This window comes from Dendrobates tinctorius, unplaced genomic scaffold, assembly GCF_039654945.1.
Source record: "Dendrobates tinctorius isolate UK_male_01 unplaced genomic scaffold, ASM3965494v1 ptg000063l, whole genome shotgun sequence".
Classification (NCBI taxonomy): Eukaryota; Metazoa; Chordata; class Amphibia; order Anura; family Dendrobatidae; genus Dendrobates; species Dendrobates tinctorius.
In genome coordinates, this window is record NW_027361731.1 from 22,047,375 (window position 1) to 22,335,732 (window position 288,358).

General features: G+C 47.0%; 2 protein-coding genes and 1 pseudogene across 2 annotated transcripts; all 3 read left to right on the forward strand.

Moving 5' to 3' along the window:
* Window positions 1-398: 398 nt before the first annotated feature.
* On the forward strand, window positions 399-26,474 carry LOC141094297 (uncharacterized). The gene is made up of 7 exons (XM_073580134.1): window positions 399-622; window positions 8,339-8,471; window positions 8,601-8,780; window positions 8,862-8,985; window positions 9,069-9,166; window positions 9,365-9,455; window positions 23,381-26,474. The coding sequence occupies exons 2-7, from the start codon at window positions 8,400-8,402 to the stop codon at window positions 24,418-24,420; spliced, it is 1,605 nt and encodes a 534-aa protein (XP_073436235.1). The 5' UTR covers window positions 399-622; window positions 8,339-8,399; the 3' UTR covers window positions 24,421-26,474.
* A 60,631-nt stretch (window positions 26,475-87,105) lies between these two features.
* Window positions 87,106-205,935, forward strand: LOC141094356 (uncharacterized; annotated as a pseudogene).
* LOC141093942 (oocyte zinc finger protein XlCOF8.4-like) lies at window positions 87,618-102,828 on the forward strand. Its single transcript, XM_073579622.1, has 4 exons — window positions 87,618-87,750; window positions 87,834-87,931; window positions 88,130-88,220; window positions 101,524-102,828. Exons 1-4 carry the CDS (start codon window positions 87,618-87,620, stop codon window positions 101,859-101,861), a joined length of 660 nt encoding a protein of 219 aa, XP_073435723.1. The 3' UTR covers window positions 101,862-102,828.
* Window positions 205,936-288,358: the final 82,423 nt, after the last annotated feature.

Below are 288,358 nucleotides of genomic sequence, written 5' to 3' on the forward strand. Positions count from 1 at the left end.
CGTACACACGCGGCTCCGCTCCGTACACCACGTACACACACGGCTCCGCTTCATACACCTCATACACACACACGCGCTCCGCTCTGTACACCTCGTACACACACGGCTCCGCTCTGTACACCTCGTACACACACGGCTCCGCTCCGTACACCTCGTACACACACGGCTCCGCTCCGTACACCTCGTACACACACGGCTCCGCTCCTTCCACACTGTAAACCCCTCTTGACCCCACACATAAACTTCCCCTCATCCAGCACCATGACAACCAGCACAGCAGATTCCTGCACACACTGAGGCCCCTGATCATGTGACCCCTGACTCCTCCCCTTCTGTGACCTCATCACAGGTCCTGTGCGCACAGAGCAGCCATATATGTGGAGTGCGGCTCTGCGGGTGGAGGTCGGTGCTGGAGGCTTCATTATTCTCTATGTGGAGTGTGGCTCTGCGGGTGGAGGTCGGTGCCGGAGGCTCCATTATTCTCTATGTGGAGTGCGGCTCTGCGGGTGGAGGTCGGTGCCGGAGGCTCCATTATTCTCTAGGTGGAGTGTGGCTCTGCGGGTGGAGGTCGGTGCTGGAGGCTCCATTATTCTCTATGTGGAGTGCGGCTCTGCGGGTGGAGGTCGGTGCCGGAGGCTCCATTATTCTCTATGTGGAGTGGGGCTCTGCGGGTGGAGGTCGGTGCTGGAGGCTCCATTATTCTCTATGTGGAGTGGGGCTCTGCGGGTGGAGGTAGGTGTTGGAGGCTCCATTATTCTCTATGTGGAGTGCGGCTCTGCGGGTGGAGGTCGGTGCTGGGGGCTCCATTATTCTCTATGTGGAGTGCGGCTCTGCGGGTGGAAGTCGGTGCTGGAGGCCCCATTATTCTCTATGTGGAGTGTGGCTCTGCGGGTGGAGGTCGGTGCTGGAGGCCCCATTATTCTCTATGTGGAGTGCGGCTCTGCGGGTGGAGGTCGGTGCTGGAGGCTCCATTATTCTCTATGTGGAGTGCGGGTGGAGGTCGGTGCCGGAGGCTCCATTATTCTCTATGTGGAGTGTGGCTCTGCGGGTGGAGGTCGGTGCCGGAGGCTTCATTATTCTCTATGTGGAGTGTGGCTCTGCGGGTGGAGGTCGGTGCTGGAGGCCCCATTATTCTCTATGTGGAGTGCGGCTCTGCGGGTGGAGGTCGGTGCTGGAGGCTCCATTATTCTCAATGTGGAGTGCGGCTCTGCGGGTGGAGGTCGGTGCCGGAGGCTCCATTATTCTCAATGTGGAGTGCGGCTCTGCGGGTGGAGGTCGGTGCCGGAGGCTCCATTATTCTCTATGTGGAGTGTGGCTCTGCGGGTGGAGGTCGGTGCTGGAGGCCCCATTATTCTCTATGTGGAGTGTGGCTCTGCGGGTGGAGGTCGGTGCTGGAGGCCCCATTATTCTCTATGTGGAGTGTGGCTCTGCGGGTGGAGGTCGGTGCCGGAGGCTCCATTATTCTCTATGTGGAGTGCGGCTCTGCGGGTGGAGGTCGGTGCTGGAGGCCCCATTATTCTCTATGTGGAGTGTGGCTCTGCGGGTGGAGGTCGGTGCTGGAGGCCCCATTATTCTCTATGTGGAGTGCGGCTCTGCGGGTGGAGGTCGGTGCTGGAGGCTCCATTATTCTCTATGTGGAGTGCGGGTGGAGGTCGGTGCCGGAGGCTCCATTATTCTCTATGTGGAGTGCGGCTCTGCGGGTGGAGGTCGGTGCCGGAGGCTCCATTATTCTCTATGTGGAGTGTGGCTCTGCGGGTGGAGGTCGGTGCTGGGGGCTCCATTATTCTCTATGTGGAGTGCGGCTCTGCGGGTGGAGGTCAGTGCTGGAGGCTCCATTATTCTCTATGTGGAGTGCGGCTCTGCGGGTGGAGGTCGGTGCTGGAGGCTCCATTATTCTCTATGTGGAGTGCGGCTCTGCGGGTGGAGGTCGGTGCCGGAGGCTTCATTATTCTCTATGTGGAGTGTGGCTCTGCGGGTGGAGGTCGGTGCTGGAGGCCCCATTATTCTCTATGTGGAGTGCGGCTCTGCGGGTGGAGGTCGGTGCTGGAGGCTCCATTATTCTCTATGTGGAGTGCGGCTCTGCGGTTGGAGTTTGGTGCTGGAGGCTCCATTATTCTCTATGTGGAGTGTGGCTCTGCGGGTGGAGGTCGGTGCCGGAGGCTCCATTATTCTCTATGTGGAGTGCGGCTCTGCGGGTGGAGGTCGGTGCCGGAGGCTCCATTATTCTCTATGTGGAGTGCGGGTGGAGGTCGGTGCCGGAGGCTCCATTATTCTCTATGTGGAGTGCGGGTGGAGGTCGGTGCCGGAGGCTCCATTATTCTCTATGTGGAGTGCGGCTCTGCGGGTGGAGGTCGGTGCCGGAGGCTCCATTATTCTCTATGTGGAGTGTGGCTCTGCGGGTGGAGGTCGGTGCCGGAGGCTCCATTATTCTCTATGTGGAGTGCGGCTCTGCGGGTGGAGGTCGGTGCTGGAGGCTCCATTATTCTCTGTGGAGTGCGGCTCTGCGGGTGGAGGTCGGTGCCGGAGGCTCCATTATTCTCTATGTGGAGTGCGGGTGGAGGTCGGTGCCGGAGGCTCCATTATTCTCTATGTGGAGTGCGGGTGGAGGTCTGTGCCGGAGGCTCCATTATTCTGTATGTGGAGTGTGGCTCTGCGGGTGGAGGTCGGTGCTGGAGGCCCCATTATTATCTATGTGGAGTGCGGCTCTGCGGGTGGAGGTCAGTGCCGGAGGCTCCATTTTTCTCTATGTGGAGTGCGGCTCTGCGGGTGGAGGTCAGTGCCGGAGGCTCCATTTTTCTCTATGTGGAGTGCGGCTCTGCGGGTGGAGGTCGGTGCCGGAGGCTCCATTATTCTCTATGTGGAGTGCGGGTGGAGGTCGGTGCTGGAGGCCCCATTATTCTCTATGTGGAGTGCGGCTCTGCGGGTGGAGGTCGGTGCTGGAGGCTCCATTCTCTATGTGGAGTGCGGGTGGAGGTCGGTGCTGGAGGCCCCATTATTCACTATGTGGAGTGTGGCTCTGCGGGTGGAGGTCGGTGCTGGAGGCTCCATTATTCACTATGTGGAGTGCGGCTCTGCGGGTGGAGGTCGGTGCTGGAGTCCCCATTATTCTCTATGTGGAGTGTGGCTTTGCGGGTGGAGGACGGTGCTGGAGGCTCCATTATTCTCTATGTGGAGTGTGGCTCTAAGGGTGGAGGTCGGTGCCGGAGGCTCCATTATTCTGTATGTGGAGTGCGGCTCTGCGGGTGGAGGTCGGTGCTGGAGGCTCCATCATTCTCTATGTGGAGTGCGGCTCTGCGGGTGGGGGGGCAGAGACAGTGAATGGGTTTCCAGGCAGCACACGGGCCCAATCAGCGCACAAGGGGCAGAGACATCGAACGGTGTATAGTTTGGCCTTGGCCACTTTAAACCCGGGTATATTCTGGGTCGGGGATTAATCTGGCCTGTTAAAACTCACTGCGCTAAAGTGTGGCCTAGCGTGGCTCTCCACCCACCGTCCGCCCCATCAACCACATCTGCTGCTTCTTCCACCTCCTTCACTGTGGCAAATGTTCTCACACCAGTCCTTGGCCTCAGAACCTCCACTTGTTTACCCACTACGGTTGCGGTGAGTGACAGCCCATCAGCTGTTACGGAAGTGGACATGCCTGCTGTTCTTGACAGATCTCAGTGACCAAACACATCACATCTTTCTCAATACATCATAACATCTCCGTCTGCACCGCATTCACAGTCCGGGAGTTTCTTGTGTTCTCCATACTCCACCCTCTCTGCACTGGAGGAAGCCCTTGGTCCCGCAGTTGTGGTCACGTAAAAAATGGTTTCCTCCTACACATGGCAAAGCTAACAGCTTGAACTTCACTATCTCCAATCCGTTTGCCATGGAAATGCTGCTTTTCCGCCTGGTGTATGCAGTCCTTTTCCGAAACCTGATGGCCATCGCAGTCACACAGTACAAGTTGCCCTGTCGCCATTACTTGTGTAAAAAAGCTTTGCCTGCGCCACGACAGCATGTCACAGACAACATCAGCCGCTCCTTGAAAAAAATCAATGTCTGCCAGTCTGCATTTCACTACTGACTCCTGGGTGGCTGTGGGGACAGGCGTGGAAGGGGCTGCTCTGTAAGTATTGGAATCCCCAAGGCTTGCAGTGCATTTTAGGATGGAGAAGTAAACCACTACACAACAGAGGATGGAGAACTAAACTACTAGACAACAGGGGTTAGAAAAGTAAACTACTAAACACCTAGAGTTGGATAACTAAACCACTACAGACCAGGGGATGGAGAAATAAACCACTAGACGCCAAGGTGTCAATAGACACCAATTATTGGCATAACCAAGGCTTGTGGGACAAACCTCTGTATCTAACACTTCCTCCACTGCTCTTGCCTCCTCCACCTCTTGTAGGACCTCCACCTGCACCTTCAACCTCTCTCTTAATGAGACACGCATTCCAACATTGAAGCGAGAATCCCCCTCCCTCCGTACTGCGCAGCCAGGTCTCGCCAGAATCGGGCAGTGTTTAAATTAACATGTCTTGGAAATCGCAGTCACACAGCTAAAGTATTGTGGACAGCTATCCAGGCTGAGTTTGAACAATGGCAGTCTCCACACAAACTGGATGCAGGGAATGGGGTGTGCGATAATGGTGCACATGCCTTGCATGGCTCACGTCCTCAACCTGGTGGTACTGAAATATCTCTACCACTATCGGGCATGGATTCGCTGCTGCAGAAAGCACGGTCAATGTGTTGTCACTTCCGCCATTTGCACCACGTAGGTCATCGACTTGAATCGCTACCGAGATCATCCAGCCTACCGGTTAATCGTTTTATATGCGATCTTCCAACATGTTGCAGCGACTGTGGCAGCAGCAACAAGCCCTAGTGCAATATGTCCTTTTGCATAGCCTGGGCCAACATAGTACAGATGTGGTGAAAATCATGCTTACATAGTGAGCACAGATGAAGGACCTTTGCACCCTTCTGCACAGTCTTGAAGTGGCTATTAAGATGGTTTTCGCGGACTATGCCATCGTCAGCATCACTATTCCGGTCATCTACATGCTGAAGCACACTTTAAATAGTCTTCGGGAGGTTGTGGTGGTCCCAAAGGAATATGTGGAAGTGATATCAATATCTCAAATTTCCAGACTGTTGTCGCGCAAGCGGCTGCCATGGGAAGGTGCATTACAGTGATCGAGGGGTGGATGATGGTACCTGATAAACTGTTAGTGAAGGTACAGGAGTAAAGGAACAAATGAAGGAGGAAGAGGTGATGGGCATGCAACAGTCAGGAGAAGAGAATAATGATCCCCTCTCTGTTATCCATGGTTGGCGGGAGAGTATATAGGAAACAAGCCTGTGTGTTACCCTGTCACCATTACACCATGTACTCGGACCTCATGGAAGCGCCCCACATATGAGCGTATTCTTGCTGCACTATCTACAACATGATGGCCATATTTTTAGGATTAGAAATAGTGCTGACTACTGGGTTGCCACGCTGTTCCATACAAGAGTACATTTTGCCAGATGTTTTCCCCCTGTAATTGGATGCGCATATGCTGCTGGAGTATTGAAACATGCTTGTACACAAAATTAAGAGTGCTTTTCCCCAAGACAGTCGTCATGCACAATTAGAGCATCAGAATTACAGGGTTCCAACCCTGGGAACATGCAAGAACATTAGCATCAGCAGTGTAAGTGGCATAAGCAATTTCTGTGCATCATTTCACACATTTTTTAGACTAGCACGTGTACCAGCAGAAGAGAGTGCAAGTGTGACACATGAATGACTGGAGAGGATGGTGCAGGAGTATGTTCAGCTCAGTATCAATACTATCAGGGATAATTTGGACCCTTTTGCATTTTGGTCTTCATTAATGGATGAGTGGCCTACCTTTCATGAAGATGAGCAAGTCATGGATCTCCAATGACTTTTGCACCCCAATCGCAGGCTGGGCGATGGTGTAGTTTTCAGTAGGCTGCATCGATCTTGCGTTATTATAGTATGTGACACCTTTGTCGTGGATCTGTGCCTGCTGTTGCTAATGTTGCTAACAATTTTTGGAAATATGGAGATTCTTAAGTTGTGTCTTCATCTGGTGGCTTGCCTGTAGTGGAAGGAGTGTTAGAGCCTCATTATACAATTTGTACTCTGGGGAAATTGATGACCCTTTAGTGGTGTCTGCTGCTAATGTTTGGAAATGTTGGTTCTTCCACATGTTTGTTGCCTGAATTTGGTAGGGTTCTCAGATCATCAGGCCTACACCTGTCACTCATCCACCTGTTAATGATCAATGTTTAGGCTAGAAATGCTGGTCCAAGCCCTGCCACAGACCCTGCCCCATTCATCCATGCATTTAATAATATGATTAGTACTCTGGGTGGGTTGGGCGGTTGGAGAGTTAAGGTTTCGGGACAAACTAGGGTTATTCTGGGGCCAACTCTGAGCCCTGTACTGTGTGTCATGTTAAGGTGGAGTAAGAGGAGGAGAGGACACTTATTGCAACGCTTGCCATCTACTGGAGCACATGCTGTTTCTGGCCCTCATTTACAAGGCGTACCACTGTGTGGCTGCAAAAGGAAGGGAATTGAGTATTCTGTCCAGTAACACAAGTTGTCAGTTGTCTTTGGATAGGACGAGGTTTGTTCAGTAGAGCTTTCAGCAACATTACAGCCTACCCCAAGTAAACCTTGAGCACCAAGCCTTTTCCCCCTTCCACCACAACTTTACTTTTTCCCACTCATGTTGGCTGTACCCTCCCCCTCTTTTAACTGGCTGTTTCACAACCCTGGGCCCAGACCTGTAAGTCACCTGTCACTAATTTAATAATCAGTATTTATTGGCTGATATAGTGTGGCTAGACCACAGAATTGGCACAAAAGATTAATATGTTGAAATGTGGACTGTGCCTGCATCAGAGTATCATCCCAAATGACTTTTATTAGTAAATGTGACCTCTGGAGTCCTGACTGCAACTCGGTATTAGCCCAAATAAATTTGAGTAGGAAATGTGGACTGTGGCCTGCACAACACTAGTAGCCATAATGATTTAGATTAGCAAATGGGATCTCCTGAGTCCTTCCCCTCATCAAACACCAACCCCCCCAAACCTAGCCAAAGTCCTAATGTCATGACTCAGCTGTCCCGGGTCACATGACAAGGAGCTGCTTCACTGTCCCTAACAGTAGGGGGTGCCCTAGCTCACCCTATTCCCTGGGTACTGAAGGTGAAGATGCCGGGGCAGCCACCCTTGCCTTACCTCTTGAGTTACCCCTCCATCTGTTCTCTTCCCCACCCAGGGAAGAGGGGTGCTACAGTGCACCGCAGTACACCAACCCGACAAACAAGGCTATACCAACAAGGGTAAACTGAAAACACCAGACATACAAATATTTACTCCCCTATAACAGAGGAATGCATCGGGGAGTGGAGGCCCAAGTAGAGGAAGGAAGGGAATTACCACACTTACAAACCACACAACAGTCACAGATAACTCCTCCAAAACTTCTTCTCATGTGAACACCTCGCCTCCTAAGCCATGAAACAAATGTTAGCTCTGACGTGTTTTTGAATCAGGACCCAGATTATAAAGGGGATGATAGTGGCTAAGCGAGCACAGCTGAGAGTTCAGAGTTTCCAACATGGTCGATTAACCCCTGTTCTGCCAAAAGAAATAAACACCATTAAAAAGAACTGCTTTTCAGCACAGGAGTAGGAGCAATCGGACGCTGCGGTCTTCCAGCTACTTTCTGTTGCGGAAACCCTGTGACACCTAACAAAACATTATTGGAAACACGATCATTTACCGAAATCTGCTCAAACTTTTCTTGGGAACACAAATCCGAATTTGAGATTGGCGAACATTTTCCGACAAGTTTGCAGATCTCTACTCCCTGTATCGTACATTGCACGTTGATGCCTTCCTGGACAATTGTTTTTCTTTTTTTTTTATGGATTCCTAACAAAATGAGTCCTGTGACCTCACTATAGGCACCGTCTTTTGTCCTCAGAAGGGACAGGGCCCTGAGATGCCATTTTTTGGCGTCTTATCTGCTGTCTTCCGGTCACTTTTTGTAACTGTTTTGCAGCTTTAGAAACCTGAAGGGGTTAATAGAAGTTAAAAAACTGAAAGTATGAACAGTGAGTTGTTTTTCATTTTTGTGCATTATGTTCCAACTTTTGCACTTTTTCGGATTGGTTACAGGACTTGTCCATCTGACATGACACGGTGTGCACAAGTCCTTACACTATACCACCATCACTGCTCCTGTATCTTGTTTTCCCATGGTATTTTGTATGATTCTTCATCAGCTGATCTTCCTTCCATTTAGGATCCTGGCAGATACAATCGGTATAATTATCTTCTAGAAAACTTACTTAAAACGTTAACGAATGGCTACGGACACAATGGCAGAGAGGATATTATACCTCACCCTAGAGATCCTCTTCCGGCTTACTGGAGAGGTGAGAGATTCTGATGACGTCACATTACATCATTCTTATCTATGGGAATAACAGATGGACAGAACTGGAGAGGTGAGGACTCCGGAAATGTCTGCAGTGAGATTTATTAATGTGTCTCTCCATAACCAGGATTACACAGTAGTGAAGAAGACCTCTAGTGAGCGCTGTCAGGACCCTGTGTCTGAGGGATGGGGAAGACCCCTGAGCCCAATCACGGGGCCTACACCTCACCCCCTGATACGTGAGGACATCAATCACCAGAAGATCCTAGAACTCACCTATAAGATGATTGAGCTGCTGACTGGAGAGGTGACACTGCTAGGAATGCTGGGACATTATACAGTAACAATATGAAGGGATTGGGTATGACGGTATCATTGTATGTGTCAGGTTCCTATAAGGTGTCAGGATGTCGCCATCTATTTCTCCATGGAGGAGTGGGAGTATTTAGAAGGACACAAAGATGTGTACAAGGACGTCATGATGGAGGTTCCCCAGCCCCTCACATCACCAGGTAATAGACAGGACTAAATTCACACAGCCTATAATTATTTGTATGTAAAGAATGAATTCAGTCCCTATATGTGTTTCCTCCAGATCTATCCAGTAAGAGGACAACACCAGAGAGATGTGCCCGTCCTCTTCTTCCACAGGACTGTAACCAAGAAGATCCCAATGCTCCTCAGGATCATCAGGTAGATGGAGAGAAGGTGCCATGAGATCTCCCCTATGATGTGTAGACGGCTGTGAAGGTCTTGTGCTCAGTCTTGTTTTATCCACCAGTATTATATGGTTTATACTTGTGTAATGAGAGCGGTGGAGATGGCAGGATTCGAGCTGATCATAGATGGGACTTCTCCATCTGTCTGTGACTTCTACAATATTTGTTTCAGGGTGAAGATCTGACCCATATTAATACTACAGAGACATATGTGAGGGGTGATGAGCGGTGTAAAGAGGAGATTCCTACATATGACTACCCAGGTGAGTAATGACCACTAAATGCAGAGAAGTCACAGATTCTACTGTAATTACACACGTGGTCAAAATTGTTGGTTCCCCTCGTTTAATGACAGAAAAACCACAATGGTCACAGAAATAACTTGAATCTGACAAAAGTAATTAAAAAATCTATGAAAATTAACAAATGAAAGTCAGACATTGCTTTTCAACCATGTTTCCGCAGAATTTAAAGAAAAATAAAATGGTCCTCCAGCCTGGTATATTCTCCCCCATCCTAATATATGGTCCCCCATCCTGCATGTGCCGCTGTTGTTCTATACAAACAAGCTAACAAAAAAAGCAATAAACACTAAAACTTTCCCCTGCTACGCGTTGTCTGCATTAAATATTTAAATAAAATGGCGTCAAAGTCAGCGCATGGTCATACCGTGCTATCCGGCGCCATTTTTTTAAGACTGTGTGTGAACTTATCTTCAATAAAATGGCGCCGGAGGATCGCGCCATGTACAGGCGCTGACTCCGGCTCAACACTCCTTTTCCAGCCTCATTGGAGCTCACAGTAAGTCCTCACGTATTTTGTCAGAGCCTATAGCAATCTCCAGCACCCCACTCCTCCTCCATCCTCGTCGTCCTCCCTGTCACCTCTATTAACGTTGGATGCGTCCTTCTGACTGTGGCCACACTGTGCAAGCTCAGTCTATACCGGCTTCAGACAGAAGGATGCATCCAACACTACATTATAGATACAGTCATGGCCGAAAGCAAATTTTGGCAAAGTGCCAACAATTTTGTCTGGCCCAGAGATGTGTGTCTGTGTTTCATACCTGTGGCAACCATGTGCCGCACCAGTATCACACGTACCGGCGCCTGTGAATCAGCGGTACTGTTTGTGCTGATCCCCAGTGCCAGGTGTTGAAGACGGCTCACATCATTGTCCTCTGCTCTGCCTGCAATCAGCGGAGGCAGGGGACAATGTTGAGAGTTGTATTCAGAGCCCCGCTGATAAATAAATCACATTATAGTCACATTAAGGGCTCATACTCATCTGCGAGGAAAATGGACGAGTGCAATCTGATAAAAAATCAGACCGCTGTCACGGTCGACGTGTGTCTGGACGCAGATGATACCGCAAGGCGGACCCATAACACACGTGACCCTGGATACAGCGCCTCCAGTGGCGAATTTAAATAATAATACGTGCAGATGGATACACCGCCTCCACCTGGCGAATTTAGGTATTACACGTTAATATAAATTCTGGAAACTCCGCCTCCAGTACGGCGAATTTAAATAATAAGGGGGACCTGGGAAACATAAACAATGGTGGGCCCTGCAATAGGGAATGGGGACATGGAGACCTCCAGCACTCCCCTGAGCCAGTGTCCCTGCACTCCTCACATTCCCTATACAGGCTCCGCACCTGTCGCCGCACGCGAACCTTAAACCCTTGCTCGCCCTGACCCTAAACCCTCACTAGGGAATTGGGCGGTGCGGAGACTAATCCCACCACTGCACTAATAACACACATGAGGGAAAGAGACAATACAGGGGGACACCACTTAGCTTTATGCTCTGTGCTTATGCTCCTGCAACAGAGCCCTCCACCTGCGTGCGTCTTCTCCTCCACCCGGATCCATCACCATAACAGGATCCTTCACCATAGTGCAGCCTTGGAGCAGAGTCCACCACCAGTTGCTGCTGCTTAGTAACAGAGTCCCAAAGATGAGTTCAGCTTCTGCCACGAAGGCAAGCATGCTTGAGTCCAGCTCAGCAGCCAAGTCCCACATGGTGAGTGCCACTCTCCATAGTCGCCACTCCACCAGTCCATGCAGACACTTCCTGCCGACACCATCACTGCGACCCCACCACGCCATGCCAGCCCTTCGTCCAGACACCATAGCTGACACACGTCCCCCCTGGCTAAGCTGCGCAGGACTCCTCCTCAGCTCCATCCTTCCACCAGGCTCTCCCCAACTCAGAATCAATAAATGAATCAATATCACCAGCAGTGATTGCACACCCTGAGACTCATTTATAGAGCCCCACACCTGATTCATAATTACAGAGAACTTTAAACTGAAAACCTAAGGTGCGATACCACTAACCACCACCGGGGACAGTCAAGTCACTTTGGCAACTTGCCAAAAGAAAAAAAAGTTCACTCTGTGCTTTTAAAACTGTCAGATCAAATTCAGATCATGACAACCGCACTCTGATCAGTGTTATTCTATGAGCATTCTGCAACTGTCCTTGTATCTCGGACGAAACTTGCCAATGCAAAAAATGGGTGCGAGAAAAAAATCAAATGGCACTTGGACCATACGGGTGGTGTCTGAATTTTACACAACCATGTCCTTTGAAAAAGCCGACAATTCATCTGCCGCATACAGTAAAATCACAGCGTGACCCAACAGAATAGATATACAGATGTCAGTCACATATAGAATTAGTACAGTGTGTGCAGCTTACTCTACATGTATGTTATTACTTACTAATTTATTTTCTGAAAAAAATGGAGTGGGGTCCACCGACACTTAATTAACCAGCAGAGAGAAAGCGGACAGCTGGGGGCAGATGTTTATAGCCTGGGAAAGGGGTAATACACATGGAACTTCCCAGAATATTAATGTCCTTTCCTGGTTATTAAAATGGGAGTCCCCTCAAAAATGACTTAAAGTCCCCCAATAATTAATAACCAGCAAAGGCTTGGCAGACAGCTGCAGGCAATGTTGTCATGATCCCAGTGCAGGTTTTGACCTGCACGTCATGGGTTAATGTCTTGAGCTCAGTGCAGGCTTTGACCTGCACACCTGGGGTTAATTATTGTGGCCTCTCTTTGGTTCAGGCAGAGCTTTTTATTGCCCTGAGATACTCTAATCCCTGTCAGTTATACTTTGGCCAAGTGTTGTGATCCCTGTGTACCTGTTCGTTGTCTTATAGTTTGCTTATATGGTTCTGATCCGTTCTGTCCCCCGTTGTGAGTTTGCCTGTTGATTCTGTACTGTATATCTGCTTCTCTGGTTTCTGACGTTTTGGCTACGTCTTGACTATCCGTTCTGTCTTGCCCTTTGGTAATTGTCGTGCTATCTTGTGCTTTGACCCCGGCCTGATCTGGTTTATTTCCCTGTCTGTGAGTATTAATAACTTTGTTCCGTAGTTACCATTCTGGGAGTTTTCCGGCAGATCCTAACTCTCGGGAGTTTAGGCCACGTCCCCAGTAGTCACATGCTTCAGGTCCTGTGGGTCTGAAGCACGCATCTTCTCTGCTGCTGCCCGCTCCACAGGTATCTCTGAGCACAAGTTGTCTTACTCAGGACACGCGCACTGGCTCAGTGAGCAAGTTCAGTGCTGTGTTCCTGACATTAGAACGAACCTTGAATTTTTTTTTCCCTCCTCACTTCTGCAGCATGGATCCAATGTGTGCTTTATCTGAGCAGGTGAAATGCTTGACTCAGTCGCTGTAGAAGCTTAGTTTGGAACACCAAGCTCTGGTCCAGTCCCAACGGCAGGTTGCAGACTCGGTTCAGGGGGTGCTTTCCGCAGGCTTTCAGCAGGTGGGGAATAGAGATGTCATTTTAGTCCCACCCGAATCCCTGGTTAAGTTACCAGATACGTTTGCTGGTGACAAAAATGAATTTAGAGCGTTTAAAGAGGGCTGTAAGCTCTTTTTCTCCTTGAGACCCCGCTCCTCTGGGGATGAGAAACAGAGGGTGGGGGTAGTCATGTCCCTCCTTACGGGGTCCCCACAAGCCTGGGCATTTTCTCTTTCCTCTTCTGCCCCGGAGAGAATGACTGTGGATGCGTTTTCTGAGGCCTTAGAGCTTATTTACGATGAGCCAGATAGAGTGCGTTTGGCTGAGGACAAGGTGATGTGTGTCTGTCAGGGGAAGCACTCGGCCGAGTGGTTCTGTTCTGAATTTAGGCGTTGGGCAGCTGAGGTTTCTTGGAGTGATGCCGCCCTTTGGGGGCTGTTCCAGAGAGGCCTGTGTGAACGTCTGAAGGATGCCCTGGCACTCCATCCTCCACCTGACTCCCTGGAGGATGCCGTGACCCAAGCGGTTCGCATGGATCGCAGATTGCGGGCTAGAGGCGTTATGCAACTGGAAACATCATTATTCTCCAGTGGAGATGAGACCCGGACTCTTCCTGTGGCTATGGAGGTGAGCGCTGTCACCTGTGAGGAAAAGTAAAGAAAACGCCACCGGGAGAAGCAGTTGTGCTTCTATTGTGGGGAATCTGGACATTGGAAGAAGGACTGCCCTTCCTGTCCGACATCCTCCAAGGTGGCGGGAAACGACTAGGTCTGGGTAGTAGTTGAGGAGGCTACACAGACCTTCAGGTACCTTTTTCCTCACTTGCAAAAATTGTGCTTCGGGTGGAACTGGAACTTGGTGATGGTCCTGTTCAGACTACCACCTTTGTTGACTGTGGCTCTGCTGTTAACCTGATTGATGCCCGGATTATGACTCTTAATAAGATAGGGACAGTCAGGCTTCAGGATCCTGTTAAACTTGTGGCAATTGACTCGTCCTCTCTTACCCGGGACGGTATCTGTTTCAGGTCTGAACTTTTTTCCATGAAAGTGGGTTCCACTCATGTGGAAAAACTAAGTTGTCTTGTGCTAGATAACGTGCCTGCAGGACTGGTACTGGGAATGCCTTGGCTTCAACGCCATTATCCTACCATTGATTGGGTGACTGGGGAGATCACTCAATGGGGATGTAAAGATAAGTGTTGTAACCTGAGGCCTTTTGTTAACTCTGTTAAAACCGTATCTGTGTCGTCTGTTGGTCTGGAAGGTATTCCGGAGTACCTGAAGGATTTCGAAGACGTATTTTCCGAAAGTGAGGCTGAGGCGCTGCCACCACATAGACCCTACAACTGTGCCATTGATTTAGAACCCGGAGCCAAGTTACCTAAGGCTCGATTGTTCAATTTGTCCGGGCCTGAGCACCAAGCCATGAAGGAGTACATAGCTGAGAGTCTCCGCAAAGGGCATATCAGGCCTTCTGTGTCTCCCGTTGCAGCAGGATTCTTCTTTGTGAAGAAGAAAGATGGTGGTTTGCGGCTGTGCCTCGACTTTCGGGAACTTATCAAGATAACGGTTAGGAACACTTATCCACTTCCCCTCATCCCAGACCTATGTAACCAGTTATCTGGGGTCCAATGGTTCTCCAAATTAGATCTCCGGGGCACCTACAACCTGATAAGGGTTCGGGAAGGGGACGGGTGGAAAACTGTGTTCCTCACATCTGAGGGACTCTTTGAAAACCTGGTTATGTACTTTGGGTTAACTAATGCCAACGCTATTTTCCAGAACTTTATCAATGTTGTGTTTTCTGACCTGATAGGCCGATTTGTTGTCATTTATTTGGATGACATTTTGGTGTATTCCCCGGACAGTCAGTCTCACTTACAACATCTACAGACAGTTCTTCAGAGACTCAGGGAGAACTACCTGTTTGCTAAATTGGAAAAATGTTCATTTTTCGTACAGGAACTGTCTTTTTTGGGGCTGATTGTATCTTGTGAGGGGTTTCGTATGGACCCTAAGAAGGTGCTGGCGATCGTAGACTGGGTTCAGCCTCATGATCTCAAGGGGCTCCAGCGTTTCTTGGGATTTGCAAACTATTACCGGAGATTCATTAAAGGTTTCTCTCAAGTGATTAAACCACTCACAGATCTTACCCAGAAGGGGGCTGATGTAAAAAATTGGTCAGAACTCGCTAAGGAGTCCTTCTCAGCTCTTAAGAAATGTTTCATGTCCGCCCCGGTGTTGGTCCAGCCAGACCCGTCCAAGCCATTTACTGTGGAGGTGGATGCTTCTGAAGTAGGGGTGGGGGCAGTGTTGTCCCAAGGTCCTGCAACCCTTACTAATCTCAAACCCTGTGCCTTCTTCTCCAAGAAGTTCTCATGCGCCGAGAGAAATTATGATGTAGGCAATAGAGAACTTCTTGTGGTCAAGCTGGCATTCGAAGAATGGAGGCACTTTTTGGAAGGGGCGGCTCACCCTATCACTGTTATCACGGATCACAAAAATTTGGCATACCTTGAATCTGCTAAGAGGCTTACTCCTAGACAAGCCCGTTGGTCACTTTTTTTTTTTTTTTCACGCTTTCAATTCTCCATTACTTTTCGACCAGGGTCCAAAAATGTTAAAGCGGATGCCCTGCCCGAAGTTTTGATCCGGTGTCTCCCCCCCCGAACCGCCGTCTTCCATTCTTCCCCCAGAGGTGGTAGTGGCGGGGGTCTCATCAGAGTTGGAACAAGAAATTTTGAGGGCTCAGTTCCTAGCTCCGACGACCAGGCCAGGGGATAAATTGTTTGTTCCGGATTTATTGCGGCCTAGACTTCTGCAGGAGTTTCATGAGTCTAGGCTGAGTGCTCATCCCGGTATCACGGCCACTAGAGAGGCAGTAGCCAGGATTTTTTGGTGGCCTTCACTGGGGTCCGATGTCAAGAAATTCATTGCTGCTTGTGGAGTTTGTGCCCGTTCCAAAAGCTCGCGTAACCGGCCGGCTGGGGAACTCATACCTTTACCGGTTCCTGATAGCCCATGGACTCATCTCTCCATGGATTTTATTACCGGTCTTCCACCTTCCAGGGGCAATCCCGTGATCTGGGTGGTGGTGGATAGGTTTTCAAAACAGGCCCATTTCATTCCCTTGGAAGCACTACCCTCAGTAGAAACATTGTCAAGGTTATTCGTGCAGCATGTGGTCGATTGCATGGGGTACCCCTGAATGTGGTGTCTGACAGAGGTGTGCTGTTTGTGGCCAAATTTTGAAGGGCATTCTGTATGAAATTGGGCATCTCACTCTCCTTGTCGTCGGCATATCACCCGGAGAGTAATGGTCAGACGGAACGCATCAATCAATCCCTGGAACAAATTCTCAGGTGTCTGACCTCCGCCAGACAGGAGGATTGGTGTGATGCGTTACCGTTGGCGGAATTTGCTTTTAACAACCGGGTGAGTCAGTCCACCAACATGTCCCCATTCCTAATCAATTATGGGTTTAATCCTCATTTTGGGGAGTTTTCACGGGTGGATTCTGGTTGTCCAGGGGCAGAGGGGTCTGTCCAACGGTTAAAAAACCTCTGGGCTGGGCAGCGTAATATCTCTCGGGCCCAGGAGAGGTACTAATATTTTGCTGACAAAAAGAGGGCCCCAGGACACATGTTTCAGGTGGGGGACAAGGTTTGGCTTTCCACATGTAACATCAACTTGAAGGTACCGTCAGCTAAATTGGGACTAAAGTTCATTGGTCCGTACGAGATTGTGGAGATAGTCAACCCGGTGGCATATAGGTTGCGTCTCCCCGCCTCCTTAAAGATATCCAATGTGTGTCCATAAATCTCTGTTGAAACCCGTGGGGTCTGTCAAGGAGGACTCCGAGTCTGTTGTTCCTCCAGTGTTGGTGGAGGGTCACTTGGAGTATGAGGTTGGACACATTGTGGACTCTCGGTGGGTGCGCCGCTCTTTGCAGTACCTGGTCCACTGGAAGGGATATGGACCGGAGGATCGCTCCTGGGTCCCTGCTCACTCTGTACATGAAGATCGCCTGGTTCGGGCTTTCCATGCCAAGTACCCGAGGAAGCCTGGGGGTCCAGAGGCCCCCCGTTGAGAGGGGGGTACTGTCATGATCCCAGTGCAGGTTTTGACCTGCACGTCAGGGGTTAATGTCTTGAGCTCAGTGCAGGCTTTAATCTGCACACCTGGGTTTCATTATTGTGGCCTCTCTTTGGTTCAGGCAGAGCTTTTTATTGTCCTGAGATACTCCAATCCCTGTCAGTTATACTTTTGCCTTTGGCCGAGTGTTGTGACCCCTGTGTGCCTGTTCGTTGTTTTATAGCTTGCTTATATGGTTCTGATCCGGTTCTGTCCCCCGTTGTGAGTTTGCCTGTTGATTCTGTACTGTATATCTGCTTCTCTGGTTTCTCACTTCTTGGATACGTCTTGACTATCCATTCTGTCTTGCCCTTTGGTAATTGTCGTGCTATCTTGTGCTTTGACCCCGGCCTGATCTGGTTTATTTCCGTCTATGCCTATTAATAACTTTGTTCCGTAGTTACCATTGTAGGAGTTTTCCTGCAGCTCCTAACTCTCGGGAGTTTAGGCCACGCCCCCAGCAGTCACATACTTCAAGTCCTGTGGTCTGAAGCACGCATCTTCTCTGCTGCTGCCCGCTCCACAGGTATCTCTGAGCACAGGTTGTCTTACTCAGGACACGCGCACTGGCTCAGTGAGCAAGTGCAGTGCGGTGTTCCTGACAAATGTCTCCTGTAGTAAAATTAAAATAATAAACAACAATATTCCTCACCTGTCAGCCGAGAAGATAATCCACTTGTCCCATGAAGGGTTTAGCTGTACTACATCTACATGGCAGGCTGCCATCCAGCAGAGACACTGAGCTGTGTGGGCTTGCTCAGCTCAGTGTTTCTCGGTGAACTCTCTTCACCTCACTGATGTCACCACAAGCCTGAGAACTTTCTCACGCTTGCTGTGACGTCAGTGAAGTGAAAGGAGTTCACTGTGAGACACTGAGCTGAGCAAGCGCATGCAGCTCAGTTTCTCTGCTGGATGACATGCTGTATGGTCGCATCCTGCAACAATGCGGTCTGGATGTAGCAGAGGAAGATGCCACGTGGCATAAATTGATTATTGTCTTAGTGGACAGGTGAGGAATATGGTTGTTTATTATTTTAATTCTGTTACAGGGGACACTGGCTTCAGCGGACTGGGCAATGAGGTGAGTATGGTTTAATTTTGGTTTGTTAAAGGAGTCTGTGTCATTCTTTCAATTAAAGGACTTAATTCTTGGTCTGTTTTTACAAATACAAAGGCATTTTTTATATACAATTTGACTATGGGGTTAGTAATGGGGACATCTTATAGACATCTCTCCATTACTAACCTCTGGGCTTGATGTCACCTGATAATGCAAAGGTGCCATCAACCTCCACAACCATCAACCCACTTGCCTCCGCACCAGGGCAAGTGAGAAGAGCAAGATTAAGTACCAGATTTGGCACATCCTGTGAATGAGCAATTTCTGGGGTGGCTGAGAGCTGATGTTTTTAGTCCAAGATGGAGCCAATAGACATGGCCCCTTCCCAGGCTAATAATATCAGCCCACAGCTATCTGCCTAGCCTTTGCTGGTTATTAATTACAGGGCGACCCTACGTCATTTTTGGGTGGTCCACATTATAATAACCAGTAAAGGTTAAGTATTCAACTGAGAGCTGATATTTATAGCCTGGGAAGCTACATGGGCATTACCCCTTTCCCAGGCTATAAACATCAGCCCACAGCCATCTGCTTTACCTCTGCTGGTTATGAAAATTAAACCCATGCAATTAGTACACACTGTACTAATTGTGTGACTGACCTCTTTATATCTATCTGTTGTATCACGCTGTGATTCTACTGTATGCGGCAGATGAGCTAAAAGCTTTACATCAAATACAGTGGGGAAAAAAGGATTTAGTTGAAAGAATGGAATTACCGCATTTTTCGGACTATAAGACGCACCGGACCATAAGACGCACCCCAATTTTCAGAAGGAAAATAGGGAAAAAAATAATAATGTGTCAAATGGGGGTCCGTCTTACAGTCGGAATTCAGCTTACCTGGGAAGGGATCTGGCACAGGTGGAGGAGTAGTCACAGGGGTCATTCTGTGGTCCAGGCTCATGCGGTGGCGCCTCTGTGCTGTGGCAGCTGTGCTGGTGCTGGGGCAGCTGGGCTGGGGCAGCTGTGTTGGGGCAGGGGCAGCTGTGCTGGGGCAGGTGGGCTCTGCGGGATGAGGGCGGCGGCGGGCTGTGCTCCGGTGCAGGTGTGGTGGCTCCGCCGGCATTTCCTCGTAGCCCGGAGGTCCCCGCACATCCCTTGCTGGCCGCCGCCATCTGAACCCGCGCATGCGCCGTCCCCGGACCGGCGGCCATCTTTCCGGCGGCCATGTTCCCGGAGGCCACCGCAACATGGCGGCGGCCAGCAAGGGATGTGCGTGGGTCTCCGGGCTGCGAGGAAATGCCGGCAGAGCCGCCACCCCTGCACCGGAGCACAGACCGCCACCACCCCCGCACCGCAGAGCCCCGCCCGCTGCCACCACCGCACCGCAGGTTAGTATATTGCTACCATAAGATGCACCCCCCACTTTCCCCCAAAATTTTGGGGGAAAAAAGTGCGTATTATAATCTTTATTTATATAGCGCCAACATATTCCACAGCACTTTACAATTCAACAGTTCATATACAGTCATAACAAAGTTAACGATAATGCAATAATTAATGCAAAAGATATTGACGACCCTGCCCATAAGAGCTTACAAGCTACAATGTGGTGGGAGTGACACAAAGTACAGGGGCTTATTTACTATGATGGTTCAATCATCTTGAGGAATTGGGGGTGGATAAAGGTCACCAGCCAATATTTGTAGTTCTTTTGGGTGCGATGGAGTTTGATGCAGGGTTATGAGGCAACCACTCCTGCTGAAGAGCAGAGGAAAATGACTCCCTGTAGCGAGAGCAGGCCTATGAACTGTGATGACCTCAGTGAGATCATTGCAGTTCAGCTTGAGAAATCCCGGTGCAATGAGTCATTCTACCTAGTTTTTTAACGTGAGTGGTCGCCTCAGGTCACCGCTGATGCTGATAAGCAAATGTCGCACAGATGGATTCCGGCGTGGGACACTTTGGATTCTTTTTGGACAGGTGAGGGATATTGTTGTTTTTTTATTTTTGTTTTGTTACAGGGGATAATGGCTTCACTGGATTAGGTGTCAAGGTGAGTAAAATGTGATTTTTTTTTTTATTTTTATTTTTTTAACTTTATACTTAGAGAAAAATTATGTAGGCAGCAGGGGCTGAATACAACGCTCAATATTGTCCCCTGCTTGGGCTGATCACAGACAGAGCAGGGTATAATGATGTGAGCTGTTTTTAACACCTGGAGCTGGGGATCAGCACGAACAGTACCGCTGATTCCCAGGTGCTGGTACGTGTCACTGATGACACACGGATGTCATCCGTTTGTCATTAGTGTGCACGTGTGCGAGACTTTTTGTGGCCCGTTCTGCTGCTAACAAACAGTCATGTCAGTGTGGCTTGCCCAAAGACACACGGTCCGTGGAAACACACTGACGTGTGCGCAAATCCATTCACCTTTATGGGTCTAAGTGTTTAAGTGTCTCCGGTACGTAAGAAAACTGTCACCATACGTACTGGACACACTGGCATGTAAAGGAGGCCTTTAGGGGGTACTCTGATTTCCAAGATCCAATCCCAAAATACACTCACTGGCCACTTTATTAGGTACACCTGTCCAACTGTGTGTTAAGACTTAATTTCTAATCAGCCAATCACATGGCGGCAACTCAGTGCATTTAGGCATGTAGACATGGTCAAGACAATCTCCTGCAGTTCAAACCGAGCATCAGTATGGGGAAGAAAGGTGATTTGAGTGCCTTTGAACGTGGCATGATTGTTGGTGCCAGAAGGGCTGGTCTGAGAATTTCAGAAACTGCTGATCTACTGGGATTTTCACGCACAACCATCTCTAGGGTTTACAGAGAATGGTCCGAAAAAGAAAAAAAATCCAGTGAGCGGCAGTTCTGTGGCCGGAAATGCCATGTTGATGCCAGAGGTCAGAGGAGAATGGGCAGACTGGTTCGAGCTGATAGAAAGGCAACAGTGACTCAAATTGCCACCCGTTACAACCAAGGTAGGCAGAAGAGCATCTCTGAACGCACAGTGCGTCGAACTTTGAGGCAGATGGGCTACAGCAGCAGAAGACCACACTGGGTACCTCTCCTCTCAGCTAAGAACAGGAAACTGAGGCTACAATTTGCACAAGCTCATCGAAATTGGACAGTAGAAGATTGGAAAAGCGTTGCCTGGTCTGATGAGTCTCGATTTCTGCTGCGACATTCGGATGGTAGGGTCAGAATTTGGCGTAAACAACATGAAAGCATGGATCCATCCTGCCTTGTATCAACGGTTCAGGCTGGTGGTGGTGGTGTCATGGTGTGGGGAATTTTTTCTGGGCACTCTTTGGGCCCCTTGGTACCAATTGAGCATCGTTGCAACGCCACAGCCTACCTGAGTATTGTTGCTGACCATGTCCATCCCTTTATGACCACAATGTACCCAACATCTGATGGCTACTTTCAGCAGGATAATGCGCCATGTCATAAAGCTCGAATCATCTCAGATTGGTTTCTTGAACATGACAATGAGTTTACTGTACTCAAATGGCCTCCTCAGTCACCAGATCTCAATCCAATAGAGCATCTTTGGGATGTGGTGGAACGGGAGATTCGCATCAGGGATGTGCAGCCGACAAATCTGCGCCAACTGTGTGATGCCATCATGTCAATATGGTCCAAAATCTCTGAGGAATGCTTCCAGCACCTTGTTGAATCTCTGCCACGAAGAATTGAGGCAGTTCTGAAGGCAAAAGGGGGTCCAACCTCTTACTAGCATGGTGTACCTAATAAAGTGGCCAGTGAGTGTATAGTTGCTGTAATAATAGCAAATACCTCAAATTTGAAATGTGGTATAGTTTCCTGATTCTCTGTCGCTTACCCCATGTCCAGGGCATTGCAGTAGCTTAGGTATCCATGGTTATAACCACTAGTAACTAACAGTCACTATATCAGTGGTAGTAACCATGGATTCCTAAGCTTGTGCAATGCTCTGCACATGGGGTGAGCAACACAGCGAGTCAGAAGAACTATACTATATATTTCCTAATATTATTATTACACCTACTACATATTGGGATAGTTGACCAGAGATGGGAATACTCCTTTAAGAATCTTACATGTTTTTATGGTGTATATTTTTATCTGTTGCTATAGATTGTAATGTAATAAAGCTTATTTTTATTCCTCCCTTTATTGCTTCAAACTTTTCTGCGTTTGTGTATTATGTTTGTCGATTGTACTTTAGAGGTTCAGTACCATGGGATTTGTGAACAGGTGGCTCACCACTGTCTTAGGTCATAGTTTCATTATACTTTGAGTTGTATAGAATTATGTATATAGAAATTATATAATATATAAAGCTCAAAGTGTGTGTGTGTGTATGTGTGTGTGTCCGGGATAGGCATCCGCACCGTCTCAGCTACAGTCACACATCTGGACCCCGAGAGCGTCCTAAGCTATGTTGTGAGGTGAAATTTTAACCCCGCGCGTTCCAATTCACCAAACAATTTTGCCCCTATCTACATACTGGGAGAAAAAGTGTGTCAAGCCCCGGCCCTCATTGTGATGTCATAATGCCCCTAATTGCATACTGGGGAAACAGGGTGTGCGTATCAAGCCCCGCCCCTCATTATGATGTCACAATGGTTGCCATGGCGACGCTGATGTCATCATAGGTTGCAAGCCCTGCCGCCGCTCATTATGATGTCATAATGGTTGACTATGGGATGGAGGATGTGTGATGAGTATATGGGCACCGGACTATGGGATAGAGGATATGTATGATGGGTATATGAGCACGGGACTATGGGATGAAGGGTGTGTGACGGGTATATGGGCACTGGACTATGGGATGGCGGATATGAATGACGGGTATATGGGCACGGAACTATGGGATGGCGGATATGTATGATGGGTATATGGGCACGGGACTATGGGATGGAGGATATGTCTGATGGGTATATGGGCACGGGACTATGGGATGGTGGATATGTGATGGGTACATGGGCACTCGACTATGGGATGGAGGATATGTATGATGGGTATATGGGCACGGGCCTATGGTATGGAGGATGTGTGATGGGTATATGGGCATGGGACTATGGGATGGAGGATAATTATAATTTACTATAACTAACCACAGTTAGTTACTATGGCCGGGCAGCGCCGGGCTCTTCAGCTAGTATAAAATATAAGGCATTGATATTGAAAAATAATAAAATCTGTTTTATTCTTGGCAGGTGACTGTGGTGTCAAACCAGATACTTATGAAAAGCATGCCGTTATTCCAGCTATACCTCCAGCTCTTCAGAGCAAAAATCAATCATCGGAGCCTTTTCAATCAGTCACCTATTTGGATTCATCACAGGCTGTTAAGCAAAATGAAAGCCGCAAAAGTGATGTTGAACATCAAATAATTCCCACAGAGAAGAAACCATTTACCTGTTCAGAATGTGGGAAATATTTTAAACATAAATCTCTATTGCTTAGACATGAGATAAGTCACACAGGAGAGAAGCCATATCCATGTCCAGAATGTGGGAAATGTTATATTCATAAATCAAGTCTTCTCAATCATCAGAGAAATCACACAGGAGAGAAGCCATATTCATGTCCGGAATGTGGGAAATGTTTTACAAAGAAATCATGTCTTGTCAAACATCATAGAACTCACACAGGAGAAAAGCCATTATCATGTTTAGAATGTGGGAAACGTTTTAACGAGAAATCAATATTGCTTAGACATTACAGAAGTCACACAGGGGAGAAGCCATATTCATGTCCAGAATGTGGAAAATGTTTTACAAAGAAATCATGTCTTGTCACACATCATAGAACTCACACAGGAGAAAAGCCATTATCATGTTTAGAATGTGGGAAATGTTTTAACGAGAAGTTAAAATTGCTTAGACATTACAGAAGTCACACAGGAGAGAAGCCTTTTTCATGTTCAGAATGTGGGAAAGGTTTTAATGAGAAGTCAAAATTGCTTAGACATTACAGAATTCACACAGGGGAGAAGCCTTTTTCATGTCCAGAATGTGGGAAAGGTTTTAGCCAGACATCAGATCTTGTTAAACATCAAAGAATCCACACAGGAGAGAAGCCATATTCATGTCCAGAATGTGGGAAAGGTTTTAACCAGAAATCAAATCTTCTTAAACATCAGAGAATCCACACAGGAGAGAAGCCATATTCATGTCCAGAATGTGGAAAATGTTTTTTCCAGAGATCAGATCTTATGAGACATCAAAGAAGTCACACAGGAGAGAAGCCATAGCCATATCCAGAATGTGGAAAATGTTATAATTCGAGATCAAGGCTTGTTGCACATCAGAGAACTCATACAGGGTAGAAACCATTTTTTATGTTCAGAATGTGGGAAATGTTATTCCTGGGAATCATATCATCTTCACCATCTAAAATCTCATGTAGAGTGTGAAGGAAATTATAAGGTAAATCAATAAGACAGTAGTTACAGTACTGGTATATCCAGTTTCATTCCTTTTGTCAACTAAATGTAAGTGCAATGGGGCTTTTGCTGGAGGTAGGTGTCAATCCTGGCACCCTAGCTCCTGGATTCTCAGCTTAGAGGGGGGATAGCAAATAGTCTGTACTAGAAGGAATATCTCCTATTGTCTGTGTAGGAAAAGACAAGTATTTGAAAGGGCGCAACTTTGCTCATTGTCCATTCATAGCATTGTTTAACCCATTCCCGACTTGCGCTGTATATATAAGGCGCCGCAGAAGTTGTGTTACCGCATATCACCATATAGATAGGGCACTGTGATCAGCTAGATGAGCGATCTGCATACAGTTGATGTCCCAACTGGGGACAATGAGAAAGAGTAAAAATATTTTTTATCATAAAATAAAGAACAAAAAAACAATTATTAATCCAATAAATACATTTACTTTAGTTTAAATTAAAATATAAGGTACACACATTTGGTATCGCCCCTTCTGGAACCACCTGACCTTTAAAACCGTTACACTGTCCGCTTCAGTGAACACAGTAAAAACAAACAAATGAAAAAAAAAACAAGGCAAAAAACTATGCTTTTTCATCATATTGCCGGACAAAAAGTGGAAAGATAAATGATAAAAAAGCAATCTACATAAAAATTGTAGAACTGAAAACGTATTCTTGTCTTGCAAAAAACAAGCCGCCATACGGGTCCGTCAGGAGAAAAATAAATAAGTTATAGCTCTCATGATGATAAATCTATTCTTTTTAGAATAAAATAGTTTTTGTGTAAAAGCACTAAAGCATAAAAGAATATAAATGAGGTATCGCTGTAATCGTACTGACCCGAAGAATAAAACTGCCTTATCAATTTTACTACATGCAGAACAGCATAAAAAAAAACAAAAATATATGAATTCCTTTTTTTTTGTTCATTCTGCCTCCCAAACATAGGAATATAAAGCGATCACAAAATGTCATGTATCCAAAAATTATACCAGTAAACATCAACTTGTCCTGCAAAAAAACAAGCCCTCACATGACTGTCAGCAAAACTATGGAAAAATTATAGCTCTCAAAATATGGCGATGCAGTTTTTGCAGTAAAAAGCGTTCTCTCCAGGAACACTCTACAGGATAGCTGCCAGATCATGGCTCCATCACGAGGGAAACAGATTTGACATTTTACACGATGCCAGCTTAGGGGACCATGGCCCCAGCTGAAAGAATAAAATCTGCTCCATTGACCATCACTGTACCATAGACATGTGAGGGTAGTCAGAATTTGGACCCACCGGTCACCAGAACCCCATGGATACATTTGGGAAAGCCAGAATTGGCACCAATCGGTCACCTGGCTCCATGGAGATGTTTGGAGAAGCAAGGATGTGACCCTTGTCACCTGGACTTGTGCCTCAATGGACTGTCAGCTTCCTATGCTTGTTGCTACCTCCTCCTTTGCGTTACACAGATGGGGTAGGCAGCCCTGGAAGCTCTGAAGTCACAGCTGCTCTTATCCTGGCGAGTCAGCGGAAGTGTGAAACTCTGTAATTTTACATCATCTTGAGTGTTTTGCTAGGCCTGTTCTATGTTATTTGCCTGTTATGTGGTTCAACAAAATATTGCCACAATATTTTACCTTCACCCTGTGTTGTCTTAGTAGCATTATGCCCACTGTCAAAGGAGAGTGGGCGCTCGGTGGGATGATCCTTGGTCCATGCAGTTTTGGCTAGCTGACTAGATCACCCGCTGACCCCTGTGTCTCCACATCTGGTATCACCGTACTTGCACTTACCTGAAGAAAAAAGTCACTTAATCACTTATACCACATGATGAGCAGCATAAAAATAATAAAACCAATTCACCTGCTGTTGATTTGTTCTTTCTGCCTCCTAGAGATCACAGTAAGGCTTGACTCATATTTATTCTGTGCTCTATGCTGAGCGCTTACACTGGGGTTTACTTGTAAATCTCTGAAATACGTGATTCAGATGGAACCTCTGTTGGATGATTCCCTATAATGAGGCAGATGGAGTCACTGTGGATGCAGTGTGGCTTCCTATGATCCGGCAGTGTCTTTCTTTTTAGTCGTACATAAAAGCGCAGTCAACCACAGCTTTGTGCACCTCTGAAAAGAAGGACATCTAGAAACGGAGTCCAGAATAACTCTGCTGCTGCATTATAGTGAATAACTTTGAGGTTTCATCTGAATCCTGTTACTAAGAGTTTTAGATGTAAAGTGTAAGTGCTCAGTGCAGAGCGCCGGATAAATGTGATCCCAAATGTTATGGAAAATGTTCCCTACAAAACCTTCAAATCAATCCACAAAAAAAACAAGTTCCCACTCAGGTCCATCACCTGTAAATGGAAATATAGGTGACTTCCATGTTACTGGTAGCACAAAGGCTCTGGAAGAGTGCTTTGACTCCTTGCCTCCCAAAAGAACGTCTACAGATTCTGCGCTCCCAAATCCCCCCTTCTTTCTGATCACAGTGTGTCTAAACCACATTTAGCATCCACATGTTTGGAATTTTTGTAGGGATGACAGCCACCTGATTTACAGTTGTGTGTCTACAGAAGCATGAGCTGGGCACTACCACATACTGGTGAATGCAACTTATGAGCACCACAATGGCAGTTTTCAATTTTCACTAAGCCACAGTTTTCAGGTCCCAGTACTAGTATCTTGCCTGCTGCACCCGCCAGTGCTTTCCTCAACGGCAGCCGAGCCAGCTGCACCCGCCAGTGCTCAACGCAACGGGAGCCAAGCCAGCTGCACCTGCCGGTGCTCACCTCAACGGCAGCTGAACCAGCTGCACCCTCCAGTATTCATCTCAATGGCAGCCGAGCCAGCTGCCCCCGCAAGTGCTCACCTCAACAGCAGCTGAGCCAGCTGCACCCACCAGTGCTCATCTCTCCATCAGACTGTCCTGTCTGCACCTGCGGTTCCTGTTATCTTCTCTGCCTGCATGCATCTGTTGGATATTTCCCTGGGCTATCCCAGCTACCCGTTCCTATGGGTCAGCTGGCATCTACCCAAGGCCAGTCCTGGAGTAGCACCTGGATCACCTCCCTTGTCTCTCCACGGACCTTGGTGTCATTATCTGCTGCATGTCCGTGGTCAGAGGTTTCCTTCAGGATTCTTTCCAACTAGGAATTGTGAAATGAAAAGGTCTGAAAAAAATGTTACAAGAAAAATCAAATTCCAAAAATCCACAAAAAAATTATTTTAGTGATTATGAGCTTAGAGTGACAAGGAATATTTGTAATTGGTCAGGAATAAGATCTAGTTTACCAAAAGGGCTTGACCAGGAGGGGTAAACTCTCCATTTCCTGAGGCTAAGAGAGTAGAAGATTTCAGTTCTGGTCACATTGAGGAGTGATCAGATACAATTCATCGTAAATACTCCACTGCAGAGCTAGTAGTATTTATGTTGGAAGTATAGTCCCAACTGGTGAGGGTTCACTATCCTACCTCACGGCTTGTCCATGAACGGTGACTAGCGTTATAGTATGATTGGCAGTGTATTTTTTCCCTGCCACCAATGGGTCCAGTTCATAATTTCTGATCAGGTGGCGAATCTGACCCAGATGTTCCAGGTTCTGGCCAGGAAGCACCAGAAACTATAATCCTTAGGCCGGGGTCACACTTGCAAGTGTCATGTGAGAAACTCGCACATCAATACCCGGAACTGCCATCGGCACTCGGACCGGAACGTGTAGCTGCGTGTGTTTCTATGCAGCTGCACACTCCAGTCCCGAGTGTTGGTGGTAGTGGTTGATGCGAGAGACTCGCGCGAGTTTCTCGAATCACACTCCCAAGTGTGACCCACCTGCAGGGTTAGTTTTCTAGTACCAAGGGTGTTTCTCAAAGCTCTCTGCTACTGACTGTAGTTATGACTTCTGTACCCACTGACGTGGGAGAGAGAGACCAGTTTAGGGTTTTTAAGGAAAAGTTGCAGATTGTTTTGTACCTTACAACCCCGGTCTTCTGGGGATGAGCATCAGTGGGTGGGAATAAATTTGTCGCTTCTGTGGGGGGAGGGCCCCACATTTTTCCTTGACTTCACAAGTAACAATGTTCTGTTGATGCCTTAGGGATGATCTATGATAAATTAGATAGAGTACAGGTCGCAGAGGCAGAGATCGTGAACCTGATACAGGGAGGTCGCACTGCTGAGGACTATAGTTCCAAGTTCTGACAATGGTCCTCTGAAGTGCTGTGGAATGATGAAGCTCTCAGGTTCTAGTTCCACAGATGTCTTTCTGATACACTCAAGGACTTTCAGACTCTGCATACTCCACCTTACTCCTCGGGAAAGGCCATGACCCAGGCCATTTGTATGGCTTAAAGAAATCGGGAGAGATATGGTGAGCGATAGACGATTTCAGTAATATCTCCCGAGTCTATACACTTACCTGAAGAAATGAAGATAATTTTAATGCAGTCAAATCTGTAGTACAAAGTCCAAACGTTTCAGTCTAACAGCGACCTTCATCAGTGTACTGACTGCTGTTCTGCTGTGGGATGATGTTAATGGACAATATGTTGAAATATCCCCTGGTCACCTTATGAGAGGGTACTAGATGCCAGTGTTGATCTGCCGTGTAGGCTGTGATCTAAGTTTACATACCGCGTCTGGACCAGGCAAGGAGCTCAGCTCCACTCTCTATTGGATAAACTTAGATTGCTGTTTATTCAGACTCTGCCTCTATTGCGGTTGCGCTTGACATTTCTTTAACCCTTTCCCGACCTTTGACGCCACATAGGCGTCATGAAAAGTCGTGCCAATGCGACTCATGACGCCTATGTGGCGTCATGAATTGATTGCCCCCCTGCGGGTCAGGTGATCAGGGTCACTGAAAGGTCACCCAACACGCACACAGAGGACACTTAAGGGTTAACCTCAGGGGGCGTGGCTTAGCCCCCACGTGCCTACGATCGCTCTGATTGGCTGTTAAAAGTGAAACAGCCAATCAGAGCGATTTGTAATATTTCACCAATGAAATTTGGTGAAATATTACTATCCAGCCATGGCCGATGCTGCAATAGCATCGGACATGGCTGGACACCAAGACCCGACCCCCCCCACTCCGATTGGGGGGGCAATCGCCACCGTCATCATCTGCTCCCCCTCCCCTTCCCTCTGCTCCCTCCACCTTCCGATGACCCCCCGGTACCTCCGATGTCCTGTTGTGGCTCCCAGGGTCCCGCCGTCCTCTATCATGGGCGCCGACATCTTGGAAAATGGCGGGCGCATGCGCAGTGCGCCTGCCATTTTCCAAGATGGTGGCGCCCATGAATTTGCCGGCTTCCCATTCATTTTTCATTTTGATCACTGTAGTAAACTGTCACAGTGATCAAAATGAAAAAAAAAAAAGTAAATACACCCCCCGTTGATCACCCCCGTAGACAGGCACACATAATAAAATAAAAAAAATATTTTTATTTTTCCATTAAGGTTATAATTAGGGTTAGGGTTGGAATTAGGGTTAGGGTTAGTGTTAGAAATAGGGTTAGGGTTGGAATTAGGGTTAGAATTAGGGTTAGGGGTGGAATTAGCATTAGGGTTGGAATTAGGGTTAGGGTTGGAATTAGGGTTAAGATTAGGGTTAGGGATGGGTTGGGATTAGGGTTAGGCTTGTGGTTAGGGTTAGAGCTGGGATTATGGTTAGGGGTGTGTTGGGGTTAGGGTTGTGGTTAAGGTTATGATTAGGGTTGGGTTAGGGTTAGGGGTGTGTTGGGGTTAGAGTTGGAGTTAGAATTGAGGGGTTTCGACTGTTTAGGCACATCATGGGGTCTCCGCATGCAACATGGCGCCATGATTTATTCCAGCCAATTTTGCGTTCAAAAAGTCAAACAGCGCTCCCTCCATTCCAAGCCCCGATGTGTGCCCAAACAGTGGTTTACCCCCACATATGGGATATCAGCGTACTCAGGAAAAATTGCTCAACAACTTTGGGGGTCTAATTTCTAATTGTGGAAAAAAAATGATTTTTTAGGATTTTTTATTTTCACGACTCTGCGTTATAAACTTCTGTGAAGCACTTGGGGGTTCAAAGTGCTCACCATACATCTAGATTAGTTCCTTGGGTGGTCTAATTTCCAAAATGGGGTCACTTGTGGGGGGTTTCTACTGTTTAGGCACATCAGGGGCTCTGCAAACGTAACATGACGCCCGCAGACCATTCCATCAAGTCGGTATTTCAAAACGTCACTACTTCCCTTCCGAGCCCCGACGTGTGCACGAACAGTGGTTCCCCCCACATATGGGGTACCAGCGTACTCAGGAAAAACTGGACAACAACTTTTGGGGTCCAATTTATCCTGTTACCCTTGTGAAAATAAAAAACTGTCAGCTAAAAATCATTTTTTGAGGGAAAAAAATGATTTTTTATTTTCACAGCTCTGCGTTATAATCTTCTGTGAAGCACTTGGGGGTTTAAAGTGCTCACCACACATCTAGATAAGTTCCTTGGGTGGTCTAGTTTCCAAAATGGGGTCACTTGTGGGGGGTTTCTACTGTTTAGGCACATCAGGGGCTCTGCAAACGTACATGACGCCAGCAGACTATTCCATTAAAGTTGACATTTCAAAACATCACTACTTCCCTTCCGAGCCCCGACGTGTGCCCGAACAGTGGTTCCCCCCCACATATGGGGTACCAGCATACTCAGAACAAACTGTACAACAACATTTGGGGTCCAATTTCTCCTGTTAGCCTTGTGAAAATAAAAAATAGCAGGCTAAAAAAATCATTTTTGAAGAAAAAAAATTGATTTTTTATTTTCACTGCTCTGCGTTATAAACTTCTGTGAAGCACTTGGGGGTTCAAAGTGCCCACCACACATCTAGATAAGTTCCTTGGGGGTCTAGCTTCCAAAATAGGGTCACTTGTGGGGGAGCTCCAATGTTTAGGCGCACAGGGGCTCTCCAAATGCGATATGGTGTCCGCTAACGATTGGAGCTAATTTTCCATTCAAAAAATCAAATGGTGCTCCTTTTCTTCCGGGCCCTGCCGTGCGCCCAAACAGTGGTTTATGACCACATATGAGGTATCAGTGTACTCAGGAGAAATTGCCCAACAAATTTTAGGATCCATTTTATCCTGTTGCCCATGTGAAAATGAAAAAATTGATGCTAAAAGAAAATTTTTGTTGGAAAAATTAAAATGCTCATTTTTTCCTTCCACGTTGCTTTAGTTCCTGTGAAGCACCTGAAGGGTTAATAATCTTCTTGAATGTAGCTTTGAGTAGCTTGAGGGGTGCAGTTTTTAGAATGGTGTAACTTTTTGGTATTTTCTGCCATATAGACCCCTCAAAGTGACTTCAAATGTGAGGTGGTCCCTAAAAAAATGGTTTTGTAAATTTTGTTGTAAAAATGAGAAATCGCAGGTCAACTTTTAACCCTTATAACGTCCTAACAAAAAAAAATTTTGTTTCCAAAAGTGTGCTGATGTAACGAAGACATCTGGTTTAACAGAATAAAAATTCAAAATGTGAAAATTGTGAAATTTTCAAAATTTTCACCAAATTTCCGTTTTTTTCACAAATAAACGCAAAAATTATCGACCTAAATTTACCACTAACATGAAGCCCAATATGTCACGAAAAAACAATCTTAGAATCACTAGGATGTGTTGAAGCGTTCCAGAGTTATTACCTCATAAAGGGACACTGGTCAGAATTGCAAAAAATGGCTAGGTCATTAGGGTCAAAATAGGCTGGGTCATGAAGGGGTTAAGGACTGTGTGACACGCCCCCAAGCAAGCAGGTCCAACAAGCCAACTAGAAACGACTAAGTCTGGGTGATTGTCGAGGAGGTCACCCACACTTCCAGGTGCCCTTTTGCTCCTCAGACAAGATACTGTTAAACATGGAGCTGCTTTATAAAAACCAATGGTTATCTGCATTAGCTTTCATTGAGTGTGGGTCTGCTGCCAATTTTAGTGATTCTGGACTGGCTCAGAAATTACGTTTAGGGACAGTTAGGTTGGAAAGACCCATTAACATTTTTGCTATTGAGAAGACACCGTTACTTTTGAATCTTGTCCAACTGGTTCCTGTGGAGCTCACACTTACAATGGGAATACTTCACTCTCAGTCCATCTCCTGCTATGTGCTGGACAATTTACCTGCTGGGTTGGTTTTGGAGTTTCCATGGTTATGTATTCACAATCCTGTTATTGATTGGTGTTGGAAATATACTGTTAAATGGAGACCTGATTGGTATAAAAAAAGTCTTAGCTCTGTACAAATTTGCTCTGCTAATCTAGTCTGCTGCGGTACCTGAAGGACTCGGAAAAAGAGGCAGAGATACTACTCCAACATTGTCACTATGATTATACTATTGATCTTGTCATTAATGCCAAATTACCTAATGCTTGCCTGTATAATTTGTCGGTACATGAACCTACTGCCATGAAAAAATATGTAAATTAAAATTTATGGAAGAGTTCTATCCGTCCTTCCTCCCCTGTAAATGCTGGATTTTTCTTTGCTGAAAAGAAAGATGGTGGCCTTCATCCTTGCCTCGATTTCTGTGAATTAATCAAGATTACTGTTAAAAAATACTTACCCGCTTCCCCTCATCCCTGACCTATATAATCAGCTTATAGGGGCTAAGTAGTTTTCTAAACTGGATCTTAGAGGGGCTTATAATTTGATATGCATTTGGGAGGGTGATGAGTGAATGACTGTGTTTTTAACATCTAATCTGTCACGCCAGTGGCATTCCAAAATGTTATAAACAATATATTTTCTGATGTTATTGGAAGGTTTATTGTGATATACCTTGATGATATTGTAATTTTTTTTGTCTGTTTTTTTTACGAGAGCTTGGAGAGAATTTTTTGTTAAATTGGAAAAATGTACCTTTTCTGTGCAATAGATATCGTTCCTGGGGGCAGCTGAAGTTTTTAAGATGGATTCTTGAAAGGTGCAGGTCATAATTGATTGGGTTTAACCTTGTGACCTTAGAGCATTACAAAATTTTGTTAGGGTTAGCCAATTACTAATCTTACACACAAAGAAGCAAATTGTTAGTGTTGGTCACTGGATGCTATAGGGGCATTTAATGAGTTGAAAGAGCGTTTCGTGACTGCTCCAATTTTGCCTCAGAGAGTAGAGTAATGGCTGCATTATCTCAAGGTTTCAAAACTCGGACCAACTTGCCACCATGTGCTTTTTTCTCTAGAAAATTTTTGTCTGCCGAAAGAAATTATGATGTTGGGAATCACAAGCTACTCGCTCTTAAAGGCATGCACAGTAGTTCTCTGCGGCTCTTCCTCAAATCCCTCAACCTCTTTCCTACTGTGCAGCGTCATAGGAATTAATGATGAGCTGACGATTCCTATGACGCTGCACAGTAGGAAAGAGGCTGAGGGATTTGAGGGAGAGCCGCAGAGAACTACTGCGCATACCCAAGATTCCCAGCCCCGCAGTGTGAATAAATCATAAGCGACTGCGGGGCGGGATCTCTGGCCGCACGTCCACGCAGGCGCGATAGGAAGGACATGACGTGATGTCAGAGCACGGGCAGCGCCTACTGCGCATGCCCAAGAAAAAATATTACAGCGCAGGAGCCAGGATTTCAAATGAACGCTGAGAAGGCGGAGCAGAGACTGGAGGAGGACATGACTGACGGATATGAGGCATCGGTGTCAGAGGGGGAAAGCCCTGCGCACCGGTCAACATTCTAGTATGTCTCACAAATTTTATATATGATTATTTCTGCGGTGGAAGGGACGCTAAGTAAAAGAGCCACCTTGACAGAATGCAGCATTAGTGCTACACAAGGTGGCTCTTTTACTTAAAAACACCTGGAGGGGGGTGACAGGTTCCCTTTAAATTAGCTTTTGAAGATCGGAAACTTGGAGGGGGTAGTTCATCAAGTCATGGTGGTAACACATCATAAAATAATTTTTTTTGCATATATTGAATTAGCTAAATTGTTACCCCCTAGACAGGCCTGATGGTCCTTATTCTTTTATAGATGTAACTTTTTTATCACATTCAGGCCATGGGCCATAAAAGAGAAGACTGATGCTTTATCACGCAGCCCTGATTCAGTTTCTCCCCTAAAATCTCCATCCTCCATTCTTTCTCAGGGTATTGTGGTGTCTATGGCATCCTCAGAGTTGGATGCGCAGATTCGTAAAGCCCAGCTGTTGGCTCCTTCCACTACGCTTTGCTGCAAATTATTTGTGCCAGTCTATCTAAGATTACGTCTATTGCATGATTCGTGATTCCTTCTTCAGTGGTCATCCTGGGGTCCCAGCTACATGGAAAGCTATTGTTAGACTCTTTTTGTATCTGATTGTGAAACTTGCACAAATGATAAAGTCTGTCATAATCGACCGACCAGCGAATTGGTTCTACTGCCGATTCCAGAAAGACCGTGAACTTATTTTCCATGGATTTCATTACTGATTTGCCTTTGTATGGAGGGAAGACTGATATTTGGGTGGTGGTTGACCGATTCAGTAAACAGGCTCACTTTGTTCCATTATCAGGGTTACCTAATGCTGAAACACTTTCCAGGCTGTTTATAAATCATGTAGTAAGATTACATGGAATCCCTCTGGTCAATGTATCTGATAGAGGGGTGCAATTTGTCTCCAAATTCTGGAGAGTGTTATGCAAAAAAATTGGGGATTGATTAATTTTTTATTCTCCTCTGTGTACCACAATGAAACCAACGGTCAAAGAGAGAGGACAAATCAATCACTAGATCAAATTTTAAGATTTTTTTTGCAGCTCAGCAGGAGGACTGGTGTTGATTTTACCTCTTGCCGAGTTTGTTTTTAACTGTTGGGTCAATCAGTCCACTGGACTAGTTACATCTTCTACTCAAATGTTCACATAAAAATTTTGACATCACATTTTGCTTATGCGAAAGTCCCACGAGCCAAGATTAAGAATTTGTCAAGAGATTATTAAATAATGATCTATGAACTCTATCCGTTTACCTTTTTGCTGAAATTATGGTTTTCATCCCCATTTTGGTGAATTCTCCCGGATGATGTCTGGTTGTCCTGGAGTAGAGGTGGCCGCACAGATACATGTCTGGAGGGAGATTCAAAGGAATATTGGGGTGGCTCAACTTCATCAAAAACAAAAGGCTGATAGGAAATGTTTGGCAGATTCCTTCTTCAAGGTGTCACGTCCGCCATGTCTGCCATGTCTGTTTGTCTCAAGAACTCCTGGAGCGATGTGCATGCGCATGTTTTGTCTGCTGTCCTGCATGTTCCCTAGAGCAGTGTGCACACTCAGCTCATGTCTGAGCTGCAGGATGCCTGCGTTTCTTTTCTGCCTTCTGTGATCTTCTCGTCATGTCTGGAGTCCTTGATCATGTGACGTTTCTTAGGATCCTGCACTGTCTGGTTCTGCAATCATCTCATCATGTCTAGAATCCCGGATCATGTGTTCTTCCTAGGATCCTGCACTGGTTGGTTCGGTGATCATCTCGTCATGTCTGAAACCCTGATCATGTGACGTTTCCTAAGATCCTGCACTGTCTGGTTCTGCTATCATCTCGTCATGTCTAGAATCCTGGAAGTGCTCCCCTGGTCCTGACCTGGAGGAGGAGGTGCTATGCCCTATATCAGGCCGCCCCTTCCTATGCTCAGGGCCTGATTATTGTGTTGCTTCCCTGCAAGGCTCTGGGTCTGTGGGGTCGCTCCCTCTATTCTGTGCCCTTGCACTTTGCTCTGTAGTGCGTCTCTGCACACGCTCCGTGCTCGTATTCCGCCTCTTGTCTTGTGCCATGTCTTGTGTTGTCTCTCGTGCCATGTTTGTCTTTGCCTTGCTTTGCCTTGTAGTCCTTCTGCTGTTCTCTGTCTTGGTCTGTTTTGCTATGTCTCGCCTTAGCTATTCTTTGACTTGTAGTCCTTCCTCTCTTCTCTGCCTCGCCTGTTTTGCCATGTCTTGCTTTAGCTATGCTTTGACTTGTAGTCCTTCCTGTGTTCTCTGCCTCGCCTGTTTTGAAATGTCTTGCTTTTGCTATGCTTTGACTTGTAGTCCTCCCTGTGTTCTCTGCCTTGCTATTCCTTGCCTTGAGTTCCTCCCTATGGTCTCTCTTTGCTTGCTCTGCCTCGCTTTCTCCTATGGCGCCCTGTAGTGCTCCCTGGCACACGCACCATTTCGCCTCTCCTTAGTGCTCTTTCCTATGTCTAGTCCCAAGGTCTTCCCTTGGCCCGGCTCTGGGCTTCTGCCTACGCTCCGCTGCTAGACTCTGTCCTCGCTCTGACCTGGCTCTGTTTCTGCTTGTGTTCCTTGCCTTGTTCCCTGCCTTGTCCTTGCATTGAACCCTGGCGTGGGTTCCCCTTGGCCGTCTCCTGTGCCGTGGTAAGTGCCACGTGTTTGTGTACAGCCGTGTGCACTGGCCAGTGTGGCGTGCCCCCTGCGTGGCTCCTAGCACGCAGCTCTTCCTTGTGCCCTGGCGTGGCTCCTAGCACGCACCCTGCCTTGAACCCTGGCGTCGCTCCTAGCACGCACCCTGCCTTGAACCTTGGCGTGTCTCTACACGCACTCTGTCTTGTACCTTGGACCCTGGCGTGTCTCTACACGCACCCTGTCTTGTGCCTTGGTGTGTCTCTACACGCACTCTGTCTTACCTTGTGCCTTGGCATGTCTCTACACGCACTCTGTCTTGTACCTTGTGTCTTGGCGTGTCTCTACACGCACTTTGTCTTATCCTATGCTTTGGCGTGGCTCTACACACGCACCCTGTCTCGTTTGTGAACCTTGGTGTGTCCCCTACACACGCACCTCGCTTTGAACCCTGGCGTGTCCCCTACACACGCACCTAGCCTTGGACCTTGGCGTGTTCCCTAACACGCGCCCTGCCTGGATATCTTTGTGCCTCCTTGCCTGGACCCTGGTTTGCCTGCCGGATGCCTGGAACCTGTCGATCGCTGCCAGAGATCACGAGCCGGATGACTGCGGCCTGACCTCCGGAGCTAATGTCCGCAGCCTGATGCCTTGATGATGTCGATCGTTGCCAGCAGTCCGGAGTCCGATGCCATCATGCCATTACCTGTACCTAGGCGTGCCACCTGGCACGTACCATGTTATGGACCTTGGCGTGCCAACGCGCGCACCTTGCACGTTTTGCTTGTTTACACTGTATGTGATCCTGAGTTATTCTAATGAAGATACCTTGCACCTACGTCTAGTCTCGTCTTGCTTCTTGTCGTCAGACACTCGTCTAGTGTCCCCTGAGCCGGCCGTCTGGTCCCAGCAGTCGTGGTGGCTCACCCCCTTGGTCTTGCCCCTGACACTCCCTGTATAGGGGGGTGGATTCTCACAAGGTCAGCTCGCCCTCGGTGGGTGGGTGCCACGACCCAGAGGGTCCACTCAAAAAATGGGCTCAGCAGGAGCTGAGTCCGTCACACAAGGTAAGCGATAAGGTTTGGATATCTTTCAAAAACAATAAGTTGATAGACCCATCTGCAAAGCTAGGTCCCAACTTTTTGGGAGATTCCGGAGGTAGTCAATCCAGCTGCCTTCAGATTAAAACTTCCCCAGTCTTTCCATGTCTCTAATGTGTTCCACAGATCCGTTAAAAAAAAAAAGTGTCCCTTCTGTGTTTTCTGTCTCACCCCCACCTTCTGGGTATGAGGGCCTTGAAAATAATAATAATAATCTTTATTTATATAGCGCAAAAATATTCCACAGCGCTTTACAGTTTAACAGTTTCAAACTCAAGTCGTAAGTAACAACGTTAACAATATAACCATTAAAGCTAAATAAGACGACCCTGCTCGTGAGAGCTTACAATCTACAAAGAGGTGGGGGAGATACAAAAAACAGGTGTGTATTTAAAGTGATGTGCTTACAATGATTGTCCAGCCCTCTTGAGGGAGTGAGGGATGGATGGAGATAGTGAATGGGCTACACACGCACTTACAGTACACGTAAAAGTGATAAGCCGCTCTGAACAAATGTGTTTTGAGGGAGCGCCTAAAACTATGCAAATTGTGGATGGTCTTAATTTCTTGGGGTAGAGCATTGGTGCCGCGTAGGAGAAGTCTTGGAGTTGGGAGTGGAAGGTGCGGATTAGTGCAGAGGTTAGTCGAAAGTCATTTTCAGAGCGCAGCGGTCAGTTAGGCCAATAGACAGAAATAAGGGAGGAGATGAAATAAAATAAATAAAAGTACACATATTTATTACTGTCGTGTCCGTAACGACCCGATCTATAAAACTGTCCCACTAGTTAACCCCTTTAGTGAACCCCATGAAAAAAAACAAGGCAAAAAAAAACAATGCTTTATCCTCATACCGCCGAGCAAAAAGTGGAATAACAGTAATGCAAAACCTGAGGCTTTAAAAAAAAATTTTAAGCTCGAGAATTTTATTAAACATCATCAGTCACACAGTACCACCAACGTTTCGGCCTGTTTGGCCTTTATGAAGGTGATTATCTAAATAAAAAATATGACAATAATTACAAAATTAGCATATTAAGTAACATGAGATCAAGATCAAATGTATGACTGATGTGTCATACAGAGAAAAAGAAATAAAGTAAATGTAAATGAGACACAAAAACACAATAGCAATGAATTCAATAGAAAAAATAAAACATCATCATGAGAATTCATAAGCGGATTCCATCATCCACAATAGATAACAACGTGGTACTGTAAAACACAAGAGGAAAAAGGTTCATATCACCAATATTATGATTCTCGTCAGGCTTAAAGCAGCTGTCATGTTTTATGTAGAAAGTGCAAAAGATATAAGTTTCCAAAAGGGAAAGAGGGAGTAAAAAAAGAGTATACAATATATTATTATAAGGAAGATACCTGTGTGGCCTTAGATATAAAATTCAGAGTTCTAGGGAAAGGAATTATAGGGGGGAGAGGGGAAACAGAAGGATTATAACAGATGATAGCATAAGAGATAGTTCTGTAAATGAATAAGTGCATAATACGACGGAAAAAACTAACCTTACTTAACTGAAACAGGAGAAATCAGGGCTATGCCACCGTGTGTAACGTGGGTGTGTGTTATAAGAATGTTATCTTTTTATAATGTCCATATGGGACGTAAATGGAACACAGCTGAGAAAAGGAAGGGCGGCCACAAAAGAAACAGACCGCGCCTGCGTGAAACGTCCATAAGGACGGAAGTGGGGCACGGAACACAAAAGGATGATAGGAAGTGTGGCATAAGACCAAATACTGCGCATGCGTGAATGGTTGAAATCACACTTGCGTGTATTGAATGTAGTGATGGAAGTGGGGCATGGTATACCGGAAGTGTGGCGAAAAGACTGGTGCTAGCGCGTGCGCAATGACGTAATAATGTTAACATGTAATGTCTCCAATTCCAGGACATTAAAAAAATTGTTCTTAAATATCTGCCTCTTTTGGAGGAGGATGCAACATTGTCTAAAATTCTAGAACCAGGATGTGCAGTGGTAGCTAAATGAGACAGAACTTTGGGTAATTGTCTATGAGCTTCAAATGACAAGAAGAAATGCAGGGGGTCTACATGACTCAGTAGTAGGGTTTTTTAAATGTAGTGAAAGCCGATGTAAAATGTGTAAATTTGTTTTGACTACTAAAAATTTTTCCAATTCTAATGTGTAGGAGGTGTCCCTTTCCCCGTTCCCTATAGCATGGCCCACCGTTGTAATTGTGTCCCCGGTGTTCCCTTGTTAGTTCAGTTGTTTTGGTGGCCGACCGGTCGTCTGGTTGTGCCACACAGGACCAGTCACATATCGTGACACACAGTTCAGACTGGGTCAGGTACAGGACAGGTACAGGATCAAGGATTCAGGCCTGGATATACTGTCTCCAGGGCAGGGCGCAGGAACAGGACAAAGCAGGAATCAAGGCAGGGACTTTGGTACCAAAACATAGCAGACAAAGGGTCAGGTACAGGATCAAGGATTTATGTTACGAACTCATTTTCTGCTCCACCAGTTGAGAGTTCCCCTTCCGTTCTCCCTCTGGTGGTGACAGGAGGTAGTGAGGTTGGTTTAAGTGGTAGTGATCTGCCACCTGATGAGGAAGATAACGATTGGATCTCTGGAGTATCAGACTGGATATAAGACAGCCGGTTGAAAAGCTACTTTCAGAAGTTGTTTGCAGATTTGGAATGCCAGAGGTAATTGAAAGTGACCGAGGTAGTCATTTCATGTCACAAGTGTGCCAAGGAATCACCCGAGCCTTAGGAATGGAGCAACCATTTCACACTCCCTATCATCCTCAGAGCAGTGGCAGGGTGGAAAGGTTAAATGGTACACTGAAATTGAAAATTCAGAAAGCAATGGCAGAAACAGGTAAACCATAGACTGAGTGTCTTCCCATTGCATTGTACACTGTTAGGGTAACTCCCAACCGAAAGACAAGTTTAAGTCCATATGATGTATTGTTTGGGAGCCCTCCCAAGACAGGATTGTACTTTCCCCAGCAGATGCAGGCCTCGCATTCAAATATGACGGCCTATGTGGGCACATTACAACAGGTGTTGCAGCAAATTCATATGTATGTTTTCAGTTCCCTTCCAGATCCGTCCTCCTTATCAGGCTCACATGACCTTAAATTATATCTCAATTTCTGCCACAAATTTGTGCAGACATAACAGGCAAATAGGCAAAAATAGATGAATCAATAAAACCAATCATTTATTAATAAATTTCATAAAATTTTTTTACAAGGAAATTTCTAAAAAAGCCAAGGTACAAATGTAATGATAAATGCTCACAGAGTTCAGCTTTATACAACATAATCACATATCATATAAACATTTTATTTCCATCTTTTTTTTCCCCATACAAATGTTCATTACTTAGGCATAAATTCATATAGCTATATATATTAAACTCCCATCTGAATGTTTAAGGAAAAAGCCCAATAATTCTAAAAGCAGAAGGAACACATCCTTAATTAAATAGTGTAAAATACACACTGCTGAAAGTAAGTAACAATTTCGCTGAGCTCCCTACATTATATGTCTGCCATAGTATGTAGTATTCAAAGGCAGAGCTATCTAATCCTTAATGGAATAATCACAATGCATTAATGCTCAAATAGTAGCGACTTTTGTTCTTTTATCAATTGCAAATACTTACAAACACAGATACATGATTGCTGCATAAGCTTACTCAATTGTATAGATGTTATCTAACTGTTATAATAAAGGAACAGCCTAATTGCGCTTGCCTAAAGGGAAACTTACTCCACAGTTCAAACATATCAGATGCCTAGTGCAGAGAACTACAGGTTAATCACTGCTTACTCATGTGCCCTGCTTCATGTGCCCCAGAGAAACTTACTCCACAGTTCAAACATATCAGATGCCTAGTGCAGAGAACTACAGGTTAATCACTGCTTACTCATGTGCCCTGCTTCATGTGCCGCAGGGAAACTTACTCCGCAGTTCAACCATATCAGATGCCTAGTGCAGAGAACTACAGGTTAATCATTGCTTACTCATGTGCCCTGCTTCATGTGCTGCAGGGAAACTTACTCCGCAGTTCAAACATATCAGATGCCTAGTGCAGAGAACTACAGGTTAATCACTGCTTACTCATGTGCCCTGCTTCATGTGCCGCAGGGAAACTTACTCCGCAGTTCAACCATATCAGATGCCTAGTGCAGAGAACTACAGGTTAATCATTGCTTACTCATGTGCCCTGCTTCATGTGCTGCAGGGAAACTTACTCCGCAGTTCAAACATATCAGATGCCTAGTGCAGAGAACTACAGGTTAATCACTGCTTACTCATGTGCCCTGCTTCATGTGCCGCAGGGAAACTTACTCCGCAGTTCAACCATATCAGATGCCTAGTGCAGAGAACTACAGGTTAATCATTGCTTACTCATGTGCCCTGCTTCATGTGCTGCAGGGAAACTTACTCCGCAGTTCAAACATATCAGATGCCTAGTGCAGAGAACTACAGGTTAATCACTGCTTACTCATGTGCCCTGCTTCATGTGCCGCAGGGAAACTTACTCCGCAGTTCAACCATATCAGATGCCTAGTGCAGAGAACTACAGGTTAATCATTGCTTACTCATGTGCCCTGCTTCATGTGCTGCAGGGAAACTTACTCCGCAGTTCAAACATATCAGATGCCTAGTGCAGAGAACTACAGGTTAATCACTGCTTACTCATGTGCCCTGCTTCATGTGCCCCAGAGAAACTTACTCCACAGTTCAAACATATCAGATGCCTAGTGCAGAGAACTACAGGTTAATCACTGCTTACTCATGTGCCCTGCTTCATGTGCCGCAGGGAAACTTACTCCGCAGTTCAACCATATCAGATGCCTAGTGCAGAGAACTACAGGTTAATCATTGCTTACTCATGTGCCCTGCTTCATGTGCTGCAGGGAAACTTACTCCGCAGTTCAAACATATCAGATGCCTAGTGCAGAGAACTACAGGTTAATCACTGCTTACTCATGTGCCCTGCTTCATGTGCCGCAGGGAAACTTACTCCGCAGTTCAACCATATCAGATGCCTAGTGCAGAGAACTACAGGTTAATCATTGCTTACTCATGTGCCCTGCTTCATGTGCCGCAGGGAAACTTACTCCGCAGTTCAACCATATCAGATGCCTAGTGCAGAGAACTACAGGTTAATCATTGCTTACTCATGTGCCCTGCTTCATGTGCCGCAGGGAAACTTACTCCGCAGTTCAACCATATCAGATGCCTAGTGCAGAGAACTACAGGTTAATCATTGCTTACTCATGTGCCCTGCTTCATGTGCCGCAGGGAAACTTACTCCGCAGTTCAAACATATCAGATGCCTAGTGCAGAGAACTACAGGTTAATCACTGCTTACTCATGTGCCCTGCTTCATGTGCCGCAGGGAAACTTACTCCGCAGTTCAACCATATCAGATGCCTAGTGCAGAGAACTACAGGTTAATCATTGCTTACTCATGTGCCCTGCTTCATGTGCCGCAGGGAAACTTACTCCGCAGTTCAACCATATCAGATGCCTAGTGCAGAGAACTACAGGTTAATCACTGCTTACTCATGTGCCCTGCTTCATGTGCCGCAGGGAAACTTACTCCGCAGTTCAACCATATCAGATGCCTAGTGCAGAGAACTACAGGTTAATCACTGCTTACTCATGTGCCCTGCTTCATGTGCCGCAGGGAAACTTACTCCGCAGTTCAACCATATCAGATGCCTAGTGCAGAGAACTACAGGTTAATCACTGCTTACTCATGTGCCCTGCTTCAAGTGCCGCAGGGAAACTTACTCCGCGGTTCAACCATATCAGATGCCTAGTGCAGAGAACTACAGGTTAATCACTGCTTACTCATGTGCCCTGCTTCATGTGCCGCAGGGAAACTTACTCCGCAGTTCAACCATATCAGATGCCTAGTGCAGAGAACTACAGGTTAATCACTGCTTACTCATGTGCCCTGCTTCATGTGCCGCAGGGAATCTTACTCCGCAGTTCAACCATATCAGATGCCTAGTGCAGAGAACTACAGGTTACTCATTGCTTACTCATGTGCCCTGCTTCATGTGCCGCAGAGAAACTTACTCCTCAGTTCAACCATATCAGATGCCTAGTGCAGAGAACTACAGGTTAATCATTGCTTACTCATGTGCCCTGCTTCATGTGCCGCAGAGAAACTTACTCCGCAGTTCAAACATATCAGATGCCTAGTGCAGAGAACTACAGGTTAACCATTGCTTACTCATGTGCCCTGCTTCATGTGCCGCAGGGAAACTTACTCCTCAGTTCAACCATATCAGATGCCTAGTGCAGAGAACTACAGGTTAATCATTGCTTACTCATGTGCCCTGCTTCATGTGCCGCAGAGAAACTTACTCCGCAGTTCAAACATATCAGATGCCTAGTGCAGAGAACTACAGGTTAACCATTGCTTACTCATGTGCCCTGCTTCATGTGCCGCAGAGAAACTTACTCCGCAGTTCAACCATATCAGATGCCTAGTGCAGAGAACTACAGGTTAATCATTGCTTACTCATGTGCCCTGCTTCATGTGCCGCAGGGAAACTTACTCCTCAGTTCAACCATATCAGATGCCTAGTGCAGAGAACTACAGGTTAATCACTGCTTACTCATGTGCCCTGCTTCATGTGCCGCAGAGAAACTTACTCCTCAGTTCAAGCATATCAGATGCCTAGTGCAGAGAACTACAGGTTAATCACTGCTTACTCATGTGCCCTGCTTCATGTGCCGCAGAGAAACTTACTCCGCAGTTCAACCATATCAGATGCCTAGTGCAGAGAACTACAGGTTAATCACTGCTTACTCATGTGCCCTGCTTCATGTGCCGCAGAGAAACTTACTCTTCAGTTCAACCATATCAGATGCCTAGTGCAGAGAACTACAGGTTAATCACTGCTTACTCATGTGCCCTGCTTCATGTGCCGCAGAGAAACTTACTCCGCAGCTCAACCATATCAGATGCCTAGTGCAGAGAACTACAGGTTAATCACTGCTTACTCATGTGCCCTGCTTCATGTGCCGCAGAGAAACTTACCCCGCAGCTCAAACATATCAGATGCCTAGTGCAGAGAACTACAGGTTAATCATTGCTTACTCATGTGCCCTGCTTCATGTGCCGCAGAGAAACTTACTCTTCAGTTCAACCATATCAGATGCCTAGTGCAGAGAACTACAGATTACTCATTGCTTACTCATGTGCCCTGCTTCATGTGCCGCAGGGAAACTTACTCCTCAGTTCAACCATATCAGATGCCTAGTGCAGAGAACTACAGGTTAATCACTGCTTACTCATGTGCCCTGCTTCATGTGCCGCAGAGAAACTTACTCTTCAGTTCAACCATATCAGATGCCTAGTGCAGAGAACTACAGGTTAATCACTGCTTACTCATGTGCCCTGCTTCATGTGCCGCAGAGAAACTTACTCCGCAGTTCAACCATATCAGATGCCTAGTGCAGAGAACTACAGGTTAATCATTGCTTACTCATGTGCCCTGCTTCATGTGCCCTGCTTCATGTGCCGCAGAGAAACTTACTCCGCAGTTCAACCATATCAGATGCCTAGTGCAGAGAACTACAGGTTACTCATTGCTTACTCATGTGCCCTGCTTCATGTGCCGCAGGGAAACTTACTCCTCAGTTCAACCATATCAGATGCCTAGTGCAGAGAACTACAGGTTAATCACTGCTTACTCATGTGCCCTGCTTCATGTGCCGCAGAGAAACTTACTCTTCAGTTCAACCATATCAGATGCCTAGTGCAGAGAACTACAGGTTAATCACTGCTTACTCATGTGCCCTGCTTCATGTGCCGCAGAGAAACTTACTCCGCAGTTCAACCATATCAGATGCCTAGTGCAGAGAACTACAGGTTACTCATTGCTTACTCATGTGCCCTGCTTCATGTGCCGCAGGGAAACTTACTCCTTAGTTCAACCATATCAGATGCCTAGTGCAGAGAACTACAGGTTAATCACTGCTTACTCATGTGCCCTGCTTCATGTGCCGCAGAGAAACTTACTCTTCAGTTCAACCATATCAGATGCCTAGTGCAGAGAACTACAGGTTAATCACTGCTTACTCATGTGCCCTGCTTCATGTGCCGCAGAGAAACTTACTCCGCAGTTCAACCATATCAGATGCCTAGTGCAGAGAACTACAGGTTAATCATTGCTTACTCATGTGCCCTGCTTCATGTGCCGCAGGGAAACTTACTCCTCAGTTCAACCATATCAGATGCCTAGTGCAGAGAACTACAGGTTAATCACTGCTTACTCATGTGCCCTGCTTCATGTGCTGCAGGGAAACTTACTCCGCAGTTCAACCATATCAGATGCCTAGTGCAGAGAACTACAGGTTAATCACTGCTTACTCATGTGCCCTGCTTCATGTGCCGCAGGGAAACTTACTCCGCAGTTCAACCATATCAGATGCCTAGTGCAGAGAACTACAGGTTAATCATTGCTTACTCATGTGCCCTGCTTCATGTGCCGCAGAGAAACTTACTCCTCAGTTCAACCATATCAGATGCCTAGTGCAGAGAACTACAGGTTACTCATTGCTTACTCATGTGCCCTGCTTCATGTGCCGCAGGGAAACTTACTCCGCAGTTCAACCATATCAGATGCCTAGTGCAGAGAACTACAGGTTAATCATTGCTTACTCATGTGCCCTGCTTCATGTGCCGCAGGGAAACTTACTCCGCAGTTCAACCATATCAGATGCCTAGTACAGAGAACTACAGGTTAATCACTGCTTACTCATGTGCCCTGCTTCATGTGCCGCAGAGAAACTTACTCCTCAGTTCAAGCATATCAGATGCCTAGTGCAGAGAACTACAGGTTAATCACTGCTTACTCATGTGCCCTGCTTCATGTGCCGCAGAGAAACTTACTCCGCAGTTCAACCATATCAGATGCCTAGTGCAGAGAACTACAGGTTACTCATTGCTTACTCATGTGCCCTGCTTCATGTGCCGCAGGGAAACTTACTCCTCAGTTCAACCATATCAGATGCCTAGTGCAGAGAACTACAGGTTAATCACTGCTTACTCATGTGCCCTGCTTCATGTGCCGCAGAGAAACTTACTCTTCAGTTCAACCATATCAGATGCCTAGTGCAGAGAACTACAGGTTAATCACTGCTTACTCATGTGCCCTGCTTCATGTGCCGCAGAGAAACTTACTCCGCAGTTCAACCATATCAGATGCCTAGTGCAGAGAACTACAGGTTAATCATTGCTTACTCATGTGCCCTGCTTCATGTGCCGCAGGGAAACTTACTCCTCAGTTCAACCATATCAGATGCCTAGTGCAGAGAACTACAGGTTAATCACTGCTTACTCATGTGCCCTGCTTCATGTGCTGCAGGGAAACTTACTCCGCAGTTCAACCATATCAGATGCCTAGTGCAGAGAACTACAGGTTAATCACTGCTTACTCATGTGCCCTGCTTCATGTGCCGCAGGGAAACTTACTCCGCAGTTCAACCATATCAGATGCCTAGTGCAGAGAACTACAGGTTAATCATTGCTTACTCATGTGCCCTGCTTCATGTGCCGCAGAGAAACTTACTCCTCAGTTCAACCATATCAGATGCCTAGTGCAGAGAACTACAGGTTACTCATTGCTTACTCATGTGCCCTGCTTCATGTGCCGCAGGGAAACTTACTCCGCAGTTCAACCATATCAGATGCCTAGTGCAGAGAACTACAGGTTAATCATTGCTTACTCATGTGCCCTGCTTCATGTGCCGCAGGGAAACTTACTCCGCAGTTCAACCATATCAGATGCCTAGTACAGAGAACTACAGGTTAATCACTGCTTACTCATGTGCCCTGCTTCATGTGCCGCAGAGAAACTTACTCCTCAGTTCAAGCATATCAGATGCCTAGTGCAGAGAACTACAGGTTAATCACTGCTTACTCATGTGCCCTGCTTCATGTGCCGCAGAGAAACTTACTCCGCAGTTCAACCATATCAGATGCCTAGTGCAGAGAACTACAGGTTAATCACTGCTTACTCATGTGCCCTGCTTCATGTGCCGGCTATACTGATCCAAGTTAGAGTGAGCTATTCCTCCATGGTATAACAGAGCAATACTGCTTTAAATTAACAACAACTTACATGTGTAAAACTCCTGTGGCTCTCTCATACACGTACCCGGCTACCCCGACAGCGCCGTTTCGCCATACTGGCTTCCTCAATAGGGGGCGTATATGTGTGCTAAACACATGTCCATCTATACATAGCACTAGTTACAGCTGCAGCTCATGTCGGTCCACCTGGCTTGTAATTGCGCATGCGTGATTACCAAGGACTTACCATGTGAAATAAAGGCTTCCTAAGTTACCGCTCATGGGACCCAAGCGTGGTTCGCTATACGTCCCTTCACTGAGCAGACTAGGAATCCGTGGATCGTCCCGAATCCCGCATGCGCTAGCCAGGTGCCGAAACCAAACTGTATTAAGCAAGAAAGTTTATAAATAAATAAACAAATGCGGTGCCAAAAACCCTAAGTGTATAATCTTGCAAAAATAAAAACTAATATCAATGCAACCATAATAGACATATCATTTATACAGTAAAAAACTGCCACAATATCACCCATATTTTAACGAAATATGTACAAAATTAATAATATTTGATACAAAACCAATATCAGTGTAATAAACAGACAATACAATTAATCAAAAAATAATAACAATAGAAGTGAACAATTATCCATCCCACTACAATAAGTATATTAAACCTTATCCCTCTATATATCAAACAAACACCATATATATTTATATTACAAAAAATAATATACGATAATAACTTCATAAAAATTATTATAAATAATTAGACACTTATAATTGTGTTTCCAAGAATCTATTATAAAGAATTATATAATTATGATTATAAAAATCCATTATAAAATCTTCATTCTTTTCCACATGATGAAAGGCCACTTCACAGGATATATATAAAGATGTTCCGACACCATCACTTGATAAATTCACATGTACTGTAAATAATTCCTTGCTCTATAAATGAACAAAAAAAACCCAAAAGAAAATATTAAAAACAATTTAAAAACACAAACATATACAAACCAAAAATAATTAAAAAGGACCCAAAATTACAAAAATGCATTGAAACCCAGGGTCTCATTAAAACCCTGTGGTGCCATTGTTCCCAGCAGGTAGATCCATCTGCTTTCTTTTTGTGCTAAGATTTTTCCCAAATTACCCCCTCTACAGCCTAAATTAACCTGATCACTGGCTTGTATCTTTAAGCCATTGGGATTACAATCATGGAACAATTTAAAATGCCTCTGTAATGTTTTCAGGGCACCAACATCTTCAATCTCAGCTGCTTTCTGGATATCTCTAACGTGTTCCCTCGTAAGTATTCTTAATTCCCTAGTTGTGAGTCCTACGTAGATTTTATTACAGGAACATCGTGCATCATCGATAACTCCCCTGGAGGCACACGTAAGCGATTTACGTATATCATATGTTCTTGAATTGTCATGATTCTGAAAGGTTTTACTTTTAATGTGATTAGCACAAGCTTTACATGAATTGCAGGGGAAAAAACCATTGAGCTGAGGATTATTTACTGAGGGAGAACTAGAGTAATGACTATGTACTAGAAGATCTTTAAGATTTTTTGAACGTCTGGGTACCATCAAAGGGTAATTGGGCAAGATTTTTCTAAGTATTGGGTCAGTTTGCAAAATGCCCCAATGTTTTCGCATAATACTGCCTAATTCTGCCCATTGCTTATTATACCCTGTAATGAATCTCACATGATTAGTGGTCTCTGACTTATCAAGCTTCTTCTTATACAGCAGCTGCTCTCTAGAGAATTGTTCTGCTTTCTTATATCCTTTCTTTATTTGTCTGTTGCTATATCCCCTATCACTAAACCTTCTTATTAAATCAGACGCCTGTTGCTCATAATCCTCTTCCCTACTACAAATTCTTTTGACTCTTAGAAATTGCCCTGTGGGGATGCCATTAATTGTCGATCTATGATGAGAAGAGGTAGCATGCAGTAAACTATTCGTTGCTGTCTTTTTTCTAAAGACATTGGTAATTAACCTACCATCTGAGAGAGCCTCTATTTTCAAATCCAGAAACTCAACACTTCTACCATAATTATAGGTCAATTTAATATTGCAATTATTTTGATTTAACCTTTTCATAAATAATGACAGGTTATCAACAGAGTCTTCCCAAATAAATAGGATGTCGTCGATGAATCGACTCCATCCATGCACAGCCTCACATCCCAGAATGCCATCTTCTTGAAATATTATTCTTTCCCAGTATCCCATGAATAAATTAGCATAACTGGGGGCACAGGTGGCCCCCATCGCTGTACCCTGTTGCTGCAGAAAGATTTCACCATTAAATGTGAAAACATTATGTTCTAATATAAATTTAAGCAACAACAGGATCAGCTCATTCAATGTAGGTTCAAGATTGCTTTCATACAAGTAGTGGGAAACAGCATTCAAACCATCAATATGTCTTATAGAAGAATATAATGCTTCAACATCTGCTGTTACTAAGATGGCTCCTTCTTCTATCTGCAAAGAATCCAACCTTTGCAACATCATGGTCGTATCTTTTATGTATGAGGGTAATGTTTGAACTAATGGTTGAAGATAATAGTCAATTACCGTACATACAATCTCGCAAAGGCTACCCAGACCAGACACTATTGGCCTACCAGGTGGATCTAACGGGTCTTTATGTAATTTCGGCAACAAATAAAAAGTTGCCAACCTTGGTTGCAATTTACTTATAACATCCACCAATTTTTTGGGGATAATCCCATCTTGATATGCTGTCTCTAAGATATCAACTAAATTTTGCTGAAATTGTGTTAAAGGGTTATATTGCAATCTTTTATAGCAGCCACCATTGTTCAATATCTTAGCTGCCTGCCTCTCATACATGGAATTCGGCCATATAACGGTGTTACCGCCTTTATCGGCCTGTTTTATGACCACATCATCCCACGATTGTAATTCCTTCAAGGCCCTGTTCTCATCAGTATTTAAATTAGATACCCAATTAGGAACCAGCGGCAACGACTCAACCTCTTCTGTGACTACTTTGGTGAAAATCTCCACTGCCGAACAAGTACTTAAATTTGGGAACTTATTACTTTTTCCAATCAGATGGGTTGGGAACTTACCATCCTCACTCACTTCATTCTCAATAAGTTCCTCCAAATTTCTCAAGGCTTCTCTTTCCATCTCAGTTGGAAACCTTACATCCATATCCTTCCTATAATGCAGCTTTTGCAATATGATTTTACGTGCAAATAAGTGGAGATCTTTCACTACTTGAAATTTGTCTAAATGTGAGGAAGGGGAAAATGTCAAACCCTTTTCTAACAAATTGATTTGTATCTCACTCAAAACATGTGTAGACAAATTAATCACCTTTGTTTTATCAGCATTTCGTCTATTCATCCTCTTATTGGAAAAAATCTCCGGATATTTCCTATTGTCACGGTTTTCCCTGTTAATTGTCCTTGTATGGACCCGGTATTCATGATTACTCTCTGCTTCACTACAGGAAGTGCTGCTTTCAGCATAGGAAGGCTGATCTCGTTCTATATCATGTGATTTATTCATGGCTAACACCTTTTGTTTCTTAGGTAACGGCCATTTAAAAATCTTCTCAGTCTCAAAATCCGTTGAGTCTCTTACAAATTTCTTTACTTTTAAATCACTGATGTCCTTTTCCCATTTATCAATAAATTTCAGCCAGGTGGACCGACATGAGCTGCAGCTGTAACTAGTGCTATTTATAGATGGACATGTGTTTAGCACACATATACGCCCCCTATTGAGGAAGCCAGTATGGCGAAACGGCGCTGTCGGGGTAGCCAGGTACGTGTATGAGAGAGCCACAGGAGTTTTACACATGTAAGTTGTTGTTAATTTAAAGCAGTATTGCTCTGTTATACCATGGAGGAATAGCTCACTCTAACTTGGATCAGTATAGCCGGCACATGAAGCAGGGCACATGAGTAAGCAGTGATTAACCTATAGTTCTCTGCGCTAGGCATCTGATATGGTTGAGCTGAGGAGTAAGTTTCCCTGCGGCACATGAAGCAGGGCACATGAGTAAGCAGTGATTAACCTGTAGTTCTCTGCACTAGGCATCTGATATGGTTGAGCTGAGGAGTAAGTTTCCCTGCGGCACATGAAGCAGGGCACATGAGTAAGCAGTGATTAACCTGTAGTTCTCTGCACTAGGCATCTGATATGGTTGAGCTGTGGAGTAAGTTTCCCTGTGGCACATGAAGCAGGGCACATGAGTAAGCAGTGATTAACCTGTAGTTCTCTGCACTAGGCATCTGATATGGTTGAACTGCGGAGTAAGTTTCCCTGCGGCACATGAAGCAGGGCACATGAGTAAGCAGTGATTAACCTGTAGTTCTCTGCACTAGGCATCTGATATGGTTGAACTGCGGAGTAAGTTTCCCTGCGGCACATGAAGCAGGGCACATGAGTAAGCAGTGATTAACCTGTAGTTCTCTGCACTAGGCATCTGATATGGTTGAGCTGAGGAGTAAGTTTCTCTGCGGCACATGAAGCAGGGCACATGAGTAAGCAATGATTAACCTGTAGTTCTCTGCGCTAGGCATCTGATATGGTTGAGCTGAGGAGTAAGTTTCCCTGCGGCACATGAAGCAGGGCACATGAGTAAGCAGTGATTAACCTGTAGTTCTCTGCACTAGGCATCTGATATGGTTGAGCTGAGGAGTAAGTTTCCCTGCGGCACATGAAGCAGGGCACATGAGTAAGCAGTGATTAACCTGTAGTTCTCTGCACTAGGCATCTGATATGGTTGAGCTGTGGAGTAAGTTTCCCTGCGGCACATGAAGCAGGGCACATGAGTAAGCAGTGATTAACCTGTAGTTCTCTGCACTAGGCATCTGATATGGTTGAGCTGAGGAGTAAGTTTCCCTGCGGCACATGAAGCAGGGCACATGAGTAAGCAATGATTAACCTGTAGTTCTCTGCACTAGGCATCTGATATGGTTGAGCTGAGGAGTAAGTTTCCCTGCGGCACATGAAGCAGGGCACATGAGTAAGCAGTGATTAACCTGTAGTTCTCTGCACTAGGCATCTGATATGGTTGAGCTGTGGAGTAAGTTTCCCTGCGGCACATGAAGCAGGGCACATGAGTAAGCAGTGATTAACCTGTAGTTCTCTGCACTAGGCATCTGATATGGTTGAGCTGAGGAGTAAGTTTCCCTGCGGCACATGAAGCAGGGCACATGAGTAAGCAGTGATTAACCTGTAGTTCTCTGCACTAGGCATCTGATATGTTTGAACTGCGGAGTAAGTTTCCCTGCGGCACTTGAAGCAGGGCACATGAGTAAGCATTGATTAACCTGTAGTTCTCTGCACTAGGCATCTGATATGGTTGAACTGCGGAGTAAGTTTCTCTGCGGCACATGAAGCAGGGCACATGGGTAAGCAATGATTAACCTGTAGTTCTCTGCACTAGGCATCTGATATGGTTGAACTGCGGAGTAAGTTTCCCTGCGGCACATGAAGCAGGGCACATGAGTAAGCAATGAGTAACCTGTAGTTCTCTGCACTAGGCATCTGATATGGTTGAGCTGAGGAGTAAGTTTCCCTGCGGCACATGAAGCAGGGCACATGAGTAAGCAATGATTAACCTGTAGTTCTCTGCACTAGGCATCTGATATGGTTGAACTGCGGAGTAAGTTTCCCTGCGGCACATGAAGCAGGGCACATGAGTAAGCAATGATTAACCTGTAGTTCTCTGCACTAGGCATCTGATATGGTTGAACTGCGGAGTAAGTTTCCCTGCGGCACATGAAGCAGGGCACATGAGTAAGCAGTGATTAACCTGTAGTTCTCTGCACTAGGCATCTGATATGGTTGAACTGCGGAGTAAGTTTCTCTGCGGCACATGAAGCAGGGCACATGAGTAAGCAATGAGTAACCTGTAGTTCTCTGCACTAGGCATCTGATATGGTTGAGCTGAGGAGTAAGTTTCCCTGCGGCACATGAAGCAGGGCACATGAGTAAGCAATGATTAACCTGTAGTTCTCTGCACTAGGCATCTGATATGGTTGAACTGCGGAGTAAGTTTCCCTGCGGCACATGAAGCAGGGCACATGAGTAAGCAGTGATTAACCTGTAGTTCTCTGCACTAGGCATCTGATATGTTTGAACTGCGGAGTAAGTTTCCCTGCGGCACATGAAGCAGGGCACATGAGTAAGCAATGAGTAACCTGTAGTTCTCTGCACCAGGCATCTGATATGGTTGAACTGCGGAGTAAGTTTCCCTGCGGCACATGAAGCAGGGCACATGAGTAAGCAGTGATTAACCTGTAGTTCTCTGCACTAGGCATCTGATATGTTTGAACTGCGGAGTAAGTTTCCCTGCGGCACATGAAGCAGGGCACATGAGTAAGCAATGAGTAACCTGTAGTTCTCTGCACCAGGCATCTGATATGGTTGAACTGCGGAGTAAGTTTCCCTGCGGCACATGAAGCAGGGCACATGAGTAAGCAGTGATTAACCTGTAGTTCTCTGCACTAGGCATCTGATATGGTTGAACTGCGGAGTAAGTTTCCCTGCGGCACATGAAGCAGGGCACATGAGTAAGCAGTGATTAACCTGTAGTTCTCTGCACTAGGCATCTGATATGTTTGAACTGCGGAGTAAGTTTCCCTGCAGCACATGAAGCAGGGCACATGAGTAAGCAATGATTAACCTGTAGTTCTCTGCACTAGGCATCTGATATGGTTGAACTGCGGAGTAAGTTTCCCTGCGGCACATGAAGCAGGGCACATGAGTAAGCAATGATTAACCTGTAGTTCTCTGCACTAGGCATCTGATATGTTTGAACTGCGGAGTAAGTTTCCCTGCGGCACATGAAGCAGGGCACATGAGTAAGCAGTGATTAACCTGTAGTTCTCTGCACTAGGCATCTGATATGTTTGAACTGCGGAGTAAGTTTCCCTGCAGCACATGAAGCAGGGCACATGAGTAAGCAATGATTAACCTGTAGTTCTCTGCACTAGGCATCTGATATGGTTGAACTGCGGAGTAAGTTTCCCTGCGGCACATGAAGCAGGGCACATGAGTAAGCAATGATTAACCTGTAGTTCTCTGCACTAGGCATCTGATATGTTTGAACTGCGGAGTAAGTTTCCCTGCGGCACATGAAGCAGGGCACATGAGTAAGCAGTGATTAACCTGTAGTTCTCTGCACTAGGCATCTGATATGTTTGAACTGCGGAGTAAGTTTCCCTGCAGCACATGAAGCAGGGCACATGAGTAAGCAATGATTAACCTGTAGTTCTCTGCACTAGGCATCTGATATGGTTGAACTGCGGAGTAAGTTTCCCTGCGGCACATGAAGCAGGGCACATGAGTAAGCAATGATTAACCTGTAGTTCTCTGCACTAGGCATCTGATATGTTTGAACTGCGGAGTAAGTTTCCCTGCGGCACATGAAGCAGGGCACATGAGTAAGCAGTGATTAACCTGTAGTTCTCTGCACTAGGCATCTGATATGTTTGAACTGTGGAGTAAGTTTCTCTGGGGCACATGAAGCAGGGCACATGAGTAAGCAATGAGTAACCTGTAGTTCTCTGCACTAGGCATCTGATATGTTTGAACTGCGGAGTAAGTTTCCCTTTAGGCAAGCGCAATTAGGCTGTTCCTTTATTATAACAATTAGATAACATCTATACAATTGAGTAAGCTTATGCAGCAATCATGTATCTGTGTTTGTAAGTATTTGCAATTGATAAAAGAAATGCTGAGAACAAAAGTCGCTATTAAGGATTCCATTAAGGATTAGATCGCTCTGCCTTTGAATACTACATACTATGGCAGACATATAATGTAGGGAGCTCAGCGAAATTGTTACTTACTTTCAGCAGTGTGTATTTTACACTATTTAATTAAGGATGTGTTCCTTCTGCTTTTAGAATTATTGGGCTTTTTCCTTAAACATTCAGATTGGAGTTTAATATATATAGCTATATGAATTTATGCCTAAGTAATCAACATTTGTATGGGGAAAAAAAAGATGGAAATAAAATGTTTATATGATATGTGATTATGTTGTATAAAGCTGAACTCTGTGAGCATTTATCATTACATTTGTACCTTGGCTTTTTTATGAAATTTATTAATAAATGATTGGTTTTATTGATTCATCTATTTTTGCCTATTTGCCTTTGTTATGTCTGCACAAATTTGTGGCAGAAATTGAGATATAATGTATTGAGGTGGCTATTATATTTTGGACTAATTTGTTATGTATAAAATCGCATGACCTTAAGCCTGGAGATTGGGTGGTAACGCGAAAGTACCTGAGGAAGAGTCTGGATCCTCACTTTGAGGGACCTTACCAAGTCCAGCTGATCATGCCCACATCTGTTAAGCTGGAAGGAAAGTCTGCCTGGATTCACACGTCTCACTGCAAGAAATTCTACAAGAATTAAAAGAATGGAATTTGGGACGTGCTATCCATTCTTGCTTCTCACTGTGATCATCTATTCAATGTAAAAATAATAATAATGATGTCTTCGAACCATGGGATAGTGATGTGTCAAAACGATGGGCTAATAAATTTATCCAGTACCATAACTATATTGCCCAGGTCAGAAATCTATCCAATTGCTGGATTTGTTCACATGCCCCAATTGCTGTAAAAACTATGCAATATTTTGTAACTCCATTGAGAGAGAGGCAGTTTACGTAGATGAAGAAACCAGAGAAGGTCAGTATGGAGATGGAGCTGCTGAGATGTCCATAAGTATAAATACTGAACCAGAATGTCAGACATTACGATATTATAGGGCAGTCACTACAGATTTAGGCGACTCTTGGTGTCTTTACACTGACACTACCTGGTTAGTTTCAATGACAATAGCTGTTCTTAATGAATTTCAGTTTATAAACATAGTATGTGGGAGTAATGCATATAGATGGATTCCTATCGGAGCTGAAGGTGCATGTACACTGGCTAGGTTAGAGCCCGTCACCTGGGTATGGAATGAGAATGATTTCCCTTATAAAAATGTCCCTGATCATATGATAGCAAAGCGTAGTGCACCCTCTCCCCAGCCACCCAAGTATTTAATGCACACTCCATGGTATCTTAAAACTGGGATGGTTCTCACTGGTCCATTGGGAATTATGTTCGGAACTCTAAGAAATGCTCAGATGATAGAAGAATTAGGTGATATCTTTGATAAAGTAACTGAATATTTATTTGACGCCATCAATGTAGGATCTGCTTATATGAGACAGCTCATTGTCATAACTAACCAACACTCTATGGTGCTTGACTATCTTACAGCATCTCAAGGGGGATTCTGTCAGGTGGTGGGACCCGCCTGCTGTCACTATATTGATCCATCCGGACTGATGAGAGTCACTCATGACATAGAACAAGCCAGGCTGATAAAGGAAGGAATGCGGAAGGTTAATTCCCTGGAAGACCTGCCTCTCCCTGAATGGCTCGCATGGTTAAATCCGTTGAATTTGTTTAAAGGAATAGGCGGATGGATATCAGGAATAATTCATTTTCTAATTCAAGCAGTTTTTGTGATATTGGTTATTGCAGTAATGATAAGAATATTTGTTTTACTCATAAAGAAAATTCTTGGCTCTAATTGTAAATATTTTCCAGGTAAACATAAAGCTAGAATCAATACTGACTCTGATATAAAGCAAACACAAGTGATGACGACCTTCATACCCACCGTTCAGCGTGAATGTATATTCTGCAACAAGCAAACTTCAGTAGACCTGGCTGATTGTCTGCATTGTGGAAAACCCTGCTGGTTTGAGCAAAGACAAAGGCTCTACAAAGAACTATAACGATGAAGATTACATGCCGTATGGACTTTAAATGATTAACACTAATGAATAAAGATATAAATATATATATATACTACTATATCAAAATATATGTTACCATTAGTGTTGAGCATTCCGATACCGCAAGTATCGGAATTCCGATACCGACTTCCGATATTTTTTCAATATCGGAATTCGGCATCGGAATCGGAAGTTCAGTTGATTGACGGCCTGACGTCATCATGATGCGCGGTGTGCGCGCATCATGATGCGCCGTCATTTCAGGCCTTCCGGGGGTCTCTGCCGGCCTGCCGGTGGTCTGTGCACCCTGTGGGGGTCTGTGCAAGCATCGTCCGATGGGACTACAAGTCCCATCGGGCGATGCCTGCTACCATGACAGTGATTGACACATTAGCCAATGATGGGACAGTAGTAGTCCCATCATCCGGCTAATGTGTTGAATGTAAAAAAAAAAAAAAAAAATACTACATACATACTACATGCTACATACATACTACATGCATGCTACATACATACTACATATATACTACATACATACTACATACATGCTACATACATACTGCATGCTACATACATACTACATACATACTACATGCATGCTACATACATACTACATATATACTACATGCATGCTACATACATACTACATGCTACATACATACTACATATATACTACATGCATGCTACATACATACTACATGCTACATACTACATGCATGCTACATACATACTACATGCTACATACTACATATATACTACATGCATGCTACATACTACATATATACTACATACATACTACATACATGCTACATACATACTGCATGCTACATACATACTACATACATACTACATACTACATACATACTACATGCATGCTACATACATACTACATGCATGCTACATACATACCACATACATACTACATGCTACATACATACCACATATATACTACATACATACAATACATTCATACAATACATACATAGACATACAGTACATATAACATAGAGTAACATACTTACCAATACTTGTCACATTGTTCCCCGAAGCCATTGTCTTTTCCGGGATAAATATTAACATAACAAACCACAAAAATACTCACCCACGATCCGAAGCAGTCCACGAGTGTGTCCCACGACGATCTTGGGTAGAGAACTGCAGCATCAGATGATGCTGCCGTTCTCTACGGGCTGCAGGAATCCAATGACGGAAGGTAGGTATCCTTCCGCACTGTATTCCTCCGCCACTTAAAAAAAAAAAAGTCCCTAGTCTCACTTTATGCCATTGCTGTGTGGGAATTTCCCACACAGCAATGGCATAAAGTGAGACTAGGGACTTTTTTTTTTTTAAGTGGCGGAGGAATACAGTGCGGAAGGATACCTACCTTCCGTCATTGGATTCCTGCAGCCCGTAGAGAACGGCAGCATCATCTGATGCTGCAGTTCTCTACCCAAGATCGTCGTGGGACACACTCGTGGACTGCTTCGGATCGTGGGTGAGTATTTTTGTGGTTTGTTATGTTAATATTTATCCCGGAAAAGACAATGGCTTCGGGGAACAATGTGACAAGTATTGGTAAGTATGTTACTCTATGTTATATGTACTGTATGTCTATGTATGTATTGTATGAATGTATTGTATGTATGTAGTATATATGTGGTATGCATGTAGCATGTAGTATGTATGTGGTATGTATGTAGCATGCATGTAGTATGTATGTAGCATGCATGTAGTATGTATGTAGTATGTAGTATGTATGTAGTATGTATGTAGCATGCAGTATGTATGTAGCATGTATGTAGTATGTATGTAGTATATATGTAGTATGTAGCATGCATGTAGTATATATGTAGTATGTAGCATGTAGTATGTATGTAGCATGCATGTAGTATGTAGCATGTAGTATGTATGTAGCATGCATGTAGTATATATGTAGTATGTATGTAGCATGTAGTATGTATGTAGCATGCATGTAGTATATATGTAGTATGTAGCATGTAGTATGTATGTAGCATGCATGTAGTATGTAGCATGTAGTATGTATGTAGCATGCATGTAGTATATATGTGTTATGTATGTAGCATGTAGCATGCATGTAGCATGCATGTAGTATGTATGTAGTATATATGTGGTATGTATGTAGCATGCAGTATGTATGTAGCATGTAGCATGCATGTAGCATGCATGTAGTATGTATGTAGTATATATGTGGTATGTATGTAGCATGCAGTATGTATGTAGCATGCATGTAGTATATATGTAGTATGTATGTTGCATGTAGTATTTATGTAGTATGAATGTAGCATGTATGTAGTATGTAGTATGAATGTAGCATGTATGTAGTATGCATGTTGTATGTATGTAGCATGTAATTTTTTTTTTTTTTTTTTTTTTTTTTTTTTTTACATTTAACACATTAGCCGGATGATGGGACTACTACTGTCCCATCATTGGCTAATGTGTCAATCACTGTCATGGTAGCAGGCATCGCCCGATGGGACTTGTAGTCCCATCGGACGATGCCTGCACAGACCCCCGGAGCCTGCACAGACCACCGGCAGGCCGGCACAGACCACCGGCAGGCCGGCACAGCCCCCCGGAGCCTGCACAGCCCCCCGGCAGGCCGGCACAGCCCCCCGGAGCCTGCACAGCCCCCCGGCAGGCCGGCACAGCCCCCCGGAGCCTGCACAGCCCCCCGGCAGGCCGGCACAGCCCCCCGGAGCCTGCACAGACCACCGGCAGGCCGGCACAGACCACCGGAGCCTGCACAGACCCCCTGGCAGGCCGGCACAGCCCCCCGAAAGGCCCGTACAGACCCCAGAGAGGCTGTACAAGGGCAGGAAAGGGTTTTTCTTATTCCGATACCGGAAGTCCCATAGACTTGAATGGGACTTCCGGTATCGGAATCGGCGATACCGATACTTTTTTTAAAGATCGGCCGATACCATCCGATACGATACTTTGAAGTATCGGACGGTATCGCTCAACTCTAGTTACCATGTATTACAGTAATTATGAATTTACTATATCTTATTAACACGTTACACACAAAACAGACATAAACTCCCCTCAATAAAATCTGTATTCCTCTGAGATAGGGCAATAAGTAAAAGAGAAATAGGGAAAGGAGGTCTGATTCACAGGTATAATCTGAATGGATACACAGCAGGGCTGGTATCCCATGATATACATAGGACAAGCCGTGTGTTTTGTGAAGCAGGGTTATCTTGCAGGCCTTGGATAAAGGTAAAGAAAGATAGAGGTAGGTAGATCCCCCAGTAGACAGATAATAAAAAGAGGGGAGTTGTCAAAGAAAGGGTTATCTTAGTTCTCTAAACTCACTGAAAAACAACTTATAACCCATGACATCATTTTAATTGTTATCATCTGTCTACGTGGTTATATAATTTTGCCAGTGGTCAGTTCCAAATTTCTCTCATAATAAATGTCTAAATATGTTGAGGCCAAATCCAGTTCCTGGCCAAAACACCCTAACAGGATGTAGTTCCACGAATTGTTAAATTAATAAAAGGGAAATGCCAAAAACTCCCGTCACCTCCAATTAAATATATCTTATAATACATGATACAGTTGACATCTTGTTATATAACTATCATTCTTGCCAATTATTGTGTAAGCCCTCCGCCATTTTGTTAATTATTACACAATGTTACTGAATTGTCCATATTTGTTCATTTCCTTTTCTGATGAGCTATAAAAGATCTACCCTGACCCTCCCAATAAAGGAGATTAACTTGAAAGACAAGCAACCTGTGTCTCTCTTTTTAATTTATCCACACCTAGGATCCTAGGTAAGAGAAGCTCTAAGTGAGCTTTACCCGAGGTTGGTGACTAGAAAAGAAATCCTGACGCTGACACCCTATCCTGGTGCTGGTGATTCAGTCTGCTTCTCAGGTCTTGGACTCAGCTCTCTTCCAGTCTTCTCAAGTTAAGTTTGTTTTTTGCTAATGTTCACTCTTGCACTTGTTGGTCAATTCAGTTTCTTATGTAATCAGCCTGCCCCTGCTGGGGCTATGCTGAAATTCCACTCCTATTAATCAGTATTTGCCAATCTGCTTTTTGTCCCTTATTAGATTGGCCTCTTTTTGCTCTGTCTCAGAATATTTCAGAGTGCTGATATAGGTGTAGAAGTCTAGTGACTTCAGGGTTAATTTTGCTATCAGAAGTGTTGGACAATATTTTTGTAGGTATTTTTGGCAGATTGCAGACAGTGTCTTTCCTTTCCTGTCCTTTTTAGTTAACCGGGCCCCATCGTTTGCTCAGCCTATTTTCCTGCCTTTGTTTGTATTTTCATCTTGTTTCACCGTCAATACATGTGGGGGGCTGTCTTTCCTTTGGGGTCTGCTCTAGGGCAGTTAGTGTTCTTCTTTTCCTGCTTTAGGCTTATGTAGCTCTCCGGTTGTGACGAGGCGTCTAGGACCATCGTAGGAACGCTCCACGACTGCTGCTAGTTGTGCGGTTAAGTTCAGGGATCTGCAATCTGCATAGTTACCAACTTCTCTGGTTTTCTGAGACTTAGCTTGTTTTGTTTTTTCCCTCCTCGGTGACCCATTCATAACAGATTTAGGCCTGGATATACCGCCTCCAGGGCAGGGTGCAGGAACAGGACAAAGCAGGAATCAAGGCAGGGACTGCTGTTATGTTTCTGGAATCCCTCTGTGTTTGGAGCCTCGCACCCAGTGACTCAGTCTTTTGTAACCAGTGTTCCTGCTGAGCATCTACTACCCTGTGCTCTGACTACCATACGGTGCTAGCTCCATGCATGCCCAGCAATCCTGCAGTTCTAGCACCATCACGCTTGAGTTCCTTCCTAGGTCCAATACCTGGAGCCTGACGACCGCAGTCTGGAACCTGATGACCACTGCCTGGAGCCTGGAGCTTAATGACTGCATTGGTGCCTGTAGGTCATGTCGGATGTCAGGAACCGAATGACTCCTGAGTTCTGCCGGTGACTCTGATGTCCTGTGGGTAACCCTGATGTCCAGCCTGTGTCCTGATGTCTTGATGTCCTCCTGTACCGTTATGTCCTGCCTGGGTCCTGATGCCCTGCCTATGTGTGCCTCAGTGATCCGTTGGTGCCTTGGGGCCCACTGGGTGGTACCCTTCTGGAAGGTGTGGAATCAGGAGCCTGGCATAGCCCTGTTTCGTCTATATACTGTGTGACTTTACTTTCGTAAACTTTACGTTCTTTATACCTGAAGTTGTGCGGTGTCTTCTCTTTGTCCACATGCTCAGCTGCCACAGTATCCCGGTCGCTGCCCTTCCCTAGTTTGGGTAAGCTCAGGTCCCTCTCTGTGGCATAGAGGGCCCATATTGCGTCCCCAGAGGGCGTTCGCTCCTCGCCGTCGGCGTGGAGGTGCCTGCTCGGCCGCGTCCACGGCCGCAGTCGTGACAGAAGCTATGGCCCCGCTCAGCAGGGAAGGGGAAGTCTATGTAGGAGCTGACCCTCAGAAATTGTCTGGGGGCAGCATTTCAAGTACACACACTAACCCTGATAAAAGCAGTGGAAGTGTGGCCACGCACGCCGTGAGCACAAACAGAAACCATTGCAGCACAGTCAGTGCAGGAACTGAGGCGTAGAGCACCTGGCAGCATCTGCAAGCCTAGACACACGTGGAAAGTCATGCACCAGCTGCAAATGACCTCGCAACACACGGACAGCTTCAACAGCGGCAACCAGGGACTGCACATGCGGATGGTCAAGCAGCAGAGCGAAGACCCAGCAACACATGCACGGCTACGCAGCAGAGCAGAGAACTGAGCAGGCTCCATACAGGTAACAGCCAGCAGTATCCCAGCTCAATTAGGGGGAAGGGAGCAAAGGGTTAAAAGCAAAGACATACATTGTCACGCCGACAACCAGGTACAGTGAAGAGAAAACAGCTGCACTCTGGGAAATTTTGATTTTTAATGCAAAAAATGTGTTTATTATTGAAGACACCACAGGGGAATAGTGCGTTGAGGTAACGTTTCGACCCTATGTCGGGTCTTTTTCAAACCTCACAAGAAGAGACACATACAAAGATAGACATTAGGATATATACAGTGATAATCACAAAAATGTGCAAACTCTGTAGAGGTTTAACCCTCCGTCAGGAACAATGGATCTGACAGGCGCAGCTCTTCTGCTTTCATTTCTCCCTTCTCACCAGATTTTCAGGAAACCCCCTCCCTCTAGATAGTCTCTTGGCTCTAGCTGCTGTGTGAAACCTGATACCACAGTTGGTCTGCAGAGCTTCAGGAAGTAAGATATAGCTGTGCTGGCTTCTCAGGCTCATTGGTCCCGAACACATCACACTTTATAAGGTTGGTATGTAATGTTTTTAGTCATTACTATTGCTTATTTAGCTTGTTTTATGAATGGATAGAGAAAGGTTTGTGGATATTTCATATAAATAAGGCAGATTTTCTTACAAATGAAACTTCTCAGGAGTTTTGAAATTTGTGTATATCAAAGTTATTACTTTTATGTTGAGTAAATGGGTTTGTTTTGCACCTGATAATGTGTAGTCTCTTTTATTACATCCCTATGAAGGTCTCTGATCACTTTTAGATCACTGAAATTGAGAAAATTGGATATTCTAGGCCAGTGGCGGATTAAGTGGACTATGGGCCCGGGGCTGTTCATAAAACCTGGGCCCCTGTACCCCACTTCCCAGGAAAACATTTTCTGTCAAAATTTTGTGGCTCTTCTCACAAAAACACTGCATATGCTGATTTTTAGGTATACAAATTGTAACATTTATTAGACCATAAAAACAAAGAAAAATTAGTTTTTTCTCACAAGAAATTGTATTGTATGGTCAAACAATATAAATAATATAAAATCGGCTGTTCCCGAATTTGGCGCCCCCCCGGGCGGTGAATGGCCTGCTCGGATGCGGGGTCTGGAAAGGAATAAAATGGCCGCGCTTGGGAGGGGGTACCGGCCTGGCCGGCTACTGGTTAGGGATGTTAATGATTAATCACACAGTCACAGACAGACATTCATTTCTGACACACTGCCTGCGACAGTGCTCCCACGCAGCACAGACAGTAATGTGCAGGCTCAGCTCCGCCTCCTCTGCCCCTGGCCGCAGTATAAGTTACACTTATATATATATATATATATATATATATATATATATAAAACAATACCAAATGGAACAATTCGCAATGTACCCCAGGCGAGTCACCATTTGTAAAATTATGACTCAAAGGGGATCGATAATGGACACTCCCACATAACATGTTAACACAAAAAAATGGAGTGAAAGTCCAAAATATTTTAGAAACGTAAGAAATTTATTATACATAAAAATCGTACTGACAATTATAAACAACATCTACAATGAAGGAATCGGGTAATATCAGCTGCTAATTGTCCTGTCCATATAATATTAAGTGAAAAGGAGCCAAGTGCTTCTTGTAATGATGGGCCATAAAACCGGGACACAAAGTGTAGGGAAGAACCCAGGTGCGCACCCTGAGGAACAACCCCGTTATCCCATGCTAAAGTGCTTACCCATCATGTGCTCCAGCCTCCAGGACAAGTGCAGCGCCGCCACGCTGCACTTGCGCTGGTGGCGGCGCTGCACTTGTCCTGGAGCACATGATGGGTAAGCACTTTAGCACGGGATAACGGGGTTGTTCCTCAAATAAATTTCTTACGTTTCTAAAATATTTTGGACTTTCACTCCATTTTTTTGTGTTAACATATAAGTTACACTTAGGCTGTGTGCACACGCTACGGATTAGGTGCGGATTCATCCGCGTGGATTTTGTAAAATCCGCAGGTGAAACCGCAGGTCAAAATACCTGCGGTTTTACCTGCGGATTGCTCTGCGGTTTTGCCCTGCGGTTTTTCATCTCCTCAATGGAGGAGATGGCAAACCGCAGGAGAATCCGCAGAAAGAATTGACATGACAAAAACCACTGCGGAACCGCAGCAAAATCCGCAGTGTGTGCACACAGCCTTACACAGGCTGCATGCGACTGCCTGGCTGCTGTGTGTGTGAGTGACTCTGTGTGACACTGAGGAAGGAAGCCGCCCGCAGGGAGAGCTCAGCAGCTGACTGAGCATGGAGGGAGGCTGGGGAGAGGCAGAGCATCCTCCTCCCAAATGGTGAGTGACCTGTGACCCACCTGCGCTAGCCGCTGCCAAAATCTCCTGCTAATACTCAGTCCTCTTCTCTCCTCACTGTGCCTCGGCCGGCCGCCTCCACGCTTCTCTCCAGAGTCCCACAGCACAGAGAGGAGGAATTTCTGCTCCTGCCGTGCTGCGCCGCCTCCACACACGTGCCGCCTGGGGCGGCCCGCCCCGCCCCCCCCCACCCCCCCGCAACCCCCTTCCTACGCCACTGGGCGGCGGCGGCTCACACAGATGCTGACCGGATTGGCCCCTGCCCTGGGCCCCCAAAAAACCTTGGGCCCGGAGCGACCGCTCCATCCGCCCCTATTAAGATCCGCCACTGTTCTAGGCATTTCTCTAGCCTGCGCTTGACAGGCACATTGTTCCATTACGAGTTAGTGCGAATATTGTTCCTGACGGAGGGTTAAACAGATATACATATTTACACAATTACATATTTACACTATATACAAAATCATCATATACAGGATCGTTGTGTGCAAAGTCATTGTAGAACAAAATTGTACAAATCAATCAGTTAGCCCATAGGATGTTGGAGTTAGATCCAGTAAATATTGATTGAAGCAGCTGTGGAGCTGGGTTACGGCGAGGCCGGCATAATGGAACATAATCAGGCAGTGCAAGCATGGAGACTGACCTTAAAGCACGAGAGAAAAAGAAGCAATCACGGCAGTATGAATGTGCAGGAGGGGCTGAAAAAGGAGGAAACAAGAGGTTTGTATCAGTATAGGACACTGCAGTAGGGAAAAGAAAGTGGGTAGGAGGGACAGAGGAGAGGCATACCTAAAGTGCCATATGTAGAAGTCCGGTCTGGCAGGGACCAGGCAGAGGTCCTGAGATGAGCTGAGGGGACAGGCAATGCAAGAGTTAACAGCATGAAAGCATTCTAAAGTAGCGCACAGTGCAGCACTGCCGCAGGACATACCTGGAAGCGTGGGGCAGCTAGCGCCGTCTGTGGTGTAGTGTGCAGGCACTGGTGGTCAGTGGGTTAAAGTAGCCTGGAGACCGGAAGTCAGTGGGAGTGTCTGAGGAGTGCTACTGTGTGGGAAGCATCAGTGGTGTGTACTGAAGGGAGGCTTCGGGGGACGCAATATGGGCCCTCTATGCCACAGAGAGGGACCTGAGCTTACCCAAACTAGGGAAGGGCAGCGACCAGGATACTGTGGCAGCTGAGCATGTGGACAAAGAGAAGACACCGCACAACTTCAGGTATAAAGAACGTAAAGTTTCCGAAAGTAAAGTCACACAGTATATAGACGAAACAGGGCTATGCCAGGCTCCCGATTCCACACCTTCCAGAAGGGTACCACCCAGTGGGCCCCAAGGCACCAACGGATCACTGAGGCACACATAGGCGGGGCATCAGGACACAGGCAGGACATAACGTACAGGAGGACATCAGGACATCAGGACACAGTCTGGACATCAGGATTACCCACAGGACATCAGAGTCACCGGCAGAACTCAGGAGTCATTCGGTTCCTGACATCCGACATGACCTACAGGCACCAATGCAGTCATTAAGCTCTAGGCTCCAGGCAGTATGTCTGTGTGTGTGTGTATGTCTGTCTGTGTGTGTATGTATGTGTGTGTATGTATGTCTGTGTGTGTGTGTGTGTATGTCTGTCTGTGTATGTTTGTGTGTGTGTATGTCTGTGTGTGTCTGTAGGTTAGCCTGGCCCTGGAGGAGATGGGGACATGAGAAGATCGTGATGGGGAGAGAAGGCCATGATGCCTGGGGTGACGGGAGAAGGCCATGAGGGGGTAATGGGAGAAGGCCATGATGGAGGTAATGGGAGAAGGCCATGATGGGGGTAATGGGAGAAGGCCTTTTGAGGGGTAATGGGAGAAGGCCATGTGAGGGTAATGGGAGAAGGCCATGTGGGGTAATGGGAGAAGGCCATGTGGGGGTAATGGGAGAAGGCCATATGGGGGTAATGGAAGAAGGCCATGTGGGGGTAATGGGAGAAGGCCATGATGGGGGTGATGCAGAGAAGGCAATGATGGGAGTGATGGGGTGATGAAGCAGGCAATGATGGGGGTGATGGAGCAGACGATGATGGAAGTGATGGGGTGATGGAGCAGGCAATGATGGGAGTGATGGGGAGAAGGCAGTGATGGGGTGATGGAGAAGGAAATGATGGGAGTGATGGGGAGAAGACAATGATGGGGTGATGGAGCAGGCAATGATGGGGTGGTAGGGGAGAATGCAATGATGGTGGTGGTGGAAAGGGCAATAAATGGGGGTGGTGGAGGAGGAAATGATGGAGGTGGTGGAATGGGCAATGATGGGAGTGGTGGGGGAGAAAGCAAAGATAGTGGTGGAGAAGAAAATGATGGAGGTGGTGAAGAGGGCAATGATGGGGTGGGGGAGAGGACAATAATGGGATTCGAGGGGAGGAGGGCAATGAGGGATGTGGGGGATTGGGATGGGAGGAAGGGGGGACTTATAATGGCCTTGGGAACAGGGGGAGATGGAGGAAGACATTATCACTTATTATGTCTAACACAGTCCCTTAGTATATAGTGTACTCACTAATTCTGTATAACACCATCCTTAGTTACATAGTTTCCTCTTTTATTATGTATAACACCATCCCTTATTACATTTCATCCTCTCTAGTTATATATGATGCCGTCCCTTATTATATAGCTTCCTCTGCTGTTATGTATAGTGCTGTCTCTTACATAGTGTATTCTTGTTAATTTTGTTATTTACAGTGCCCTCTTTTATTACATAGTCCCCTCTCTTTTTAGATATAAAATGACTGCTGATCGAGGAGCCGGTGACCAAACTACCAGTCCATCAGCTCCTCCATTAGAAAGGAAGCTTTCCCTTGCTCCATCAGCCATCATTGCAATATACAGCTAACAAGACAGGACGGTATGTAATAAATAACAGGACTCTATATAATCCAATATGTAAGGGACGGAACTGTAAATAACAAGAGAGGGCACCGTGTAAGGGACAGAAATATACAAAATAAAGGAGACTATGTAATATATATACCTGTATGTGTGTGTATGGCTATATAATATCAATATCTATCTATATATATGTATATATATATATATATACACACACATAGCTTTGACGCCATAAAAGGAGGGGGGCCCGGACACATTTCTTGCACAGGGGCCCCAAGCTGTCAGTGTCCGCCCCCTGTCCGCCAAAATAATTTGTACTTTCTGTTACATTATTAATAATTATTATTAAAAAAGCCATTAGGTCTTCATCCAGCATCATCAAGCTAATAAATACATATATATAGCGAACTGCAAGAAGATGAAAGTCTAGAAATGTAGAAATAATAACAGCAGAGTTAGTAGCAGACTAAAAATTAGATCTTTGAGTGTAGTGTGGGCTCTTTGGATGCTTCCGAATTATCAACGATCAAAGGGGCGGCAAATTTTTCAACCGCCCCGGGCGCCACAAACAGTTACTACACCACAGTAACCACGTGTGGCTTCTACCACTCTTTTAACAGAGACAGATGTAATTTATCATTCAGGATCCCAGGAGAGAAGTGTACAGACTTTGATTTGGACAATGTAACTATTTTATCTATTTCATATTTTACTGCAATGATCTTTTTGGTGGACAATCCAATAAACCACTACATTTTTTTAATAATTATCTTAAACCAATCGTATCTGACTCCGACACGACTCTTTAGGATGGGTCGATTCCAATCATCGGAATGTCTACGATGCCACTCATTAGATGCAGACTTTATCCACATGACCTGGCAGTGTCCTAACATCGCACAATATTGGAAAGAGGTGACGTCATTACTGACTTCCCTGGTACAAGCTCCTCTTCCCCTTGAACCGCTGGTCTGTTTGTTTGGGGTATGGGATGAGGAGACTTGGGGTCACTAAGCTGGCTCCAGACAGAATGAGGCATCCAGCGGTAAGAGGAGAGTGTATGGCGCAGGAGATGGCGGTACACGTACACACTGCATACCACTATCTCTGGCGGCATACGTACCTGACCGGGAGGAGCGTTGCCGTGGCACTTCTCTTTGGCTGGAGACCGGGGCAGTAGTGCATGTGGGAATCGCGCAAGTGCATGGCGCTATCCGGCACAATTTTACTAAAGACACATTTGCAGTGTGTCTTCAGCAATATAGCGCCGGACAGCGCGGTATGGGCATGCGCGTACTTCGGCGCCAGACTCCTCCCCCGGCAAAACGCGACAGTTCTGGACACAGGGATGAAAGGGGAGTATAAATGTTTTGGTTGTTTTTTGTATGTGTGCAGTTTAATAGGGGTGAGGGGGGCCATGTATACCAGGAAAGGGGGATGAGGGGACCATGCATACTACGAAAGGGGGGTGAGGGGACCATGCATACCAGGATAGGGGGGTGAGACGACCATGCATACCAGGAAAGGGGGGGTGAGGGGACAATGCGTACCAGGAAAGGGGGATGAGGGGGACCATGTGTATCAGGATTGGGGGGTGAGGGGACCATGCATACCAGGATTGGGGTTGAGGGGTAGCATGCATACCAGGATTGGGAGGTGAGGGCACAATGCATACCAGGATTGGGGGGGTGAGGGGTAGCATGCATATCAGGAAAGGGGGGTGAGGGGGACCATGCGTACCAGGATTGGGGGGTGAGGGCACCATGCATACCAGGATTGGGAGGTGAGGGCATAATGCATACCAGGATTGGGGGGGTGAGGGGTAGCATGCATATCAGGAAAGGGGGGTGAGGGGGACCATGCGTACCAGGATTGGGGGATGAGGGGACCATGCATACTACGAAAGGGGGGTGAGGGGACCATGCATACCAGGATAGGGGGGTGAGACGACCATGCATACCAGGAAAGGGGGGGTGAGGGGACAATGCGTACCAGGAAAGGGGGGTGAGGGGGACCATGTGTATCAGGATTGGGGGGTGAGGGGACCATGCATACCAGGATTGGGGGTGAGGGGTAGCATGCATACCAGGATTGGGAGGTGAGGGCACAATGCATACCAGGATTGGGGGGGTGAGGGGTAGCATGCATATCAGGAAAGGGGGGTGAGGGGGACCATGCGTACCAGGATTGGGGGGTGAGGGCACCATGCATACCAGGAATGGGGGTGAGGGGAACATGCATACCAGGTTTGGGGGGTGAGGGGTAGCATGTATACCAGGATTAGGGGGTGAGGTGTTGTGAGTTCATTCTCTGGTTCACCAGTTGTGAGTTCTCCTTCCAGACTCCCTCTGGTGGTAACAGGAGGTAGAGAGGCTGATTTGATCGGTGGAGATCTGCCACCTGAGAATGAGGATGACGATTGGATCTCAGGAGTCTCAGATTGGATTTAAGACCGCCGACGCCCTATTCAGTTGCTGGTGATTCCTTCTGGCTTGTCAGCTCTTGGTTTTCAGCTCTGTTCCAGTCATCTAAAGCTAAGTTTTTCTGCTAATGTTCACACTTGCTTTTGTTGGTCTATTCAGTTTTTTGGTGTGTTCAGCCAGCCCCTGCTGGGAGCTGTGCTGAATTTCCACTCTTATTTATCAGTATTTTGCCAATTGGCTTTTTGTCCCTTACTAGTTCGGTCTCTTTTTGCTCTGTCTCAGAATATTTCAGAATGCTGATATAGTGGGAGATGTCTAGTGACTTCAGGGTTAATTTTGCTATCAGAAGTGTTGGACATGATTTTTGTAGTGTTTTTTGCAGGTTTTAGATAGTGTCTTTCCTTTCCTGTCTAGTTAGTTTGGGCCCCGTCATTTGCTCAGCCTATTTTCCTGCCTGTGTTTGTGCCTTCATCTTGTTTCACCATCAATACATGTGTGGGGGCTATCTATTCCTTTGGGGTCTGCTCTGGGGCAGTTAGCTTTCCCTTTTCTTGCTTTAGGCTTATTTAGTCCTCCGGCGGTGACGAGGCGTCTAGGAACATCGTAGGCACGCTCCATGGCTGCTGCTAGTTGTTGTGGTAAGACCAGGGATCTGCAATCTGCATAGTTACCAACCTCTCTGGTTTTCTGTGACTTAGCTTGTTCTGCTTTTTTCTCCTCAGTGACCCATTCATAACAGAATTACCAGCCATACCGCAGATTCTAGGGTACTCAAAAGCAGGAAAAAGTTGTTAAAAGAAAAGGAAAAAAAAAAAAAGGGTCAGAATTTTTTTTTTTTTTTTTTATATATTCTCCTCTTTTTTCTCTGGGGCCGTAGGAGGATTTTTTTTCTTTTTCCTAATGGAGATTAAGCAATTGTCTGATCGTGTGGAGCAGCTGACTGCTGAAGTGCAGGGAATTTCCACCTACCTCATTCAGCCACATGCTGCTGAACCTAAGATCCCTACTCCTGATGTGTTTTCTGGGGATCGGTCTAAATTTCTGAATTTTAAGAATAATTGTAAATTATTTCTGGCCTTGAAGCCTAACTCATCGGGGAGCTCTGTGCAGCAGGTTAAAATTGTTATCTCCTTGCTGCGCGGTGATCCTCAGGATTGGGCTTTTTCTCTGACACCTGAAAATCCTATTCTGACTAATGTGAATGCATTTTTTTCAGGCCTTGGGGTTGTTGTATGATGAACCTAATGCTGTTGATCAAGCTGAGAGAACCCTGTTGGCATTAAACCAGGGTCAGGATTCTGCAGCGTAATACTGTCAAAAATTCCGAAAGTGGGCGGTCCTTACTACATGGAATGATAGTGCATTGGCAGCTCTCTTTTGGAAGGGTTTATCAGAGACCGTAAAAGATGTTATGGTGGGATTTCCCGTTCGCTCTGGTCTGGATGATTCTATGTCATTAGCCATTCAAGTTGATCGGCGTTTACGTGAACGTAAAACTACACGGGAGGCGCTGCCGCCTTTTGAACAAACGTCTGAACCTGTGCAATGTGATGGGGTTTTGTCTAGGGCGCAACGTCAGGAGTTTAGAAGGCGTAATAAGCTGTGTTTTTTCTGTGGAGACGTCTCTCATACTATTTCTGTCTGCCCAAAACGAGAGAAACGTTTTGCACACATTTGCTGTGGGCAGTATACAACCTAAGTTTCTTTTGGCAATTACTCTGATCTGCTCCTTATCCACGTTTTCCACGAAGGCTTTTGTGAATTCAGGAGCAGTGTTGAATCTGATGGATTTGGACTTTGCTAAACGTTGTGGTTTTTCCATGACGCCATTGCGGACGCCTATTCCTTTGAGGGGTATTGATGCTACTCCTTTGGCGGAGAATAAACCTCAGTTTTGGACCCAGGTGGCAATGCGAGTTGCCCCAGACCACCAAGAAATTTGTAAATTTTTGGTGCTGCATAATCTGCATGATACTATTGTTCTGGGTTTTCCTTGGCTGCAAACTCATAATCCAGTTTTGGATTGGAAATCTCGGTCTGTGGTGAGTTGGGGTTGTCAGTGTGTTCTTAGGGACGCTCCTGTTTTCTCCACCTCTCCTCAGTCTCATGATATTCCTGATTATCTAGCCGATTTTTCTGATGTATTTAGTGAGAGCAAGTCTGCGTCTTTGCCTCCTCATAGGAGTTATGACTGTGCAATTGAGTTGATGTCTGGGTGTAAATTTCCCAAGGGTCGGCTTTTCAACTTATCTGTACCCGAACATGATGCTATGCAATCCTATATTAAGGAGTCATTGGAGAAGGGTCATATTAGACCATCCTCGTCACCTTTAGGTGCTGGGTTTTTTTTTGTGGCCAAGAAAGATGGTTCATTAAGACCGTGTATTGATTATCGTTCCCTTAACAAGATGATGGTTAAATATCAGTACCCGTTACCTCTGATGTCTGATTTATTCTCCAGAGTTGAGAGTGCTTGCTGGTTTACTAAGCTTGACCTCAGGGGGGCGTATAATCTTATTCGCATCAAGCACGGGGATGAATGGAAGACGGCATTTAATACTCCGGAGGGACATTTTGAGTACCTGGTGATGCCTTTTGGGCTCACTAATGCCCCTTCTGTCTTCCAGTCCTTTATGAATGATATTTTCCGTGACCTTGTGGATAAGCTTTTGATCATCTATCTGGATGATATTTTGATCTTTTCTAGTGATTGGGATTCTCATGTGGAACACGTCCGGACTGTGTTCCGGATTTTGTGGGAGAATTCCCGGTTTCTTAAGGGATCGAAATGCCTCTTTGGTGTACAGAGGATTTCATTTTTGGGATTTATTTTATCTCCATCGACTATTGAAATGGACCCGGCCAAGGTACAGGCCATTTATGATTGGGTTCAGCCTACTTCTTTGAAGGCCCTCCAGAAGTTTTTGGTTTTGCTAATTTCTATCGCAAATTTATAGGTAGTTTTTCTGGTATTGTCAAACCACTGACTGATCTGACCAAGAAGGGCGCTGATGTGCTGAATTGGTCTCCTGAGGCTATCTCAACATTTCAGGAGCTTAAGCAGAGATTTACTTCAGCTCCAGTTTTACGGCAACCTGATGTCTCACTTCCATTTCAGGTGGAGGTAGATGCTTCTGAGATTGGTGCAGGAGCTGTTTTGTCCCAAAAGGACCCTGTGACTTCTAAGATGAATCCCTGTGCCTTCTTTTCTCAAAAGTTCTCCCCATCTGAACGCAACTATGACTTGGGGAATCAGGAATTGTTGGCCATGAAGTGGGCATTTGAGGAGTGGAGACATTGGTTGGAGGGAGCTAGACATCAAGTTGTGGTCCTCACCGATCACAAGAATTTGATTTATCTGGAGTCGGCCAAATGCTTGCATCCTAGACAGGCTAGATGGACCTTGCTTTTCACGCGTTTTAATTTTGTGGTCTCTTTTCTTCCGGGCACTAAGAATGTTAAGGCAGACGCCCTTTCTAGGAGTTTCTTCGCCGATTCTCTTAGTGTGACCGAGCCTACTACCATCCTAGGTGAGGGGGTACTTCTCTCTGCCATTTCGCCCGATTTGAGACGCGCCCTGGAGAAATTTCAGGAGGATAAACCTGAGCGTTGCCCTATGGGAAAATTGTATGTTCCTGACCAGTGGAGAAAGAGAGTGATGTCTGAAATTCATTGCTCCGCATTGGCTGGTCATCCTGGTATTTTTGGTACCAGAGATTTGGTGAGTCGGTCCTTTTGGTGGCCTGCCTTATCTCGTGACGTCATGAATTTTGTACAGTCCTGTGGGACTTGTTCTCGGTCTAAACCCTGTTCTCGTTTTAGTGGGTTGCTGATGCCCTTGCCGGTGCCCAAGAGGCCATGGACCCATATCTCAATGGATTTTATTTATGATCTTCCTGTCTCTCAGAGAATGACTGTTATCTGGGTGATTTGTGATAGATTCTCTAAGATGGTCCACCTTGTACCACTCCCAAAGTTGCCATCTTCAGCTGAGTTGGTGCCCTTGTTTTTACAACAGGTGGTTCGGTTACATGGGATTCCTGAGAATATTGTGTCCGACAGAGGAGTCCAGTTTGTTTCCAGATTCTGGAAAGCCTTTTGTTCCAATCTGGGAATTCAGTTATCCTTCTCCTCCGCGTTTCATCCCCAGACCAATGGACAGACTGAGAGAACAAACCAGACCTTGGAGTCTTATTTGAGATGTTTTATATCTGCTGATCAGGATGATTGGGTCTCATTTTTGCCCTTGGCCGAATTCGCACTGAACAATAGAGCTAGTTCTGCCACTTTGATGTCACCTTTTATCTGTAATTTTGGGTTTCATCCTCGATTCTCTTCAGGGCAAGTGGAATCTTCGTCCTGCCCAGGTGTGGACACTGTGGTTAAGAGAATGCAGCGGATATGGGACCAAGTGGTGGATAATTTGTCACTCTCTCAGGAAAAGGCCCAGCGATTTTCCAACCAGCATAGTACCATTGGTCCTCGGTTTAAAGTGGGTGATATGGTTTGGTTGTCGTCTAAGAATATTCCTATGAAGGTTACATCTCCTAAATTTAAGCCAAGATTTATTGGTCCTTATAAGATTTTCGAAATTCTTAATCCTGTTTCGTTTCGATTGGCTCTTCCAGTTACGTTCAAGATCCATAACGTATTTCACAAATCTCTGTTGAAGAGGTTTGTTGAGCCAGTGGTTCCTATGGCAGCACCTCCTGACCCTGTGCTGGTTGAAGGCAATGTGGAATATGAGGTAGAGAAAATATTGGATTCTCGTTTGGTTAAACGGAGACTCCAGTATTTGGTCAAATGGAAGGGTTATGGTCAGGAGGATAATTCTTGGGTCTCTGCCTCCGCTATTCATGCCAATAGATTGGTTCGTGCTTTTCACCGGGCCCATCCTGATCGGCCTGGTGGCGTGGATGAGGGTTCGGTGACCCCTCCTCAAGGGGGGGTACTGTTGTGAGTTCATTCTCTGGTTCACCAGTTGTGAGTTCTCCTTCCAGACTCCCTCTGGTGGTAATAGGAAGTAGAGAGGCTGATTTGATCGGTGGAGATCGGCCACCTGAGAATGAGGATGACGATTGTATCTCAGGAGTCTCAGATTTAAGACAGCCGACGCCCTATTCAGTTGCTGGTGATTCCTTCTGGCTTGTCAGCTCTTGGTTTGCAGCTCTGTTCCAGTCATCTAAAGCTAGGTTTTTCTGCTAATGTTCACACTTGCTTTTGTTGGTCTATTCAGTTTTTGGTGTGTTCAGCCAGCCCCTGCTGGGGGCTGTGCTGAATTTCCATTCTTATTTATCAGTATTTTTGCCAATTGGCTTTTTGTCCCTTACTAGTTCGGACACTTTTTGCTCTGTCTCAGAATATTTCAGAGTGCTGATATAGTGGGAGATGTCTAGTGACTTCAGGGTTAATTTTGCTATCAGAAGTGTTGGACATGATTTTTGTAGGGCTTTTTGCAGGTTGCAGACAGTGTCTTTCCTTTCCTTTCCTGTCTAGTTAGTTTGGGCCCCATCGTTTGCTCAGCCTATTTTCCTGCCTGTGTTTGTGTTTTCATCTTGTTTCACCGTCAGTACATGTGTGGGGGCTGTCTATTCCTTTGGGGTCTGCTCTGGGGCAGTTAGTTATCCCTTTTCTTGCTTTAGGCTTATTTAGTCCTCCGGCCATGACAAGTAGCACAGATGAACCATCAGAGCACGCTAACCTACATGAGTTGATAATTTTACATAGTTATCTAATCTATTCTAGAGCTTTTGTTAAAGTAGTTTTTGAAACGTCAGAATATAATGCTCGGCATTTGCTTACAACTTGCAGGACATATTGCTTTTGTTCTTCATCTTTTGTCAGAAGGTCGTTAAAGTCGGTTACTTCCTACCTATTTTAATTTTTCTTTCCTAACTTTTGGATTTACAACCCTAGCGTGCTCTGATGGTTCATCTGTGCTACTGAGCAATTTATTAGCCATTAACAACTTTTCATTGTCTGTAATGGTGGGATCAAAAAACGATAATCCCACCAACTCTGCATTCAAATACCACAAATGGTTCGAAAATTTGGTCAGGGCTATTTCTGCAATGTTGTTGTCACATTTTTATAGTCTAACAGACTATGCAAAATACCTAAATCTTAAAATACCTCAATTTGGATTTTTTCAAACTTTGAGCGACGAGCGGCACGGGTTAACGTCGTTTGATCGAGCTCAAATTTTGGCTATCTCAATATCTGGAAAGGGGAATCGTTTTGTGGGGTCCAGACGGACAAAATTCCGACATCAATTTTTTGCGGTCACCCTAGTGTCCACTTTACTGATCTGGGGTTTGATCTCACCTCTACCTGCTACATATCCTAGGTATTTGCCTTCTTCTATCCTCATGGCACATTTTTTGGATTTATAGAAAATCCTGAGAGCATCAAGCACTGCAGCAGCGCAATTCTTATGTGGTGCTAGGACCCGGTCCATTGCCCTCTGGAATGTCACCAGGGCTCCTTGTATATCAACCAGCATCTAATCATATTGGAAGCATTCGTCGGGTGTAGAGAAAGGAGTATTCTCCTTGGCTTCTTTTGACATCGGTAATTGCCAATATCCCTTCGTTAAATCCAAGGTGGTTACATATGTAGTAGGGTGAGCGGCTGGGGGGGTGGTCCTCTTACCGCCGCGAACAGACTGAGATGAAGACAGAAGTGCATCCAACAGGTCCTCTTTATTGGCCGTTGTCTTGACGACCGCAGAAAACATACAGCAGCAGCTAGACACTCTCCGCACACAGGCCCGGGTACCTTCGCTTCCTTCTTACTTCTGTATGACGGCCCTCGTGGCTCTTTCACTGCAGCTGCCCTAGACCTACCACTACAGTGCTTCGCCTGCCTGAGTCCGTCCTTCTTGTGGTACCCTCAGGCTCTCTCAGTCTGCGGCTTCTCTTGTCTCTCCATCTGTGGCTTCTCTTGTCAGGGTCACCCCCCTGACTGTCTCAGATGTCAGTCTCTTCTGGACCTTCAACACTGTACTTCTCTTCCTCAGGTCTACTCTTCTCCTCAGCTCCTCTCCCTGGACTGACCGCTTCTAGAACTCTCTACCTGATTTTTTTCCCCCTCCTTGAGGATTCTTCGCAGAGTTCCTGTAACCCCGCCCCCCATGACTGTGCGGTTTCGTAGCCATAAGCTGATGTTAAGTCCGTTTCTCACAACTCTCTCTACTCCCTTCTTGTGGCCAAACTGTAGTATTGCACCCTTCTCACTATTTCAGCTGTCTCCCATCTATAAATGCAACAGTCCACTATACCTTTACCTTCCCACTGCAGACAGGTCCGTACGTCAGTCAACCTCCCCTACACATACCTTGTCAGTCCAAGTCTCTTTGATCAGCTCATCGACCCACCACATCATATATGCATCGAACTTGAAGACTTCATTCAGAGATTCGGCATATGCTTCATTTCCTTGTAAATCAGCACTTGCTGGGCCACAGGAATTTGATAGGCCTTCAAGTTCACCCGCACGTGGCATTCCATCAGAACCTCATGTTCTATGACCTTTGTACACCCTGGAAAAACTGAGAACAGGTCCCTGTTCTGCTGCAGCAACTCCCGACACTGCTATTTTTGGCCCTTCAACAGTGTCTTCGCTACTGCAACTTCTTCAACACCTGCTTCTGTCTTGACCAGCAAACATGGAGATTCAATGGGATCCATGTCTTGCCATGGCTTGATTAGATTGGCATGGTACACTTAGTACAATTTTCGTCTGCCTGGTTGGTGAATATTGTAGTTCATTTCACCAAGCTTTTCCACCACCTCATAGGGGTCTTGCCATTTGGCCAAGAACTTACTTTCCATTGTGGGAATTAGTATGAGTATTTGACCCCCATAGCTGAACTTCTTCACCCTGGCTAACCAGATAAAGACACTAGATTGAGCCTCTAGAGATGTTCCTTTACAATGGGCATCACCTTCACCATCCTCTTTTGCATCTGGGTGATGTGCTTGATGAAGCTCCGGTGGGGGGGGGGTGACTTTGGCTTCCCAGGTTTCCTTTGCTAAATCAAGAAGACCCTGGGAATGTCAGCCATACAGAAGCTCAAACGGAGAGAATCCGGTAGAGCTCTGTGGAACCTCTTGAATAGAAAGCAACAGATGAGGCAAGAGACAGTCCTAGTCTCGACCATCCTTTTCTTCGATGTTTTATTGAAACTTTCCACAAGGCCGTTCATCTGGGGATGGTACATGGAGGTCTTCAATTGTGTAATTTGCAGGGCCTTACATAGTTCCCCCATCACCTTATTCATACAGAGTGTTCCATGGTCGGTCAGTATATCCTTCTATATTCGTGTCCATGGAAAAACGTGTACCAACTTGCGGGCTATACTTTTCGCAGAGAAGTTTCTCAGGGGAACTACTACAGGGTACCAAATAGCACAGTCAAGGATGACAAATATGTATTGATGCCCACTAGCAGATTTAGCCAGGGGACATACCAAGTCCACCTGCAGGGCGGTCCGGTCCGGTAGGTGTCGCATGTCCGGCACCTCCCATTTTCTTGATACGCCGCCTTCCTGCTTGCTTCATCATTCATTGGAGGGCGGCACGGTGGCTCAGTGGTTAGCGCTGCAGCCTTGCAGCGCTGGGGTCCTGGGTTCGAATCCCACCAAGGACAACATCTGCAAGGAGTTTGTATGTTCTCCCCGTGTTTGCGTGGGTTTCCTCCGGGTACTCCGGTTTCCTCCCACATTCTAAAGACATACTAATAGGGAATTAAGATTGTGAGTGATGATAATGTGTGTGCAAAACTGTAAAGCGCTGCGGAATATGTTAGCGCTATATAAAAATAAAGATTATTATTATTATTATTATTGGAGCCGTGCTCCTGCACAGGCGCACTTCTCTGCCCTGTTGAGGGCAGAGCAAATTCCTGCAGTGCACAGGTGCTGGGCCTCTGACCTTTCCTGGTGCCTGCGCACTGCAGTTCTTTGCTCTGCCCTCAACAGGGCAGAGAAGAGCGCCTGCACAGGAGCACGATGCCGAAGAACGATGAAGCAAGCAAGAGGGCGGTGGTGCAAGAAGATGGTAGGCTCCGGACCTGTGACGCCCATCAGATAGGACCACACGAGACCTCCCCCATGGATGAGTATAATAAAACTTATTTTTCTTAACTTGCAGGTCGGATCGAGGGCTTATCTACAGCATTATAGAGGCAGTGGCCGCATCTTATAGCGGCCAAAACAGGTGACAGGTTCGCTTTAAGATTTTCTGGTGGGTGACAGCTAGGCCAATAGAACAATCGCATAGCCCATTTTGAGTTTTGTCCATGCCCTGATGGCCACCCAAGATATTTGAATGGGCCGTGTCCATCATTCTTCTTCTATAGGGTCCTGGTACTAACAGTCGCTCCACTATTACCTCTCTGACCTTAGTAACCTGGTACAATAAATCCCCACTCAACGTAAAATATGGAAACCTGGTATCAGCCCCTGGCTCCTGCGCTATACCGTTTATGACAATTACATTAATAAAATTCTCCTTTAGACTTAGCTCCCTATGTTGGGCAGACTCAACATTTTTCCTGTCACCTCTAACTCAGGAATATGTGTCTCAGTAGAAACTATCCCCTACAAGGGCACAAAAGGGAAACACGTCAGACACTGAGTGTGGTGACACTTCTTTAGGGGCGACCCATTTCTTAACCGAGCACTGTCCCTCTACCCCACAAGTCCCAAAAGAAACAAAAGTTTGGGCCTATGATAATGGGGTGCAGTAAGTCCTGAACCATGCCGACCTTGTGGAACTCAGTACATCAGGCCCTTTCAATGTCCACTCTAGCCAATGGATAGTCTTTAGCATACCCGTGAATGCAACGGACACCAAGCTTCTTCCAAGGCACTTACCGACCATTCACCTTAATGGGACAAGCTTCTGGCCCCTCGCTGGGTGGACAGGTCATACTGAAGGCCGGCTATGTATAGCATGAACAGCAGCAACCCAGGCTACAGTCCATCTGCTCTGAGGTCAGGAGGTAACAGAGGGCTATATGGCCTAGGCCATGAAATTTCCAGCATATAATATTGCCAGCTGGGACCTTCGGCATAAACTCCCCCGAACCTTTGGACGCCACACCCCTTTATGGGCATCTGTCCCCTGTTGAGACCCCCAGTATGAAGTGGGCTGCCTCCCCAGGGAACACTCGACCTCATAATACCATTTTACCAGTCCGACCAGGTCATCGGCATTCCGGGAATCATCCTGGGTAACCCAAGTCTATATTGGCCTCAGAAAGGAGTGCACGATCTGGTACATTAATGTTATGATTGAGTCACCGTAGGAGGCAAAAACAGAATTGCTAGTTAAGTCCAGAAAACCAGAGAGGTTGGCAGCTATCGGATTGCAGACCCCTGATCCTATCCACAACAACTAACAGTAGCCGTGGGGGGTTCCTACGATGCCCTAGACCCCTCAATCACAGCCGGAGAATTAAATAGGCCTAAAGAAAGAAAGGGGAAATCTAAACTGCCCCAGAGCAGACCCCAAAGCAATAGGCAGCCCCCAAAATATAATGACGGTGAAGCAAGATGAAAACACTAACACAGACAGAAAGATAGACTGAGCAAAGACGGGGCCCAAGCTAACTAGATAGGAAAGGACAGGAAGGCCGCTGTCTGCAATCCGTGAAAAACCCTATGAAAATAAGAGCCAACAAACTGACAGTGAAAAAGGCCCTGAAGACGCTAGGCTTCAAAAAAGCTATGTCAGTACTCAGGAATATTCTGAAGACAGAGCAACCGGCAAAAGGAGATTCAGCTCACCCCAGCAGGGAATGGCAGAATCCAGAAAAGCAAGGAAAACAAAAACAAAACGCAAATGCTAACAGGCAAAGCAGAAAACTTAGCTTTAGAGGAGCAGGAATCAGACTGGTGTCCTAGAAGTCCACAGAGAAATCACCCACAGGGCAGAAGGGCATCGGCAGCCTTATATCCAGTCCGTGACTCCACTCAGCCAGTCATCCTCATTAGGCTCAGGTGCCTGATAATCAGGCTCATTACCTTCCTTTACCAGAATAGGGAGTTCACCAGACCTCAGTGACGAAGGGGAAAATGAACTCACAACACATTAACACTCGCTCTACCATCTGTGCAGGGATAGAGGACTCTGGCTGCAACCATTTTTGGACCAGGTGCAGCAATTCAAATATTTGGGAGCGAGGGTTTTGTCACGGTGATAAGCTCAGTGGTGGACCTGTTGTGCTGTGAAAGTGACTGTCACCTGCAATTTCTGTTTTGGATATTCCTTGGTATTGTGACGGACTCAGCTCCTGCTGAGCCCATTTTTTGAGTGGACCCTCTGGGTCATGGCACCCACCCACCGAGGGCGAGCTGACCTTGTGAGAATCCACCCCCTATACAGGGAGTGTCAGGGGCAAGACCAAGGGGGTGAGCCACCACGACTGCTGGGACCAGACGGCCGGCTCAGGGGACACAAGACGAGTGTCTGACGACAAGGATGAGCAGGAAGCAAGACGAGACTAGACGTAGGTGCAAGGTATCTTCATTAGATTAACACAGGATCACATACAGAGTAAACAAGTAAAACGTGCAAGGTGCGCGCGTGGGCACGCCAAGGTCCATAACATGGTACGTGCCAGATGGCACACCTAGGCACAGGTAATGGCATGATGGCATCGGACTCCGGACTGCTGGCAAACTGACAGGGTCCAGGGATCAGGCTGCGGACGTCAGCTCCGGACATCAGGCCGTAGTCATCTGGTTCCGGACCTCTGGCAACGGTCGGCAGGTTCCGGGCATCCGGCAGGCAAACCAGGGTTCAGGCAAGGAGGCACGACAGATATCCAAGCAGGGTGCATGTTTAGGGAACACGCCAAGGTCCAAGGCTAGGTGCGTGTGTAGGGGACACGCCAGGGTCCAAGGCTAGGTGCGTGTGTAGGGGACACGTCAGGGTTCAAAGCGAGGTGCGTGTGTAGGGGACACGCCAAGGTTCACAAACGAGACAGGGTGCGTGTGTACAGCCACGCCAAAGCATAGGATAAGACAGAGTGCGTGTAGAGACACGCCAAGGCACAAGGTACAAGACAGAGTGCGTGTAGAGACACGCCAAGGCACAAGACAGGGTGCGTGTAGAGACACGCCAGGGTTCAGAGCAGGGCTGCGTGCTAGGAGCTACGCAGGGACGCACACCTCACTGGCCAATGCACACGGCTGTAACGCCAGCACGAGGCACGACTAAGGCACAGGAGGGGGCAAAGGAACCTTCGTGCTAGGAGCCACGCCAGGGTTCAAGGCAGGGTGCGTGCTAGGAGCCACGCCAGGGTTCAAGGCAGGGTGCGTGCTAGGAGCCACGCAGGGGGCACGCCACACTGGCCAGTGCACACAAACACGTGGCACTTACCACGGCACAGGAGACGGCCAAGGGGAACCCACGCCGGGGTTCAATGCAAGGACAAGGCAGGGAACAAGGCAAGGAACACAAGCAGAAACAGAGCCAGGTCAGAGCGAGGACAGAGTCTAGCAGCGGAGCGTAGGCAGAAGCCCAGAGCCGGGCCAAGGGAAGACCTTGGGACTAGACAAAGAAACGAGCACTAAGGAGAGGAGAAATGGTGCGTGTGCCAGGGAGCACTACAGAGCACCATAGGAGAGAGCGAGGCAGAGCAAGCAAAGACTGAGACCATAGGGAGGAACACAAAGCAAGGAATAGCAAGGCAGAGAACACAGGGAGGACTACAAGTCAAAGCATAGCAAAAGCAAGACATGGCAAAACAGGCGAGGCAGAGAACAAAGGAAGGACTACAAGTCAAAGCATAGCTAAGGCGAGACATAGCAAAACAGACTAAGACAAAGAACAGCAGAAGGACTACAAGGCAAAGCAAGGCAAAGACAAACATGGCACGAGAGACAACACAAGACATGGCACAAGACAAGAGGCGGAATACGAGCACGGAGCGTGTGCAGAGACGCACTACAGAGCAAAGGGCACAGAATAGAGGGAGCAACCCCACAGACCCAGAGCCTTGCAGGGAAGCAACACAATAATCAGGCCCTGAGCATAGGAAGAGGCGGCCTGATATAGGGCATAGCACCTCCTCCTCCAGGTCAGGACCAGGGGAGCACTTCCGAGATTCTAGACATGACGAGATGATAGCAGAACCAGACAGTGCAGGATCTTAGGAAACGTCACATGATCAAGGACTCCAGACATGACGAGAAGATCACAGAAGGCAGAACAGAAACGCAGGCATCCTGTAGCTCAGAGATGAGGTGAGTGTGCACACTGCTCTAGGGGACATGCAGGACAGCAGACAAAGCATGCGCATGCCCATCGCTCCAGGAGTTCTTGAGACAAACAGACATGGCAGACGTGACAGGTATCTTGTAAGGCTAAGTCGTAGAAGGCCTTCTGGGGCTCGCCTTTATGGTGCCAGCACTTCTGCTCATTGCTCTGGCGGGAGTTTCTCTCTGTCAGCGACCCTTTAAAAAATGATCAAAAAGGCCTCTATGTGGTCCCCTTCTGCAGGGCACTCCTAATCACGGTCAAGATGGAAAGATCATCAGCTGACCTTGGAGTCGAAGCTGCCGCTGTGCCACAAACTACCTCTGCGAGAAAATCAAACTGCTGCTGTTATATCTATCTCATAAGCAGCTTATTCATCTCCTGTTGCACCAGCTGTTGTGGTTGGTGCTGCTGCTGTAGATGGGTTTGCACCAGGTGTTTAACAAGGTCATCCATGATGTCAGACGGTGCTTGATGGCTTATGGGTGCCATCACCCAAGCTATGCAGTACCTCATAAGCAGTTACACATGTTCCCAAGGAACGCTGCCTGCACATCTAACACCAATTGTGGGAATGCTACTCACTTGAGTGCATGGTGAGGTAACACAGAAACTTTTTCCATTTAAAGGTCCAGGCTGGTTTATTGGTGCTTCATAAACCAGCCACAAGTATAAGAAAATAAATGGCCTTTCAGTGCAGGCAAAACAAAGTTATCAGTTCCAACAATGGCACTTTAGAGACAGTCCAGGACATACAGGGTGGATAGCATCCAATATACAGGTCAGTCTGGAGATAAAACACAGGAGGCCTTCTTATCTCCACACACACAGACCATTTGTCAAACAGACTCCATTTTACCCTAAAGGTACTGTCACACTTAGCGATGTACCAGCGATCCCGACCAGCGATATGACGCGGTCAGGATCGCTGGTACATCGCTAAGTGGTCGCTAGTGAGCTGCCACACAGGCAGATCTCACCAGCGACATCGCTGGAGTCGGGGGGTCGCTTCTTACCTGTCAGACGAGGCGATCCTGACGTCCTCCCGCCCGCGTCCGCGCGTCGCTCATCATCACAGCAGGAAGCCCAGCAGGAAGCTCACGACGAGAAGCGGTCCAGGACGTTCTCGCGTGATCAGCGATAACCAGCGGGGGAGCGGTCAGAGGTAAGTATCAGACATAGCGATATCGCTATAATGTCACAAAAACCAGTGACGTTATTGCGATATTGCTAGCGATATCACTTAGTGTGACAGGCCCTTTAGAACCAGAGCCATGGGTGGTCTATGTGGGCAGTCAGACCCATCCATCTCTCAGGCTGCCCGTAAAACCAGGCTAAGATGCACAAAACAAGCCCCTTAGTGCTATGTGCGCTAGATCATTACTCCAGGTTTACATCACAGAAGACAACGACCTCTGTGATACATACCTCCCATCTACTATGTGTCCTGTAGACACCTTTCTTAGACCAAACAAGGAGTTAATGGCTGAAATTCATGCACACATGGATACATCCACCGTGAGGTAAATGAAGGTGCAGCTTCCTTCATGCACAAACACTGCCATCATCATTCGTCTAAAGGACACAGAACTCGTTCTATTTAGAGGGTGCAGAAAGATCAAATATAAGCCCCTCATTCTTATTTTCTAGGATATTTAATGCTATGCTGCAAGGATTAATAAGTATAATGTGTGGTTGCTCAATTTTGTCTTTCGACAGTGGATGGAGCACAGCTGAGAGCTCAGAGTTTCCAACATGGTCGATTAACTCCTGTTCTGCCAAAAGAAATAAACACCATTAAAAAGAAATGCTTTTCAGCACAGGAGTAGGAACAATCAGACGCTGCGGTTGTGGAAACCCTGTGACACCTAACAAAACATTATCATTTACCAAAATGTGCTCGAACTTTGCTCGGGAACAGTAATCCGAATGTGCTATGTTTGTGCCGAATTTGAGATTGGCGACCATTTTCCTACAAGTTCGCACATCTCTACTCCCTGTATCGTACACTGCACATTGATGCCTTCCTGGACAATCCTTTTTGTTTTTTTTCATGGACTCGTAACAGAATGATCCCTGTGACCTCACTATAGGCACCGTCTCTGGTCCTCAGAACGGACAGGGTCCTGAGATGCCATTTTTTGCCATCTTATCTGCTGTTTTTAGGTCACTTCTTGTAACTGTTTTGCAGCTTTAGAAACCTGAAGGGGTTAATAGAAGTAGAAAAACTGAAAGTATGAACAGTGAGTTGTTTTACATTTTTGTGCATTATGCTCCAACTTTTGCACTTTTTCGGATTGGTTACAGGACGTGTCCACCTGACATGACACGGTGTGCACATGTCCTTACACTATACCAGCATCACTGCTCCTGTGTCTTGTTTTCCCATGGTATTTTGTATGATTCTTCATCAGCTGATCTTCTTTCCATTTAGGATCCTGGCAGATTCAATAGGTATAATTATCTTCTAGAAAATTTACTTTAAACATTAACGAATGGCTACGGACAAGATGGCGGAGAGGATATTACACCTCACCCTAGAGATCCTCTTCCGGCTTACTGGAGAGGTGAGAGATTCTGATGACGTCACATTACATCATTCTTATCTATGGGAATAACAGATGGACAGAACTGGAGAGGTGAGGACTCTGGAAATGTCTGTAGTGAGATTTATTAATGTGTCTCTCCATAACCAGGATTACACAGTAGTGAAGAAGACCTCTAGTGAGCGCTGTCAGGACCCTGTGTCTGAGGGATGGGGAAGACCCCTGAGCCTAAACACGGGGCCTACACCTCACCCCCTGATACGTGAGGACATCAATGACCAGAAGATCCTAGAACTCACCTACAAGATGATTGAGCTGCTGACTGGAGAGGTGACACTGCTGGGAATGCTGGGATATTATACAGTAACACTATGAAGGGCATGGGGGGATGACGGTATCATTGTATGTGTCAGGTTCCTATAAGGTGTCAGGATGTCTCCGTCTATTTCTCCATGGAGGAGTGGGAGTATTTAGAAGGACACAAAGATGTGTACAAGGACGTCATGATGGAGGTTCCCCAGCCCCTCACATCACCAGGTAATAGACAGGACTAAATACACACGGCCTATAATTATCTGTATGTAAAGAATGAATTCAGTCCCAGTATGTGTTTCCTCCAGATCTATCCAGTAAGAGGACAACACCAGAGAGATGTCCCCGTCCTCTTCTTCCACAGGACTGTAAACAAGAAGATCCCAATGTTCCTCAGGATCATCAGGTAGATGGAGAGAAGGTGTCATGAGATCTCCCCTATGATGTGTAGGCGGCTGTGAAGGTCTTGTGCTCAGTCTTGTTTTATCCACCAGTATTATATGTTTTATACTTGTGTAATGAGAGCGGTGGAGATGGCAGGATTAGAGCTGATCATAGATGGGACTTCTCCATCTGTCTGTGACTTTTACAATATTTGTTTCAGGGTGAAGATCTGACCCATATTAATACTACAGAGACATATGTGAGGGGTGATGAGCGGTGTAAAGAGGAGATTCCTACAGATGACTACCCAGGTGAGTAGTAACCACTAAATGCAGAGAAGTCACAGATTCTACTGTAATTACACACGTGGTCAAAATTGTCGGTGACCTCGTATAATGAAAGAAAAACCCTGAATGGTCACAGCAATAGCTTGAATCTGACAAAAGTAATAATTCAAATCTCTTTGAAAATGAACAAATGAAAGTCAGACATTGCTTTTCAACCATGTTTCCACAGAATTTAAAGAAAAATAAAATGGTCCTGGTACATGCGCTGCTGTTGTTCTATACAAGCAAAAAACAAAAAAACTTTCCCCTGCTGCGTGTTAAATATTTAAATAAAATTGTGTCAAAGTCAGCGCATGGTCATACTGTGCTATTCGGCGCCATTTTGTTTAAGACACTGTGAATTTGTCTTCAATAAAATAGTGCCGGAGATCGCGTCATGTACAGGGGCTGACTCCGGCCCAACACTCCTCTACCAGCCTCGCCGGAGCTCACGGTGAGTCCTCACGCATTCGGTCAGCGCCTACGCCTATCGCAATCTCCAGCGCCCCACTCCTCCTCCTTCCTCATCGTCGTCCCTGTCACCTCTATTAACATTGGATGCGTCCTTCTGACTATGGCCACACTGTGCAAGCTCAGTCTATACCTGCTTCGGACAGAAGGATGCATCCAACACTACATTATAGATACAGTCATGGCCGAAAGCAAATTTTGGCAAATTGCCAACAATTTTGTCTGGCCCAGAGATATGTGTCTGTGTTTCATACTTGTGGCAACCATGTGCCGCACCAGTATCACACGTACCGACGCCTGTGAATCAGCGGTACTGTTTGCGCTGATCCCCTGTGCCAGGTGTTGAAGACAGCTCACGTCACTGTCCTCTGCTCTGCCAGCGATCAGCCGGGGCAGGGGACAATGTTGAGAGTTGTATTCAGAGCCTGCTGTCTACATAGAGTAAAATTAAGAATAAAATAAAAAATCACATTATAGTCACATTCAGGGCTCATACTCATCTGCGAGGAAAATGCACGAGTGTAATCTGATAAAAAAATCAGACCGCACTCTGATCAGTGTTATTCTATGAGCATGCTGCGACTGTCCTTGTATCTTGGACGAAACTTGCCAATGCAAATCAATGGGTGCGAGAAAAAAATCGCACGGCACTCTGACCATACGGATGCCGTCCGTATTTTACATACCCTTGTCCTTTTGAAAAAGCCGACAATTCATCTACCGCATACTGTAAAATCACAGCGTGACCCAATAGAATTGAACTCCCAAGACCTCATTCTCTCCTCCACACTTATTCGCTCCTCACCCAACCGCCTCCAAGACTTCTCCCGAATATCCCCCATCCTCTGAAATTTCTTTGCCCCAACGTATCCAACTATCAACCACATTCGGATCCTTCAGATGGAACCTGAAAACCTACCTCTTCAAGAAAGCTTGCAGCCGGCAATGATCCCGCTACCTCCTCACCACTACCGGAGATATCGCCTCAACCAACAGCAGAACTGCTGCAACCCCCCGACCTACTGTCTCCTTCCCCACCATCCTGTAGAATGTAAGCCTGAAAGGGCCGGGTCCTCTCCCCTCTATATCAGTCTGTCATTGTTAGTTTGTTTACTGTAAGTGATATCTGTAATTTGTATGTAACCCCTTCTCATGTACAACATCATGGAATCAATGGTGCCATATAAATAAATAATAATAATAATATTAATAGATATAAAGATGTCAGTCACATACAAAATTAGTACAGTGTGTGTGCAGCTTACCCTACATGCATTTTATTAGTTACTAAATTAGTTTCTGAATAAAACTGGCGTGGGGTCCACCGACAATTTATTAACCAGCAGAGGGAAAGCGGACAGCTGTGGGCAGATGTTTATAGCCTGGGAAAGGGGTAATGCACATGGTGCTTCCTAGGATATTAATATCAGTTCACAGCTGTATACTTGGCCTTTCCAGGTTAATAAAATGGGAATCCCTTCACAAAAATGATGTACAGTCTCCCTATAATTAAAAACCAGCAAATGCTTGGCAGAGAGGTGTGGGCTGATATTAATGGCCTACAAAGGGACCATGGACTTTGGCTCCATTTCAGACTAAAAACATCAGCTCTCAGCCACTCCATAAATGGGGCATATATAAGATGCACCAATTCTGGCACTTAGCCTCGCCCTTCTCACTTGCCTTGGTGCGGTGGCAAGTGGGGTGATGGAGGGATTGATGTCACATTTGTATTGCCAGGTGATAAGCCCAGAGATAAGTAATGGAGAGGCATCAATAAGACACCCCCATTACTAACCCCATAGTCAAATTGAATTAAAAAACACACACCAAGAAAATAGTCTTTAATTGAAAGAATGACACCGACCTCTTTTAATTAATCTAAAATAAACCATAGTCACACCATTGCCCAGTCCACTGACGGCAATGTCTCCTGTAACAATTAAAATAACAATATTCCTCACCTGACTGCCGAGAAGATAATAATCCATTTGTCCCATGACTAGTTTAGCTCTGCTACATCTACATGGCAGGCTGCCACTGAACAAAAACACTGAGCTGTGCGTGCTTGCTCTGCTCGGTGTCTCGTGGTGAACTCTTTTCACCTCACTGATGTCACCAGGAGCGTGCTCACGTTGCTGTCAGAAAGGTACTGTGACTTCACAACCAATGAACTCAGTTCAACTCACTAACATCAGCGATATCGCCGTGGGAAGAGTTCTAATGGTGCACGCACTGATGTTAATGAGTTGAACTGAGTTCATTGGCTCTGAATTCCCAGGCCCTTTCTGTTGGCACTGCGAGCCTGAGAACTTTCTCACGCTCACTGTGACGTCAGTGAGGTGAAAGGAGTTCACTATGAGACACTGAGCTGAGACCTCATCTGGAATATTGTGTCCAGTTTTGGGCACCACATTTTTTAAAAGCACGTGCAGCTCAGTTTCTCTGTTGGATGGCATGCTGTTCAGTCGCATCATGCAACAATGCAGTCTGGATGTAGCAGAGCTAGCTGCGACGCGGGAGAAATGGATTATTATCTTCTTGGCGACCAGGTGAGGAATATGGTTGTTATTTTAATTCTGTTACAGGGGACATTGACTTCAGCGGACTGGGCGATGACGTGAGTATGGTTTAATTTAGGTTTGCTAAAGGAGTCTGTGTCATTCTTTCAATTAAAGGACTTAATTCTCGGTGTGTATTTACAAATGCAAAAGTGTTTTTTATATACAATTTGACTATGGGGTTAGTAATGGGGACGTCTTAGTGTATGTTGCCACGTGGCGTATTGGCAGCGCTTTGGATGCTGCTCTGCCGAAAGCACTGCTCCCTTTTGTACGTGCGGTGATTCTGCATGTGTTCATTGAACAAATGCAGAATCACCGCATCCTATACATAGGGCGGTGCTATTTATCTGACGGAGACTGTGCGTCTCTAGAAGATAAATAGACATGCTGCGGTCTAGAAAGATGCTCCACATGTGCGTATACGCAGGAATGCCATCTGTGTGCACGCATAGTAGAGATGGTATTTCATAAAATCCCCTCCACTATGCTGAAACATCTGGCCTCTTCGGATTGGATGCGGTGGCTGTACGCAGTGTCCAATCTGCAGCGTTTCCTGACCGTGGAAATATACCCTTATAGGCACCTCTCCTTTACTAACCTCTGGGCTTGATGTCACCTGACAATACAAAGGTGCTTTCAACCCCCCCAAATCATCAACCCAATTGCCACTGCACCAGGGCAAGTGAGAAGAGCGAGATTAAGGGCAAGATTTGGTGCATCCTGTGGATGAGCTTTTTCTGGAGTGGCTGAGAGCTGATGTTTTTAGTCTAGGATGGGTCCAATATACATGGCCCTTCCCAGGCTAATAATATCAGCTGTCTTCCTATCCTTTACTGGTTATTAATTATAGGGTGACCCTACGTCATTTATCAGGGGGTCCACCATTAAAATAACCATTATTATCTGTCGCGTCACGCTGCAATTCTTCTGTATGCGGCAGATGAATTGCTGGCTTTTCATCAATATACAGTATATGTGGGTGTATATTGAAGTATATTTCCTTGGAAAAATGTGTAAATGACAGAGTAATTCTCTATGTCAAAGTTTATGATAGAATCGTATTGCAATTAAATAGCAATTACATGGCATTCGGATGTCAATCGGATGCTAGGTGTGAAAAATCGGATTGTACTCGCATGAAAATCACATGACACGTTCATGATATTAGTCCTACTTTTCTGGACCTAAATCAGAACTCTTTTTTCACGGTAATGGGTACAATCTGTTAACACCTAATCCCCTGAAGCCATTGTCGCCTGTAAACAAACAAAAATAAAAGACAACAGAATCTCTCACCTGTCCAAAGTTGAAATAATCAAGCTACCAATGCCGTAATCCTTCTGTGCGACATTTGCTCATAATAATAATAAACTTTATTTATATAGCACCAACATATTCCGCAGCAATTTACTATTCAACAGTTCATATACAACAGTCATAACAAAGTTAATGATAATACAATAATTTAGGCAAAGATATTGACGACTCTGCCTGTAAGAGCTCACAATCTACAATGTGGCAGGAGTGACACAAGGCATAGGGGCTTATTTACAATGATGGTCCAACCATCTTGAGGAATTGGGGGTGGATAAAGGTTGAATGAGCTAATAAAGAACCAGTAGAGATGCACAGTCTCCGCCAGATAAATAGCACTGCCCTTTGTATAGTTCCCCAAACTGCTGCCACTAACAGGTCAGGTATTCACATTAAGCTGCCATGCTTATTTTATGTGCTGGTTCTTTACTGCGATGATGGGCATTCTCACATAGGGACATGCTTTACTATAGTTGGAGATTGACTCTGTGGATGACTATTTGTACATCGCCACTGGGTAATTTACATATAATTAAACATCATTGACATTTATATCATTTATATCTTTTGCACTTTGCACATAGCACTTTAAGAAAGAGATATAAATATTTTGTTGATAATCAACTCTAAATCTGCTTATTTTTTGCCCCTAAGCAGTTGTCCTATGAACCTTCAGCTTGTAATCCATACTAAACATACATTTCAGGCAGTTTCTTTTACTAGCCCTTTTGGAAACATAGGTTAGATGTTTATCATAGTTTCTGGGGACTATATTATTAATTGCTACATCCATGAGTGGTGCACAGGTGTCATAAATAAATCGCATGATGTCAATTAGTGCATATTTTGTGTAGGCATATTTCCTGTGCACTCTAGCAATACTATACTAAGTCACATTTTTCCCTGTATTTATCCATTGTGATACCCTTGCTAGTGGTTATATTGTGCACCATGTATCTCTATTTTTTTGTGATTTATACTATGAGTATGTATTTTTATATGACCAAATAAAAGTTGGTTTTAATCATATTTAATGTCTATTTTGAAATTGTGGTCTACACTTCCATTATTTTTGTTGGTATTCTAGGTGATGGATATTGTTGTTTTTTTCATTTTTATTTCTTTACATGGGACAATGGCTTCACTGGATTAGGTGTTAAGGTGAGTATAATGTGATTTTTTTTTATTTTATACTTAATTTTTCTCTATGTAGACAGCGGGGGCCAAATACAACTCTCAACATTGTCTACTGCTTGTGATGATGACAGACAGAACAGGGTACATTGATGTGAGCTGTTTCAAACAACTGGAGCCAGGGATCAGCACGAACAGTACCGCTGATTCCCAGGTGCCATTACGTGTCACACTGATGGCACACGCCTGTCATCCATGTGTCATTAGTGTGCATGTGTGCAAGAAATTTTGTGGCCCATTCTGCTGCTAAAAAACAGTCATGTCAGCGTGCCTTGCCCAAAGACACATGGTCCGTGGAAACACACTAACCTGTGCGCAGATCCATTCACTTGAATGGGTCTACGTGTTTAAGTATCTCCGATACGTATGAAGAATGTCACCACATGTATCGGACACACTGACGTGTAAAGGAGGCCTTAAGGGGGTACTTTAATTTCCATTTCCTATCCCAAAATATAGTAGGTGTAATAATAATAGCAAATACCTCCAGTTAGAAATGTGGTATAGTTTTCCTGATTCTCTATGTCGCTTACCCCATGTCCAGGGCATTGCAGTAGCTTAGGTATCCATGGTTATGACCACTAGTAACTAACAGTCACTGTATCGGTGGTAGTAACCATGGATACCTAAGCTAATGCAATGCTCTGCACATGGGGTGAGCAACATAGCGAGTCAGAAGAACTATACTTCATATTTCCTAATATTATTATTACACATACTACATATGGGGATGGATGATCAGAGATGGAAATACGCCTTTAAGAATCTCACATGTTTTTATGGTGTATATTTTTATCTGTTGCTATAGAATGTAATGTAATAAAGCTTATTTTTAATCCTCTCTTTATTGCTTCAAACTTTTCTGTGTTTGTGTATTATGTTTGTCGATTGTACTTTAGAGGTTCAGTACCATGGGATTTGTGAACAGGTGGCTCACCACTGTCTTAGGTCATAGTTTCATTATACTTTGAGTTGTATAGAATTATGTATATAGAAAATATATAAAATATAAGGCATTGATAAAGAAGGGGGCTGGAGAAGGGCACAGCCTAGGGGAAGCTCCCCATGACTGCTATGGGCGGGAAGTTTGAACTAGTGTTGTGCCAGTTTGAAATGGTTGGCCGGGACGGGGGCCGGGGGAGGGGTTTAAGGTGGGGGCAGCCTGTATTAGGGAAAAAGTGCGGGAAAAACCGCACTCACCAGCCAGGAGCAGAGGAGAGAAGTCCCACCTGAATCGATGGACGACGAGCAGCAACTTTTCGCCAGACTGCAGGATGTGGCCAGGTCCAGGAGGGGAGGATGGCTACAGACCCAGCTTTCCTCCCTCCTCAGCGCTGCGGAGCAGGGAACCAGCCGGCGTGGAAGGAGGACCCGTCCCCCCGAAAGGCTGTCACCGGAGGTGTCAGCGCGCAGCAGGCGGCGGCTGCGGAGCCCCTCCAGGGACCCTGCGGGTGGCGCAACAGTTGGGGCTGCATCCCCTCCCTGCGCCCGTCCCGGCAGGAATCCGCCCAGCCAGCCGGTCAGCACGGGCGGCAAGCGTGGGGGAGCAGGACAGGAACAGCAGGCCGGACCGGAAGTGACGTCGCGGGCAGGAGCCGAAGAGTCGCGCAGCAGGGGGGAGTGTGAAGTCCGCGGCAGGCCCTCACAGCGGCGAGGCCGGCGCCGGCCGGCGCCGGGCAACACAGCGGCGGGAGGCAGGATCGAGGGCGCCCCCGGGGATGAGGACCGCTCGGGGGCGTCTGCCAGCCAGGGCACCAGACGTGGCGCGGCGGGCAGGAGGGGGCGTTGCGGCAGCGCCCTGCCTGGCCCCACCGTCAGCAGAAGGACCGGAGGTGAGGCGGGCGGGAGGGTGCCGGATGCTGCCGCCCTGCCTTCCCCCATTGCAGTCCATAGCGTGAGAGCGGCGGTCGGGAGGGGGCAGCACGAGGACGCCCTGCCTGGTCCCAGCAGCATGTGGAGCCCCGACCGATCGGCGGACAGGAGGGGGCTCAGCGGGGATGCCCTGCCTGGTCCCAGCAGCACTTGTAGCCCGGACCGGTCGACGGGCGGGAGGCGACTTAGCGCGGTCGCCCTGCCTGGCCCCTATCCAGCAGACGAGGCACCAGGCACCTGGGGGCATTTATCCGGGAGTCGCCCGGAGGGTGCTACGGACCGGCCAGTCGGGCATGGGTCCAGGGACTGTCACGGGTCCCGCTCAAGGGGGAGTTCTCGGGAGCGGCGGGTATCGCATGCTCGGGTCCCCCCGGTGACGAGGAGGCCAGGGGCGCGGGCCTGGAGCAGCGGTGCCTGCATCAGGATCATCGAGGACGTCAGGATTCCGGATTTCCAGCTGGCGGGGACACAGCACCCGCGCAGCTATGTGAGTATGGCTCCATGTCGTGTTTGTCGCCCGCAGGGGCTGTATTGCAGGATGATGGGGGCAGGCAGGGAGATGGTAGGGAGCGGATGGGGCATAGTGGGCCTAGCGGGGCTGAGGTGCCGGGGCTAAGGGACATTTTGGTGAACATGTCGCAAATATTGAGGAGACTGGAGGGGGGGGTAATTGGGGAGGCAGCTCCGTCCCCAGCGGGGGCATGGATAGTGAGTCGCGGTTCGGGCACAGAGTCGGGTGGTGACGTGTTACGCGCGGTAGAATGCGATGAAGGAGCTGCGGCAGGAGTATCTGTTTCAGTGCAGACGGAAACGGATAAGGGGGATAGGATAAAACTGGACGATAGGGCTAAGGGAGAGGTTTATGTGTGCTTTGAGGGGCCGCTGGGGGCCCATTTAAAGAAAGAAGTGAAGGAGAAGATTTGGTGGGACGAGTATGTGGAGATATTTTCATTGCTGCCGTTGGAAAAGTTTAACCTGGATAAGGGGAAGAAGGACGATAGTAAAAAAGAGGAGGAACAAAAGAGGAGGTGGCGTCTGATCCCGCAGACTTTTGTGAATTGGATGCAGGCATTCGCTATTTTGGCTAGTGTCATGGGGAGAAGTCTCCGGATAATTGTTCTGGCCTTTTTTGTTATTTAGATGCTATCGGGGAGGCGCATCGTATTTATGGGGGCCAGGCGTGGCTGCGATACGACGAGCAGTTTAGGCAGAGGAAGGCGGTACGGCCGGAGATAAAGTGGGATCAAAAGGATATCGGGCTGTGGCTGAAGGTGATGGCCCCAGTGAGGTATGGGCAGTCCTTTCACGGGAGCGGGGGCAGCAGCAGTCAGCAAGCAGGTCAGGGTAGCAGTGCTCAGGCAACCCAGGGAGGAAGAGAGAAGTCGGGAGCGTGCTGGCAATTTAATGACGGGCAGTGCAAGTACGGGGCGGGCTGCAAGTTCAAGCACGTGTGCTCCCACTGCAACGGTAGCTCACACGGCGCTTCCAAATGTTTTAAGAAAGGGAAAGGAAAGCCAAATGTGGGTGCCGGTCAAGGGGGAGAGCCCGGTGAGGGTTCAAGAGATGGCCCCCTTTCTAAGTAGGTACCCGGCTCGGGCAGAGGCCAGCGTGCTTTTGAATGGTTTTGTTGACGGTTTCAGGATTCCACCTCCTGGCCATGTGGTTCCTTTTTCTGTTAAAAATTTGCGGTCGGCAATAATGCATGCGGAGGTAGTAGATGAGAAGTTAAAAAAGGAAGTGGATTTGGGCAGGATGGCCGGTCCGTTCCCCACGGCTCCTGTTGCGGGCGTGATTGTTTCCCCGTTGGGGGTTGTGCCTAAGAGGGAGCCGAATAAGTTTCGTTTGATTCAGCATTTGTCTTATCCAAAAGGCTTGTCAGTTAATGACGGTATCGATAGGGAGTTGTGTTCTGTGGAGTATACCTCTTTTGATACGGCGGTTAAGTGGGTGCGACGTTATGGGTCAGGGGCTTTGTTGGCAAAGACAGACATTGAGTCCGCTTTTCGGTTACTACCGGTTCATGCAGATAGTATCCCGCTGCTGGGATGTTTTTGGAGGGGGAATTTCTACCTCGATAGGTGTTTGCCGATGGGTTGCGCAATTTCTTGTTCCTTGTTTGAGACGTTTAGCACTTTTCTGGAGTGGGTGGTAAGGGATGTTACAGGAATGCAGTCGATCATTCATTATCTGGATGATTTTCTTTTTATTGGCCCCCCGGATTCGCCGTTGTGTAGGAACGTGTTGGCAGGCATGGTTTGGGTGGCGGAGCATTTTGGGGTGCCGCTGGCATCTGAGAAGACGGAAGGCCCTAAGGCTGTTATAAGTTTTTTGGGCATAGTTGTCGATTCGGAGAGGATGGAGTGTCGGTTACCAGAGGACAAGTTGGCATTGTTGAAACAGGAGGTAGACAGGATTTCGAAGTTGCGCAAAGTGACCCTCAAGGAATTACAATCCCTATTGGGGAGATTGAACTTTGCCTGCAGGATCATGCCTATGGGTCGAATTTTTTCTCGTCGTTTGGCTAGCGCGACGGCGGGAGTGAAGGCTCCGCACCATTACGTTCGCTTGACGAAGGAGCATAGGGACGATTTGATGGTTTGGCAGCGGTTTTTGCGGAATTACAATGGGCGGTCGCTGATGCAGGAGGAGACATTGAGCAATTTTGATTTTGAAATATTTACGGATGCAGCAGGCGGCTTTGGTTACGGCGCCTACTGTAAGGGTAGGTGGAGTGTGGGGCGGTGGCCTCAGGCGTGGAAGTTGTTGGGCCTTACCAAAAACTTGGCACTATTGGAGCTGTTTCCTATCGTGGTAGCTGTTTTGGTGTAGGGTCCCATGTTCGAAAATAGGAGAGTGCGCTTTCATTGCGACAACGCGAGTGTTGTAGCGGTCATTAACAGTTTGTCGGCCTCCTCTCCCCCCGTAGTTAGATTGGTTAGGGTTTTGGTTCTTCGCTGTCTGGATTTGAACGCAGGGATTTCTGCAGTGCATGTGCCCGGGGTTACGAATTCAATAGCAGACTCTTTGTCTCGTTTTCAGTGGGGCCGTTTTCGAGAATTGGCGCCAGGAGCGGATGCCACAGGCGTGGAATGCCCTTCCTTTCTGTGGAAGGTGATTACGGAAGAGCAGGAAGACTGATTCGGGAATCCTTATCGCAGCAGACGTGGTCGGCCTACGATTCTTCGTGGCGAGTATGGCAGAGTTGGTTGGCAGAGTGGGGTGGGGTCGAAAGTGATGAGGATAGGATGTTGGCGGTATTGTTTTTAATTGGGAAGGCAGCTGACAGCGGTTGGTCTGCTGCTAAGGTAAACAAGTTTGTAGCGGGTTGCTTCTTAGTGAGTCAGGCGTTAAAAGGGTTTCGGAGGGGTAACAAAGCCGGGGACAAACGAAGGCCTATTTCGTTTAGTACGTTGGAAGGCTTAGGCAGAGTCCTTGGGGGTATTTGCACGTCAGTTTTTGAGTTGGCCCTGTTTCGGCTGGCTTTTTCTTTGGCCTTTTTTGGGGCAATGCGCATTGGCGAGGTGGTGTCAGGCAGCAGGGTTTCGGCGGGAGGGGTGTTGGCAGAAGATGTGGAATTTTGGGCGGGGGGCATTGTTTTTTGGATTCGGCGTTCAAAAACTGATCAACAGGGTAGGGGCAGACGGGTAGTTTTGGGGCGAGTTGATGGGGCATTAATGTGCCCTCGTGGCTGTTTGGAAGCATATTGGGGCGTATGGGCGGGTAGGACGGGTCCTCTCTTGTGCCATGCGGACGGCACCTATTTGTCTCGGTTCCAGTTCATTGCGGTTTTGAAGAAGGGATTGGTAGAGTTGGGCCTTCCCCAGGACATGTATGGGTCTCATTCATTTAGAATTGGTGCTGCGACCGAAGCGGACAGCCTTGGGTTGGGGGCTGATGCGATTAGGAGAATTGGCAGTTGGCAGTCGGATCGGTATTTACTGTATGTTCGGCGTTAGCTGCGTGGTTTGCATGTCCTCGATGTGTTTTTCCTATATTCTGTTGTGTTTTTTCCAGGTGGCGACCCCTTTCTTGCCTGGATATTCGGATACTCTTACGTTTATTGGGGTGCGCTACGAGCCGACGTGAGGCCAGATGGTAGGCAATTGGGCTTTGGGAGGGAGCAGGTGCTGGTCCGTTGGTTGGGTTTCCGAGGAATGGTATGGAGCAGGGTGCTCCTGGAGTTAACCAAGTCCGCTCGCTTGGATAGAACCCCCGACATTATTGTTTTCCATGTGGGGGGCAATGATTTAGGGGTCAGGCCGGTGAGAGAACTAATTAGGGACATACGTTCCGATTGGTGACGGTATGGTCAGATGTGGTACCCAGACAGAGGTGGAGGCAAGCGAGATCGTTGAAAGGGATTAACAGGGCTAGGGTGAAATTGAATCGCGCGGTGTCGGCGTTTGTGTCCAGGAATGGGGGCATTAGTGTTCGTCACTTTGAATTGGAGACAGGTGCCGGTAATTTTTGGTTGGCCGATGGGGTTCATTTAAATTCTATTGGTATTGATTTATGGGCACTGTCAATACAGGAGGGGATCGAGAGGGCCTTGGTGGTTTTGGGGCACTCACGAGCCTGAGGTGGTCAGGGCTGTTCGTGGTTGGCGGGGGGTGGGGTTCTTGGAGTTGACGGTGATTGGTCGGGGAAGGATTCGGAAGTAACATTCCCGACAGTTTAAAATGGTATGGGGGATCTGGCTTTTGGGTATGGGCTCTGGACGGGGTTTTACCTCGGGAGCTATGGTGGTTGGTCTCCCAGAAGGGGAGTTATGGTGCCCTCGAGCTGGGCTGGACGGCTGGGGGTAACATGGTGGAAATAAGTTTATAGCCAGATCTTTCTAGCTCCAAGAACCCTCCCCTCATAATTTTGAATTATTTAATGTTTATTGTTAATGTTTGTTAATAAAATTGGCCGCTGTGGCCAAAATTATCCAAAGAATTTAAATTGTACCGTGTCTTATTCTCAGGAGAAAGGAAAGAGGGGGATGATAGGAGGCGGTGAGGTATCGAGGAGAAGGTAAAACTGAAGTCGCCATATGCGGTCAAGAAGGGGGCTGGGGAAGGGCACAGCCTAGGGGAAGCCCCCCATGACTGCTATGGGCGGGAAGTTTGAACTAGTGTTGTGCCAGTTTGAAATGGTTGGCCGGGACGGGAGCCGGGGGAGGGGTTTAAGGTGGGGGCAGCCTGTATTAGGGAAAAAGTGCGGGAAAAACCGCACTCACCAGCCAGGAGCAGAGGAGAGAAGTCCCACCCACCCTCCCTGTTTTGGGTAGCATGTTGGGGGCTGCTAGGGGATGTACGTTTTAAAAAAAAAAAAAAAGAAAAAGGTGATCGGTATATAGATTCTTGTCAGGGTCTATACGAGGCGTCGTTGTTGCTGTTGTCACAGTGGCTGTGGGGCGGGGGGTGGGGTTCTTGGAGTTGACGGTGATTGGTCGGGGAAGGATTCGGAAGTAACATTCCCGACAGTTTAAAATGGTATGGGGGATCTGGCTTTTGGGTATGGGCTCTGGACGGGGTTTTACCTCGGGAGCTATGGTGGTTGGTCTCCCAGAAGGGGAGTTACGGTGCCCTCGAGCTGGGCTGGACGGCTGGGGGTAACATGGTGGAAATAAGTTTATAGCCAGATCTTTCTAGCTCCAAGAACCCTCCCCTCATAATTTTGAATTATTTAATGTTTATTGTTAATGTTTGTTAATAAAATTGGCCGCTGTGGCCAAAATTATCCAAAGAATTTAAATTGTACCGTGTCTTATTCTCAGGAGAAAGGAAAGAGGGGGATGATAGGAGGCGGTGAGGTATCGAGGAGAAGGTAAAACTGAAGTCGCCATATGCGGTCATGAGAAATAATAAAATCAGTTTTATTCTTGGCAGGTGACTGTGGTGTCAAACCAGATACCTATGAAAAGCATGTCATTATTCCAGCTATACCTCCAGCCCTTCAGAGCAAAAATCAATCATCGGAGCCTTTTCAATCAGTCACCTATTTGGATTCATCACCGACTGTTAAGCAAAATGAAAGCTGCAAAAGTGATGTTGAGCCTCAAATAATTCCCACAGAGAAGAAACCATTTTCCTGTTCAGAATGTGGGAAATATTTTAAACATAATTCTCTATTGCTTACACATGAGAGAATTCACACAGGAGAAAAGCCATTTTTTATGATCAGAATGTGGGAAATATTATTCCTGGGAATCTTCTTCATCATCTAAAAACTCATGTAGAGTGTGAAGGAAATAAATAATCAATAATTGAAATCAATCAGGCAGTAGAGTTCCATTTAGTTGTCAAAAGGGTGAAACTGGATATACCAGTATTGTAAGCACAAAGGGGCTTTTGCTGGAGGTAGGTGTCAATCCTGGCACCTCAGCTCCTGAATTCTCAGCTTAGGCTACTTTCACACATCCGTTTTCTGGAATCCGGCACGATGCGGCAAAAATGTAAAAAACCTGATCCGGCACCAGATGGCACCGGATCCGTTTTTTTCCTCATTGACTGTCATTATCGCCGCATCATGCCGGATGGCCATGCGGCGTGTCAGGTTTCTGCCGGAAACGAGAAAAATGCGCCGTCCGGCGTGTGCAAAAAACGTTCCCTGTAACGTTTTTTCACAGCGCCGGAACGGTTTTCAGCACTGCACATGCCCGGGCACGTTTTCTTTTAACCCCATAGGTGATCGCTCTCTCTCTCTCATCATACCTGTCTGTGTCTGTTGCCCTCTTTGCGCTCTGGCTCCTTTAAATCTTCACGACACCGTATCCGGCCGTACACTCACATCCGGTGTCTGCTTCCGACACTACGGCTTTTCACCGCAAGGCGCCGGATCACTAAAACCGGAGGTGTGAAAGTAGCCTTAGAGGAGCATAGCAAATAGTCTGTAGAAGAAGGAATATCTCCTATTGTCTGTGTAGGAAGAGATAAGTGTTTGAAAGGGCGCAACTTGGCTCATCCATCCATTCATAGACCGAGTTATTTTACCCATTCCCGACTTGCGCCATATATATAAGGCGCCACAGGAGCTGTGTTCCCACAAACTGCCATATAGATAGGGCGCTGTGATCAGCCAGATCAGCGATCTGTCATTATACAGTTGATCTCGCATCCGGGGACAATGTAAAAAAGTTTTAAAAAGTTAATAAATTGTAAAGAAAAAAAAATGTTTAAATCACAAAATAAATAACAAAAGAGATTAATAATTTTTCTCCAATAAATACAATTATTTATGTTTAAAACAAAATAAAAAGTACACATCTTTGGTATCGCCCCTTCTGGAATGACCAGACCTATAAAACTGTCCCCTTCAGTGAACAACGTGAAAACAAACAAAAAAGGGCAAAAAACTATGCTTTATCATCATATTGATGAATAAAAAGTGGAAAACTACTCGATTAAAAAAACAAGTTGTCATAAGGGTCCGTCAGCAGAAAAATAAAAAAGTTATGGCTCCAATAATAAAGCGATTCTTTTTTTAATAAAAGTTTTTATTGTGTAAAAGCACTAAAAACATGAAAAAATATATGAGGTATTGCTGTAATCGTACTGACCCGAAGAATAAAACTGCCGTATCAATTTTACTATATGTAGAACAGCATAAAAAAACTAAATAATAGGAGTTACTTTTTTTTGTTCATTCTGCCTCCCAAAAATCGAAATAAAAGCGATCAAAAATGTCATGTGTTTGAATATTATACCAGTAAACGTCAACTCGTCCTGCAAAAAACAAGTCCTCACATGACTCTGCCAGCAAAACTATGTAAAAATTATATCTCTCCAATATAGTGATGCAGTTTTTGCAGTAAAAAGCGTCTGTGTGTGACAGCAGCCAAACATAAAAAAAATATAAATCTGGTGTGAGGACACAGCATTCTATCTGAATTATCCACACGTCTATTTCCTGTAAGCCAGGAGGAATAGACTATTATCTATATGTTGAGTTTTTAATTTATGTGTTTGTTTTTCAGTTGGTCAAGAACCATACACTGTTGTCATATTAGTCTTTAAACATTGATTTTTGATAATTTTGAATAGCTAATGTTTGCCTCTTATATCATCTCCTACAACTTATTGTCTATCTTTAGAATACAGTGATGTAGGGTAATTGAACACTGGATTTTTACTTAATCTGTTGAATGACCGTTGTGTGGGTCCTGTGGCTTGTTGACTTGGAAAACAGAGGATTTAAACTATGCAAATTAATTTAGTCAAAAAATGCGAGGTAACCTCATCACATCTTCCTCTTGACCTCTGGATGCTGGTTTGAATGACAACAGTTGTGAGCTATATAAGTGGACTATGCCTATAACAATATACATCCAGACAGCCAAGAGATCCAAAGAACCAGAGAGTCTTTACAAAACCACAGCCAGGAACACTCTACAGGATAGCTGCAACATCATGGTTCCATCACGAGGGAAACAGATTTGACATTTTGCAAGATGCCTGCTTAGGGGACCATGGCCCCAGCTGAAAGAATAACGATCTGCCCCATTGACCATCACTGTACTATAGGTATGTTTGGGGTAGTCAGTATTTGGACTGACTGATCACCAGAACCCCATGGATACATTTGGGAAAGCCAGAATTGGCACCCACCTGTCAACTGGATCCATGGAGATGTTTGGAGAAGCCAGGATGTGACCCTCCGGTCACCTGGCCTTGTATTTCAATGGACTTTCAGCTTCCTAGGCTTATTGCTACCTCCTCCTGTGCATTCCACGGGTGGGGTAGTCGGCCCTGGAAGCTCTGAATTCACAGGTGCTCTTATCCCGACGTGTCAGTGGAAATGTGAGACTCAGTGTAAAATTACAATCTTGGGTATTTTTCTGGGACTGTTCTATATGTTATTTGCCTGTTTTGTGGTTCAATAAAGTATTGATACACTGTTTTACCTTTACCCTGTGTTGTCTGAGTAGTATTATGCCCAATGCCAAAGGAGAGCATGTATTCGGTGGGATGATTAACAAACAAAAACTGAAATATCACATGGTCATAAGTTTTCAGACCCTTTGCTCAGTATTGAGTGATGCACCTTTTGCGCTAGTGCAGTCTTCTTGGGAATGATGCAACAAGTTTTTCACACCTGGATTTGGGGATCTTCTGCCATTCTTCCTTGTAGATCCTATCCTGTTCCGTCAGGTTGGATGATGAACGTTGGTGGACAGCCATTTTCAGGTCTCTCCAAAGATGTTAAATTGGGTTTAGGTCAAGGCCACTGTGATCTTAGGAACCTTGAGTACTGTAGAAATTCTTTTTATAAGGCTAGTTTCACACTTGCTTTTTTTTGCAGCGCGTTTTTCCCGCAAAAAAACGCATTGAAAAAACGCATACAAAAGCATACAACTGCTGCGTTTTTTTCAAGCATTTTTATGAGCATGCATGAAAAAAACGCAGCGTTTTTATGCGTTTGTATGCGTTTTTAGTGCGTTTTTACCGCGTTTGCGTTTTTTCCAAACATTAGGTGGCCCCTCACACTAACCCAAACCATGACTTTACTAACCCTAACCCTAACCCTGACCCTAACCCTAACCCTAACCCTGACCCTAACCCTAACCCTAACCCTGACCCTAACCCTAACCCTTAACCAAACCATACCCTAACCCTAACCCTGACCCTAACCCTAACCCTGACCCTAACGCTGACCCTATCCCTAACCCTGACCCTAACGCAAACCCTTAACCAAACCATACCCTGATCCTAACCCTAACCTTGACCCTGACCCTAACCCTAACCCTTAACCAAACCATACCCTAACCCTAACCCTAACCCTGACCCTAACCCTAACCCTGACCCTAACCCTAATCCTTAACCAAACCATACCCTAACCCTGACCCTAACCCTAACCCTAACCCTAACCCTGACCCTAACCCTAACCCTTAACCAAACCATACCCTAACCCTAACCCTAACCCTAACCCTGACCCTAACCCTTAACCAAACCATACCCTAACCCTAACCCTAACCTTGACCCTGACCCTAACCCTAACCCTTAACCAAACCATACCCTGATCCTAACCCTAACCCTGACCCTGACCCTAACCCTATCCCTAACCCTAACCCTAAACCCCCTTAACTAACCCTAACTCTAACCCAAACCCCTAAATTCCATTGTCTAAACTAATGGTAAAAAAAACGCATGTGCAAAAAAACGCATACAAAGCATGCCAATGCGCACATATGCTCACCATAGACTTATAATGGGTGTCTTGCTGTAAAAAAACGCATTGCGCGCGCATGCGTTTTTTTGAGGCAAGTCGGACGCCCAAAAAATGCAACAGGTTGCATTTTGTGCGCCCGAGCGCATACCGCAAAAAAACGCATGCGCGGAAAAACGCGTACAAACGCATGTGTATGCGCACATAAGCGCATCCCATGCAAAGTATAGGGAAAAAAAACGCATGCGCTATTTAGCGCTAAAATACCGAGAAAAAAAACGCAAATGTGAAACCAGCCTAACCTTGGCCATATCTGTGCCTTGCCACAATTTTGTCTCTGAGCTCCTTGGCCAGTTCCTTTGACCTCCTGATTCTTATTTGGTCTTACAAGCACTGTGAGCTGTGAGGTCTTATATAGAGAGGTGTGTGTCTTGCAAATCAAGTCCTATCAATTTAATTACACACAGCTGCACTCCAAAGAAGGAGTAGAACCATTTCAAGGAGGATCACAAGGAAATGGACAGCATGTGACTTAAATATGAGTGTCCAAGCAAAGGGTCTGAATACTTATGACCATGTGATATTTCAGTTTTTCTCTTTTAATAAATTTGCCAAAATTTCTACATTTCTGTTTTTTGTCAGTTAAGATGGGGTGCAGAGTGTACATTAATGAGAAAATGTACTTTTTTGAATTTACCAAATGGCTGCAATGAAACAGAGTGAAAAATTTAAAGGGGTCTGAAAAATTTCTGTACCCACTGTAATGAGGCGGATGGAGTCACTGTGGATGCCATGTGGCTTCCTATGTCTATCTTTCTAGGCATGCATAAAAGCTCAGTCAACCACAGTTTTGTGCACCTCTGAAAAGAACATCTCCAAACTGATTCTAGAGTAACTCTGCTGCCGCATTATAGTGAATAACTTGGAGGTCTCATCTGAATCCTGTCACTTAGATTTTTAGATGTAAACCCCAATGTAAGTGATCAGGGAAGAGCGTCGGCTCAAATGTTATGGAAAATGTTCCCTACAAAAGCTTTAAATCAATAAAAAAAAAAGCAAGTTGCCACTCGGGTCCATCAACTGTCAATGGAAATATAGGTGGCTTCCACGATACTGGTAGCACAAAGGCTCTGGAAAAGCCCTATGGCTCCTCACCTCCCAAAAGAAAAGCAAATTCTGCGCTCCCAAATCCAAATGTCCCCTCCTTTCTGATCACCACAGTGTGTCTAAACCATATTTAGCGTCCACATGTTTGTCATTTCTGCAGCGATGACAGCCCACCTACTTTACAGTTGTGTGTTGTGAGGCAGTGACCAGTGTCACAGATAGGGGTCGTTGTGTATTCTCCCCAGGATGCGTATGGAGGCCATGAGAGTGCATTGCAGTCACAGGTGTAGCTGTGATTGTAATGCAGACTAAAAATAAGTGTTAGTCTTGGGGATGCTGGTGTCCAGGGTGTCACACCGCGGCCGCAGGTCCCGCCGCGGCCCCCACTGGTTCCGGCTCCCCTGCTGCTGCCATCCCGGTCCCTGGCGGCTTGCACGCCGCAGTCTCGCCTGCCCCGGTCCTCACCACGGCTCTCCCGTTACTCTTACCCTGCACTCGCTCCTGCCCGGTATCCTCTGCTCCAAACAGGCGTGCGCCCCTGCCCGGCTTCCTGCACCTCGACGGGCGCGCGTCCACACTGAAGTCTGGAGAGTGCGCACCCTCCATTCCCTTTGAGCGCACGCGCCCTCCTCAGCCTGCGCCAGCTAGGGTCGTGACCCGGAAGTCCTTGATCAGATGCCCTATATCAGGCCGTCTCTTCCTCCTGATGGTGCCTGGTGATCGCTCGAGCCCTGCTTGTGATCCTGGCCCCTTTGTCTCTGTTCGCACCCCTGCTCCCAACCTGTCCTCAGCTAATAGTGCCTCTCCGCTGTTCTCTTTCTTAGGATCCGGAGTTCCGAGGCTCTGTTCCGCCCCGTCCTGGTATCCCAGCTGTGTATCCATCCAGTCCGCGTCTGCTGCCTGTCGTTCCACCCGTGTCCCTGATCTGTCCGCCTGCCGTGTTCCTCTCCTAGGGCGATTACCTGCCGATCTCTCTTGTGTTCCGTCGGGTCACCGAGGCCCTCTCCCTGGGTACCAGCTGCCGTGGTGATAGTTACCCGCGGGCCTGCCCCAAACACTCCCTGTATAGGGGGTGGTCCACCTGGTCAGCTCGCCCGTGGGAGGTTCGTTGTCAGGGTCCAGCGGGTCCACTCCCGGAGTAATACCAAAGTCTCACAGAATCACCTGGCCCTGGATCCCGCTGGTACCCCGACCCCGACCCAAAAGGAACTTTTGTTCCTTCGAGAAAACCAGCCGAGGATCATGTCGTTCCTCAAGACCATGGAGTCCCGTCTATCCGCTTTACAACCCTCCGATCTGGGGACTGCCTCTCAGATCACCGGTCTCCAGCAGGAGCTCGCCCAGCAGCGCGACACTCAGGCCCATATTTTGAATTATATGGCCTCAGTAGATAACCGCCTGCTAGCTCTTCAGACCGCAGCGGCAGCCCCAGTCCAGGCGGCAGTTTCGCATCTGTCCCCCTCGGTTGGCAAAACCCCCGCGTTATAGCGGTGACCCCAAGCTGTGTCAGGGGTTCCTTAACCAATGCCAGCTACATTTTGAATTGTCGCCTCTGCAGTATCCCACCGACCGGGCCAAAGTAGCCTTTATGATATCCCATTTGGAGGGCGAGGCACTAGCCTGGGTAAACCCCTTGTGGGAACGTGACGATCCGATCGTCTCCCAGCTTGCGACCTTCTTGGAGAATTTTCGTAAAGTCTTCGATGAGCCCGGCTGCCTGGTCTCAACCGCTGAGTCCTTATTTAACCTCCGCCAGGGTACTCTCTCTGTGGGACAGTACGCCATCCAGTTCCGCACGTTGTCATCCTAGCTTGGATGGAACAACGAGGCCCTGGTAGGGGCTTTTTGGCGCGGTTTGTCTGCTCGGATTAAAGACGAGTTGGCTGGGAGAGACACACCTACGTCTTTGGAGGACCTCATCTCTCTGGCAACACGAATCGATCTGCGTTTTCAGGAGCACTCCCTCGAAGCCGCCAGGGAGAGAAGACCTTCTCGCTTCTCCTCTACTACACGCAGCCCTCCTCGTCCGCGACCCTCCTCCGCGGCGTCTGCACCAGAGCCAATGCAGGTGGACCGACTCAGACCAGCGGAACAGCGTCGCCAGGAGAGATTTACACATGGTCTTTGTCTCTATTGTGGCAACGCCTCCCATCTCCTGCGTTCCTGTCCGGTGAGGCCGGGAAACGCCTCCGCCTAGGACAGGTAAGAGAGGCCTCCCTAGGTGGTGTCAGTGATACCTCTCTACCCTTGACCCTTTCTGTTTTGTTTGTTCTGGGTTCTAAGCGTTTTTCCGAGGTAGCCTACATTGATTCTGGCGCTGCCGGGAATTTCATCCAACTCGAGGCGGTGAAAAGATTGCAGATACCTGTCAGGTCCTTGGAGTCTCCCCAGCAGTTAGCTTCAGTCGACGGTGTTCCCCTGCATGAGACCGTTACCCTGGTCACCGAAGAGGTGGAGTTACAGGTCGGGATCTTGCACCGAGAGAAGATAGCCTTCTTCGTATTGCCTTCGTTATCACACACCTTGCTTCTAGGTCTTTCTTGGCTAAGAATACACGAACCTACCCTGGATTTGCGATCCGGAGACATTCTTCGCTGGGGTCAGTCCAGCCAGACTAAGTGCCTTCGTCCGGTACAGCCTCTCAAAACTATGCTACCTGCCTCGGGCCCCACGGGTCTGCCCTCGGCTTATTGGGCTTTTGCCAACGTTTTCAGCAAAAAGGAGGCAGAGACTCTCCACCCGCACCGGCCATATGATTGCTCGATCGATCTGGTCCCAGGTTCAACTCCGCCCCGGGGGCGAAGCTATCCTCTGAATCCTCTCGAATCACCAGCCATGACAGAGTACGTTCAAAAGAGCTTGGCAAGAGGCTTTATCCGGAAGTCATCTTCACCCGCCGGAGCAGGTTTCTTTTTTGTCAAGAAGAAAGATGGGTCTCTTCGTCCTTGTATCGACTATCAGGGTCTTAATGAAATCACTATCAAGAACAAGTACCCACTTCCTCTCATTCCTGAGTTATTTGATCGGCTGCGAGGGGCACGAATCTTTACCAAACTGGACCTCCGTGGAGCCTACAACCTCGTCCGTATTCGCTCCGGAGATGAATGGAAGACCGCTTTCAACACCAGGGATGGCCACTACGAGTATCTCGTCATGCCCTTCGGTTTGTGCAATGCTCCCACGGTATTCCAGGAATTTGTAAACGACATTTTCCAAGACCTTTTGTACTCCTGTGTGGTAGTATATCTGGACGATATCCTCGTCTTCTCTCCTGACCTGCCTACCCACAGGAGGAATGTCCGACAAGTACTGTCACGCCTGAGAGAGAATCGACTGTATGCTAAGTTGGAGAAATGCGCCTTCGAACAGACCTCCCTTCCGTTCTTAGGTTACATCATCTCTGACTCTGGCTTGCGCATGGACCCGGAGAAACTATCTGCGTGCTCAACTGGCCACGACCTCATGGCATGAAAGCCATTCAGCGATTACTTGGTTTCGCAAATTACTACCAGCAGTTCATTCCTCATTTTTCCACCTTGACTGGTCCTATTTCCTCTTTGATCCGTAAGGGAGCCAATCCTCATGTCTGGTCCTCCGAAGCCGAGAATGTCTTCTTGTCTCTGAAACAAGCCTTCGCCTCGGCACCCATGTTCCATCGCCCAGAGGCCAACAAACCTTTTTATCCTCGAGGTCGATGCTTCCGCGACTGGGGCCAGTGCAGTTCTATCTCAGAAATCTCCCTCCGGTAGGCTCGTTACGTGTGGGTTTTTTTCCAAAACCTTCTCTACTTCGGAACGAAACTATTCTACTGGAGACAGAGAACTGCTCACCATTAAGTTAGCTCTGGAGGAGTGGAGGTATTTACTGGAGGGAGCGGTCCATCCATTTACGATTTACACGGACCATAAGAACCTGGCTTTCATTCGATCGGCACAGAGACTCAACCCTCGGCAGGCCCGGTGGTCCCTGTTCTTCGGCCGATTTGATTTTGATCTGCACTTTCGTCCCGGCAACAAGAATCTTAAAGCCGACGCTCTGTCCAGGTCCTTTCTCTCAGCAGATATGGAGGAGGAACCCATGCACATCTTGGAGCCATCCAGGTTCATCACGGTGGCATCGCTCTCCTTAGTGTCGTCACCTTCGGGTAAGACTTTGGTGCCCGAGAGGAATCGAAGACGGGTCTTGCGCTGGGGGCATACTTCCAAACTTGCTGGTCATGTCGGATTTAAGAAGACACTTGTCCTTGTGTCCCGTTACTACTGGTGGCCGACTCATCTCCGGGATGTCCGAGATTTTGTTGCCTCCTGTCCGTCCTGTGCCAAAAACAAGGTGCCCAGGCAGCTGCCTTCCGGTCTCCTTCATCCACTTCCAGTCCCCTCAGCTCCTTGGCAACACGTTGCAATGGATTTTATTACCAATCTACCCAAGTCTGCGGATTGTACTGTCATCCTTGTGGTGGTAGACAGGTTCTCGAAGATGGCACATTTCATCCCTCTCCCAGGGTTACCTTCTGCACCCGATCTGGCGAAACTTTTCATTCATCACATCTTCCGTCTTCACGGATTGCCCCAACATATCGTTTTGGACAGAGGAGTCCAATTCACCTCTCGATTTTGGAGAGCCCTATGCCGGTCTATGGATGTCACACTCGACTTCTCCTCATCTTACCATCCACAGTCCAATGGTCAAGCGGAGCGGACTAACCAGAATCTGGTAAACTATCTCCGGCACTTTTCTAATGCCCACCAGAACGACTGGTCTGACTTACTCCCATGGGCTGAATTCGCCTACAATAGTCATATCAGCGAATCGTCTGGCAAGTTTCTTTTTTTTGTCGACCACGGGCAACACCCGGGTGTACCTTTACCGGTTCCTCCTGCCTCGGGTGTACCGGCGGCTGATCTTCAATCTGGGGATTTCTCCAGGATCTGGCAGGAGACCAAGGCCGCTCTCGAGTTAGCACGTGACATGATAAAGAGACACGCTGAGAAAAGGCGCTTGGATGCCCCGCCATATCATCCGGGGGATAGGGTTTGGCTATCGTCTAAGTTCATTCGTCTAAAGGTCCCTTCACATAAACTGGGACCCCGCTACATTGGGCCTTTTGAAGTTTTGACTCGTATTAACGATGTTGTTACGGCGGCGGAACACGCTTAAAAAATATAAATAAACGTGTTCGCCGTCCGGGGTCCACCGTGCGGCAGGTGTAATAACCGCTGCTGAAAAGGCAGAGCACCAGGACGGTAATGTGCACAGGAAGAACTGAACCTGGTGCACAAAAGCAAACTCTGTTAAAACTCACAGAGCTGTACCCAAAACACAAATTCAAAAAACGCTGTGTCTGTATTAGCCTCACAGACACTCAGCAGCACACGTGCCGTAGCCAAAGCCGGAGTAGTTAAGAACAGCACTACACCCGAATGGACTTACCGTAGGTAGGCGTGTGCACGGCGTCGCAACTGCGAACGCCAAAAGCGGGCTGCAAGCGCGATATAGCAGACGCGAAGCAGGACGCTGGCTGCTGCAACTGGCGGAGTGGCCATGCGCACTTTTTATAGCGTACGGGACCTGCTGGAAATCTCCAGAGTCCCGAACGTAACCAATCAAATCAGGAGCAGGACCTGAGCACCTGACTCCTGAACTCCAGTGAAAGCTAGTCCCGTGAGCATGCTCAGAAGCAGGGAAAAAGGACTTAGCCTCTGGAGACAAATGTGAGAATCTGGGTTGCTGCATAAGCATAGAATGGCCCAGATTCCTAACATTACCCCCCCCTAGGGCCCCCCCTCCCTGAACCCTCCGATCCACCAGCCTGTGTCCGACAGCAGCACAGGTCTCAGACTCGTTAAAAGGCGAGCCTGGTCTCCCAGTAGGTGAAACCAAAAACCGGGAGATGCGGACGGTATCGGGGGAGACAAGATCACCAGGTCTCAGGAGAGACACCCGGGACACAATGGGAGTTTTAGGAGAAGGCCGCCGTGTATCGGCGGGTGTAGCCACTCTCCATTCGGGAAGACTATCCCGAGCACATAGGGTGCATGCCCGAATAAATTTTTTTATATCCAGAGCCCTGTGCGGCCACCAATACGAACCGGCCAGTGACTTCGTGGTCTGCATATAGCCACGATGGCCGTCCGCATTGGGCGCGTGTGCCCACGCGAGAACTTTAGGCCGCTCGCGAGGAGGGACAAAAGTCTCGCCTACCGATTCGCAATCAGACCATTGCGAGGCGCTGTCTTCCTGAGAAGCAGCAGGCAGATGGTGACAACCGCATATGGTCTCCTGCGCCGGACATGTCTCCGAAATGGCGCGAGACACCTCCATGGGCTCAGGGGGTAGAACCTCTGGCTCGAGCTGATCCAAAGGCTCAAAAAATTTGGGAGCCGGAGTACCTCTACGCTTGGTGTGAGCACGCTCCAAACCACGCTCCGAAAAACAGAGGTCGATACGGGAGGAGATGGAGATTAGCTCCTCCAGAGTGGTGGGGATCTCCCTAGTGGAGAGAGCATCCTTTACGTGCTCAGCTAGTCCTCTCCAAAAAACTGGGATAAGTGCCTTGTCAGACCACTCTAACGCAGACGCCGGTGTCCGAAAACGGACAGCGTATTGACTTACTGAGAGTGATCCTTGAGACAAGGCCAGCAATTGGAGTGAGGTATCGTGTGTAACCCGTGGACCGAGAAACACCTGCTTAATAGCAGTAAGGTGATTAGCTGCGGTCCGAACATCCAGGTCATCACGCTCCCAAAGTGGCGTTGCCCATTCCAGCGCCTTGCCCGACAATAGGGAAATAATAAAGGCCACCTTGGCCCGTTCTGTTGGGAATTGCGCAGCCAGCAGCTCCAGATGGATTGAGCACTGGCTGATAAAACCCCTACAGGAGGCGCCATCCCCAGAATATTTCTCAGGTAACGGGAGGCGGGTAACTGTCGGCGCAAGGGCGGACATGGACATCCGACCCACTGCGTCCGTAAGTGCCTGGACAGCAGCATCCGTGGCCTGCGAAGCTGCGAGGGCCTTCTCAAGGGTAGTCAAGCGAGCCTCGAGCTGTCGTATGCATTGCACGAGTTGCTGCTGTTCTGCCATTTAGCCAGACGCTGGTGCTAGTATTATGTTACTGCGGCGGAACACGCTTAAAAAAGTATAAATAAATGTGTTCGCCGCCCGGGGTCCACCGTGCGGCAGGTGTAATAACCGCTGCTGAAAAGGCAGAGCACCAGGACGGTAATGTGCACAGGAAGAACTGAACCTGGTGCACAAAAGCAAACTCTGTTAAAACTCACAAAGCCAAAGCCGGAGTAGTTAAGAACAGCACTACACCTGAATGGACTTACCGTAGGTAGGCGTGTGCACGGCGTCGCAACTGCGAACGCCAAAAGCGGGCTGCAAGCGCGATAAGGCAGGCGCGAAGCAGGACGCTGGCTGCTGCAACTGGCGAAGCTTGAGCGCGCTGGCGCTAGCGCGCACACTGGCTGTATCCCAATCACTCACACATTCGTATTATCAGAGGGAAGGGGTTTCATAATAAGTCATTCACCAGTCCAAGCATCCATCACCAAACACACAGCAGCAAGTATGGAAAATACTAGCGCATGGCATAGCGGCCTTGGCACTTTTTATAGCGTACGGGACCTGCCGGAAATCTCCAGAGTCCCGAACGTAACCAATCAAATCAGGAGCAGGACCTGAGCACCTGACTCCTGAACTCCAGTGAGAGCTAGTCCCGTGAGCATGCTCAAAAGCAGGGAAAAAGGACTTAGCCTCTGGAGACAAATGTGAGGATCTGGGTTGCTACATAAGCATAGAATGACCCAGATTCCTAACAGATGTCTCCTATAAACTGCGGCTCCCCGCCTCTCTTCGCATCCCTAATTCATTCCATGTGTCCCTTCTAAAACCGGTCATCCTCAATTGCTTCCATGCCTCTGCTACCCAGTCGCCTCCGCCTGTGTCCGCTGATGATGAGTTCGAGATTAAAGACATTCTTGCTATGAAAAAGCAACGAGGGAGGATCTTTTTTCGGGTCGATTGGAAGGGCTTTCGTCCAGAGGAAAGATCCTGGGAGCCTCGGGAGAATATCCAGGCTCCTCGAATTTTGGCTAAGTTTTTCTCCAGTCTGCGGAGGGGGGCGCGTGAGGGGGGGGTACTGTCACACCGCGGCCGCAGGTCCCGCCGCGGCCCCCACTGGTTCCGGCTCCCCTGCTGCTGCCATCCTGGTCCCTGGCGGCTTCCACGACGCAGTCTCGCCTGCCCCAGTCCTCACCGCGGCTCTCCCGTTACTCTTACCCTGCACTGGCTCCTGCCCGGTATCCTCTGCTCCAAACATCTGTGGAGCTCAGCCACAGTGATCTGTAAAGTGCTGCGGAATATGTTAGCGCTATATAAAATAAAGATTATTATTATTATTATTATTATTATCTTGGGGTTCTTCTTTACCTCTCTCACAAAGGTTCTTCTCCCACGATTTCTCAGTTTTGCTGGACGGCCAGGTCTAGAAAGACTTCTGATGGTCCCAAACTTCATCCATTTAAGGATTATGAAGGCCATTGTGATCTTAGGAACCTTGAGTACTGTAGAAATTCTTTTTATAACCTTGGCCATATCTGTGCCTTGCCACAATTTTGTCTCTGAGCTCCTTGGCCAGTTCCTTTGACCTCCTGATTCTTATTTGGTCTTACAAGCACTGTGAGCTGTGAGGTCTTATATAGAGAGGTGTGTGTCTTTCCAAATGAAGTCCTATCAATTTAATTACACACAGCTGCACTCCAAAGAAGGAGTAGAACCATTTCAAGGAGGATCACAAGGAAATGGACAGCATGTGACTTAAATATGAGTGTCCAAGCAAAGGGTCTGAATACTTATGACCATGTGATATTTCAGTTTTTCTCTTTTAATAAATTTGCCAAAATTTCTACATTTCTGTTTTTTGTCAGTTAAGATGGGGTGCAGAGTGTACATTAATGAGAAAATGTACTTTTTTGAATTTACCAAATGGCTGCAATGAAACAGAGTGAAAAATTCAAAGGGGTCTGAAAAATTTCTGTACCCACTGTAATGAGGCGGATGGAGTCACTGTGGATGCCATGTGGCTTCCTATGTCTATCTTTCTAGGCATGCATAAAAGCTCAGTCAACCACAGTTTTGTGCACCTCTGAAAAGAACATCTCCAAACTGAGTCTAGAGTAACTCTGCTGCCGCATTATAGTGAATAACTTGGAGGTCTCATCTGAATCCTGTCACTTAGATTTTTAGATGTAAACCCCAATGTAAGTGATCAGGGAAGAGCGTCGGCTCAAATGTTATGGAAAATGTTCCCTACAAAAGCTTTAAATCAATAAAAAAAAAAGCAAGTTGCCACTCGGGTCCATCAACTGTCAATGGAAATATAGGTGGCTTCCACGATACTGGTAGCACAAAGGCTCTGGAAAAGCCCTATGGCTCCTCACCTCCCAAAAGAAAAGCAAATTCTGCGCTCCCAAATCCAAATGTCCCCTCCTTTCTGATCACCACAGTGTGTCTAAACCACATTTAGCGTCCACATGTTTGTCATTTCTGCAGCGATGACAGCCCACCTACTTTACAGTTGTGTGTTGTGAGTCAGTGACCAGTGTCACTGATAGGGGTCGTTGTGTATTCTCCCCAGGATGCGTATGGAGGCCATGAAAGTGCATTGCAGTCACAGGTGTAGCTGTGATTGTAATGCAGACTAAAAATAAGTGTTAGTCTTGGGGATGCTGGTGTCCAGGGTGTCACACCGCGGCCGCAGGTCCCGCCGCGGCCCCCACTGGTTCCGGCTCCCCTGCTGCTGCCATCCAGGTCCCTGGCGGCTTCCACACCGCAGTCTCGCCTGCCCCGGTCCTCACCACGGCTCTCCCGTTACTCTTACCCTACACTCGCTCCTGCCCGGTATCCTCTGCTCCAAACAGTCGCGCGCCCCTGCCCGGCTTCCTGCTCCTCGACGGGCGCGCGTCCACACTGAAGTCTGGAGCGCGCGCACCCTCCATTCCCTTTGAGCGCACGCGCCCTCCTCAGCCTGCGCCAGCTAGGGTCGTGACCCGGAAGTCCTTGATCAGATGCCACCGTCTCTTCCTCCTGACGGTGCCTGGTGATCGCTTGAGCCCTGCTTGTGATCCTGGCCCCTTTGTCTCTGTGCGCACCCCTGCTCCCAACCTTTCCTCAGCAAATAGTGCCTCTTCGCTGTTTTCTTTCTTAGGATCCGGAGTTCCGAGGCTCTGTTCCGCCCCGTCCTGGTCTCCCAGCTGTGTATCCAGTCCGTGTCTGCTGCCTGTCGTTCCACCCGTGTCCCTGATCTGTCCGCCTGCCGTGTTCCTCTCCTAGGGCGATTACCTGCCGATCTCTCCTGTGTTCCGTCGGGTCTCCGAGGCCCTCTCCCTGGGTACCAGCTGCCGTGGTGATAGTTACCCGCAGGCCTGCCCCAAACACTCCCTGTATAGGGGGTGGTCCACCTGGTCAGCTCGCCCGTGGGAGGTTCGTTGCCACGGTCCAGCGGGTTCACTCCCGGAGTAATACCAAAGTCTCACACAGGGCAGAGTTGGGAAAACTTGCTCTGGGGTTTTTGTATTTTGAAACAGACTGCAGGATGGTAGTCTTGCAGTCCGTTTCATTCCATGCCCAGGTTTTCTATGTGGCTGAAGACCACGGATCCCAGTTAAAATCCCTGCAGTATAGTGTTTGGGTGTGTCAGGGCCAGAGTCAGTTGGTGCTTGCTAGTGTACAGAACAGTCGGCTTTGCAGAGCTCTACCTGTGTGAAGCAACACAAGCCAAGGCAGCTGAATAGCCTGGCACCCACCACCTACACAGCAGTGCAGTCGTCCACGGCAATGGGTATCGGAGGTGAACTGTTTTGTGCCTGGTGGCGGACTAGCGTGTTTAATGGCTGCAAACTGGAGGGCATGGCTGCAGATTGCGATCCGGAGGATACTGGGTGCTATGTAGTGCTGTGAACTGGACATTAATGCTGTGCACTTGTGTGAATTGGACATTTTATGCTGTGAAGTAACACATTAAAGAGACTTTTGTGTTGGAACTTTGCTGGGTCACTGCCTCAACACTGCGCAGCGTGCTTCCATGGCACTACAGTGTCTACAAAAGCATGTGGCAGGGCACTATCCCATACTGGTGAAAACAACGTACTGGGCACTACAACGTACGGGCACCACAATGGCAGTTTGCAATTTTCACTAAGCAACATCCACTTCTGTTTGTTTCTGGAAAATACCCATGGAGTCAAAATTGTCAATATACCTGTAGATACATTTCTGTAGGGGTATAATTTCCAAAATGGGATTACTTGAGGGGGATTCTGCTCTTCTAGCACTTAGTGGCTCTGTGTATGGAGCCCGCAAACAATTCTTGAAAAACCTGCACTCCAGCAGGAAAATAGCGCTCCGTTATTCCGGAGTCTTGCCGTACGGCTACTAAAACAAAATTTTTGTGGTAAAAATTTAATTTTTTCTTCCCTGTCAAGTGGTATAAAATTTGTGACACACCTGTGGTGTCAATATGATCATTGCACCCATATATTCATTGAAATGTGTGTCTTGTAAAATGGGGTCACTTATGGGCAGAGTGAGGGCTGTTAAGTCCGAGGCTGCAGATAAATCCATAGTTAAACGTAATTTCTTAGTTTAACACAAGAGCATAGTTTGGTGTTTTCCTTACTAGCTTCAATTGTTTATTTTTTCTGCTTTTATCTGTACTGTTATCCCCATTGGATATGTGCTCCATGGACAATGCCACTAGGTGTGCGTCTTGTGAGATGTATGCATGCCTTGAACAGCCGCTTGAGGGTGAATATGTCTGCACTCGATGCAAGCGAGTTACATGTTTGGAAGCCCAGGTAAAGGATCTAAATGTGCAGCTGGCAACACTCAGGAGCATTGCTAACCTGGAGAGGAGTTTAGAGCTCACCGAGCTTGTGCCGGCTGAGGCCAGTGATATGGAGGAGGGTGGAGGTGGGGAAGATCAGGAAAGAGTAGTAAGCAGCTGGGTAAATGTTACAAGAAGGGGTAGGGGGAAAAGTGCCAGGGAACCCAGTCCTGATCTGGCACAACCTAGTAAATATGCCTGTTTGGCTGATATTAGGAATGCAAGCCCAGGACTGGGATCACTGCAGCAGGACATTGCTCCTATCAACCAGAAAAACGACTGCTGTAGGAAGGAGGGAAATAGGAGTGCAGCAAAGGCCAGGCAGATGTTGGTGGTAGGGGACTGACGAGGTCATCTGCCGCCAAGACCGTGAATGCCAAACCTGTTGGTTGTCTGCTGGGTGCTCGGGTTCAACATATTGCGGATTGGATAGACAAATTGCTGGGTGGAGCTGGGGAAAACCCAGCGGTCATGGTCCATGAGACGTGGAAGGTCCTTAAGAATGAACTTCATCTGGGACCCCATGCAGCTGAAAAATATTCTGTGTTAGGGAAAGCGGAACGCACTAAATATTAAATAATAGAAAGTGCGTACGCCGCCCGGGGTCCACCGTGCAGAGATGTTAAACTTCTGCTATGTAATGGCAGACGCACAATATGGCGTTATATCGCACGTGGGTTGAATGTCACCCGGTGTGTGCTGGCGAGCTCTGTTAAGTTCACAGAGGCGCCTAAGGCATAAACGTAAATGCTGAGCTTGTTGACCTCACAGATCTCAGCGGTGTGCACTCACTGTATATGGTCACAGGACTCAGGCCCAAGACACAGGGTCAGAGTCCGTCTAGACCTACCGTGCGTGTGTGATGCCCCTGAGGCTCAGTCGCCACAGAGGTACTGCACCTTCTCCTAAGGTGTGGTGCCCCACCATCCAGGTAAGTTGAAGGCTCCTGACCACGCTCCAACACTCGCACCCCACACAATAGAGTACTTCAGCAAAACCACATTGCGGCTCCTTGCTTAGAGGGAAGCAGAGCACCTTTGGTGGTTCCCTGCTTGGAACACTAAACGTGCTGGGAGGTGGGTGGAGTTGAGATACACATAAAAGAGCGGGAAGGTTTTAGGATTGAGGTCAGTCAGACGGAGAGTCTGAGAGAGGAAGCCACTCAGAGAGGAGTGGGGATCCTTGGAAGAGGGATGGAGGAAGGAGTGCTGCAGCTGCCTCAGTGATCTGAGCCAGCTAGCATGGGAAAGGAAAGAAGGAGAAAGACATTGAACCGAAGCCTGAGCTTCCATAGAAGGGAAAGACAAGTACGGAACGTAGGAGTGAAAGGGAACACAGAGGACGTGGGTTAGAGGAAGAACCCTGCCTAGAAGTTCCAAGCGCAAGGCCGGGGCCCGGTCCCCGAGGTTGTATGGACACTAATGGTTCTGCAGCAGACACCGGTGGAGTAGTGGGCTGTAAATGCACTACTCCCATCTAAGACTTGGGGGCACAACAGCAATTTGGATAGAGAGCCAGGACTCAGGAGTAGAGAGTCCCCGAAGCAGGCTACAGCTGTCTGCTGTACAAGTAGAGTTCTTGAGAACATCTGTCAGGAGGAACTTCAGTGTACCTCAGTACTAGGAGATCTTCACACTTAAAGGCGCTATAGAGGAGACATTCAGAAAAGGCACATAAGTTGGCGGAGTGTTGGAAGGGAGCATTCCATCTTGCCTGGAGGTTGACTGAGTCCCTGACCCGGAGGACACGGCACAGAAGCGGGCACGACAGACTGTGAGTAAAGCTTTGGAACTACATGCCCTGGTGTCCTCCATTCCTTCCTGCGTCCATCCGCCTGGCACTGCTACATCCTCTGCGCCAAACACTACACCATCTAAGTGCCACTTCACCTATCCTGCCCCGGGACAACAGCTCTGCCTGTGGAGGGCTATAATATCATTGCTGCACCACACCATCTGTCCCGGAGGATCTGTCTGCAGCGTCGGCTTAACACCTCCCTTGCCGAACACCACAGGTGGTGTCACGAACTATTCCATTAACTACATTCCACCATTCACATCTTCCTATTACTTGGGTGCCCAGGGCCACGGTCTGGGTCACCGCTGTTGTGACACATCCCACTGATACCGGCCCGGTACCGAGTACCCCACAGCCCTGGGAGGGCGACCCACGTGCGGCGTCGCTACCACGGATGCCAACAAGTGCTGCTGACTGCAGCACAGCCACTGACACATCCGCTGTATGACAATGCCCAAGAGGGGGCGCACTTGTAGGGAAGGTGGACTGACGGACGGACCTGTCTGCAGTGGGAAGGCAGGGGTGTGGAGTATTTTGGATGGACTGCTGTGGTGAAAGATGGGAAACAGCTGGAGATAAAGAGGAAGGATGTAGTAGGGGAGTTTGACCATTAGAGGGCAGTGGAGAGTGTGAGGATGAGACTGAACAACTGCCATTGGCCGAAGAAACTGTCAAGTCATGGGGGGAAGGGTTACCAGAACGTGACGGAGATATGCTCAGCTACTTACCGGTAGCGGTGTTTTTCAGGAGCCCATGACAGCACCACGAGAGAGGGGATCCGCCCTTCAGGGACAGGAAACCTACAGACATAAAAAGGGCGCTTCAGTTGGATTACAGAGCATGAGAGGACCTCCCTGGTTAGTAGCAATTCATATACTGTATACACAGTCAAACTAAATATTCTTCACACCTGTGACTAACGTTTAACTGGAAGAAAAGGTGCTGATCCAGAACGTGAGAGCAGAGGGAGGGAATGTAAAGGTGCTGTCATGGGCTCCTGAAAAACATTGCTACCGGTAAGTAGCTGAGCATTTATTCAGTCGCCATGACAACACCAAAAGAGATTTACAGAGATGAAGAGAACTTAGGGAGGGATAACTGCCTCAAGCACCTTTCTCCCAAACGTGAGGTCGGCGGACCCGCTTAAATCCAATCTATAGTGGTTAAAAAACATGGATGGAGAGGACCACGTGGCTGCCTTACATATGTCCTCAATGGATACTTCCGATCTCTCTGCCCAGGATGTTGCCACGGACAGAGTAGAGTGCGCCCTTATGCCTTCCGGAATCTCCAGCCCACCTGCTGTATAAGAAAAAGAAATTACCTCCCTAATCCACCTAGCTAGGGTGTTTTTGGACACTCTAAGTCCTTTTCTAGCTCCCTGAAAAGATACAAAAAGGGCATTGTCCCTTTTCCATGGTTCTGTGGCCGAAATGTAACTACGGAGGCACTTCCTTACATCTAGGGAATGGAGCTTCTGTTCAGTTGGGTTAGTGGGGTTCGGGCAGAAGGATGGGAGGACTATTTCTTGTAGTCTGTGGAACTTTGAGGCAACTTTGGGCAGATACGAGGGGTCTGGCTTTAAAGAGACCCTATCTTCTCCAAACTGGGTGTATGGAGGTATCCTAGAGAGGGCTTGTAGATCACTAACTCTCCTGGCTGATGTTAGGGCAACCAACAGGGCAGTCTTGAAGGAAAGGATATTTATGGAGACAGAATCAATAGGCTCAAAGGGGGGTTCTGTTAAAGCTGATAAAACTAAGTTGAGGTGCCATGGAACCAGCTTCTGTTTACTGATGGGTCTAGATCTCGCTGCTGCTTTAATGAATCTTGCCACCCAGTAATTGTTTGCTAGGTTGCAGTTGTAAAAATGACCCTAGAGCCGAAACCTGGACTCTAAGCGTATTTGTGGCTAGACCCATCTCCAACCCCTTCTGAAGGAATTCCAGTATCTGGCCAATGTGGATTTTCTGACCAACCTCTGCCCCTGAGACTGATAAGAATCTTTTCCAGACTCTGGCGTAGATATTTGTCGTGGCGGCTTTCCTGCTTTTTAATTGGGTGTTGACTAGTCCCTGGGAAAACCCCCTCCCCCTTAGCAGCTCCCCCTCAAACTCCATGCCACTAGGTGTAAGTTGGAAACCCGAGGGTGACACACTGGACCCTGGGACAGAAGGTCCGGAAGCTCTGGGAGAATCCATGGCTGTGACGAAGACATCTTCCTCAGCCAAGGAAACCATGGTCTCCTGGGCCAGAATGGGGCTACTAAGATAACGTGAACCCTGTCCTCCTGGATCTTCCTCAGTACCATCGGAATCATATTCAGTGGGGGGAAGGCATACGCCAGGTCGAAGTTCCAAGGGATCAGGAGAGCGTCCACTGCATACGGGTTCTCTCTGGGATCCAGAGAACAAAACATAGGGAGTTGTCTGTTCCTTCTGCTGGCGAACAAGTCTATTTCTGGGAGTCCCCACCTGCGTTTGATCTGTCCGAAGATGGGCCTCTTTAGTGCCCACTCTCCCTGTTTGAGCCTGTTGCGACTTAGGAAATCAGCTGTTAAATTTTGTTTTCCTTTTACAGTATATGGAGGGCTGTAAGGGACAGAAGGTGAACCTCGGCGATCTGAAAGATACGATTCGCCACATCCATTAAGGGCCTGGATCAGGTTCCCCCTGGTGGTTAATGTAGGCTACAGTTACCTGGTTGTCTGAGAATAGTCTGACGTGTTCGCCCTGTAGGGACATAAGGAAAGCACTTAGAGCCCGCTCCATGGCTAACAGCTCCTTAAGGTTAGAGGAAAAATTCTGTTCTGACGGTGTCCACGCTCCCTGGACCCACCTATCCCCTATATGTGCTCCCCAGCTTCTGGGGCTAGCATTCGTGGTTAGAATTCGGGAGATCTGGTTTACCCAGGGAACTCCCCTACGCAGATTTGGTATCAGCGACCACCATCGTAGGGACTGAATGGTATTGTTGGATAAGGTAACTCTACCCTCGAGGCGACCTTCTAGCTGACGAGTGTTGTGTAAAATGTCCCACTGCAGGGTTCTGGTGTGGAATTGGGCCCAGAGTACTGCTGGTATACACGCCGTAAGTGAACCCAACAGTGACATTGCCCCTCTAAGAGTAATTGATGGATTGTCTATCACCCTGAGTATCTGACGCTGAATGTTGAATACTTTAGATTCTGGTAACCGACACTCCTGTATATCAGAGTCTAGGATAAGGCCGAGGAACTGTTGCACTTTTAGGGGCTGCAGTCGTGACTTCTTAAAATTAATGATCCAACCTAGACCCTGAAGGCTGGATATTACTTTCCCTAATTGGGTGGTGCAGTGAGACTCCGAGTGCCCCACAATTAGTAGATCGTCTAGATATGGGATCACGAGAATATCTTTTTCGTTCAAATGAGCCATAACCTCCGCCATTATCTTCGTGAAGACCCGGTGTGCCACCCCAAAGGGAAGTGCCCTGTATTGGAAATGGCATACAACTCCGCCCAGTGAAACAGCCACCCTTAGAAATTGCTGATGATCTGCGTGTATCGGGACATAATAATAGGCGTCTTTAAGGTCTAAGACTACCATAAAGCACCCACTGAATAGTAATTTAACCGCTGATTTAACAGACTCCATTTTGAAAGAGTGAATTTCAATGAATTTATTGAGGCTTCAGAGATTAATAATGGTGCGGAAGGAGCCGTCTGGCTTCTTGGCTAGAAAGAGGGTGGAGTAAATCCCCGTACCTCTTTGTAGCTCAGGAACCTTCACCAAGACACCCTTCTGGAGAAGATCCAGGATCTCTGCCTCCAACGCCTTCTGTTCTGTAGATGAAGAACGGATGGAGGTTAGAAGAAACTTCTCACGAGGAGTATGCTGGCACTCAAACCTCAGTCCTATTCTGATAATGCTCCGTATCCAAGGACTGTTTCAAATACGTGACCAGGCTGGGTAGAAGGACAACAACCTCCCCCCCACCTGGTCCGGCAGTCATTTCGGATCGCTGCGGTCCCGAGGGGTATTAAACATATACCCCCTACCTTTCCTCCTTGTGTCATATCTGGGTCTTTCTCTTGTTGTTCTCCTACGGTCAAACCACCTTCTGAAGGAATCTCGTCTGTAAGGTGGTCTTCCTAAGTAGGGGAAGCGTTTCTTGCTGTCGCCAGCTTTCTCTAACAGTTCATCTAGCACTTTACCAAATAAGTAAACCCCTTCGCATGGGATACCGCATAACTTTGATCTGGCCTGCATGTCACCTGGCCAACATTTGAGCCACAGGGCCCTACGGGCGGCATTGGAGAGGGCCGCGGATCTGGCTGCTTACTTCACAGAGTCTGCCGACGTGTCTGAGAGGAAGGCTGCCGCTCCCTGGGCTGTAGAGAGGGAGGAAAGAATGTCCTGTCTTGGGACCTTATCTCTAAGCTGCTCTTCCAACTGGTCCAACCATACCATTAAGGACCTGGCAGTGCACATGGCAGCGATCGCTGGTCGTAGGGCTCCAGCTGATGTTTCCCAGGTCCCCTTAAGGAACACATCCGCCTTCCTGTCCAGCGAGTCTTTTAGGCTACCAAGGTCTTCAAAAGGTAGGGACGTCTTTTTGCACGCTTCTTTTGAAGGCAGGAAGCAGGGAACCCTTCCTCTTGGGGTTTTTCCACTCCCTTGTGATAAGGGCACTAATCTTGTCTACCAATGGGAAGGACCTTCGATTTTTTCGGTCCAATCCCCGGAACATCGAATCCTGTACTGACTTTTCTGTTGGGGTCTCCTCAATCCCCATTGTGCTGTTTACCGCCTTTACTAGATGATTGACTCGCTCTAGAGGAAAACAGGAATGGGCCGATCTGGCTTCAGATGATGATGATGAGGATGAATGTGACTTTAACTCCTGCGAGTCACTATCAGAGACCAGAACGGGAGATCTAGGGGACTTCTCCCTGAACCCTGTGTCGGGAGATAGGGATCTGACCGAACCCCTAACCTCCTGCCTGACTATCTCCCGTATACTGGCGGTAAAGACAGCGGTCTCTTCTGTGACTAGGCGATGTATGCAGGGTCTACATAGCTTCCTTCCCTGACCGTCCGGAAGGAGAACCCCACATTCGGCACACTCTCTGTGCTTGCTCTTCCCAGAGCACTTTTTCCCCTGGCAGAATGGAGAGAGGGAACATAAGGGGAACAGAAAATCACCAAGGTGAACTTCCTCGCAGCTCACTTACCCTGGCTTTTGACAGAGCGGTACCGAGTTCGGTGGGGGGTCCATTGGAGCCGCCGATCCTTTACGGCTCGTGGACTTTTCTGGTTTGGCCTTCTGGGTAGATCTATGCTTCTCAGAGCAGCTGCTGCTGCTAGACCGCTGCTGGGATTTTTCTGAAGGCTGAGGCTGCGTCTGTGGATGCTCGTCCAGAGACTCTGCTTGCTCCTGCGACGCCATTATTAGTCAATACCGAGCCAGAAGCGCCTCGCAGCTGAACTGAGGCAGCTAAGTAGCCGGCCAACACCCTGTACCGCCACATATGGGGCTCGCAGGTGTCCCACATCCAGGCCTGCCGAGTACCCCTGATGTCCGGTTCTCCCCCGACCGTGCCCGTGGCGGGGACCAGAAACCCCTGACCGGGCACACGCCACCCCGGGTACGTCACATACACGCACGCCACGGTCACCCAGCTCCCCCAGAGGCGCCCCCCCTGATGTCACGGCCGCTGGCCACAGCGCACGTTCGGCGCATCATACCGCGCGACCGGGCCGCGTCACCGGTCCGCGCCCGTAAACCAGCGGCCCCTCCACCAGCGGAAGCAAACGCCCCGGGCTATGCCACGGACGCCCCCCCAGGGCCCGCGCCCCCCGCCGAAGGCGACCACCGCCAGGATCGGACGAGGAGGAACTGCCTGGACCTACTTACCCGGTACTGGCGTCGGGCCCCCAGAAGCAGGCTCTCCCCCTGAAGGCCTCTTCCACCTGCTGCCGCCTGCACCAACAGTCCCCCTGCCGTGCGGCCCTTCCAATACTCCAGACAGAGGCAGGGGACCCCCGCTGCCTGAACGGGCCTGCCGGGTATGGGATTCCATGCGGAAACACTCCAGACTCCTGAAGAAGGTATGTCTGAAGGGATCCCCTGTCAGGGACAGGAAACCAACTGAGGCGGGAGAGAGGGCCGCCCTTTTTATGTCTGTAGGTTTCCTGTCCCCGAAGGGCGGATCCCCTCTCTCGTGGTGCTGTCATGGCGACTGAATAAAAAAAGGCTGGGGGAAGGTTCTGGAAAGGCCAGTCAGCGAGGGGATCACAGGAGACAGCAAGGTCTGCTGAAGGGAAAGGGCAGAGAAGAAGCTCCAAAAGGGACTGACAGCTGAAATAGGCCACTGGGGGTGGCCCGGACAGGAGGGGCCACAGACAGAGACAGACTGGGGGAACCACAACAAGAACGGACTCGGACTGGTAAAACGCTGTGGTGGTAGGCTTAGGGCAGCCACAGTGGGAGTACCGCGAGGGACGTTAAGTACCTAAGAGCAAGAGAGTGAAGGTACCCGGTCCTGTGTTCGGAGTCGAACAGCTGCTGTGTGAAGCGGCGGAGATAGTCGAGCAGCTGCTGTTGAAAACTTGCGAAGGTAATCAAGCAGCTGCTGTGTGAAGTCGCTAATCGAGCAGCTGATGTGTGAAGCTGCGGGGCCTGTCGAGCAGCTGTTTTATAGAGCTGTGGAGCGTAGTGAGCAGCTGCTGAGTGAGCTGTGGGACGTGAAAAAATTACGAACAATAAAGAAGACCTGTTTTACACAATACTGTCTCTGTCTCGAGTCTGTCTGTGGCCAGTAACGGACCACCCCCCCTGTCGGTTACCCCACCCGTACCTGCTATTACCACACACTGTCGGACGCTAGTTCTGTGGAGCTATGCACTGTGGCCTGTAGCTTTCCACTGACTCTAAGACTAAGTCCCTATCCACACACGTAATATCAGAGGGAGGGGATCTTAATGAGTCATTTGCAGGTTCATGCATCTGTCATCATTCACTCAGGTAGCAACTAGAGTCTATGTTACATCATGGCCAAGCGGCCATGCAAACCTTTTATAGCCGGGACCTTCCGGAAGCTTCCAGATCCCAGAGATGGACCAATCAGATCTGGAGAAGGACCTGAGAATGTGACTTCTGATCTCCACTGGGAGATCGTCTTGTGAGCATGCTCAGTGGAGCAACGGAAGGACTTAGCCTCTGGAGCGATTTGCTACTGAGTAGCCTGCATTGCTATTGCTGACCCAAAAGTGTCAGCAACAGCCAGACCCACAGAGCAGGTCTGGGCAGAGCATCTGGAATGACGGGGCTGCTGAGCAAGCTCCTCTGTGGTGGATAGAGAAAGGGAGACCGCAGAATGTGAGGCTCTGGAATCCTGTTGTGCCACTGCAGCAACCCGACGCCTAACAATTCTGTATCACCAAGTTCACAGTCTCCTTAGCCGAGGGAAGACCGGCACAAGGAACAAAATGAGCAGCCTTAGTCAGACAATCAAGCACCACTAGAATCAAATTCATGCCACCAGAAGTAGGAATATCCACAATGAAGTCCATAGAGATTGAGCCCCTTAGCACCTCCAGATTTGGATTGTAGGTGACTACTAGAGGTAACTGTAGCAAAATATTTTTGTATCCCCGGTAGTGATGAGCGAGTATACTCGTTGCTCTGGTGGTCTCCGAGTACTTTGGCATGCTCAGAGATATAGATTTCATCGCCTCAGCTACATGATGTGTGACTGCTAGACAGCTTGAATACATGTGTGGAATGCCTGTTTGTTAGGGAATTCCCACATGTATTCAGCCTGTCTACAAGTCGCAAATCATGCAGCTGAGACGAAGAAAACGAAATCTGCGAGCACGCCAAAATACTCCGACATCACCCGAACTCCCAGATTTTTCTTTCTCTGTCACTATTAAAAAATGACCTTTCAATATTAGGGCTTTTAGATCTGCCATACTGTGCCCAGGTCTAGAGAAGTGTATTCCTACAGGCGGATAATAGATAAAGTCCCCATACCCAACACAAAGCAGGGCTAGAAGATCATGGAGTCTTCTTCATGTACATCCTCCATATACCCCGTACACACACGGCTCCGCTCCGTACACCTCGTACACACACGGCTCCGCTCCGTACACCTCGTACACACACGGCTCCGCTCCGTAAACCTCGTACACACACGGCTCCGCTCCGTACACCTCGTATACACGCGGCTCCGCTCCGTACACCTCGTACACACGCGGCTCTGCTCCGTACACATCGTACACACACGGCTCCGCTCCTTACACCTCGTACACACACGGCTCCGCTCCGTACACCTCACACACACGGCTCCGCTCCGTACACCTCGTACACACACGGCTCCGCTCCGTACACCTCGTACACACACGGCTAAGCTCCTTACACCTCGTACACACACGGCTCCGCTCCGTACACCTCGTACACACACGGCTCCGCTCCGTACACATCGTACACACACGGCTCCGCTCCTTACACCTCGTACACACGTGGCTCCGCTCCTTACACCTCGTACACACGCGGCTCCGCTCCTTACACCTCGTACACACACGGCTCCGCTCCATACACCTCGTACACACACGGCTCCGCTCCGTACACCTCGTACACACACGGCTCCGCTCCGTAAACCTCGTACACACACGGCTCCGCTCCGTACACCTCGTATACACGCGGCTCCGCTCCGTACACCTCGTACACACGCGGCTCTGCTCCGTACACATCGTACACACACGGCTCCGCTCCTTACACCTCGTACACACACGGCTCCGCTCCGTACACCTCACACACACGGCTCCGCTCCGTACACCTCGTACACACACGGCTCCGCTCCGTACACCTCGTACACACACGGCTAAGCTCCTTACACCTCGTACACACACGGCTCCGCTCCGTACACCTCGTACACACACGGCTCCGCTCCGTACACATCGTACACACACGGCTCCGCTCCTTACACCTCGTACACACACGGCTCCGCTCCTTACACCTCGTACACACGCGGCTCCGCTCCTTACACCTCGTACACACACGGCTCCGCTCCGTACACCTCGCACACACACGGCTCCGCTCCGTACACCTCACACACACGGCTCCGCTCCGTACACCTCGTACACACACGGCTCCGCTCCTTACACCTCGTACACACACGGCTCCGCTCCTTACACCTCGTACACACACGGCACCGCTCCGTACACCTCATACACACACGGCTCCACTCCGTACACCTCGTACACACACGGCTCCGCTCCGTACACCTCGTACACACACGGCTCTGATCCGTACACACGCGGCTCCGCTCCGTACACGTCGTACACACATGGCTCCGCTCCCTACACCTCGTACACACACGGCTCTGCTCCGTACACCTCATACACACACGGCTCCGCTCCGTACACCTCATACACACACGGCTCCGCTCCGTACACCTCGTACACACACGGCTCCGCTCCGTACACCTCATACACACACGGCTCCGCTCCGTACACCTCGCACACACGCACCTCCGCTCCGTACACCTCGTAAACCCCTCCTGACCCCACACATAAACTTCCCCTCATCCAGCACCATGACAACCAGCACAGCAGAGTCCTGCACACACTGAGGCCCCTGATCATGTGACCCCTGACTCCTCCCCTCCTCTGACCTCATCACAGGTCCTGTGCGCACAGAGCAGCCATATATGTGGAGTGCGGTTCTGCGGGTGGAGGTAGGTGTTGGAGGCTCCATTATTCTGTATGTGGAGTGCGGGTGGAGGGGGGCCCCAGGCAGCTCACGGGGGGCAGAGATAGTGAATGGGTTTCCAGGCAGCACACTGGGGCCCCAGGCAGAACACGGGGGCTCCAGGCAGCACACAGAGGCCCAATCAGCGCACAAGGGGCAGAGACATAGAACGGGGTATATTCTGGCCCAGAGGGGTGTAAGTGGCCTAGGCCACTTTAACCACGGGTATATTCTGGGTGGGGGATTAATCTGGCCTGTTAAAACTCACTGCTCTAAAGTGTGGCCTAGTGTGCCTCTCCACCCACCGTCCGCCCCCATCAACCACATCTGCTGCTTCTTCCTCCTTCTTCACTGTGGTAAATGTTCTCACACAAGTCTCCGGCCTCAGAACCTCCACTTGTTTACCCACTACAGTTGCGGTGAGTGACAGCCCATCAGCTGTTACGGAAGTGGACATGCCTGCTGTTCTTGACAGATCTCAGTGACCAAACACATCACATCTTTCTCAATACACCATAACGTCTCCGTCTGCACCGCATTCACAGTCCGGGAGTTTCTTGTGTTCTCCATACTCCACCCTCTCTGCACTGGAGGAAGCCCTTGGTCCCGCAGTTGTGGTCACGTAAAAAATGGATCCTCCTACACATGGCAAAGCTAACAGCTTGAACTTCACCATCTCCAATCCGTTTGCCATGGAAATGCTGCTTTTCCGCCTGGTGTATGCAGTCCTTTTCCGAAACCTGATGGCCATCGCAGTCACACAGTACCAGTTGCACTGTCGCCATTACTTATGTAAAAAAGCTTTGCCTGCACTACGACAGCATGTCACAGACAACATCAGCCACTCCTTGAAAAAAATCAATGTCTGCCAGTCTGCATTTCACTACTGACTCCTGGGTGGCTGTGGGGACAGGCGTGGAAGCGGCTGCTCTGTAAGTCTTGGAATCCCCAAGGCTTGCAGTACATTTTGGGATGGAGAAGTAAACCACTACACAGCAGAGGATGGAGAACTAAACTACTAGACAACAGGGGTTGGAAAAGTAAACTACTAAACACCTAGAGTTGGATAACTAAACCACTACAGACCAGGGGATGGAGAAATAAACCACTAGACGCCAAGGTGTCAATAGACACCAATTCTTGGCATAACCAAGGCTTGTGGGACAAACCTCTGTATCTAACACTTCCTCCACTGCTCTTGCCTCCTCCATCTCTTGTAGGACCTCCACCTGCACCTTCATCCTCTCTCTTAATGAGACACGCATTCCAACATTGAAGAGAGAATCCCCCTCCCTCCGTACTGGGCAGCCAGGTCTCGCCACAATCGGGCAGTGTTTAAATTAATATGTCTTGGAAATCACAGTCACACAGCTAAAGAATTGTGGACAGCTATCCAGGCCGAGTTTGAACAATGGCAGTCTCCACACAAACTGGATGCAGGGAATGGGCTGTGCGATAATGGTGCACATGCCTTGCATGGCTCACGTCCTCAACCTGGTGGTACAGAAATATCTCTACCACTATCGGGCATGGATTCGCTGCTGCAGAAAGCACTGTCAATGTGTTGTCACTTCCGCCGTTTGCACCACGTAGGTCATCGACTTGAATCGCTACAGAGATCTTCCAGCCTACCGGTTAATCGTTTTATGTGCGATCTGCCAACATATTGCAGCGACTGTGGCAGCAGCAACAAGCCCTAGTGCAATATGTCCTTTTGCATAGCCTGGGCCAACATAGTAGAGATGTGGTGAAAATCATGCTTACATAGTGAGCGCAGATGAAGGACCTTTGCACCCTTCTGCACAGTTTTGAAATGGCTATTAAGATGGTTTTCGCTGACTATGCCATCATCAGCATCACTATTCCGGTCATCTACATGCTGGAGCACACTTTAAATAGTCTGCGGGAGGTTGTGGTGGTCCCAAAGGAAGATGTGGAAGTGATATCAATATCTCAAATTTCCAGACTGTTGTCGCACAAGCGGGTGCCATGGGAGGGTGGATTACAGCGATCGAGGGGTGGATCATGGTACCTGATAAACTGTTGGTGAAGGTACAGGAACAAATGAAGGAGGAAGAGGTGATGGGCATGCAACAGTCAGGAGAAGAGAATAATGATCCCCTCTCTGTTATCCGTGGTTGGCGGGAGAGTATATAGGAAGCAAGCCTGTGTGTTACCCTGTCAGCATTACACAATGTAATCGGACCGCATGGAAGCGCCCCACATATGAGCGAATTCTTGCTGCACTATCTACAACATGATGACCATATTTTTAGGATTCGAAATAGTGCTGACTACTGGGTTGCCACGCTGTTCGATACAAGAGTACATTTTGCCAGTTGTTTTCCCCCTGTAATTGGATACGCATATGCTGCTGGAGTATTGAAACACGCTTGTACACAAAATTAAGAGGTTCTTTTCCCCAAGACTGCAGTCACGCACAATTAGAGCATCAGAATTACAGAGTTCCAACCCTGGGAACATGCAAGAACAGTGGCAAAAGCAATTTCTGTGCATCATTTCACACATTTTTTAGACCAGCACGTGTACCAGCAGAAGAGAGTGCAAGTGTGACACTTGAATGACTGGAGAGGATGGTGCAGGAGTATGTTCAGCTCAGTATCAATACTATCAGGGAAAATTTGGACCCTTTTGCATTTTGGACTTCATTAATGTATGAGTGGCCTACCTTTCATGAAGATGAGCAAGTCATGGATCTCCAATGACTTTTGCACCCCAATCGCAGACTGGGTGATGGTGTAGTTTTCAGTAGGCTGCATCGATCTTGCGTTATTATAGTATGTGACACCTTTGTCGTGGATCTGTGCCTGCTGTTGCTAATGTTGCTAACAATTTTTGGAAATATGGAGATTCTTAAGTTGTGTCTTCATCTGGTGGCTTGCCTGTAGTGGAAGGAGTGTCAGAGCCTCATTAAACAATTTCCACTCTGGGGAAATTGATGACCCTTTAGTGGTGTCTGCTCCTAATTTTTGGAAATGTTGGGTCTTCCACATGTTTGTTGCCTGAATTTGGCAGGGTTCTCAGAGCATCAGGCCTACACCTGTCACTCATCCACCTGTTAATGATCAATGTTTAGGCTAGAAATGCAGGTCCAAGCCCTGCCACAGACCCTGCCCCATTCATCCATGCATTCAATTATACGAATAGTACTCTGGTTGGGTTGGGCGGTTGGAGAGTTAAGGTTTCGGGACAAACTAGGGTTATTCTGGTGCCAACTCTGAGCTCTGCACTGTGTATCATGTTAAGGTGGAGTAAGAGGAGGAGAGGACACTTATTGCAACGCTTGCCATCTACTTGAGCACATGCTGTTTCTGGCCCTCATTTACAAGGCTTACCGCTGTGTGGCTGCACAAGAAAGGGAGTTGAGTATTCTGTCCAGTAACACAAGTTGGCAGTTGTCTTTGGATAGGACGAGGTTTGTTCAGTAGAGCTTTCAGCAACATTACAGCCTACCCCAAGTAAACCTTGAACACCAAGCCTGTTCACCTTCCACCACAACCTTACTTTTTCCCATTCATGTTGGCTGTACCCTTCCCCTCTTTTAACTGGCTGTTTCACAACTCTAGGCCCAGACCTGTAAGTCACCTGTCACTAATTTAATAATCATTATTTATTGGCTGATATAGTGTGGCTAGACCACAGAATTAGCACAAAAGATTAATATGTTGAAATGTCGACTGGTGCCTGCATCAGAGTATTATCCCAAATGACTTTTATTAGTAAATGTGACCTCTGGAGTCCTGACTTCAGCTCAGTATTAGCCCAAATAAATTTGAGTAGGAAATGTGGACTGTGGCCTGCACAACACTAGTAGCCATAATGATTTAGATTAGCAAATGGGATCTCCTGAGTCCTTCCCCTCATCAAACACGACCCCCCCCAAACCTAGGAAAAGTCCTAATGTCACGATTCAGCTGTCCCGGGTCACCTGACAAGGAGCTGCTTCACTGTCCCTAACAGTAGGGGGTGCCCTAGCTCACCCTATTCCCTGGATACTGAAGGTGAAGATGCCGGGGCAGCCACCCTTGCCTTACCTCTTGAGTTACCCCTCCATCTGTTCTCTTCCCCACCCAGGGAAGAGGGGTGCTACAGTGCACCGCAGTACACCAAACCAACAGACAAGGCTATACAAACAAGGGTAAACTGAAAACACCATGCATACAAATATTTACTCCCCTATAACAGAGGAATGCATCGGGAAGTGGAGGCCCAAGTAGAGGAAGGAAGGGAATTACCACACTTACAAACCACACAACAGTCACAGATAACTCCTCAAAACTCCTTCTCATGTGAACACCTCGCCTCCTAAGCCATGAAACAAATGTTAGCTCTGACGTGTTTTTGAATCAGGACCCAGATTATAAAGGGAATAGGAGTGGCTAAGGCTGGTTTCACATTTGCGCTTTTGTGCGCTGCGCATCGTGCGCACCCGTGCGCATGCGCACTGCGCACCTATGTTTAACATGACGTGCGCATGGTCTTGCGCACACTTGCGTTTTCGTGCGCATGCTTTTTTTGTCTTTTGCGCCAGGCGCGCCAGACGCAACATGTTGGATTTTTTGGTGCGCCCTGTCTCGGCAAAAAAACACATGCGCACGCTTGCGCACGGAATGCGCAAAAACAACACATTGAAGTCTATGGGAACGCATGCGTGCGCATGGTCTTGCGCACGGTTGCGTTTTTTTGCGCATGCGTTTTTGAGTGAAACAAGTCTAGAATGTTCTCTAGACAATGGAAAAAATGTCACACCTAAAAACGCATGTGCATAAAAAAACGCAAACGCATGCAAAAACGCATGTAAAACGCAAGCAACGCTGCGTTTTTTTGACGCATCAGCGTGCGCATGATGTTAAAAAAACGCGCGTTTGTTTTACGTTTTTCTTTGCGTTTTTTATGCGCACGATGCGCTGCGCAAAAAAACGCTAATGTGAAACTAGCCTTAGCGAGTACAGCTGAGAGTTCAGAGTTTCCAACATGGTCGATTAACCCATGTTCTGCCAAAAGAAATAAACACCATTAAAAAGAAGTGCTTTTCAGCACAGGAGTAGGAGCAATTGGACGCTGCGGTCTTCCGGCTACTTTCTGTTGCGGAAACCCTGTGACACCTAACAAAACATTATTGGAAACGTGATCATTTACCGAAATGTGCTCGAACTTTTCTTGGGAACACAAATCCGAATTTGAGATCGGCGAACATTTTCCGACAAGTTCGCACATCTCTACCCCCTGTATCGTACATTGCACGTTGATGCCTTCCTGGACAATTATTTTTCTTTTTTTTTTCATGGATTCCTAACAAAATGAGTCCTGTGACCTCACTATAGGCACCGTCTTTTGTCCTCAGAACGGACGGGGTCCTGAGATGCCATTTTTTGGCGTCTTATCTGCTGTCTTCCGGTCACTTCTTGTAACTGTTTTGCAGCTTTAGAAACCTGAAGGGGTTAAGAGAAGTTAAAATACTGAACAAATGAACAGTGAGTTGTTTTTCATTTTTGTGCATTATGTTCCAACGTTTGCACTTTTTAGGATTGGTTACGGGACGTGTCCACCTGAAAAGACACGGTGTGCACATGTCCTTACACTATACCAGCATCACTGCTCCTGTATCTTGTTTTCCCATGGTATTTTGTATGAATCTTCATCAGCTGATCTTCCTTCCATTTAGGATCCTGGCAGATACAATCGGTATAATTATCTTCTAGAAGATTTACTTTAAACTTTAACGAATGGCTACGGACAAGATGGAGAGGATATTACACCTCACCCTAGAGATCCTCTTCCGGCTTACTGGAGAGGTGAGAGATCCTGATGACGTCACATTACATCATTCTTATCTATGGGAATAACAGATGGACAGAACTGGAGAGGTGAGGACTCTGGAAATGTCTGTAGTGAGATTTATTAATGTGTCTCTCCATAACCAGGATTACACAGTAGTGAAGAAGACCTCTAGTGAGCGCTGTCAGGACCCTGTGTCTGAGGGATGGGGAAGACCCCTGAGCCCAATCACGGGGCCTCCACCTCACCCCCTGATACGTGAGGACATCAATCACCAGAAGATCCTAGAACTCACCTATAAGATGATTGAGCTGCTGACTGGAGAGGTGACACTGCTGGGAATGCTGGGACATTATACAGTAACACAATGAAGGGATCGGGGGGATGACAGTATCATTGTATGTGTCAGGTTCCTATAAGGTGTCAGGATGTCGCCGTCTATTTCTCCATGGAGGAGTGGGAGTATTTAGAAGGACACAAAGATGTGTACAAAGACGTCATGATGGAGGTTCCCCAGCCCCTCACATCACCAGGTAATAGACAGGACTAAATACACACGGCCTATAATTATCTGTATGTAAAGAATGAATTCAGTCCCTGTATGTGTTTCCTCCAGATCTATCCAGTAAGAGGACAACACCAGAGAGATGTCCCCGTCCTCTTCTTCCACAGGACTGTAACCAAGAAGATCCCAGTGTTCCTCAGGATCATCAGGTAGATGGAGAGAAGGTGTCAGGAGATCTCCCCTATGATGTGTAGACGGCTGTGAAGGTCTTGTGCTCCGTCTTGTTTTATCCACCAGTATTATATGTTTTATACTTGTGTAATGAGAGCGGTGGAGATGGCAGGATTAGAGCTGATCATAGATGGGACTTCTCCATCTGTCGGTGACTTTTGCAATATTTGTTTCAGGGTGAAGATCTGACCCATATTAATACTACAGAGACATATGTGAGGGGTGATGAGCGGTGTAAAGAGGAGATTCCTACATATGACTACCCAGGTGAGTAGTGACCACTAAATGCAGAGAAGTCACAGATTCTACTGTAATTACACACGTGGTCAAAATTGTTGGTTCCCCTCGTTTAATGATAGAAAAGCCACAATGGTCACAGAAATAACTTAAATCTGACAAAAGTAATAATTAAAAATCTATGAAAATGAACAAATGAAAGTCAGACATTCCTTTTCAACCATGTTTCCACAGAATTTAAAGAAAAATAAAATGGTCCCCCAGCCTGGTATATTCTCCCCCATCCTATTATATGCTCCCCCATCCTGCATGTGCCGCTGTTGTTCTATACAAACAAGCTAACAAAAAAAGCAATAAACAATAAAACTTTCCCCCGCTCCCCTGCTACGCGTTGTCTGCATTAAATATTTAAATAAAATGGCGTCAAAGTCAGCGCATGGTCATACCGTGCTATCCGGCGCCATTTTTTTAAGACACTGTGTGTGAATTTGTCTTCAATAAAATAGTGCCGGAGGATCGCGCCATGTACAGGGGCTGACTCCGGCCCAACACTCCTTTTCCAGCCTCACCGGAGCTCACAGTAAGTCCTCACGTATTTTGTCAGAGCCTATAGCAATCTCCAGCACCCCACTCCTCCTCCATCCTCGTCGTCCTCCCTGTCACCTCTATTAACGTTGGATGCGTCCTTCTGACTATGGCCACACTGTGCAAGCTCAGTCTATACCGGCTTCAGACAGAAGGATGCATCCAGCACTACATTATAGATACAGTCATGGCCGAAAGCAAATTTTGGCAAAGTGCCAACAATTTTGTCTGGCCCAGAGATGTGTGTCTGTGTTTCATACGTGTGGCAGCCATGTGCCGCAACAGTATCACACGTACCGGCGCCTGTGAATCAGCAGTACTGTTTGTGCTGATCCCCAGTGCCAGGTGTTGTAGACAGCTCACATCATTGTCCTCTGCTCTGCCTGCAATCAGCGGGAGCAGGGGACAATGTTGAGAGTTGTATTCAAAGTCCGCTGTCTACATAGAGTAAAATTAAGAATAAAATAAAAAATCACATTATAGTCACATTCAGGGCTCATACTCATCTGCGAGGAAAATGGACGAGTGCAATCTGATAAAAAATCAGACCGCACTCTGATCAGTGTTATTCTATGAGCATGCTGCGACTGTCCTTGTATTTCTGACGAGACTCGCCATTGCAAATAAATGGCTGAGAGAAAAAATCAAACGGCACTTGGACCATATGGGTGGTGTCTGAATTTTACACACCCATGTCCTTTGAAAAAGCCGGTAATTCATCTGCCTCATACAGTAAAATCACAGCGTGACCCAGCAGAATAGATAGATATACAGATGTCAGTCACATACAGAATTAGAACAGTGTGTGCAGCTTACTCTACATGTATTTTATTACTTACTAATTTATTTTCTGAAAAAAAAAAAAAATGGAGTGGTGTACACCAACAATTAATTAACCAGCAGAGAGAAAGCGGACAGCTGGGGGCAGATGTTTATACCCTAGGAAAGGGGTAATGCACATGGAACTTCCCAGGATATTAATGTCAGTTCACATCTGTATACTTAGCCTTTCCTGGTTATTAAAATGTGAGTCCCCTCAAAAATGACTTAAAGTCCCCCAATAATTAAAAACCAGCAAAGGCTTGGCAGACAGTTGCAGGCAATATCTCCTGTAACAAAATTAAAATAATAAACAACAAAATTCCTCACCTGTCTGCCGAGAAGATAATAATCCACTTGTCCCATGAAGGGTTTAGCTGTGCTACATCTAAATGGCAGGCTGCCATCCAGCAGAGACACTGAGCTGTGTGTGCTTGCTCAGCTCAGTGTTTCTCGGTGAACTCTCTTCACCTCATTGATATCACCACAAGCCTGAGAACTTTCTCGCGCTCGCTGTGACGTCAGTGAAGTGAAAGGAGTTCACTGTGAGACACTGAGCTGAGCAAGCACATGCAGCTCAGTTTCTCTGCTGGATGGCATGCTGTAAGGTCGCATCCTGCAACAATGCAGTCTGGTTGAGGCAGAGGAAGATGCCACATGGCATAAATTGATTATTATCTTAGTGGACAGGTGAGGAATATGGCTGTTTATTATTTTAATTCTGTTACAGGGGACACTGGCTTCAGCGGACTGGGCAATGAGGTGTGTATGGTTTTATTTTGGTTTGTTAAAGGAGTCTGTGTCATTCTTTCAATTAAAGGACTTAATTCTTGGTCTGTTTTTACAAATACAAAGGCATTTTTTATATACAATTTGACTATGGGGTTAGTAATGGGGACATCTTATAGACATCTCTCCATTACTAACCTCTGGGCTTGATGTCACCTGACAATGCAAAGGTGTCATCAACCCCCACAACCATCAACCCACTTGCCTCCGCACCAGGGCAAGTGAGAAGATCTAGATTAAGTACCAGATTTGGCGCATCCTGTGGATGAGCATTTTCTGGGGTGGCTGAGAGCTGATGTTTTAAGTCCAGGATGGAGCCAATAGACATGGCCCCTTCCCAGGCTAATAATATCAGCCCACAGCTGTCTGCCTAGCCTTTGCTGGTTATTAATTACAGGGCGACCCTACGTCATTTTTGGGTGGCCCCCATTATAATAACCAGTAAAGGTCAAGTATTCAACTGAGAGCTGATATTTATAGCCTGGCAAGCTTCATGGGCATTACCCCTTTCCCAGGCTATAAACATCAGCCCACAGCCATCTGCTTTACCTCTGCTGGTTATGAAAATTAAACCCATGCAATTAGTACACACTGTACTAATTATGTGTGACTGACCTCTTTATATCTATCTGTTCTATTCTGTCGCATCACACGGTGAATCTACTGTACGCGGCAGATGAACTACCAGCTTTACATCAAATACAGTGGGGAAAAAAGGATTTAGTTGAAAGAATGGAATTACCAGTGCCGTAATCCATCTGTGCGACATTTGTTCATAATAATAATCTTTATTTATATAGTGCCAACATATTCCACAGCACTTTACAATTCAACAGTTCATATACAACAGTCATAACAAAGTTAACGATAATACAATAATTAATGCAAAGATATTGATGACCCTGCCCATAAGAGCTTACAAGCTACAATGTGGTGGGAGTGACACAAAGTACAGGGGCTTATTTACTATAATGGTTCAATCATCTTGAGGAATTGGGGGTGGATAAAGGTCACCAGCCAATATTTGTAGTTCTTTTGGGTGCGATGGAGTTTGATGCAGGGTTATGAGGCAACCACTCCTGCTGAAGAGCAGAGGAAAATGACTCCATGCAGTGAGAGCAGGCCTATGAACTGTGATGACCTCAGATCATTGCAGTTCAGCTTGAGAAATCCAGGTGCAATGAGTCATTCTACCAAGCTTTTTAATGTGAGTGGTCGCCTCAGGTAACCGCTGATGCTGATAAGCAAATGTCGCACAGATGGATTCCGGCGTGGGACACTTTGGATTCTTTCAATTTTGGACAGGTGAGGGATATTGTTGTTTTTTTATTTTTGTTTCTTTACAGGGGATAATGGCTTCACTGGATTAGGTGTCAAGGTGAGTATTGTTAGGAGCGGCGGAACACAACAAATAGAAATATAGCTAAGGTGAGTTCGCCGCTCGGGGTCCACCGTGCGGCAGATGGTAAAACCGCTGCTAGGAGGTGGCAGAGCTATAGGGTGGTAATGTGCACAGGGTTAGATATCACCCAGGTGCACTAAGCAACCTCTGTTGAACTCACAGAGAAGCTATACAAATAATAAATATGACAATGCTGAGCCTGTTAGCAACACAGGGGCTCAGCGGCACACAAGCGGTAATTAGTCAACGGAGTAGTTATATATAGCGGTACTACATCCGCAAAGACCTACCGTATATAATTGTGTGAACAGCGTTGCAACTGCAAACGCAAGAGTAAGTTGCTACTGCAGCGCGGCGTAGATGGAGCCTCAGAGACACCGCTAAAACGCAGGCACGATGTCAGACACTAAGCTGCTGTGCAATGGCGCGCTGGCGCTGATACTGGCTAACTCAAACACTCACACATTCGTAGTATCAAAGGAATGGGGGTTTCAAATGAGTCATTCACCAGAACATGCATCCATCAACAAACATACAGCAGCATGTATGACTATACTAGCGCATGGCGGAACAGCCATGTGCACTTTTTATAGCGAACGGGACCTTCCGGAAACCTCCAGGAGTCCAAGAAGAGCCAATAGGATCCAGAGCAGGACCTGAGCACCTGACTCCTGAACTCCAATAGGAGGTGGTCCCATGAACATGCTCAGATGATGGTATAAAGGACTTAGCCTCTGGAGAGAGTTGCTGTGAGATAATCTCCTCTGCAATCCCTTCTGCAGTAGCAGATGAACAAGAGACTGCAGCATGTGAGAATCTAGGTTTCTGCATAGACGTGGTAGAAACCAGATTCCTAACATTACCCCCCTCCTAGGGCCCCCTCCTCCCTGAGCTTTCCGATCCATCACCCTGCGCCCAGCGGTGGCATAGGGCTCAAACTCGTCCAAAGGCGAGCTTGGTGTCCTGGTAGGTGACATGGTAACCCGGGACACGTGGAAGGCATCAGCGGAGGCAAGGTTGCCAGGTTTCAGGAGGGAAACTTGGGAGATGGCAGGAGTGGGAGTTGCAGTGGAACGCCGCAGTGTGTCGATGGACGTCGCCACACCCCGCCTAGAGAGGCTATGCCGAGCACATGAGGTGCATGCCTGAATGAACCTCTTAACATCCCGGGCCCTGTGAGGCCACCAATAAGCTCCAGCCAACAACGTCGAAGTTTGCATATAGCCACGATGGTTGTGCGTATTGGACACGTGTGCCCACGCGAGGATTTTAGGCCTCAGATGAGGAGGGACAAAAGTCTCGTCGACCGGCTCGGAATCCAACCATTGCGGGGCGCTGACTTCCTGAGAAGCAGTGTGCACACGATGACAATCGCAAATGGACTCCCGAGCCGGGGGTGTATCAAAACTGGCACTAGACACCTCCATGGGCTCCGGGGGTAGGACCTCTGGTTCAGGCAACTCCAGAGGCACAAAAAATTCGGGAGCCGGAGTACCTCTCTGTTTGGAGTGAGCACGCTCCAAACCACGCTCTGAGAAACGGAGGTCAATGCACGAGGAGATAGTTATTAACTCCTCCAGGCTGGTAGGGATCTCTCTCGTAGAGAGAGCATCCTTGACGTGCTCCGCTAATCCTCTCCAAAATACTGGGATGAGGGCCTTATCAGACCACTCCAACTTGGACGCCAGTGTCTGAAAACGGACGGCATACTGGCTGACCGAGAGGGATCACTGGGACAGAGAGAGAAGTTGTAGAGAGGTGTCGTGTGTGACCCATGGACCGAGAAACACCTGCCTGATAGCAGTTAGCAGGTGGGCTGCGGACCGACTATCCGGATCACCACGCTCCCATAAAGGCGTAGCCCATTCCAGAACCTTGCCCAACAGTAGGGATCTAATAAATGCCACCTTTGCCTGTTCCGTAGGAAATTGCGCAGCCAGCAGCTCCAGGTGAATTGAGCACTGGCTGATAACGCCCCTACAGGAGGCGCCATCCCCGGAAAACTTATCGGGCAACGGGAGGCGGGTAACTGTCGGCGCAAGGGTGGACACGGACATACGCACTACCGCATCCGTTAGAGCCTGGACAGCAGCATCAGTGGCTTGTGCAGCGGAGAGAGCCTTCTCCAGAGTAACCAACCGGTTCTCAAGCTGCCGTATGCACTGCATCAGTTGCTGCTGATCTGCCATCTCTAGCCAGACCCTGGCGCTAGTATAATGTTAGGAGCGGCGGAACGCACCAAATAAAAATATAACTAAGGTGCGTTCGCCGCTCGGGGTCCACCGTGCGGCAGATGGTAAAACCGCTGCTAGGAGATGGCAGAGCTATAAGGCGGTAATGTGCACAAGGTTAGATATCACCCAGGTGCACTAAGCAACCTCTGTTCAACTCACAGAGAAGCTATACAAATAATAAATATGACAATGCTGAGCCTGTTAGCAACACAGGGGCTCAGCTGCACACAAACAGTAATTAGTCTACTGAGTAGTTATATATAACGGCACTACATCCGCAAATACCTACCGTACATACTTGTGTGAACAGCGTTGCAACTGCAAACGCAAGAGTAAGCTGCTACTGCAGCGCGGCGTAGATGGAGCCGCAGAGACACCGCTAAAACGCAGGCGAGATGTCAGACGCTAAGCTGCTGTGCAATGGTGCACTGGCGCTGATACTGGCTAACTCAAACACTCACACATTCGTAGTATCAAAGGAATCGGGGTTTCAAATGAGTCATTCACCAGAACATGCATCCATCAACAAACATACAGCAGCAAGCATGACTATACTAGCGCATGGCGGAACAGCCATGCGCACTTTTTTTAGCGAACGGGACCTTCCGGAAACCTCCAGAAGTCCAAGAAGAGCCAATAGGATCCGGAGCAGGACCTGAGCACCTGAACTCCAATAGGAGGTCGTCCCATGGTCAGATGATGGTATAAAGGACTTAGCCTCTGGAGAGAGTTGCTGTGAGACAATCTCCTCTGCAATCCCTTCTGCAGTAGCAGATGAACAAGAGACTGCAGCATGTGAGAATCTAGGTTTCTGCATAGATGTAGCAGAAACCAGATTCCTAACAAGTATAATGTGATTTTTTTTTCATTTTTATTTTTTTAATTTTATAGACAGCGGGGGCTTAATACAACGCTCAATATTGTCCCCTGCTTGGGCTGATCACAGGCAGAGCAGGGTACAATGATGTGAGCTGTTTTTAACACCTGGAGCTGGGGATCAGCACGAACAGTACCGCCGATTCCCAGGTGCTGGTACGTGTCACTGATGACACACGGATGTCATCCATGTGTCATTAGTGTGCAAGACTATTTGTGGCCCTTTCTGCTGCTAACAAACAGTCATGTCAGGGTGGCTTGCCCAAAGACACACGGTCCGTGGAAACACACTGACGTTTGCGCAGATCCATTCACTTTAATGGGTCTAAATGTTTAAGTGTCTCCGGTACGTAAGAAAACTGTCACCACACGTACTGGACACTGGCGTGTAAAGGAGGCCTTTAGGGGGTACTCTCATTTCCAAGATCCTATCCCAAAATATAGTTGGTGCAATAATAGCAAATACCTCAAATTGGAAATGTGGTATAGTTTCCTGATTCTCTGTCGCTTACCCCATGTCCAGGGCATTGCAGTAGCTTAGGTATCCATCGTTATAACCACTAGCAACTAACCGTCACTATATCAGTGGTAGCAACCATGGATACCTAAGCTTGTGCAATGCTCTGCACATTGGGTGAGCAACACAGCGAGTCAGAAGAACTATACTACATATTCCCTAATATTATTATTACACCTTCTACATATTGGGATAGTTGACCAGAGATGGGAATACTCCTTTAAGAATCTTACATGTTTTTATGGTGTATATTTTCATCTGTTGCTATAGATTGTAATATAATAAAGCTTATTTTTAATCCTCCCTTTATTGCTTCAAACTTTTCTGCGTTTGTGTATTATGTTTGTCGATTGTACTTTAGAGGTTCAGTACCATGGGATTTGTGAATAGGTGCCTCACCACTGTCTTAGGTCATAGTTTCATTATACTTTGAGTTGTATAGAATTATGTATATAGAAATTATATAAAATATAAGGCATTGATATTGAAAAATAATAAAATCAGTTTCATTCTTGGCAGGTGACTGTGGTGTCAAACCAGATACCTATGAAAAGCATGTCATTATTCCAGCTATACCTCCAGCCCTTCAGAGCAAAAATCAATCCTCGGAGCCTTTGGATTCATCACCGACTGTTAAGCAAAATGAAAGCGGCAAAAGTGATGTTGAGCATCAAATAATTCCCACAAAGAAGAAAGCATTTTCCTGTTCAGAATGTGGGAAATATTTTAAACATAAATCTCTATTGCTTAGACATGAGAGAAGTCACAAAGGAGAAAAGTCATTTTCCTGTTCAGAATGTGGGAAATATTTTAAACATAAATCTCTATTGCTTAGACATGAGAGAAGTCACAAAGGAGAAAAGTCATTTTCCTGTTCAGAATGTGGGAAATATTTTAAACATAAATCTCTATTGCTTAGACATGAGAGAAGTCACAAAGGAGAAAAGTCATTTTCATGTTCAGAATGTGGGAAATGTTTTAAACATAAATCTATATTGCTTAGACATGAGAGAATTCACACAGGAGAGAAGCCATTTTCATGTTCAGAATGTGGGAAATGTTTCAACCAAAAAGCAAATTTTCTTACGCATCAGCGAAGTCACACAGGAGAGAAGCCATATCCATGTCCAGAATGTGGGAAATGTTATATTCATAAATCAAGTCTTCTCAATCATCAGAGAATTCACACAGGAGAGAAGCCATATTCATGTCCTGAATGTGGGAAATGTTTTACAAGGAAATCATGTCTTGTCACACATCAGAGAACTCACACAGGAGAAAAACCATTATCATGTTTAGAATGTGGGAAATGTTTTAACGAGAAATCAAAATTGCTTATACATTACAGAAGTCACACAGGGGAGAAGCCATATTCATGTCCAGAATGTGGGAAATGTTTTACAAAGAAATCATGTCTTGTCACACATCAGAGAACTCACACAGGAGAAAAGCCATTATCATGTTTAGAATGTGGGAAATGTTTTAACGAGAAGTCAAAATTGCTTAGACATTACAGAAGTCACACAGGGGAGAAGCGTTTTTCATGTTCAGAATGTGGGAAAGGTTTTAACGAGAAGTCAAAATTGCTTAGACATTACAGAATTCACACAGGTGAGAAGCCTTTTTCATGTTCAGAATGTGGGAAAGGTTTTAGCCAGACATCAGATCTTGTTAAACATCAAAGAATCCACACAGGAGAGAAGCCCTATAAATGTCCAGAATGTGGGAAAAGTTTTATGCAGGGACAAAGTCTTCTTAGACATCAAGGAATTCACACAGGAGTGAAGCCATATTCATGTCCAGAATGTGGGAAATGTTTCATCCAGAAAGCACATTTCCTTATTCATCAGCGAAGTCACACAGGAGAGAAGCCATATTTATGTCCAGAATGTGGGAAATGTTTTACCCGGGGACAAGAGCTTATTACACATCAAAGAATTCACGCAGGAGAGAAGCCATACTCATGTCCAGAATGTGCGAAACGTTTTACCCGGGAACAAGAGCTTATTACACATCAAAGAATTCACACAGGAGAGAAGCCATATTCATGTCCAGAATGTGCGAAACGTTTTATCCAGAGATCAGATCTTCTTAAGCATCAAAGAATTCACACAGGAGAGAAGCCTTATTCATGTTCAGAATGTGGAAAATGTTTCAACCAGAAATCACATTTCCTTATTCATCATCGAATTCACACCGGGGAAAAGCCATATTCATGTCCAGAATGTGGGAAACGTTTTTTCAATAGATCAGATCTTCTTAAACATCAAATAATTCACACAGGGGAGAAGCCGTATTCATGTCCAGAATGTGGGAAATGTTTTAACCAGAAATCAAATCTTCTTAAACATCAAAGAAGTCACACAGGAGAGAAGCCATAACCATGTCCAGAATGTGGGAAATGTTACAGTTCGAGTTCAAAACTTGTTGCACATCAGAGAACTCATACAGGGTAGAAACCATTTTTTATGTTCAGAATGTGGGAAATGTTATTCCTGGGAATCATATCTTCATCATCTAAAATCTCATGTAGAGTGTGAAGGAAATTATAAGGTAAATCAATAAGACAGTAGTTACATTTTGTTGACAAAAGGAGTGAAACTGGATATACCAGTATTGTAAGCACAAAGGGGCTTTTGCTGGAGGTGTGTGTCAATCCTGGCACCTTAGCTCCTGGATTCTTAGCTTAGAGGGGGGATAACAAATGGTCTGTACTAGAAGCAATATCTCCTTTTGTCTGTGTAGGAAGAGACAAGTATTTGAATGTGCGCAACTTGGCTCATCCCTCCATTCATAGATAGCATCGTTTAACCCATTCCCGACTTGCACCGTATACATAAGGTGCTGCAGGAGTTGTGTTACCGCATATCACCATATAGATAGGGCACTGTGATCAGATCAGTGATCTGTCATTATACAGTTGATGTCTCAACTGGGGACAATGACAAAGAGTAAAAATATTTTTTTTATCACAAAATAAAGAACCAAAAAAAGAAATTATTAATCCAATAAATACATTTATTTTTGTTTAAATTAAAATAAAAAGTACACACATTTGGTATCGCCCCTTCTGGAACCACCTGACCTTTAAAACCGTCACACTGTCCGCTTCAGTGAACACCGTAAAACAAATGAAAAAAAAATCAAGGCAAAAAACTATGCTTTTTCTTCTTATTGCTGAACAAAAAGTGGAAAAATAAGTGATAAAAACGCAATCTACATAAAAATTGTACAGCTGAAAACGTATTCTTGTCTTGCAAAAAAAAAGGCGCCATACGGGTCCGTCAGGAGAAAAATAAAAAAGTTATAGCTCTCATGATGATAAAGCGATTCTTTTTAGAATAAAATAGTTTCTGTGTAAAAGCATTAAAGCATAAAAGAATATAAATGAGGTATCGCTGTAATCGTACTGACCCAAAGAATAAAACTGCCTTATCAATTTTACTTCATGCAGAGCTGCATAAAAAAACAAAAATATATGAATTCCTTTTTTTTTTGTTCATTCTGCCTCCCAAACATCGGAATATAAAGCGATCACAAAATGTCATGTGTCCGAAAATTATACCAGTAAGCATCAACTTGTCCTGCCAAAAAATAAGCCCTCTTATAACTCTGTCAGCAAAACTATGGAAAAATTATAGCTCTCAAAATATGGAGATGCAGTTTTTGCAGTTAAAAAGCGTTCTCTCCAGGAACACTCTACAGGATAGCTGCCAGATCATGGCTCCATCACGAGGGAAACAGATTTGACATTTTACAAGATGCCAGCTTAGGGGACCATGGCCCCAGCTGAAAGAATAAAATCTGCTCCATTGACCATCACTGTACCATAGATATGTGAGGGTAGTCAGGATTTGGACCCACCGGTCACCAGAACCCCATGGATACATTTGGGAAAGCCAGAATTGGCAGCCACCGATCACCTGGCTCCATGGAGATGTTCGGAGAAGCAAGGACGTGACCCTCTTGTCACCTGGGCTTGTGCCTCAATGGACTGTCAGCTTCCTAGGCTTGTTGCTACCTCCTCCTTTGCGTTACACAGGTGGGGTAGGCAGCCCTGGAAGCTCTGAAGTCACAGCTGCTCTTATCCTGGCGAGTCAGCGTAAGTGTGAAACTGTAATTTTACATCATCTTGAGTGTTTTGCTGGGCCTGTTCTATGTTATTTGCCTCTTTTGTGGTTCAATAAAATATTGCCACATTGTTTTACCTTCACCCTGTGTTGTCTTAGTAGTATTATGCCCACTCTCAAAGGAGATTGGGCGCTCGGTGGGATGATCCTTGGTCCATGCAGTTTTGGCTAGCTGACTAGATCACCCGCTGACCCCTGTGTCTCTACATCTGGTATCGCCGTACTTGCACTTACCCGAAGAAAAAAGTCAGTTAATCACTTATACTACATGATGAACAGCATAAAAAGAATAAAACCAATTCACATGCTATTGATTTGTTCTTTCTACCTCCCAAAGATCACAGTAAGGCTTGACTCATATTTATTCTGTGCTCTATGCTGAGCGCTTACACTGGGGTTTACTTGTAAATCTCTAAAATACGTGATTCAGGTAGAACCTCTGGTGGATGATTCCCTATAATGAGGCAGATGGAGTCACTCTGGATGCCATGTGGCTTCCTATGATCCGGCAGTGTCTTTCTTTTTAGTCGTACATAAAAGCGCAGTCAACCACAGTTTTGTGCACCTCTGAAAAGAAGGACATCTCCAAACGGAGTCCAGAGTAACTCTGCTGCTGCATTATAGTGAATAACTTGGAGATTTCATCTGAATCCTGTCTTTGTTTTAGATGTAAAGTGTAAGTGCTCAGTGCAGAGCGCTGGATAAATGTGATCCCAAATGTTATGGAAAATGTTCCCTCAAAACCTTCAAATCAAACCACAAAAAAGCAAGTCCCCACTCAGGTCCATCAACTATAAATGGAAATATAGGTGGCTTCCATGTTACTGGTAGCACAAAGGCTCTGGAAAAGTGCTTTGGCTCCTTGCCTTCCAAAAGAACGTCTGCAGATTGTGTGCTCCCAAATCCAAATGCCCCCTTCTTTCTGATCACCACAGTGTGTCTAAACCACATTTAGCATCCACATGTTTGGCATTTTTGTAGCGATGACAGCCCACCTGATTTACAGTTGTGTGTCTACAGAAGCATGAGCTGGGCACTACCAGATACTGGTGACTGCAACTTACGAGCACCACAATGACAGTTTAAAATTTTCACTAAGCCACAGTTTTCAGGTCCCAGTACTAGTATCTTGCCTGCTGCACCCGCCAGTGCTTTCCTCAACGGCAGCCGAGCCAGCTGCACCCGCCAGTGCTCACCTCAGCGGCAGCCGAACCAGCTGCACCTGCCAGTATTCATCTCAATGGCAGCTGAGCCAGCTGCCCCCGCAAGTGCTCACCTCAACAGCAGCTGAGCTAGCTGCACCCACCAGTGCTCATCTCTCCATCAGACTGTCCTGTCTGCACCTGCGGTTCCTGTCATCTTCTCTGCCTGCCTGCATCTGTTGGATATTTCCCTGGGCTATCCCAGCTACCCATTCCTAGGGGGTCAGCTGGCATCTACCCAAGGTCAGTCCTGGAGTAGCACCTGGATCACCTCCCTTGGATCCTGACAGAGCCGGCGTACAGCCTCCGCTGAGCAGGGACTCACCCGCACTGTAGGGACCCCTGGGGACCAGGACAGCCAGAAAGTATAGGTGCACAGGACCTGAGTGAAGAAGTTTAGCAAGCCGGCACGGGACCTACGGTCATGTGAATGCAAGGGGGCGGGGCTTAGCGTCCTGCTTTCAGAGAAGACAGAAAACTCAGTCGGGCAAAACGGAGGTCATTCAGATGTACGGACAGCGAGGTACAGGAGGGATAAACAGACGGGAGGTCAGACAAAGCCAAAGGTCATACACAAGAGGGCGACGCGGTACCAAGGGGACGAGCAGAGAGAAGTCGGGTCACAAGCAGAGAGTCATACACGAGAGGTAGCGCAGTACAAGAGGGACAGGCAGAACTCGTAGCGGACAGAACCGGATCAAAACCAAACAAGCAAGCAAGATATCAGGCACAAGGCACACGTACGCACAAGGTCAACTAACTCAGCCGAGGGCAGGAGTATAACTGACACCGGACCTAGGTCCAGTGAGCATTAAATAGCCGCCCTCTTCCACGGAGAGGCGGAACAATTAACCCCCAGTCAGACCAGGGTCAGAGGTTTCCATCAGGATTCTTTCCAACTAGGCATTGTGAAATGAAAAGGTCTGAAAAAAACGTTACAAGGAAAATCAAATTCCAAAAATCCACAAAAAAATTATTTTAATGATTATGAGCTTAGAGTGACTAGGAATATTTGTAATTGGTCAGGAATAAGATCTAGTTTACCAAAAAGGCATGACCAGGAGGGGTAAACTCGCCATTTCCTGAGGCTAAGAGAGTAGATTTCAGTTCTGGTCACATTGAGGAGTGATCAGAAACAATTCATCGTAAATACTCCACTGCAGAGCTAGTAGTATTTATGTTGGAAGTATAGTCCCAACTGGTGAGGGTTCACTATCCTACCTCACGGCTTGTCCGTGAATGGTGACTAGCGTTATAGTACGATTGGCAGTATACTTTTTTCCTGCCTCCAATGGGTCCAGTTCATAATTTCTGATCAGGTGGCGAATCTGACCCAGATGTTCCAGGTTCTGGCCAGGAAGCACCAGAAACTATAATCCTTAGGCCGGGGTCACACTTGCAAGTGTCATGTGAGAAAATCAAACATCCACTCGGAACTGCCGCCGGCACTTGGACCGGAGCGTGCAGCTGCATGTGTTTCTATGCAGCCGCACACTCCAGTCCCGAGTGCTGGTTGTAGTGCCAGGTGTTGATGCGAGAGACTCGCGAGAGTTTCTCGAATCACACTCCCAAGTGTGACCCCGGCCTTAAAGTCCCACCTGCAGGGTTACTTTTCTAGTACCAAGGGTGCTTCTCAAAGCTCTCTGCTACTGACTGTAGTTATGACTTCTGTACCCACTGACGTGGGAGAGAAAGACCAGTTTAGGGTTTTTAAGGAAAACTTGCAGATTGTTTTGTACCTTACAAGCCTGGTCTTCTGGGGATGAGCGTCAGTGGGTGGGAATAATTTTGTCGCTTCTGTGGGGGGAGGGCCCCACATTTTCCTTGACCTCACAAGCAACAGAACAATGTTCTGTTGATGCCTTTTTTGATGCCTTAGGGATGATTTATGATAAATCAGATAGGGTACAGGTCGCAGAGGCAGAGATCGTGAACCTGATACAAGGGAGGTCGCACTGCTGAGGACTATAGTTCCAAGTTCTGACAATGGTCCTCTGAAGTGCTGTAGAATGATGAAGCTCTCAGGTGCTAGTTCCACAGATGTCTTTCTGATACACTCAAGGACATTCAGGCTCTGAATACTCCACCTTACTCCTCGGGAGAGGCCATGACCCAGGCCATTTGTATGGATTAAAGAAATCGGGAGAGATATGGTGAGCAATAGACGATTTCAGTAATTTCTCCCGAGTCTATACACTTACCTGAAGAAATGAAGATAATTTTAATGCAGTCAAATCTGTAGTACAAAGTCCAAATGTTTCAGTCTAACAGTGACCTTTATCAGTGTACTGACTGCTGTTCTGCTGTGGGATGATGTTAATGGACAATATGTAGAAATATCCCTTGGTCACCTTATGAGAGGGTACTAGATGCCAGTGTTGATCTGCCGTGTAGGCTGTGATCTAAGTTTACATACCGCATCTGGACCAGGCAAGGAGCTCCACAGAGCCGGATTGAAGAGGTGGGTGACCCGGGGCCCATTTTTGTGGGAGGCCCATTTTTCAAGGTGTTGTTGCAAAATGTAATGCAAAAACACAAAATGAAACTAACTCAAGTTTATTTACAAAAATCATTTACGCAGAGTAATTCAGATAAAATCATTCATTTTTTACAATCCAGGCACTTTCCTTGATTTTCGTGCTGCAAAATCACTAATGATGTCACTAAAGTCCAATTCACGCAGTATATCTGACTCGATGCTCATGATAGCCAAATGCTTCATAGATGTCCTTAATCGGTTTTCAACTATTTTGAGTTTTGAGAAGGAGCGTTCACCACTGCAGTGTGTTACCATCAAAATTAGATACATCCTTAGAGCTATCTCAATATTTGGGAAAGTGTCCTGCACACCCTTTTCCATGAGAAGCTTGTACATGAAAAGTTCAGTGCTGATATCTTTTGGCTCCTCGTCTGTGAATAAATTGGCAAATGCTACAAACTGACACAGTTCATTGATAAATGTAATGTCCAAGTCATCTGAATAAGACCTGACGAGTTGCTCTGCCGTGGCCTTAAGCTCGTCTGAAGACAGTTCTTTCAAATGGCTAAAAAAGCTAAATTTGCTTGATATATCTTTATATGCTTGAAGACGTTGGTTAAGAGAAACGATAAACTGATCAATGATAGGCAAGAAATTTTCTGTTCTGTATTTTTCAGAAGACTTCTTCCGTATGGCCATAATCCAATGGATTGAGACACACGTTTCGGCGCCTGTGTCGAGTTATCGTCTGAACATACTCAGATGAACCAGACAGCTCTTCACCTGGTTTCTCATAAATTTTGAAGGAGTCACGCTGCTTTGATGCGACATAGTTTTTTAAGCTGGTCAGTGACGCCACAGCAGTGTTTAGATCGAGTTTTGCGTGTTGTAGATATTTACTAGCAGCATCTCTTCTTTGCAGGATATCATTCCAGAATGGGGTGTTAACCCCAATTTCAAGCTGATTCATTTGTCTTAACAGTCCTTCTGCTTCACACCGTACACAGCTTTTTTCTTCAAAGTCATCAGCAATCTGTTTAAGTACATCTTTAATCTGCTGATAGTCATACTTAAGGGCCTTAGTAGCGTCTGCTCTGCAGGACCAACGCGTTGTTGTGACACGTTTGAGAGTCAATGCTGTTTCTGAGTCAATATTTTTCAAAGCCTCAGACAGGAGAGGATGCCGATGCGTTGAAACTGTGAAGAAGAAAAACAGCTTTTCAAGGAAGTCAAAAAAATGTACAGCACTTGAGCAGCTTTCTACAGCATTTTTAGCAACCAGATTTAAAGAGTGTGCCGTACAAGGAATCCAGGATGCAAGATTGTTCTTCTCTATCACTTTGGCTTACAGGCCGTTGTATTTGCCACTCATTGCAGATGCATTGTCATAACTTTGACCGTGGCAATTTCCCAGGTCTAGGTCATGTCTCTTCAAAAATTCCAACAAAGTATTGAACATGTCTTGAGCGTCATGGCCTTTGTTGGCCAGGACTGTTACAAGAGTTCCACAGAGCCATCTTTCTCCATATACCTCAATACAAGGGTTAGTTGGTCAACGTGAGCTGCATCGGGTGTGGAGTCCAAAGAGATGGAGTAGTATTTTGATTTGTTAACCCGAGAAACAATTTCTCTGAGGACTTGTTCGCCCATTACATTGATCATTTCTTCCATAATTGTAGATAACAGGTAGTTTGTATGACCCTTGCCGCGACTGGCTTGAGTTTTGATATGCTGAGCAAGAAAGTCGTCGTACTGGGCGATGAGTTCAAGAATGCACTTTCCATTTCTAGGTGATCCAACCAATTTATCTCCTCTAAATGCTAAGCCACGCTCTGCAATAAACTAAATAACATTTACCATTCGTTTCAATACTTACCTGACCTCCAATAATGCTCCTGAGCCTCGATCTGTTGTGTTAGCTCCGTATCAATTTGCCCTATCGCTTTTAACCTCATATTGAAAGCAATTGTAGAGTTCAGATGTTCCGCTGACTGCTCATGATTTTTTATACGTTCTTGTGAATGTTTCCAATCACAGAATCCATTAGACAAAAGCTGAGAAGACTCAGATGCTGTAATAAAGCACATCAATCTGCACGTGAAGCAGTAAATGCGTCCTTTAGGCTGAGTTCACACGTGGCGTTTTTTTCGCGTTTCCGCGGCGGTTTTAACCGCGCGATTTTGCCGCGAAAACGCAAAAAATAAGCATCCCATGCATTCCTATGGGATTCCGCAATGCTGTGCTAATGCTGTGGTTTTTACCGCGGCGGATTTGCTTCGCGGTAAAAAACGCAGCATGCTCATTAATTTGCGGAATCGCGGCGATCCCGCACCCATAGGAATACATTGTTCCGCTTATTTCCCGCATGTGGCTGTGCACACCATGCGGAAAGTAAGCAGAACAATTGCGGATGGTACCCATGGTCCGGAGGAGAGAAGACTGTCCTCCGGGCTTTGGGTACCATATCCCTGTAAAAAATAGAATTTAAAATAAAAAATATTGTTATTCTCACCCTCCGACGTCCCGCGCAGTCTTCCCGCCTCTCTCCACGCTCTCGTTCCCAGTAATCCTTTGCGAAAATGCTCGCGATGACGTCCCTTCTCGCGGGATCGCGAAGTCTCGTGGTCATTCGCGCAACGTCATCGCGAATGACCGCGAGACGTCGCGATCCCGCGAGAACTGACATCATCGCGGGCATTTTCGCAAAGGATTACTGGGAACGGATGCGCGGGACGTCGGAGGGTGAGAATAACACCGTTTTTTATTTTTTTTTTACATTCTATCTTTTACTACTGATGCCGCATAGGCAGCCTCAGTAGTAAAAAGTTGGTCACACTTGTCAAACACTATGTTTGACGAGTGTGACCAACCTGTCAATCAGTTCTCCAAGCGATGCTACAGATCGCTTGGAGAACGCTAGCATTTTGCAAGCTAAATACGCTTGCAAAATGCTAGTTTTTCCGCGGGAAAATCACGGGAATTTAAAATACGATTTTCCCGCAGACTGGAATTCCGGAATTCTCGCGGTAATTTCCGTGTGCACTTAGCCTTAGAGGGAGAGAAGCATAACCAATTCCTCGTTATGACTTCTCCATTATGAATTTGTGACGGCCGTCTGCGAATCTGGGCTGCAGTAGGAACAGCGCCCCGAGTAACCCCGAGACCCTTAACCCCTATACAGGGATCTGGACTTGTAGCAAGGCCCAGGGAGTAGCTGTTTAGAGGAGCAGTGGACCAGAGCAGGACGGCCGCCAAGGGGTCAAAACTAAAGCCCGTAATCAAAGTCAGGAGGCAGGAGTCAGAGGCCGGAGGGCAGCAGAGGTACGAAATCAGCAGACAGAAGGAGAGTCAAAAGTCCAGGCCAGGGTCAGTAAAACTAGGAGGGCAGCAAGGTACAAAATCAGCAGGCAGAAGGAGAGTCGGGAATTCAAGCAAAGGTCAGCGTCAAAATATCAGAATAGAGGCAGAGGTACAAAAACGGCAGGCAATAGAATGGTCAGAAATCCAGGCTGAGGTCAGAGTTTAACTATAGCAAATTACACAGTAGCACGCAGGGGAACCAAGAATATATCCGGCGGCTTGCAAGACCAGTCCCAGGTATTTGAGGGATCAGGTGATCCCTCACAGGTTCTCGGACTGATGATGTAACCAGGACCGCCCCCAGGACCAGGCCAGACGGACATGCAGTAAGCCCTACATGATTGACAGAGGGGCGGAGCCTGCAGCCACCAGATGCCTGTGCAGGGGCCTCTTCTCTGTCACCACCCTCACCCTGAGGCGAACCACGGCGCCTCCTAGTGGTCGAGGCAGGAACAGCCGTCCCCGAGACTGACGGCGGCGTGACGGCCCGGCGCCTCCTAGAGACCGAGACTGGAACAGCAGGCCCTGAGTCTGGTGGCGAAGTGTCTGTCCGGCGCCTCCTAGTGGCCGGAGCCGGAACAGCAGACCCTGAGTCTGGCGGCGACGTGACAGCACCCCCCTTCCAAGAGGGGCCTCCGGACCCTCAAAACCTGGTTTGTCAGGATGAAGGAGGTGAAACCGTCTAATTAACCCCTTGGCATGGATGTCATCAGCGGGGACCCAGGACCTCTCCTCTGGACCATAGCCCTTCCAATGCACCAAATATTGCACGGACTTTCTCACCAAACGGGAATCAAGGATACCCTGGACTTCGCACTCCAAGGCACCCTTGACCAAAACTGGAGGAGGAGGGGACTGAATGGGATGAATTGGGGAGCGGTACCTCTTGAGGAGGGATTTGTGGAAAACATTGGGTATTTTGAAAGACTGAGGGAGCTTTAAACGAAAGGCTACCGGGTTAATTACCTCTAATATTTCATAGGGACCAATAAATCTGGGTCCCAGTTTGGCAGAAGGTACCTTAAGCTTAATGTTTTTGGTAGACAGCCAAACTTTGTCCCCAACTCCCAGATGCGGCCCCTTGTACCGCCGTTTATTTGCGGCCGAAGCCTGTCTGACCTGGGAGCCTTTCAAGTTTGAGTTCACCTCCAACCAGATGGTCTTTAAGTGATGTATGGATTTCTCTACCCCCGGGAGCTCCGACATCTTAGCCGAAAATGAACCAAAACGTGGGTGTAAACCATAATTGCAAAAGAACGGGGTGGTTTTGATGGATTCTTGGTATTGGTTATTTAGGGCGAATTCGGCTAACGGGAGATGATCCACCCAATCGGATTGGTGTTCCGAGACATAGCAGAGAAGATACTCCTCTAGGGCTTGGTTGGCACGCTCAGTTTGTCCATTAGTCTCAGGTTGGTAAGCGGAGGAGAAAGATAATTCAACGCCAATGCATTTGCAAAATGCCTTCCAGAATTTAGAAACGAAATGGGTACCTCGGTCGGACACGATATTCACCGAAGCGCCGTGCAGTCGTATTACATGAATGACGAACAATTTACTTAAGGTTTCTGAATTAGGTAGTCCAGAGAGGGGAATAAAATGGCACTGCTTACTGAACCTGTCCACCACCACCCAGATACATGTCTTCCCTTCTGAGGGTGGCAGGCCAGTAATGAAGTCCATGGAGATGTGGGTCCATGGACTCTCTGGGGCGGGCAAAGACTGGAGCCAGCCGTCAGGCCGATTATGGGGAGACTTAGCACGAGCACAAGTTTCGCAAGCTAAAACGTAATCTTTACAGTCCTTCATGACCGTCGGCCACCAAAAGTTCCTGGTCACTAGTCTGGCAGTATTATTAACACCAGGATAGCCTGCCAGGACAGAGTCATGTGACTCCTTCAGTACTTGTAGATGAAACGGGGATGGAACGAACAGTTTCTGGGAGGGCGTCATGTCCGGGACTGGCTCTGAGGACCTACGGATCTCCTCCAGAAGGTCCAGAGACACGGCCTACACCACGATCCCATTGGCCAGTATTGGAACCGGTTCCGAGTCCTCAGCCTGTGAGGGGCAGAAACTCAGTGAGAGGGCATCAGCCCTTACATTTTTAGTCCCTGGACGAAACGTGATCACAAAGTTAAACCTTGAGAAGAACAAAGCCCACCTAGCCTGCCTAGGATTCAGTCTTTTAGCTGACTCCAAGTAGGTCAGGTTCTTGTGATCCGTGATCACTGTAACCTTGTGTTTAGCACCTTCGAGGAAGTGGTGCCATTCTTCAAAGGCCCACTTTATGGCCAACAATTCCCAATTCCCTATATCATAATTTTTCTCAGTAGGAGAGAATTTTCGGGAAAAGAAGGCACATGGACGGAGTTGAGTGAGGGAGGCAGTGCCTTGGGAAAGCACTGCCCCTACTCCAACCTCAGAGGCATCAACCTCTACCACAAAGGGGCGGTCTAGATCAGGCTGAATTAATATTGGGTTGGCAGAAAAACAATCTTTTAAAACAGAAAATGCCTGAAGTGCCTCAGGCTTCCAATTAAAAACGTCTGCCCCCTTCCGGGTCAGATCCGTGAGCGGTTTGGCGATCTCAGAGAAGCCTTTGATGAATTTACGGTAATAATTTGTAAATCCCAAGAATCGCTGCAGTGCTTTTAGAGTTTTGGGTTGCACCCATTCTCTAATGGGTCGGATCTTGGCAGGATCCATGCGAAACCCCTTAGCAGAAATCATGTACCCCAAAAATTGTACCTCCTCAGCCATAAAAACACACTTCTCCAGCTTGGCAAATAGAGAATGTTCTCTAAGTCTTTGGAGCACAGAACGGACATGTTGCGCGTGTGTAAGAACATCAGTGGAGTAGATCAGGATGTCATCTAGATAAACCACTACATATACCCCACAGATATCCCTGAAGATATCATTCACAAAGTGTTGGAACACGGCAGGTGCATTACTGTGGTGCTAATAAAAATATGGATATCTTATAGCCTACATATTGTAATATATTGTTTATATGCTTTGATATAGTGTGGTCATTAGACCAAGGGTGGAAAGTATTGCAAATATGAAATATGGTTGTTTGAATCCAAACACTATATTGCAATATACTATGGTGTAATATCATTAATGCTGAACTTTGATACTGAGACACAAAGCGTTTGCTCTGTGTCAATACCATAAGACAAGGAATTGTTCTGTGGTCTTTGAAGCTCTGTGTTTCAAAGATTCCTTATCCTGATTTGCACACAAGTGATATTAATAACAACTGTATAGATAATGAATATTTATGCTGCTTGAACAAGGAAGTCTTGTGCTCAATAATAGTATGATTCTCGAAGACAAGAGAGACCAAAATGTTATGGTCTCATGTATGTAAAAATAATAATAAACGGGGTGCTCACTGTTTTATATTTGGTGCTCAGAGGTAAAATTCAATACTAAATATAATGCAAAAACCTCGGCACACAATCAAATGAAACTCAGATGAATATGAATATAGACCAAAGTTTATTGATTCCAAAATATCATAAAGACCAATATTCCACAGGAAAAAATTCCACAGAAAAAAATTCAACGTTTCGGCTATAGCGCCTTTTTCAAGAACTTATCTGTAGAGTAAATAATACATGCACTCATTACATAAGAGATATAAAGTCAGGTACTAATCATACAAAAAATAATAATAATTGTAATTAACACAAAATAAAGACTCAAAACATCGAGTATCATATATTGAAATAATCAATATGGACCCAGAATAATACCTGTGGAAATAATAATAATAATTACTCTACAGATAAGTTCTTGAAAAAGGCGCTATAGCCGAAACGTTGAATTTTTTTCTGTGGAATTTTTTCCTGTGGAATATTGGACAAAAAGACAATCCCTTTTGTAAGAGAGTCATCTCAGCTAGAGAGAGACATACAGATTTAATTCATTTTGTTTAGAGCAAGAGCTTAATAGGTTCTATAGATTATTACGACTTAAAGTGCATTTCTCTAGTCAGACTATAGCAGCTAAAACTAGTCCTGATTGCTCCTCTAACAAATTTTCATTACAGTCGTTAAATTTACGACTTACTAGCAGGTTCACACCTCCGCGGTCCTATCATCCGGTAGAAACATATATTGATTTGGTACAGAGGGATATTGATGAAGTGGTTAAGATGGTTAATAGGGGCACTGTGCATATTAAACATAATCTTACAACAGAGGAGAAGAGAGCGATTAACAATTTAAAAGACAATAAGAATTTAATAATAAAGCCTGCTGATAAAGGTGGGGCGATTGTGATAATGGACCGTTCATATTATGTTATGGAGATTTTATCTCAGTTGAGTGATCCTGAGACGTATACTCCCATTTTTAACAATCCTTCCTTTGAGATTGTAAAAAAGTTAAAAAATCGTGTTGACTTTTATTGTAAAATGGGAACTATAGATTCGAAGCTGGGAGAGTTTTTGGTTAATCACAATCCTACTATACCGGTTTTTTATACCTTACCCAAGGTTCATAAGAATCTAATGAAACCACCAGGACGACCCAAAGTCGCCTCCACAGATTCAGTGCTCTCACCATTATCCATTGTTTTAGAAAAAATCCTTACACCTTATGTACCCTCTATTAAATCCTATATTAAGGACACTTCAGATTTTCTTTTTAGTATCCAATCTGTGGGTCCCTTGACCGCCAATACTATATTGGTTACACTTGATGTTAATAGCTTGTATACGAGCATTTCACATAATGAAGGCATTGCAGCTATGGTTACATTTCTGTCTGTTAAAACAGCCTTTTCAGATGACCAGATTGAATTCTGCAAGGATCTTCTTACCTTGATTTTGACAAAAAAAATTTTTCTTTTTGAAGATCAATTTTATATTCAGAACAGAGGATCGGCCATGGGGTCGAATGTGGCACCCCCCTATGCCAATATTTATATGTTGCATTTTGAGGAATCCTTCGTATACGGGGATCCTCTATTTATATCTTATGCTACGTATTGGAAGCGTTATATCGATGACGTTTTTATGATTTGGACGGGGGGTGTTGACTCTCTTTTAGAGTTTTTCAATAAACTCAATACACATATTGTGTACTTTACAGACCCTAACACCATTAGGGTTAAATAGAGAATATGAAATCGGATGTTAGTCTAGTTATATTTAATTTGGGTAGTTTTCTTGGATTGTCCATGACCGTCTCACCCTGTCCATTATATGTATTATTATACATTATTTATATTACAAGGTTTTTTTAAAAAAACTTGTGGTTCTCCTCCAGTGTATACAATGTTGGTTATGCTTTTTCTTTTATTTTTTATTTTTTCCTACTTTTGGTACTAAAATACTGGTGGAAATAATTATCATAGTTTTTCCATATGCCTTTTATTATTTCATATGTTCTTAATTAAACTTTTTTTGTCTTTTCTTTTTTAGTTTGATAATGCACGGGGGAAATGATCCTTATCCTGATATGACGGATGATGGTGGCGGCTTCAAACTCTCTCTTCTTTTATAGCAGTTCCCTGTTCTAGTATGGCATTCACCTGTAAGCCTGCTTTCGTCACTACCAATCGGCTTTTCACTTCGGCTTTTTCCGGTATACGCCAATGGCGCATGCGCAGTTCTCTTTGTTGGCACTGACTCTTACCCCGGAAGTCTTTAGCCTCTCCGACATAAGAGAGCCGGGATCTCTCAGGGCAGAGACAGGCCATACCGCACGGATCACCATGGAGCACGTGCATGCAATCTACGGACTTTGAAACAGGTATGCATAGATCAGGTTATATCGGGCTTAGGGATGTTTATAGAATGCACCATGTTTTGATCAGGATCCCCTTTTTTTGCACTTTTTTTGCAGTTATTTACGTGGAGTATAGCACTTTCATATATTGTAAAGTATATTCATGGTACGCACAATGCATTTCTATCAGGATGTCCTTTTGCAATTTTTTGCAATTGTTCACATGGAATAAGAATGTGATTAGGATTCTTTTTGCAATCATTTATATGGGGTGTATTACTCTTTTACATATTATATTGTACACCGGGTAAACTCTTTCTGGTGACGCACTATATTTTGGGTATTAAATTGAAAATTATTCAATATGATTTTTTCTTTTTTCCTCATAAGGCAGTCCACACCTAAGTGACATGTATGATGAATTTGACTCTGATGTCCATGGATTATTATTTTCACAGGTATTATTCTGGGTCCATATTGATTATTTCAATATATGATACTCGATGTTTTGAGTCTTTATTTTGTGTTAATTACAATTATTATTATTTTTTGTATGATTAGTACCTGACTTTATATCTCTTATGTAATGAGTGCATGTATTATTTACTCTACAGATAAGTTCTTGAAAAAGGCGCTATAGCCGAAACGTTGAATTTTTTTCTGTGGAATTTTTTCCTGTGGAATATTGGTCTTTATGATATTTTGGAATCAATAAACTTTGGTCTATATTCATATTCATCTGAGTTTCATTTGATTGTGTGTCGAGGTTTTTGCATTATATATGGTCTCATGTATGGTCATGCATGACATCGATAATCGAGGACCGATTGTGATATACATGAAGACAAGTATGAGTGTATGCCTGGGTTATGATAGGTATCCAGTTTTTCAGAATAGGTGATTATGGAAGTCATGCTGCCCATATAGCTACCATCTTAGAGCGTTATGCTATGAGCATGAAGAGTTAACTTTGTAACAAGCAACATATGTTGAACTTTGAACAGTAGTAGACAACTATGACAAGTTGACCAGAGGCAAACAGACCTTGGGTTATAATCAGTAGCAAAACAACCCTGATGCATTGTGCTATTGTTAAGAGACATGCTAATGGCAAACGAATCTCTGGTTGGTGAAGATTGTAGTAGGCTATAACAAACAGACCTTGAAGTCTTGTGCTGTTATCAAGGCAACACCCAACTGTGCAATTTCAAGATTCTGGTGCAGCCTAAACATACTGCACATATGTAATAGGGGAGGATTGTGTATAAAAAGGTGGACCCTGTGTCAGTGAAGGAGGGACATTTTTCCAGAAGGTATCGTGGGTGCACGGTTTCTGTGATGACAAGACCAGAGTATTTCCTTCTCATTGACACTGTGGTCCCTCCAGTGGAGAAGTGATGTTGCAATACTACTTGGTAATGTATAGTAATGATGCTTATTTCTCTATGTACTATAATTCATAATAATTGTATGATTCACATGAAATTAACAAAACAGGGTAATATTATATCTGCCATTCCATTAATTTGGTGTTTTATCATTTAAATTAATCATTGTATAATAAAATTGTGTCATATCCAAGTGGTGCCTTCTTTAAAGCCGTATCCGAACCTTATTGCTAAACAGTTGGCAATACATAAATTGGCGTAGTCGGCAGGATACACAGAAGGCTAAGTTGTTTTTGTTTTTTTTCTTTGTTGGGATAAGAAATAATCATCACGTCCTAACTTATTTTATAGTAGGATAATAATTTGTCGGCACTAGGCCAAAATGTTTGGGTTTTTGGCACAAAGTCAGAAAAACGGCATCACAACATACTCAAAATGACCAAGAGGTGTGTTAAACGCGGTTTTCCACTCATCTCGATCTCTTATGCGAACAAGATTGTAAGCTCCCCGGAGATCAAGTTTAGTGAACCAACGGGCTCCCAGTAGCTGGTTAAACAGATCAGGGATGAGTGGAAGCGGATACTGATTCTTTACAGTAATAGCGTTCAGCTCCCGATAATCTATGCATGGTCTGAGTCCACCATCTTTTTTTTCCACAAAGAAGAACCCAGCCCCTACAGGTGAAGTGGAGGGTCTAATAAAACCTTTTTGCAAGCTGTCTGCTATGTAGTCATTCATGGCTACACGCTCTGGACCAGAGAGCTTAAATATTCTCCCCTTAGGGAGACAAGCACCTGGGACCAAGTCTATAGGACAGTCATACTCTCTATGAGGAGATAATTTCTCAGACTCCACTATGGAAAAGACATACTCATAGTCCCTGAATGCATATGGTATAAAGGGTGTTTTAATTTTAATTTGGTTCACTGACAGCGACATACATTGATTCTGACACTGTGGACTCCAGCGCACGATATCCCCTTGGTGCCAGTCAATAATAGGATTATGCTGGTGCAACCATGGCATACCTAAAACAACTGCATGTGATAAATTGTGACTAACAAAAAATGACATCTGTACTGTGTGTAATGTCCCCACTGGCATAGCAATTTCTGTAGTAACAAATTCCACTCCACCCTGGATAATAGATGTACCATTAATCGCAGTGGTTTGAATAGGGGCATTAAGTCTTAGCAAAGGTACACCAAGATTCATTGCAAGCAAAAAATCCATGAAGTTGCCTGAGGAACCACAACCCACATAAGCCTTCAAACACAGAGATTTATTAGAAAATGAGAGTGAGATGGGTAACAAAAGTTTAGCTGCATTTGCGGGCAATACCTGAGCCTCTGGGACAGCACGACCAGAGCTGCCCAGAGGCCGATGTCCCAGGAATGTGGATTTCTGATGCTCAGCATTTCCCTTGAAGTCTCCAGGCTGCAGCATGCTGGTATAGGAAGATGGGAGTGTTCCTTCAGGCTGTGCACTGAAGCAGGTGTTAGGCCAGGAAATCAGCTCAGTCAGAAGAAGGAAGAAAAAAAATTCAGGAGACTGCTTTTATATAAGATGGACATATACACAAAAAGCAGTTTTTTGGGCCGGATATAATGTGACGGCCATCTGCGAATCTGGGCTGCAGTAGGAACAGCACCCCGAGTAACCCTGAGACCCTTAACCCCTATACAGGGATCTGGAATTGTAGCAAGGCCCAGGGGGTAGTTGTCTAGATTAGCAGTGGACCAGAGCAGGACGGCCGCCAAGGGGTGAAAACTAAAACCCGTAATCAAGGTCAGGAGGCAGGAGTCGGAGGCCGGAGGGCAGCAGAGGCACGAAATCAGCAGACAGAAGGAGAGTCAAAAGTCCAGGCCAGGGTCAGTAAAACCAGGTGGGCAGCAAGGTACAGAATCAGCAGGCAGCAGAAGGAGAGTCAGGAATCCAAGCAAAGGTCAGCGTCAAAAAATCGGAAGAGAGGCGGAGGTACAAAAACAGCAGGCAATAGAATGGTCAGAAATCCAGGCTGAGGTCAGAGTTTAACTATAGCAAATTACACAGTAGCACGCAGGGGAACCAAAAATATATCCGGCAGCTTGCAAGACCAGTCCCAAGGTATTTGAGGGATCAGGTCCTTCCTCACAGGTTCCTGGACTGATGATGTAATTAGGACCGCCCCCAGGACCAGGCCAGATGGAGATGCAGTAAGCCCTACATGACTGACAGAGGGGCCGAGCCTGCACCCACCAGATGCCTGCGCAGGAGCCTCTTCTCTGTCACCACCCTCACCCTGGAGCGAACCACGGCGCCTTCCAGTGGCTGAGGCAGGAACAGCCGTCCCTGAGTCCGATGGCGATGTGACGGTCCGGCGCCTCATAGTGGCCGAGACCGGAACCGCAGGCCCCGAGTCTGGCGGTGACGTGTCAGTCCGGCGCCTCCTAGTGGCCGAAGCCGGAACAGCAGGCCCTGAGTCTGGCGGCGAGGTACCAGTCCGGCGCCTCCTAGTGGCCGAAGCTGGAACAGCAGGCCCTGAGTCTGGCGGCGACGTGACACCGGCATAGGACCATTGGTCCTCGGTTTAAAGTCGGTGATATGGTTTGGTTGTCGTCTAAGAATATTCCTATGAAGGTTGCATCTCCTAAATTTAAGCCAAGATTTATTGGTCCTTATAAGATTTTGGAAATTCTTAATCCTCTTTCGTTTCGATTGGCTCTTCCAGTTACAGTGGGGCAAAAAAGTATTTAGTCAGTCAGCAATAGTGCAAGTTCCACCACTTAAAAAGACGAGAGGCGTCTGTAATTTACATCATAGGTAGACCTCAGCTATGGGAGACAAACTGAGAAAAAAAATCCAGAAAATCACATTGTCTGTTTTTTTTTCATTTTATTTGCATATTATGGTGGAAAATAAGTATTTGGTCAGAAACTAAATTTCATCTCAATACTTTGTGATATATCCTTTGTTGGCAATGACAGAGGTCAAACGTTTTCTGTAAGTCTTCACAAGGTTGCCACACACTGTTGTTGGTATGTTGGCCCATTCCTCCATGCAGATCTCCTCTAGAGCAGTGATGTTTTTGGCTTTTCGCTTGGCAACACGGACTTTCAACTCCCTCCAAAGGTTTTCTATAGGGTTGAGATCTGGAGACTGGCTAGGCCACTCCAGGACCTTGAAATGCTTCTTATGAAGCCACTCCTTCGTTGCCCTGGCGGTGTGCTTTGGATCATTGTCATGTTGAAAGACCCAGCCACGTTTCATCTTCAATGCCCTTGCTGATGGAAGGAGGTTTGCACTCAAAATCTCACGATACATGGCCCCATTCATTCTTTCATGTACCCGGATCAGTCGTCCTGGCCCCTTTGCAGAGAAACAGCCCCAAAGCATGATGTTTCCACCACCATGCTTTACAGTAGGTATGGTGTTTGATGGATGCAACTCAGTATTCTTTTTCCTCCAAACACGACAAGTTGTGTTTCTACCAAACAGTTCCAGTTTGGTTTCATCAGACCATAGGACATTCTCCCAAAACTCCTCTGGATCATCCAAATGCTCTCTAGCAAACTTCAGACGGGCCCGGATATGTACAGGCTTAAGCAGTGGGACACGACTGGCACTGCAGGATCTGAGTCCATGGTGGCGTAGTGTGTTACTTATGGTAGGCCTTGTTACATTGGTCCCAGCTCTCTGCAGTTCATTCACTAGGTCGCCCCGCGTGGTTCTGGGATTTTTGCTCACCGTTCTTGTGATCATTCTGACCCCACGGGGTGGGATTTTGCGTGGAGCACCAGATTGAGGGAGATTATCAGTGGTCTTGTATGTCTTCCATTTTCTAATTATTGCTCCCACAGTTGATTTCTTCACTCCAAGCTGGTTGGCTATTGCAGATTCAGTCTTCCCAGCCTGGTGCAGGGCTACAATTTTGTTTCTGGTGTCCTTTGACAGCTCTTTGGTCTTCACCATAGTGGAGTTTGGAGTCAGACTGTTTGAGGGTGTGCACAGGTGTCTTTTTATACTGATAACAAGTTTAAACAGGTGCCATTACTACAGGTAATGAGTGGAGGAAAGAGGAGACTCTTAAAGAAGTTACAGGTCTGTGAGAGCCAGAAATCTTGATTGCTTGTTTCTGACCAAATACTTATTTTCCACCATAATATGCAAATAAAATGAAAAAAAAACAGACAATGTGATTTTCTGTATTTTTTTTCTCAGTTTGTCTCCCATAGTTGAGGTCTACCTATGATGTAAATTACAGACGCCTCTCATCTTTTTAAGTGGTGGAACTTGCACTATTGCTGACTGACTAAATACTTTTTTTGCCCCACTGTACGTTCAAGATCCATAACGTATCTCACAAATCTCTGTTGAAGAGGTTTGTTGAGCCAGTGGTTCCTATGGCAGCACCTCCTGACCCTGTGTTAGTTGAAGGCAATGTGGAATATGAGGTAGAGAAAATATTGAATTCTCATTTGGTTAGACGGAGACTCCAGTATTTGGTCAAATGGAAGGGTTATGGTCAGGAGGATAATTCTTGGGTCTCTGCCTCCGATATTCATGCCAATAGATTGGTTCGTGCTTTTCACCGGGCCCATCCTGATCGGCCTGGTGGTGTGGATCAGGGTTCGGTGACCCCTCCTCAAGGGGGGGTACTGTTGTGAGTTCATTCTCTGGTTCACCAGTTGTGAGTTCTCCTTCCAGACTCCCTCTGGTGGTGACAGGAGGTAGAGAGGCTGATTTGATCGGTGGAGATCGGCCACCTGAGAATGAGGATGACGATTGGATCTCAGGAGTCTCAGATTGGATTTAAGACAGCAGACGCCCTATTCAGTTGCTGGTGATTCCTTCTGGCTTGTCAGCTCTTGGTTTTCAGCTCTGTTCCAGTCATCTAAAGCTAAGTTTTTCTGCTAATGTTCACACTTGATTTTGTTGATCTATTCAGTTTTTTGGTGTGGTCAGCCAGCCCCTGCTGGGGACTGTGCTGAATTTCCACTCTTATTTATCAGTATTTTTCCAATTGGCCTTTTGTTCCTTACTAGTTCGGTCTCTTTTTGCTCTGTCTCAGAATATTTGATATAGTGGGAGAAGTCTAGTGACTTCAGGGTTAATTTTGCTATCGGAAGTGTTGGACATGATTTTTGTAGGGTTTTTTGCAGGTTGCAGATAGTGTCTTTCCTTTCCTTTCCTGTCTAGTTAGTTTGGGCCTCATCATTTGCTCAGCCTATTTTCCTGCCTGTGTTTGTGCCTTCATCTTGTTTCACCGTCAATACATGTGTGGGGGCTATCTATTCCTTTGGGGTCTGCTCTGGGGCAGTTAGTTTTCCCTTTTCTTGCTTTAGGCTTATTTAGTCCTCCGGCCGTGATGAGGCATCTAGGAACATCGTAGGCATGCTCCACGGCTACTGCTAGTTGTGTGGCAAGATCAGGGATCTGCAATCTGCATAGTTACCAACCTCTCTGTTTTCTGTGACTTAGCTTGTTTTGCTTTTTTCTCCTCGGTGACCCATTCATAACAGATCAGCTTTCCCATTGCGTGACTTTGGACGGTACGAAATAAAATTAAATTGGTTCAAAAATAAATTTCACCAAGCCTGAGGTGGAGACAGACATTTAGCAAATCTGAGGAATTCTAAATTGCGATGATCGGGCAGCACTATGATCTGTTGTGCGGCCGCTTGCAGATGATGCCTCCATTCCTTAAAGGCTGCAATAATTGCTAGAAGTTCCTTATTTCCCACGTCGTAGTTCCTCTCTGCAAGGGTAAGCCTACGGGAAAAGAAAGCACAAGGATGCAACAGAGCCTTCTCTCCAGTTCTTTGAGAGAGAATGGCTCCCAATGCACAATCAGAAGCATCCACCTCCACGATGCCCACAGTGGTGGGCATTACGGAAACCTGGCTTGATGAGAGCCATGACTGGGTAACAAACATAGAGGGTTACACTACATTTAGAAAGGATAGAAGAGATAAAGAAAAAGGTGGAGGGATGTGCCTTTTCATAAAATCCACATTAAAAACTTTTGCTCAATGAAGACATTGGGGGGAGTTACAGCAATGTAGAGTCACTATGTGTAAATGTACATGGGGATGGTAATTGTTTGGCATCAGGTTTCTGCGTCTGCTCTGCAGGAATCCAGAGCCTCATATTCTGCGGTCTCCTGCTGTCTTTCTACTACAGAGGAGATTACTTTGCAGCAGACCGCTCCAGAGACTCCCTCTGTGCTCCTACTGGGCATGCTCACGAGACGATCTCCCATTGGAGATCGGGAGTCATGTGCCCAGGTCCTGTTCCAGATCTCATTGGTCCATCTTGGAGATCTGGAAGGTCCCGCACGGCTACAAAAAGAGCGCATGGCCGTTCCGCCATGCGATAGTATAGATTATGCTTGCTATGTGTGAATGGTGATGGATGTATGATTCTGGTGACTGACTCATTATAAAATCCCTTCCCTCTGATATTACATATGTGGATAGGGAATTAGTTTAGCAGGCAGCGCCAGTCAGTGGCAAGCCTTAGGCCACTGTGCACACCGCACCTCTACGCTAGCATCCGACATTGCGCGTGCTTTCTAGCTCTGTCGACTAGCGGCCGTGCCCTACGCCGCGCTGCAGTTGCAGCCCTTCTTGGCGCTCGCAGTAGCGACTCTGCACACACGGTAGGTCTAGATGGACGCAGCGCCTGTCTTAGGTCCTGCTCCTGTGACCAGATACCGTGTGTGCATTTTCCTGAGGCCTGTGACACTAACAGGCTCAGCGTTTTTGTATGTTTATGCTGCGGCGCCTCTGTGTGTGAACAGAGCCCGCTCTGCGCACTTCGGGTGAAGTTGAACCCGTCGCATTATACTATTATTATTATTATATATTATTATATTGCTCCTCTATCATTACCTAGCAGCGGTGTAACACCTACTGCAGGTGGACCCCGAGCGACGAACGCACTTTATTATTGATTTTTATTTAGTGCGTTCCACCGTTCCTAGCAGGTAATAATGGAAAGCTGCTAATTGGAGTCTGCTACAAGCCTCCTAATATAGAGGAACAGGTAGAGGAGGAGCAGCAAACAGTAATAGGGTTCTTATAATGGGGGATTTTAACTATCCAGACATTCAATGGGACATAGACTCTTCTGGCTGTGCTAAAAGCTACAATTTCTTGTCCCCAGCTCAGGACAATTACCTCCCTCAGCTGGCTGATGAACTGACCGGGGGAGGTGATCTGCTGGATCTGGTTCTGTGACATAGACCAGATACAATTTAAGATCTACAGGTCAGATAGCATTTGGGAAGCAGTGACCATAACATGGTAAGTTTCAATGTCATTTTCAATCAAACATTCAAAAAGGCAAATGCCAAAACCTGGAACTTTAAGAAAGATAATTGCAACAAATTAAGGGAAGAGTTTAATCGTATAGATTGGGACAACGTCATGGTAACTGGAGAAACCGAACATAAATGGGGCATTTTTAAGGAAATACTACTAGAATCCTGCAAAAACCTTATACCTTCTGGTAATAAAATGTCCAGGAATAAAAAGAAACCATGACCGCATATGGCGAGTCCAGTTTTTTCCCTTTTCCATTATCCAATCCTACCCGACTCCTTCCGATATCACCACTCCTAAAATAACACACACTACAACTTGAATTCTTTTGGATAATTTTGGCCACAGCGGCCAAGTTTATTAACAAACAATAACATTTAACAATAAGCATTAATATATTAATCATAATGCAAAATATGAGGGGAGGGTTCTTGGAGCTAAAAGATCTGGCTAAAACCTTTTGGCCAAAAAAACAATGGGAGAAACTCGACCACCATGTTACCCTCAGCCGTCCATCCCCAGCTCGAGGGCACCATAACTCCTGTTCCGGGAGACTAACCACCAGAGCTCCCGAGGTAAAACTCCGTCCAGAGCCCATAACCAAAAAGCCAGATCCCCCATACCATTTGAAAACTGTCGGGAATTTTACTGCCAAATCCTTCCCCGACCAATCATCGTCAACTCAAAGAACCCCACCCCCCGCCCCCCTAGCCACTGTGACGACAGCAACAACAAACGATCCATATAAATCCCTTCAACTCTATTATTTTATTTATTTTTTTTTTATATATCCCCTATCACCACCTACACCGTATTACCGCATAACTGGGAGGGTGGGTGGGTCTTCCGTCTTCTGTTCCCTGATGACGAATGTGGTATTCCCGCACTTTCTCTCCACTGCCCCTAGAACGTCCCCACCCAGAACTCCTCCCATGATCCCATCCCAGCCATACATGTCACCGGAGCCCAAACAAGTTTGCAAAACTTGCCCGCCCATTGCAGTCATGGAGGGCTTCCTTTCAGGCTGTGCCCTCCCCAGCCCCCATCTTTATGGATGAACAGGCAGTACAAAGTTCAATAAGACAAAAACAAAGTGCATTCAAAATCTTGATCCAGGAAAGATATATATCTTTGTACCGTGTCAGCCAATAGATAGAAAAATATTTAGAATTGAGAGTCCTCAGTGGTTGATACCATGATGCTATGACCGGGGATACAAAAAGGTTTGGCTACAGGTAGGTCCATTCTTTCTCTTATGTTGTGGCGATGAGAATTCATCCTTGTTCTCAGCTTTTGCCCTGTCTCCCCCACATACAGACCCCCACTTGGACATTTAGTACAAATAATTAAGTACACCCCATTAGATGTGATGCAGCTGAAAGCACCTGGCATCTTGTAGTCCTGATGTGAGTTGGGGATCTTTATCTTGTCCGTGGTCATTATAAATGGACAGGTCTTACTTTTTTTGGTTGCAAGGAAAGGTTCCTGTAGCTGTTGGAGAGGACAGGGAGCTTCTGACAATGATGTCTCTTAAATTTGGAGGCTGCCTAAAACACAGTAGTGGGGGGTCTGGAAATATGGATTGTAATCGAGCATCTTTTTGTAGTAAAGGTTGTAATTTCCGGGCAGCGCCCCTTAGCACCTCCAGATTTGGATTGTAGGTGACTACTAGAGGTTCACAGTTAACTGTAGCAAAACATTTTTGTATTCCCAGTCATAGCATCATGGACATTAAATTACTTGTTTTAAAAGGTAATTTCAAATTTCAGAGAGACCGGAGGGTCTGGGAGTATAAATTTATGACGACCTTTGACTAACTCAGTGCAGGAATGAATGTGTCGCATGGATTTATGTCTTTTTACATCAATTAAGATGTACAATACAAAATAATATTGTGTTACCGAGTTAGCCAGAAAAATCTATGTAAATACTTATGTGCCAAAAAAATTGAGAAAAGTATTCAAGGAGTGATACCTTTATTGCCTAACCAGAGAAATTATATTTGCAAGCTTTCAAGGCTCAGAAGGCCCCTTCATCAGGTAGGTACTGAGAAGAGATGGCGACATTTATATAGGAATTATACAAGGACATGAGGTGATGCTTGCTAGAGACAGGCCAAGGAAATCACATTAAGGCTTTTGTTATACATGTAGATGAGGTGGAAGTGTTTTATTAGACATGTGAAGACCTACTTGAGGAGGTGTGAACTGTGTCCATGTAATGAGTCATGAATCCAGGTGTCAAACTGAGTCCTATTGTTAGAGATTGAAACATATTTATAAATCTGAACTCCCAGATTTTTCTTTCTCTGTCACTATTAAAATGACCTTTCAGTATTAGGGCTTTTAGATCTGCGATACTGTGCCCAGGTCTAGAGATGTGTATTCCTACAGGCGGCTCCAGCTCATTTTTTATCGTATGTCTATGCAGATTCATCCTTGTTTGTAGTTTTTGTTTAGTTTCCCCGATGTCTGTCCCTGCATTGCACCTTGTACATTGTATCAGTACCTTGTACAGTAAGAAATGCAAGACCTGCACCCACATATCACCACCAGATAAAGTCCCCATACCCAACACAAATCAGGACTAGAAGATCATGGAGTCTTCTTCATGTACATCCTCCTGTTAGGAGTGGCGGAACGCACAAAATAAAATTATAAAGTGCGTTCGCCACCCGGGGTCCACCGTGCGGTAGATGGAAAGACCGCTGCTAGGTGGTGGCAGAGCTATATGACGGTAGAGTGCACAGGGTTGTAATCACAGAGCTGCAGGAATAAACAAAACACAAAAACCGCCGAGTCTGTTTAGGAACACAGAACCACAGCGAGGCACACGCGGTATGTGGTCACAGGAGTAGCCTTAGACAGCAGGACTACTCCGTCTAGACCTACCGTGGAGATACGTGTGCGTGGCGTCGCAACTGCGAACGCCCAGCAGTACTGCAACACAGCGCGGTGGTAACTGAGCCACTGGCAAGATGCCGCTAACACACTGGCGCAAATGTAGACGCTAAGATGCTGCAATAGATGGAGCATAAGCGCGCTGGCGCAAGCGCTGCTACTGGCAGAACCCAAACACTCACACAGACATATTATCAGAGGGAAGGGGTTTCTTAATAAGTCATTCACCAGTCCAAGCATCCATCAGCAAACATACAGAAGCAAGTATGAATATACTAGCGCATGGCGGAACGGCCATGCATGCTTTTTACAGCAAGCGGGACCTGCCGGAAATCTCCAGGTCTCCAAAAGGAGCCAATAGGATCCGGAGCGGGACCTGAGCACCTGACTCGCGAACTCCAATGGGAGCTCGTCCCGTGAGCATGCTCAGAAGATGGAACAAAGGACTTAGCCTCTGGAGATAGATGTGAGAATCTGGATTCCTGCATAGGCATGGTAGAAACCAGATTCCTAACATTACCCCCCCTCCTAAGACCCCCTCCCTGAGCCTTCCAACCCACCGGCCTGTTCCCAATAGTGGCGTAGGTCCCTGGTGTCCTGGGAGATGACACGGTACCCCGGGACACGTGGAAGGCCTCAGCGGAGGCAAGGTCGCCAGGTTTCAGGAGGGACACCTGGGAGACAGCAGGAGCGGGAGTTACAGTGGGACATCGCCGTGTGTCGACGGTCGTCACCACACTCCGCCTAGGAAGGCTAAGCTGAGCACATGAGGTGCAGGCCTGAATGAATCTCTTGACGTCCTGAGCCCTGTGCGGCCACCAATACGCACCAGCCAACAGTTTCGTGGTTTGCACATAGCCACGATGGTTGTGTGCATTAGACGCGTGTGCCCACGCGAGAATCCTAGGCCTCAGATGAGGAGGGACAAAGGTCTCATCAACTGGCATGGAATCCGACGATTGCGTGGCGCTGTCTTCCTGAGAAGCAGCGTGTAACCGGTGACAACCGCAAACGGACTCCTGAGCCGGGCGTGTATTAACAAAGGCATGAGACACCTCCATGGGCTCTGAGGGTAGAACCTCTGGTTCAGGCAGCTCCAGAGGCTCACAAAATTCGGGAGCCGGAATACCTCTCAGTTTGGAGTGAGCACGCTCCAAACTAAGCTCTGAAAAATGGAGGTCAATCCACGAGGAGACAGATATTAACTCCTCCAGGCTGGTAGGAATTTCTCTCGTAGAGAGAGCATCCTTGACATGCTCCGCTAATCGTCTCCAGAATACAGGGATGAGGGCTTTGTCAGACCACTCCAACTCGGATGCAAATGTCTGAAAACGGACGGCATATTGGCTAACCGAGAGGGATCCCTGGGACAGAGCGAGCAGCTGTAGAGAGGTGTCGTGTGTGACCCGTGGACCGAGAAACACCTGACTGATAGCTGTTAGCAGATGGGCTGCGGTCCGAATATCCAGATCACCATGCTCCCATAACGGCGTAGCCCATTTCAGAGCCTTGCCCGACAGTAGGGATATGATAAATGCCACCTTGGCCCGTTGCGTAGGGAATTGCGCAGCCAGCAGCTCCAGATGGATTGAGCACTGGCTGATAAAACCCCTACAGGAGGCGCCATCGCTGGAAAATTTTCGGGCAACGGGATGCGGGTAACTGTCGGCGCGAGGGTAGACATGGACATACGCGCTACCGCATCGATTAGAGCCTTGACAGCAGCATAAGTGACCTGTGCAGCGGAGAGAGCCCTCTCAAGAGTAACCAACCGGTTCTCAAGCTGCCGTATGCACTGCGTAAGTTGCTGCTGATCTGCCATCCCTAGCCAGACCCTGGCACTAATATAATGTTAGGAGTGGCGGAGCGCACTAAATAAAATTATAAATAAAGTGCGTTCTCCACCCTGGGTCCACCGTGCGGTAGATAGAAAGACCGCTGCTAGGTGATGGCAGAGCTATATGACGGTAGAGTGCACAGGGTTAAGTGCGTCACCCAGGTGCACTGAAGAAAGCTCTGTTGTAATCACAGAGCTGCAGGAATAAACAAAACATAAAAACCGCTGAGTCTGTTTAGGAACACAGCGAGGCACACGCGGTATGTGGTCACAGGAGTAGCCTTAGACAGCAGGACTACTCCGTCTAGACCTACTGTGGAGATACGTGTGCGTGGCGTCGCAACCACGAAGCCAAGCAGTACTGCAACGCAGGGCAGCGGTAACTGAGCCGCTGGCAAGACGCCGCTAACACGCTGGCGCAAATGTAGACGCTAAGCTGCTGCAATTAGAGTTGAGCGACTTTGGTCGGATCGGGTTTCGTGAAACCCGAATGAAACAAAATAAGTTTCAGATGAAACTCGTCCGACTAGAGCAAAACAAAGTCGGAGTTTCGTCCGAAACCCGACCCCAATGCAAGTCAATGGGAAATAAAAGTCGGACGAAACTCCGACTTTTTTTGCTCTAGTCGGACGAGTTTCATCTGAAACTTATTTTGTTTCATTCGGGTTTCACGAAACCCGATCCGACCAAAGTCGCTCAACTCTAGCTGCAATAGATGGAGCATAAGCGCGCTGGCGCTACTGCTGCTACTGGCAGAACCCAAACACGCACACAGACGTATTATCAGAGGGAAGGGGTATATTAATAAGTCATTCACCAGTCCAAGCATCCATCAGCAAACATACAGCAGCAAGTATGAATATACTAGCGCATGGCGGAACGACCATGCGTGCTTTTTATAGCAAGCAGGACCTGCCGGAAATCTCCAGGTCTCCAAAATGAGCCAATAGGATCCGGAGCGGGACCTGAGCACCTGACTCCCGAACTCCAATGGGAGCTCGTCCCGTGAGCATGCTCAGAAGATGGAACAAAGGACTTAGCCTCTGGAGATAGATGTGAGAATCTGGATTCCTGCATAGGCATGGTAGAAACCAGATTCCTAACACCTCCAATGTCGTACACGCAAGCTCCGTACACCTCGTACACACACGGCTCCGCTCCGTACACCTCGTACACGCGGATCCGCACCGTACACCTCGTACACACGCGGCTCTGCACCATACACCTCATACACACATGCGGCTCCGCTCCGTACACCTCGTACACACGCGGCTCTGCACCATACACCTCGTACACACACGGCTCCGCTCCGTACACCTCGTACACACGGCTCCGCTCCATACACCTCGTACACACGCGGCTCTGCACCATACACCTCGTACACACGCGGCTCTGCACCATACACCTCATACACACATGCGGCTCCGCTCCGTACACCTCGTACACACGCGGCTCTGCACCATACACCTCGTACACACACGGCTCCGCTCCGTACACCTCGTACACATGGCTCCGCTCCGTACACCTCGTACACACACTGCTCCACTCCGTACACCTGGTACACACGCGACTCCGCTCCGTACACCTCATACACACGCGCTCTGCTCCGTACACCTCGTACACACACGGCTCCGTTCCGTACACCTCGTACACACACGGCTTCGCTCCGTACACCTCGTACACACATGCGGCTCCGCTCGGTACACCTCGTACACACACTGCTCCACTCCGTACACCTCGTACACACACGACTCCGCTCCGTACACCTCGTACACACGCGGCTCTGCACCATACACCTCGTACACACACGGCTCCGCTCCGTACACCTCGTACACACACTGCTCCACTCCGTACACCTCGTACACACGCGGCTCCTCTCCGTACACATCATACACACACGGCTCCGCTCTGTACACCTCGTACACACATGCGGCTCCGCTCGGCACACCTCGTACAGACACTGCTCCACTCCGTACACCTCGTACACACACTGCTCCGCTCCGTACACCTGGTACACACGCGACTCCGCTCCGTACACCTCGTACACACGCGGCTCCACTCCGTACACCTCGTACACACGTGGCTCCGCTCCGTACACCTCGTACACACGTGGCTCCGCTCCGTACACCTCGTACACACATGCGGCTCCGCTCGGCACACCTCGTACACACACTGCTCCGCTCCGTACACCTCGTACACACACGGCTCCGCTCCGTACACCTCATACACACGCGGCTCCGCTCCGTACACCTCGTACACACACACGGCTCCGCTCCGTACACCTCGTACACACGCGGCTCCGCTCCGTACACCTTGTACACACGCGGCTCCGCTCCGTACACCTCGTACACACGCGGCTCCGCTCCGTACACCTCGTACACACGCGACTCCGCTCCGTACACCTCGTACACACGCGACTCCGCTCCGTACACCTCGTACACACGCGGCTCCGCTCCGTACACCTCGTACACACGCGGCTCCGCTCCGTACACCTCGTACACACGCGGCTCCGCTCCGTACACCTCGTACACACACGGCTCCGCTCCGTACACCTCGTACACACGCTGCTCCGCTCCGTACACCTCGTACACACGCGGCTCCGCTCCGTACACCTCGTACACACGCTGCTCCGCTCCGTACACCTCGTACACACGCGGCTCCGCTCCGTACACCTCGTACACACACGGCTCCGCTCCGTACACCTCGTACACACACGGCTCTGCACCATACACCTCATACACACATGCGGCTCCGCTCCGTACACCTCGTACACACGCGGCTCTGCACCATACACCTCATACACACACGGCTCCGCTCTGTACACCTCGTACACACGTGGCTCAGCTACATCCACACTATAAACCCCTCCTGACCCCACACATAAACTTCCCCTCATCCATCACCATGACAACCAGCACAGCAGAGGCCTGCATACACTGAGGCCCCTGATCATGTGACCCCTGACTCCTCCCCTCCTGTGACCTCATCACAGGTCCTGTGCGCACAGAGCAGCCATATATGTGGAGTGCGGCTCTGCGGGTGGAGGTCGGTGCTGGAGGCTCCATTATTCTCTATGTGGAGTGCGGCTCTGCGGGAGGAGGTCGGTGCTGGAGGCTCCATTATTCTCTATGTGGAGTGCGGCTCTGCGGGTGGAGGTCGGTGCTGGAGGCTCCATTATTCTCTATGTGGAGTGCGGCTCTGCGGGAGGAGGTCGGTGCTGGAGGCTCCATTATTCTCTATGTGGAGTGCGGCTCTGCGGGTGGAGGTCGGTGCTGGAGGCTCCATTATTCTCTATGTGGAGTGCGGCTCTGCGGGTGGAGGTCGGTGCTGGAGGCTCCATTATTCTCTATGTGGAGTGCGGCTCTGCGGGTGGAGGTCGGTGCTGGAGGCTCCATTATTCTCTATGTGGAGTGCGGCTCTGCGGGTGGAGGTCGGTGCTGGAGGCCCCATTATTCTCTATGTGGAGTGCGGCTCTGCGGGTGGAGGTCGGTGCTGGAGACTCCATTATTCTCTATGTGGAGTGCGGCTCTGCGGGTGGAGGTCGGTGCTAGAGGCTCCATTATTCTCTATGTGGAGTGCGGCTCTGCGGGTGGAGGTCAGTGCTGGAGACTCCATTATTCTCTATGTGGAGTGTGGCTCTGCGGGTGGAGGTCAGTGCTGGAGACTCCATTATTCTCTATGTGGAGTGCGGCTCTGCGGGTGGAGGTCGGTGCTAGAGGCTCCATTATTCTCTATGTGGAGTGCGGCTCTGCGGGTGGAGGTCAGTGCTGGAGGCTCCATTATTCTCTATGTGGAGTGTGGCTCTGCGGGTGGAGGTCAGTGCTGGAGACTCCATTATTCTCTATGTGGAGTGCGGCTCTGCGGGTGGAGGTCGGTGCTGGAGGCTCCATTATTCTCTATGTGGAGTGTGGCTCTGCGGGTGGAGGTCGGTGCTGGAGACTCCATTATTCTCTATGTGGAGTGTGGCTCTGCGGGTGGAGGTCGGTGCTGGAGGCTCCATTATTCTCTATGTGGAGTGGGGCTCTGCGGGTGGAGGTCAGTGCTGGAGGCTCCATTATTCTCTATGTGGAGTGCGGCTCTGCGGGTGGAGGTCGGTGCCGGAGGCTCCATTATTCTCTATGTGGAGTGCGGCTCTGCGGGTGGAGGTCGGTGCTGGAGGCTCCATTATTCTCTATGTGGAGTGTGGCTCTGCGGGTGGAGGTCGGTGCTGTTGGCTCCATTATTCTCTATGTGGAGTGCGGCTCTGCAGGTGGAGGTTGGTGCTGGAGGCTCCATTATTCTCTATGTGGAGTGCGGCTCTACGGGTGGAGGGGGGCCCCAGGCGGCACATGGGGGGCAGAGACAGCGAATGGGTTTCCAGGCAGCACACAGGGGCCCAATCAGCGCACAAGGGGCAGAGACATAGAACGGGGTATAGTTTGGCCCAGAGGGGTGTAAGTGGCCTAGGCCACTTTAACCACGGGTATATTCTGGGTGGGGGATTAATCTGGCCTGTTAAAACTCATTGCTCTAAAGTGTGGCCTAGTGTGCCTCTCCACCCATCGTCCGCCCCCATCAACAGCATCTGCTGCTTCTTCCACCTCCTTCACTGTGGTAAATGTTCTCACACAAGTCTCCGGCCTCAGATCCTCCACTTGTTTACCCACTACAGTTGCGGTGAGTAACAGCCCATCAGTTGTTACGGAAGTGGACATGCCTGCTGTTCTTGACAGATCTCAGTGACCAAACACATCACATCTTTCTCAATACACCATAACGTCTCCGTCTGCACCTCATTCACAGTCCGGGAGTTTCTTGTGTTCTCCATACTCCACCCTCTCCGCACTGGAGGAAGCCCTTAGTCCCGCAGTTGTGGTCACGTAAAAAATGGTTTCCTCCTACACAAGGCAAAGCTAACAGCTTGAACTTCACCATCTCCAATCCGTTTGCCATGGAAATGCTGCTTTTCCGCCTGGTGTATGCAGTCCTTTTCCGAAACCTGATGGCCATCGCAGTCACAGTACCAGTTGCCCTGTCGCCATTACTTATGTTAAAACGCTTTGCCTGCACTACGACAGCATGTCACACACAATATCAGCCGCTCCTTAAAAAAAAATCAATGTCTGCCAGTCTGCATTTCACTACTGACTCCTGGGTGGCTGTGGGGACAGGTGTGGAAGCGGCTGCTCTGTAAGTCTTGGAATCCCCAAGGCCTGCAGTGCATTTTGGGATGGAGAAGTAAACCACTACACAGCAGAGGATGGAGAACTAAACTACTAGACAACAGGGGTTGGAAAAGTAAACTGCTAAACACCTAGAGCTGGATAACTAAACCACTACATACCAGGGGATGGAGAAATAAACCACTAGACGCCAAGGTGTCAATAGACACCATTTCTTGGCATAACCAAGGCTTGTGGGACAAACCTCTGTATCTAACAGGGTGGATAAAAATCTTGATTTTTTTAAAAAAATCAAAAAAATCAGATTTTTTTGATTTAAATCAGATTTTTTTGATTTAAATCATTTGATTTAAATCAGATTTTTTAATCAAGTTGTACACAAGCAAAACTTTGTCTTTTTGCAAATCTAATTGTTTTACACAAATAAAAATATTAAAACAGTTGATTATGAAACCTAATAATTTTTCCGGTGAGGTTGCTGTAATACTGGTAACTAATATCAGAGCCTCAGCAACTGAAAAAAATTATGTCACAAAAGTTTTAAAAATGTTTTTTTTTTTAAAATGGTCAATTTGGCAGACTTCAAAAGTGAATTGCAGCCTACAATAAAAAAAAAATAAGCGTATACACACTTTATTTTTACTTAAAGGACATGTGCACCTTTATTTTTTAAGGTGCAGCCAGTCACAGTGTGCACATGTCCTCCCCCCGCAGCTCTCTTACCTCCGATGTCAGCGCTGCGGGGATCCGTGGCTTCGTTCTGCCCGTCCGCGAGCGCGCCTCCATTCATTTCAATGGAGCGTGCGGCCCGCTGACGTCACGCCGCTGGATCACTGCGAGTAGGCCGCAACCGGAGGACGGGTGGCGGACGGTCAAAACGAAGCCACGGATCTCAGCGCTGCGGGGATCGGAGGTAAGAGCGCTGCGGGGGGAGGACATGTGCACCTTAAAAAAATAAAGGTGCACATGTCCTTTAGCGTTAATTTTCTGTGAAATATTGCCTTAACATAAATTTAAATTCTATACTCCAGAACTACCAGTGCTAGAAATTTTTCTTTTCATAGACTTTAACCATCCCAGTAAAATGTCTGTTAAAAAAATAGGTTGTAAATTAATTGCCAGACTTACCACTAGTACTAGGCTCCTGGTGCATAAGAAGCTGTGGGGGTTCATTGACATTAGTTGTATCACTATCAACATCTTCATTTCCCTTCTGGTTGCAGTTTTCATAATGTGATTTCAAACGGCAAACAAGTCCTTGGATATCCTTTTGACAGTATTTGCACTTTGCTCTTGCACCTTTCTTTCCAAGATCTGCTGCTGGCATCTCAACAAAATGAACCCAAATAGGAGCTCTCTTACGACCTGCTGCCATGGCTCACACAGATCACTTATGAAGTTTGATTGTTACTACAGCCTGAGCCAAGCACTGCTGATGTTACTACAGCCTGAGCCAAGTACTGCTGACTATCCAACAAGTTTGGGCATGTCAACTGAATGCAGGGAAAAAGAAACTAAACCAAAACTGAAACCAAGCTAGAAGTGTGGAATTAAAGGGGCAGTATGAACAAAATGTGGAGGCTATTAATAGTTTATACAATTAAGACATGCTGCTTTTAAACACCTACCTATTGCCATATAGTAAAACAAAAAAGATTTTTACTTACTTTGGGGTCCCCCCCTCACCCTGGCGTTAGATCGTTGCCCCTAGTTTCGTCCGTGTAACTATGGGCGCACATGCACACTGCTCTCACTTCTCATTTTAATCGTGATTTATATTAAAAAAAAACCTTTTGATTTAAATCAGTGATTTAAATCATGATTAAAATCATGATTTAAATCGATCCGATTTAAATAGAAAAAAATCTTTTGATTTAAATCGTGATTTAAATCATGATTTAAATCGGCGTGATTTAAATCAATCCACCCTGGTATCTAACACTTCATCCACTGCTCTTGCCTCCTCCACCTCTTGTAGGACCTCCACCTGCACCTTCAACCTCTCTCTTAATGAGACACGCATTTCAACATTGAAGAGAGAATCCCCCTCCCTCCGTACTGGGCAGCCAGGTCTCGCCAGAATCGGGCAGTGTTTAAATTAACATGTCTTGGAAATCGCAGTCACACAGCTAAAGAATTGTGGACAGCTATCCAGGCCGAGTTTGAACAATGGCAGTCTCCACACAAACTGGATGCAGGGAATGGGTTGTGCGATAATGGTGCACATGCCTTGCAGGGCTCACGTCCTCAACCTGGTGGTACAGAAATATCTCTACCACTATCGGGCATGGATTCGCTGCTGCAGAAAGCACGGTCAATGTGTTGTCACTTCTGCCATTTGCACCACGTAGGTCATCGACTTGAATCGCTACAGAGATCTTCCAGCCTACCGGTTAATCATTTTATATGCGATCTGCCAACATGTTGCAGCGACTGTGGCAGCAGCAACAAGCCCTAGTGCAATATGTCCTTTTGCATAGCCTGGGCCAACATAGTACAGATGTGGTGAAAATCATGCTTACATAGTGAGCACAGATAAAAAAACCTTTGCACCCTTCTGCACAGTTTTGAAATGGCTAGTAAGATGGTTTTCGCTGACTATGCCATCGTCAGCATCACTATTCCGGTCATCTACATGCTGGAGCACACTTTGAATAGTCTGCGGGAGGTTGTGGTGGTCCCAAAGGAAGATGTGGAAGTGATATCAATATCTCAAATTTCCAGACTGTTGTTGCACAAGCGGCTGCCATGGGAGGGTGGATTACAGCGATCGAGGGGTGGATCATGGTACCTGATAAACTGTTAGTGAAGGTACAGGAGCCGAGGAACAAATGAAGGAAGAAGAGGTGATGGGCATGCAACAGTCAGGAGAAGAGAATAATGATCCACTCTCTGTTATCCGTGGTTGGCGGGAGAGTATATAGGAAGCAAGCCTGTGTGTTACCCTGTCACCATTACACCATGTACTCGGACCGCATGGAAGCACCCCACATATGAGCGTATTCTTGCTGCACTATCTGCAACATGATGGCCATATTTTTAGGATTAGAAATAGTGCTGACTACTGGGTTGCCATGCTGTTAGATGCAAAAGTACATTTTACTAGATGTTTTTCCCCCTGTAATTGGATGCGCATATGCTGCTGGAGTATTGAAACACGCTTGTACACAAAATTAATAGTAGTTTTCCCCAAGACAGCAGTCACGCACAATTTGTTTGGCTTTGGATTCCTGCAGCTACACATCAGGAGTCCAGAGCCTCACATACTGCTTTGCAGCAAGTTATTCCTGAGGCGAAGTTCCTCTGCCGCTCCACTGAGCATGCTCTTGAGAGAATCTCCCATTGAAGGTCGGGAGTCACATGCTCAGGTCCTTCTCCTGATCTGATTGGTCCATCTCAGAGATCTGGAAGGTCCCGGCAGTGCACGCCTATAAAAGGCCCGCATGGGCGTTCGTCCATGCGTTAGTATACAGTAGACTCTTCTTGCTAGATGTGTGAATGGTGATGGATGTATGATTCTGGTGACTGACTCACTAAGATTCCCATCCCTCTGATATTATGCATGTGGATAGGGACCTATAGTAAGAGTCTGTGGCAAGCCATAGGCCACTGTGCACACCGTACCTCTATAATAGCGTCCTTGGGTGTCACGTCTCTCAAGGCACCATCGCTTAGCGGCTGTATCTGCCGCCGCGCTGCATTTAGCAGCACTTACCGGCGTCCGCAGCAGCGACGCCACACGCACGGTAGGTCTAGACGGACACCGCTCCCTGTCTTGGACCTGTGACCAGATACCGTGCGTGCAATTTCACTGAGTCCGGTGAAGTCTAACTGGCTCAGTGTGTATGTTTATGTTACAGCGCCTCTGTGAGTTAACAGAGTCCGCTCTGCGCACATCGGGTGACGTTGAACCCAAGCGCATTATACCGCCATATAGCGCGTCTGCCATTAGCAGCAGTTTTGTCATCTCCTGCATGGTGGACCCCGAGCGGCGAACACACTTTATTTATTTAGTGCGTTCCGCCGTTCCTAACACAATCAGTGCAGCACAATTACAGAGTTCCAACCCTGGGAACATGCAAGAACATTAGCATCAGCAGTGTTAGTGGCATAAGCAATTTCTGGGCATCATTTCACACATTGTTTAGACCAGCACGTGTAACAGCAGAAGAGAGTGCAAGTGTGACACTTGAATGACTGGAGAGGATGGTGCAGGAGTATGTTCAGCTCAGTATCAATACTATCAGGGAAAATTTAACCCCTTTTGCATTTTGGTCTTCATTAATGGGTGAGTGGCCTACCTTTCACGAAGATGAGCAAGTCATGGATCTCCAATGACTTTTGCACCCCAATCGCAGACTGGGTAATGGTGTAGTTTTCAGTAGGCTGCGTTGTTTTAGCATTTTTGTAGCATGTGACACCTTTGTCGTGGATCCTGTGCCTGCTGTGGCTAATGTTGCTAACAATTTTTGGAAATATGGAGATTCTTTTTTTTTTAAATCAGAAATTTTTATTGCATAACAAAATACAAAACAACAAACATATTCAATCTGTCAACAGTAGACAAGTTATGAATTTTCCAATGTCTTCCGCATTCCTATCCCCCACCCCCCCTTCCCTTTATAAAGCACATATATAATTTTTAAAATAAAGATACACAGTAATGCAGCATAGATCTTCTGAGGTCAGCACCTCTCCGTCCAGGGATTCTATATCGTTTCAAAGGTACCAGCCCTTTTCCTTTTAGCATATATACTCTTTTCTATATCCATAATTTAGTCAGACTGCCTATAGAACTCCTGAATTGTCGGTGGTTCTTCACTTATCCAACATCTGGCAATTAATTTGCTCGCAATATACAACAGTCTAGCTATTGCTAGTTTATGGCAACTCGATACCCCAAAATACATATCAAAGGGTCCCTTTCAATTCTACAGTTATATACCCTTCCAATAGCGGCCGTCACTGCCACCCAAAACGTATTTAATTTTGGACATTGCCATAGCATGTGAACAATCCCAGCCCCTTCGGTCCGACACCTCTGGCATTCGGAGGTTTCTCTCATCCCGGCCTTGTATAGCCTATCTGGAGTCCTATATGCTCTATGGAGCACATATAACTGCGAAAGTCTGGCCGGTTCGCTCAGTGATAATTTAGGTATATACTCCATTATTGTTTCCCATTTATCTTCCTCTTTTTCCCATTTCTCTTTTGCTTTAATTGAATATCCTTGTAGGAAGGCAAACAGTAAGCCTTATACCTTATACCTGAAACAACACCTCTCGTTCCCCCTTTTGCACAAACATAGTTTACCAGAATATCCGCCTGAACCCTCATATTAACTGTTTTACTCTGAGTTCGGTAAGCGTGGTTTAATTGCCTGTACTGAAACCTACAGATCTCCGGCAGTCCATAAACCTCCTGTAATTTTTCCAAAGGTAACAACTCCTGCCTGTCCTGTACCTGGCCAATGTAACATATTCCCAAACCCTTCCAAATTTTAAAGTCCCCCATTTTGACAAATAATAATAAATTTTATTTATTTATTTCCGCAGCACTTTACATTTCAGAGGGGATTTGTACAGACAATAGACATTACAGCATAACAATAATCACATAGATCATAACAGATACCAAGAGGAATGAGGGCCCCGCTCGCAAGCTTACAGTCTATGAGGAAAGAGGTAGTCACGAAAGGTGGGTGGTAACACAAACTCCGGTAGATTATAATTTTGCCATATTGGAGAGAAATCAGTTAGGGATTCTACCGCCCTAATCTTCTTAATTTCCTCTCACACCTTATGGATCAGTAAACAAGTGGGGTAGATCAGTCCTAATTTCCTAAAGCCCCCTGCTTCCAGGCCTTGGATCAGTAGTCTCCTATCTAAAACATGTGCCAAGACCCTTTGTGTTGAACCCATATTATCAATTTCTCTCCAGCCCCTCATATGTTGACCTTGCGCAGCTAGATAGTAAATCCAAGGGTTCGGAAGTGCCAAGCCCCTTTCATCCTTAGGTCTCTGCAGAATTTCCAATCGAAGCCTTGCCTGTTTTTTCCCCCAAGCCAGATCTCTGAAAATGGAACTAATGGTACGAAACCTTCTTTTGGGAATCCAGATAGGGGCATTATGTAACACATATAGTAGCTGAGGCATTATAATCATCTTGATCAAATTATTTCTCCCCACCACTGAGATATGCAATCTGCTCCATGTCCCTATTTTGTTTCTGAATTTCCCCAACAGTGGAATAAGATTGAGATCAATATAACTAGAAAGTGGAAGCGACACCTGAACACCCAAATATTTAAATCTCTGAACCACCGCTAGTTTTGCACCCTCTCCCCCCAACATGAGCTCATCCTCCCCATCAACTGCCATAATATTGGACTTCTACCAGTTAGTGACTAAGCCCAAATGTTTTAAGAATGTTCATCACACCCAACAAGGAATCTCCAGAGTCCTCCAAAAAGAGCAGCACGTCATCTGCTTACAAAGCTATTTTCTCTTCTATCCTCCCATATTTAAATCCCCTGACCGAGGCCACATTTCTATTTGTCTGTGCCAGGGGCACCACTGCCAATGCAAAAAGTGGAAAAATGGAGCTTCTTAAGGTGTCTTCATCTGGTGGCTTGCCTGTCGAGGAAGGAGTGTCAGAGCCTCATTAAACAATTTCTACTCTGGGGAAATTGATGACACTTTAGTGGTGTCTGCCCCTAATTTTTGGAAATGTTGGGTCTCCCACATGTTTGTTGCCTGAATTTGGCAGGGCTCTCAGAGCATCAGGCCTACACCTGTCACTCATCCACCTGTTAATGATCAATTTTTAGGCTAGAAATGCTGGTCCAAGCCCTGCCACAGACCCTGCCCCATTCATCCATGCATTCAATTATACGATTAGTACTCTGGGTGGGTTGGGCGGTTGGAGAGTTAAGGTTTCGGGACAAACTAGGGTTATTCTGGTGCCAACTCTGAGCCCTGTACTGTGTGTCATGTTAAGGTGGAGAGAGAGGACACTTATTGCAACGCTTGCCATCTATTGGAGCACATGCTGTTTCTGGCCCTCATTTACAAGGTGTACCACTGTGTGGCTGCAAAAGAAAGGGAGTTGAGTATTCTGTCCAGTAACACAAGTTGTCAGTTGTCTTTGGATAGGACGATGTTTGTTCAGTAGAGCTTTCAGCAACATTACAACCTACCCCAAGTAAACTTTGAACACCAAGCCTTTTCCCCCTTCCACCACAACCTTACTTTTTCCCACTCATGTTGGCTGTACCCTTCCCCTCTTTTAACTAGCTGTTTCACAACTCTAGGCCAAGACCTGTGTCACGTGGACCCGTCCTGTGTGACGCGACCAGCAGGCCGGTAACTAGAACAACAGGACAAAGGGAAGGGAAACGGTTACAAAGGTGGTCCTTGCGATAGGGAAAGGGGACGTGGAGACCTCCTGCACTCCCCTGAGTCAGTGTCCCCAACGCTCCTAACGTTCCCTATGCCGGTTCCACACCGGGCGCCGATCAGGAACCTGTCGCCCTAGCACACCCTACACCTATCCCTTGCTAGGGAGCTGGGTGGCGCAGGCACTGGCCCCACCGCTGTACTAATACACATTAAGGAAAAACACAAACAGGGAAACACCACTTAGCTTTACTCTGTTGCACTTGCTCCTGGCAAAAGAGTCCACCACGAGCATGCAGCTCTCCTGAGTCGCTGCCACCAAGCTCTGTCAGAGCTACAAGGAAATCCCCTATGATTTCTTTCACACCAGGGCTAAGACCGTGCTGCAAGGAACGCTCTCTAGCTCCTTCCTCCACCAAGGATGGTTGAAATGAACACTATCACCAACACTGATTGCAACACCTGGGACTCTTTTTTTTTTTTTTTTATAGCAGAGCCAGCAATCACACCTGCATTATAATCATGTGCACTTAACTAAAGAAACTAGAGTGCAATGACGCTCACCACCATCGGGGGCAAGCTTAGAACAAACGACACCACAGTGCAATAATCCTAATGGCCACCGGGGGCAAAAAACAACCTTAAGCACAGCTTAGGAAAAAAAAAGGTTACCTGTGCTTATTATATGTCCTGATCCAGCATGGATCATGACAGTACCCTCCCCTTAATGAGGGGCCTCTGGACCCTCAAGACCGCTCCCCATCAGGGAACCACCTACAGCGGGGATGCCCAGACCCAGAGTTCACCCCAGCAACTATCTGCATGTCAAGTTGATGAGAAACGAGCCCGCTGGTATTGGCAACATATCTTCTGGAGGCAACACACATCTCCAAAGCTCTGACCTGGGGAACGGGTTGTGTATGTGTATGTTTGGTATGAGCTGGTAACACTCCACAACACACTTCCACTGGATGTTTTTTGGTGGCCACCCATACACAGGTCCGGACCTGAATGTTTATTGCCACTCGTTCGTTTTTCACCACCTGGAGAACTTTCTGGGATTGACCACAGAGGTGTCCCCCTGTATCACCACACTCACACCCCCGCACCTCACCAAGGTGTACACCACCCTCCAACCCCTTCCACCACGAGGTCTGCACCTCCCAGGGTTGGCCAATGGCGAGGGTTGAGACTTGCCCCTACTCTCCTGCAGCACATCTGCTGCCCTCACCGGAGAGGAAGGGGTCCGTTGAAGAGAGACGGCAGAGACAGTAGTTCCTAGGCAGCAGCCCTCACACGAGTGCCCCCAGCTGACCACCTCCCTCGCCCGCCAATCTATTACCGGGTTGTGTCTCTTCAGCCAAGGGAGGCCTAAAACAATAGGTACTGGCATTCCCTCCAAGACGTAGCATGACAAGGACTCCTCATGATGTCCTATACGCAGATGGATATTCTCTACGACCTTGGTCAAGCTCCCCTGGCTCAGTGGAACAGAGTTTATGGCCCGGACACTGATAGGCTAGGCTAGCGTCCTACACCTCAGACCATGAGTCTGGACAAAGCGAGCATCCACCAGACTGACTCCTGCTCCGCTGTTCACAAACACCGGTATCACCTTCGGTACCCCGCCAGCCAAAACCTCTGCTGACATGGTACTTTGGGAGGGCAAAATGGAGGAAATGTATACTCCCTGGTCACCTCCCTCCAAGCGACCAGGGGAATGCAGCTTCTCAGATGGCACAGATAATTTGTCGCGCAATGGGCAAGCTTTCAGGACATGACCAGTCTGCCCACAGTACAAACATGCCGACACCACTCCCAGAACCGTAGGCAGCTCCGAAAACAAACTAGCTCCTCCTACTTGCATGGCTTCATCAGGCATGAACTGGGCAGGCTCTCATAAAATGGCCAGGCTTCCCACAGGAAAAGCATACCCCCCACCACGACGAGCCGCAGACACCCGCTTTTTTGTATCAACAACACCGGGCTGTCTGGGTTCCTCCATCCGCACTGGTGGGTCCTCCTCCCTAGCGAGGACCTTAGGGGGCACTTTTTGTATATGTCTTTCCCTAAGGCATCTATCCACCCGGATGGCAAGGGACATGGCGGCCTCCAGCGACCTGGGGGCGGCGTACTGCACCAGAGTATCCTGCAACTTTGGAGACAAACCCTGCACAAATTGACTCCTAAGTGCAGGGTCATTCCACTGAGTATTAGTGGCCCATCTCCTAAACTCTGAGCAGTACTCCTCAGCGACCCGGGCTCCCTGTTTACACCTACAGATTCGAGATTCCGCCAGGGCGACGCCATCAGCATCCCCATACACAAGCACCAAAGCCGCAAAGAACTCGTCCACGGACTCTAAAGATGGAGAATCGTCCGGTAGGGAGAAGGCCCAGGATTGGGGATCCCCTTTAAGAAGGGACATAATGATTCCCACCCATTGCTCTTTACTCCCTGATGAACGAGGGCGCAGCCTTTAATTCAATTTACAGGCTTGTTGAAACACCAAGAATTGATCTCTCCCTCCAGAAAATCTGTCAGGGAGGAATATCTTGGGTTCTGGCTGAGCCTGTCTCTGGACCAAGCCCCCAGAGCCCACCAACAGCCGCAGCTGTCGCACCAACCCTCCGCACAGCCCCCTAATCTCATTAGTAAGGGTCTGCAGCAATTGGGCAAAGGGCTGAACTGGGTCCATTGCTCAGCAGAAAAAAAAGTTAGGTTTGTGATAATGTCACGTGGACCCGTCCTGTGTGACGCGACCAGCAGACCGGTAACTAGAACAACAGGACAAAGGGAAGGAAAACAGTTACAACGGTGGGCCCTGCGATAGGGGACATGGAGACCTCCTGCACTCACCTGAGTCAGTGTCCCTAGCGCTCCTAACGTTCCCTATGCCGGCTCCGCACCGGGCCCCGATCAGGAACTTGTCGCCCTAGCACACCCTACACCTATCCCTTGCTAGGGAGCTGGGTGGCGCAGGCACTGGCCCCACTGCTGTACTAATACACACTAAGGAAAAACACAAACAGGGAAACACCACTTAGCTTTACTCTGTTGCACTTGCTCATGGCAACAGAGTCCACCACAAACATTCAGCTCTCCTCCTGATTCGCTGCCACCAAGCTCTGTCAGAACTACAAGGAAATCCCCTATGACTCCTTTCACAACAGGGCTAAGACCGTGCTGCAAGGAACGCACTCCAGCTGTCATGAGTTATTCAGGATTTTGGACAGATGGTGCAGGGGTTAATAGGGAGAGCCTCTCTTTGACGCCAGGGAGGGTTTTTATAGCTTCAGGTGAGCACCCCTCCCTGTCATTTATACTCCTAACCTGAGTGTGCCCGACCCTGCATCGCTAGTGCCTCTCGCCTGTTCTCATACGTTGGTTGATGTATGATCTGTTTTGGACTTGGTTTACGTCTCTCAGTTTCTGATTTGGTACTGTTCTGCTGGACCCGTGTATGACCCTCTGCTTCCCCTGACTGCTCTCTATCTTCCTGATTCTGTACTGCGTTGCCCGACCCGTGTCTGACCCTCTGCTTTACCCGACTATTCTCTGCCATTCTGAGTCTGTAATGTGTTGCTAGATCTGTGTATGACCCCCTGCGTTATCTGACTATCGCCGCTGCTCAGCCCCTGTATAGTTTAATCCCCTGCCTGTCACCACTGCGGCTCGGGGGGGGGGGGGGGTAAGCCCCGCCCCCTCCTCTGACGTGCGGTCACATGGTGGAAGGTCCTGCGGGCACTGAGCTCCTCTCCATCGCTCCTCCCCTCCCGCAGGTCCTGTGACCATTTTCCTGCTCTCAGATACAGCGCCCCTGCCCGGCCACCAAGAGTTACCTTCCCCTGAAGTCCCAGCAGCTTCAGGGCCCGCTGACGCTCGCCTGCATGCCACTCCTGACAACTGCAACAGGTGAGCGTGACATTATAAATGACCGTTTCAGTTTTTTTTTTTTTTCTCTTAGGGAAAAAAAAAAGTTTGTTATCCTCATGGATCCAATGCAGGCACTGTCGGAGCAAGTTAAGCAGCTTTCACAAATGTTCCAAAAAATGAATGTGGAACAACGCAGCCTGGCCCACACTCAGCAACAGCTGGTCACTACTGTGCAAGGGGCTATGGCTCCTGAGAATAGGGATGTGTCCCTCACGTCCCCTGAATCTCTGGTTAAATTACCTGATTTCTTTTCCGGAGACAAAAAGGAGTTCAGGGCTTTTCGGGAGGGATGCAAATTATTATTCTCCCTGAGGCCCCGTTCGTCTGGGGGAGAATTTCAAAGGGTAGGGGTAGTGATTTCCTTGCTACGGGGTGCCCCTCAAGCTTGGGCATTTTCGCTAGCACATACAGCACCCGAACGTATGACTGGCGGAGGACATGGTGATGAGTGCACGTCAGGGTCGGCACTCTGCGGAGTGGTTCTGTTCGGAGTTTCGGCGGTGGTCAGCTGAAGTCACTTGGGATGATGCTGCGCTCCGGGGTCTGTCGGAACGCCTTCAGGACGCTCTGGCCCTGCACCCGCCTCCCGATACTCTGGACGAGGCTATGACCCGGGCGGTACGGATGGATCGCCGGCTGAGAGCCAAAGGAGTGATGCACTCTGAAACATCTTTGTTCTCTGGAAGCAAGGAGGTGGAGGCCAGTTCTATGCCCATGGAAATTGGCACCACCTCGATCAGAGAAAAGGAGAGGAGACGTCGGCGTGATAAACAACTATGTTTTTACTGCGGGGAATCAGGACACTGGAGGAGAGACTGCCCATCTTGTCCGGCGCCTGCCAAGCCGTCGGGAAACTACTAGGTCTGGGTAGTGATCGAGGAGGCTGCCCAGACCCTCAGGTACTTTTTTCCTCATGCCCTAAATTTTTGCTTAATATCGAACTGGTGGTAGACAATAATCGTTCTATTTCTACAGCCTTGGTGGACTGCGGTTCATCCCTGAACTTGGTCAGTTCCAGCACTGTCTCCAGGGTCAAGATGGGGACAGTCAGGTTGGAGACCCCCCTGAAAATCGTAGCCATTGACTCTTCCCCTCTCACCCATTTGGGTATCTGTTATGTTACCAATAATTTCGTTTTACAGGTTGGTTCCTCCCATGTTGAGGACATAAGATGTTTTGTGATAGAGAATTTGCCCGAGGGGCTGGTATTGGGCATGCCGTGGCTTCAACGGCACAACCCGGTAATTGATTGGGAGAAATTAATTATTGTTAAATGGGGCCCGAATTGTGTTGACTGTTCCTATAAAACTGTGTGTTGTGTTTCCACCGCAAAAACCTGTCTTTGAGTCTTCTGTTTGTCTGGAGGGTATTCCGGAATACCTGAAGGAGTTTGAGGACATGTTCTCCGAAAGGGAGGCCGAGGCATTACCCCCACACAGGCCCTACGACTGCACCATTGACCTGATCCCTGGGGCCAAATTACCCAAAGCCTGTCTATTTAATTTGTCAGGACCCGAGCGTCTGGCAATGAAAGATTATATAGCAGAAAGTCTCTGTAAAGGTCATATTAGACCTTCAGTTTCCCCGATAGCAGCAGGGTTCTTCTTTGTCAAAAAGAAAGATGGTGGACTGCGTCCCTGCCTCGACTTTCGGGAACTCAACAAAATTACCATCAAGAATGCATATCCCTTACCCTTGATTCCAGATTTGTGCAACCAACTCTCGGGAGCAAAGTGGTTCTCCAAATTAGATCTTAGGGTGGCGTATAATTTGATACGAATAAAAGTGGGAGACAAATGGAAAACTGCTTTTCTCACTACTGAGGGGTTATTTGAAAACCTTGTGATGCCATTTGGCCTCGCTAATGCTCCAGCGGTTTTCCAAAACTTCATCAATGTAATATTTGCGGACCTAATTGACCGCTTTGTTGTAATTTATTTAGACAATATTTTGATTTATTCAACTGACGAACACTCTCATTTATCACATGTGAAAACCGTTCTTCAGAGACTCAGGGAGAATCAATTGTTGGTCAAGTTGGAAAAGTGTACATTCTTTGTTCAGGAGCTAACCTTTTTAGGGCTTATAATTTCTCCACAGGGGTTTCGGATGGATCCCAAAAAGGTGCAGGCCATTGCAGAGTGGGTTCAACCTCAGGACCTAAAGGGTCTTCAGCGCTTTTTGGGATTCGCAAATTATTATCGGAGATTTATTAGAGGCTTTTCACAGATGGTGAAACCCCTCACCGACCTCACATGTAAAGGGGCCGATATCAAAAATTGGTCTCTCCCGGCCAAACAATCTTTTTTGGTTCTGAAAAATTGTTTTATGTCTGCTCCGATACTGGTACAGCCTGATCCATCCCTGCCTTTTGTTGTGGAAGTCGATGCTTCCGAGGTGGGGGTGGGGGCTGTTTTGTCTCAGGGACCAGCTACTCTGACCAATCTTAGACCCTGTGCATTTTTCTCCAAAAAATTCTCTCCAGCGGAGAGAAACTATGATGTGGGAAATAGGGAACTCCTGGCAATAAAGCTGGCGTTTGAAGAATGGAGGCATTTTTTGGAGGGGGCAGAACGTCCGATTACGGTCATCACTGACCACAAAAATCTGGAATACGTTAAAACAGCAAAAAGATTGACTCCCAGACAGGCCTGGTGGTCACTTTTTTTTTTTTTTTTTTTTTTCTCGATTTCAGTTCTCTACTACCTTCCGGCCTGGATCTAAGAACGTGAAAGCGGAAGCTTTGTCACAAAGTTTTGAACCATTGTCTGCCCCCGAGCCACTGTCATCCATTCTTCAACCCGGGGTGGTTATAGCTGAGCTATCGTCAGAATTGGAGCGGAAGCTTGTGGGGGCTCAATCTTTAGCTCCAAGGGCCAAACCTCCTCATAGATTGTTTGTACCACAGCATTTACGTTTTGAGTTGTTACGGGAGTTTCATGACTCTAAGTTGGGTGCTCACCCAGGTATTGCGGCCACATGTGAGGCAGTAAAAAGAGTATTTTGGTGGCCATGTATGTCTGCAGAAATTAAGGAACATGTCACAGCCTGTGGGGTTTGCGCCCGTTCTAAGAGCTCTCATTTCCGGCCGGCCGGGGAATTGGTACCGTTACCAATTCCGAGAAGACCATGGATTCATCTATCCATGGACTTCATCACCAATCGCCCTCCATCCCGGGGTAACACGGTGATCTGGGTAGTCGTGGATAGCTTCTCAAAAATGGCACATTTCGTGCCCATGGCCAAGCTACCCTCGGCCGAGGTTCTTTCAAAGTATTTTCTTTCCAAAATAATTCGTCTCCATGGGGTACCTACTAATATTGTGTCCGATGGGGGACACAATTTATAGCAAAATTTTGGCAAGCTTTTTGTAGAAAGTTGGGGATTTTGCTGTCTTTCTCGAAAGCATACCGCCCGGAGAGCAATGGACAAACGGAGCGCACCAATCAGTCATTGGAACAAATCCTCCGGTGTTTGACTTCAACATTGCAAGATGACTGGTGCGACGCATTGCCCTTGGCAGAGTTTGCTTTTAATAATCAGATTAATCAATCCACTGGTAGGTCACCTTTTTCATTAATGTGGGATTAAACCCGCATTTTGGTGAATTTTCACGTTTGTATTCAAACTGTCCGGGGGGCGAAGATTCAGTCAGCCAGATTGGTGATCTGTGGGCTAAGGTTCGAGCAAGTATTGGGAAGGCGCAGGAAAAGTACAAACACTTTGCTGATAATAAGAGGGGTCCGGGTCAGACCCTACATTGTGGGGATAAGGTATGGCTCTCGACACGAAACATAACTTTAAAACTGCCGTCCGCGAAGTTGGGCCCCAAATTGATTGGTCCCTATGTGATAACTGAGGTAATTAACCTGGTGGCTTATCGCTTGCTCCCTCCGTCTTCTTTGAAATTGCATAACGTTTTTCATAGATCCTTACTCAAACCTGTAGGGTCGGTGAGGTGAAGAACCCACATCTTTACCGCCCCCGGTATCAGTGGACGGCCATCTGGAATTCGAGGTTCAAAACATTGTTCAGTCTCAATGGGTTCGTGGTTCTCTGCAGTATCTCGTCCATTGGAAAGGGTATGGACCAGAGGATCGATCATTGGTACCAGCCAGGTCAGTGCACGCAGATCGTCTGGTCAGGGCGTATCATGCGCGATACCCGGGGAGGCCTGGGGGTCCGGAGGCCCCCCATTGAAGGAGGGGTACTGTCATGAGTTATTCAGGTTTTTGGACATATGCTGCAGGGGTTAATAGGGAGAGCCTCTCTTTGACGCCAGGGAGGGTTTTTATAGCTTCAGGTGAGCACCCCTCCCTGTCGTTTATACTCCTAACCTGAGTGTGCCCGACCCTGCATCGCTAATGCCTCTTGCCTGTTGTTGTACGTTGGTTGGTGTATAATCTGTTTTGGACTTGGTTTACGTCTCTCGGTTTCTGATTTGGTACTGTTCTGCTCGACCCGTGTATGACCCTCTGCTTCCCCTGACTGCTCTCTATCTTCCTTATTCTGTACTGCGTTGCCCGACCCGTGTCTGACCCTCTGCTTTACCCAACTATTCTCTGCCATTCTGTGTCTGTACTGCGTTGCTAGATCTGTGTATGACCCCCTGCGTTATCTGACTATCGCTGCTGCTCAGCTCCTGTATAGTTTAATCCCCTGCCTGTCACCACTGCGTCTTGGGTGTAAGCCCCGCCCCCTCCTCTGACGTGCGGTCACATGGTGGAAGGTCCTGCGGGCACTGAGCTCATCTCCATCGCTCCTCCCCTCCCACAGGTCCTGTGACCGTTATTCTGCTCTCAGATACAGCGCCCCTGCCCGGCCACCAAGAGTTACCTTCCCCTGGAGTCCCAGCAGCTTCAGGGCCCGCTGACGCTCGCCTGTCACGCCACTCCTTACAACTGCAACAGGTGAGCGTGACACCAGCTCCTTCCTCCACCAAGGATGGTTGAAATGAACACTATCACCAACACTGTTTGCAACACCTGTGACTCTTTTATAGCAGAGCCAGCAATCACACCTGCATTATAATCATGTGCACTTAACTAAAGAAACTAGAGTGCAATGACTCTCACCACCATCGGGGGCAAACTTAGAACAAACGACACCACAGTGCAATAATCCTAATGGCCACTGGGGGCAAAAACCAACCTTAAGCACAGCTTAGGAAAAAAAAAAGGTTACCTGTGCTTATTATATGTCCTGATCCAGCATGGATCATGACAACCTGTATGTCACCTGTCACTAATTTAATAATCATTAGTTACTGGCTGATATAGTGTGGCTAGACCACAGAATTAGCACAAAAGATTAATATGTTGACTAGTGCCTGCATCAGAGTATTATCCCAAATGACTTTTATTAGTAAATGTGACCTCTGGAGTCCTGACTGCAACTCAGTGTTAGCCCAAATAAATTTGAGTAGGAAATGTTGTCTGTTGCCTGCACAACACTAGTAGCCATAATAATTTAGATTAGCAAATGGGATCTCCTGAGTCCTTCTCCTCATCAAACACCAACCCGCCCCCCAAACCTAGCCAAAGTCCTAATGTCACGACTCAGCTGTCCCGGGTCACCTGACAAGGAGCTGCTTCACTGTCCCTAACACTAGGGGGTGCCCTAGCTCACCCTATTCCCTGGATACTTCTGAAGGTGAATATGCCGGGGCAGCCACCCTTGCCTTACCTCCTGAGTTACCCCTCGGTCTGTTCTCTTCCCCACCCAGGGAAGAGGGGTGCTACAGTGCACCGCAGTACACCAAACCAACAAACAAGGCTATACTGTCATGCCCGCCATGTCCATTATGCCTGTCATGTCTGTCATGCCCGCCATGTCCGTTATGCCTGTCATGTCCGTCATGCCCGCCATGTCTGTTATGCTGCATGATCCCTGGAGCAGTGTGCACGAGCACCAAACTATCATGCCCGCCATGTCTGGTATGCCGCATGACTCCTGGAGCGGTGTGCATGTGTACTGAATTCTCATGACCGTTAGGTTTTGTGCTGCAAGATGCCTGGAGCAGTGTGCACGCGCGCCTTACCTCATGGCTGCACGCTGTTGCTAGGTAACCTTCCAGTGCTCTCTGATTCTGCAATCCTCTATGTATTCCTGGAACCCCTGATCATGTGACCGTTCCTATGTTCCAGCACTGTCTGATTCTGCAATCCTCTATTTAACCGTGGAACCCCTGATCATGTGACCTCTATGGTTCAGCCCATTCTGACCTAGCAACGCTCTCTATGATCCTGGAGGATCTGAGCCGGAAGTCCTTCCCTGATCCTGACCCGGAACTGCAGGTGCTATGGTGCTATATCAGACCGCCCCTTCCTATGGTCGGAGCCTGAGTATTGTGTTGCTTCCCTGCATGGCTGCTTGGTCTGCTCGGTCGCTCCCTGTATTCTGTGCCCCTGCACTCTGCCCTGTCGTGCGTCTCTGCACACGCTCTGTGCTTGTACTCTGCCTCCTGTCTCGTGCCATGTCTTGTGTTGCTTTGCCTTGTAGTACTTCCTCTGTTCTCTGCCTTAGCCTGGTTCACCATGTCTGGTCTTTGCTATTCTGAGCCTTGTAGTACTTCTCATGTTTCTTGTCTCTGCCTGATTTTCCGTACTCTGCCCTTTGGTGCTCTCTTGCACATGTCTATGTCTAGTCCGTAGGCTCTGCCTTGGCCCAGCTCTGGTCTTCTGCCTATGCTCCGCTGCTAGCTCTGTTCTCTTTCTCTGACCTGGCTCTGTGTTTTTCTGCCTACGTTCCGCTCAAGTGTTCTGTACCTAGCCTTGCCTTGTTTCTCGCCTAGCCTTGCCTTGTTTCTTCGTGTGCCCTTTGCATGCGCCTGGCCTTCCTAGCCTCCTGCTTGTGCCCGTCCTAGCCGTGCCCGCCTGCTTGTTCCTCAGCCTTGCTCTTCGGTCAGTGACAGCTGTGTCGCTTGCTATGCCCCAGTCGAGTTCGCTGGAGTCTTGCCTGCCTGTTTGTGCTGCAGCCCGTCCAGCTAGCCAGTGCCCCAGCCGTGCTCTCTGTGCTTCCTTGCACTCACGCTGTCTCTGCACTGTGCTCTCCGTGCTTCTCTTAGCACGCGCAGGCCCTCGCCTGCCCCGTGGCATACCTCCCCGTGCTTCTGTAAAAGTATGCGCAGGTCTTGCCATGTCCCCTGTCGTGCCCTCTCGCACGCACAGGTCGTAGCCTGTACTCTGTCCCTGGCGTGTCCTCTGCACGCGCAGGACTTTGCTTTTAACCCTGACCCTGGCGTGTATCTTTGCACACGCAGGACTTTGCCTTGAACCCTGACCCTGGCGTGCCCTCTGCACGCGCAGGACTCTGCCTTGAACCTGACCCTGGCGTGTCTCTCTGCACGTGCAGGACTCTGCCTTGAACCTGACCCTGGCGTGTCTCGCTGCACGTGCAGGACTCTGCCTTGAACCCTGACCCTGGCGTGCCCTCTGCACGCGCAGGACTCTGCCTTGAACCTGACCCTGGCGTGTCTCTCTGCACGTGCAGGACTCTGCCTTGAACCTGACCCTGGCGTGTCTCTCTGCATGCGCAGGACTCTGCCTTGAACCTGACCCTGGCGTGTCTCTCTACATGCGCAGGACTCTGCCTTGTACCTTGTGCCTTGGCGTGTCTTTACACACGCACCCTGTCCTGTTTGTTGAACTTTGAACCCTGGCGTGTCCCCTACACATGCACCTTGCCTTGCACCTTGCTTTTAACCCTGGTGTGTCCCCTACACATGCACCCTGCCTTGCACCTTGCCCTGGAACCTGGTGTGCCCCCTAGCACGCACCCTGCCTGGAATCCTGCCCTGGACCTCGGCGTGTTCCCTCACATGCACCATGCCTGGAGATCTGTCGTGCTGCCTTGCCTGAACCCTGGTTTGCCTGCCGGATGCCCGGAACCTGCCGATCGCTGCCAGAGATCGTGAGCCTGATGACTGCGGCCTGATGTCTGGAGCTAATGTCCTAAGCCTGATGCCCTGATCATGTCGATCGTTGCCAGCTATCCGGAGTCCGATGTCATTGTGCCTTTGCCTGTACCCAGGCGTGCCACCTGGCATGTACCATACTATGGACCTTGGCGTGCCCACGCACGCACCCTGCCATGCTTGCTTGTTCTCACGTTTTTGCACTGAATGTTCCTGCAGTTGTCTAAATGAAGATACCTTGAACTTACTTCTTGTCTTGCTTCCTGCTCATCCTTGTCGTCAGACACTCGTACCTAGTGTCTACCTGAGCCGGCCGTCTGGTGCCAGCAGTCGTGGTGGCTCACCCCCTTGGTCTTGCCCCTGACACTCCCTGTATAGGGGGTGGTTCCTCACAAGGTCAGCTCACCCTAGGTGGGTGGGTGCCACAACCCAGAGGGTCCACTCTAAAGAAAAACGACTCAGCGTAAGCTGACGCTCGTCACATATACAAACAAGGGTAAACTGAAAACACCATGCATACAAATATTTGCTCGCCTATAACAGAGGAATGCATTGGGGAGTGGAGGCCCAAGTATAGGAGGTAAGGTAATTACCACACTTACAAACCACACAACAGTCCCAGATAACTCCTCCAAACCTCCTCATGTGAACACCTCGCCTCCTAAGCCATGAAACAAATGTTAGCTCTGATGTGTTTTTGAATCAGGACCCAGATTATAAAGGGGATGATAGTGGCTAACCGAGCACAGTTGAGAGTTCAGAGTTTCCAACATGGTCGATTAACCCCTGTTCTGCCAAAAGAAATAAACACCATTAAAAAGAACTGCTTTTCAGCACAGGAGTAGGAGCAATCGGATGCTGTAGTCGTCTGTCTTTCTGTTGCGGAAACTCTGTGACACCTAACAAAACATTATTGGAAATGTGATCATTTACCGAAATCTGCGCAAACTTTTCTTGGGAACATAAATCCGAATTTGAGATTGGCGAACATTTTCCGACAAGTTCACAGATCTCTTCTCCCTGTATCGTACACTGTACATTGATGTCTTTCTGGTCAATTGTTTTTCTTTTTTTCATGGATTCCTAGCAAAATGAGTCCTGTGACCTCACTATAGGCACCGTCTTTTGTCCTCAGAACGGACAGGGTCCTGAGATGCCATTTTTTAGTGTCTTATCTGCTCTTTTCAGGTCACTTCTTGTAACTGTTTTGCAGCTTTAGAATCCTGAAGGGGTTAATAGAAGTTGAAAAACTGAAGCTATGAACAGTGAGTTGTTTTTCATTTTTGTGCATTATGTTCCAACTTTTGCACTTTTTCGGATTGGTTACGGGACGTGTCCACCTGAAAAGACACGGTGTGCACATGTCCTTACACTATACCAGCATCACTGCTCCTGTGTCTTGTTTTCCCATGGTATTTTGTATGATTCTTCATCAGCTGATCTTCCTTCCATTTAGGATCCTGGCAGATACAATCGGTATAATTATCTTCTAGAAGATTTACTTTAAACTTTAACAAATGGCTACGGACAAGATGACGGAGAGGATATTACACCTCACCCTAGAGATCCTCTTCCGTCTCACTGGAGAGGTGAGAGATTCTGATGACGTCACATTACATCATTCTTATCTATGGGAATAACAGATGGACAGAACTGGAGAGGTGAGGACTCTGGAAATGTCTGTAGTGAGATTTATTAATGTGTCTCTCCATAACCAGGATTACACAGTAGTGAAGAAGACCTCTAGTGAGCGCTGTCAGGAGCCTGTGTCTGAGGGATGTGGAAGACCCCGGAGCCCAATCACAGGGCCTCCACCTCACCCCCTGATACGTGAGGACATCAATGACCAGAAGATCCTAGAACTCACCTATAAGATGATTGAGCTGCTGACTGGAGAGGTGACACTGCTGGGAATGCTGGGACATTATAAATTAACGCTATGAAGGGATCGGGGGGATGACGGTATCATTGTATGTGTCAGGTTCCTATACGGTGTCAGGATGTCTCCGTCTATTTCTCCATGGAGGAGTGGGAGTATTTAGAAGGACACAAAGATGTTTATAAGGACGTCATGATAGAGGTTCCCCAGCCCCTCACATCATCAGGTAATAGACAGGACTAAATACACACGGCCTATAATTATCTGTATGTAAAGAATGAATTCAGTCCCTGTATGTGTTTCCTCCAGATCTATCCAGTAAGAGGACAACACCAGAGAGATGTCCCCGTCCTCTTCTTCCACAGAACTGTAACCAAGAAGATCCCAATGCTCCTCAGGATCATCAGGTAGATGGAGAGAAGGTGCCATGAGATCTCCCCTATGATGTGTAGACGGCTGTGAAGGTCTTGTGCTCAGTCTTGTTTTATCCACCAGTATTATATGTTTTATACTTGTGTAATGAGAGCGTGGAGATGGCAGGATTAGAGCTGATCATAGATTGGACTTCTCCATCTGTCTGTGACTTTTACAATATTTGTTTCAGGGTGAAGATCTGACCCATATTAATACTACAGAGACATATGTGAGGGGAGATGAGCGGTGTAAAGAGGAGATTCCTACATATGACTACCCAGGTGAGTAGTGACCACTAAATGCAGAGAAGTCACAGATTCTACTGTAATTACATACGTGGTCAAAATTTTTGCACCCCTCGTTTAATGAAAAAAAAAAAAAACCACAATGGTGACGGAAATAACTTGAATCTGACAAAAGTAATAACATAAAAAAATCTATGAAAATGAACAAATTAAAGTCAGACATTGCTTTTCAACCATGCTTCCATAGAATTTTTAAAAAATCAAACTCATGAAATTATGTGACAAGAGACATGTTAAATCAAGGTGTGCCCGCTAATTAGCATCACAGGTGTCTACAATCTTGGAATCAGTGAGTGGGCCTGTATAGAGAGCTACAGATACTCACTGTGCTGTTTGGTGACAAACCCGCAGATGTCTGCCAAGCCTTTGCTGGTTATTAACTATAGGGGGACTTTACATCATTTTTTTTTTTATGAGCGGGCCAACATTTTCATAACCAGTAAAGGCTAATTATATAACTGAGAGCTGATATTAATAGCCTGGGAAGCTCCATGGGTATTACCCCCTTTCCATGCTGTAAACATCAGCCCACAGCCATCTGCTTTACCTCCGCTGGTTATGAAAATTAAGCCCATGCAATTTTTTTTACAGAAAAAACTAATTTAATTAAATACACATACAGTAAGCTGCACACACTGTGCTAATTATATGTGTGACTGACATCTTTATATCTATCTATTCTATGCATATAGGGTGGGCCATTTAGATGGATACACCGGGGTGGGCCATTTATAAAGTTGGATCCAAAATGGCCACCTTCAAAATGACCACCATGGTCACCACCCTTATTGAAAAGTGTTCCCCCTCCCATATACAAATGTACCACAAACAGAAAGTTGATATCACCATCCATTCCCATCTTATTTAGGTGTATCCATATAAAGGACCCACCTTGTATATACTGTTTGTAATCTATCTGGTCTATTCTGTCACGTCATGCTGTGATTCTACTGTACGCGGCAGATGAATTGCCGGCTTTTCATGAAATATATACAGTATGTGTTTATTGAAGTATATTTCCTTGGAAAAATATGTGTAAATGACAGAGTAATTCGCTATGTCAAAGTTTATGATAAAATCGTATTGCAATCAAATGGCAATTACATGGCATTCGGATGTCAGTCGAATGCTAGGTGTGTAAAATTGGATTGTACTCGCATGAAAGTCGCATGGCACGTTCATGACATTCGTCCTACTTTTCTAGACCGAAATCGGAACTCTTTTTTCATGGTAATGGGTACGAGCCCTCAACACCTAATCCCCTGAAGCTATTGTCACCTGTACACAAACAAAAGTAAGACAACTATATCTCTCACCGGTCCAAAATTGTTACCAACGCTGTAATCAATCTGTCCGACATTTGTTCATAATAATAATAATCTTTACTTATATAGCAGCAACATATTCTGCAGCGCTTTACAATTCAACAGTTCATATAGAACAAAGTTAACGATAATACAATAATTAATGCAAAGATATTGATGACCCTGCCCATAAGAGCTTACACTCTACAATGTGGTGGTAGTGACACAAAGTACAGGGGCTTATTTACAATGATGGTCCAACTATCTTGAGTAATTAGCGGTGGATAAAGGTTGGATGAGCTAGTCACCGGCAAATTTTTGTAGTGCTTTTGGGTGTGATGGACTTTGATGGAGAGTTATGAGGTAACCACTCCCGCTGAAGAGCAGGGGAAAATGACTCCCTGCAGCAAGAGTGGGCCTATGAACTGTGATGACCTCAGTGAGATCATCGCAGTTCACCTTGAGAAATCAGGGTGTGAACAAGTTATTCTACCCAGCTTTTCAACGTGAGTGGTCACCTCAGGTCACTGCTTATTCTGATTTGCAAATGTCACACAGATTGATTACGGCATGGGACACTTTGGATTCTTTCAACTTTGGACAGGTGAGTGATATTGTTTTTTCATTTTTGTTTCTTTACAGGTGACCATGGCTTCACTGGATTAGGTGTTAAGGTGAGTACAATTTTTTTTTTTTTTTTTTTATTTTAGACTTACAGTAAAATTATGTAGGCAGCGGGGCCTGAATACAACTCTCAACATTGTTCCCTGGTTGCGCTGATCATAGGCAGAGCAGGGTACAATGATGTGAGCTGTTTTCAAAACCCAGAGCCGGGGATCAGCGCGAACAGTACCGCTGCTTCCCAGGCGCCAGTACGTTTCACAATGATGACACACAGATGTTATCCATATGTCATTAGTGTGCACATGTGCGAGACGTTTTGTGGACCATTCTGCTAAAAAAACGTCATGTCAGCATGCCTTGCCCACAGACACACGGTCCGTGGAAACACACTGACATGTGCGCAGATCAATTCATTTCAATGGGTCGCCACCGGTATGTATGAAAACTGTCACCACATGCACCGGACACACTGACGTGTGAAGGAGGCCTTAAAGGGGGTACTCTCATTTCCAATAACCTATCCCAAAATATAATAGGTGTAATAATAATAGCAAATACCTCCAATTAGAAATGTGGTATAGTTTTCCTAATTATCTATATCGCTTACTCCATGTCCAGGGCATTGCAGTAGCTTGGGTATCCATGGTTATGACCACTGGCCACTAACAGTCACCATATCAGTGGCAGTAACCATGAATACCTAAGCTAATGCAATGCTCTGCACATGGGGTGAGCAGCATAGGCAGTCAGAAGAACTACACTACATATTTTCTAATATTATTATTACACCTACTACACATTGGGATAGTTGACCAGAGATGGGAATACCCCTTTAAGAATCTCACATGTTTTTATGGTGTATATTTTTATCTGTTGCTTTTTTAATCCTCCCTTTATTGCTTCAAACTTTTCTGCGTTTGTGTATTATGTTTGTTGATTGTACTTTAGAGGTTCAGTACCATGGGATTTGTGAACAGGTGGCTCACCACTATCTTAGGTCATAGTTTCATTATACTTTGAGTTGTGTAGAATTATGTATATAGAAATTATCTAAAATATAAGACATTTATAATAAAAAATAATCCGTTTTATTCTTGGCAGGTGACTGTGGTGTCAAACCAGATACCTATGAAAAGCATGCCATTATTCCAGCTATACCTCCAGCCCTTCAGAGCAAAAATCAGTCATCGGAGCCTTTTCAATCAGTCACCTATTTGGATTCATCACAGACTGTTAAGCAAAATGAAAGCAGCAAAAGTGATGCTGAACATCAAATAATTCCCACAGAGAAGAAACGATTTACCTGTTCAGAATGTGGGAAATATTTTAAACGTAAATCACAATTGATTACACATGAGAGAAGTCACACAGGAGAAAAGCCATTTTCATGTTCAGAATGTGGGAAATGTTTTATCCAGAAAGCACATTTCCTTAGGCATCAGCAAAGTCACACAGGACAGAAGCCATATTCATGTTCAGAATGTGGGAAATGTTTTAAACAAAAATCTAACTTGAGTTCACATGAGAGAATTCACACAGGAGGAAAGCCATTTTCATGTTCAAAATGTGGAAAATTTTTTACCAGGAAATCAAGTCTTCTCAATCATCAGAGAATTCACACAGGGGAGAAGCCATTTTCATGTTCAGAATGTGGGAAATGTTTTAACCGTAAGTCAAATTTGGTTACACATTACAGAAATCACACAGGGGAGAAGCCATATTCATGTCCAGAATGTGGGAAATGTTTTATCCAGCAACAAGATCTTATTACACATCAAAGAATCCACACAGGAGAGAAGCCATACTCATGTCCAGAATGTGGGAAATGTTTTAACCGTAAGTCATATTTGGTTACACATTACAGACATCACACGGGAGTGAAGCCATATTCATGTCCAGAATGTGGGAAATGTTTTACAGAGAAATCAGGTCTTCTCAATCATCAGAGAATTCACACAGGAGAAAAGCCATTTTCATGTTCAGAATGTAGGAAATGTTTTAACCGTAAGTCAAATTTGGTTACACATTTCAAACATCACACGGGAGAGAAGCCATATTCATGTCCAGAATGTGAGAAATGTTTTACAGAGAAATCAGGTCTTCTTAATCATCAAAGAATCCACACAGGAGAGAAGCCGTATTCATGTCCAGAATGTGGGAAATGTTTTAGTTCGAGTTCAAAGCTTGTTGCACATCAGAGAACTCATACAGGGTAGAAACCATTTTTATGTTCAGAATGTGGGAAATGTTATTCCTGGGAATCATATCTTCATCATCTAAAATCTCATGTAGAGTGTGAAGGAAATAAATAATAAAGGATATTAATAAGGCAGTAGAGTTACATTTAGTTGACAAAGGCTTTTGGTGGAGGTAGGTGTCAATCCTGGCACCTTAGGCTAGTTTCACACTTGCTTTTTTTTGCAGCGCGTTTTTCCCGCAAAAAAACGCATTGAAAAAACGCATACATAAGCATACAACTGCTGCGTTTTTTTCAAGCATTTTTATGAGCATGCATGAAAAAAACGCAGCGTTTTTATGCGTTTGTATGCGTTTTTAGCGCGTTTTTACCGCGTTTGCGTTTTTTTCCAACATTTTTAGGTGGCCCCTCACACTACCCAAACCATGACTTTACTAACCCTGACCCTAACCCTGACCCTAACCCTAACCCTGACCCTAACCCTAACCCTGACCCTAACCCTTAACCAAATCATACTTAACCCTAACCCAAACCCTAAACCCTAACTAACCCTGACCCTAACCCTGACCCTAACCCTGACCCTGACCCTAACCCTAACCCTGACCCTAACCCTTAACAAAACCATACTTAACCCTGACCCTGACCCTGACCCTAACCCTAACCCTAACCCTGACCCTAACCCTTAACAAAACCATACTTAACCCTAATCCTGACCCTAACCATGACCCTAATCCTTAACAAAACCATACTTAACCCTGACCCTAACCCTGACCCTAACCCTGACCCTAACCCTTAACAAAACCATACTTAACCCTAATCCTGACCCTAACCATGACCCTAATCCTTAACAAAACCATACTTAACCCTAACCCTGACCCTAACCCTGACCCTAACCCTGACCCTAACCCTGACCCTGACCCTTAACAAAACCATACTTAACCCTAATCCTGACCCTAACCCTGACCCTAACCCTTAACCAAACCATACTAAACCCTAACCCTGACCCAAAACCCAACCCTAACCCTGACCCTAATCCTAACCCTAAACCCCCTTAACTAACCCTAACTCTAACTCAAACCCCTAAATTCCATGGTTAAAAAAAAAAAACGCATATGCAAAAAAACGCTTACATGAGCATGCCAGTGCGCACATATGCGCATCCATAGGCTATAATGGCCATTTTTAGCGCAAAACGTGCGCATATGTGCGCATGCGCTTTTTTGCAGGGCCAAAAAATGCAACATGATGCGTCTGGAAAATCCAATCGCACACCCCAAAAAAACGCAGCGCATGAAAATCGCATACATGCGCTTACAAGCGCGCAGGTATGCGCACCCATGTTAAATATAGGGGAAAAAACGCATGCGCAGGTTAGCGTTTTTTTCCAGCGCTAAAAAACGCAAATGTGAAACCAGCCTTAGCTCCTGGATTCTCAGCTTAAAGGGGGGATAGCAAATGGTCTGTACTAGAAGGAATATCTCCTATTTGAAAGGGCACAGCTTGGCTCATTGTCCATTCATAGACAGCATCGTTTAACCCATTCCCGGCTTGTGCTGTGTATATATGGCGCAGTAGGAGCTGTGTTCCCGCACACTGCGGTATAGATATGGCGCTGTGATCAGCTAGATCAACGATCTGTCATTATGCAGTTGATGTCTTATCCGGGGATAATGTACAAGAGAAAAAAAGATTAAAAAAAATTGTAAAAATATTTTTTTTAAAAATCACAAACGAACAAAAAAAAAAAGAAACTATTCAAAAAAAATATCCAATCAATATATTTATGTTTAAAATAAAAAGTACACCTCTTTGGTATCGCCCCTTCTGGAACGACCCGGCCTATAAAACTGTCCCACTGTTCCCTTCAATGAACTCCATAAAAACATACAAAAAAAGGCAAAAAGCTATGCTTTATCATGATATTGCTGAACAAAATTGGAAAAATAAGCGATAAAAAAGCAATCTGCATAAAAATTGTACAGCTGAAAACGTCATCTTGTCCTGCAAAAAACAAGCCGCCATATGGGTCCGGCAGCAGAACAATAAATAAGTTATAGCTGTCAAGATAAAGCGATTCTTTTTTTGAATAAAATAGTTTTTATTGTGTAAAAGCGCTAAAACATAAAAGAATATAAATGAGGTATTGCAGTAATCATACTCACACAGCAAAATTATCCTATGTAACGGGCCATAAAGCATGAATATAAATAGACCACAAAAAAACGCTTTAACCAAGGCCAGAGTAAAAGTTAAAAAGTACAAATGTTATTGAATATTGCATATAAAAAAGGAATCTTAAAAAGTCAGACACACTACAACAGGTTTCAGGAAAAGTGGTGGGTACACCCAACCCAAAGTGGTGACAGTAACATACACCTGGTAAACCTTCAAGGCACAAAGTTTTTTGTATGGGTAATGTCTTAGTGCAGGTACTAGCGATGGTTTAGTCCATTGTACATAGGTAATTATTTTGTAGAAATTAAAATAAAATGTGAAATTCTATTCCAAGGATCAATATAAGGTTGAAGCCGACCTTAGTAATTCAGGCAAATAAACCAATACATAAATGAAGTGTCAGGATGCAGGGTAACACTAGTCACATAACATAATGTCCTATAATATGGTCAGTATGCATATAAAACACCAATGATATCACATACTGCAATATAAGGAAAGACCTAAAATGTGGCACATGATTATTGCAAGAAGGTATATTTACCTAGGAATGGTATATAGGGACCCACCACATCCGACGCGCGTTTCGCTTGTAGATGCTTTGTCTAGGAGTGGTTGAATACTGGCCAATCAGCTTACTTTTAGTCGGGTGTCCCTTATTCTCAATGAGTTTGCTCGCCAAACATTGCTGGTATACAGGGCCGTGTTGACGCCGTAACCTACGTGATCGAATCACTTGGGTCCACCAGCATAGTGTCACTGCCGGAAGTGATGCAGTACCATCGTTATAGTTACGAAGATCAGCGTCTAACATCCAGCAATCAGTATTTCCGACCAGAAGTTCAAACACGTAACCCCCGGAAGTGATGCGGCGGCGTTATGGCAACAGGGATTGGCTTCTCGTATCTGAAAGGTAGAAGCGTACAGACCATCCCGACTGAAGAGGTATCCGACAAAAGTGCGCCATCGTGTGACCGGAGTGAGAATTGTCAGTGCGTCGCTTCCTATTTACTAGTTATCAAACATGACGGCCCGTGCGATAATTGATGGTAAAGACTCTGTTGGAAAAGAAATGGATATAATTATCTTAATCCAGCACATAATAGTCACAAGGTGGGAACAAAGCGTAGCGGAACCTATAATATGCTAAACATTTATTGTTATAATTAACATAATTCTAATATCTTTGGATGGACAAACATATAAATTAAGTTAAATTTATATAAGGAAAAAAATATATACACTGCTCAAAATAATAAAGGGAACACTTAAACAACAGAATATAACTCCAAGTAAAACAAACTTCTGTGAAATCAAACTGTCCACTTAGGAAGCAACACTGACTGACAATCAATTTCACATGCTGTTGTGCAAATGGAATAGACAACAGATGGAAATAATTGGCAATTATCAAGACACCTTCAATAAAGGCCTGCAACATCCTTCAGCATAACCGGTTTGGCAGTGGGTCAGTAATGGTGTGGGGTGGCATTTCTTTGGAGGGCCGCACAGGCCTCCATGTGCTCGCCAGAGGTAGCCTAACTGCCATTAGGTACCGAGATGAGATCCTCAGATGCCTTGTGAGACCATATGGTGATGCGGTGGGCCCTGGGTTCCTCCTAATGCAGGACTATGATAGACCTCATGTGGCTCGAGTATGTCAGAAGTTCATGTAAGATGAAGGCATTGAAGCTATGGACTGGCCCGCTCGTTCCCCAGACCTGAATCCGATTGAGCACATCTGGGATATCATGTCTCGCTCCATTACCAACGTCACATTGCACCACAGACTGTCCAGGAGTTGGTGGATACTTTAGCCAGGTCTGGGAGGAGATCCCTCAGGAGACAATCCGCCACCTCATCAGGAGCATGCCCAGGCATTTTACAGTAGGGAGGTCATACAGGCATGTGCAGGCCACACACAATACTGAGCATCTTTTCCTTGTCATGAGGCATCTCAACTGAAGTTGGATCAACCTGTAATTTGATTTTCCACTTTGATTTTGAGTATCATTCTAAATCCAGACCTCCATGGGATATTCATTTGAATTACATTGATAATTGTTATGTTTTATTGTTCTGAACACATTCCACTATGTATTGAATAAATATTTGCAACTGGAATATTTCATACAGAGATCTAGGATGTGGTATTTTAGTGTTCCCTTTATTTTTTTGAGCAGTTTATATACACGGTGGGCCATTTATATGGATACACCTAAATAAAATGGGAATGGTTGGTGATATCAGCTTCCTGTTTGTGGCACATTAGTATATGGGAGGGGGGAAACTTCAATATGGGTGGTGACTATGGCGGCCATTTTGAAGTCAGCCATATTGGATCCAACTTTATTTTTCAATGGGAAGAGGGTCATGTGACACAGCAAACTTATTGAGAATTTCACAAGAAAAACAATGGTGTGCTTGGTTTTAACATAAGTTTATTCTTTCATGAGTTATTTACAAATTTATGACCACTTACAAAATGTATTCAAAGTGCTGCCCATTGTGTTGGATTGTCAATGCAACCCTCTTCTCCCACTCTTGGCACACTGATGGCAACACCACAGAAGAAATGCTAGCACAGGATTCCAGTGTCCATTGTTTCAGATGCTGCATATCTCGTATCTTCACAGCATAGACAATTGCCTTCAGATGACCCCAAAGATGAAAAAAAGACTTAGGGGGTCAGATCAGAAGACCTTGGTGGCCATTCAACTGGCCCACGACGACCAATCCACTTTCCAGGAAACTGTTCATGTAGGAATGCATTGGTGTGGTATATCGGGTACAAAGATAGTGGGGCCATTCTTCATCAATGGAAACCTCAATGCCACTGGATATCTGAAATTGCTACATGATGATGTGTTGCCCTCTTTATTCACTGAAGATGGCACGTTCCCTGAGTTTTTCCAGCAAGATGGTGCACCACCACCTTATGAGTGTCAGGTCCGAGCACTCCTACAAGAAATCTGACCCCCTTAGACTAGCATTTCTTCTGCGGTGTTGCCATCAGTGTGTCAAGAGTGGGAGAAGAGGGTTGCATTGACAATCCAACACAATGGGCAGCACTTTGAACACATTTTATAAGTGGTAATAAACTTGTAAATAACTCATGAAAGAATAAAGTTATGTTAAAACCAAGCACACCATTGTTTTTCTTGTGAAATTCTCAATAAGTTTGATATGTCACATGACCCCCTTCCAATTGGGAAAAAATAGCGGATCCAAAATGGCCGACTTCAAAATGGCCGCCATGGTCACCACCCATCTTGAAAAGTTTCCCCCTCCCATATACTAGTGTGCCACAAACAGGAAGTTGATATCACCAGCCATTCCCATTTTATTTAGGTGCATCCGCATGAATGGCCCACCCTGTGTGAATATATGTACATTTGTGGCCAAAAGTATTGACACCCCTGCAATTCTGTCAGATAATACTCAGTTTCTTCCTGAAAATGATTGCAAACACAAATTCTTTAGTATTATCTTCATTTAATTTGTCTTAAATGAAAAGACACAAAAAGAATTGTTCTAAAGCCAAATTGGATATAATTCCACACCAAACATAAAAAAGAGGGTGGACAAAAGTATTGGCACTGTTCGAAAAATCATGTGATGCTTCTCTAATTTGTGCAATTAACAGCACCTGTAACTTACCTGTGGCACCTAACAGGTGTTGGCAATAACTAAATCACACTTGCAGCCAGTTGACATGGATTAAAGTTGACTCAACCTCTGTCCTGTGTCCTTGTGTGTACCACATTGAGCATGGAGAAAAGAAAGAAGACCAAAGAACTGTCTGAGGACTTGAGAAACCAAATTGTGAGGAAGCATGAGCAATCTCAAGGCTACAAGTCCATCTCCAAAGACCTGAATGTTCCTGTGTCTACCGTGCAGTGTCATCAAGAAGTTTAAAGCCCATGGCACTGTGGCTAACCTCCCTAGATGTGGACGGAAAATAAAAATTGACAAGAGATTTCAACGCAAGATTGTGCGGATGTTGGATAAAGAACCTCGACTAACATCCAAACAAGTTCAAGCTGCCCTGCAGTCCGAGGGTACAACAGTGTCAACCCGTACTATCCGTCGGCGTCTGAATGAAAAGGGACTGTATGGTAGGAGACCCAGGAAGACCCCACTTCTTACCCCGGGACATAAAAAAGCCAGGCTGGAGTTTGCCAAAACTTACCTGAAAAAGCCTAAAACGTTTTGGAAGAATGTTCTCTGGTCAGATGAGACAAAAGTAGAGCTTTTTGTGCAAAGGCATCAACATAGAGTTTACAGGAGAAAAAAAAGGCATTCAAAGAAAAGAACACGGTCCCTACAGTCAAACATGGCGGAGGTTCCCTGATGTTTTGGGGTTGCTTTGCTGCCTCTGGCACTGGACTACTTGACCGTGTGCATGGTATTGTGAAGTCTGAAGACTACCAAAAAATTTTGCAGCATAATGTAGGGCCCAGTGTGAGAAAGCTGGGTTCTCCCTCAGAGGTCATGGGTCTTCCAGCAGGCCAGTGACCCAAAACACACTTCAAAAAGCACTAGAAAATGGTTTGAGAGAAAGCACTGGAGACTTCTAAGGTGGCCAGCAATGAGCCCAGACCTGAATCCCATAGAACACCTGTGGAGAGATCCAAAAATGGCAGTTTGAAGAAGGCACCCTTCAAATATCAGGGACCAGGAGCAGTTTGCCAAAGAAGAATGGTCTAAAATTCCAGCAGAGCATTGTAAGAAACTCATTGATGGTTACCGGAAGCGGTTGGTTGCAGTTATTTTGGCTAAAGGTTGTGCAACCAAGTATTAGGCACAGGGTGCCAATACTTTTGTCTGGCCCATTTTTGGAGTTTTGTGTGAAATGATCAGTGTTTTGCTTTTTGCTTCATTCTCTTTTGTGTTTTTTCATTTAAGACAATGGCACCCATCGGACCGGACCACCCCCCTGGGTGAGTATAATAAAACTTATTTTTCTTATCTTGCAGGACGGACTGGGTGCAGATATACAGCATTATAGACTGATGTAGATAAGCCCTGAAAGGCTGTGGCCGCATCTTATAGCGGCCAAAACAGGTGACGGGTTCCCTTCAAAGTGTATCATTATACCAAAACATGTGACTTAATCGAACCATATTAGTGGACAATAAATATGAATATACATTTAAGGAGCACGTGTGTTATAAGAACTAGATATTGAAGCTAGTATTGAAAAGTGAGAGGGATATGCCAATCAGTATTATTAATAATTGAAAAAAAGTTTAGTGATTGTATATGGCTTTTCTTTCTTAGAATTAGTAAACTCCCTCGTAGTAGCAATGTTCTTACATGCAACACATTTACCGCATTTTGTACAACCCCACATTGGGCCTTTGGAGTGAAAAATGAAATGTTGGTTCTCACCTTTGTGGTAACTATGGACCAACTGTGTTCTCAGATTTTTTGATTTTCTGAATGTTATTGCTGATGTTTGTCCTGCAAATTTAGAAAGAATCTCATCAAGGAGAAAAATGGACCAGTGTGTCATGATCACTCGTCACACCACTTCACTTCTGGAGATAAAATCCAGTACGCATCATTCCTTATTCTCTTGATCTGTGTTCCTGATTTTTCTTCTGTAATTCCTTTTTGAATAAAATTGGTTTTTATTGTGTAAAAGCACTAAAACATAAAAGAATATAAATGAGGTATTGCTGTAATCGTACTGACCCGAAGAATAAACTGTCATCAATTTTACTACATGCGGAACAGCATAAAATAATAATATATGAATTACTTTTTTTGTTCATTCTGCCTCCCAAAAATCGGAATAAAATCAATCAAAAAATGTCATGTGTCCGAACATTATACCAGTAAATGTTGTCCTGTAAAAAACAAGCCCTCACATGACACGCGGCAAAAGTATGGAGAAATTATAGCTCTCAAAATATGGTGATGCAGATTTTTCAAAAAAAAGTGTCTCAATGTGTGACAGCAGCCAAACATAAAAAATATATAAATCTGGTGTGACGACACAGCATTCTATCTGAATTATCCACATGTCTATTTTCTGTAAGCCAGGAGGAATAGACTGTTATCTATATGTTGCGCTTTGCATTTATGCGTTTGTTCTTCAGTTGGTCAAGAACCATACACTGTTGTCATATTAGTCTTAAACATTGATTTTTGATCATTTTGAATAGCTAATGTTTGCCTCTCATATCGGCTCCTACAATTTGTTGTCTGCTATCTTTAGAAGACAGTGATGTAGGGTAATTGATCACTGGATTTTTACTTAATCTGTTGAATGACCATTGTGTGGGTCCTGTGGCTTATTGACTTGCGAAACAGAGGATTAAAAACTGCAAATGAAGTAGTCAAACAATGTGAGGTAACCTCATCACATCTTCCTCTTGACCTCGGGATGCTGGCTTGAATGACAGCAGTTGTGAGCTATAAAAGTGGACTATGCCTATAACAATTTACATCCACACAGCCAAGACATCTAGACAGCCAAGAGATCCTGAGAGCCAAAGAACCAGAGATTCTTTACAGAACCATATCCAGGAACACTCTACAGGATATCTGCCAGATCATGGCTCCATCATGAGAGAAACAGATTTTACAGGATGCCAGCTTAGGGTACCATGGCCTCAGCTGAAAGAATAAAGATCTGCTCCATTGACCATCACTGTACCATAGATATGTTTGGGGTAGTCAGGATTTGGACCCATCAGTCACCAGAGCCAAATGGATACATTTGGGAAAGCCAGGATTGGCACCCACAGATCACCTGGCTCCATGGAGATGTTTGGAGAATCCAGAATGTGACCCTCCGTTCACCTGGCCTTGTACCTCAATGAACTGTCAGCTTCCTAAGCTTGTTGCTACATCCTCCTGTGCTTTCCACAGGTGGGGTGGTCGGCTCTGGAAGCTCTGAAATCACAGCTGCTCTTACCCCGACAAGTCAGCGGAAGTGTTAGACTCTGTAATTTTACACCATGTTGGGTAGTTTGGTGGCACTGTTCTGTTATTTGCCTATTTTGTGGTCCAATAAAGTATTGCCACATTGTTTTACCTTCACCATGTGTTGTCTCAGTAGTATTATGGCCACAATGAAAGGAGAGGGGGAATTCGGTGGGATGATCCTTGGTCCATGCGGTTTCAGCTAGCTGACTAGAGCACCCGCGGACCCCTGTGTCTCCACATCTGGTATTGCTGTAATCGCACTTACCCGAAAAATAGTCATCTAATTACTTATTCCACATGATGCACAGAATAAATAAATAAAACCAATTCTTCACCTGCCCTTGATTTGTTCACTCTGCCTCCCAAAGATTGCAATAAGGATTGGCTCATATTTATTCTGCGCTCTACGCTGAGCACTTAAACCGGGGTTTCCGTGTGAATCTCCGAAATACATTATTCAGATGGAACTTCTGGTTTAAGATTCCCTATATTGAGGGAGATGGAGTCACTATGGATGCTGTGTGGCTTACTCTGTTCCAACAGTGTCTATCTTTTTAGGCGTGCATAAAAGCACATTCAACCACAGTTTTGTGCACCTCTGAAAAGGACATCGCCAAACGGAGTCCAGAGTAACTCTGCTGCTGCGTTATAGTGAATAACTTGGAAGTGTCATCTGAATCCTGTCACTAAGGGTATGGTCCCAAGGACAGTAAATGCTGCGGGTTGGACACTGCATGCATCTGCAGCGGCCAACCTGCAGTGGCCAGATGTTACAGCATAGTGGATGGGATTTCATGAAATTCCATGTCCACTATGCGTGCAGGTGTAAGCAGGTTGTGGGATGCAGTGACGGACAGGAGACAGAACAAGGGTTAACAAGTTTAAAAATTTAATTTAACACAGTATAAACTCGCAGGGAGATTAATGGTTAAAGAGATAATGCAAGAAACAAAACAGGATAAAAGATGCAGAATAGCAGCAGTCCAATTGTCAAAACTTCTCGTGTTCTTTAGGATCCTCAGTTGATCCTGCAGGGCTTTTAGTGCCAGCAACGGCCTGGGAGTTGTCCACAGATGGGGTCCTTTAAATGACGAACTGTCTTCTGGCGGCAGCGGTCGGTCTCCGGTATCTTCCACTGAGCCCCAGTCCATAAACTTGTGTGGCCAAAGTAAGAAGGGCCGCAATACTTCCAAAAACAATAGTGGGCTGAGGTGTAACTGGCGGGGCAGGCCGCGTGTGTTTGTCCGGCACCCGGACATGTGCTGCATCCAAAGCGCTGCCTGTTTCTGCCCGTGAGAACATACCCTAAGAGTTTTAGATGTAAAGTGTAAGTGCTCAGCGTAGAGCACTGGATAAATGTAATCCTAAATGTTTTGGAAAATGTTCCTACAAAAGCTTCAAATCAATCCACAAAAATTCCCCATTTGGATCCATCACCTGTCAATGGAAATCTAGGTGGCTTCCACGTTACTGATAGCACAAAGGCTCTGGAAATAAGATATGGCTCCTCGCCTCCCAAAAGAAAGTCAGCAAATTCTGAGCTCCTAAATCCAAATGCCCCCTCCTTTCTGATCACCACAGTGTGTCTAACCCACATTTAGCGTCCACATGTTTGGCATTTCTGTAGTGATGACAGCCCACCTACTTTACAGTTGTGTGTTACAGAAGCATGAGCTGGGCACTACCACATACTGGTGACTGCAACGTACTGGGCACTACAATGTACGAGCGCCACAATGGCAGTTTGCAATTTTCACTAAGCAACATCCACTTGTTTGTTTCTGGAAAACACCAATGGAGTCAAAATCATCACTATACCTGTAGATAAATTCCAGAAGGGGCATTATTACCAAAAAGGGGTTACATGAAGGGGGATTCTGCTATTCTAGCACTTGGTGTCTCTGTACATGGAGTCCGCAAACAATTCTCGAAAAATCTGCAGTCCAGTAGGAAAATAGCGCTCCGTCCCTCCTGAGTCTCACCGTATGAGTAAGCAATACTAAAACGAAATTTTTGTGTTAAAAATGTAATTATTTTTCTTCACTGTCCAATGGTATAACATTTTGTGACACACCTGTGGTGTCAATATGATCACTGCATCCTTAGATTAATTTAGTAGGAGGTGTGTCTTGTAAAATGGGGTCCCTTACGGGGGGTTCTGTAATTCTGGCACTTCAGGGGCTCTCCCAGTGTGACATGCACCCCCAAATCAGTTTTTTTTTTTGTGAGTTGAGTATTGCTATTATTTTCATTTATTGTTTTTCATTTTTTTCTGGGGAGATTCGAGTGATATAATCAAATACCTCTAAAAGGGAATCCCTCCCCAGTGCTCTAGACAACCAATACTGAAACAATTCTAAACACAATATCGAGTCCGAACCTGAATAAGAGCAAATTGAAGAGCGCACAGTCACTACAGTAATCTTTCAGTGTTAATATCCATTTGTGTATAGATCCACCTTTACGCAGTAACTAATGATGGCAGCTGAATGTACATTAACCATCAGTAAGGTGTACGATTGTGTGTGTGATCTCCTCCAGTGAGAATACAGGGTTATCAGCAACAGAAGCATCACATAGATTACTGGCACCTCTACAGTTAACTCGGCAGACCAATCACATTCAAGCGAGGGGATATAAGTGACAGTACACTAGGAGGGGCCGAACATTGAGAAAGAAGGGCTGTGCACCTTCAAAATGCGTTGTCGGTGCAGTGGGGAATCTCCTAGCAACAGGAGGACGCTCCCCTGCGGCACACTCCATCTAACACCACTCCAAGCTGTGGAGCAACGGGACGCCCACACAGCCTCAGCCATCTCCACAGCAATTGTCATATACCACTGCTATTCAGCAGATAGCAGTATTTTATCTGTGGCACATGGGCTTAGAGGGACCATAAGACTGGGGGCATAGTATCTTTTGTTCTTACATTTTGTACCAGACAAGACTGCTGTGTACATTAGCACAGTGTGGCCATAAAACTGGGACAGCGACTACTTTCTCTTGATCTTTCACTTTTACATTAGACAGGATTACGCACAGAGCCTGTCCAGTCATCAGCAGCCCCTGCGGTATTCCCATTTGTCTCTGAGAGTGCCAGTGTGCTTTTTAACCACAAAATTAAAATATTGTTTTAACTTGTCCCAGCTGTGCAGTACAGAGGGGCTGTACAAGATAACCATTTAATACCTATGTGCCAGTGGAGGCCTACAGGGACACATCTGCTCACCCAAATGTTTATCCAGTGACAGATACCGGTTCAGTAATCTGTATACAGACTCCAAGTCTGCTCTCCATCAGATAACCTGCTTCAGTTATATGATCCCTGCTCCAGAGGATGCAAGCGGTGATCAGATGCCCCCAGCCTTTGATCTGTATAACTCACAACGCCATTTATGACAGTTCGAATCAGCAAAAAAAATTGTTTTCTATACAATCAATTAGTCAAAAAATTTAAATTTTCAAAACCATCCATTTCCGTGGAAAAGACACGTATAACACTAAGGCAGGGCCGCCATCAGGGCATGACAGGCCTTACATGTGTATGGGGCCCGGTGATTAGGGGGGCCCGACCATGCTGGCAGCCCGATCCGCGCTGGGGCCCCCCTACATTTTATACAGGCTTCTGCAACTTTATTTTAAATTCAGACTCAGCGCCTGCCGGGCCCCCCGGGCCCCTCGGGCAGGCCCCCCCCCCCCCGCACCATGGTCCAGCCAGCGCCGAAATCCCCCCTGCACAATGGTCCAGCCACAGCTCCGCCCTCACCTGACGTCACACACTTCTCTGCTCCTCCACTTCCTCATTCAGTCAGTGTGCCACGTGGGACTGGGAGAGGGAGGGAGGCTCGCCGCTGGAGCACAGCCAGATAACAAGGTAAGAAGAATTTTTTTTTTTTTTTTTTGAGAGCGGCTATCCAGGGGGCCTGGGGCAGAATGCTGGACGCTGGGGCAGAATGCTGGGGGCAGAATGCTGGACGCTGGGGGCAGAATGCTGGACGCTGGGGGCAGAATGCTGGGGGCAGAATGCTGGACGCTGGGGGCAGAATGCTGGAGGCAGAATGCTGGACGCTGGGGGCAGAATGCTGGGGGCAGAATGCTGGACGCTGGGGGCAGAATGCTGGACATGGGGCAGGAATGCTGGGGGCAGAATGGACATGGGGCAGAATGCTGGACGCTGGGGCAGAATGCTGGGGGCAGAATGCTGGACGCAGGGGGCAGAATGCTGGACATGGGGCAGGAATGCTGGGGGCAGAATGGACATGGGGCAGAATGCTGGACGCTGGGGCAGAATGCTGGACGCTGGGGCAGAATGCTGGACGCTGGGGGCAGAATGCTGGGGCAGAATGCTGGACACTGGGGGCAGAATGCTGTGGGCAGAATGGACATGGGGCAGAATGCTGGACGCTGGGGCAGAATGCTGGACGCTGGGGGCAGAATGCTGGGGGCAGAATGCTGGATGCTGGGGGCAGAATGCTGGACGCTGGGGGCAGAATACTGGAGGAAGAATGCTGGATGCTGGGGGAAGAATGCTGGGGGCAGAATGCTGGACGCTGGGGGCAGAATGCTGGGGGCAGAATGTTGGACGCTGGGGGCAGAATGCTGGGGGCAGAATGCTGGACGCTGGGGGCAGAACGCTGGGGGCAGAATGCTGGGGGCAGAATGCTGGATGCTGGGGGCAGAATGCTGGGCGCTAGGGGCAGAATGCTGGGAGCAGAATGCTGGACGCTGGGGGCAGAATGCTGGACATGGGGCAGAATGCTGGACGCTGGGGGCAGAATGCTGGACGCTGGGGGCAGAATGCTGGGGGCAGAATGCTGGACACTGGGGGCAGAATGCTGGGGGCAGAATGTTGGACACTGGGGGCAGAATGTTGGGGGCAGAATGCTGGACGCTGGGGGCAGAATGCTGGATGCTAGGGGCAGAATGCTGCGAGCAGAATGCTGGACGCTGGGGGCAGAATGCTGGACATGGGGCAGAATGCTGGGGGCAGAATGGACATGGGGCAGAATGCTGGACGCTGGGGCAGAATGCTGGACATGGGGCATAATGCTGGACACTGGGGGCAGAATGGACATGGGGCAGAATGCTGGACGCTGGGGGCAGAATGCTGGACAAGGGGCATAATGCTGGACACTGGGGGCAGAATGGACATGGGGCAGAATGCTGGATGCTGGGGACAGAATGCTGGACGCTGGTGGCAGAATGCTGGATATGAGGGCAGACTGTGAGGCGGGGCAGAATGCTGGACATGGGGCAGAAGAATGCTGGACGCTGGGGCAGAATTCTGGACATGGGGCAGAATGCTGGAGACTGAGGCAGAATGCTGGACGCTGGGGGCAGAATGCTGGACATGGGGGCAGGCTGTGAGCTGGGGCAGAATGTTGGACGCTGCGGGCAGAATGGTGGACGCTGGGGGTAGAATGCAAGACACTGGGGCAGAATGCTGGACATGGGGGCAGAATGTGACAGTGAGACACAGGAGGGGGCAGAATGTGACAGTGAGACACAGAAGGGGGCAGAATGTGACAGTGAGACACAGGAGGGGGCAGAATGTGACAATGAGACACAGGAGGGGGCAGAATGTGACAGTGAAACACAGGAGGGGGCAGAATGTGACAGTGAGACACAGGAGGGGGCAGAATGTGACAGTGAGACACAGGAGGGGGCAGAATGTGAGACACCGGGCATGATTGGAGATAGATGGAGCAGGGTCATGGGGCAGGATGGATACGATTTAGACAGATTGGTCAGGAGGGGAGATCATATGGGGCAGAATGGATACTGATGAGGGTGGGATGGGAGAACATATGGCTGAAGCCAAAAATGAGACACACGGGAGTCAGGATGGGGGATATTATTACCATAGGGGCTAATTAAGGGATATTATTACTGCAGTGATGTATTTTATTTTCTTGAGGATACTGTTGTAAATGGGGGGGCGGTCCTGTTACTGTGTAGAGTGATACTATGTCGCCTTTTTTTCTTCATGTGGTGTAATGTAGAAGTTGGGAAAAAATAAGTAATGTGTTCTGCAAGCGGAGCTCTAGATAACTGTGTTATTTCCTGCAGAGACAAGTCCTGGCTGGAAGACGTGATGGCGATCTGTGCTGGATGAAAGATGAAAAACAAAGATGAAGGACTTCACCTAGAGACATCACTGGTGAGTTAGTGTGTTACCTGTACACTAACACTATGTACAGAGGTCCTGTGTATAATGTCACCGGTGATCACTGTGTTACCTGTACATTATATACAGAGCTCCTGTGTATAATGTCATTGATCATTATATTACCTGTACACAGACACTGCATACTAAGTACAGATCTTGTGTGTATAATGTCTCTTATGGTCATAGTATTATGTTTTTTTAATTAATGTCAGTATTGTAGTATTCAGTCTCCATGTGGTGGTTATATGTGGTCTGGGCGTGGTGCAGTGGTATTTGTCCCTTGTATATTCTATTATTTGGTCACTTTGTGGTGGTAATTTGCGGTCTGTTCATGGTGCGGTGGTATTTGTTCGTTGTATGTGATATTATTCGGTCACTATGGTAGTAATATGTGGTCTGGTCATGGTATGGCGGTATTTGTTCCTTGTATGTCTTATTATAGGTCACTATGTGGTGGTAATATGTGGTCTGGACATGGTGTAGCGGTATTTGTTCCTTGTATGTGGTGGTAAGTTGTGGTCTGGACATGGTGCGGTGGTATTTGTTCCTTGTATGTGATATTATTGGTCATTTTAAAAAAATTGAAAAATAAATAAAAATATACCTAAATTGTATTGCATATTTTAACAAATATTTAATAGGTTACAGTAGAGTAGGGCCTGGCCAAAAGTGTCTACCCTGTTATGGTGGCGACTTAAAACAATCTTTTGGCCAAAGCAAAAGCTGCTGGCTATATGTATGACCTGGTGATGGGAACTGTTAATGTGTGATAGGTGAGAAGTGGAGTTTATCCAAGAGAGAGCGGTGGGACTGTGGACAGTTCGAGTGGTGGAGGCGGGGCTGGATGGAGCCTGGGCGGAGTCTAAAGGGGGCCCCGAAAATTTTGCCAGTATGGGGCCCCGAAATTCCTAGTGGCAGCCCTGCACTAAGGTTTCTAAGCAGCGTCGGACTGGCCCACCGGAGAACCGGAGAATCTCTCCGGTGGGCCCTGGCATCTGGTGGGCCCTGGCACCTGTAGGCATACAGGGCCAGCAGTTGCCTAGGGCCCCCGCTGCTCCAGGGGCCCCCAGCCAGTGGTGTGTCGCACACCATGCAGCTGCTATGGGGGCCCCTGCCAGCGGAGCAGCAGCGGGTGTCAGGAGGCAGGAGCCCCTGTCCCCGCTGCTAAAGAGAAATGAATATTCACTGCGAAGCATTTCATGTCTCCACCCCCAGAGGCCCCGCTCCCAGCCCAGTAAGCCGCTCTGCAGACTACAGCTGTAAATCAGGGCCAGCGCCGCCCTCAGTCCTCTCTGCTCCTGGCTCACAGCCGGTGCGCGATGACGTCACTACATCGCGCACCCGCTGTGTGTCTGGCAGAGGGGGCAGCTCCTGACACTGAAGCCGGGATCAGCGTGGGAGCGAGGAGGAGAGGTGAGTATTGTGGTTTTTTTTTTTTTTTATATCTCTCTCGCTCTCTCTATCTGTCTCTCTATCTAACTATCTATCTATCTATCTATCTATCTATCTATCTCTATATATCTCTCTCTCTATCTCTCTTATATCTATCTATCTTTCTATCTCTATCTATTATCTATATCTATCTATCTCTATCTATCGCTCTATCTTTATATCTATCTTTCTATCTCTACATCTATCTCTATATCTATCTATCTATCTATCTATCTATCTATCTATCTATCTATATCTTTCTATATATATCTCTATATCAATCTATTATGTCTATCTATCTATCTCTATATCTATTATCTCTATTTATTATCTATCTAGCTACCATCTATATCTATCTATCTTTATCTATATATATCTCTATCTAATATCTATATCTATCTATCTATTTATCTATCCGTTATCTATCTCTATATCTTTTCTCTGTATCTATCTATCTCTATATCTATATCTCTCGCTATCTATCGCTCTATCTCTATATCTATCTTTATATCTATATCTATATATCTATCTCTATCTATCTCTATATCTATCTCTATATCTATATCTATTTCTCTCTATATCTATCTCTATATCTCTATAGCTATCTATATATCTCTATCTCTATATCTATCTCTCTGTATATCTATCTATCGCTCTATCTCTATATCTATCTTTCTATCTCTATATCTAGCTATCTTTCTCTATCTATTTATCTCTATATCTTTTCTCTGTATCTATCTCTCTCTATATCTATATCTATCTATCTATCTCTATATATATCTATTATCTCTATATCTATATCTATTTCTCTCTATATCTCTCTCTATATCTATCTATCTATTTATCTCTATCTCTATATCTATCTCTCTGTATATCTATCTATCTTTCTATCTCTATATCTATCTATCTTTCTCTATCTATCTATTTATCTCTATCTATTATCTATATCTATCTCTATCTATCTATCGCTCTATCTCTATATCTATCTTTCTATCTACATCTATCTCTATATCTATCTTTCTATCTATCTCTATATCTATCTAGCTATCTCTATTATCTATATCTACCTATTGTCACGCGGCGGCTGCCGCGGACCTCCTCTCTTACCTCCCTTCGGCCCCGGCTCACCCGCTCTCCGGGGGGTCACCTCTCGGCCGCACCGGCCGCTGCGGGCCTCGGCGCGGTCTCTCCCGGTCCCCCGTCCACGGCCCACGCCTGCCTCTGTCCAGCCCCCTGGTGCGCGCTCCCGCTCCTCCTCCTCGGCGGGTGCGTCTCCTCACTACGGCCGGGCGCGCGCTCTCCCCCACCTGAGGACGCGCGTCTCCTCCTCCAGCTGGAGGTCATGACCTGGCAGGCCCTCGCTCTCCCTATATCAGGCCGCCTCCTTCTGGAGGCGATGCCTGACTATCATTAGTATTTGCTGGTGACTCTGGCCGCTCTCCTAGCGCTCCCCTGCCTTTTCCCGTGCATTTAACTAGTTCCTCTTGTGTTTCCTCTCCTAGGTTCTGTGGCTTCAGTCCTCGCCCGTTTCCCTCCTGTGTCTTCAAGCCTTGCCATCCCTCCTGTCTCGCCAAGACCTGCCGTCTCTCCTGTGTCTCCGAGCCGTGTCGTCTGTCCAGTGCCTGCTCTTCGGATCTACCTGTCCGTCCGCCCTGACCTTCCCGGGTACCGGCTACCGTGGTGATAGTTCCCCGTGGGCCTGCCCCATACACTCCCTGTATAGGGGGTGGTCCACCTGGTCAGCTCGCCCTCGGGGGGTTCGTTGCCACGGTCTAGTGGGTCCACCCCAGGAGTACCTTACAGGATAGTCAGGCCATGGATCCCGCTGGTACCTCGACCCCGACCCAAAAGGAACTTTTGTTCCTTCGTGAGAACCAGGCGAGGATCATGTCGTTCCTCAAATCGATGGATTCTCGACTTTCCGCTTTGCAGACCTCCGATCCGGGAATTGCCTCCCAGATCTCCGGCCTGCAGCAGGAACTGGCCCAGCAGCGCGACACCCAGGCCCATATTTTGAACTACATCGCCTCTGTAGATAACCGCTTACTAGCCCTACAGGCGGCAGCCGCAGTTCCGGCACCTGTGGCAGTTCCACACGCCTCTCCCCAGTTGGCTAAACCCCCACGTTATAGCGGAGATCCCAAACTCTGTCGGGGGTTCATCAACCAGTGCCAGTTGCATTTCGAGTTGGCTCCCCTACAGTATCCCTCCGACCGGGCCAAAGTGGCCTTTATGATTTCCCACTTTGAGGGTGAGGTACTGTCCTGGGTGAATCCCTTGTGGGAACGCGATGACCCAATTGTCTCCCAGCTCGCGACTTTCTTGGAGACCTTTCGTAAGGTCTTCGATGAGCCCGGTCGCCTGGTCTCTGCTACCGAGTCTTTGTTCTGCCTGCGCCAGGGTACCCTCTCGGTCGGACAATACGCCATCCAGTTCCGTACGTTATCCTCGGAGCTGGGGTGGAACAATGAGGCCCTGGTTGGGGCTTTTTGGCGAGGCTTATCATCCCGAATCAAGGACGAGCTGGCAGGCCGGGATACACCCTCGACTTTGGAGGACCTCATCTCGCTGGCAACACGAGTTGATCTGCGTTTCCGGGAGCGTTCCCGCGAGATCGCCAGGGAGAGAAGGCCCAATCGTTTTTCTCCTCCTACACACAGCCCACCACGCTCATGGTCCTCCGCCGCAGCCACAGCTCCCGAACCCATGCAAGTGGACCGACTAAGGCCCGCGGAGCTTCGCCGCCAGGACAGACTCGCTCATGGCCTTTGTCTCTATTGTGGCAGCGCCTCCCATCTCCTACGTTCCTGTCCTGTGAGGCCGGGAAACTCCTCCGCCTAGGACAGGTAAGAGAGGCCTTCCTAGGTGTCACTGACACCTCTCTACCCTTGACCCTTTCTGTTGTGTTTTTCCTGGGCTCCAAACGTTTTTCGGAGTTAGCCTATATTGATTCGGGGGCTGCGGGAAACTTCATCCAACTCGAGGCGGTGAAGAGATTAGGGATACCTGTCAGGTCCTTGGAGGTTCCCCGGCAGTTAGCCTCTGTCGACGGTGCTCCCTTGCGCGAAGCCGTTACTCTGGTCACTGAAGAGCTGGACTTACAGATCGGGGTCTTGCACCGTGAAAAGATAACCTTCTTCGTGCTGCCGTCTTTGTCCCACACCGTGCTCCTGGGTCTTCCGTGGTTGCGCATGCATGAACCTGTTCTGGATTGGCGCTCCGGAGACATCCTTCGTTGGGGCCGTTTCTGCCAGACCAGATGTCTCCGCCCAGTACGACCCCTCAAATGCTCGTCTCCTGTCTCGGGCCCTGCGGACTTGCCTTCGGCTTACTGGGCCTTCGCGGACGTCTTCGATAAGAAGGAAGCCGAGGTCCTTCCTCTGCACCGGCAATATGATTGTCCCATCGAGCTTGTTCCTGGCTCGACTCCGCCCCGAGGACGGATCTATCCGTTGAGTCCACTCGAGTCCCAGGCCATGACCGAATATGTACAGGAGAATTTGGCTAGGGGCTTCATCCGAAAGTCTTCCTCCCCCGCTGGAGCTGGCTTCTTTTTTGTCAAGAAAAAAGACGGGTCCCTGCGCCCCTGTATTGACTATCGTGGTCTCAACGAGATTACCGTTAAGAATAGATATCCGCTACCTCTCATCCCCGAGTTGTTTGACCGGCTGCGTGGGGCACGAATCTTTTCTAAATTGGATCTCCGTGGAGCCTATAATCTCATCCGTATTCGCTCTGGAGATGAGTGGAGGACCGCCTTCAACACCAGAGATGGACACTATGAGTATCTCGTCATGCCCTTTGGGTTATGCAACGCTCCCGCAGTCTTTCAGGAATTTGTGAACGACGTCTTCCGAGACCTTCTGTATTCCTGCGTGGTTGTGTACCTCGACGATATCCTGGTCTTTTCTCCTGATCTGTCCACTCATAGAAGAGATGTCCGGCGCGTCCTGTTCCGTTTGAGGGAGAATCGTTTGTACGCCAAGTTGGAGAAGTGTGCCTTTGAGCAGTCCTCTCTTCCATTTCTGGGCTATATCATCTCCGACTCTGGTCTGCGTATGGATCCTGAGAAGGTTTCAGCCGTGCTTAACTGGCCACGTCCTCAAGGGGTGAAAGCCATTCAGCGTTTTCTCGGCTTCGCAAACTACTACCGGCAGTTCATCTCCCATTTCTCCTCTTTGACTGGCGCTATCTCATCTTTGATCCGTAAGGGAGCCAACCCACACGTCTGGACCCCTGAAGCAGAAGAAGCCTTTCTATCTCTGAAACGTGCCTTTGCCACGGCCCCCGTACTCCGTCGCCCTGAGGTCAACAAACCATTCGTCCTTGAGGTAGATGCATCCGCAACGGGAGCCGGAGCTGTTTTGTCTCAGAGGTCCTCCTCCGGCAGGCTCGTTACGTGCGGTTTCTTTTCAAAATCCTTCTCCACCCCAGGGCGGAATTATTCCATCGGAGACCGAGAACTGCTTGCCATCAAGTTAGCGCTAGAAGAGTGGAGGTACTTGTTGGAGGGCGCCGCACATCCCTTCACAATCTACACAGACCATAAGAATCTGGCGTACCTGCGGTCTGCACAAAGACTCAACCCTCGGCAGGCCAGGTGGTCTCTGTTCTTTGGCCGATTCGATTTTGATCTGCATTTTCGTCCAGGCAACAAGAACCTCAAAGCCGACGCCTTGTCCAGGTCCTCTCTTTCCACGGATGTCGAGGAGGAACCTGCACATATTTTGGATGCATCCAGGTTCCTCACCGTGGCACCGCTTTCTCTCCTCGCTACCCCACCTGGTAAGACTTTTGTTTCTGAGACAGACCGAAGACGAATCCTCCACTGGGGCCATGCTTCTAAACTGGCGGGTCATCTCGGCCATAAAAAGACACTTCTTCTGGTGTCCCGCTATTACTGGTGGCCGACCCTTTCCCAGGATGTCCGGGATTTCGTCGCCTCCTGTCTCTCGTGTGCCAAGATCAAGGTGCCTCGGCAGCTGCCTTCTGGTCTTCTACATCCACTTCCAGTACCCTCGTCGCCTTGGCAACACATTGCCATGGACTTTATTACGGACCTACCCTCCTCTGCCAAGTGTACTGTCGTCTTAGTGGTAGTGGATAGATTCTCTAAAATGGCCCACTTCATCCCTTTGCCTGGCTTGCCATCGGCTTCCACCTTGGCGAAGATTTTCGTCCAGCACATCTTTCGTCTCCATGGTCTGCCCCAACATATTGTCTCGGACAGAGGAGTCCAATTCACCTCTCGCTTCTGGAGAGCTCTATGCAAATCGATGGATGTCGCCCTTGACTTCTCCTCATCTTATCGTCCACAGTCCAACGGTCAGGCAGAACGGACGAATCAGAGTTTGGTGAACTACCTCCGGCACTTTTCTAATATCCACCAGAACGACTGGTCTGAATTACTCCCGTGGGCTGAGTTTTCCTATAATAACCACATCAGTGAATCTTCTGGCAAATCCCCGTTTTTTGTTGTCTACGGTCTACATCCTGGTGTACCCCTACCAGTTCCCCCCGCCTCGGGTGTACCGGCGGCTGATCTTCTGTCCGGCGAATTCTCCAGGATCTGGCAGGAGACCAAGACCGCTCTCGAGTTGGTGCGTAACAGGGTAAAGGGATTCGCAGACAAGAGGCGCCTGGATGTCCCACCATATCACCCAGGTGACAAAGTTTGGCTAGCCTCCAAGTTTATTCGCCTCAAGGTCCCATCCCACAAACTGGGTCCCCGCTATATTGGACCTTTTGAGGTCTTGTCCCGTATTAATGATGTCTCCTATAAATTGCGTCTTCCCGCCTCTCTCCGCATCCCTAATGCTTTCCATGTGTCTTTGCTTAAGCCAGTTATTTTCAATCGTTTCCTTTCTGAAACTCCTCACTCACCTCCGCCTGCCGCCGCAGACGATGTATTTGAGGTGAGAGATATTTTGGCCATGAGAAAACAAAGAGGGAAAACCTTTTTCTTGGTTGATTGGAAGGGCTTTGGTCCTGAGGAGAGATCCTGGGAGCCCCAGGAGAATATCCAAGCTCCTCGAATCCTGGCTAAATTTTTGTCCGGTCTGCAAGGGAGGGCGCGTAAGGGGGGGGTACTGTCACGCGGCGGCTGCCGCGGACCTCCTCTCTTACCTCCCTTCGGCCCCGGCTCACCCGCTCTCCGGGGGTCACCTCTCGGCCGCACCGGCCGCTGCGGGCCTCGGCGTGGTCTCTCCCGGTCCCCCGTCCACGGCCCACGCCTGCCTTTGTCCAGCCCCCTGGTGCGCGCTCCCGCTCCTCCTCCTCGGCGGGTGCGTCTCCTCACTATGGCCGGGCGCGCGCTCTCCCCCACCTGAGGACGCGCGTCTCCTCCTCCAGCTGGAGGTCATGACCTGGCAGGCCCTCGCTCTCCCTATATCAGGCCGCCTCCTTCTGGAGGCGATGCCTGACTATCATTAGTATTTGCTGGTGACTCTGGCCGCTCTCCTAGCGCTCCCCTGCCTTTTCCCGTGCATTTAACTAGTTCCTCTTGTGTTTCCTCTCCTAGGTTCTGTGGCTTCAGTCCTCGCCCGTTTCCCTCCTGTGTCTTCAAGCCTTGCCATCCCTCCTGTCTCGCCAAGACCTGCCGTCTCTCCTGTGTCTCCGAGCCGTGTCGTCTGTCCAGTGCCTGCTCTTCGGATCTACCTGTCCGTCCGCCCTGACCTTCCCGGGTACCGGCTACCGTGGTGATAGTTCCCCGTGGGCCTGCCCCATACACTCCCTGTATAGGGGGTGGTCCACCTGGTCAGCTCGCCCTCGGGGGGTTCGTTGCCACGGTCTAGTGGGTCCACCCCAGGAGTACCTTACACCTATCTCTATATCTTTCTATCTTACTCTATCTCTATATCTATCTGTTATCTCTATATTTATTATCTATCTTTATCTATCTCTATCTATTATCTATATCTATATCTATCTCTCTATCTATTTATCGATCTCTGTATCTATCTCTCTCTATATCTCTCTCTCTCTCTATCTACCGCTCTCTCTATCTCTATCTATCTTTATATCTATATCTATCTATCTCTATATCTATCTATTATCTCTATATCTATCTACCTATCTATCTCTATATCTATCTCTATATCTATATCTGTTTCTCTCTATATCTATCTCTATATCTCTCTCTCTATAGCTATCTATATATTATCTCTATATCTATCTATCTATCTATCTATCTATCTATCTATATATTATCTCTATATCTATCTATCTATATATTATCTCTATATCTATCTATCTATCTATCTCTATATCTATCTATGTCTATCTATCTCTATATCTATCTATATCTATCTATCTCTATATCTATCTGTTATCTCTATATCCATATCTATCTCTATATCTATCTATCTCTATATCTATCTATCTCTATATCTATCTTTCTATCTAACACTATATCTCTATATCTATCTCTATATCTCATTATCTATCTATCTCTATCTCTCTCTATTTATCTATCTATCGATCTATCCATCTATCTCTATATCTATCTATTATCTCTATTATCTATATCTATCTATCTATCTAGCTATCTCTATCTATCTCTATATCTCTCTCTATATCTATCTATCTTTCTAACTCTATATCTATCTATCTCTATACATATCTCTATATCTAGCTATTATCTCTATATCTATCTTTCTATATCTATCTGTCTCTATATCTATATCTATCTATCTATCTATCTATCTGTATATCTATTATCTCTATATATATCTCTATATCTATTTTTATTTATAGCCATCTATCTATATATATTTATCTCTATATCTATCTATATATGTCTATATTATTATTATTATTATTATTATATCTGTATATCTCTATCTATTATCTATCTCTATCTATTATCTATCTCTATCTATATATCTATCTATCTCTATATCTTTCTATCTATAGCTATCTATCTCTATATCTATCTATCCATTATCTATTTTCTATCTATCTCTATATCTATCTACCTATCGATCTATCGATCTATCGATCTATCTATCTATCTATCTATATTTCTTTCTATATCTATCTTTATATCTATCTCTATCTATCTCTATCTATCTCTATGAATCTTTCTATCTATATCTATTCATTATCTACTATCTATCTCTATATCTATCTATTTCTACATCTATCTTTCTATCTATATCTATCTAACTCTATATCTATATATCTATATAGCATTATACCCTATGAGGGCGGTAGTATTATACCCTATGAGGGGGGCAGTATTATACCCTATGAGGGGGGCAGCATTATACCCTATGAGGGGGGCAGTATTATACCCTATGAGGAGGCAGCATTATACCCTATGAGGGGGATACATTATACCCTATGAGGGGGGAAGCATTATACCCTATGAGGGGGGCAGTATTATACCCTATGAGGGGGGCAGTATTATACCCTATGAGGAGGCAGCATTATACCCTATGAGGAGGCAGCATTATACCTTATGACGGGGTGCATTATTCCCTATGAGGAGGCAGCATTATACCTTATGACGGGGTGCATTATTCCCTATGAGGGGGTGCATTATTCCCTATGAGGGGGGCAGTATTATACCCTATGAGGAGGCAGCATTATTCCCTATGAGGGGGGCAGCATTATTCCCTATGAGGGGGCAGCATTATACCCTATGAGGGGGTGCATTATTCCCTATGACGGGGTGCATTATTCCCTATGAGGAGGCAGCATTATACCCTATGAGGGGGGCTGCATTATTCCCTATGAGGGGGGCAGCATTATACCCTATGAGGGGGTGCATTATACCCTATGAGGGGGTGCATTATTCCCTATGAGGGGGGCAGTATTATATTCTATGAGATGGCTGCATTTTATTCTATGAGGGGGCTACATTATAATCTATGAGGGGTCTACATTATATTCTATGAGGGGGCTGCTTTATATTTTATGAGGGAGGCTACCCCAACTCCTGCTACATAATTAAGACATGTACAACCTTATATTATACCCGGATATTAGCGTGTTTTACCGCACAATTGGTGGTCTGGTATTTAACTCTATGCAGCTACATAGTGGGCCCCAAGAATGATTTTCTCTGGTGGGCCCAAGGTGTTCCAGTCCGACGCTGTTTCTAAGGACCAATTCCACAATTGTTTTTTTTTTTTAATTTAACATGTTCACTATATTGTAAAACTGACCCGACAATATGATTCTACAGGTCAGTACGAGTGCACTGATATCAAACGTAGTATTTTTCTTTAATTTCTGGAAAATACCCATGGAGTCAAAATTGTCACTGTACCTGTAGATAAATTTCAGTAGGGGTATAATTTCCAAAATGGGATTACTTGAGGGGGGATTCTGCTTTTCTAGCTCTTAGTGTCTCTGTATATGGAACCCGCAAACAATTCTCGAAAAACCTGCACTCCAGCAGGAAAATAGCGCTCCGTTATTCCGGAGTCTCGCCGTATGGCTACTAAAACAACATTTTTGTGGTAAAAATTTAATTTTTTCTTCCCTGTCAAGTGGTATAAAATTTTGTGACACACCTGTGGAGTCAATATGATCACTGCACCCATATAGTCATTGAACGATGTCTTGTAAAATGGGGTCACTTATGGGCGGAGTGAGGGCTGTTAAGTCCGATGCTGCAGATAAGTCCATAGATAAACGCAGTTTCATAGGTTAACACAAGAGCATAGTTTGGTGTTTTCCTTACTAACTTCAGTTGGTTATTTTTTCTGCTTTTATCTGTACTGTTATCCCCATTGGATATGTGCTCCATGGACAATGCCACTAGGTGTGCGTCTTGTGAGATGTATTCATGCCTTGAACAGCCGTTTGAGGGCGAATATGTCTGCACTCGATGCAAGCGAGTTACATGTTTGGAAGCCCAGGTAATGGATCTAAATGTGCAGCTGGCAACACTCAGGAGCATTGCTAACCTGGAGAGGAGTTTAGAGCTCACCGAGCTTGTGCCGGCTGAGGCCAGTGATATGGAGGAGGGTGGAGGTGGGAAGGATCAGGGAAGAGTAGTAAGCAGCTGGGTAAATGTTACAAGAAGGGGTAGGGGGAAAAGTGCCAGGGAACCCAGTCCTGATCTGGCACAACCTAGTAGATATGCCTGTTTAGCTGATATTAGGAATGCAAGCCCAGGACTGGGATCACTGCAGCAGGACGTTGCTCCTATCAACCAGGAACACAACTGCTGTAGGAAGGAGGGAAATAGGAGTGCAGCAAAGACCAGACAGATGTTGGTGGTAGACTCTATAACTAGGCGGACAGATAAGGTCATCTGCCGCCAAGACTGTGAATGCCGAACAGTTTGTTGTCTGCCGGGTGCTCGGGTTCTACATATTGCGGATCAGATAGACAGATTGCTGGGTAGGGCTGGGGAAAACCCAGCGGCCATGGTCCATGGGAGGTGGAAGGTCCTTAAGAATGATTTTAGGGAACTAGGAGAGAAGCTGAAGGCCAGGACCTCCAAGGTGATGTTTTCAGAAATACTGCCAGTGCCATGAGCGTCACTACATAGGCAGCAGGAGCTTAGGGAGATAATAAGTGGCTTAGAAATTGGTACATAAAGGAAGGATTTTGGTTCCTGGAGAACCTGGCCAACTTCTCTGTAGGCTACAGGGTCTACGGTAGGGATGGGCTGCACCTCAATGGGGAGGATGCAGCTGTGCTTTTAAACTAGGATCTGGGGGAGGGACGGTAGTTGTTCTAATAAGGGAATAGATAGAGTAGACAGAGAGAGGGAGGCAGTAGGGGTAAATGGGAATTTAGGGGGGCTGGGATATGTAAGGAAAGCAGGGAGCTGAATGAGTAACAAACGTGCTAAGAATATTAAATGTCTGCTGGCAAATGCAAGAAGTCTAGCAAACAAAATGGATGAACTGGAGACTAATGACGGTAACGGAACATGATGTGGTTGTAACAATTATAGTGGTACACTCAGGAATCTCTTGGCTTGAGACAATAAGGCAACAGAAGCAGTACGGTGTCAAGTCTGTATTAAACAAACGTAGGTGCAGAGTGTGAGCAAACGGGATGATGTTCAAGTAAACACAGCAAACGGGATGATATTAGAAGCCGTTCGTATGCGGCTCTGCTGCAAGCAAAGTCTGTATTTATACGAATAAAGGTAGGTGCAGCACGTGGGCAACAGTTCAAGCAAACAGAGCTAACGGGATGATATTAGAAGCAGTTCTTACACAGCGCTGCTGCAACCACAGTCTCATGGGCGAGGTACAGACTGGGGAATGCGGATCAGAAGACACAGTTCAAACAGGGCTGGCAGTCTCAGAATAAGAGTAAGAGTCCTGGAAACAGGGCAGAGCTGAGAGTCAGAACAGTCAAATATACTGGCACCGAATACCAACAAGATAGCTGAAGCGGGCCGACCTTACGTGTCCTAAGCAGAGAGGATCAGTCTCTTGCAACACAAGCCAGGAATTCAAGCAGAATGCATAAGAATTGACTAGGAGGGTAAACAGGGTTATGAAGACAGGGAAGGCAGGTCACATGAGCAGAAGCGACGCAGCAGACGCCATCTTGGAAAAGGGCAATAAGCACCACAGATGAGACAGTGAATCCAGAGACCTGACATTACTCCCTCCTTAACAGCGGCCTAAGGACGATCCCGGACCTGGTTTCTCAGGGTATCTTTGATGGAACTGAGTGATCTTCTGCAGGGCACAGATGTTAGCAGTGTGTTCCCAAGAATCCTCAGGACTGCCATCCCTGCCATCTTATAAGATATTGAGTTGGTTTCTGTGGATCCTGGAATCAATGATTTCCTCCACCAAGAATTGCTCCTGCCCATCTACCAGTATGGGTCACGGAGGGGGCACAATGCATCCCTGAAAGCTATTAGGAGAGACAGACTTCAAAAGAGTGACATGAAATACTAGGTGTACCTTCATAGTCCTCGGCAGCTTAAGACAGCAGGCCACAGAACTCGCGATACCGCTGATCTTGAGAGGACCTATGAACATCTGTCCCAGTTTCTGTGAAAGAACGTTCAGTCTTAGATTCTTAGTGGATAACCACACTGAGTCTCCTACCTTGAACATGGGTGCTGGCTTCTGGAATCTATCAATCGATCTCTTGTAACGTTCCTGAGCTGAAGTTAATGTTTCTTTAAGGACTTCTAGAACATCCAACGGAGATCTCGCAAAGATGCTCAGATGATAACCTATATTAGCAAAGAAAGGCATTACCATAGTGGAGGCATTCTGAGAATTATTGTACGAGAATTCCACTAAAGGAAGTAGTTCCAACCAATCTATCAGGATCCTGACAGCGTTGGCGTACAGCAGGGACTCAGCCGCACTGTAGGGACCCCTGGGGACTAGAATAGCCAGAAAGTATAGGTCCACAGGACCTTAGTGATGAAGTTCAGCAAGCCGGCACGGGACCTACGGTCATGTGACTGCAAGGGGGCGGGGCTTAGCGTCCTGCTTTCACAGAAGACAGCAAACTCAGAGTTAGGCAAAATGGAGGTCATTCACAGTACTGACAGTGAGGTACAGAAGGGGTAAACAGACGGGAGGTCAGACAAAGCCAAAGGTCATACACAAGAGGGCGATGTGGTACCAAGGGGACGAGCAGAGAGAAGTCGGGTCACAAGCAGAGAGTCATACACGAGAGGTAGCGCAGTACAAGAGGAACAGGCAGAACTCGTAACAGGGACAGAACCGAATCAAAAACCAAACAAGCAAGCAAGATATCAGGCACAAGGCACACGTACGCACAAGGTCAACTAACTCAGCCGAGGGCAGGAGTATAAAAGACACCAGACCTAGGTCCAGTGAGCATTAAATAGCCGCTCTCTGCCAGGGAGAGGCGGAATAATTAACCCCCAATCAGACCAGGACGAGCCAAAGCGAAACCCCGTCCTGGATCATGACACAATCATTCAGAAGATGGCAGACGTAGCATCATAGATATTGCTCCAAAGTCTGATTGGTTCGCTCCATCTGACCATTTGTCTGAGGGTGATATGCAGAAGAAAGACGAACATTAATGTTAAGCGCAGAACAAAAACACCTTCCAGAATCTGAGGTAAATTGTACTCCACGGTCAGAGATAACTTCATCTGGGACAACATGCAGCCAAAAAATATTTGGTATCACCAAGTTCACAGTCTCCTTAGCCGAGGGAAGGCCGGCACAAGGAACAAAATGAGCAGCCTTAGTCAGATAATCAAAGTCCACTAGGATCATATTCATTCCACCAGAAGTAGGAATATCCACAATGAAGTCCATAGAGATTGAACCCCACAGACGAGATGGAACCTGTAGTGGTTGAAGTAGACCAGTAGGAGAAGTACGAGTAGTCTTATAATGAGCACATACCTTGCAAGAGAGAACATAGTCCTTCGTATCCTTCAGGCAAGTTGGCCACCAGAAAAATCGGCTCAGGAATTCATGTGTCTTCTGTACCCCGCTATGACCAGCCAACTTGGAGTCATGTACCAACTTGAGGATCTGCAGACGTACAGCCTCAGGAATGTAGATATATTGGTCACGAAACCATGAGACTCCCTTAAGGACAAGATTGATATCCACAGGAGGGTTAGCAAGAGATACATCATCATCATAGGCCTCCTTGATCTCCATCCACACGTCCGGATCATGGATTCCTCCAATGAACTTGGCATCCAATAAAATGATCTTGGGCAGGTACCCAAGTACGGAATCCGCAGAATGGATTTGGGATAAAGCATCAGCTTTCCCATTACATGAATCTGGATGGTACGAAATAACAAAATTAAATTGGTTCCAAAATAAATTCCACCGAGCCTGACGTGATCTGAGGAATTCTTAATTGCGATGATCGGTCAGCACTATGATCTGTTGTGCGACCCCTTGCAGATGATGCCTCCATTTCTTAAAGGCTGCAATAATCGCTAGAAGTTCCTTATTTCCCACGTTGTAGTTCCGCTCTGCAAGGGTAAGCCTGCGGGAAAAGAAAGCACAAGGATGTAACAGAGCCTTCTCTCCAGTTCTTTGAGAGAGAATGACTCCCAATGCCCAATCAGAAGCATCCACCTCCACGACGCCCACAGTGGTGGGCATTACAGAAACCTGGCTTGACGAGAGCCATGACTGGGTAACAAACAGAGGGTTATACTACATTTAGAAAGGACGGGAAAGATGATAAAGGTGGAAGGGTGTGCATCTTCATAGAATCCACAGTAAAACCTGTGCTCAATGAAGACATTGGGGAAGTTACAGCAATGTAGAGTCACTGTGTAACTGTACGTGGGGATGGTAATAATGGAAAGCTGCTAATTGGAGTCTGCTACAAGCCTCCTAATATAGAGGAACAGGTAGAGGAGGAACAGCAAACAGTAATAGGGTTCTTATAATGGGGGATTTTAACTATCCAGACATTCAATGGGACATAGACTCTTCTGGCTGTGCTAAAAGCTACAATTTCTTGTCCACAGCTCAGGACAATGACCTCCCTCAGCTGGCTGATGAACTAACCAGGGGAGGTGATCTGCTGGATCTGGTTCTGTCACATAGACCAGATACAATTTCAGATCTACAGGTCAGGGAGCATTTGTGAGCAGTGACCATAACATGGTAAGTTTCAATGTCATTTTCAATCAAACATTCAAAAAGGCAAATGCCAAAACCTGGAACTTTAAGAAAGATGATTGTAACAAATTAAGGGAGGAGCTTAATCGTATAGATTGGGACAACGTCATGGTAACTGGGGATACCGAACATAAATGGGGCGCTTTTTTTAGGAAATACTACTAGAATCCTGCAAAAACCTTACACCCTCTGGTAATAAAATGTCCAGGAGTAAAAAGAAACCATTATGGATGAAGAGGACAGTACAAAGTTCAATAAGACAAAAACAAAGCACATCCAAAGTCTTGATACAGGAAAGATATATATCTTTGTATCGTGTCAGCCAATAGATAGAAAAATATTTAGAATTGAGAGTCCTCAGTGTAGGGTTCAGCAGGTTCGCAGGATGCAGTGACGAGACATGAGACTGAGTGTGGATTGTGGAATAAACTTTTATAAACTGTAGCCGCTGGGGCTATATTGAGCAAAACAAAAGGTGTTAACAACAACCAGTCCGCGCAGGGACTCAACAAACCTAACAACACTTTCTTATTGAAAATGCGACTAATCCGGTTTGTCCGGGTTCTATAGGCCACGTATGACCAAAGTAGGGGTCCTTATCTCCTATAGTAAACTTATCCTTCCAGGGGTATGTCAGGATCACAAGCGTGGCCGCGTAGAGGTCACAGATGCGGCTGCCTTGACGCCTCGATATTCCGGGATGAAACTGGGCTTGACAGACCCTTGAAGAAACGATACCAGTGGGGCGCAACAGGCCCTGAAGAAACAATAACGGTGGCGCGCAACAGGCCCTGAAGAAACAATGCCGGTGGGGCACAACAGGCCCTGAAGAAACGATGACGGTGGGGCGCGACAGGCCCTGAAGAAACGATGCCGGTGGTTCGCAACAGGCCCTGATGAAACGATGACGGTGGGGTGCAACAGGCCCTGAAGATACGATGCCAGTGGGGCACAACAGGCCCTGAAGAAACGATGCCGGTGGGGCGCAACAGGCCCTGAAGAAACGATGACGGTGGGTCACAACAGGCCCTGAAGAAACGATGACGGTGGGGCGCAACAGGCCCTGAAGAAACGATGCCGGTGGGGCGCAACAGGCCCTGAAGAAACGATGACGGTGGGGTGCAGCAGACCCTGAAGAAACAATGCCGGTGGGGTGCAACAGGCCCTGAAGAAACGATGACGGTGGGGCGCAGCAGGTCCTGAAGAAACAATGACGCAGTTCCCAACTGACCAGTAGCTGTCCTCTGATAAGAGTCCCTCCACAGCCGGGAAATGGGCCTCTAGTGTCGCCTAGGACGAGGTGGTGTCCCCTGAGGCCGGTGATGACAGGGTCGCCGCGGTGAGATAAGGCCGGGGGGCAGCATCCAGGCCTCTGTGGCCGTATAACGTGTCGTCACAGCCGCGCGCTGAGGTAAGGGATCTGTCTCACCAAGGCGGGGGGCGGCGGGCGTGGCTTTCTGCGAACGGGGGCAGGAAGCGGCCTCCGGTAAAAGTCTCTCATGTCTCCCTTATCGGTGAGTGTGCAGTATCCTCATCACAGGCTCCTGTCGGTGTCCCCTCAAGTCACCTGGCTTCCTGCCTCTTGTCACACTCTCTCCCAACTGCCACTTCAGCGCGCCCCCTGCTCCTTCTGAGCCCGCCCCACCCCGTTTCCCTGACAACTTCAGTCAAGTCTTTCCTTTTATTGTCCACCCAGTATCGTTCCCTCAGGAACCCTGATGGCAGTCCCCTGGGTACCTGTCCATTCATTGTCTGGGAGGCCTCCTCCCCACAATACCATGATGCTATGACCATAAACGGCAGCGCTTCCCAGGACTCACATCCAAAGATGATATTTCACATTTTTTTATAGGTTAAAAAAGAGATACAACGCATTTCAGATACAGTGTATATCCTTCATCAGGTATCATAAAAACACAGTACAAGGATTTGTACTGTGTTTTTATGATACCTGATGAAGGATATACACTGTATCCGAAACGCGTTGTATCTCTTTTTTAACCTATGAAATAAAAATATGTGAAATATCATCTTTGGATGTGAGTCCTGGGAAGCGCTGCCGTTTATGGGCTGGATGTGCCTTTCTTGATTTACTCATCCTGTATGAGCCTGGCTCTTTCACTTGGATCCACCCGAGGCAAGCTGCAAGCCCTGTCTACTGAGAAGTATCCCAAAAGGAAGGATTCTTGAGGATACACAATCTAAAGCTATATTAGTCTTCTATCAGGTGAGTGCATAAAATTGTGTGCCCTTTAAATACTACAATATTGTGTTTACGCACTTTGGGCACCGCGATTTGTCTCTTCTTCTCTCCCAAACGGGTTTTTTTGCATGATGCTATGACCGGGGATACAAAAACGTTTTGCTACAGGTAGGTCTATTCTTTCTCTTATTTTGTGGTGATGAGAATTCATCCTTGTTCTCAGCTTTTGCCCGGTCTCCCTCACACATAGACCCCCAGTTAGACATTTAGTACAAATAATTAAGTACACCCCATTAGATGTGATGCAACTGAAAGCACCTGGGATCTTGTAGTCCTGATGTGAGTTGGGGATCTTTATGTTGTCCGTGGTCATTATAAATGGACAGGTCTTACTTTTTTTTGGTTGCAAGGAATGGTTCCTGTAGCTGTTGGAGAGGACAGGGAGCTTCTGACAATGATGTCTCTTAAATTTGGGGGCTGCCTAATACACAGTAGTAGGGGGTCTGGAAATATGGATTGTAATCGGGTATCTTTGTGTAGTAAAGGTTGTAATTTCCGGGCAGCTCCCCTTAGCACCTCCAGATTTGGATCGTAGGTGACTACTAGAGGTTCACAGTTAACTGTAGCAAAACATTTTTGTATCCCCGGTAGTGATGAGCGAGTATACTCGTTGCTCGGGTGGTCTCCGAGTACTTTGGCATGCTCAGAGGTATAGATTTCATCGCCTCAGCTACATGATGTGTGACTGCTAGACAGCTTGAATACATGTGTGGAATGCCTGTTCGTTAGGGAATTCCCACATGTATTCAGCCTGTCTACAAGTCGCAAATCATGGAGCTGAGACGAAGAAAACGAAATCTGCGAGCACGCCAAAATACTCCGACATCACCCGAACTCCCAGATTTTTCTTTCTCTGTCACTATTAAAATGACCTTTCAATATTAGGGCTTTTAGATCTGCCATACTGTGCCCAGGTCTAGAGAAGTGTATTCCTACAGACGGATAATAGATAAAGTCCCCATACCCAACACAAAGCAGGGCTAGAAGATCATGGAGTCTTCTTCATGTACATCCTCCATATAACCCCGTACACACACGGCTCCGCTCCGTACACCTCGTACACACGCAGCTCCGCTCCGTACACCTCGTACACACGCGGCTCTGCTCCGTACACCTCGTACACACGCGGCTCCGCTCCGTACACCTCGTACACACGCGGCTCCGCTCCGTACACCTCGTACACACGCGGCTCTGCTCCGCACACCTCGTACACACGGCTCCGCTCCGTACACCTCGTACACACACGGCTCCGCTCCGTACACCTCGTACACACGCGGCTCTGCTCCGTACACCTCGTACACACGCGGCTCTGCTCCGTACACCTCGTACACACGCGGCTCCGCTCCGTACACCTCGTACACACGCGGCTCCGCTCCGTACACCTCGTACACACGCGGCTCTGCTCCGCACACCTCGTACACACGGCTCCGCTCCGTACACCTCGTACACACACGGCTCCGCTCCGTACACCTCGTACACACGCGTCTCCGCTCCGTACACCTCGTACACACACGGCTCCGCTCCGTACACCTCATACACACGGCTCCGCTCCGTACACCTCATACACACGGCTCCGCTCCGTACACCTCGTACACACGGCTCCACTCCGTACACCTCGTACACACACGGCTCTGCTCCGTACACCTCGTACACACGCGGCTCTGCTCCGTACACCTCGTACACACGCGGCTCCGCTCCGTACACCTCGTACACACGCGGCTCCGCTCCGTACACCTCGTACACACGCGGCTCCGCTCCGTACACCTCGTACACACGCGGCTCTGCTCCGCACACCTCGTACACACGGCTCCGCTCCGTACACCTCGTACACACACGGCTCCGCTCCGTACACCTCGTACACACGCGTCTCCGCTCCGTACACCTCGTACACACACGGCTCCGCTCCGTACACCTCATACACACGGCTCCGCTCCGTACACCTCATACACACGGCTCCGCTCCGTACACCTCGTACACACGGCTCCACTCCGTACACCTCGTACACACACGGCTCCGCTCCGTACACCTCGTACACACGCGTCTCCGCTCCGTACACCTCGTACACACACGGCTCCGCTCCGTACACCTCGTACTCACACGGCTCCGCTCCGTACACCTCGTACACACGCGTCTCCGCTCCGTACACCTCGTACACACACGGCTCCGCTCCGTACACCTCATACACACGGCTCCGCTCCGTACACCTCATACACACGGCTCCGCTCCGTACACCTCGTACACACGGCTCCGCTCCGTACACCTCGTACACACACGGCTCCGCTCCGTACACACGCGTCTCCGCTCCGTACACCTCGTACACACACGGCTCCGCTCCGTACACCTCGTACTCACACGGCTCCGCTCCGTACACCTCGTACACACGCGTCTCCGCTCCGTACACCTCGTACACACACGGCTCCACTCCGTACACCTCGTACACACGCGGCTCCGCTCCGTACACCTCGTACACACGCGGCTCCGCTCCGTACACCTCATACACACGGCTCCGCTCCGTACACCTCGTACACACGGCTCCGCTCCGTACACCTCGTACACACGGCTCCGCTCCGTACACCTCGTACACACACGGCTCCGCTCCGTACACCTCGTACACACACGGCTCCGCTCCGTACACCTCGTACACACGCGGCTCCGCTCCGTACACCTCGTACACACGCGGCTCCGCTCCGTACACCTCGTACACACGCGGCTCCGCTCCGTACACCTCATACACACGGCTCCGCTCCGTACACCTCGTACACACGGCTCCGCTCCGTACACCTCGTACACACGGCTCCGCTCCGTACACCTCGTACACACGCGTCTCCGCTCCGTACACCTCGTACACACACGGCTCCGCTCCGTACACCTCGTACACACGGCTCCGCTCCGTACACCTCGTACACACACGGCTCCGCTCCGTACACCTCGTACACACACGGCTCCGCTCCGTACACCTCGTACACACACGGCTCCGCTCCGTACACCTCGTACACACACCGCTCCGCTCCGTACACCTCGTACACACACGGCTCCGCTCCGTACACCTCGTACACACGGCTCCGCTCCGTACACCTCGTACACACACGGCTCCGCTCCGTACACCTCGTACACACACGGCTCCGCTCCGTACACCTCGTACACACACGGCTCCGCTCCGTACACCTCGTACACACACTGCTCCGCTCTGTACACCTCGTACACACACGGCTCCGCTCTGTACACCTCGTACACACACGGCTCTGCTCCATCCACACTGGAAACCCCTCCTGACCCCACACTGAAACTTCCCCTCATCCAGCACCATGACAACCAGCACAGCAGAGTCCTGCACACACTGAGGCCCCTGATCATGTGACCCCTGACTCCTCCCCTCCTGTGACCTCATCACAGGTCCTGTGCGCACAGAGCAGCCATATATGTGGAGTGCGGCTCTGCGGGTGGAGGTCGGTGCTGGAGGCCCCATTATTCTCTATGTGGAGTGCGGCTCTGCGGGTGGAGGTCAGTACCGGAGGCTCCATTATTCTCTATGTGGAGTGCGGCTCTGCGGGTGGAGGTCGGTGCTGGAGGCCCCATTATTCTCTATGTGGAGTGCGGCTCTGCGGGTGGAGGTCAGTGCTGGAGGCTCCATTATTCTCTGTGGAGTGCGGCTCTGCGGGTGGAGGTCGGTGCTGGAGGCTTCATTATTCTCTGTGGAGTGTGGCTCTGCGGGTGGAGGTCAGTGCTGGAGGCTCCATTATTCTCTGTGGAGTGCGGCTCTGCGGGTGGAGGTCGGTGCTGGAGGCTTCATTATTCTCTGTGGAGTGTGGCTCTGCGGGTGGAGGTCAGTGCTGGAGGCTCCATTATTCTCTGTGGAGTGTGGCTCTGCGGGTGGAGGTCGGTGCTGGAGGCTCCATTATTCTCTGTGGAGTGCGGCTCTGCGGGTGGAGGTCAGTGCTGGAGGCTCCATTATTCTCTATGTGGAGTGCGGCTCTGCGGGTGGAGGTCGGTGCTGGAGGCTCCATTATTCTCTATGTGGAGTGCGGCTCTGCGGGTGGAGGTCGGTGCTGGAGGCCCCATTATTCTCTGTGGAGTGCGGCTCTGCGGGTGGAGGTCAGTGCTGGAGGCTCCATTATTCTCTGTGGAGTGCGGCTCTGCGGGTGGAGGTCAGTGCTGGAGGCTCCATTATTCTCTGTGGAGTGTGGCTCTGCGGGTGGAGGTCAGTGCTGGAGGCTCCATTATTCTCTGTGGAGTGCGGCTCTGCGGGTGGAGGTCAGTGCTGGAGGCTCCATTATTCTCTATGTGGAGTGCGGCTCTGCGGGTGGAGGTCGGTGCTGGAGGCTCCATTATTCTCTATGTGGAGTGCGGCTCTGCGGGTGGAGGTCGGTGCTGGAGGCTCCATTATTCTCTATGTGGAGTGTGGCTCTGCGGGTGGAGGTCGGTGCCGGAGGCTTCATTATTCTCTGTGGAGTGCGGCTCTGCGGGTGGAGGTCAGTGCTGGAGGCTCCATTATTCTCTATGTGGAGTGTGGCTCTGCGGGTGGAGGTCGGTGCCGGAGGCTCCATTATTCTCTATGTGGAGTGCGGCTCTGCGGGTGGAGGTCGGTGCCGGAGGCTCCATTATTCTCTATGTGGAGTGCGGCTCTGCGGGTGGAGGTCGGTGCTGGAGGCTCCATTATTCTCTATGTGGAGTGTGGCTCTGCGGGTGGAGGTCGGTGCCGGAGGCTTCATTATTCTCTGTGGAGTGTGGCTCTGCGGGTGGAGGTCGGTGCTGGAGGCTCCATTATTCTCTATGTGGAGTGTGGCTCTGCGGGTGGAGGTCGGTGCCGGAGGCTTCATTATTCTCTGTGGAGTGTGGCTCTGCGGGTGGAGGTCGGTGCTGGAGGCTCCATTATTCTCTATGTGGAGTGCGGCTCTGCGGGTGGAGGTCGGTGCTGGAGGCTCCATTATTCTCTGTGGAGTGCGGCTCTGCGGGTAGAGGGTGACCCCAGGCAGCACACGGGTGGCAGAGACAGTGAATGGGTTTCCAGGCAGCACACAGAGGCCCAATCAGTGCACAAGAGGCAGAGACATCGAACGGGGTATAGTTTGGCCTTGGTCATACTGCACCCAGGGTATGTTCTGGCCCAGAGGGGTATAAGTGGCCTTGGCCACTTTAACCCCAGGTATGTTCTGGGTGGGAGATTAATCTGGCCTGTTAAAACTCACTGCGCTAAAGTGTGGCCTAGTGTGCCTCGCCACCCACCGTCCGCCCCCATTAACAGCATCTGCTGCTTCTTCCTCCTTCTTCACTGTGGTAAATGTTCTCACACAAGTCTCCGGCCTCAGATCCTCCACTTGTTTACCCACTATAGTTGCGGTGAGTGACTGCCCATCAGCTGTTACGGAAGTGGACATGCCTGCTGTTCTTGACAGATCTCAGTGACCAAACACATCACATCTTTCTCAATACATCATAACATCTCCGTCTGCACCTCATTCACAGTCCGGGAGTTTCTTGTGTTCTCCATACTCCACCCTCTCTGCACTGGAGGAAGCCCTTGGTCCTGCAGTTGTGGTCACGTAAAAAATGATTTCCTCCTACACATGGCAAAGCTAACAGCTTGAACTTCACCATCTCCAATCCGTTTGCCATGGAAATGCTGCTTTGCCGCCTGGTGTATGCAGTCCTTTTCCGAAACCTGATGGCCATCGCAGTCACAGTACCAGTTGCCCTGTTGCCATTACTTATGTAAAAAAGCTTTGCCTGCGCTATGACAGCATGTCACAGACAACATCAGCCGCTCCTTGAAAAAAATCAATGTCTGCCAGTCTGCATTTCACTACTGACTCCTGGGTGGCTGTGGGGACAGGCGTGGAAGGGGCTGCTCTGTAAGTCTTGGAATCCCCAAGGCTTTCAGTGCATTTTGGGATGGAGAAGTAAACCACTACACAGCAGAGGATGGAGAACTAAACTACCAGACAACAGGGGTTGGAAAAGTAAGCTACTAAACACCTAGAGTTGGATAACTAAACCACTACACACCAGGGGATGGAGAAATAAAAATAAACCACTAGACGCCAAGGTGTCAATAGACACCAATTATTGGCATAACCAAGGCTTGTGGGACAAACCTCTGTATCTAACACTTCCTCCACTGCTCTTGCCTCCTCCACCTCTTGTAGGACCTCCACCTGCACCTTCAACCTCTCTCTTAATGAGACACGCATTCCAACATTGAAGCGAGAATCCCCCTTCCTTCGTACTGGGCAGCCAGGTCTCGCCACAATCGGGCAGTGTTTAAATTAATACGTCTTGGAAATCGCAGTCACACAGCTAAAGAATTGTGGACAGCTATCCAGGCCTAGTTTGAACAATGGCAGTCTCCACACAAACTGGATGCAGGGAATGGGGTGTGCGATAATGGTGCACATGCCTTGCATGGCTCACATCCTCAACCTGGTGGTACAAAAATATCTCTACCACTATCGGGCATGGATTCGCTGCTGCAGAAAGCACGGTCAATGTGTTGTCACTTCCGCCATTTGCACCACATAGGTCATCGACTTGAATCGCTACAGAGATCTTCCAGCCTACCGGTTAATCGTTTCATATGCGATCTGCCAACATGTTGCAGTGACTGTGGCAGCAGCGACAAGCACTGGTGCAATATGTCCTTTTGCATAGCCTGGGCCAACATAGTACAGATGTGGTGAAAATCATGCTTACATAGTGAGCACAGATAAAGAACCTTTGCACCCTTCTGCACAGTTTTGAAGTGGCTATTAAGATGGTTTTCGCTGACTATGCCATCATCAGCATCACTATTCCGGTCATCTACATGCTGAAGCCCACTTTATATAGTCTGTGGAGGCTGTGGTGGTCCCAAAGGAAGATGTGGAAGTGATATCAATATCACAAATTTCCAGACTGTTGTCGCACAAGCGGCTGCCATGGGAGGGTGGATTACAGTGATCGAGGGGTGGTTCATGGTACCTGATAAACTGTTCGTGAAGGTGCAGGAGCCGAGGAACAAATGAAGGAGGAAAAGGTGATGGGCATGCAACAGTCAGGAGAAGAGAATAATGATCCCCTCTCTGTTATCCGTGGTTGGCGGGAGAGTATATAGGAAGCAAGCCTGTGTGTTACCCTGTCACCATTACACCATGTACTCGGACCTCATGGAAGCGCCCCACATATGAGCGTCTTCTTGCTGCACTATCTACAACATGATGACCATATTTTTAGGATTAGAAATAGTGCTGACTACTGGGTTGCCACGCTGTTCGATACAAGAGTACATTTTGCCAGATGTTTTCCCCCTGTAATTGGATGCGCAGATGCTGCTGGAGTGTTGAAACACGCTTGTACACAAAATTAAGAGTGGTTTTCCCCAAGACAGTAGTCACGCACAATTAGTGCATCAGAATTACAGAGTTCCAACCCTGGGAACAAGCAAGAACATTAGCATCAGCAGTGTAAGTGGCATAAGCAATTTCTGTGCATCATTTCACACATTTTTTAGTCTAGGACGTGTACAAGCAGAAGAGAGTGCAAGTGTGACACTTGAATGACTGGAGAGGATGGTGCAGGAGTATGTTCAGCTCAGTATCAATACTATCAGGGAAAATTTGGACCCTTTTGCATTTTGGTCTTCATTAACCTAGTAAGCATGACATCAGAAATTTTCATATTAACGTATTGGGGGCCTTTTAGGCCCCCATGCAAATCGTATGGAAAAACACACTTATATAACTTTTACAAGTTTATTTTAAAACTGCTAAATAAAATATGATTAGTAAACAAAATTTTAATTATAATTTTTCACCGAAAACACCAAAAAATTTTATTTTCCAAATTTCACACAAACATGTGAAAAAACGCACAAAAACGCATAGAAATCTATACCAAACTAGCTGCAGCTACATTTCTATTATGTTTCTTTTCTATTATATTAGTCTTCCAAACAATTTTGACAAGTTATTTTTTCGGATGAATGTTCTTTGCAGACATGTTCCTTACAAATTGAACAAAATCTCTCAGTTTTCCTTTCTAAGTTTCTTGGACACATGAAGCAGCGCTTTCTTTTTCTTTCTCCTGGCCCTGGAATCATCTGAAACTGTACGCCGCATGTTTCCTTGCTTCTTTAGTTTGCTTTAGCAAGCCTTTCACGTCGCTTCGCTGGATCATGTGAGGCATTAGAAGTTCATGACAAAGGTCCTTCAAAAATAGGCGTCTCCTGTCCTTCCTCCGTGCTTGGAATTCCGGATGAGTTTCTGTATAAATGATGACTGAATTTAGGGCTGCTACATCAAGCATATTAGAAAAAAGTACTACAGGCCATCGTTTTGTTTGCCTCTTGCATGAATATTCTCCCACCATCTCATCCATTTTGTCTACACCTCCTTTTGTTTCATTGTAATGCAGGATGATTTCTGGTTTTAATTTTCTGTCATTGCTGTCAATACTGCAATTGTGATGCATGGTACTGAGTAAAATCACTGATTTCTCCTTCTTCGCTTTGTAAGATACCAAAGTCGCTTTGTTATTGAATCCCAAGTGCTCGCTGATGATTGTGCTTCAGTGCTTCTGGAATTTCTGGTCGGTTTGGCTTGATAGTACCAACAAGTGTAACAGCTTTTTGAAGCAGAAAATTGCCTAGTCCAACATTGGTGAAATAATTGTCCATGGTAATGTTTCTACCTGAATTGAATATTGGAACAGCAAGAGTTTTAACAATTTCAGACCCCAGATCCTTCTGTACTGGTGCACCAACCTCTTTGCCACAGTAGATTACGCCATCTATGCCATAATAATTTGCAGAATCACACATCCAGAAGCTTTTGATTCCATATTCGGCTGGCTTGCTGGGCATGTATTGTATGAACCTGCAGCGTCCTCTGAACAGTACAAGTTGCTCATCTACTGTAACATTAGCACTAGGATTGTAAAGTTTGGTGCAATTTTTGATAAATATGCTCCAGATATAACTGATAGGGGCTAATTTGTCTGTTTCAAACCTCAATGCACGTGTTCGCTTATCATCAAATCGAATGTGTCTTCTAATTTCCTCATATCTGTCCACTGACATTGTCGCCTTATAGTGTGGATCAGAAAGTGGGTCCAGAAATAATTCTCGTATTGGAACATCATACGATTTTTGACTCCCTGCCAGCAGTAAAAGTCCAATGTATGCATAAAGTTCCTCTTTTGAGATATTTTTCCAGGACTTTTTTGCAGAAGCGATACGTCTTCCTTCTAGGTTTGAACATAAAAGGACCTCTTCTGCAATATTGTCAGAAAAAAAAGGGGAAAAGTAACTGGGACTTCCCACAGCTCCTTGAGCCTGTCTCACAATACTATGGATTGCAGTACGTCCGACTAATGTAGGATTACTGTCCCAAAAAACATTCGTTTTGGATGTTCTACTTATCACTTCTTGAGGATCCACTGTATTCACTACTTCATCATCAGAAGAAGAATCACTTGAGGATGTTTGATTCTCTGGTGGCAGGTACTCGTCATCGGACAAAGCTAGTTCACTTTCATCATCACTTTGAAACACAGTTGCTTCAATCTCTTGGTCACTCAGACGCTTGGAGGAAGACTGTGCCATTGCTGACTAGATGTTAGCAAACTAAAAGGAAAAACAATGAACACAATCAGGGTTGTCCACTCTTTGCTTGTGTGTGACACACTGTAAGTGTAAAGTGGCCCCTCCCTCCTCTCTTACCTTTTATACTTTCTTTTAGGTGTTGTACAATTCTCTGGATGTCTGTAGCTCAATAGCTTTACCCTTTGCAGGCTTCTTAGAATCAGACTTCCTCTCAACATCTTATCTTATCTCAGGTCCTTCAGAATTAGCTCACAGTGTATACTGTCCTCATTACTCTCTACACAGCTCATTACTGCGTTCAGAAGGACCTGAGATGATGTCATGGCCTTATCTCTCCCTCCAAAAATCACATGACCTCCTCATATGGCATCATCCACACCCTGGCCCCTCCACCAGCATTACTGAGTACAAATAAAGTAACTTGAGACACAAACACTACTGAGAACATGATAGGCCCCCAATCCGTACAGATGTGGTTTTCACCAACAAGGCATTGTTACACTGAAATTCCTATGAAAAAAATTATATGAACAACTGGATATTACCAACAACGACATACTTGAGGATTACCTGGAGTTTCAAAATTCTAACTTAAGTAATTTTGCAGATAATAGCAAAAAAGTAAGCATGGGGGCCTAAAAGGCCTCCAATACGCATGCTAGGGTTAATGGATGAGTGGCCTACCGTTCATGAAGATGAGCAAGTCATGGATCTCCAATGACTTTTGCACCCCAATCGCAGACTGGGTAATGGTGTAGTTTTCAGTAGGCTGCGTTGTTTTTGCATTATTGTAGTATGTGACACCTTTGTCGTGGATCTGTGCCTGCTGTTGTTAATGTTCCTACCAATTTTTGGAAATATGGAGATTCTTAAGTTGTGTCTTCATCTGGTGGCTTGCCTGTAGTGGAAGGAGTGTCAGAGCCTCATTATACAATTTATACTCTGGGGAAATTGATGACACTTTAGTGGTGTCTGCCCCTAATTTTTGGAAATGTTGGGTCTTCCACATGTTTGTTGCCTGAATTTGGCAGGGCTCTCTGAGCATCTTGCCTACACCTGTCACTCATCCACCTGTTAATGATCAATATTTAGGCTAGAAATGCTGGTCCAAGCCCTGCCACAGGCCCTGCCCCATGCATCCATGCATTCAATTATACGATTAGTACTCTGGGTGAGTTGGGCAGTTGGAGAGTTAAGGTTCCCGGGACAAACTAGGGTAATTCTGTTGCCAACTCTGAGCCCTGTACTGTATGTCATGTTAAGGTGGAGGAAGAGGAGGAGAGGACACTTATTGCAGCGCTTGCCATCTACTGGAGCACATGCTGTTTCTGGTCCTCATTTACAAGGCGTACCACTGTGTGGCTGCAAAAGAAACGGAGTTGAGTATTCTGTCCAGTAACACAAGTTGTCAGTTGTCTTTGGATAGGGCGATATTTGTTCAGTAGAGCTTTCAGCAACATTTCCACCTACCCCAAGTAAACCTTGAACACCAAGCCTGTTCACCCTTCCACCACAACCTTACTTTTTCCCACTCATGTTGGCTGTACCCTTCCCCTCTTTTAATTAGCTGTTTCACAACTCTAGGCCCAGACCTGTAAGTCACCTGTCACTTATTTAATAATCATTATTTATTGGCTGATATAGTGTGGCTAGACCACAGAATTAGCGCAAAAGATTAATATGTTGAAATGTGGACTGGTGCCTGCATCAGAGTATTATCCCAAATGACTTTTATTAGTAAATGTGACCTCTGGAGTCCTGACTGCAACTCAGTATTAGCCCAAATGAATTTGAGTAGGAAATGTGGACTGTGGCCTGCACAACACTAGTAGCCATAATGATTTAGATTAGCAAATGGGATCTCCTGAGTCCTTTCCCTCATCAAACATGAACCCCCCCCCCCAAACCTAGCCAAAGTCCTTATGTCACAACTCAGCTGTCCCGGGTCACCTGACAAGGAGCTGCTTCACTTTCCCTAACAGTAGGGGGTGCCCTAGCTCACCCTATTTCCTGGATACTGAAGGTGATGATGCCGGGGCAGCCACCCTTGCCTTACCTTCTGAGTTACCCCTCCGTCTGTTCTCTTCCCCACCCAGGGAAGAGGGGTGCTACAGTGCACCGCAGTACACCAAACCAACAAACAAGGCTATACCAACAAGGGTAAACTGAAAACACCATGCATACAAATATTTACTCACCTATAACAGAGGAATGCATCGGGGAGTGGAGGCCCAAGTAGAAGAGGGAAGGGAATTACCACACTTACAAACCATGCAACAGTTACAGATAACTCCTCCAACACTCCTCATGTGAGCACCTCGCCTCCTAAGCCATGAAACAAATGTTACATAAAGAAAAAAATGAAAAGAGAGGAGCAATGAGTGTACCTGTATTAAAATTGATTTTCCTAACTAAATAAACAGGGTGCTCACCTTAGAGGGTTGTGCCACCCTTGCACAACCACGGTATGAACGTTAGTAGTGGGTGGGGAGCGTGTCCTCTCACCCCAGGAGGGCACTGCACGTGGCTATCAGCAACCTCCGCTCTCCTGTTCGGTCCATCTCACCGGCTTCCGGACATATCCTGTAGCCGGCCACAGCCGTAAGTGCGATACCAAAGGTCCTGGAGCTTCTCAGCGTCGCCCAAAAAAAACGCAGGCCCTCCCGCAAGCAACTGCCCTCCAAGCTGCTCCTGCCGCTAGTCCTCCACCTGAGGAAGATGGCTGTGAGCGTAAAAACGCGTTGTGGGTATTGGAGGTAGAATAAAAGCTGAGTTTTTAACCCCTTTTTTATGGTTTCTGCCTCTCCTTTAGCGCCCCTATAGACCGCTTTGCTGCAGCTTTTTATGAAACGATTGCTAGCTCTGACGTGTTTTTGAATCAGGACCCAGATTATAAAGGGGATGGGAGTGGCTAACAGAGCACAGCTGAGAGCGCAGAGTTTCCAACATGGTCGACTAACCCCTGTTCTGCCAAAAGAAATAAACACCATTAAAATGCTTTTCAGCACCGGAGTAGGAGCAATCGGACGCTGCAGTCTTCCGGCTACTTTCAGTAACCCTGTGACACCTAACAAAACATTATTGGAAACACGATCATTTACCGAAATGTGCCCGAACTTTCCTCGGGAACACTAATCTGAATGTGCTACGTTCGTACCAAATTTGAGATTGGCGAGCATTTTCCGACAAGTTTGCACATCTCTACTCCCCGTATCATACACTGCACATTGATGCCTTCCTGGACAATTGTTTTTCTTTTTTTTCATGGACTCGTAACAAAATGAGTCCTGTGACCTCACTATAGGCACCGTTTCTGGTCCTCAGAACGGACGGGGTCCTAAGATGCCATTTTTTGGCGTCTTATCTGATGTTAGGATAGGATATGGGTTGAACTAGATGGACCTAAAGTCTTCCTTCAACCTTAATAACTATGTTACTATGTTTTCAGGTCACTTCTTGTAACTGTTTTGCAGCTTTAGAAACCTGAAGGGGTTAATAGACGATGAAAAACTGAAAGTATGAACAGTGAATTGTTTTTCATTTTTGCGCATTATGTTCCAACTTTTGCACTTTTTTGGATTAGTTATAGGACGTGTCCACCTGACATGCATAAAGAAAAAGTGGCCGACAGCAACTTCTAGATCCCGGAGAGGCACGTTCAAAGTCCAAAGACCCAGTTGGACATCACGAAATCCAAAAAACAGCATCTCATCTGGGGATTGCGGTCATGTGACCTGTTCAGGTGACCGCTCTGAGTAGTGGTTGGTGAAAGTACGATCAGGTGACGTGTCACGTGATCGCGTGCAGAGGATTATGGGCACCTTTGATTGTAGACTGTTTGACTGCATGGAGCGCCAATGCGTATGAGCGATCCCTTGATGCGATATCGCGAGATTGTGTGACATCATCTCCTGTGCGACTGCAGGCTGACGCCATTTGATGATTCTAAGGGGTCGATATGGAACGCCAGTGAACGGACACATAGCGCACAGGTTTGTGTGGGTAAATTCAATAGGCTATTGGTATTTGGCGCCTGTTAAAGGAACATAACCATTGATTGCGTTGCTCGTGTGTTGACACCCTATGTATGACTGTATTCTATTGGTGGGGAGTTGCTAGGTGATATAGGGATGCAAATATCCCATTGGCAGCTATATTTCTGTTTACCATCACCATGTGCCAGTAAGGCTGTACAATTCCTGCAAAATATTTTATGATTGTATTTGCACTGTATTATTATGTAAGTATAATGCATTTTGTATGTTTTATGTGTATTTTTTATGCTATTCATTCAAAGTGGGCGGATACCTGTCATTGATTGGCCATATTGGCCTATTTAAGACCGCCATATCTTGTTGTATGTTATGCTTGAAAAAGACCAAGTGATGGTCGAAACGTCGCATTTTGTCATGGCGCAATAAACGTTTATATATCTTTCACCCGGATGAGATTCTGTTCTCCCTCATTTTTTGGTGTCCACCTGACATGACACGGTGTGCACATGTCCTTACACTATACCAGCATCACTGCTCCTGTATCTTGTTTTCCCATGGTATTTTGTATGATTCTTCATCAGCTGATCTTCCTTCCATTTAGGATCCTGGCAGATACAATCGGTATAATTATCTTCTAGAAGATTTACTTTACACATTAACGAATGACTGCAGACAAGATGGCGGAGAGGATATTACACCTCACCCTAGAGATCCTCTTCCGGCTTACTGGAGAGGTGAGAGATTCTGATGAGGTCACATTACATCATTCTTATCTATGGGAATAACAGATGGACAGAACTGGAGAGGTGAGGACTCTGGAAATGTCTGTAGTGAGATTTATTAATGTGTCTCTCCATAACCAGGATTACACAGTAGTGAAGAAGACCTCTAGTGAGCGCTGTCAGGACCCTGTGTCTGAGGGATGGGGAAGACCCCTGAGCCCAATCACGGGGCCTCCACCTCACCCCCTGATACATGAGGATATCAATCACCAGAAGATCCTAGATCTCACCTATAAGATGATTGAGCTGCTGACTGGAGAGGTGACACTGCTGGGAATGCTGGGACATTATACAGTAACACTATGAAGGGATCGGGGGGATGACGGTATCATTGTATGTGTCAGGTTCCTATAAGGTGTCAGGATGTCTCCGTCTATTTCTCCATGGAGGAGTGGGAATATTTAGAAGGACACAGAGATGTGTATAAGGACGTCATGATGGAGGTTCCCCAGCCCCTCACATCACCAGGTAATAGACAGGACTAAGTACACACGGCCTATAATTATCTGTATGTAAAGAATGAATTCAGTCCCTGTATGTGTTTCCTCCAGATCTATCCAGTAAGAGGACAACACCAGAGAGATGTCCCCATCCTCTTCTTCCACAGGACTGTAACCAAGAAGATCCCAATGCTCCTCAGGATCATCAGGTAGATGGAGAGAAGGTGTCAGGAGATCTCCCCTATGATGTGTAGATGGCTGTGAAGGTCTTGTGCTCAGTCTTGTTTTATCCACCAGTATTATAAGTTTTATACTTGTGTAATGAGAACGGTGGAGATGGCAGGATTAGAGCTGATCATAGATGGGACTTCTCCATCTGTCTGTGACTTTTACAATGTTTGTTTCAGGGTGAAGATCTGACCCATATTAATACTACAGAGACATATGTGAGGGGTGATGAGCGGTGTAAAGAGGAGATTCCTACATATGACTACCCAGGTGAGTAGTGACCACTAAATGCAGAGAAGTCACAGATTCTACTGTAATTACACACGTGGTCAAAATTGTTGGTACCCCTTGTTTAATGAAAGAAAAAAACACCATGGTCCCAGAAATAACTTGAATCTGACAAAAGTAATAATTATAAAATCTATGAAAATTAACAAATGAAAGTCAGACATTGCTTTTCAACCAAGCTTCCACAGAATTTAAAGAAAAAATAAAATGGTCCTGGTATATGCTCCCCCACCCTGCATGTGCTGTGTTGTTCTATACAAACAAGCAAACAATCAAACTTTCCCCTGCTGCGCGTTGTCTGCATTAAATATTTAAATAAAATGGCGTCAAAGTCAGCTCATGCTTATACTGTGCTATCCGGCGCCATTTTGTTTAAGACACTGTGTGTGAATTTGTCTAAAATAAAATCGCGCCATGTACAGGGGCTGACTTCGGCCCAATACTCCCCTTCCAGCCTCGCCGGAGCTCGCTGTGAGTCCTCATGTATTCGGTCAGCGCCTACGCCTATCGCAATCTCCAGCGCCCCACTCCTCCTCCATCCTCGTCGTCGTCCTCTATTAACGATGGATGCGTCTTTCTGACTATGGCCACACTGTGGAAGCTCAGTCTATACCGGCTTCAGACAGAAGGATGCATCCAACACTACATTATAGATACAGTCATGGCCGAAGGCAAATTTTGGCAAAGTGTCAACAATTTTGTCTGGCCCGGAGATATGTGTCTGTGTTTCATACGTGTGGCAACCATGTGCCGCACCAGTATCACACGTACCGACGCCTGTGAATCAGCGGTACTGTTTGTGCTGATCCCCAGTGCCAGGTGTTGAAGGCAGCTCACATCATTGTCCTCTGCTCTGCCTGCAATGAGCGTGGGCAGGGGACAATGTTGATAGTTGTATTCAGCCCCTGCTGTCTACATAGAGTGAAATTAAGAATAAAATAAAAAATCACATTAAGAGCTCATACTCATCTGCGAGGAAAATGGACGAGTGCAATCTGATAAAACATCAGACCGCACTCTGATCAGTGTTATTCTATGAGCATTCTGCAACTGTCCTTGTATCTCGGACGAGACTCGCCAATGCAAATCAATGGGTGCGAGAAAAAAATCAAACGGCACTTGGACCATACGGGTGCGGTCCGAATTTTACACACCCATGTCCTTTGAAAAAGCCGGCAATTCCTCTGCTGCATACTGTAAAATCACAGCGTGACCCAATAGAATAGATAGATATACAGATGTCAGTCACATATTGAATTAGTACAGAGTGTGCAGCTTACTCTACATGTATTTTATTACTTACTAATTTATTTTCTGAAAAAAACTGACGTGGGGTCCACCGACAATTTATTAACTAGCAGAGGGAAAGCGGACAGCTGTGTGCAGATGTTTATAGCCTGGGAAGGCGGTAATACACATGGAGCTTCCCAGGATATTAATATCATTTCACAGCTGTATACTTGTCCTTTCCTAGTTATTAAAGTGGGAGTTCCCTCACAAAAATGATGTAAAGTCCCACTATGATGCACCACTATCGCTGGTGCATCGCTAAATGATCGCTAGTGAGCTGTCACACAGGAAGACCTCACAGCGATGCAGCAGCGACGCAGCGCATGATACTCACCTTTCACACACAGCGATCCTGACGTCCTCCCGCCCGCCTCCACACGTCGCTCGTCGGCGCCAGCAGGAAGCGGACGAGGAGAAATGGAGCCGGACATTCTCGTGCGATCAGCGATGGACAGCGGGAGAGCCGGTCGGAGGTAAGTATCACACATAGTGATATCGCTAGCACGTCACAAAATCGGTGACGTTATAGCGATATCGCTATGTGTAAAACCCCCTTTACTCTTCCCGCTTTCCCTTGTGTGGTGACAAGTGAGGTGATAAGGGGGATTGAAGTCACCTTTGTATTGTCACGTGACATCAAGCCCAGAGATAAGTAATGGAGAGGCATCAATAAGACACCCCCATTACTAACCCCATAGTCAAATTGAATTAAAAACCACACATCAAGAATAAAGTCTTTAATAGAAAGAATAACACCGACTCCTTTTAATGAATCTAAAATAAACCGTAGTCGCATCATCGCCCAGTCCACTGAAGGCAATGTCTCCTGTAACAGAATTAAAATAATAAACAACAATATTCCTCACCTGACCGCCGAGCTGAGAAGATAATAATCCATTTGTCCCATGACTGATCTAGCCCTGCTACATCTACATGGAGGGCTGCTATCCACCAAAAACACTGAGCTGTGTGTGCTAGCTCAGCTCAGTGTCTCGTGGAGAACTCTCTTCACCTCACTGATGTCACTAGGAGCGTGAAAAAGTTATGCTCACAATGCTGTCAGAAAGGTCCTGTGACTTCACAACCAATGAATTCAGTTCAACTCATTAACGTCAGTGCTATCGCCATGGAAGAAGTTCTAATGGCGCTCGCACTGATGTTAGTGAGTTGAATTGTTCATTGGTTCTGAATTCCCAGGACCTTTCTGTTGGCACAGCGAGCCTGAGAACTTTCTCACGCTCACTGTGACGTCAGTGACGTGAAAGGAGTTCATTGTGAGACACTGACCTGGCAAGCACGTGCAGCTCAGTTTCTCTGCTAGATGGCATGCTGTGCAGTCGCTTCATGCAAGTTTGGATATAGCAGAGCTAGATGCGATGCGGGATAAATGGATCATTATCTGTCTGTGTCACTCCTTCAATTAAAGGACTTTATTCTCGGTGTGTATTTACAAATGCAAAAGTGTTTATTTTATATATACAGATTGACTGTGGGGTTAGTAATGGGGACGTCTTAGAGTGTTGCCACGTGGCGTATTGGCAGTGCTTTGGATGCAGTTCCGCCGAAAGCGCTGCTCCCTTTTGTATGCTCAGTGATTCTGCATGTGTTCATTGAACACATGCGGAATCACCGCATCCTATACATAGGACGGTGCTATTTATCTTGCGGAGACTGTGCGTCTCCGGAAGATAAGTAGACAAGCTGCGGTCTAGAAAGACTCGCCACATGTGCGTATACGCAGGTATGCCAACTGTGTGTTTGCATGCATAGTAGAGATGGGATTTCATCAAATCCCCTCCACTATGCTGAAACATCTGGCCGCTTCGGATTGGATGCGGCGGCTGTACGCAGCGTCCAATCCGCAGAGTTTCCTGACCGTGGAAATATACCCTTATAGACACCTCTCCTTTACTAACCTCTGGGCTTGATGTCACCTGACCAGGGCTGTGGAGTCGGAGTCGTGGAGTCTGAGTCGGAGTTAGTTTTGGTTGGAGTCGGTAGAAATGTACCGACTCCGACTCCAGCTTTAAAAAAAATGTATTAATATTTCATAATTGAACTTTCATATGAATTTTATAAATGTTACTCAAATATATATGTTCTATCAAACTATGAACAACAGTGATAAGCAGTTCTGCTGGAGATAGAGACATTTCTTACTTCTTGTGTGTCACTGTTCTCCACTGCCCTTATCTAATCTTATACTTGGTTAACCTCATGCTGCCCCAACCCCCCTACTTACAATGTATGAAACTGAAAGTGAAAATGTGTTGCAAATTCTTAGTAGTAAAGCTCCTCCTCTAGACTAGATCATACTAGGTGTGCGTCTTCCAAGCATCTCACAGCTGCCTGCTACTCAGAAGAGGAAGACTGTAAGAAGTATTATCCTTTCAACAAACTTTGCATCAGTTAACTGTGAGTACATGAGGAATAATAACAGTATTACTGACCACTATATCAGTTGTACGACCTGGCAATAATTTTGTACAATTGTTTTTAGGAAAAACAATTGTCATTTGGATTGTGAATGCAGAATTAAAAACCTGAGAATGTCAAAGAAGCATCACATTAAATCAGCTGTATTTGAACATTTCACCATCACTCAAGATAGAAAACATTATGTCTGTCAGTGTATGACAAATGATCCAGACGAAAACAAATGCTGTGAAGCCAAGATGAGTGCATATTCAGGCAAAGATAAAAATGCTCCTACCAGAGCTTCTAATCTAAAGAGACATTTACAGCGCTTTCATCCAGAAGTACTGAAAGCAGTGGATGAGAGAGACTGCATCCAAACCAATGAACCAGTGCCCAGCTCTTCCAGCCAAACAAAGGAGCAGAGAACTTTGCAGCCATCAGTTGCAAGATATTTTGTCAGTGACAAAGTTACTGTGACAATGACAGTAGATACATTTAAAAAACAGATCATAGAGCTTGTTGTAAAGGATAGTGTGCCTATTTCATTATTTTCACGACCAGCTTTTATGTGTCTGAATGGGGGAAATGGCCCGCAAGCTTGGTGTTTCTCTGGAGAGAGAGAGTATTAGAAAATTAGTAATCGAAGAAGCTTTTAAACAAAAGGAAGAACTTAAAAAAACTCTCAAGGGACGCTTTCTGTTTCTTAAAATGGATGCCTGCACACGTCACAGAGTGAACTATTTTGCCATCAATGTCCGATTTGTTTGTGACAAAAATGAAATAGTTACCAAGACATTGGCAGTAAAAGACACCAAAGCTCATCACACCAGTGAGTTTCTCCAGGTCTTGGTGGAAAAGGTTCTGCAAGACTATGAACTTAAAAAAGAGCAAGTTCTTTCTGTCGTAACTGACAATGCTTCAAATATGATAAGTACTATTAAGCTAATGAATGAGAGTAATGATGGTGACCAGCAGCTAGAACATTCTGGGTCCACAGACACAGAACTGTGTGAAATAGAGGAACACAGTATTGTAACTGAGGAGCAAACTGAAGTTGCTTCAGATGAACAGCAACATGATAGTTTAGATGATCTTGTTGAAACTGTGTCAATATGTTCTTTCATTCATCACATGCGCTGTGTTGTGCATACGCTACAGCTGGCTATAAGAGACAGTCTGCAAGAAGGACATGCTGCTGCACTGATTGGCAAGGTGAGAAAATTGGCTACTGTTGCCAGAACCCCTAAAGTTGACTCAATTTTGAAGAGACGTGCTGGAAAAGGGGCAATTATTGATCAAGCCACACAATGGGGCAGTACTTACTTAATGATTCAGCGCTTGGTTGAACTGAAAACCTTTCTTGTAGACATGGCTAACCCTCAACTGACGCTAAATGAAAGTCAGTGGAATCAGGTGACTGAGCTGGAAAAATTGCTAGAGCACCCATTTACAGTGACTAAAAAATTACAAGCAGAGGACTTAACTCCAGGTATTTTCTTATAGGAGTGGAAGAACCTGATGTTTCGCCTGTCCCAAAGAGGAGGGTTAATTGCAAGTGGCATTGCTACATGGAGAGAGGAGCTACTATTACAAAATAACATTCTTTTGGCAGCTGTTTATGTAGACCCAATGCATCGGATTCTTCTAGATGATCAACAGCTAAGTAAAGGAAAAGAAGCTCTGTTTGAAATAGCAGTAAGGATGAAAGGGTTGCAGAACAGTCAGGAGGAACAAGAAGAATTTGGTCGTCCTGCCACATCTTCACCCTCATCATCAACTGATGAATTTAATTTAGAAAAATATTTGGATCACAAGGACCGTGCAAAGCGTTCCCACATAGAAGAGTCATCCCCATCAAGGAACACAGCCAGTACATTTCAGCAGAATTTTTCATGTGCACTAAAAGAAATTGAGAAATTTGACCGTTCATCAAAAATAACAGTGCAACAAGAGATTCCTCTGTATCCTGACATTGTCAGAGATGTTGCCCGAGTGGTTACTGCTTTGCCACCAACACAAGTTAGTGTAGAGAGGTTGTTCTCTGCTCTCAAAATAATTAGATCAGATTTGAGGGCATCCATGAAGGAGGATCTGACAGAGGCAATACTTTTTCTGAGGACAAATTTATAGATTTCTTCTTATTAACGGCATAAAAGTGTTTATTGCATATTAACTTTTATAAACTTTTCTAAACTGTAAGTAATTTGCTATATTCTAATTGTATTCTAATAAATGTAGTTTTTGCTCTAAGTGGTCTGATTACTTATATGATGGTGAGAAACTGAATAAGCACGAAGTTTAATATTTTACAACAGTAAATTTGTTGTTATGAATTGGCCATTTATGAAGGAGCCGGAGTCGGAGCCTGATAAAATCCAGGAGTCGGAGTCTGAGTCGCAACTGTGGCTTACCGACTCCACAGCCCTGCACCTGACAATACCAAGGTGCTATCAACCCCCCCAATCATCAACCCACTTGCCACCGCACCAGGGCAAGTGAGAAGAGCGAGATTAAGGGCAAGATTTGGGGCATCCTGTGTATGAGCTTTTTCTCGGGTGGCTGAGAGCTGATGTTTTTATTCTAGGATGGGTCCAATATATATGGCCCTTCCCAGGCTAATAATATCAGCCTGCAGCTGTCTGCCTAGCCTTTCCTGGTTATTAATTATACGGCGACCCTACGTCATTTTTCAGGGGGGTCCACCATTATAATAACCAGTATTATATTATCTGTCGCGGCACGCTGTAATTCTTCTGTGTGCAGCAGATGAATTGCTGACTTTTTTCCATTCTACATGACGGCACCACGAGAGAGGGGATCCACTCAACAAGGACAGGAAACCTTTAAGATAAAAGGGGCGGCTCCTCTCTCCGCATCATTTGGTTTCCTGTCCTCGATGGGGAACCCTCAAGATGAAAAACCTCTTGAAGATTCTGGAAGAAAGAAGAGGATGCCTAGGTCTGGTGATTAGTGGCAGGCACTGGTCTGCTACACCCATCACCAGGTACCAGTAGTCGCCTCGGGGGCCATATATTCCTATGCCCCCCCCTGAGCGAGTGCATGGCCACAGCCCATGAGGCAAATGCCCGGGTGAAGTTTGGACCTCGGAGACCACGGTTCGTGTACCCTCCCTGTTGACCGACATGCCCCATAGATGTCCATGGAGGACACTTTGTGCTCCCTCCCTGTTGACAACCGAATGCGGGCAGCGGTCGGAGCTGAGAGCGTGCATCGGAGGGCAGCAGCAGGAGGCGCGCGCTCCAGTAGTAAAATCCGGGCGCACACAGAGGCGCATACTCCCGGGGAACCTATGGAGAGGCTGGGAGTGCGCACTGGAAGTAGATGAGGCGCGACCCGGAAGTAGAGTCTGCGACACCCGGGAGACAGCAGCAGGGCAGAGAGCAGGGTGCGCGCAAACACAATCTTAGCGAGTGCAGCTTTATAGCAACAGCGTCCAGCACCCGAGTGCCGCCTTGGAGCCACAGAGTCCAGCATCTGAGTGCAGCTGTCCAGCAACCGAGTCCAGCATCTGAGTGCAGCTTTCAGCAACCGAGTCCAGCATCTGAGTGCAGCTTTACACCATAGCTGCCACTCCACCAAGCTTTGCAAGAACTCCTCACTGACACCATAGCTGCCACTCCACCAAGCTATGCACGAACTCCTCACTGACATCATAGCTGCCACTCCAGGACTCCGACTGAGCTGCCCGGGACTCTCCTCCAGCTCCTTCCTTCACCAAGACTTGGTTGCAACTGAGCAATATCACCAACACTGATTGCAACACCTGACACTCTTTTATAGGTCAGCCAGAGCAATCACACCTGCTTCATAATCACGTGCACTAAACTAAAGTAATCAAAGTGCAATGACCCTAACGGCCACCGGGGGCAAAACTAGAACTGAAACCACCACAGTGCAATGACCCTAATGGCCACCGGGGGCAAAACTACCTTTAGCACACAGCTAAAGGAAAAAAAAAAGGTTACTTGTACATTTATCTGTCAGATCCAACCTGGATCATGACACTTTCTTTCTCTCTCTTATCTCTTCTCTCCCCTCTTTTTACATATATTGGCGGGGTGGAGTATAGGAGGTGCCTAAGACGAGTAGGTCAAAATCCAAGAATAAGGAATATCCCTTATGCAATAGCCCCTTAGGAGCATCTTGGAGTAAAAGATTGTGCCAGGACTGTATTAACAAAACAGTAGCGGAGGAGACACCCTCCTTCTCTGACAACCTGAGATCCCTAATTCAATCAGAGGTCTGTAAATCAGTGAGGGCGTTAAAATCAACGGATAGCAAAGCAAGAGATAGATCCAGCCCCTCAGTAGTCTCTCAGGAGGACTCCACAGGGTCAGAGGAGGACTCAGATAAATCGCGCTATTCGGATAGCAGTTCTGATGACGAAGACTCATTCCCAGTAGAAGCTACAGATAAGCTTATAAAGGCAATCCGGTCTACTATGGGGCTGGTAGATGAGCGAGCAAAAAAGACGGCTTAGGAACTCATGTTTAGCGGCTTGTAAAAGAAAAAACGTAGAGCCTTCCCTATTAACGAACAGCTGGAAGGACTCATAAAAAGGGAATGGGAAAAACCAGGGAAGAAGTCCCAGATAATCAATTCCCTGAAAAGGAGGTACCCCTTTTAGGAGGAGGCATCCTCATCCTGGGATAGAGCTCCAAAAATTGATGCAGCGATCTCAAAAGTCGCCAGAAAATCCTCCCTGCCCTTTGAGGATTTAGGTTCCCTAAAGGAACCTCTGGACCGAAAGACAGACAATTGTCTTAAAACAGCCTGGGAGGCCTCGGCTGGGGCACTAAGGCCCGCCATCGCGGCCAATTATGTGACTAGATCCCTAAAAATATGGGTTGATAACCTGGAGGATCAGCTAGAGCAAGGAGTCCCCAGGGAGTCTATTCTGGAAGCAATACCGGCCATCAGAGCAGCGGCAGTCTTTCTCGCTGAGGCTTCAGCAGATTCAGTCAGGCTAGCAGCAAAATCAGCAGCCTTAACTAATGTGGGACGCCATGCAGTATGGCTCAAATGCTGGCCAGGGGACACACAGGCAAAGATGAAACTCTGTTCTCTCTGCCATGTGAGGGAAATTTCCTGTTTGGACCGGCATTGTATGACGTATTGGAGAAAGCCGGCGACAAAAAGACAAATTTCCCAAAGCAACCATTTCAGACCTTTCGGCGCTACTTTCAGAAGGACCGAAAATTCAGAAGACAGCAGTACAGGGATCGAGACAGAAACAACTCTGACAAGCGATCCAGAGGTGGGAGAGGCTTCTACTTCGGCAAGCCCTCCAAAGACACCAAAAAACCCTCCCCGTGACGGTCCTTCTCAGGTGGGGGGAAGGCTCTCTCATTTCCTCCCAGCCTGGGAGAGGATCTCATCCAGCACCTGGATCCGACAAATTGTGGAGTCAGGTCTGGAGTTAAGATTCCACCACTGGCCGCCACGAAGATACATGCAGACTCCAGTACAGTCCTCTCAAGAAAAGCAAGAAAGTCTGGAGGGGGAAGTAATATCACTCCTAGACAAACATGTCCTGGAAGAAGTTCCGGAAGAGGAAAGAAAGGAAGGTTTTTACTCCCCCCTATTTCTCATAAAAAAACAGACAATTCCTGGAGTACGATTATAAATTTGAAAGGCCTCAACAAATATCTGATAGTCCCATCATTCAAGATGGAAACTATAAGATCGGCGGTGAAGCTCCTCTTTCCTCAGTGCTACATGGCAGTCCTGGACTTCAAGGATGCTTATTATCATGTCCCGATCTGACAACAAGATCGCAAATATCTCAGGGTGGTGGTCCAGATGAGGTCTCAGTGTCGTCACTTTCAATACAGGGCGCTGCCCTTTGGGGTAGCAATAGCCCCCCGAGTCTTCACGAAATTAATTGCAGCGGTCACAGCGCATCTCAGGGAAAAAGACACTCTGGTGATACCATATCTGGACGACTTCTTGATAGTGGGAAGAAATTTCTCTCACTGTCAAGAACAAGTCAAAATAGTGATGGAGACACTACAGACCCTGAGATGGCAGCTGAACCTCAGAAAGTCCAAACTGGAACCAGCAATGATCCAGAATTTCTTAGGCTTAACAATGGACTCGGTGGTGCAGGATTGTCGCCTCCCAGAGGAGAAAGAAGAAAGAAAAGATCAAAAAGCTAATCGTGACAACATTAAAAAAAACAGAAATGACTCTGAGAAGGGCCATGTCAGTGTTAGGGTCCCTAACCTCCTGCATACCAGCACTAAAATGGGCCCTGTTCCACACAAGAGAACTTCAGTGGTGTGTGCTACAAAACGACCTGAGGCTTCAGGGGCAGTTAGAGCAGAAGCTCACCCTCCCGGACCCTGTACTCCAGTCACTCAGGTTGTGGTTACAGATAGTCCTCTCTGAGAGGAGTACCCTGGGCTTACACAGCCTCCAAGGTAGTCACAACGGACGCCAGTTCTTGGGGGTGGGGAGCCAATCTAGACACACTATGGCTCCAGGATCCCTGGGCCCAGGAGGAAAGAAATCTATCCTCAAACGATTGGGAACTGCTAGCAATCGAAAGGGCACTGAAAGGATTGTTGACACACCTAAGAGGACACCATGTGAGAGTCCTGTCAGACAACCGAACGGCGGTCGCATATGTGAACCACCAGGGGGCACCCATTCTCAGTCCCTGATGCAAATAGCAAAAAGGATCATGACTAGGGTAGAACACCAGTTCCTGTCATTATCTGCCCTGCATATCCGAGGCGTGGACAACCTGAAGGCAGACTTTCTGAGCAGGAACCACTTGAGGCAAGGAGAATGGTGCCTAAAAGAGTCCATTTTTCAACAGATTGTGCATATGTGGGGGAGACCCAACATAGATCTCTTCACCTCAAAAGCCAACAGGAAGGTTCAAGAATTCTGCTCCCTAAGTCCAGCAGACAGGCCATTGGCAGTAGATGCCTTCAGGATAGAGTGGACATCATGTCTCCTATACGCCTTCCCTCCAATATGCCTCATTCCAGCAGTTCTGAGGAAGATCAGGGAGGACAAAGCCAGAGTGATTCTGATAGCTCCCTTTTTGCCAAAAAGACCATGGTTCTACTGGCTGAGCGTGATATCGGTGACGGATCCATGGGTTTTCCCGGAAGAACACTACCTCCTAACACAGGGTCCCTTCAATCACCCTCAGAAGTCCGGGCTGCATTTAACAGCCTGGAATTTGAAAGGTCACTACTAGAAAAGAAGGGATTCTCAGCGGGGTTAATATCCACCTTACTCAGTAGCAGAAAACCAGTGACTACAAAAATTTATGGTAGAATATGGAAAAAAAATGTATCTACCTCGGGCCCAATACGGGAAGGGGAAGTCCCGATAGTGGCAATACTGGAATTTCTGCAGAAAGGCTTAGAATTGGAGTTAGCTGTCAGTACCCTCAAAGTACACGTCTCAGCCCTGGCAGCCTTATTCAACTGTGACCTAGCAAATAATAGGTGGTTGGCCAGGTTTATCCGGGCCTGTACAAGAGCTGACTCTGTCCCGTCCCCTACTCCTCCTCCCTGGGATCTAAATTTAGTCCTATTAGCTCTGACAGAAAAAACGTTTGAACCACTAAACACAACATCAGATAAAGTTCTAACACTAAAGACAGCCTTATTAGTGGCACTCACATTGGCCCGTAGGGTTGGGGACTTACACGCACTATCAGCAGACCCTCCCTACATTCAGGTCATGGACGATAGTTATTATTATTATTTATTTATATAGCACCATTGATTCCATGGTGCTGTACATAAAAAGGGGTTACATAAAAAATTACAGATATCACTTACAGTAAACTAACAATGACACACTGATACAGAGGGGAGAGGACCCTGCCCTTTCGGGCTTACATGCTACAGGATGGTGGGGAAGGAGACAGTAGGTTGGTGGGTTGCAGCAGTTCCGGTGTTGGTTGAGGTGATATCTCCAATAGTGGTGAGGAGGTAGCAGGGTCATTGCAGGCTGTAGGCTTTTTGAAGAGGTGGGTTTTCAGGTTCCGTCTGAAGGATCCGAATGTGGTTGATAGCCGGACATGTTGGGGCAAAGAATTCCAGAGGATGGGGGCTATTCGGGAGAAGTCTTGGAGGCGGTTGGGTGAGGAGCGAATAAGTGTGGCGGAGAGAAGGAGGTCTTGGGAGGACCGGAGATTACGTGAGGGAAGGTATTGGGAGATTAGCTCAGAGACATATGGAGGATACAGGTTATAGATGGCCTTGTAGGTCAGTATTAGTAATTTGAACTAGATACGCTGAGGGAATGGAAGCCAGTGAAGTGATTTGCAGAGGGGAGAAGTGGAGGAGAAGCGAGGAGAGAGATGAAATAGTCAGGCAGCAGAGTTAAGGATGGACTGGAGGGGTGAGAGGGTGTTAGCAGGGAGACCACAGGAAAGGATGTTGCAGTAGTCGAGGCGGGAGATGATGAGGGCGTGCACAAGCATTTTAGTAGATTGAGGGTTGAGGAAAGGATGAATTTTGGAAATATTTTTGAGCTGGAGGCGACAGGAGGTAGAAAGAGCTTGGATGTGCGGTTTGAAGGAGAGGGCAGAATCAAGGGTTACTCTGAGGCAGCGGACTTCCGGTACTGGGGAAAGCGTGATGTCATTAATTGTGATAGGTCAGGTAAGGAATATCTGTGAGATGGAGGAAAGATGATGAGTTCAGATTTGTCCACATTGAGCTTGAGGAAGCGAGAGGAGAAGGCGGATATGGCTGATAGACACTCCGGGATTCTGGACAGCAGAGAGGTGAGGTCTGCTACATCTGAACAGGAATAAGACAGTACAAGCATGGCTCTGCTACATCTGATCAGCAATAAGACAGTACAAGCATGGCTCTGCTACATCTGATCAGGAATAAGACAGTACAAGCATGGCTCTGCTACATCTGATCAGGAATAAGACAGTACAAGCATGGCTCTGCTACATCTGATCAGGAATAAGACAGTACAAGCATGGCTCTGCTACATCTGATCAGGAATAAGACAGTACAAGCATGGCTCTGCTACATCTGATCAGCAATAAGACAGTACAAGCATGGCTCTGCTACATCTGATCAGCAATAAGACAGTACAAGCATGGCTCTGCTACATCTGATCAGCAATAAGACAGTACAAGCATGGCTCTGCTACATCTGATCAGCAATAAGACAGTACAAGCATGGCTCTGCTACATCTGATCAGTAATAAGACAGTACAAGCATGGCTCTGCTACACATGTAAACATCTGAGCAGTAACTAACAGGACTAACAACAAAGACAGCCAAGACGGCATTACCTGGACTTCCTTGTGTGGACACCCATGGCAGAACATCTCTACAGTCATGCAGGGCCCGCTCTACCCTCCACAGTGGTGCAGCTGGGCCCCCCTCCCTACGGTGCAAAGTGCAGCCACAGCCATTGTTTTCTGCTTTCTGCTTCCAGCAATGCACTGCTGACCAGGAAACAGGGAAAGGGGAGCATCAAGGGGCCCAACCAGGGGGGTATACAGCGGCCGGCGCTTAAATTTAATTAAAGGAGATAGTACTGTGTCAGCACAGCACAGCTGCCAAACCGCAGCGGCCGTCGCGGACCCCCTCACCCATCCAGGCCCCCTCACCTCTCCGGGCCCCATAGCAGCTGCGTGGTCTGCTACTATTGACGGCACGCCACTGAGTATAGAGTATTGTCCGTTTGCTTTGGTTGTAAGTAGGTCGTAATTTTTGTAAGGGCTGTCTCAGTGGAGTGATGGGGGCAGAAACCAGATTGTAGATTGTCAAAGAGCAAGTTAGATGAGAGGTGGGAGGAAAGTTCAGCGTGGACGTGCTGCTCCAGGAGTTTGGAGGCGAATGGGAGCAGCGATATTGGGCGATAGCTGGACATAGCGGTAGGGTCGAGGGTTGGCTTTTTAAGGATCGGCGTGATTGTGGCATGTTTAAAAGCAGAAGGGAAGGTACCGGACGTTAGCAATAGGTTGAAGAGGTGGGTTAGGGATGGGATAAGTGTGGTGGTGAGGTTGGGGAGGAGGTGAGATGGGATGGGGTCAAGTGCACAGGTTGTGAGGTGCGATTCGGAGAGGAGACAATTAAGCTCCCCTTCAGTGATGTTGTAGAGGGAGGTTATGGGTTTTGGGCATTGGTCTGGTATACAAAGGGGTTGTGGTGGTTGAACAGTGAAGACTTTCCTTGTTTGGTCGATCTTATTTTTGAAGTGTGTGGCAAAGTCCTCAGCAGAGATGAGGGAGGTTGGAGGGGGCAGTGGTGGGCGGAGGAGGGAGTTGAAAGTTTTGAATAACTGGGATTGTAGGATAGGGAAGATACGAGGGTTGTGAAGTAGGCCTGTTTAGCAGAGGTGAGGGCAGATTTGAAAGCGAGTGTTGCCTGTTTGAATGCAGTGAAGTGATCTTGCAAATTTGTTTTCTTCCAAGGCCGCTCTGCAGCCCTGGACACTTGCCGGAGCTTTTTAGTGGTGTTATTGTGCTAGGGTTGTCTGTTGGTACGTTGCATTCTGCCATGAACAAGAGGGGCGACCGTGTCAAACGCTGATGCGAGAGTGGCATTGTAGAAAGCAGTGGCACTGTCTGTGTCTTGGAGTGAGGATATGGATGCCAGTGGTAGAATAGAATCAGAGCGCGTGGGTGTCTAGGTGTGCAAGGTTTCTGCGGGGGTGCGCATGTTGCTGGACATGGGTGCCAGGAGAGGAGGACAGGGATGAGAAAGTGAGTAGATGGTGGTCAGAGAGAGGGAGAGGGGAGGTGGTGAAGTTAGATAGGGAGCAGAGGCAGGTGAAGACCAGGTCTAATGTATGTCCATCTGTGTGGGTGGCTGAGGAGGACCACTGAGTAAGTCCAAAGGATGAAGTAAGTGACAGGAGTTTGGAGGCTGCTGACTGAATGGTATCAGCGGGGATGTTGAAGTCACCCATGATGATAGTGGGGATGTCAGTTGAAAGAAAGTGAAGAAGCCAGGTAGAGAATTGGTCAGTGAAGGCAGTGGTCGGGCCTGGAGGTCGTTATATGATGGCCACTTGGAGGTTGGAGGGAGAGTAGATGCGGACAGAGTGGACATCAAAAGAGAGGAGGATTAGGGAGGGAAGAGGTGGGATTGGGTTAAAGGTGCAGTTGGAAGAAAGGAGAAGACCCACTCCTCCACTGTGTCTGTTGCCAGGGCGAGGAATGTGGGTGAAGTGGAAGCCGCCGTAACACAGCGCAGCAGAGGAGGCGGTGTCAGCCAGGTTTCTGTGAGGCCGAGAAAGGCAAGATAGCGAGCGAGAAAGAGGTCATGAATCACATGAAGCTTATTGCAGATGGAGCGTGCATACCAAAGTGCTCCAGAGAGAGGGAGCAGGGGGTTTGGTGTCAATGGCACAGGTTTTAAGTTGGAAAGATTGCGGTAGTTCTTATTAGACAGGGAGTGGCAGGAAGGGGTAGTAATGGGGGGTATGAGCTGTGGGGGTCCAGGATTGGAAGATTTGTCGCCAGCAGTGAGGAGAAGCAGAGAAAGGGAGAGCAGGTGGGAGAAGGAGAGTGGGCAGCTTGTTTCATGTTTAATTATGACAGATTTGAGGTTGAGGAGCAGTTCAGCAGAGGAGGACAGGTGGGGAGGAAAGAGGGAAGGCGAGATGATTATTTGGTTAGAAGGTGCTGAGGTTTGGGGATAGCGAAGGAGAGTGAGGATTAAAGGACCAAACACTGTGAGGGCATATGAAAGCATGGTGAAGGAGTAGGAGGGTTAATAGAAAAGCCAGATACAAGTAATAAGAAGTGCTTACTCAGCAGACATACCCAAAAGAGACAGGTGCATAGTGAGGGGTCCTGACTCCTGCTGTGACTAACTGCCGTAGTAATAACTGCATCTTCACTATACTTATGCTGCAGGGAGACATGTGCCTGTCCCCGCACACATGCCCATCCTTGGGGGCATCTAAATATATAGGACTGAGTAGAGGCTCAGGTGAGAGGGATTGTGGGAACTGATTTGGGATAAATTGCCTAGCACACCAGGGGTGGTTATACAATCAAAGGCACAGGGCCTGGCAACATCCATATGCTAGTTGTCATGATACCAGTGCTGGTGGACCTGCACTTCTGGGGTTAATGTTTTGATCTCAGTGCAGACTCTTACCTGCACACCTGGAGCTTATTATGGTGGCCTCTCATTGGTTCTGGGAAAGCTTCTTATAGCCTCAGGAAGCTCCCATCCCCATCAGTTATACTTTCGCCCTTGGCATAGTGTGGTGAGCCCTGAGTGTGTTTGTGCTGTGTTCTGGTTGCTTGATACTCTGTGTATGACTCGGTCTGTTCTCTGGATATTGCTTGTTGGATTCTGCTTGGTAACTTCTATGTCTGTTTGGTTTTGACCCCTGCTTGGCCCCGACTATCCGTTCTGTCTCATCCCTGGTACTTTACTGATATCTCTGTGTATGACCTCCGTTTTGCCTGACTTTGAGTATTTCTGTTTAGTGTCCTGCCATCTCTGGCAGCAGGATGCTAAGCCCCGCCCCTTGCAGTCACATGACCGTAGGTCCTTCATTGCTTGCTAAACTTCAGCGTCCCCAGGTCCTGTTTGTACTTTTCGGCTGTACCTGACCCCGGGCCCCCCTACAGTGCGGGTGAGTCCCTGCTCAGCTGAGGCTGCACGCCGGTGCTGACAGGACCCTTACACTAGTAACACCTTACACCTGTTAACCTCTCTACTGGCCCCAACATGGATATACGGCAGTAAGTATTGAGTTCAATGCAACAAATGAATTTAGCAAACATTCAGAGGTACTGTTATATACCATGACAACAAAGCAAGGGTAAATAGCATCATATGTACTATAACTAAATAGGATGCCTGTATTATGGAATAAACACGGGATCAGTCGTTAATATGCATAGCAAAGGGGATGTGGAAACCACAAATTACGACCAAAAGATCCATTAGAAAAACATCTTTATTAAGGAATCACACAGAACGGGGCGAAATGGGGAGACACATACAAGGGAACAAAGTGCTACAGTGCAACGGACACGTGACCAGCCCTTAGCCAAAACATGGATTTTTGTGAGTACTCACCGTAAAATCCTTTTCTCCGAGACGCTCATTGGGGGACACAGAGACTGTGGGTGTGTGCTTCTGCCGTCTGGAGGCTGACACTAAGTATACAAAAAAAGAGTTAGCTCCTCCTCCGCCGCATACACCCTCGCCCCCAGACCGGGCGTAACTCAGTTTAGTGCATAAGCAGTAGGAGAACGCGCCTTAAATTCAGGCAAGAAATTATACGTCTGGAAAAGGGACCACCCTGATCCTTACATAAGGATTTGTATAACTCAAAATAAGCAAAAGCCAACTGGCTAGTAGGGTGGGTGCTGTGTCCCCCAATGAGCGTCTCGGAGAAAAGGATTTTACAGTGAGTACTCACAAAAATCCATGTTTCTCCTTCGACTCATTGGGGGACACAGAGACTGTGGGACGTTCTAAAGCAGTCCCTGGGCGGGATCTTAGCTCACCCAATCCATGCTATTTTGCGCCCCTGATTAGAGGTGCGCAACTGCTGCCTGGAGAATCTTTCTTCCCAGGCTTGCATCCGAGGATGTCTGGGTATGTACGTTATAATGTTTGACAAACGTATGCAAGCTGGACCAGGTAGCTGCTTTGCACACCTGTTCCGCTGAAGCTTGGTGTCGCAGTGCCCATGAGGCACCCGCTGCTCGAGCCGAGTGTGCCTTGATCCCTGCCGGAACCGGCGTGCCACTAATTTCATAAGATTCTTGGATCGTCAGGCGAACCCATCTGGCCAAAGTCGCTTTGGACGCAGCGAGCCCCTTCCGCCGCCCTTCTGGGATCACGAATAGAGAGTCTGTCCGGCGGAAAGGAGCTGTCCTTGTCACATACCTCCTAAGAGCTCTTACCAGATCCAAGGTGTGCAATGCCTTTTCTACCCTGTGCACCGGTGCCGGGCAAAACGAGGGTAAGACAATGTCTTCGTTGATATGGAATGCAGAGACAACCTTCGGCAAGAAGGGAGGAGCTGGCCTTAAAACTACCTTATCCTTATAAAAGGTCAGGAACGGCGGTTTACAAGATAAAGCCGCCAATTCCGAAACCCGCCTAATAGACGTAATAGCTACCAGAAAAACGACCTTCCTGGACAGGTAAGGTAAGGAGACTTCTTGTAACGGTTCGAAAGGAGCCTCCTGAAGGGCCCTGAGCACCAAGTTCAGGTCCCATGATTCCGTCGGCGCCTTATAGGGGGGTACTAAATGTGCGACCCCCTGCATAAACGTCCTAACCTGCCAGACCGAAGCGACCTTTCGTTGGAAAAGCACCGACAGAGCTGAGATCTGCGTTCTGAGCGAACTCGGAGCCAATCCTGCGTCCAGCCCTGCCTGCAGAAAAGCCAGTACGTTGGGGATCGAAAAAACCAGAGGAGCCACTCCGCGATCCCTACACCAACGGAAAAAAACTTCCCAAGTCCGATGATATACTCTCGCCGAGGAAGGCTTTCGGGCACTCACCATCGTGGCTACCACATCGCGCCTGAATCCTGCCTGTGTTAACAGCCAAGATTCAATGGCCACGCCGTCAAACACAGGGCCCCTAAGTTCGGATGGTAGATCGGCCCCTGGGACAGCAAGTCCGGCCGATCTGGGAGACGCCAGGCTACATCCACCACTAGCTGAACCAGATCTGCATACCAGGCCCGCCGAGGCCAGTCTGGGGCCAGCAGAATTGCTGGAACCTTCTCTCTCCTTAACTTTCTGATGACTCTTGGAAGCAGAGGTAGCGGGGGGAACAAGTACGGGAGACGAAACTGGCTCCACGGAAGCACCAGAGCGTCTGCTGTGATTGCCTGCGGGTCGAGGGACCGAGCGACGAACCTTTGTACTTTGGCGTTCTCTCTGGATGCCATAAGGTCCACGTCTGGTGTCCCCCACCGTTGGCAGATCTGTTGAAAAACCTCGGGGTGCAGGGACCATTCCCCTGCCGCGACCCTCCGTCGGCTGAGAAAATCTGCCGCCCAGTTTTCGACTCCCGGAATGTGCACCGCTGAAATTATCACGCGGTTCTTCTCTGCCCAACGCAGTACCAGCCCGACCTCGCGCATGGCTGCCTGGCTGCGCGTGCCCCCTTGATGGTTGACATATGCTACTGCTGTAGCATTGTCCGACTGAATGCGCACCGGCCGGTGTCTCAGGAAACACTGGAAATGTTGCAGGGCCAATCGTATTGCCCGTATCTCCAGAATGTTGATCGGGAGAATTATCTCCTGAATGGACCACCGCCCCTGGGCTGTGTGACTCTGGAAAACTGCTCCCCAACCATGCGGGCTTGCATCGGTCGTCACCACCAACCACTGCTCCGGGGGAAAAGGTTTCCCCTGGACCAGAGACGAGTCGCGAGTCCACCACCGGAGTGAATGTCGGACCAGCGGAGACAACTGGCACCGATGACTGAGAGACAGCAGCCTCCGGTCCCATGCTGACAAGAGCGCATGCTGAAGCGGACGGAGATGGAACTGGGCAAACGGGATTGCCTCCATTGCCGCCACCATTCTGCCCAACACACTCATGCCGTACCGGATGGATCTGGTGCCCGGCTGCAGAAGGTTCCGTACTCCTTGCTTGATTTTTCGCGCCTTGTCCTGAGGGAGGATCACCAGCCCCCGGGAGGTGTCGAAAATCATGCCTAGGAACACGATTCTTTGGGCTGGAACCAAGGACGACTTGCTCCGATTGATCAACCAGCCTAGCCGGGCCAGGGTATCCAGCGTGATACTGACATTCTCCTGGCACGCCTGAAACGACGGCCCCTTTACCAACAGGTCGTCCAGGTAAGGTAGTACCATTATGCCCCGAGCATGCAGGATGGCCATAACCACCGCCATTATCTTCGTAAAGACTCTGGGAGCAGTGGCCAGACCGAAGGGCAGAGCAACAAATTGAAAATGTCGCCCTCCGATCGCAAAACGCAGGAACCTCTGGTGTGGAGGAAAAATCGGAATGTGCAGATATGCATCCTGCACATCGATCGAGGCCAGGAACTCCCCTGGATCCATGGCTGCAATGACCGAACGGAGGGATTCCATCCGGAACTGCCTGACTCTGATGAATTTGTTCAGGATTTTTAGATCTAGTACTGGTCTTACTGTCCCGTCTTTTTTGGGGACCGAAAACAGGTTGGAGTAAAAACCTTGTGTCTCTTCGCTTTTTGGCACTGGGACAATGACCCCGTTGCGCCGTAGCGTCGTTATGGCCTGTAACAAACCCTCTGCCTGCGATACTGTTCCGGAAAGCCGGGAATGGAAGAATCGCCGTGGCGGGGGTCCGACAAACTCTATCTTGTACCCGGACGATATCAATTCTGCCACCCAAGCGTCGCGTGCCACTGCGACCCAAACGTGGCTGAACCTTAGTAGGCATCCGCCCACTCTGTCGTCCGTAGGTACGGAGCGCCTCGAGTCATTTTGCTGGAGGCTTTTGGGATCTGGCCCCCCTCGTTCTGGGCAAACGGCCTCGGCCTCTGCCCAGCGGATTGGCTCTGTAAGAGGTTTGCCTTTCCCTAATCTGACCATCATTTGCGGAGGTGGATGCTCTGGCCGAAGTCCCCCTCCAGGGGTTACGAAAAGGCCGAAAACGCCTGTGTTTGCCTGAATGCTGGCCAAGTCCTCTGCTGCGGGAGGAAACTACTCCTCCCCCCTGTGGCTTCTGAGATAAGCTTATCAAGCTTCTCACCGAACAACCGATTGCCCTGAAAAGGCAATGAGGTCAAGGATTTTTTGGAGATAGAATCCGCTTTCCACAATCTCAGCCATAATGCTCGCCTAACGGCGATCGCATTTGCTGCTGCCACAGCAGAACACTCGGCCGCGTCCAGAGAGGCGCTGACGAGAAAATCACTTGCCCCTGATATCTGATTTGTAACCTCCAAGACCTCCGCAGGCAGATCTCTGTTTTGGAGGGCATTATGCAGAGCGTCCGCCCATGAAACCATGGCCTTCGCCACCCAAGTAGCCGCAAAGGAGGGGGCCAGGGCCGACCCCGCTGCCTCATACACCGAGCGGGCAAGCCCCTCAATAAGGCGATCAGTTGGGTCCTTGATAGAAGAACCGCTGGGTATCGACAATAGCGATCTTGATGCCAAACGTGATACCGGTGGGTCCACTACTGGCGACTCCACCCATCCTTTATGGAGTTCAGGAGGAAACGGATACTTTGCTTGCAGCGCTTTTTGCATTGCAAAACGCTTATCCGGGTGTTCCCTATGTTTCTGGACTAGCTCCTCGAACTCTGGATGCGTGGCAAACCTTCTATGCGGTCGCCTGGTCTTCTTGAAGGTGACCTTGTGACCTGAGGCCGTGGACACATCGTCCTCGATCTCTAATGTCTGGTTGACTGCCTCAATGAGGCTGTCCACCGAGTCTTGGTATCCCAGGCTTTCTGGATTCCAGGCCTCCTCCCCCTCCTCCTCGCTCTCATCCTGCTCGCTTCCTGAGCTCGGCGACGGGGAACGCGATGCCCTAATACCCGCCGCCGAAGCCCCAGAGGGTCCGGCCGACGGGGAACGAGCTCTTTTGCTATGAGCTTGTCTGGTGCTGGAGCGGCCTCTAACGGTCGGAGGGTCCTGAGATGTGGACGAGCTGTCTTCCGCTGGCAGACCACCATCCTTGTCCCTGCCCGGGCCTCGAAGAGACTCAATTGCCCTTGTAAGGGACATCATAGAGTGTGATAAAGACACCGCCCATTCTGGGGGGTCCTGACTTCTGGGCTCTGCAACAATGGGGGGCTCCTGGGCTCGCTCCGACTCGCAAGCTTCACAAAATTTACCCGGCTGCGCTTTAGGCAGCCTGACCCCACAGGAAACGCAAACAGCATATAGGAAAGAATGAGCTTTCCCTTTGCCAGACATATTGCAGGGTAGGGTAGGAGGAGGAGGATAACCCCTTCCTTGACCACTAGTGCGGCACTCGAAACGGGGTTGCACTCACCCACCGGTAATGTCCACCTTGCGTCTCTTCCACGGGGCGTGCGGCGTTACTCGCCGGGGCACTTGCGGCGCACTCCGGGAGATAGGCGGCGGCTTCCGGCCGCACTTCGCGAGGAAATGAGGAGGGGGGCGGGAGCTCCCCGGTAACTGTGCGCGCCCGCCGCTCTCCGCCCCCGGAAGTTAGTGGGCGGGGCTTCCGGCTACCCCCGGAAGTCGGCGGGCGGGCGGAACCTCGGACCTCACCATACAGCGGGGACGGCGGCCGCTGACGGGGCTCTGGCCGCACTCCACGCCCATCACCAAAAAAGGTGAGCCGGGCCGCCGTGGGCTTGTGGTGCTCTCAACCCCATCCCTGGGCAGGGAGGGGGAGGCTACTGCACCGGTCTTCGACGCTTCTCACCTGCGCCTCCAGGACCACCCCTGGTCTCCTACCTAGGGGTGGTAGGGGCATTAATGCATTCCCACGTTGCAGGAGAGTAACAACGTGGAGGATCACTCACGTGCTCGCCCGCTGGGGTTTATGGGGAACCGAATCCTCTTATTAGGACGCGTTGCCACCTCTTTAAAAAAAAAATAACAAAGAAAAATGGTTGTCTGGGGAAAAGTCCCAGATGTGTCCCTCGGTGCGGGAGAGAAAAGACGTGGAGGGCTACTCACACGTGGTCGCCCGTTGATGATTTGGGGAGATCGGACCCTCTCTATAGGATCCGTCGCCCCTATCTTATCTTCATAGAAAGAGGCCAAAAAAAAATAAAAAATCTAGTCTGGAGCTCCAGACTGCGTGTGCCTCCATCAGACACTAAGCAAAAAACTGAGTTACGCCCGGTCTGGGGGCGAGGGTGTATGCGGCGGAGGAGGAGCTAACTCTTTTTTTGTATACTTAGTGTCAGCCTCCAGACGGCAGAAGCACACACCCACAGTCTCTGTGTCCCCCAATGAGTCGAAGGAGAAATTTACAATATCAAATTCTACAAAATAAATTGATTCACATCATTCCTATAGCCTAAAGAGGCCTGGCAAGCCGATTATCTTCCTGTTATTACAATGTATTAATTTATGAATATTAATGGGCTACATTATATATGGGCAACCACAAATATTCAGGGCATATCCTCACCACTATAACAAGCCCAAACTATAAGTGCCCAATTAGGAAATAATACAATGACCATATATAAGGTCTAGTATCCACCATGTGTGTAACACATAATCCGCCCGCCAACACGCTGGTGGACGGCACAAGGCAGAGGTAATTACCTGCAAAAGGAATGAATGAGAGGCCTGGGCAGTCAACGCGTCACCCCGACGCGTACAGGGTCAGTGCCACGTCAGATCCGCCGTCACTAATCATGGAAGAGGTCTGATTTGTGTCTGATTTTGGTTCCTCTCCCCTCCTCTTCCATGATTAGTGACGGCGGATCTGACGTGGCGCTGACCCTGTACGTGCGTGAGTCATGTCCCGGTGCGTCGGATGGTACTGGTGTCTCTATGCGGTGGGAGTGTCTCAGGTTGCTGGACCCCTCCCTATCGCATGACGCTATGCCCATCCGGCGTTCCCGGTTTCCATGACTGCACCCGCGTCACTTCCGGTCCGCGTCACGGGTACTTCCGGTTTGGCGATATTTAAACTCACCGGTTTTAGATTACACACGCCCCCTGACGAAGGAGATTTTCTCCGAAACGCACGTCGGGGTGACGCGTTGACTGCCCAGGCCTCTCATTCATTCCTTTTGCAGGTAATTACCTCTGCCTTGTGCCGTCCACCAGCGTGTTGGCGGGCGGATTATGTGTTACACACATGGTAGATACTAGACCTTATATATGGTCATTGTATTATTTCCTAATTGGGCACTTATAGTTTGGGCTTGTTATAGTGGTGAGGATATGAACTGAATATTTGTGGTTGCCCATATATAATGTAGCCCATTAATATTCATAAATTAATACATTGTAATAACAGGAAGATAATCGGCTTGCCAGGCCTCTTTAGGCTATAGGAATGATGTGAATCAATTTATTTTGTAGAATTTGATATTGTAAATTTTGGCTAAGGGCTGGTCATGTGTCCGTTGCACTGTAGCACTTTGTTCCCTTGTATGTGTCTCCCCATTTCGCCCCGTTCTGTGTGATTCCTTAATAAAGATGTTTTTCTAATGGATCTTTTGGTCGTAATTTGTGGTTTCCACATCCCCTTTGCTACTGTTATATACCAGTAAAGGAAAGGTTTCACTAGATAGCAGCAAGCGGGGATTGTAGCATAGATTGTACCAGGGTAGGATTATACGCAGTTTAGTCGTGTTAAAATTAGACCCAGCATACCTTCCTAAGGTAGTATCGAAATTCCACAGAGCTCAGGAGATAGTCTTGCCATCCTTTTGTCCTAACCCTAGTAACCAGAAGGAGGAGAGGCTTCATTGCCTAGACGTTAGGAGATGTATCCTGCAGTATTTAAAGGTGACAAGACCCTGGAGAAAACAGAGGGCCTTATTTGTCTCATACCAGGGGGCAAGAAAAGGCCTTAAAGCCTCTAAACAGACTATAGCTAGATGGGTGAGAGAGGCCATCATGCTAACGTATAGTAGTGCAGGCAGGGCTGTTCCAGAGGGCCTAAAAGCCCACTCCACGAGGGCCATGGCGACGTACTGTGCAGAGAGAGCTGACTCCTCCATCGACCAGATCTGTAAGGCGGCCACTTGGTCCTCTCCATCTACCTTTTTCAAACATTATAGGTTAGACCTATCTGCTGCCTCTGATCTCACATTCGGGAGAAGAGTGTTACCAGCAGTGATCCCTCCCTAAGAGAATACAAATCTCTGTAACTCTCTCATGGTGCCGTCATGTAGAATGGAAAAACACGGGTATTACATACCTGGTAATGTGTTTTTTCATGAGAAATGACGGCACCCTTATATTCCCTCCCTATTGATCACATCATTAGTTGGGTGCATTATTAGCATTATACACTCCCTGGGGTGTTGGTAATTAGGAGTATAAAGGATGTATTTATATGTACAGTAACCTGCAGTGTTCCTCTCGTGCTCTGTAAAACAACTGATGTGGAGAGAGGAGCCGCCCCTTTTATCTTGAAGGTTTCCTGTCCTTGTTGGGCAGATCCCCTCTCTCGTGGTGCCGTCATGTCTCATTAAAAAACACATTACCAGGTATGTAATACCCATGTTTCATCAATATATACAGTATGTGTGTGTATTGAAGTATATTTTCCTTGGAAAATGTGTAAATAACAGCGTAATTCTCTATGTCAAAGTTCATGATAAAATCGTAATGCGATTGAATAGCAGTTACATGGCATTCGGATGACAATCGGATGCTAGGTGTGAAAAATTGGATTGTACTCGGATGAAAATCGCATGGCACGTTCATGACATTAGTCCTACTTTTCTGAACCGAAATCGGAACTTTTTTTTCAAGGTAATGGGTACAAGCTCTTAACACCTAATCCCCTGAAGCCATTGTCACCTGTAAACAAACAAAAATAAAAGACAACAGAATCTCTCACCGGTCCAAAGTTGAAATAATCAAGTTACCAAAGTCGTAAATATAGTAGGTGTAGTAATAATAGCAAATACCTCCAATTAGAAATGTGGTATAGTTTTCCTGATTCTCTGTTGCTTACCCCATGTCCAAGGCATTGCAGTAGCTTAGGTATCCATGGTTGTGACCAAGAGTAACTAACAGTCACTATATCAGTGGTAGTAACCATGGATACCTAAGCTAATGCAATGCTCTGCAAATAGGGTGAGAAACATAGCGAGTCAGAAGAACTATACTACATATTTCCTAATATTATTATTACACCTACTACATATTGGGATAGTTGATCAGAGATGGGAATACTCCTTTAAGAATCTTACATGTTTTTATGGTGTATATTTTTATCTGTTGCTATAGATTGTCATGTAATAAAGCTTATTTTTAATCCTTCCTTTATTACTTCAAACTTTTTTGCGTTTGTGTATTATGCTTGTCGATTGTCCTTTAGAGGTTCAATACCATGGGATTTGTGAACAGGTGGCTCACCACTGTCTTGGGTCATAATTCTATACAATTCAAAGTATAATAAAACTATGTATATAGAAATAACATACAATATAAGGCATTGATATTGAAAAATAATAAAATCAGTTTTATTCTTGGCAGGTGACTGTGGTGTCAAACCAAATATCTATGAAAAGCATGCCATTATTCCAGCTATACCTCCAGCCCTTCAGAGCAAAAATCATTCATCGGAGCCTTTTCAATCAGTCACCTATTTGAATTCATCACAGACTGTTAAGGAAAATGAAAGCCGCAAAAGTGATGTTGAACATCAAATATTTCCCACCGAGAAGAAACCATTTACCTGTTCAGAATGTGGGAAATATTTTAAATATAAATCTAAATTGCTTATACATGAGAGAATTCACACAGGAGAGAAGCCATTTTCCTGTTCAGAATGTGGGAAATGTGTTACCAAGAAATCAAGTCTTCTCAATCATCAGAGAATTCACACAGGGGAGAAGCCATTTTCATGTTCAGAATGTGGGAAATGCTTTATCCATAAGTCAAGTTTGATTACACATTACAGAAGTCACACAAAGGAGAAGCCTTTTTCATGTACAGAATGTGGGAAATGTTTTACCAAGAAAATAGATCTTAAACATCAAATAATTCACACAAGTGGGAAGCCATTATCTTGTTCAGAAGGTGAGAAATGTTTTAAACATAAATCTCACTTACATTCACATGAGAGAATTCACACAGGAGAGAAGCCATATTCATGTCCAGAATGTGGGAAATGTTTCAACCAGAAAGCACATTTCATTATGCATCAGCGAAGTCACACAGGACAGAAGCCATTATCATGTCCAGAATGTGGGAAATGTTTTAACCATAAGTCAAATTTGCATACACATTACAGAAGTCACACAGGGGAGAAGCCATATTCATGTCCAGAATGTGGAAAATGTTTTATCCAGAGATCAGATCTTCTTAAACATCAAAGAATTCACACAGGAGAGAAGCCATATTCATGTCCAAAATGTGGGAAATGTTTTACAAGGAAATCATGTCTTGTCACACATCAGAGAACTCACACAGGAGAAAAGCGATATCCATGTTCGGAATGTGGGAAATGTTTCAAACAGAAAGCACTGTTATGAACAGGTCACCAAGGAGGAAAAAAAATAACAAGCTAAGTCTCAGAAAACCAGAGAGGTTGGTAACTATGCAGATTGCAGATCCCTGATCTTAACCACACAACTAGCAGCAGTCGTGGAGCGTTCCTACGATGGTCCTAGACGCCTCGTCACAACCGGAGAGCTACATAAGCCTAAAGCAGGAAAAGAGGAAAACTAACTGCCCCAGAGCAGACCCCAAAGGAAAGACAGCCCCCCACATGTATTGACGGTGAAGCAAGATGAAAACCCAAACAAAGGCAGGAAAATGGGCTGAGCAAACGATGGGGCCCGACTAACTAGAAAGGACAGGAAAGGAAAGCCACTATCTGCAATCTGCCAAAAAACCCTACCAAAATAATGTCCAACACGTCTGATAGCAAAATTAACCCTGAAGTCACTGGACTTCTCCCACTATATCAGCACTCTGAAATATTCTGAAACAGAGCAAAAAGAGGCCAATCTAATAAGGGCCAAAAAGGCAAATTGGCAAATACATATAAATAGGAGTGGAAGTTCAGCATAGCCCCAGCAGGGGCAAGCTGACCACACAAGAAACTGAATTGACCAACAAGCGCAAGTGTGAAAATTAGCAAAAAACAAGCTTAACTTGAGAAGACTGGAAGAGAGCTGAAGTCCAAGACCTGAGACGCAGACTGAATCACCAGCACCAGGATAGGGCGTCGGCTGTCTTATATCCAGTCTGATACTCCAGAGATCCAATCGTTATCCTCCTCATCAGGTGGCAGATCACTACCACTTAAACCAACCTCACAACCTCCTGTCAACACCAGAGGGAGAACGTAAGGAGAACTCTCAACTGGTGGAGCAGAAAATGAACTCCTAACAAAGCACATTTCCTTAAGCATCAGCAAATTCACACAGGAGAGAAGCCATATTCATGTACTGAATGTGGAAAATGTTATAATTTCAGATCAAAGCTTGTTGCACATCAGAGAACTCATACAGCATAGAAACAATTTTTATGTTCAGAATGTGGGAAATGTTATTCCTGGGAATCATATCTTCATCATCTAAAAACTCATGTAGAGTGTGAAGGAAATAAATAACAAGGGAAATCAATAAGGCAGTAGAGTTACATTTAGTTGACAAAAGGGTGAAACTGGATATACCAAGATTGTAAGAACAAAGGGGCTTTTGCTGGAGGTAGGTGTCAATCCTGGCATGTTATAGCTCCTGGATTTTCAGCTTAGAGGGGGATATCAAATGGTCTGTACTAGAAGCAACATCTTCTATTGTCTGAGTAGGAAGAGATAAGTATTTGAAAGGGCACAACTTGGCTCATCCATCCATTCTTAGACCGAATTGTTTAACCCATTTCTGACTCGCGCTGTGTATATATAAGGAGCCGCAATAGCTGTGTTACCTCAAACCGCCATATAGATATGGTGCTGTGATCAGCTAGATCAGCGATCTGTCATACAGTTGATGTATGAGGGGCAACACCCCGAAACAGCTGTCTGTGGATGGATAACTGGCCTTGGTATTTCCCTTGTCATATCTGTAAAGAGCTGGATATTGACTTAAAGGGCCACTTAATATGGTGGTAATGGTGGTTTCCGAAAGGAGCCACCCCTTGGCTGGGTCCTTCCCTGGAGGAAGATCTGGCTAGCCCCGTGTTTGAGACTCTTAAATGAGGCTCCACGGACTTTATTTGCATATTCGTATTTCCCAGGGAGCATTGCACCTAGGATTTCACTGTGATTGAGCGCCTTTGCCGTCTGCCGCAGTGTTTTCTTTGACTGGTCTCCCTGAGGTCAGTGATTATTTCGTAATGTTATTATACAGTTGATGTCCCATCCGGGGACAATGTAAAAGAGTTGAAAAAAAGTCAATAAATTTGTATGAACATTTTTTTCTTAAAGAACAAAAGAGATTATAATTTTTCTCCAATAAATACATTTATGTATAAGATAAAAAGTACACGTATTTGGTATCACCCTGTTGTGAATTCTCTTTCTGGCATCCATCTGGTTATTACTGAAGGTAGTGGAGCTGGTCAGATTGACAGAGGGGTTGCGAGTTCTCTTTCTGGGCTCCCTCTGGTGGTTACTGGAGGTAGTGGAGCTGATCTGATTGACAGAGGCTTGCCACCTGATAATGAGGATGACGATTGGAGATCTGGGGTTTCAGATTGGGATTTAAGACAGCCGACTCCCTCTATCCCTGCTGGTGATTTTCTTCCTGTGCCTTCAGAGGTCTGATGTCTCATGCTCTGTCCCTGCATGGTTCAGCTAAGTGATTTGTTTGCTATTCTGTTTGCATTTGATCTGGTTTTGTCTCTCTGCTTTGTGTGGGTCAGCCAGCTCTGGCTGGGGCTGTGCTGAATCACCGCCCATATGTTACTGCTTGTGCCAGTTTGTTTTGTCCCCTGTTGTATTGGTCTCTTTTTGCTTTGCTTTCAGAATATACCAGAGTGCTGATATAGTGGGGGCGAAGTCGTGTGACTTCAGTGTTTTTGAGCATCAAATGTGTTGGACTTTTTGCAGGGTTTTTGCGTGATTGCAGACAGTGTCTTTCCTGTCCTGTCTAGTCAGTGTGGGCCCCATCATTTGCTCAGTCTATTTTCCTACCTACGTTTGGGTTTTCATCTTGTCTCACCGACAATATATGTTTGGGGGCTATCTATTCCTTTGGGGTCTGCTCTGGGGCAATTTAGATTTCCCCCTTCTTGCTTTAGGCTTAGTTAGCTCTGCAGCTGTGTCGAGGCGTCTAGGATCATTGTAGGTACGCTCCACAGCTACTGCTAGTTGTGTGGATAGGATCAGGGGTCTGCATCCGCTTAGTTACTAACCTCTCTGGTTTTCTGTGGCTTAGCCTGGGCCTGCTATCTGTCTGTCTGACCCACTCATAACAGAATCACCAGCCTAACTGTAGACTCTAGGGTACTCTAAAGAAGGAAAGAATTTAAAAAAAAAAAAAAGTGTCAATTTTTTTTATATATATTTTTTTCCTCTTTTTTTTTCTGGGGCTGCAGGAGTATTTTTTTTTGTCTAAATGGAGACTAAGCAATTGTCCGATCGTGTTGCGCAGCTCGCTGCTGAAGTGCGGGGAATTTCTGCCTATCTCGCTCAATCATCTGCTGTTGAACCAAAAATCCCTACTCCTGATGTGTTTTCTGGGGATCAGTCTAAATTTTTGAATTTTAAGGATAATTGTAAACTATTTCTTGCCTTGAAGCCTAACTCATCGGGGAGTTCTGTGCATCAGGTTAAAATTGTCATCTCCTTGCTGCACAGCGATCCCCAGGATGGGGCCTTATCTTTGACACCTGGAGATCCTATTCTGGCTAATGTGGAAGCGTTTTTTCAAGCCTTGGGGTTGTTGTATGATGAACCTAATGCTGTTAATCAAGCTGAAAAAACCTTATTGGCATTGAACCAGGGTCAGGATTCTGCAGTTATATTGTCAAAAATTCAAAGTGGGCGGTCTTTACTAAATGGAATGACTATGCCCTACCAGCTCTCTTTCGGAAGGGTTTGGCAGAAACCGTAAAAGATGTTATGGTGGGATTTCCTGTACCCTCTGGTCTTGACGACTCTATGTCATTGGCCATTCAAATTGATCGGCGTTTAGGTGAACGTAAAACTGCACGAGAGGCGTTACCCCCTTTCGAACGAATTTCTGAACCCATGCAATTTGATAGTTTTGTCTAGGGCGCAACATCAGGAGTTTAGAAGGCATAATTAGCTGTGTTTTTTCTGTGGGGACGCCTCTCATACTACTTCTGTCTGCCCTAAACGAGAAAAGCGTTTTGCTCACACATTTGCGGTGGGCAGTGTACAGCCTAAGTTCCTTTTGGCGATTACCCTGATCTGCTCCTAGTCTACATTCTCCGCTAAGGCTTTTGTCGATTCAGGTGCAGCTTTGAATCTGATGGATTTGGACTTTGTGTTAGCGTGGGTGGTCTGGAGCAGGAAACTCCGGGAGTGGACCCCCTGGACCGTGGCACTGAGGGACCCCGGGCGAGCTGCCAGGTGGAACCGACCCCTATACAGGGACCATTAGGAGCAGGCCCAGGGGTTCGAGTACCACGGTAGCCGGTACCGAGAGGGGCAGCTCAGGATGGACCGGAGTAAGACTGAGACTGGAGTAGGATGGCAGGAACAGTGAAGGCAGGACTGGAGTAGGACAGCAGGAACACTGAAGGCAGGACTGGAGTAGGATGGCAGGAACACTGGAGGCTGGACTGGGGCAGGATGGCAGGAGCACTGGAGGCAGGACTGGAGTAGGATGGCAGGAACACTGAAGGCAGGACTGGAGTAGGACGGCAGGAACACTGAAGGCAGGACTGGAGCAGGATGGCAGGAACACTAGAGACAGAACTGCGGAAGAGAACAAGGAACACGGGTAGCAGGACTGAGAAGCTGCTGCGAGGAGCAGCCGAGACTGGAACTGCAGGAGCAGAGTGCACACGATGAAGCGAGGCCAGAGTGTTAGGAAACACAACGATCAGGCGCCTTCCCTCAGAGGGAAGCGGCCTGATATGTCCCTGTCTGGTCAGCCATTGGTCCAAAGGTGCTTCCGGGTCAGGGCACAGCCGGAGCATAAGAAGCAGGAAGGAGGCGCGGCCGCGGCCTATTGCGCATAGCATGCAGGGAAGGCATCGGTTGCGAGCCCGTCAGGTGACCGCTGCGGCCGTTGGGTGGAGAGAGGCTGCGGCGTGAGAGCGGAGGCCGACTGCGGCGTGGGAGCGGAGGCCGGGTGAGTATGGCAGAGCGGTGTAACAATTTGCTAAACGTTGTGGTTTTCCCATGATACCCCTGCAAACTCCTATCCCTTTGAGGGGTATTGATGCTACTCCTTTGGCGGAGAATAAACCCCAGTTTTGGACCCAGGTGATAATGCGGGTCGCCCCGCACCACCAAGAAAATTGTAAATTTTTGGTGTTGCACAATTTGCATGATACTATTGTTCTGGGTTTTCCTTGGTTGCAAACTCATAATCCTGTTTTGGATTGGAAATCTGTGTCTGTGGTGAGTTGGGGTTGTCAATGTGTTCTTAGTGACACTCCTGTTTTCTCCACCTCTCCCCAGTCTCATGATATTCCTGACTATTTTGCTGATTTTTCTGATGTATTTAGTGAGAGTAAGTCTGTGTCTTTGCCTCCTCATAGGAGTTATGACTGTGCAATTGAGTTAATGCCCGGGTGTAAATTTCCCAAGGGTCGGCTTTTCAACTTATCGGTACCCGAACATGATGCTATGCGATCTTATATCAAGGAGTCGTTGGAGAAGGGTGTCAGGACTCTGGACACTTTTGCTATGTTCTGGAATTTTGCCCTTCTCCAAGATGGTGGTCTGGCCTTCATGTGTTCCTGTCTGCTGCCTTTAAGACTCCACCCCAGTCATTAATCAATGCTGGAGTATTCTGCCTGTGTTCCTTTGAGTACTGGGTAGTCCTGGCTTCACAGCTGCTGTAGCTTGCTGAGGTTGTTCCATTCGTGGTTGCTTCAAGAGACTATACTGCACACCTCTGCTGCTGCCCGCTCCACAGCCACTGGCTGTCTCCGCTGCTCTGCTGTCCCGTTACCTGCTGCCACCTGATCGGTGAGACTTACTGTTTGCTCCGTCCTAAAGAATCTACCGTGTGCTTGCTTCTTGTGGTTCTGCGATTCCGGCCGACTCAGCGGCCCTGCCGTGCCCCAACCGGACCAGGGTTAGGGTACCCACTGGATAGACTTTCAGAGAACTATACCGTACTGATAACGGCATCTGTTTCCATAGTGGCCGGTTATAACATTCTGGACTTTGTTCCTAAACTATGCTCCAAGCATTCGATACTTTGAAAGGCGTATACCCTGCAATTGGCCGCTGACCCCTAGCGGCAGTTTATTGACTTTTGTGTTTGCCTTGTTCACACTGTGCACGCATGGTTTTGCTGTGTTCTTATATAAACTCGATTCACTTAACTCTGGACTCTGCTGTGATTGTGCTTCTTGCCAAGAAACCCCTGTAGTATCCACTATAGTTGTTACAAAGGGTCATATTAGACCATCCTCTTCACCTTGAGGTGCTGGGTTTTTTTTGTGGCCAAGAAAGATGGTTCATTCAGGCCATGTATTGACTATCGTCCCCTTAACAAAATCACTGTTAAATATCAGTACCCGTTACCCCTTATTTCTGGATTTATTTTCCAGAGTTAAAAGTGCCTGTTGGTTTACCAAGCTTGACCTCAGGGGGGCATATGATCTTATTCGCATCAAGCACGGGGATGAATGGAAGATGTCGTTTAATACTCTGGAGGGACATTTTGAGTACCTGGTGATGCCTTTTGGGCTCACTAATGCCCCTTCTGTCTTCCAATCTTTTATGAACAATATTTTCTGGGACTTTGTGGATAAGTTTTTGATTATTTATCTGGATGATATTTTGATCTTTTCCAGTGATTGGGATTCTAATGTGGAACATGTCCGGACTGTGTTCCGGATTTTGAGGGAAAATTCCCTGTATGTTAAGGGATCGAAGTACCTCCTTGGTGTACAGAGGATTTCATTTTTGGGATTCATTTTGTCCCCATCTGCTATTGAAATGGTCCCGGCCAAGATACAGGCCATTTATCATTGGGTTCAGCCCACTTCTTTGAAGGCTCTCCAGAAGTTTTTGATTTGACCAAAAAGGGCGCTGATGTGGTGAATTGGTCTTCAGAGGCAGTTTCGGCATTTCAGGAGCTTAAGCGGAGATTCACTTCTGCTCCGGTTCTACGGCAACCTGATGTCTCACTCCCATTTCAGATGGAGGTAGATACTTCTGAGATTGGTGCAGGAGCCATTTTGTCCCAAAAAGATCCGGTGACTTCTAAGATGAATC

Coding starts and splice junctions, on each gene's coding strand:
- LOC141093942 (XM_073579622.1), top strand. CDS start 87,618: ATGTGTCAGGTTCCTATAAGGTGTCAGGATGTCTCCGTCTATTTCTCC. Junction 87,751..87,833: donor CCAGCCCCTCACATCACCAG/GTAATAGACAGG, acceptor TGTTTCCTCCAG/ATCTATCCAGTAAGAGGACA. Junction 88,221..101,523: donor TCCTACAGATGACTACCCAG/GTGAGTAGTAAC, acceptor TATTCTTGGCAG/GTGACTGTGGTGTCAAACCA.
- LOC141094297 (XM_073580134.1), top strand. CDS start 8,400: ATGGCTACGGACACAATGGCAGAGAGGATATTATACCTCACCCTAGAG. Junction 8,986..9,068: donor CCAGCCCCTCACATCACCAG/GTAATAGACAGG, acceptor TGTTTCCTCCAG/ATCTATCCAGTAAGAGGACA. Junction 9,167..9,364: donor ATGCTCCTCAGGATCATCAG/GTAGATGGAGAG, acceptor TATTTGTTTCAG/GGTGAAGATCTGACCCATAT.